This window comes from Aphidius gifuensis, linkage group LG3, assembly GCF_014905175.1.
Source record: "Aphidius gifuensis isolate YNYX2018 linkage group LG3, ASM1490517v1, whole genome shotgun sequence".
NCBI classification, from domain to species: domain Eukaryota; kingdom Metazoa; phylum Arthropoda; class Insecta; order Hymenoptera; family Braconidae; genus Aphidius; species Aphidius gifuensis.
Genome location: NC_057790.1, coordinates 6,637,638 through 6,915,337, shown reverse-complemented (window position 1 = coordinate 6,915,337; position 277,700 = coordinate 6,637,638). Strand labels below are relative to the sequence as shown.

General features: G+C 25.1%; 28 protein-coding genes and 2 long non-coding RNA genes across 33 annotated transcripts in view; 16 read left to right on the top strand and 14 right to left on the bottom strand.

Moving 5' to 3' along the window:
• Nucleotides 1-4,848: 4,848 nt before the first annotated feature.
• On the top strand, nucleotides 4,849-17,464 carry LOC122851761 (lysine-specific demethylase 5A). Of its 2 annotated transcripts, XM_044151202.1 has the most exons (8): nucleotides 4,849-6,358; nucleotides 7,847-8,063; nucleotides 8,143-8,303; nucleotides 8,388-9,899; nucleotides 12,152-14,914; nucleotides 15,000-15,120; nucleotides 15,199-15,338; nucleotides 16,461-17,464. In XM_044151202.1, the coding sequence occupies exons 1-8, from the start codon at nucleotides 6,200-6,202 to the stop codon at nucleotides 16,524-16,526; spliced, it is 5,139 nt and encodes a 1,712-aa protein (XP_044007137.1). In that variant the 5' UTR covers nucleotides 4,849-6,199; the 3' UTR covers nucleotides 16,527-17,464. The 2 variants fall into 2 exon arrangements, with proteins under 2 accessions (XP_044007137.1, XP_044007138.1); XM_044151203.1 differs by lacking the exon at nucleotides 16,461-17,464 and having other exon boundaries at nucleotides 15,199-16,231.
• LOC122851783 lies at nucleotides 10,233-10,624 on the bottom strand. Its single transcript, XR_006373741.1, has 2 exons — nucleotides 10,482-10,624; nucleotides 10,233-10,392 (listed from the first exon to the last, which is right to left on the bottom strand). It is a non-coding gene; the product is annotated as an uncharacterized LOC122851783 (long non-coding RNA).
• A 2,408-nt stretch (nucleotides 17,465-19,872) lies between the features above and the next one.
• LOC122851767 (plastin-2) lies at nucleotides 19,873-35,159 on the top strand. Its single transcript, XM_044151223.1, has 3 exons — nucleotides 19,873-20,369; nucleotides 32,476-32,906; nucleotides 32,994-35,159. The coding sequence occupies exons 1-3, from the start codon at nucleotides 20,319-20,321 to the stop codon at nucleotides 34,429-34,431; spliced, it is 1,920 nt and encodes a 639-aa protein (XP_044007158.1). The 5' UTR covers nucleotides 19,873-20,318; the 3' UTR covers nucleotides 34,432-35,159.
• LOC122851778 lies at nucleotides 35,031-37,618 on the bottom strand. Its single transcript, XM_044151236.1, has 2 exons — nucleotides 37,474-37,618; nucleotides 35,031-36,649 (listed from the first exon to the last, which is right to left on the bottom strand). Exons 1-2 carry the CDS (start codon nucleotides 37,502-37,504, stop codon nucleotides 36,117-36,119), a joined length of 564 nt encoding a protein of 187 aa, XP_044007171.1. The 5' UTR covers nucleotides 37,505-37,618; the 3' UTR covers nucleotides 35,031-36,116.
• On the top strand, nucleotides 36,721-37,333 carry LOC122851779 (plastin-1-like). Its single transcript, XM_044151237.1, has 2 exons — nucleotides 36,721-37,184; nucleotides 37,288-37,333. Exons 1-2 carry the CDS (start codon nucleotides 36,784-36,786, stop codon nucleotides 37,316-37,318), a joined length of 432 nt encoding a protein of 143 aa, XP_044007172.1. The 5' UTR covers nucleotides 36,721-36,783; the 3' UTR covers nucleotides 37,319-37,333.
• Nucleotides 37,474-39,006, bottom strand: LOC122851772. Its single transcript, XM_044151230.1, has 3 exons — nucleotides 38,945-39,006; nucleotides 38,123-38,844; nucleotides 37,474-38,061 (listed from the first exon to the last, which is right to left on the bottom strand). The coding sequence occupies exons 1-3, from the start codon at nucleotides 38,976-38,978 to the stop codon at nucleotides 37,837-37,839; spliced, it is 981 nt and encodes a 326-aa protein (XP_044007165.1). The 5' UTR covers nucleotides 38,979-39,006; the 3' UTR covers nucleotides 37,474-37,836.
• Nucleotides 39,007-61,160: 22,154 nt separating this feature from the next.
• Nucleotides 61,161-62,643, bottom strand: LOC122851775 (farnesol dehydrogenase-like). Its single transcript, XM_044151234.1, has 5 exons — nucleotides 62,270-62,643; nucleotides 61,997-62,123; nucleotides 61,720-61,852; nucleotides 61,488-61,631; nucleotides 61,161-61,391 (listed from the first exon to the last, which is right to left on the bottom strand). The coding sequence occupies exons 1-5, from the start codon at nucleotides 62,568-62,570 to the stop codon at nucleotides 61,344-61,346; spliced, it is 753 nt and encodes a 250-aa protein (XP_044007169.1). The 5' UTR covers nucleotides 62,571-62,643; the 3' UTR covers nucleotides 61,161-61,343.
• Nucleotides 62,644-62,742: 99 nt separating this feature from the next.
• On the bottom strand, nucleotides 62,743-64,448 carry LOC122851771. The gene is made up of 3 exons (XM_044151229.1): nucleotides 64,374-64,448; nucleotides 63,637-64,283; nucleotides 62,743-63,569 (listed from the first exon to the last, which is right to left on the bottom strand). The coding sequence occupies exons 1-3, from the start codon at nucleotides 64,405-64,407 to the stop codon at nucleotides 63,249-63,251; spliced, it is 1,002 nt and encodes a 333-aa protein (XP_044007164.1). The 5' UTR covers nucleotides 64,408-64,448; the 3' UTR covers nucleotides 62,743-63,248.
• Nucleotides 64,449-64,683: 235 nt separating this feature from the next.
• LOC122851774 lies at nucleotides 64,684-65,960 on the bottom strand. 2 transcript variants are annotated; one of them, XM_044151232.1, is made up of 3 exons: nucleotides 65,762-65,960; nucleotides 65,006-65,703; nucleotides 64,684-64,941 (listed from the first exon to the last, which is right to left on the bottom strand). In XM_044151232.1, the coding sequence occupies exons 1-3, from the start codon at nucleotides 65,790-65,792 to the stop codon at nucleotides 64,750-64,752; spliced, it is 921 nt and encodes a 306-aa protein (XP_044007167.1). In that variant the 5' UTR covers nucleotides 65,793-65,960; the 3' UTR covers nucleotides 64,684-64,749. The 2 variants fall into 2 exon arrangements, with proteins under 2 accessions (XP_044007167.1, XP_044007168.1); XM_044151233.1 differs by having other exon boundaries at nucleotides 65,758-65,821.
• A 41-nt stretch (nucleotides 65,961-66,001) lies between these two features.
• Nucleotides 66,002-67,357, bottom strand: LOC122851773. Its single transcript, XM_044151231.1, has 3 exons — nucleotides 67,257-67,357; nucleotides 66,424-67,112; nucleotides 66,002-66,363 (listed from the first exon to the last, which is right to left on the bottom strand). Exons 1-3 carry the CDS (start codon nucleotides 67,288-67,290, stop codon nucleotides 66,133-66,135), a joined length of 954 nt encoding a protein of 317 aa, XP_044007166.1. The 5' UTR covers nucleotides 67,291-67,357; the 3' UTR covers nucleotides 66,002-66,132.
• Nucleotides 67,358-71,166: 3,809 nt separating this feature from the next.
• LOC122851781 lies at nucleotides 71,167-72,614 on the top strand. Its single transcript, XM_044151240.1, has 2 exons — nucleotides 71,167-71,290; nucleotides 71,481-72,614. The coding sequence occupies exons 1-2, from the start codon at nucleotides 71,288-71,290 to the stop codon at nucleotides 71,850-71,852; spliced, it is 375 nt and encodes a 124-aa protein (XP_044007175.1). The 5' UTR covers nucleotides 71,167-71,287; the 3' UTR covers nucleotides 71,853-72,614.
• A 546-nt stretch (nucleotides 72,615-73,160) lies between these two features.
• Nucleotides 73,161-77,235, top strand: LOC122851768 (ataxin-7-like protein 1). The gene is made up of 6 exons (XM_044151224.1): nucleotides 73,161-73,177; nucleotides 73,314-73,412; nucleotides 73,855-73,908; nucleotides 73,984-74,088; nucleotides 74,171-74,952; nucleotides 75,021-77,235. Exons 2-6 carry the CDS (start codon nucleotides 73,328-73,330, stop codon nucleotides 75,771-75,773), a joined length of 1,779 nt encoding a protein of 592 aa, XP_044007159.1. The 5' UTR covers nucleotides 73,161-73,177; nucleotides 73,314-73,327; the 3' UTR covers nucleotides 75,774-77,235.
• Nucleotides 77,236-82,015: 4,780 nt separating this feature from the next.
• LOC122851764 (KN motif and ankyrin repeat domain-containing protein 2) lies at nucleotides 82,016-111,304 on the top strand. 2 transcript variants are annotated; one of them, XM_044151218.1, is made up of 10 exons: nucleotides 82,016-82,330; nucleotides 99,516-99,611; nucleotides 100,622-100,833; nucleotides 101,699-101,945; nucleotides 107,204-107,319; nucleotides 107,397-107,477; nucleotides 107,565-107,777; nucleotides 107,966-109,209; nucleotides 109,759-110,368; nucleotides 110,438-111,304. In XM_044151218.1, the coding sequence occupies exons 2-10, from the start codon at nucleotides 99,569-99,571 to the stop codon at nucleotides 110,885-110,887; spliced, it is 3,216 nt and encodes a 1,071-aa protein (XP_044007153.1). In that variant the 5' UTR covers nucleotides 82,016-82,330; nucleotides 99,516-99,568; the 3' UTR covers nucleotides 110,888-111,304. The 2 variants fall into 2 exon arrangements, with proteins under 2 accessions (XP_044007153.1, XP_044007155.1); XM_044151220.1 differs by lacking the exons at nucleotides 82,016-82,330; nucleotides 99,516-99,611; nucleotides 100,622-100,833; nucleotides 101,699-101,945 and adding an exon at nucleotides 105,081-105,934.
• Nucleotides 111,305-114,775: 3,471 nt separating this feature from the next.
• LOC122851766 (membrane metallo-endopeptidase-like 1) lies at nucleotides 114,776-119,551 on the bottom strand. The gene is made up of 14 exons (XM_044151222.1): nucleotides 119,271-119,551; nucleotides 118,959-119,120; nucleotides 118,794-118,874; nucleotides 118,515-118,720; nucleotides 117,533-117,730; nucleotides 117,225-117,465; nucleotides 117,043-117,160; nucleotides 115,948-116,218; nucleotides 115,765-115,877; nucleotides 115,631-115,692; nucleotides 115,514-115,565; nucleotides 115,370-115,437; nucleotides 115,039-115,304; nucleotides 114,776-114,978 (listed from the first exon to the last, which is right to left on the bottom strand). Exons 1-14 carry the CDS (start codon nucleotides 119,413-119,415, stop codon nucleotides 114,799-114,801), a joined length of 2,163 nt encoding a protein of 720 aa, XP_044007157.1. The 5' UTR covers nucleotides 119,416-119,551; the 3' UTR covers nucleotides 114,776-114,798.
• Nucleotides 119,552-120,790: 1,239 nt separating this feature from the next.
• Nucleotides 120,791-123,150, top strand: LOC122851776 (protein sarah). The gene is made up of 5 exons (XM_044151235.1): nucleotides 120,791-121,142; nucleotides 121,493-121,769; nucleotides 121,831-122,020; nucleotides 122,091-122,243; nucleotides 122,329-123,150. Exons 2-5 carry the CDS (start codon nucleotides 121,527-121,529, stop codon nucleotides 122,451-122,453), a joined length of 711 nt encoding a protein of 236 aa, XP_044007170.1. The 5' UTR covers nucleotides 120,791-121,142; nucleotides 121,493-121,526; the 3' UTR covers nucleotides 122,454-123,150.
• Nucleotides 123,151-123,891: 741 nt separating this feature from the next.
• LOC122851765 (cullin-5) lies at nucleotides 123,892-127,220 on the bottom strand. The gene is made up of 4 exons (XM_044151221.1): nucleotides 127,120-127,220; nucleotides 125,969-126,818; nucleotides 124,554-125,899; nucleotides 123,892-124,484 (listed from the first exon to the last, which is right to left on the bottom strand). The coding sequence occupies exons 1-4, from the start codon at nucleotides 127,183-127,185 to the stop codon at nucleotides 124,290-124,292; spliced, it is 2,457 nt and encodes an 818-aa protein (XP_044007156.1). The 5' UTR covers nucleotides 127,186-127,220; the 3' UTR covers nucleotides 123,892-124,289.
• Nucleotides 127,221-129,091: 1,871 nt separating this feature from the next.
• LOC122851760 (protein BTG3-like) lies at nucleotides 129,092-131,860 on the top strand. Its single transcript, XM_044151201.1, has 2 exons — nucleotides 129,092-129,437; nucleotides 129,542-131,860. Exons 1-2 carry the CDS (start codon nucleotides 129,147-129,149, stop codon nucleotides 129,956-129,958), a joined length of 708 nt encoding a protein of 235 aa, XP_044007136.1. The 5' UTR covers nucleotides 129,092-129,146; the 3' UTR covers nucleotides 129,959-131,860.
• A 2,234-nt stretch (nucleotides 131,861-134,094) lies between these two features.
• On the top strand, nucleotides 134,095-135,110 carry LOC122851758 (mitochondrial inner membrane protease subunit 2). Its single transcript, XM_044151200.1, has 2 exons — nucleotides 134,095-134,837; nucleotides 134,901-135,110. The coding sequence occupies exons 1-2, from the start codon at nucleotides 134,532-134,534 to the stop codon at nucleotides 135,108-135,110; spliced, it is 516 nt and encodes a 171-aa protein (XP_044007135.1). The 5' UTR covers nucleotides 134,095-134,531.
• A 2-nt stretch (nucleotides 135,111-135,112) lies between these two features.
• On the top strand, nucleotides 135,113-137,308 carry LOC122851757 (KICSTOR complex protein ITFG2-like). Its single transcript, XM_044151199.1, has 6 exons — nucleotides 135,113-135,385; nucleotides 135,470-135,653; nucleotides 135,723-135,985; nucleotides 136,058-136,680; nucleotides 136,751-136,985; nucleotides 137,052-137,308. The coding sequence occupies exons 1-6, from the start codon at nucleotides 135,113-135,115 to the stop codon at nucleotides 137,265-137,267; spliced, it is 1,794 nt and encodes a 597-aa protein (XP_044007134.1). The 3' UTR covers nucleotides 137,268-137,308.
• A 7,319-nt stretch (nucleotides 137,309-144,627) lies between these two features.
• On the top strand, nucleotides 144,628-145,889 carry LOC122850807. Its single transcript, XM_044149873.1, has 2 exons — nucleotides 144,628-144,703; nucleotides 144,793-145,889. Exons 1-2 carry the CDS (start codon nucleotides 144,676-144,678, stop codon nucleotides 145,887-145,889), a joined length of 1,125 nt encoding a protein of 374 aa, XP_044005808.1. The 5' UTR covers nucleotides 144,628-144,675.
• Nucleotides 145,890-146,948: 1,059 nt separating this feature from the next.
• Nucleotides 146,949-147,728, bottom strand: LOC122850806 (F-box/LRR-repeat protein 2-like). Its single transcript, XM_044149872.1, has one exon. It carries the CDS (start codon nucleotides 147,726-147,728, stop codon nucleotides 146,949-146,951), a length of 780 nt encoding a protein of 259 aa, XP_044005807.1.
• Nucleotides 147,729-149,793: 2,065 nt separating this feature from the next.
• On the top strand, nucleotides 149,794-151,993 carry LOC122851756. The gene is made up of 3 exons (XM_044151198.1): nucleotides 149,794-149,856; nucleotides 150,213-150,288; nucleotides 150,379-151,993. Exons 2-3 carry the CDS (start codon nucleotides 150,261-150,263, stop codon nucleotides 151,473-151,475), a joined length of 1,125 nt encoding a protein of 374 aa, XP_044007133.1. The 5' UTR covers nucleotides 149,794-149,856; nucleotides 150,213-150,260; the 3' UTR covers nucleotides 151,476-151,993.
• Nucleotides 151,994-152,764: 771 nt separating this feature from the next.
• On the bottom strand, nucleotides 152,765-153,517 carry LOC122850805 (F-box/LRR-repeat protein 4-like). The gene has a single exon (XM_044149871.1). It carries the CDS (start codon nucleotides 153,515-153,517, stop codon nucleotides 152,765-152,767), a length of 753 nt encoding a protein of 250 aa, XP_044005806.1.
• A 971-nt stretch (nucleotides 153,518-154,488) lies between these two features.
• LOC122850804 (F-box/LRR-repeat protein 2-like) lies at nucleotides 154,489-158,386 on the bottom strand. The gene is made up of 3 exons (XM_044149869.1): nucleotides 158,070-158,386; nucleotides 156,979-157,977; nucleotides 154,489-154,662 (listed from the first exon to the last, which is right to left on the bottom strand). Exons 1-3 carry the CDS (start codon nucleotides 158,322-158,324, stop codon nucleotides 154,489-154,491), a joined length of 1,428 nt encoding a protein of 475 aa, XP_044005804.1. The 5' UTR covers nucleotides 158,325-158,386.
• An 88-nt stretch (nucleotides 158,387-158,474) lies between these two features.
• LOC122851755 lies at nucleotides 158,475-159,207 on the bottom strand. The gene is made up of 3 exons (XR_006373739.1): nucleotides 158,994-159,207; nucleotides 158,606-158,769; nucleotides 158,475-158,512 (listed from the first exon to the last, which is right to left on the bottom strand). It is a non-coding gene; the product is annotated as an uncharacterized LOC122851755 (long non-coding RNA).
• A 451-nt stretch (nucleotides 159,208-159,658) lies between these two features.
• Nucleotides 159,659-161,302, top strand: LOC122850803. Its single transcript, XM_044149868.1, has 3 exons — nucleotides 159,659-159,707; nucleotides 160,011-160,091; nucleotides 160,182-161,302. The coding sequence occupies exons 2-3, from the start codon at nucleotides 160,064-160,066 to the stop codon at nucleotides 161,300-161,302; spliced, it is 1,149 nt and encodes a 382-aa protein (XP_044005803.1). The 5' UTR covers nucleotides 159,659-159,707; nucleotides 160,011-160,063.
• Nucleotides 161,303-171,460: 10,158 nt separating this feature from the next.
• On the bottom strand, nucleotides 171,461-171,835 carry LOC122851754 (histone H2B-like). Its single transcript, XM_044151197.1, has one exon. The coding sequence runs from the start codon at nucleotides 171,833-171,835 to the stop codon at nucleotides 171,461-171,463; it is 375 nt and encodes a 124-aa protein (XP_044007132.1).
• A 14,478-nt stretch (nucleotides 171,836-186,313) lies between these two features.
• Nucleotides 186,314-195,606, top strand: LOC122850802. The gene is made up of 7 exons (XM_044149867.1): nucleotides 186,314-186,467; nucleotides 186,561-186,698; nucleotides 187,696-188,088; nucleotides 193,429-193,521; nucleotides 193,597-193,852; nucleotides 194,511-194,962; nucleotides 195,599-195,606. Exons 1-7 carry the CDS (start codon nucleotides 186,314-186,316, stop codon nucleotides 195,604-195,606), a joined length of 1,494 nt encoding a protein of 497 aa, XP_044005802.1.
• Nucleotides 195,607-255,290: 59,684 nt separating this feature from the next.
• Nucleotides 255,291-256,125, top strand: LOC122851753. Its single transcript, XM_044151196.1, has 2 exons — nucleotides 255,291-255,334; nucleotides 255,424-256,125. The coding sequence occupies exons 1-2, from the start codon at nucleotides 255,307-255,309 to the stop codon at nucleotides 255,996-255,998; spliced, it is 603 nt and encodes a 200-aa protein (XP_044007131.1). The 5' UTR covers nucleotides 255,291-255,306; the 3' UTR covers nucleotides 255,999-256,125.
• A 9,815-nt stretch (nucleotides 256,126-265,940) lies between these two features.
• Nucleotides 265,941-277,700, top strand: part of LOC122850801 — a 15,842-nt gene continuing 4,082 nt past the window's right edge. Inside the window, exons 1-7 of the mRNA XM_044149866.1 lie at nucleotides 265,941-266,094; nucleotides 266,188-266,280; nucleotides 267,046-267,714; nucleotides 270,979-271,015; nucleotides 271,205-271,430; nucleotides 271,536-272,155; nucleotides 275,866-276,649. Of these exons, the coding sequence (XP_044005801.1) occupies nucleotides 265,941-266,094; nucleotides 266,188-266,280; nucleotides 267,046-267,714; nucleotides 270,979-271,015; nucleotides 271,205-271,430; nucleotides 271,536-272,155; nucleotides 275,866-276,649 (2,583 nt within the window). The remainder of the gene's footprint in view (nucleotides 266,095-266,187; nucleotides 266,281-267,045; nucleotides 267,715-270,978; nucleotides 271,016-271,204; nucleotides 271,431-271,535; nucleotides 272,156-275,865; nucleotides 276,650-277,700) is intronic.

Below are 277,700 nucleotides of genomic sequence, written 5' to 3'. Positions count from 1 at the left end.
TTGATTTTTTTCAAAATTAAAAATCAATTTATTTTAACGAAATACGTCCAATTTTTTTTCAAAATAAAATCTATAAAGCTGATTAAAAATAATAATAAAAAAAATTCTTATCAAAATTTATTATCATAAGTCCTAAATTATGTTAATGAAAAAAAAAAAAAAATTTTATAAAGTCACGTAGACATTAATTTTTTTTCAATGTTTTTTATCATAATTTAATATTTGATTAAATAATATTATTATTATACTTTTATATGTACAATGATACGAGTACGATATAAAAGCCGAATTTAAAAAAATTTTTACTTCATTAGATGAATTTGCTATTTATCAAAGAGTTGAAATAAAAAGATAAAATGAAATACGTGATAATCGTATTTTCAATATTTTTAAATTCTGGTAAGTTTATTAATAATAAATAAATAAATCAAAATTTTCAAACTGTTAAAATAATTAACAAATAAAAAAAAAAAATTATTTACAGTTATCAATGGATTGAACCCAAGTAAACTTTCGGGTGGTCGTGTTGATTCGATACATAAATTTCCATTTCATGCAGCTGTTCAATATATCGATCATCGAGTTTGTGCAGGCAGTATAATTGGTATCAATCACATAATGACATCTGCATCTTGTGTAGTACTTGAAAAAACTAATCATCATATTGTTACAATGAGTAATTTGAAAGTACTTGTTGGAACAAACGATGAGTTCAATACTTTTGGCTATGGAAAATTGTATAATGTTAAACACATCATATGGCATGATGATTATAATCCTGAAATGTTTTGGAGAAATGATATAGCAATATTACGATTAGAAACTTCAATTAAATTATCAAATAGATGTTCAAAAATTAATTTGCCAATTAAACATATTTTTTTCAACAGTATAATGACCATAACAAATTGGGAAGAAAATTTGCACAGTATAAATAATAAACTTCTTAAATATTTTGAAATTAAGGCGCTTGTTCAAAGAGACTGTGCCAATAAATATCCATATTTTACATTTGATTTTCGAATCCAAAATTGTGCTAAAATTCATTGTGATACTCACAATAATTGTGCATTTACCTCGGTAATATTTTTTTTTTATTGTTTAATTGTTTCTTTTTTATCTCAAAATTTTATTTTTTTCAGGGTGATGGCGGTGCTGGAATTATTTTTAATAAAAAAATTGTTGGAATTGCATCTGTTTTTAGACCAGATAAACCTAAAACTTTGATTTTTACAAAAGTTCTTCCTTACATGGATTTCATTAATATTGTTTTAAGAAAATATTAAATTATCTTGAAAAAATGAAAAAAAAAACAATTTAAATTTTTTTTAAATCGAAATATACGCATTTAGTTTAATTTTTTATCTCTTGAATATTATTATTCAAATAAAACATGAAATAGTTTATTAATCAACGCTATAATTGAATAAATAAAAAATTAAATTTTATCTAAAATTTGACGTACAATGTTGATGACAATTTAAATAAAAAAAATTAACAGAATTTACGCTATTCCTTATCTTTGTTAAAAATATATATGTTTTTTTTTTTTTGTTACAAAATAAAATTATATTAATTCATATTTAAACTTACAGAGTGTTGAAATTTACATATTATAAATTAAAAATATTTATTTATTATTATAATTACATGGAATATTGGAAATATTTTTTTCGGATAAATTAATTTGTTGTTGTTTTGGCTGTTAATGAATGAACATACATCAATTTATTAATTTGTGAGAATAAGATCCAACTTATATCTTTCATTTAATTATAAAAAAATTACACAAGACCGCCAAAAGTCTCATGTAATCTTGGCCAAAAAATAAAGATTCTGGTCTTGATTTTGCGTTATTTTTTTAACTCTTAAATATTTATTCAAATAAAAAATGAAGCAGTTTCTTTGCATCAACGCTATTATCACGTGATCCATTAAATAAATTAAATTTTATCTAATATTTATGGTAAGCCAAACTACCTGTTAATTTGAATTAAAAAAATTTTTATTATTTCTTATCTTTGTTATCAGTTTTAGTTATTGGTTCTTCTATTATTTCAATGATTATGTTTGACAACGTCGGATATAAAAGACAAAATTAAAAAAATTATTTTCATTTAAGTATATTTTATCTAACATGAGTTATAAAATTATGTTGAAAAGAATAATAATTTTAATGATGATATTTTATTCTGGTGAGTATAAAAAGAATTGAATTCAAATGATAATATAAAGTTTAACTGCATTTAATTCATTTCAAGTAATATATATAATAAAATGTAATTTTTTTAAGGTTCAAATGCAAATAAAGCTAATAAACTTAGTGGTGGTGTTCGTGTATCATCAAATGGAGCTGATAGAAGTGATTACAGTCAAGTAGCAGTTTTACATGATGGTTTCAGAATTTGCAGTGGTAGTATAATAAGTGCTGATCATGTATTAACAGCAGCATCATGTGTTTTATATGAAAAAACAAATCGTATTGCTTCGCCAGGTAATTTAGAAGTACTTGTTGGAACAAATGATATATTTAATTTATTTGGACAAGGTCAATTGCATAATGTTAAATTTATTATACCACATAAAAATTATATGCCTGAATTATTTTGGAAAAATGACATTGCTATTTTACGATTGGAAACGTCAATTAAATTAACAGCAAGATGTACAGAAATTTATCCAAGAGATCAACGTGTTCCTGGTATGAGTATGGTGACAATTACCAATTGGGGAAATGTTGTTCATCGATCAAGTAATGATAATAGATTTCTTAAATGTGTTCATGCTAAAATAATAAGCCAAACAAGGTTTGTTAGTTATTTTCGTGATAGTTTTATTGATCATAGAACACAAGCTTGTGCAAATACCATTCATCCAACTGATGAATTTACAACGGTAAAATTTTTATCTTTAATATGTTTATAAAGCAATATGAAATTAGATTTTTTTATTTGTTTTATTTATTTTCTTTTAAAGGGTGACAGTGGAGCAGCTGTTGTTCGTGATAATGAAATCGTTGGAATTGCTTCAATTTTGGATCCAGAAAAAACTCGTCTTATTGTTTTTACAAAAATTTTACCTTTTTTTGAGTTTATTGAAAATATTGTTGAAAATTATTAATTTTTAAATGGTAAATAATATGTCAATAATGTACAACGAATATATAAAATTTTCCATAACTAAAATTCTATGAATATAATATTTGAAAAAGTTGATTTTTTTATTTACGAGCATATTGGCGCGCTACGCGCGGCTGTATATCCATAGGTTCTAAAATGGTTATTGTTTATTATTGTTATAAAAAAATGCATCAGTAGAAAACCACAAAAAAATATATTTTACTTCTTCAAAATGTCCTTTATTTAATGGATATTTCAGAAATACTGTGCAACAAATATTTATTTTTTGTAAAAAAAAATATTGAAAATAAAAAGACCAGTGGAAAGTTATGAATGAAGGGCTCGTTTATGTTACCGATTTTATCCTTTAAAGATCACTCTTTGTTTCTTTGATTTATTTCGTTAGCAACAAAAAAACAAACTATGTTTCACTCACTCTTTTTTTGTTTGTTGCTAACGAAATAAATAAAAAAATAATAGAAAAAGGCAAACAGAAAGAAATTCATATAAGAATAAGTGAGAGAAAAACAATGACCACTCAAATGTCCGGAAGACCGATAATGTTTGTCCTTTTTATATAAGGAATTAAGGATTAAAACATCTTAAATTGAAAATTATATTTTTTTATAATTGTTTTCTTGAATAAATTATTATTAATATTTTTATAAATTAATTATTAATATTATAATTTAAATTATTTATTAGTTTATAAACTTTTAAAATTTTTTTTTCATATTTGTTTTTTTATAATAATTTAATTGGAGAAAAAAAAAAAACCTTTGCAAGTGCCATTGCTAAAAAGTGATGTAACAAAGGGTAACCGTTACTTTTGTGCATCATTATGAATAAAAAAAAAATATATATAAGTTGATTTATTTTGATAATAAATATTGTTTATTTAATTATTTTAAAATGACATTGATTTGCATTCATATCTTTGTAATTTAAATCGATTACACAACCAAAACAAATTGTAACATGTTGATATTGTTTTTTTTGTTTTTTATTTTTTTTTGTTTACTGCTTTATTGTTTATTTGTTTATTTGTGTATAATATCATTGAACGTATTTAATTACATTATTAATTTTTTTGTTTTTGATTTAACAGAATTGGCAGCCACTATTTGCAGTTGATGTTAATAAATTTAAATTTACACCTCGAATACAAAGATTAAATGAATTGAAAGCAAAAATAAAAAAAATTATATTAATTCATATTTAAACTTGCCGCGTTTAGCACCAACAATGGCGGCGGCATTGAGCGCCATTTTGCCTCATTAACGCCATCTTACATGAAAACAAAAAACTAAGTCAAATGTTAAAAATTATACCCAACAAAATAAAAAAATTATAAATAAATTGAATTTATTATTAATAAATAATAATACATCAACTACCTTATTAATTAATCAATTATTAAACGATATAAACAAACTGTCAATTGTTGAACCAATTTATTAATCCCCAAATAAAATAAAATCATTTTTCTAGTAAAAAAAATAATTATTATTATTAATAATCTCATAAACAAATAAAATAATTTTCTCACATAAATTAATCTATATTTAATAATTGATTAAACCAAAAAAAAAAAAAAAAGAAAAATATGAAAATAATGTATAATAAATAAATTCAAGTAGCGAGAAAAAGAGAGAGGCAGGTAAAAAAAAAAAGGAAATTTCAAGTAGTAGGGGAAAAAGTATCCAATCCCGAATTCAGTGGCCTGCAGTGGCCGTTCTGTGACTAGCAGCAACACCAACACTGGAGAGATTTTTTTTTTTTATTTACTCGTGCATCATTTTTCCAACGAGTAATAAAATAATAACAAATATCAATTATGTTTATCAGTTAATAATCAATCCAACCTTACAACAACAGTGCAACAAATTTTTTATAAAAAATAAAAAAAAACATTCAACAATAATTTACAACCAAAAAAAAAAATACAATTCACCTCGTGAGTTTGCGCGAGTCATAAAGAAAAAGAAAAAAAAAAAAATCTCTTTCTAAGCATTGAGCAAAGGAACACACACACAATTCATCGAACTCTAAAAAAAAAAAAAGAGTAAAAAATAAAAAAAAAAACATATATTGTTTAAAATAAAAAAAAAAAAAAAATTATTTCCAAGTGCATACGTGACGCGAGTTTGATACACTTGTGTAATTTTATTATTATAATTATATATTTTACAAATAAATGTGAACAATTTAAATGTGTGCGAATGTGTAGTTTTTCCAAGGGTTTAATAATTGAGTAATTAATAAAATACAAATAAAAAAATTTACTCGATTTATTATTTATTTAAAAAAAAAAAAAAAAAAAAAATTTTTATTAAAAACCATGGCAGCTGTACGGGAACATAATGGCGAATTAATGCCCGAGTGAGAGGGCACTAAAAAAAGAGAAAAAAAAATATATAATTTTTGTTTTTATATAAAAATTAATTATAACATTGTGAAAAAAATTATTGACAATTTAAATTAATCAAAAAGCCAATAGATATTATATTATTTTTATTTATTTTATTTTTGTTTTTCTTATTATTGTAAAATTAAAAACAGTGATTGTATTTTATGATGGTGTGAAGATACATATGTAAAATATTTATGTGTGTGTGTGTATGTGTGTTTGGTATTGAGATTAAAATTTAGTGTAGATTGAGGAGAAGGACACAACAAAGAGGTGAATCCATCTGTAAATTTTATTTAAAAAAAAAAATATAAATAATTTTAAAAAATAAATACGTATGCCCAACGAAGAAGATCAACGTCGAACTTTTCGAGATCTTCGTGCTGCGTAGCACGTTTGGCGTCGTCCTCATCGTCATCGTGCTTTCATATCCACGTTTTTTTTTTTTTTTTTTAATAATTTAATTTACCTGGAAAAAAATAACTCACATTTTGTTTAAGTATTATTTGGATATTGGATTGTAAATGAAGACAACAAGAAATTTTATTTTTATTTTTTAAATATTGAACTATTGTGTCATGGTGTCGAAAATTAATAATAAAATTAATTATTATTAATAAGTAAATATAATTTATAAATTTGATAATTGATTTATAATAAAATTATAATAATGGGAGAAAAATCAAGTGCTGATTTTGAATTTGGTATACCACCAGAAGCACCAGTATTTGAACCAACACCTGAAGAATTTCTTGATCCACTTGGATATATTGCTAAAATACGTCCAATTGCTGAAAAATCAGGAATATGCAAAATTAAACCACCGCCTGTAAGTATTACTCATTTATTTATTATTCAAAATAATTATATTATCCAGAAGCTTTGACTAATTAACAAATGAAAATTAATTTAATTTGATTTTTTTCAAAATTAAAAATCAATTTATTTTAAGAAAATAAAGAGATTTATATTGAAAAAAAAAAACGGGCGTCGTACGTGACAATAGAAAAAAATAGTGGGGGGTACATGGGACATGTTTTTGATGATTGTAAAATGAGAAAAAATTGTTTAATCGATTTTTTCTAGGACTAATGGAAAAAAAAAATGAAATTTCGAAATAAATTAAATATTATCATCTAGTATTTCGTAATTATATTTTTGATGAAATGAATAATTATTATTATTAATTTTTATAAATATCTAACGGTAATAAAATCTGTACAAAATATAAACTCGTAGTTTGTTTTGAGTTTTCACATTATAAAATGGCCGGGACAATTGGAACAATGTCAGAACAGGGCATCTTTTCAGCCATTTCACCTGGAACTTCCAGAACATTTTTTTTTTTTTTAACTATTTTTAATATTTATAAATTATAATATGAATTAAAATTATTTATCAATTTAATATTATAATTATTTGACCAAAAATTCATCTTACTTTTTCATGATTTTTTATTTTTTTCGTTGTTAAATTGTGGGCTTCATTCTAATTAATGAGTAAAAATAAATTGCATTAAAATTAATTATTGGCATTATAAATATCAATAAAATTTGATATTTATATTTATTTATATAATTTTATTTTTATTTCTCATCAAAAATAATTTTATTATTATGGCGATCGATAAGAGACACAATTTCATACACCCCACTTTATTTTATACACCCCTATTCATTCAAAAAACTTCCCCTTTTCATCCCATAATAGTATGACATCATCTACACCATGATTTCGTAATTTTATAATTTTTTTTTTCCCCAATTAAAACTGTCAATTAAATTATAATTAAAAAGCTAAAAATACACATCATAAATTAAAAATTATATTTTTTTTTATAATTGTTTTCTTGAATAAATTATTATTAATAATTTTATAAATTAATTATTAATATTATAATTTAAATTATTTATTAGTTTATAAACTTTTAAAAATTTTTTTTCATATTTGTTTTTTTATAATAATTTAATTGGAGAAAAAAAAAAAACCTTTGCAAGCGCCATTGCTAAAAGTGATGTAACAAAGGGTAACCGTTACTTTTGTGCATCATTATGAATAAAAAAAAATATATATAAGTTGATTTATTTTGATAATAAATATTGTTTATTTAATTATTTAAAAATGACATTGATTTGCATTTATATCTTTGTAATTTAAATCGATTACACAACCAAAGCAAATTGTAACATGTTGATATTGTTTTTTCTGTTTTTTTATTTTTTTTGTTTATTGCTTTATTGTTTATTTGTTTATTTGTGTATAATATCATTGAACGTATTTAATTACATTATTAATTTTTTTATTTTTGATTTAACAGAATTGGCAGCCACCATTTGCAGTTGATGTTGATAAATTTAAATTTACACCTCGAATACAAAGATTAAATGAATTGGAAGCAAAAACACGTATTAAATTAAATTTTTTAGATCAAATTGCTAAATTTTGGGAACTTCAAGGTTCATCATTAAAAATACCATTAGTTGAAAGAAAAGCACTTGATCTTTATTCACTTCATAAAATTGTAACAGATGAAGGTAAAACTAATACTTTTATTTTATTTAACAATAAATAATTTAACAATTTAATAACTAAAATATTTATTTTAATTATCAGGTGGTATTGAGACAGTTACACGTGAACGTAGATGGGCTAAAATTGCAAATAAATTGGGTTATCCATCAGGCAGAAGTGTTGGAAGTATTTTAAAAAATCATTATGAAAGAATTTTATATCCATTTGATGTATTCAAACAGGGTAAAACACTTAGTGATATTGTAAGTATTATATTTAAAAAAAACAAAATTTATTTTAAACAATATAAATTAATACATGATATTTTTGTTTTAAATATATAATAGAAAATTGAACCAGACAATGAAGTTAATGAAAAAAAAGATCGTGATTATAAACCACATGGTATAATATCACGTCAACAAATAAAACCACCAACAGCAAAATTTTCACGTCGTTCAAAAAGATTTAATGGTGATGATAATAAAGATATACAATTAAAACAAGAAGATTGTAAAGATGATTGTGATTCTGATTCTGATATTAAAGATGTTAAAAATGAAACAGACGAAGAACGTGACAGTAAAGAATTAAAAAAATTACAATTTTATGGAGCTGGTCCAAAAATGGCTGGTTTTAATACCAAAGATAATAATAAAAAATTAAATATCAATAATAATAACAACAACAACAATAATAATAATAGTAGTAATAATAGTAATAATAAAACACGTGGTGTTAAACATACATATGATTATGATCCATTGGCAAAATATATATGTCATAATTGTGGACGTGGTGATATGGAAGAGAGTATGTTACTTTGTGATGGTTGTGATGATAGTTATCATACATTTTGTTTATTACCACCATTATCTGAAATACCAAAAGGTGATTGGAGATGTCCAAAATGTGTTGCTGAAGAAGTATCAAAACCAATGGAAGCATTTGGATTTGAACAAGCACAACGTGAATATACATTACAACAATTTGGTGAAATGGCTGATCAATTTAAAAGTGATTATTTTAATATGCCAGTACATATGGTACCAACAACACTAGTTGAAAAAGAATTTTGGCGTATTGTATCATCAATTGATGAAGATGTTACTGTTGAATATGGTGCTGATTTACATACAATGGATCATGGTTCTGGTTTTCCAACAAAAACAAGTGTTAATTTATTTACATGTGATCAAGAATATGCTGAATCAGCATGGAATCTTAATAATTTACCAGTATTACATGGTAGTGTACTTGGACATATTAATGCTGATATTAGTGGTATGAAAGTACCATGGATGTATGTTGGTATGTGTTTTGCAACATTTTGTTGGCATAATGAAGATCATTGGAGTTATTCAATTAATTATTTACATTGGGGTGAACCAAAAACTTGGTATGGTGTACCTGGTTCTGAAGCTGAAAAATTTGAACATTCAATGAAATCAGCAGCACCAGAATTATTTCATAGTCAACCTGATTTATTACATCAACTTGTTACAATTATGAATCCAACAATATTAACAAATGAAGGTGTACCAGTTTATCGTACTGATCAACATGCTGGTGAATTTGTTGTTACATTTCCTCGTGCATATCATGCTGGTTTTAATCAAGGCTATAATTTTGCTGAAGCTGTTAATTTTGCTCCAGCTGATTGGCTTAAAATTGGAAGAGATTGCATATCACATTATTCAAATTTACGTAGATTTTGTGTATTTTCACATGATGAATTAGTTTGTAAAATGTCACTTGATCCAGACTCATTGGATATTGGTGTTGCAACAGCAACATATCAAGACATGTTGACAATGGTTGAAAATGAAAAAAAATTACGTAAAAATCTTCTTGAATGGGTAAGTTGATGATTTTTTTATTTAAATTATTTTATTATTTTTCTTGAATAATCAAAGTATAGCAAATCATTTCATTTGATAATATAAAGTTACAAACAAAAAAAGGAAGTAAATTAAACGAGCAAGATCCTGTTTTGTAATAACATAAAAAAATATATATATAAATGAAAAATAATCTTGATTCGTTACCAAGCTACTTGATAGTTCGATTGATAAAATACAATAGTGGGGATAGTAATAACAACTTTTAAATTACTCCAAAAACAAAAAGTGGGAGATGACAGTTTCGAGTGGTACCAAGTGAAGTTAGCACAGTATCGCGAAGCCCCCACGCGCAGAATGTCTCATATTTTCATGGCGGATAAAGGGGAAAATATTATCATCAAGTGGGAGACATGGTGGAGAATAATAATAACAACAATAAAAAGCAAAAAAATAAAAACAAACATGCGAAAGTATACTGTTGCCACCTCGCGACAAGCACAAAATTCATCTGAAAAAAAAATAATAAAAAAACAATAAAATTAAACGCACTTTAAACACAATGATAAAATTAATCATTTTAAAAATATTTATATACACTTGATGTTCCACTTTGACTCCAATATCAATTTACCTATTTTATATATTTATATCCCACGATTTTTTTTTTTTTTAATCAAATAAAAACTTCTCCCTCTTTTTTACCTCAACAAATTAAATATTACCGCGTATTAAAATTGACATTTGCTAAGAGGTCTTTATTTATTTTTAATTCTCCAATCGTGTTATCTGATTTATTTTTATTTTTTCTCATTGGCTGTTGTGTTCTCATTTACTCATTTTTATTTTTTTTTCTTCCAATATTTTCATTATCATATGTACAAACGAACCGGCAACAACTGTTTTTATTTTTTTTCTGTTGAATTGTTTTTTTTTTTTTTTTCTTGAAAAAAAAAATATATATTTAACCTTGACTACAAGTGTTCATGTTAAATATTTTTATTTGTGTTTGCATCTAATGGTTATTGGTTATATAATAAACAACTTATCGAAAAGTTATTTTGTGCTATAGTTTGGTGAGTTTTAATTTTTATTTTTTTTCTATTTTAAATATTTCTTGTTAATTTTTTTATTTTATTTTTCATTTTTTCTTCGCTATGGTTTCATTTATGTGTTTATTTTTATTTTTTTTGTTTTTCTCTCTCTTTTCTCTCCCCCTTCTTTATTTTTTCTCTCATTTTTTTATCTGTGTGTGTGTATGATTGTGAGGTTATGTTTGCCAACGTAAAACGCCACAGAGTCGGTTGCTCAGTCGTTTGCCAGAGAGAAAATATTGTTAAGTTTTTTTTTTTTTTCGTATTGTGTGCCATCCATGATGTGCCTTAAACCATTTTGTTAAGTCAGAGTATAATTTTTGTTAAAAAGTTTAATATATCAAAGTTAAATTGTTGATAAATTGTTAAAATTAGTTGAAGATAATTTTTCGATTTTTTTTTTTCTTCATTTTGGGATAAAAATATATACGAGGTATGTAGACATCTGGAACAAGGTTTTTTCATTTTTTTTTTATTTTTATTTTACTCATTTTGTGTTGGAAAATATTTTAATGTTTTTATCAGTTTTTTTTTTTCATTTTTTTCGATGATTTTTGTCGTTTCGATTTATCATTTTTTTTTTTTTTTTTCGTTACTTCATGTAATGGCTGATTGGTATTATTTGTTTCGCGAGTGACTGTACCACCTTTCGTGAACATAAAATGTTAATATAGTTGTTGGTTGTTACGTTGATGAAAACTTTATGTGAGTGATTGTACAATAATTACAGCGGATATCGTGAATATTTTTATTGTATTTAAATAAATTTGTTTTATTTTAATTTTCATCACCAAAGCTGTTTAATAAAATTTTTGATAAAAATCATAAAATTAGACTGAAAAAAAAAAAAAAAAATACAAATTTATTATTAGAATTTTGCTATTGCGTATTAACATTTTTCCTTTGAATATTAATTTTATTTTTTTTTCAAATACTTTTTTTTATATATAAATATTAGTGACATCATTTTTTTTTATTTTTTTTTCTACAGTTAGCAATTAAATGCAACAAATAAAGTAAAAAAAAAAAAATCTTGATACGCATTTTTGAGGTTATTTTGTTCATTATATATATATTTTTTTTATTACAACTCGTAAATCTTGTAGATTAATCACAATCAAATTAATTTTTTCTTTCATTTGTTTAATTTAATTTTTGTTTTGTTTTGTTGAATAGGGTGTTACCGAGGCTGAACGTGAAGCATTTGAACTATTACCAGATGATGAACGACAGTGTGAGACATGTAAAACAACTTGTTTTTTAAGTGCTGTGACCTGTTCATGTCATAGTTCTCAACTTGTTTGTCTACGTCATTATAGTGATCTTTGTAGTTGTTCACCAGATAAACATACATTACGTTATCGTTATACACTTGATGAATTACCAATCATGTTACAAAAATTAAAATTAAAAGCTGAATCATTTGATTCATGGGTTAGTAAAGTTAAAGAAGCCATTGAACCAGATGGTGAAAAAATTGAATTAAGTGATTTAAAAGAACTACTAAATGAAGCTGAAAATAAAAAATTTCCTGACAGTGAATTATTAACAGCTCTAACAACAGCTGTACAAGATGCTGAAAAATGTGCAAGTGTTGCACAACAATTATTAAATAGTAAACAACGTACAAGAACAAGACAATCAGTTGATACAAAGTACAAATTAACTGTTGAAGAATTAACATTATTTTATAAAGAAATAAAAAATTTATGCTGTGAATTAAAAGAATCAGATGGTGTTAAATATATACTTGATCAAGTTATTAAATTTAAAAAAGATGCTGAAGATTTTAATAATGAAAATGATGATGATGATGATGAAGACTGTGATTATGATAAATTGGAAAAATGTATTGATTTTGGTGATTCAATATGTATTGAATTACCACAATTAGTACGTCTTAAACAAAAATTATGTCAACTACAATGGCTTGATGAAGTAAAATTAATTTTAGATGATAAAAAACAATTAACACGTGAAAATATAATTAAATTAATAAATAAAGGTTTAACAATACCACCATATTATAATGTTGATAAAATGTTAACAAAATTACAAAAGTTAAAAAATGATATTGATAATTGGGAAAATAAAGCAAATAATTATTTACAAGATAAAAAAATTCATAATATTATTGAAATTGAAGAATTTATAAATGAAGCTAAAAAAATTGATGCAATATTACCAAGTTTTGATACATTAAATGATATATTAATAAAATCTAAAAATTGGATAAAACAAATTGATGAAATAAATGCACGTGATAATCCACCATATTATGATACACTTGATGAACTTGTTAAAAAAGGTACAAATATACCATTACGTCTTGATGGTTTAGCTGTACTTGAATCAACATTAACAGCAGCAAAATCATGGAAAGAACGTACATCAAAAACATTTTTACGTAAAAATGCACATTGTACATTAATGGAAGCATTATCACCACGTATTGGTGTTGGTGTACAACCATTAAAATTTAAAAAAAATCATCATAAATTTGATGATAATTCAATTAATTCTGTATTTGTATGTGATACAAAATTAGATGATTCAAGTGATTCAGCAAATGTTGTTGCTGCATTTAAACTTGCTGAACAACGTGAAATGGAAGCTATGAAAAATTTACGTGATAGAAATATGTCAAAAATTGATAATGAAGATTCAAGATATTGTGTTTGTCGTAGACCAAGATTTGGTATGATGTTTCAATGTGAATTATGTAAAGATTGGTTTCATTCAAATTGTATACCACTACCAAAAACATTAAATAAACATAAAAATTTAACAAATACATTATCACCATCATCATCACCATCCTCGTCATCATCATCATCGTCGTCGTCATCATCACCACCAACAGCAACAAACACAACTACCACATCACCACCATCATTAACAGCAGCAACAACACTATCACCATCATTAGTAGCACCAAAAGAAACAAAATTTTTATGTCCATGTTGTTTAAGATCAAGAAGACCAAAATTAGAAACAATATTAAAACTATTGGTTAGTTTACAAAAAATACCAATAAGATTACCAGAAGGTGAAGCATTACAATGTTTAACTGAACGTGCTATGAATTGGCAAGATCGTGCAAGACAAGCATTATTAGATGAAGAAATAGTTACAGTACAATCAAAATTATCAGCATTATTACAAAAATCAGTTGATACTTCAACTGTTAAAGATAAAACAGATAAAATAATTAATAATGAATTAAAAAAAGTTACAAATAATACAGAGTTAAATAATCAACAACGTTTATCATCATCATCGTCATCATCATCATTTAATAAAACAGATGATAATATATTAAGTAGTGTTGATGAAGATGATGAGGATGATGAAGAAGACGATGAAGATGATGACAATGATGCTGATGCTGATGAAGATGAAGACGATGATGATGATGGTCATACACCAAGAAGAACATCATCAAATAAATTTAACAATAGTGAACATGCATATTCATATTCATCAAAGCTACATCGTAAAATAATTGGACAAAATAATGATAGACTTGTTGAATTATCAGAAAATGCTAGAGAAAATTTAATAGAATTAATGATGGAAGGTGATTTATTAGAAGTATCACTTGAAGAAACATCAAAAATATGGAGAATATTAACTGATACTAATCGCCCAAGTATTAAAAAATATTCATTTAGTAATAAACATGATAATTTAAATAGTGATAATAAAGATATTAAAAAACGTGGAAGAAAAAGAAAATCCGAAGAATTTGAATTATTAAAAAAAATTGGTAGACAAAAGATTGATGATAAAACAACAACAACAACAACATCATCATCATCAACAACGACAACACCAACAACATCACCAATTATTAAAAAAAAAGGTTTTAATAATAAAGATATTAAAGATAAAAAAATTATTCCATCAACTGGTGCACTTAAACGAGGTCCAAGAAAGGTAATAATAAATTTTTTTATTTTAAATTATATATTAATAGTAATTAACAATGCAACAAATTTTTATTAATTATAAATATTTTTAGATTAAAAGAAAAGATGGTGAAGAATTACCAAAAAAAAAAGGAGGTAATAGAAAAAAAACAAAACAAGATACATCTGATGAAGAAGATGACTGTGCAGCTAATGATTGTCTTCGACCAAGTGGTAATGATTAATTTTAAATTAATTAAAATTAATTATAATAATTGTTATTTTAATTGTTTATTTTATTTATTATTGAAGGTCGAGAAGTTGACTGGGTCCAGTGTGATGGAGGATGTAATGGATGGTTTCATATGCATTGTGTTGGACTTGATAAAACTGAACTTGCTGAGGAGGATGATTATATTTGCCGTCATTGCAAAGATGCTGATCAAAATGCGGTACGAAAAGTCAAATAATTATTCGTCTTTTCGTTCAATCCGCATATGATTATGTTTCTTTACCTACTATTATTATTATTATTTTTTATTTGCATTATTTTATTAATATTATTTGTTTATTATTTCATTTTATTATTATAAGAAAAATTGAGTCATAATTCGTGCATTGTTTGGTGCTAAAGCCTTATTTTTCTCGCCTCGCCGCCAACTTTGTATTATTTTCTTTCACATTTTTTTTTTTTCGTTTTTTCTTTTAAATTATTTTCATTCTTTTCAAACGATACGTTATTATTGTTTTTTTTTTTTTTTTACTAGAACAATTGGAATTTAACAATTTCTCTAAAATTGTATAAAAAAAAAAAAAATTAAAAAAAAATAAGGACAATTACATTCAATGTAATAATTTTTATTTTGTAATATTATTAATTTTATTTTTCATTGTAAACAAGAGCTTTGAGATCTTGAAAAGATTTTGCTATTTAGCTATAATATTAACGATTAAAAGCAAAAATTAAAACAACAAATGAAGACAAAAAAAAATCATGCATATATATTCGAAAATAACGTTGGTATTTTTTTTTCTTTTCGTATAATTTTTAAAATAAAAAAGATAAAATTACAAGACGTTCATATTGATGCATATTTCGAGTTGCATTTTGACATTGAAATTTTCGATATATGTATTATTTTTTTTTTGTTTCATTTCTGTACAGTTTAACTTACCTACGTACATCTTTATCAAAATTATAAATTTATATATATATATATACACTATCTTCCAAACAACTTATGATATTAATACAACAAGTGAGCGTGTAGTCCAGTTTATAAGCTCACTAATATTATTAAAAAAAAGTTAAATGATAATAAAGATGTGATTTTCAAAATATAAATATCTAGTTTATTATTTAAAAGTATATATATTTAAAAAAAAAATTAATATAGAGAGCTTGAAAACTCGAATACTCGAGCAGAAAAAAAAACTATATCAGTAGATAATTTATATTTATTTATTATTTTTTTTGTTTAAATAATAATATGCTTAAAGTAGTTTATGTGCCAAATAAATGGTATCAAATTATTTGGACTGGATGCACTTTTTTTTTTATTTCCCTTTATCAGTCACCGGGATACGACACCGAGGACAACGACCTGGACATTGAAGTAGGACTTGAGAAGACCTACTAGTGCCACTGTATCATCACACTCAAGGCTTCTTCATGATAACCCTCGACAAATATATTTAATAATTATAAAATTTAACATTAATTAATAATTATTTTTTGTCTTTTACAATGCATATCCCAGAATAAATTAATTAATTCAATTTAAACACAAAAAAAAATTATAATTACATGACCAATTGATATATCAAAAATCAAGACAAAATTTTTAGTTTTTACAACTACACTGGGATATGTAGCTAAAAGACAATTATTTATTTTTTTTTTTTTTCAATTATTGTAATGTGTTTATAGATAGACTGAGATAAATATTATTATTATTAATAATTGATATAAAATAAATATTTAAAATAGATTATTAAGTGATGTTAAAAAGAGCTTTTTATCAAAGCATTAAATAATCGACATCCATATCTTTTTTAATATTATTTTCACTTCCAAAATGAAGAAAAAATATTTCCAATTTAGAGTCGATTTATTAGTTATATATTTCAAACGGTATTATAATAGTTTTTGTAATTAATTATTTTTTAATTTACATAATGTATGTCATTTAATTATTTTTTCAAATATATATTTACATATTTTTTTATTATTTATAAAAAAAATTCATTTAATTATATTAATTGGATTTTTTTTTCTTTTTTTTGTAAATAACAAGTTAATTATTAGTAATGTAATCAAGTTTTTTTTTGGTTTTTCTTTATTTGTTCAATTTATAATTGAAAAAAGATATTTTTAAAAAAATTTTTTTCTCAATATTGAGGGATCGAAGTGAATTGTATAAAATGGAAAATTTATAATTATATATAAAATAATAAAATTGAAAAAAAAAGAAAAAAGATATTACGAAAAATAAATAATGAAAGATATTATCAATGATTGTAATTTCCTTGAATTTTTAAGCAAAAAAATATAAAAAAAAATTTAAAAAAAAAAGAAAACTTAATGTTAATTACTGAGTTAAATAAATAAAGAAAAATATAAAATTAATAATTATTAAAGATGAATAAATGTTAAATAAAAAGCATTGAATATGTAAATTAGAATTTAGGTCACATTTAATACAAAAAAAAGTTAACAGTTTATTAAAATAAATAAAATACATTAAAATTAGTTGAAATATATTTTTTTTTCTTTTATCAAATAATTTGTATATTTTTATATATAACATTTATTTTTTTTAACTTTAATTTCCATGTCGAACAAAATAAGATTAATATTTTTTTCTTTTAAATTATTATTATTTAATTTTAAAATTAACACTTTTTATTTACATGTTGCCAGCTTGTAGAAAAAATAATGAAAAATTAAAATGAGTACAGCAAAAAGTATGCAACATTAAAATTCAATAAAATAAAAAATTATTATTATAATTTTATTTAAAATATTAGAGTAATTTAAATCAATAAACTGTTTATTTTATGACACAGCTAAATGACAAATTGCTAAAATAAATAATTTAAAAAATCAATTATTTTGTTATAATGCACAAAAAAAAAAAATTGTATTTCGATTGAGACCGGTTGTTAAAAAATTTTCACAGCCAACATTTAGTTATTCATTCTTGATATTTTTTATTTTGCCTTTGCTTGGGTCATTGGCCTGTATCACCTCTCATGGTATTTAAAAAAAAAATGAAAAAAAATTACCACAAAGTTGAAGAAAAAAATGACAAATATTAAATAAAAAATGTTAATTTAAAAAAATTAAATAATAATTCATAAAATATTAAACAATCAATGTATAATTTAAATTTAATTTTAATATATTTTATTCGAAATATTTTCTATTTATTTCTATAATATAATTTTGATGAATAATTTATTTGTGGTTTTTTTCTTTTTTTGTTTATAAAAATAGATAAGTTTAAATTACAAATAATTCATTCACAACATGTGCTGTATTGTTTATAAATTAATGACTAATCAACATGAGTCAATATTGATAGTTATTAGTTTTTTTTTTTCATTGTAAATTAATGTTGACGCATTGTATCATTTGATTCATCAATAACTATTGTCAGTTGTGAATTAAATTGACAATTAAACCAAAATAAATAAAAAAAATTGTATGTTGATTCAGTTGTAAAATGAATTATTTAAAAATTATTTATATAAAATTTATAAAAATATAATTATATTACAATATTATTCATGTTATTATAATTTTTTTGTAATATTATAATAATAATACAGTTTAATATGAAAAGATTTAACACAGTCAATAAAATAAATGTTTGAAAAAAAAAAAAAAAAAAAAAAAACATTGCGGTGGTTTGAATGACGACACAAGCAACAATGTTGAGTAATCCAGGTCAACCTGCAGGTCGTGATTTTACAACCAGGTTGATGACTTGCCTACCAATCGATTCACATGGAAAATATTTTTTTTAAACAATTAATTATTATTAATATTTACCTATGATTTTTCTTTAAATATTTATTTGTTTTCGTACAGAGACAATTAGTTATATCAATTTTAAATTCATTCATATTTTTTATTATGACTTGCATTGAGCTGCTAATTAATCACAGTTAAAAATTACCAAAAAAAATAAAATATTATTTTTCTTTATCAGGCTAAGCAGCTGTGCAAACGAGGTCAATCAATTTAAAAAAAAAAATTAAAAGTTTAGAACAAGTTAATCAGCTAGATTTGAAACTTTTAAATTAAAAAAAAAAAAAAAGAAAATTTAATTTTTATCTAGTATCAATAGTAAAAATTAATTTTAATGACTAAGGCCTTTTTTTTTTTTTATTACATATTTTTCAATAAATTCAATATCTTGTTTAATTTATTTTATTTTTGATTATTATTTAATTATTATGTTGAAAAAACTAACAGGATTTAATTTATATTTTTTTTTTTTCTTGTAAAAGTTGATTTAAAAAAAGTTTTATTATTTCAAATAAAAAAGTAGATTACGAAATTTAATATTGTGCAGGACATAAACTCAATGGCTCGAGTTAATGTCCTTCTTAAGAAAAAAAAAAAAAAAAATTTTATTATATAAAAAACTTCCTTATTATCTCAGTTTTTCTTTCGCGATTTTTTCCATCAATGAGTAAATCGAACCATCAATTTGCCTTGGCACGTGTTTTTATGAAAAAAAAAATATAAATAAATTTTAAACGTAATAATCCATTAGAAATAACGAAAAAAAAATTACATCATTTTGATCAGCTAAACGAAATAATTCTAATAGGCTAACTTAAAAAATTTTTTTCGATAAGAAATATAATACAAAGTACGCGCGCAGAATGACATTAAAAGACGTGCGCATACAACAGTGGGGATAATAATAATAATAACAAAAATGAAAAGGAAAAAAAAAAAAAAAATAATAAAAATACCACAAATCGTGTGTATGTGTACAGGCGGTTCTTCAGCGCATTCAGTTTGAGTCAGTCTACTGCGCGAAGGTGTTCCAACCAGTACACACAAAAAAACGCGTCATCAACAAACAAAAAAAAAAAAAAAAATTACTCCAATATTTAAATAGTATTTAAAAAATATTTTAAAAAATATACACTTCAATAAAATATCTAAATAATATCTCAGTTAAAAAAATTAATTAATTTAAAATTTTTTTCAAAAACAGTGTCAGTTAATTTGGAGTATTTGTCTAAATTTTTTTTTTGTTTTGTTGAGATTAAAAGGTTGTAGAACAGCTCAACAGTATACTCCAATAATATAAAAAAAATAGGGAAAGATAGAGAGAGTGAGAGGTCAAAGAGTAAGTGTGTTATTAAAGGAGTAAATTCAAGAAATACTGAGGAAGGATTCTATCAACATGGCCACCGCCATCGACGACCGGCAGGAACTTCTTGAGCAATTTAAAACAGTAAGTAATTTATTTAAAAAAAATTATCCTAATATTTATAAATATTTATCAATTTTCTAATTAATTTATATTATTTTTTAAAATTTATTTATCACATGTTTTTTGTTGATTTAATGCGTGTATTATTTGACGGATCCGCGTGGCTTTAGCTGCTCAATAAAATTTACTTTAAAACCGGCATCCGGGTTCGTGTCACCGCCCTGTTTTACCCCCTTTTTGGCCCATCCCAATTAAATGATTTTTAAATCAAATGTAACTACTCAAATTAATAAAAATTAATAAATTTATTTTATATATTTTTTTTAATTTTTTAATAATTTTTTTCTAAAATTTTATTTTGTCATTTTTTAGCATCGTTAAATTTTTTTTTTTTAAAGATATTTATTTTGTGGGTTGAAAGCAAGAGAGAGTTGACATTCACATTATTTGGGTTTATTATTATTTTAATTTTCCTTTTTTGGAGAATTTAATGTGGAATTTTTAATACGACGTTTGTTGGAGAATGCATGTGTAAACAAACTGTGATTTAATTTGTGAAAATATTTTCTTGGACTTTGAAAGAAAACAGGAAAATATATTGTTTAAAATTTAAAATAATTTATCAAGGTGATTTATAATAATAATATTTATTGAAATTTTATAATATCAATATTTTTTTTTTATTTTTTTTATTATTATTATTTTTAAATTAATATGTAGACATTGTTATCTTTTTTTTTTTTAATTACAGTGTCATTAAAAAATGATGAATAAAATAATAAAAAATATTTTATATAAAATTGAAATAAGCAACGAAGAAAATTATGAAATTTTTTATAAAATGTAAATTATTTTATATATTTTTTTGTTATTGATACCCTTTTTATTTTAATTTTTCAATATGATTAATGCAAAATGTTCAGGATGAGTCAACAAGGACGTTCTCACGACAAGAATTTTCCTTTATTTTTTTATAATTTTGAATTTTAAATTTTTTAGTATATTGAAGTTGATAATATTGAGAGAGTTTTAACCCCGGAAGTTGTTTTAAAATATTTTACAACTTGATTTTTGTATTTTACAAATAATAGATATTTATATTTTATTTATTATTTTCTACTTTTCATTTTCACATTTATTTTACTGTCGATTTCCGGCAGAAAATAAATCATGATTTGCCTCGTTGACTTTGATGAAATAATTTTATATTATTTTCTTATGTATTATTATAAAAAATACATTTTTTTTTTGTTTAAATAAATTAATAAAAATAGTTTTTTAAATTTTAAAAATTACTTTTTCTTAAATTTATCATTCAAATGTAGTTTTTTTCTTTGAATAACCACATGAAATATCGGCCACGAGATTTATTATCATTATACATTTTTAATGTATGGGAATATCCGTTCCACTTGTGAATTAAAATTCCACAAAAATCAGAGAGTTAACTGGTGTTCAAAGGTGCTAAACATATACATATACATTCCATCGAATTTCGATAACTCATTAGCACAATTTTAAACTAAAACAAAATAGAAAAAAAATTTTTTAAAAAATTCATAGCTAATTAAATTTTCTTTTTAATATATTTTTTTTATTTAAAATTATTAATTTATTCAATATTTTATTGATCCAAAAAATTCTTAGTTAAATTAAAAGTTAATTAATATGATTTTTTAATTAAACAAAAATATCGTCTTGCCTGATTTTTCTCTCATTATTTCGATTTTCGATAGAAAAAAATACTTTATTCCGGAAAATTTTCAGAGTAATTTCTTCATTTTTCCAAGTACTTTTTCTAGATTCTTTTTATCATTAAAACTTTCCAAAAATTAATGGAGAATTTTTTCACCAAAGCTAGTTTTAACACATTAATTTTAACAATTTTATTAAAAAATTTTTCAAAATCATTTAGCCGCGATAAAACGATGTTCAACTTTTATTTTTACAAATTACATGTCAATATATTGCTTTTAAGAAATATCATTTTGTGATTTATCGATTTTGATAAATGATAATTAAATAAAATTTTAAAATAATTGTATATGAATAAATAAAGAGAGCGACTAAAGAAAATCGCGGTATGGCGTTGCCCAGGGTTACGACAACTCCCGGGCAATGATATTTACCCTCCTCAAGCCCTTTATCCATTTTACAAAAATTTTATATATATTCACATAATAGTTATATACATTATATACTCTTTAATTTCACGAGGGTGGGCCATGTGCAGCTAAAGAATATGCCTGTCTGGTGTATCTATAATATTTTTTTTTTTAATTTTTATTTTGCACCCTTATGTTCGTATATATTGTAACCAACACATCGCATCGTCGTCACTTTGATTCAGAATATTTAAGCAAGCTTATATGCTGGTGAAATAAAGGATGTTGCAGATCGTTTTGTTGAACCCTCCATCATCATCATCATCATATATGACACGATCAATAAAATAATTCAAGCCGGAAAAAAGTAATTTAATCGCTGCCCTTATACACTTGAAATGTTTTTTTGTTTTTTTAATTTAAATTATTGAATATTATTAACAAATATACAAATATTAACTCAATAATTTTGGATTTTTATATAGCTGATAATTTATTATTTTTATTTTTAATCACATTGATTATTTTTATATTGAATATAAATTTTATATTTGATTTTTTATCTTATCTGCATTATTTTTATTTTTACTTTTTTTTTTACTTTTGAATTTGATAATAGTATAAAAAAAAAAAAAAAATATTAAGAGTACAAAGACCTTACGAAAAAAAAAAATTAAAAAATTATCAAGTTAGTTCAATTATTTTTTAACAACTTGTCTTTTTTATAAATTTTTTAAAAATCATCAAAGTTATAAGTACAGTTTATTCTTATTTGTGCATGTGCAAATTTAATACACAAATGGATTGAGAATACAATCTATATATTATATCAACGAGTTAAGTTGTAATTTTTTTTTTTTTTTTTGTAGAATGTTATTTATAATAACCCCTCTGTATTCAACTCGTTTGTTTATTAACATAATGAGTATTTTGCAAGCAACCTGCATACCATGCAACTCATGAACTCATTAATTTATCATTTCTTAATTGTTATGTATCAATGACTTGATTGTTTATTATGAAATATATATTTATTTTTATATTTTAAATGAAATTATATAAATTTTTTTTTTCAATTTTATTTCATGTTAATGTTTTATCTACCCTTTTCATTTGAGTTTATAACAAATGCATTTCAAATGCATCGAGGGTTGTTGATAAAAACAGGGGGATAAATCATATTTAAGCTTGCATAAATTTTTTATTTGAATTCACTGTGCAGAAAACAAGAAAACGTTATTGCATTAGAAAAAAAAAAAAATGAATAAAAGGGGATTTTGTTGATAGTAAAAAGTTATCAACTAACACGTGTTTGAAATTTTTAAAATATATTTTATACCCTATCTGATTATGGCTTTTTTTTTAACTTGAAATATTATTTCAATTTTATCACAATTTATATTTTAATCTCCGCAATTGTTGTTCGAATCAATTTAATTCTTTCGAAACGAAAAAAAAAACAAATATAATAATCCATCTTTTTCTCTTAGCTACAATTGAGACATTTTTTTTCTTCTATTTCTATTGTTTTATTAAAAAAAAAACTACATTATTATTTTAGTGTAGATCATTTGATTTGTTTTTTTTTTTAAATTTTATTATTCACAAAGTTTAAAAAATATTCAACGAATTAAATTAATATTTTTATCATGAAAAAAATAGAAATAATTAAATTACTGTCATTATAATTATTTAATAATTGAGCTGAATAATAAATCTATTGTTTTATTTATACAAAAAAGATATATCTTGTTGCTAATTTCATACTTTTATATAACTGTTTTTATTCATTTTTTTTACTTGAGACACTGACTCAAAGTTATAAATTTATGTATATTTTTTTTATAATTCTGTTTAAAATCAAGTGCTTCACTGACTAGTCATTCATCTACAATGTAAAATATATTACAGTATATATAAACATTTGATTACATGCGCTAAATGTATGAAAAAAACAAAAACCGTAAGTGGAAAATCGCTAGTTCGCGGTCAAGTACCATTGGTAATTTCCCAACCATTAAATCCGCTCTTTTTTTTTCCATCAATAATTTATATCTCCCTGTTTTTTTTCTCAATATATCAAATGAAAAATACTCGGTCTCGAAAACTTAATAATCCCGGTGATAAAAAATTGAACATTAATTTAAAAAAAAAATATTTTTTTGATATAATAATTCCTCTTTTTTCTCGTCATATTTTTAATCTTTTTTTATTTCGAATAATTATTACGTATTCAATTTAACACGACGCAAATATGATTTAAATATTTGTTCAGTATTTTTTATGTAATTCAACCATTGATTTATAAAAAAAAAAAAAAAGTAAATTAATAAATGATGATGTATATTTGCACTGCTTCCGGATGATTAATCAATAAAGTGATGATTCACCAAGTATTGAGATCAGACTTTAAATAATAATAATAAAAAAAAAGACATTATTGACACGACAACTATTATGCGTCACTGAGTTGTAATGTCACGTGATAATACAACATATGGCTTAATACTATACAAATAAAAAAATACTATGTGTTACATGTACCTCTACTTGTACTCATTTTTACCCAAAAACATAAAAATAAACTGCATCTTTTAAAATATTTTTAAACTTCTTTAAATCATAAAAAAACAAATTAAAATATTAAAAAAATTGAATTAAAAATTATAAAATATAAAAAATGAATTTATAAATTTATACATAAAATTATTTTACATTTTAAAAATAATAATACTTTATAAAATTATTATTTTGCAAGTTTAGAAATTTTTTAAATCTTTTATTTTTTTTTTAACGACAAAGCTTGATGTTTAAAAAAAAAAAAAAAATGTAATTTAATTAGGAAAATGAGAGCAGAAAAGATTTAACAATGAAAATATATTTGTACAAATAAAAAAAAAAAATTTTTTTTTTTTATCATGTTAAAGTTCCAATGATGTACGTGAGAATGAGCAGGCACAAGTTGGCCATTGTATTATATTTTTTTTTTTTTCATTTTTCATTTACACCCACTGTTTTTATTATAATTTTTTTTTATTCGTCATGTGAATCTAGATATTACACTCCTTATTTTGCTTGATTCTTCATTTCTTATTTTATAAATTAAATTTTTTTTTTTAACGACTTTTTATTTTTCCTAATTTCTCATGTTTATTTCTACAATTCCATGTTAGACCACCGGAGTTTTAACCTGTTTTTTTTTTCTTCTTTTGTGTAGAATTAAAATAGGAAATTTAAAAAAAAAAAATCAACGCGATGCATAGGTCACTCACTTGGTGGCAATAAGAATAAATTTTAATTTAGAAAATTTATTTCTGTCATAAGTATATTTAAAAATTTTTAAAAAACATTTCAGTGTCATTTAAAATTTAAAGTACGTGGGTGATCTTGATTTTTTTATTTTTATTTATTAAATACCTACTTGGATATTTTAAAAATATACAAAAAACATGTGTTTCTTTTTTCGATTTATTCTTCTATATTTACTCAATATAATATGCTTTATTTTTATCAAAAAAAAGTAATTGATATAAAATTTAGAAATATATTTGTCATCAAGAATTATTAGTTGAACTTTCAGGGTTAAAGTTTATTTATTTAATTATTTAAAACATACTTTGTCGATGAAGCCATTGTCTGTTTCTATTGCGCATTAAATATCACATAATGAGGTCAATCTCATTGCATTATTTCACCTTGAGAATATTTTTTTTTTTTTAATTTAATATTATTATTTTGTCTAGATAACGTTATTACTCAGTCATGAAAATAAACAATTTTTTTTTGAAACAATTAAAAAAAAGTTATGAAAAAAATCTTTTGAAATACTTTGATATTAAATTTTCTGTGAAATTTATTAACAAACAAGCAAATATCAATGCCTTTTTTTTTATGATAAAGATTCTTTTGTTTAAACAATCGTTTATGTTGACAAACAATATGAGTAAACATCATGTAATTTTTTTTGTGTTCCAATTTAAGTATCTCAAGATAAAATACCACATTATGTAACAAAAAAAAAAAAATATTTTTTTTGTTTTTGAATTAATTTTTAATCTTTAATTTCAATTATTTACGTATTTTTTTTTCTTATTTGTAATGAACTTACGAGAAATTCTGTTTTATTATTTTTTAAATAATTTTATAATTTATTTATAAAATATTATAAATTTGCTAAAAAAAAAACTTCAAATGTTTAAATTATTATCATTTTGTATGAATCATTTTTTACATTATTAAATATTTTAAATAAATAATTATATATCAATTTTTTTGTATGCAATCATTGTCTTTTTAAATTGACAGGAAGTGATAATGTGTATGATACTGACAATTCTTAAAATAGTGACTTTTTAAGTAAAAAAAAAAATAAATAAATAAAAATATTCGAATGAAAAAATGAATCACAATTTTTATCATGCAGATGACGGAATCGAATGATTACTTGGTTGTGTAGGTGCAGATGATTCATATTTAAATTGCTGAGAAAATTCATCAAATAAATAACATATGAATTTTCTCGTTATTTAATATTTTAAAATTTTAATTAAATTCTTTATAAAACTCGATTAAATTCAGTTTTAATATTCATATTTTTTAATATTTTATTTTCATTTTTATCTCAAATAAATTTCTTGTTTTTTAAAAAAAAAAAAATGATTTAATATGAAAAAAGGTTAGTGACATTATGAATAAAATAATAATGCAAACAAGTTGATATCAACAAGATAAAATCCGACAAAAAAATATCATAAAATATGTACTTGTAGAAGATTTTTTTTACTCATTTAAAATGATATTAATTTATTTTATTTTAACTTTGTATCCTTCACTAATTTTCATAATGAAAATTTAAAATTTTCACAATTTAATAACTGAAAATGTAGTTTTAAAAAATAAATATATTTTTTATTGATAGAAGCTTCAAATGGCAGGTTGATTTTTCAGTGGAAAATGTCAATAAACATTGTATCAAATACAGAAATAAAAGTATAAATAATCATCAAACATTAACCACAATATAAATAAGAAAAACCAGTTTTAGTTGGATTTTTTATTTTCAATTATTAAATTTACACATGCAGCTTGAATAATAATCATGATTCACATATCAGTCATAACAAGATTGACTTCCTCATATTCAGTGGTTACAAAGTCTTTTTCTAATAATGATAACAATATTCATAATAATTTTATAAATTTAAAAAATATATCAATTTACTAAAAATACATGAACTCATTAATTTATCATTTCTTAATTGTTATGTATCAATGACTTGATTGTTTATTATGAAATATATATTTATTTTTATATTTTAAATGAAATTATATAAATTTTTTTTTCAATTTTATTTCATGTTAATGTTTTATCTACCCTTTTCATTTGAGTTTATAACAAATGCATTTCAAATGCATTGAGGGTTGTTGATAAAAACAGGGGGATAAATCATATTTAAGCTTGCATAAATTTTTTATTTGAATTCACTGTGCAGAAAACAAGAAAACGTTATTGCATTAGAAAAAAAAAAAAAATGAATAAAAGGGGATTTTGTTGATAGTAAAAAGTTATCAACTAACACGTGTTTGAAATTTTTAAAATATATTTTATACCCTATCTGATTATGGCTTTTTTTTTAACTTGAAATATTATTTCAATTTTATCACAATTTATATTTTAATCTCCGCAATTGTTGTTCGAATCAATTTAATTCTTTCGAAACGAAAAAAAAAACAAATATAATAATCCATCTTTTTCTCTTAGCTACAATTGAGACATTTTTTTTCTTCTATTTCTATTGTTTTATTAAAAAAAAAACTACATTATTATTTTAGTGTAGATCATTTGATTCGTTTTTTTTTTAAATTTTATTATTCACAAAGTTTAAAAAATATTCAACGAATTCAATTAATACTTTTAGTATATAAAAAAAAACACGTGTTAGAAATTTTTTAATAGTATATTATACTCTATTTGTATATAATAATAATAATATCATTTATAATAATTTTATAAATGAAAAAAAAAAAAAATATGAATTTACTACAAAATACGGATAAAATTTAATTTTGTCATCATTTGATACGTTTTGAATATGATATGATCAAAATAAAATATATAAAAGCAACTCATTAACATAGTATGTTATATGTAAACACTTGTCTTTGAATTCAAGGCTGATTATTGTCATTCAGTGTCCTCGGCCCCGAAGACTTGTATCTTCTTTTTTACTTTGAAACATAACGCAAAACATATATACATTTGTTTGTTGAAAAAAATAAAATAAACATTTAATGTTGAATAAATTTATTTATTATTTTTTTTTTTTTTTTTTTATATAATAAATTTCTTCTTTTTTTTTTCTTTTGAGTCATCATTAGTCAGTGAGTCATGGTATTAATATAAAGCTTCTGTTTGATATTTTTAAATATTAATAAAACATATTGATAACAGATTAAAAAAAATAATCTTTTAGTAAATTTTAATTTTCTATTTTTAAAATTGATTATACTTTTTTTTAAAAAAAAAAAAAATTCAGTAGAAATGAGTTGATAATTAAGGTATATTAATAGAAAATTCCTGGTAATTTTTAATAATTATTTTTTGTTATAATTATTGTTTAACTTGTTGCTTGTTTTTATGAAAAACTTGAATATTTTTCATAATAAAATTGCAAGAATTTATAGGCGTATCGAAAAATAATAGAAAAAAAAAATCGAAATAATCCAAGATAATTTATTTGTCAGGTTTATTTCTTCCGGATTCCAAGTGACTTATCGGTCGGTTGGATTGAAAAAAAAAACTCTTTTTTTCATTGTCATTAGAATTTAAAAGTAGCTGAATTAATTTGTCAGTAAACATCACTGATATCTTCATATTTTTTAAATAAAATTTTATATCTGTATCCAATAAAAAAAACAACAAGTTCATTGATCTTTCAAGTACACGATAACCATTTGTTTGATCTTTTTTTTTTTCCATTATCATTTTTGGCGCTACATGAGATGATAAAAAAAAAAATTAATAATTGAGATAAACTTTGATAAATTTAATTGATTGAAAAAAAAAAAAAAGTCATCTGTAAATTCAGTTAAAATGACTTGAATAATTTTTATCGTCAATTGATTTTTTCAGGATGTATTGTTTGATAAATTTTAAATCATACAAATTAGTAATTATTTTAAAAAATCTATCAATCATTGCCGCGGGATTTTCAAACAAGCTGTATCATGAAAATAAATTTTAATATATCTAGAATTATAAACATTCCATTGTTAAAGTCATTGAGATAAAATTAACAATGACGATATACAAGAAAACTTTATAAATAATTTTACAATTAATAATACAAATTAGGTTAAATATTTTTCTTTTTCAACATAATAATATCAATTATAAAAATAATAATTCACATCCTTTTTTATATCTGTTTTAATATTTTTTTTTTTATCTTTTAATTTGTCATAATGTTGGAATTATTTTGCACTTATTTCCAACTTTTTATTCAACTTCAAATGTCTGCTCATCTCTATTTATATAATGCTACTTTGATTTTTTTTTTATACTTTTTTTTTGCATTTTAATGAAACTCACAATGTGGAAAATGGCACGACTATTGTGTTATTCTCTTTGTAAATAATCGTAAAAGTTGCAATAAAAGGTGCCAGAAAGTCTGAAAATATATATAACTCTTATATAGACATAACACTTTTCAATCATTATTTTTATTTTTAAATATTTCAATTGTATTTAAAATAATAAAACTACTATTACCTTTTTTTTTCATTCAAAATTCAAATACATCTTAATATAAAAATCCATGTCTTTATTAGTACATAGTCTTAATGATAAATCATAAAACCTGTATTAAGGAGTTTCGTTGATTTTTGAAAACAAAGAATGAGACAACATCTGTTTCCTCTGTTTTTTGTCTTTTTCGCACTCATAGAAATATCGTGTTTCTAAAAGTCATCCGCAAGAGGTCTCTAGTGATTTTTCAATAATTCCTCATAAAAATCAATTTTTTCATACTTTAATTATTAATTGTAAAAAAACTAAGCTCCGAATCTTTTTTATTTTTTTTCCATACGTTTTATTTTGTCTCATTTTATAACCCGATAGTTTTTTTTTTACGATGTCATATTGTCGATTAGAGATATTGGTATTTTAATGGACTTTTTTTTGACAAAAACTCGCATTCTCCATAAGAGCCCATGTTAAAAGTTGTCAACTTTAAAAATTAATAAAAAAATAACGAGCTTTCAAACAATTACCAAAAAATTACATAAAATGTATTAGTATTTCAAGAATCTACTGTATAAATTTCAAAGCATTCTCATATTCGGAAAAAAATCGACGAAATCTCTTAATAACAAAACATTTAAAAAAGAAAAACAAGTATAAATAATAATAACATATATTTAATATCAAATGTAAACACCTTTGAGCTTTTGATGGTTTTATAAATGCATAAAATCAACCAGTATTTTTTACAGTTAAAAAAAAATTAATAATGATTTATAAATAAAAAATTATGTCTGTTTGCCTTGAGGATATACTGAGGGCACTATTTATGAAGCTCAATGTTTCATCGTGAAATTCCAATTGGCCGAGACTTGATCACATTAATTATCCCTCAAAGTACAATGTTGCTTTCTTCATAAAATAAACTTGGCTATAATTATTTATTAATATTTATAATAAAATTATATTTATAAATTTAATTGATTTTGTTTTTTTTCAATGATATTTGTCTATATACTTTATTTGAGATTATTATTAGTGTTATTTATTGATTGAAAAATAAGGTAGAATAATATATTTAGAATTGAATTGAAAATTGATTTTTGAAGCCAGATAAAAATATGTAAATTTGTCGGTGAAAGGAAGCCAATTATAACATCTCCGGAAATTAAAATAAATTTTAAGATGAGTATGTTAGGTCAAGGAAATGTAAATTATGTTTATTGCGAAAAAAAAAATTATTACAGCTGTTTTTTTTTTTGAATTAAATAATAAATTATAAAATGTATTTTTATTTATACAATTTATGTCAACTTTTTTTTTAAAATTATATTTTTCTTGTGAATTTTATTATCAGCTAATCATCTAGTTTGATAACAACGATAACACATTGCTCATGATGATGATCAGTATTTTACATCAGTGAGTGTACAAACTTGGACTTTGTTGTCTAACATTCCTCAATTTTTAGATTATTTTTATTTCCAATTATTTTGTGCGTTTATTTACAATAGAGTGTTGATTTTTTTGTATTTAATAAAATGGAAATTCGTAATATTGAAAAGTGGGATGTTATCGAGGAATATCTCAAGGACTTTGATCGTTTTTTTCATTTAGTGAGTTATTTTTTATCGAATTTATAATAGCCTTGATTGATAAAACAAAAAAATAAAATAATTAATCTAAAAATAATAACCGAAACTTGAAAAATATAAAAATATTTTTATTTATTTTTAATAACAGTTATATTTTTCTTGGGGCATACAAGCGTTTCATTATTATCTGAATAAAACTACATAGTAGTGAATGCACAGAGATATGATAATAATTTACAATAAAAAAAAAAAATAAATATAAGAAAAATTTTTGATAAATTTTTTAATTAATGAGATGAGGTAGAATGTAAATTCCATTAAAAGGTCATTGGGATTACATGAGGATATACAGCTCGTAATTTAACAATAATTTTCCTTTTTTTTTTTTTTATTTTTTATCATACTTAAAGCTACGTATAGCACAATTATCATATCAACCAACTGATAACACTTGAGCAATAATAAATTACGTAACATAATTATTGAAAAAAAATAATAATAAAATATATAAATTTTTTAGAATTTAAATTAGAAATAAATTATTTTTTATTGTTAATATTTCAAGGTTAACGAGTAAAAATTTATACGATAAATAAGTTGAATCTATTTGTTAATGTTTAATTGAGATTTTAACTTTAATGATTGATTTTTTGATGAAAATAATTAATTGATGTTATAATTTGTAGATTGATGCTAATAATGATGGATTCATTGACATGGCTGAATTGAGAACAGCACTTGATGTTTGTGGTTTTAAAATGCCTGGATATAAAGTACGTCAAATGATTGAGGAATATGATGATAAACAACAGCCACAACATAAAGGACGTTTGTCATTTGATGAATTTGAAAAGTTGTGTAAAGATTTAAAAGCAAATGAGCTTGGTTCATCATTCAAACAGGCTGTATCAAAAAAAGAAAATTTAGAAACACTTGGTGGTATTTCTGAGGCATCAAGTCAAGGAACAACACATTCAGTTAGACACGAAGAACAATTGGCATTTAGTGATTGGATTAATACAAATTTACGTCGTGATCCAGATCTCAAACATTTATTACCAATTGATCCAGAGGGTAGATTACTTTATGATAAAGTTAAAGATGGTATTTTACTTTGGTATGTTTTCAATCTTTAATACTATGAATTATTATTGATTTAATTTTAAATTAATAAAACTATTTCATTAATTGTTTGAATTTTCAGTAAAGTCATCAATCACTCGTGTCCAGATACAATTGATGAGCGTACAATAAATAAAAAAAATTTAACACTCTACAAAAAACATGAAAATTTAACATTAGCATTATCATCAGCCCAAGCAATTGGTTGTAATATTGTTAATATTGATGCTCATGATTTGACAAAAGGATCACCACATCTTGTACTTGGTTTACTTTGGCAAATAATTAGAATTGGATTATTTAATCAAATAACATTAGAAAATTGTCCTGGTTTAGCAACATTATTACAAGATGGTGAAAGAATTGAAGACCTACTTAAATTATCACCAGAAGCAATATTACTACGTTGGGTTAATCATCATTTGGAAAATGCTGGTATATCACGTAGATGTCATAATTTCCAATCAGACATAACAGATTCAGAAATATATTCACATTTAATAAAACAAATATCACCATCAACATCAGATGTTACACTTGAAGCATTAATGGAACCAAATCAAATGACACGTGCTGAAATAATGTTACAACAAGCTGGTAAACTTGAATGTAGAAGTTTTGTAACACCATCTGATGTTGTTAATGGTATATATAAATTAAATCTTGCATTTGTTGCAAATTTATTTAATAATTATCCTGGATTAGATAAACCAGAAACAATAATTGAAGGACTTGATTCATTAGAAGAAACACGTGAAGAAAAAACATATAGAAATTGGATGAATTCAATGGGTGTATCACCACATGTTAATTGGTTATATTCTGATCTTGCTGATGGTATTGTTATATTTCAATTATATGATATTATTAAACCAGGTACAGTTAAATGGCCAAAAGTACATAAAAAATTTACAAAATTACGTAAATTTATGGAAAAACTTGAAAATTGTAATTATGCTGTTGAACTTGGTAAACAAATGAATTATTCACTTGTTGGTATTGCTGGACAAGATATTAATGATGGTAATGCAACATTAACACTTGCATTAATATGGCAATTAATGAGATCATATACATTATCATTATTATCAAGTCTTGCTGGTATACCTGGTACAGCATCAGTTGACAAAGAAATTGTACAATGGGTTAATTCAAAACTTGAAGCTGCTGGTAAAACAAGTAGAATAAGAGGTTTTCAAGATTATGCTATTGCTGATGGTAAACCAGTTATTGATCTTATTGATGCAATTAAACCTGGTACTGTTAATTATGATCTTGTTAAAGAAGGTGGTACTGATGATGATAAACTTGACAATGCAAAATATGCAATATCATTAGCTAGAAAATGTGGTGCTCGTGTTTATGCATTACCTGAGGATATTACTGAGGTTAAACCAAAAATGGTTATGACTGTATTTGCCTGTTTAATGGCTATGGATTACATTCCAAATATGGATTCTAAAAAAAATGGTAGTGATATTCCTATTGAAAATGGTAATACCATTAAAAATGGACAATAATGGCTAGCAAATTGTTCAGAATCGAGTATTATTTCATTTTTTTATACCCAACTCGATGATGAACATTGACATAACAAATATTCAATTGAAAGTTTATTAAAATATGCAAAAAAAAAAATCCATATTAACGACAAAAAAGTGAAATTTTTTCATGTACATATGCCTAAGCTTTTTTTTATATCAAAAAGCCATGGAATTAAGTTAATCAATTTATTATTTTTTTTTTTTGAAATTATTGTTTTACAAATTAATTTCGATTAATGGTACCTAGACGAATGTATTAAAACGTTAATTTTTAATTTTAAGTTTTGAAATAATATATATATATTTTTTTTTTTTAAATATTATTATTTGTTGAATATTAAAATCAAGTTATAAATTTAAAAAAAAAAATTTCTAATCATTTATATAATATGCGAAAGACAGCGAAAAAAAAAAAAAACAATATGAAGAATTTAAAATTCAAGAAAAATATATATTCAACTGTCAATTTTCAATAATTAAAAATTTATTTCAAATAATTTTTTTCATTATTATTATCATTTATTTATGATTTTTTTCTTTTGCTTTGTCAATGTATTTTAAGACAATTTTATGCGCACAATATTTACTGATAAAAATAAAAAAAAATAATAGCAAAGTTGATGTGCCATTGGATTTGATAAAATGTCAATCAACATCCTGTAATAAATTTTTTTTTTTTTTTCATAAATTTTATATTTAATAATCACATCAATGTATAATTTATAAATATTTATAAAATATGACAAAACTGTACTTACAAATTGTTTCGTTTGGAGAACGATATTACGTGGTAATTTAAAAGAGAAAAAAAAAATCAACGAAAGACTCAATTTTTAAAAAATAAGAGCAAAAAATAAAAAAATCAAGTAATTTAATTACATCTATACGTATATAAAATATTTAAATATAATAAAATCATGTATCGCCTCGAGTGAGTGCAAAAATAAAAAGACAATTTTACAATTTTTACTGTAATATTTAATTCTGGGCCATTTGCAATTTATTCATTGAAAATTGTATGAAAGAGAGAGAGAGAAAATGATAAAATAAAATAAAATAAAAAAAAAATCAGTCATCATAAATTTTTTTGTTAAACATCAAATAAAATTGATGCTAGGATTAATTTTATAATAAGAAAAATAAAAATGTACATGGAATTTGAACCATGAATTTTAATTGTAATTCAAAAAATATATATATTAAAAAGTAAATAGATTAATAAAATTTAATTATAGCTTATTTATTAATATTTATTTAAAATTATTGAATTTATTTTAATTATTTTAATACAGTTTTTGGAGTAGCAATTTTTTCAATAGTATCACCTGAAGCTAGAGTAGAAATACCAGGTTTATCAAGACGTTTTAATTCTTTTATTGCTGGATCAATTGAAACAAGACGAAGATCAATATGTTCCATTGTTGGACTACTTATTTTGACATTTGTATAAGTCAATGTACCTTTGTTAATTGTGTGAGAGCCAAAACTTTGTGGTGCCAATGCAAAACCACTCACTGATGATTCCTGCAATAAATTAAATTGTATTAAAAAAACAAACATATCCATAAAATAATATAAATATGGTGAATATTTTTGACATTTATTTGTATCTCTTGTTTTGTTTATAACAACAAGTGGATATGTATGCTATTGATGTATTTTTACATGTACTTAGCCAACGATACTTCAATTTTAGTATAACAATTACCAATTGTTGAATTTTCATTTTGTTCAATTGTAAATGTATCTTCATCTTTATCGAAACCATTAAAACCAAAATTTAATTGTGATGATATTGCTCTAAACATGTTGAGACGCCAATTTGATATTGGTAATTCTACACGTATATCTTTAACTCCATTATTACTAAATAATATTTCAAATGTTTTATTACCAATGTCAAATGGTAATGTTGGTCTATCAGCATGTATTTTTGGTAATTTTGTTGATTGTATAATATCATGATTTTGTTTTTGTGCACTATGTACGTAACATTGTAAACCATCATTTTCTTGATTAATTTCAGTTGAAAATGGACGACATTTAACAATTATTGTTAAATTTGAAAATGCATTATTACTTAATTTTGGATATGACAATGATGCATTTACTTTCATACGAAATGTATACTCTGGACCATGTTTCCATACTTCTGGTGAATCTTTTTGGCATTTATCAAAGCCAATAAGACCAACTAAATAAATTTAAACAATTATAATATTAATGTTTAATTGAGATTTTAACTTTAATGATTGATTTTTCGATGAAAAAATAATTAATTGATGTTATAATTTGTAGATTGATGCTAATAATGATGGATTCATTGACATGGCTGAATTGAGAACAGCACTTGATGTTTGTGGTTTTAAAATGCCTGGATATAAAGTACGTCAAATGATTGAGGAATATGATGATAAACAACAGCCACAACATAAAGGACGTTTGTCATTTGATGAATTTGAAAAGTTGTGTAAAGATTTAAAAGCAAATGAGCTTGGTTCATCATTCAAACAGGCTGTATCAAAGAAAGAAAATTTAGAAACACTTGGTGGTATTTCTGAGGCATCAAGTCAAGGAACAACACATTCAGTTAGACACGAAGAACAATTGGCATTTAGTGATTGGATTAATACAAATTTACGTCGTGATCCAGATCTCAAACATTTATTACCAATTGATCCAGAGGGTAGATTACTTTATGATAAAGTTAAAGATGGTATTTTACTTTGGTATGTTTTCAATCTTTAATACTATGAATTATTATTGATTTAATTTTAAATTAATAAAACTATTTTATTAATTGTTATTTGTTTGTTTGAATTTTCCGTAAAGTCATCAATCACTCGTGTCCAGATACAATTGATGAGCATACAATAAATAAAAAAAATTTAACACTATACAAAAAACATGAAAACATGAAGAACAATTGGCATCTAGTGACTGGTTTATTACAAATGTAATTATAATATAAATTAATTTAAAATAGTTTATATATATTTATTTTATTTAAATACTCACCCACAAATGGTATTAAACAAACTATCTTCATTTTAATATTTAAATAAAAAAAAAACAAAAAACTCAGTATGTATGCTTTACATTCAAATAACAAGTTCTACACCTTGTCATCTCGTTTATATACCTCTCAAACACTTCCCTTCGGATGTACAAATTGCTCGATTTAAAATACATATAATGATGAAACTTGTGCGATATAAATTGAATAATGACTATTCATACATAAATTCAACGTGACGCATTGTATTTATAATAGTTTCTTTTTATTATATCATTTATCATATATATAATTTTTCTTTTGTAAATAATATTTAAAACAAAAAAGTAAATGATTTTATTTTTCTAAATTAATTTTCATTTATTTTAAACACCAGCAGGTATTATTATTTCAGAGTGTGAATGAATATTTGTTATCCCCGGTGATTCAATACGTTTAAATTCACTTTTCGCTGGTTTTATTTCGACTAATCTAATACTTGTTGATTCATAAACTGGTGCACTTTTATTAAATAACGTTAAAATACCATTATTTATTGTTTGTGATTCAAAACTCAATGGTGCTGTTACATAAACAACATATGAATTTGTCTGTAAAAAAATTATAATTATCATTAAAACAGTTTTTTAATTTACAAATAAATCAACTTACATTGTTTGTAAAATAACGAGATGGTTTATTTATCGTATCATCATCACCACCAAAAAAATATGGTGTTTTTTTCGTACAATTATTTAATATTCTATTTTTATGAAATTCAACAACTGGATATTTATCTTTATATGCAATTGTTTCTAATTTAAGTTTATCACATGGACTGTTCATTTTAACACCAGTAAATTCATAATTTGGATATTTTGTAACACTCATATTTGCTTGGCACTCACCGAGTGTTGAATTTTCAAGTTTTGTTATGTTATATGTTGTTTCAACATTTTTAACAAAATCATTGTATCCATAATTTAAATAACTAGCAATTGTACGATAAATATTCATTCTCCATGGTGACACTGGTAATTGTATATTGATATTTTTGATACCATTATTTGTATAAATAATTTCAAATGTTTGATTATTTATTTCAAATGGTAAAGAATGATTATCATGTTTTTTTATATTTTTAATATCAAAATTGTAATTATTCATTTGTGCATTTGATATTTTACATTGAAGAGCATCAGAACCTGATGATACAACACTTGTTGAATAGAATGGACGACATATTAAGTCAAGTGTTACATTTGTAATTGATATCTCGTTGTAAGCGGTGTTGGTTAATGATGCATTACATTCAACCTTGAAATTATATTCTGGACCATACTTCCACAGATCTGGAGTTGATTTTAGACAAGAATCATAACCAACTAGTCCAACTGTATAAATGTTAAAATAAATTTATGAATTCAATAAATTCTTGTTCAATTACGCTTGAAGGATTTATTTATTTGTTTATTAATTTTGTTTTATACTTACTTACAAATGGTATCAAACTCAGAGCACTCATCATGTAACTTATTTAAAAAACGAATAACACTTTTTAAAGTCTTGCATATCTCTTATATATACTACGATTTACACTTCAATGTTAATACATATATGAAGATTGTAAAATTGAGATGAAAATTTATATGATTAACCCAGAACTAGATAGTATATAGGACAATTGAATAATCATTTTCTATAGATATACACAAAGATTAATATATTTTCTTTGTACAAAGTGTCGTACTTGTTTTTTTAATTTAATTTCAACAAGTTTATTAATTTGCAAGAATTTATACAATGTCAAGGTTGTTGTTAATATCAAATGAGATTTATTCTATACATAGAAATTATTTATACAAATACAAATTAAATGATTGACAAATAAAAAAAATAAAAAACTCAATTTTTTTAGTTACATATTTATGTTTCAAGTGTTTTTTAAATTATATAAATTTTTATTTGTTAATTATCAACAAGTATTTATATTTTTTTTTCCTACTATAAAAAAGAGAATGAGGCCTCTCTTTGAGACATTTGATTGGTTCTCACATTACACAATGATTAATAATGATGTTTAAAAAATTTTAAACTTGACCCCACCTGATGTAAAATATATGTCTTGAATACTGAAATCTTAGTTGGGAAAAACCAGGTACCATTTGGTTTTTTTTTTTATAACAAAGCTTGATACAATAGAATTTTAAATTATAAAAATCATTTATTTTTATCGTCATCAATGACTCATCATCATATTTTAAATAAATTTTTAAAAATTATCAAGGGATAAGGTTACCTCTATTTGATGTATAGACTCGGTAGTGTTTTCTCTTTCTTTTATTTTTTTATTTTTTCGGTATGATTATATTTTTTTTCTCATATACTTGACACGAGGCACTACCATGTCTCTCGATAAATTAAAAATACCTTAGTCAATAAATGTAAAAAATTGTGCATTAATGAATAACTATTGTAAAAAATATTTATTAATTTTAAATATTTAGTAAAAATTAAAGATTGTTCAAAGCCAGATTAATTCTTTTAAGAATTATACTCATTTGTAGATATTGATGAATATTAATTAAATTAAATTATTATAAATCTATAAATAATTACTCATAGAAAAAAAGAAACGAAATACAACAAAACAAGCGCGCGATGCGTGCCTTCGTTGTCTTGTTGATAAAAAAAATAAATGATATGTCACATATGTCAGTCTTATCTAAAAGTTATCGGTTTACATGGCGATTACATTTAGGGAATTCCCGCTTTAGATAATGGGTCATACAATCACGATTGACGATGATGAAATAATTTAAGGAGGTTATGCAGAAATTACTCTTTTTTTTTAAATATAATGAGAATGTTCTGAAATTTTGTACACAAGTAGATCTTTTCATTCTGAATACAACGGTATAATTATTTTCTTATGTTGATCGATTAAATTTTTTGTAATTAATTATTGAAAATAATATTTAACATTGGCTCTTATGGAGATTTCAACCATTTTTTTCGGACAGAAAAAATGCGATGAAAAAGTCTTGAAAAAAATCACACATATACTAGAAACCGAGTTTTATTAATTGCGCGAAAAATTTTCATATGTTAATCGGTCAATTAATGAGAAATTAATTATAAACTTTACAAAAATAAGATGTGGCGACGTATGGCATGTTCAAACACACACACATACCCGCAATCCCATATATTATATACGGAGCGCAGGCGCTTTTCACTTTATTTTTTTACAGTGTAGCCAGATTTCAGTTTTGTCTGTGACGTCAGAAGCACCAACGAATGAATTTGTGCATAACCTCCTTAAATGGGTTTTGTTGTTATGCCACATTCATATCATTTAGCTGTTGAAGCTGTTTACCTAAAAAATAAGTCGAAAAAAAAACCAGCGATTGTGAATCTTGACAAATATAAGAAACAGTGAGGCAAAATGAAACACCTAAGGAAAAAATATGAATTGATGTATGACAATAAAATTTTCTGATTAGCTTTTATCACTAATGATTCAATTAGTAATAAATAAAAAAACATAAATAAATTAAAAAAAAAAATTATTACTTATAAATTTATTTAACGTTGCTTAATAAAATGTAATACTAATAATAATTTATATATTTTTTTTCATATTCAAATGACAATCGCAAAAATATATTGAAATAAATATAATAAATAAATATATAAAATGTCAAGAAAATTTTATTCAATTTATCGGAACATTTATTTCAAAAAAAAAATATTAAGATTTCTTTATTACAATATCAACAACAAGTCCTGATAGAAATATTTTTATCCTGTAATTTTTAATTTTTTAATTATCAAGAAGTGATAAAATATATATGTATACATATTTTCGATAAAAAAAAAAAAAAGATATATAAGTTTCTTTAAACTAAATGATTTTGGTTTTTACCGTGATTACATTTGGGGAATTCCCGCTTTAGTTCATGGGTCATACAATCACGATTGAGGATGATGAAATAATTTGAGTATATATTCATGGGGTCTGTTCTATGCCACATTCATCATTCAGCTGTTGAAGCTGTTTACACTAAAAACAAGACGAAAAAAAAAAAAAAAAACCAGTGCTCCTGACGCTTGACAAATATACACGTTCAATATTCATAATGATTATTAATTTTTGCTTTCTGTTAATAATTGTTAATGCGGTTACAAACGCAGATAATAACTGGAACAGTGCAGGTGACAAATATTTTCATCAAAACGTAACAACTGATAAACACGATCAATTAACTTTAAAGCCAACCACATCAAACTACGCTGTACAAATACATATTGATAAAGATGGTCATCTTGCTGAGAAACAAGTGAGTTTGCATACAAATAAATCCATTCTATTTCATTTTTTTTTTTTGCTATTTTTTTAATTTGTAAGTAAAGTCTTAAGACTTGAAAATTTTAATGTATTTATTATATGTATTAATTATTATTACTTTATTTTTATGTGAAATACACAGTAAAAAAAAGTTGGTAATTCGTTTGTAATTTGTAGACTTCAGCCATTTGTTTAATTTTTGTTTGTTAATTTAACAAACGTTTTGTTGGTGGACCTAAATTAACAAACTGAATTTGTTAATTTTACCAAATATTTTTTACTGTGTACAATATATGAACTCGATGATAATTTATATTATTTAGTGATGCCGCGATAGACGAGAGAACTCGAGACGAGAGACGATCTTTTAAAGTCGACACGAGACGAGAGAGAGTACACTCTCGTCTCGTCTCGTCTCGCGGCATCACTAATATTATTTAAACTTGTTGTTTTTATTTAAAGCACAATTAAACAATAATATGTATTTGAGAGATTTCACCAATGCGAGTACCACTTTTGGGCTTGTATGTTTGCGAAATTGCGAATGAATTTTACTTTTTTTTAACTGATAGTCGTTATCAAAGAACACACTCTCAAATTTTTTCAGATTTTTCCCTCTAGAATTTAAACCACTATTTCGGGAAAATTTTTACAATTATATATAGGTATATTTTTTTTTTCATTAATTAATTGCAGCATTATGCGTTAACTTAACGAATTTTTGTATTCTATATTTTTTATAGTGGGAAGGCTCAGCTTTTCGAAAAAAAAAATTTCCAGAAAAAACAGACCTATATGAATAACTAAAAAATTGAGTTTTCCCATAAAAATGCAATTTTTGGCGAGCGCGCTATTTTTCAAAATGTTAAAACTATTTTTAAATTGGAGTGTGTGTTCTTTGATGTCGACTATCAGTTAAAAAAAAAAAATAATAAAATTTATTCGCAAAAATGCAAGCCTGAAAGTGGTACTTGAATTAGTGGAATCTCCCATTTATAAAAAAATTAAAAAAAAGTATATTATATAACTAGTACGTGAAGTAGATGACTCTTGTACGATTTTGAAGGTGTCAATACGAGTCACCAGGAGTTGAGTACGAGCTGAAGGCGAGTCGAAAACGACCTGGTGACGAGTATGACACTTTCAAAGTCGTGGAGAATCACCTTCTTCACGTACGAGTTATATACAATACTTTTTGACACGAGGTTTGTAATATAGACGCCATTTTGCGCCAATATAGTGCGTAATAGCGTCTTTTACAAACAGAGTGTCAAAAAAAATTTTATTCAATTTGTCAAAACATTTATTTGAAAATAAAATATCAAAATTTTTTTATAACAATATCAAAACCAAGGCATAATAGAAAAATTTTTTTGTTTTTTTTTTTTTTTAACAGACACGAAATGATACATATTTGAAGAAACATCATTATCGAAGACGTCGTGGTATGAATGATTTACATGTCGATCTTCCTCGTGAAAACATAAATAATAATAACACCGTTGATACAGTACAAACTATTTTGGATCATCTTGAAAAAGGTGAAAGACAAATTAAATATGCTAATGATTCAAACGTAGTACTAGTACTGGGCAATACAGGCGCTGGAAAAAGTACTTTCGTTCAATTTTTGGCTGGTCATAATCTATCATCACAAGCCGTATTGAACCCAAAAACTAATGCAACGACTGGTAAATATATCATAATAGATAACAATGGCAAAATCGGGAATGACAGCATTAAATCACACACTGAAGTACCTGATCTTGTATTAGATGACAAAACAAACACATCGTTTTATGATTGTCCTGGCTTTAGTGATACTCGAGATGCTAAGCATGATATAGCCGGAACTTATTTTATCAAAAAAATAACAGATTTCGTTAAAAAAATTAAGTTTATTTTTGTTGTTAATTATTCTTCCGTTCAGAAGGGTTACGACAAAACAGATTTTATGCGATTAGCTAAACATGCAGCTAGTATGATTAAAAATATAACTAAATTTCAAGACAGTATTTGCATTATTGCATCAAAAGTTTCTCATTATGAATTAGATGATGAAGTTATTAACACTATTAGTACTTACTTAGAAGATGTTAAAGAAGAACTTATTGCAAAGCTAGATAAAAGTTTACTGGACAACAATATGATTCAATTTATAAATGCTTTATTAACAACAAATAATGTAGGAGAAGATCAAGTGTATCCGAGAATTGGTTTTTTTAAAAAGCCAAAAGAAGCTGGACTTTTGAGTAATATGACAATCTTTCAAGATAATAAAAAGTCTCTAGAAAACCTTTTACACAAAAACCTAAAATTTATTGAACATGATAATAAAGATGATTTTAGTTATACTATATCAGCAGACTCACAAATTTATGTTTTCGATTTAATACAAAAAATTAATAAAAATATTTCATCTTGTATTGCTGACATAGAAAATTCAGTTGAAGAATATTATAGAATTTCGGTACAAAAAATGCTCAATAAAATAAATTCATTTCAAAATAGTATGCAAACAATCGATGCCGATGTTATTGAAGCCCAGTCATTTTCAATCAACGTGAATACAGGATATAATAATATAATAAATCTTACAGAAGAAATAAAAAATGTTAAAAATGCAGATGAATTATCGATAAAGATCAATAACACTCTTAATTTTTTAAATCTAAACACACTTCAAAACAAAGTTTCAATCATCTCAAATCAAGGACGATATTTAGAATTTTTAGCTATTGTTAGTGTTACTAACTCAACTCGTTTTGATCTTCTTACATCGAAGCTTCCGTTTCATAGGATCATAATAGATTTAGGTGAATTAAAAAATCTTATTCATAAAACCATTACTGATACAGAATATCAACTGGAAAAAAAGATAGATAATAGTATCAATGACATTGCAAATTCAGTTAAAGAATATTATAAAATTTCGGTACAAAAAATGGTCGATAAAATCAATTTATTTTCAAGTAGTATGCAAAAAATCGACGCAAACGTTATTGAAGCTAAATCGTTTCTAACTGAATTTAATACAGGATATAATCGAATTGTAAATTTTATAGAAGAAATCAAAAATGTAAAAAGTGCAGATGAATTATCAATAAAAATCGGTAATAGTCTTAATTTTTTAAATCTAAATACACTTCAGAACGAAGTTTCAATCATCTCAGATCAAGGACGATATTTAGAATTTTTAGCTCATGTCAGTGTCAGTAATACTGATAGTTCTGGTCTTGTTATATCGACGCTTGCGTTTCATAGTATCATAATAGAATTTGGTGAATTAAAAAATCGTATTCATAAAAACATTACTAATGTAGAATATCAACTGGAGAAAAAGATAGAAAATAGTATCAATGACATAGCAAATTCAGTTAAAGATTATTATAGAATTTTGGTACAACAAATGCTCGATAAAATAAGTTTATTCACTAATAGTATGCTAACAATCGATGCGAATGTTATCGAAGCTAAATCGTTTCTAACCAAATTTGATACAGGATATAATCGAATTATAAATTTTATAGAAGAAATCAAAAATGTAAAAAGTGCAGATGAGTTATCGATAAAGGTCGTTAACACTCTTAATTTTTTAAATTTAAATACTCTTCAAAAGAAAGTTTCAGTCATCTCAGATCAAGGACAATATTTAGAATTTTTAGCTCATGTCAGTGATTCTAATAGTTCTGGTCTTCTTATATCGACGCTTGCGTTTCATAGTATCATAAAAGATTTAAATGAATCAAAAAACCGTATTAAAAATACAATTACTGATATAGAATATCAACTGAAGAAAAAGATAGAAAATAATATTAATGCTATTGGAAAAAAAATTGAAAAACATTTTTCTCGTAAAGAAGAAGCATTTTACGATATCAAAAAATTGATTAATGATGTAGAGTCGACATATGAAAAATTATTAGAGACCCAAAAAACAGCAAATAACACAAAAGAAACAGATGTATGTATAAAAATAATTTCAGATAATATTTACAAACTAAAAATCACTGATAAAGATATAATTTCTACAAACAAAATTTTATCAAATACTGTAACAGATGGAGTTTATTTGAAATTTCTTGATGCTCTAAGTGGAGAATCAAAGACTCAATCATTTAGATGTGCAGATAGTCTTAATAATGTCATTCGATATCTTGATAATTCAAAACAATTTTATTACTTTTTAATTGGTCTATACGAAAGATTGTCCATGTATGATATACAGCTTGAAACTGAAGGATGTGATAACCTTTTGAGTAATGTTGGAACTTTGAATAGCGAGAGTATAAAAGTAGGAGATGTCATATCACAAAAATTCATGAAAAAATGCTACCCTGAGTATAAAAATGATCTTTCAGATATCACTCTTAGTAAGTCTCAGTTGCTAATCCTCAATAGAGTATTAAAGTTAACATTAACATCGAATATAAATATAACTTGTGATTCTGTTTCACGTAATAAATTAGTGATTAAAGGACAATATGTAAAACTGAGTGATATAAAAAAACATAACTGCAAAACACCAATAGAGATAATACACATTTTTGCACTAGAAAAAATATTTATTGACATTGATTTAAATGATTCAAGCATAAAAGAACTTGTTATTATATCACCAACTTGGGACGTTCAAGAATCGCATAAAATAGTATTGGATGGCAGTCCAGGTAAACCTCATGAAGAAGAAAAGGCTAAAAGTGGTATTGGTATTGGAACAAATGGAGAACCAGGTAAACCAGGATTACCTGGAAGTCCAGGTGGAAATTTTTTGGGAATTTCAGGAATCGTTAATAATGCTCATGGTCTTACTATATCTGCCAATGGAGGTAATGGAGGACCAGGACAATCTGGCGGTGATGGCGGTGATGGCGGTGATGGCGGTGATGGTGGTGATAGTGGTGATGGTGGATATACCATGGGAGGTCGTGGGGGAATAGGAGGTTATGGTGGTCACCCAGGAAAAGTCTTGTTTTTCTCTACTAATACAACGCCAATCAATATTTATACCAATAAGGGAAGTATGGGGACAGTTGGTCAGGCAGGCGAAGCCCGTAAAATTAAAGAATCTGGGTTTACTTTTGGCAAGTTATTGAAAGTGCCAGAAATAGTGATCTCTAAGATCCCTGCTGTTGCAGTCGGTGGATACGTCTACGATAAACTCGGGCGCCCGATTCTTAAAAAAATAACTGGTGGAGATAATGCTGGTTCCGCAGGTTATGCTCCTAGTGAATTTCAAAAAGATAATGAAGAAATATTAGTTTCAGATCAGGCCAAATCGATGAATTTATCCTATACGATCAACAGTTACAAAAGTTATGTACGGGAAAACTTACCAGATAACTTACATAAATCGGAGTTGACAGATTTTCTAAATGTTTTGGAAAGTAGTGGATTAACAGCAGTTTTAATTAGTAATTCATACAATAATCCATAAAAATATTACAAAGTAGCTGATATTTCATCAACAAGTAACTAAATAAATAAGAAATTGTAACTCATTCGAATTTTCCATATATAGATTAATTATCCATGTGATTTTTTGAAGTTGCAAAAAACAGTTTAGTGAAATTATTATTATGGGAAATTCTTATACAGCTATTTGTGAATTGAGTCTTTTTTATTTCAAAAAATTTATAAAGTTTATGTCAATATAAACTGTAAGTTTTCATAGTGCGATATATTGCATATTAACTGTATAAAAATAATTAAACATTCGAAAAAAAAAAAAAATTCGATCATATTTTGAGCATATTAAATAAATTTTCTCGTTGAATTTATTCAAATAACTTCTTGTAACACTTATTTTTTGAAATAAACTATTAAATTTCTATAATTGTATTCGAAAAAAAAATTAAAAAGTGAATAAAAATTATAAAATTTATTTGTAATTATTCAAGTTTGAATTTTATTTATTTTTATAGGCTTGCATCAAGTGGTGTAACAGCAATGAAAAAGAACGTCATATACATGTTTCCAGTTAGATCATATGAATTAACAATTTCCCTTTTTAATAATAAAATTAAGTTAAAATAAATATAATGACAATATAGAGCCACCGACATGGCACTGCGGTTAAGGTTCGGGCCTTGTGCATCGAGTGGTAGGCGCAAGCCGACTGTACTGCCCATTTTTTTTTTTATAGTGCAGGCTTTTCATGGTTTTCCTGGGCTATAAGAATCGGGTACAGATTGAACGCACTACAAAAGTCGACATCCATGACTGTTGCAAAAATGAGTTGTAAGAAATTGACGACTGGGAAATACGCAGTGATATAAGAGAGATGCCGTGCTAAAAACTTCTTCATACAAGAAGTATAGCATGTTGAAAACAATTCATATGATGACAATATATAATACTAACTGCGTTATTCGTATTTTATCTTTTTTTTTGGGTAAATTATTTTCTCTAATTTTTTGTTGCACGAAAACCAAATTTACATATGCCAAATGTTGTACTTGTTTTTTTTTAAATTTAATTCAAACATATTTATTCATGAGAAAGAACTAATCTAACGTCATGGCTGTTATTGTTATTATCATATACATAGAAATGTATTTTGACCAATAAAAAAACTTAAGGTACAACCAGGGTAAATTAAAAATGATGACGATTTTATGAATTATATACCATAATATTGACTTTTGAATTTTTTCTGCATTTTTCCCGTAATCAGCGTATTTTTTCCTGCAAGTACACTACCGCATATCCTATGATTATCAAACACGGTGTAGACTAGATAATTGAAATAACGATATACCTTTTTCTTTAATCAGATCTTTTGTTATAATATGTTTTTTTGATTAATTAACTGTTAAAGATGATCCTTTTTTCCGAGATTAAACATAGGCTTTTATGGAATGGATGTTCGGATTTACATAATACCGCATCGAAATAATTGAAAAAATAATGCCATATATTTACCAAAAACTGAAGGAATAAAAGACGAAATAATATTACCTAAATTTAATATAGGTTTTAATATTCAGTTTTAATTAACGTACAACGCTAGTCAACTTGATGGAATGAGGATGTTATAAAATTTTGAGATTAGATAAATGAAATATTATTAACGCATCTTAATGTGCCCTTAGAATTATAAGTATTGGTATTCGTTTTTTTTATACTAATTATTAAAGTCGGCCTGTTTTAGAGAGGTTATACATAGCTCTTATGGGAGCAAGTGTAACAAAATAATTTCGAACATAAACAAATGTGGTCAAATGGAATGACAGATTTCCCAAAAACTACTGAATTATAAAAAAAAATATCAAGTTTTTTTTGACCCCAATATTATTGTGGCAACCCGTATTAGATTTTCTGTAATTATAAAAACTATCCACAAAAAAATGGAATTTTATCAAGTTTTTCACTGTTTATCACCATCAGTCAAAAACCCAAAAATAAATAAATTTGTATTTACGCCCTTTTTCCTTTAATAAAAAAAAAAATTTTCAAAAATGGCACTTACGCCCTTCATCCTTTAATGCGACGATATCTAAAAGACAGATTTGACTTTGATCTACTACATGATATTAACAGTACACTTGGTTCCTCAAGTAATGATTTATCAAGAGCTTCATCACCAGATGTGGCTAACATGAACTGACTATCTAGTCCAACATGTCACACCAACAATCACGTGGCTACAGTAATCTCAAACAATCATGCTACTCTTTTACCAGTACCAACACTCAAATGGTTGTCAAGTGACATTCTTGATTCACAAGTTCCCTGGTGGAAATAATTTCTCCGTAAAACTCCGGAAAAACTCCGTAAAATTCCGGAAGTACTCCGTAAAAGTCCGGAAACACTCCGTAAAATTCCGGAAATACTCCGTAAAATTCCGGAAAACTCCGTATCACTTCGGAATTGGCCCATTAAAATTTTTCGGTCATTTTTTTTTCTTCATTTTACACAGGAATTCGAGTATTTTGGAATTGCAACCGATTTTTCGTATTTTTTCGAATTTTTTCTAAGTGAGCCAATTCCGGAATAATCCGGAGCAAGTCCGGAATCATCCGGAGCAATCTGGAGAAATTCCGAAATCATTCGGAGCAATTCGGAATAATTATGACTGGTCATTGGTGCCATTCGGTGCCACTTGTGATACAGTGATTAATCTTTTTTCATCAAGAGTAAAATCTACAGTTAATTATTTTTTACCAGAAAAATTAATTATGAACAAGAAACATACACCTGGTATTGATAAAAAGGTTAAATGGTTAATTAAGACTAGAGGAAATATTTATAAAATGTTCAAGAAGTATAAAACGAATAGACTATTTAACAAGTATAGAGCTATTCGTAGAAAAATATTAAATACAATCAGAGAAAATAGAGCCAATATTCTTTTAGCAAAATTTAAGATTAATAAAAACTCAAGGAACTTCTGGAGCAAGGTTGATAATATTGGTATTACAAAGAGATCCATTAAAAGTATTAATCGTACCATACCTTCTCATATTACACCTAACAGTCAAAATTATTATTTTATTAATTCAACAAATTTTATTGGTAATTTTCAAAGATGTAGATGGTCATCTCTATCTCCAAGAATATTAACTAGCACTTTCAAATTTAAAGAAGTAAAGTTTAAAGACTTGAAAAAGGCTATCTCAAATGTATCAACGTCATCAGTTGGATCTGATGGCATTTCAATAAGTCATTTAAAAGCTTTTGGATCTGGCATTATACATTTTATTGCCTGCATCTTTAATTTTTTATTAATACTTGGTGTTTTCCCTAAATGTTGGAAAAAGTCTATTGCTCTGCCAGTTGCAAAAATATCTCACCCACTTGAAGAATCTCATTTTCGTGGTATTGTACTATTGCCAATAATATCAAAGCTACTTGAAAGAGTTGTTCATGATCAGGTCTCCACTTATCTTCATGAAGCTGGATTACTTGATAAATACCAAACTGGTTTTAAAAAAGGCTCAAACACATTATCAGCAATAACATACATATTAGATGACATTAGATTTAATATGGATCGTAACGAGTTTACTGTTGCTGTCTTCTTTGACTTTAGTAAGGCTTTTGACATGGTTGATCATAGTCTTTTGCTTGATGGATTGGATCATTATGGTATACGTGGTGATGCTTTTAATTGGTTTTCTTCCTATTTAAATGGAAGAACACAAGTTACAATTATTGATGGTTAGCTTTGACTGATATTACTAGTCATCAACTTTCTAGACTTCAAGTAGCATTTAATTCTTGTGTTAGATTTGTTTTGAAAAAAAAGAAAAGAGAGCATATATCAGCAGACAGGGTTAATTTAGATTGGCTATCTCTTAAAAACAGAATAAATTATTTCCTAGATTCATTATTTTTTGGGGCTATAAAATCAGGGGAGAATCAGTTGTTGAATGAAAAAATTAAATACAGGCTAAGTTCACAACATTCGTTAAGAGCAAGAATTGCCACGAATGAACTGGATTACCCAGTAATGTGCTCTTATAATTTGGAAAATAGTTTATATATTGCTGGTGCTAGACTTTGGAATCATCTCCCAACTAAATTAACGTCATTAAATTCATTAGATTCTTTTAAATTTAATTATCTAAATTATTTACTTGATCAAGAAAGAAAAAATATCTAAAAAATTGTTAAATTGTCAAATTGTTTTTTAAAGAAACAAACTTTTTTTTTTTTTTATATGAATACTTAGATTATTAATATATAATTAATTACATGTACTTTTCGAAATTTTATGTAATTATGTATCAATTTACATGAGATATAATTTATGATAATTTTATTATTATGTTTTTATCTCATGTAGCTCACAAAATGTAATGTTAAGGGCATTGAATAAATAAATAAATAAAATAATTATACTGATCAAAATATATATATATATATATAAATAATGATTGATTCCATACAAAAAAAAACGAATTGAAAATACTTTTTTTTATTTTTTTGGGGTTGTCAAGCATGAATATTTCCTGTGTTAAAGCATAGGAGCTGGATTTAGGCCACGCCCAAAAATTTTTCTAGCGTTGTACAGTAAAAAATATCAGTTTAGGAAAATATAATTGGCGTAACTTTACAATTTTCATAGGTACATAAGGCTTGTAGATATCTCGTTGTGACTGTAGCGTCAATGTCTTATTGCGCAGTATTTTACTGAATAACAGTTCTTCTTTTCAATACTATTTGAATTATCAATAAGTGATTTAATAATTATATATGTATACTTATTTTCGATAAAAAAAACATAAGTCTCTCTAAACTAAATGTTTTCGGTTTATATCGCGATTATACATTTGGGGAATTCCCGCTTTAGTTCAGGGGTCATACAATCACGATTGAGGATGTTGAAATAATATGTATAAATATTCATGGGTTCTGTTGTTATGCCACATTTATCATTTAGCTGTTGAAGCTGTTTACACTAAAAACAAGACGAAAAAGAAAAAAACTTGTAAATCTTAACAAATATACACGTTGAATATTCATAATGTTTATTATTTTGTGTTCTCTGTTAATAGTTGTTACTGCGGTTTCAAACGAAGATAATAATTGGAACAGTGCAGCTAAAGAATATATTTATCAAAATGTAACAGCTGATAAACACGATCACTTAATTCTAAAGCTAACAGCACCCATCGACGCTAGAAAAATACATATTGATGGAGATAATCATCTTGCTGAGGGACAAGTAAGTATAATATATTCATAAACCTATACTATTTTATCTATTTTTTTAAATTTGAATAAAGTCTTTCAATGTATTTACACTGAGAGAAAAAGTTGATAAAAAATAGAAAATTTTTTCTTGTAAGTTTCAGGCTTTGAGTCAAAAAAAAAAATGTATTAATTTGAGCAAAATTTTTTTTCAACTGAAACAAGTTTTTTATGTCACAGTCAATAATTTTTTATAAGATTAGGGAAGGTTAAATAGTTTAAGAAATAATAATTTGTCACTAGGAATTGTTTTATATTTTAACTTCACTGATATTAATTTATTTTATTAATTATTAAAATATTCATTTGATTATTATATTTTATAAAAAGTAAAAATTAAATTGATTTTTTTATTTCCATTCAATAAATTTGATTTTATAAAATTGATTTAAATTTAATTAATTAAGATATTGTCGAAACAAAGGTTGTCGCAAACGTGAAGCTCCTTAAAATTAAAAAATAAAAATTCCCATAAAATTATAAAATTAAGAAGGGATGATACAGAGTAAGAATATCTTTAACCAATCATATTTTACCTGACCCACGATAGTCAGCATTTAATATTTACTTAGACAATTATTTATAACAATTATTGTTAAAGTCAACGGATATAAAATATCGAGTTGCTTTTATAAAATATAACTACATCAATGAGAAATAAAATGTAGAATGAAAAATAACATAAAAGAAAGGTAAAAAATATTTATAAGAAATGTCAATGTTGCTAAAATAAAAAAAATTGTGTGTGTTAGCAGTACGCGCAGGGGAAGTGAAACTCTTTTCGCTGTCTGTCAAGTTATTTGTAATTTCAATAATATCAACAAGCAATTAATTAATGATGATAATAATAATTTTAATAATTATATTAATAATGTTAATAATATAAATGATGATATCAATATGATATTCATAATAATAATATCAATCATATTGATAATATTATCAATATTATATCGTTATTAATATTATTATTATTATTAATACTATGAATTAATGAATATATATTAATAATATTATTATTTATAACAATAATTCCAATAATGTTGTCCTCTTCTAATATAAACTCCAAGCTGACTGCCAAACTCCCCACCACTCTATTATTTTCACGCTCAGCCCCTGCATTACTCTACAATTCAATTTAATTTTTAATAATTTTTTTAACCCTTTTAATGATTTTTTTTTTGATTGGAATTTTTTTTTTTATATTTAAAATACATTAAAGAAAATTAACCTAGCTCGCCAATCAGTTTAGAGTTACGCTATAATTCATGTTTTTTTCAATTTTCAAAAATTAATATCTCGGCCGGATGATAACTTATTTGATTGGAATTTTAAAATTAACTTAATATAATAAAGCTAAAAGTATTAAACAAATTCCAATCAATTCAGAGTCATATAAATTATCGAATTTTTACCTGGCTTACCTGTGGACGGCAGACAATAAAAATGATTGGAAATAGGTGCAACGTGTTCTGGGTCCTAAAGACTACCATTTAAAAGATATTTCGTTCAATTCAGTGTCACATCCTGTTTTTGCCTCTGTCTTACCGTCTAACACACAAATTTATTTTCAGCATATCTCTTGTCTCGCTAGTAGCCTCTCACTCACTCACTCACTCACTTTCATTAGTTATATGGGCAAACACTCGCTCGGTCTAGGCGTTCGCTCGTTTCGAGCGTTGGCTCGCTCCGAGCGTTACATGGCCGAACACTGTTTTTTTTCCACTATCCTGCAAAAAGAAGTTTCACTTCAAAAATAAAAAGAAAAATTTATGTGTTTACTCGATATCAAACGAGTCCCTTGATTTTAACAAATATTATTTATTAATTATTTATTTTAAATACTGAACATACCAATACGTAACAGTACATATATATTGTAACGAAATTTATTATTTCGTGGGTTCTCGAAATAAATAATCATTCAAATAGATATGGATTATTTATTTGTTAACGTTTACGTATTAATAACCAATGGGAGTTGGTTATTAATAAATAAAGGATCACTAGTGCAAGGCTCTGTGTAGGGTCAAGACTATTATATATGACATCAATGGGGCGCCTATTCGATGTTTATAAGATGTCTTGATACACCAAACCTTATTGCGGCAATGGCTCCACTCCTCCGTCGAAGAGACGAACTCACCGAAGGCTGCGTATGAAGCCCGATCGTAAACCTATCGAACTGCCGGCTAGGAAAGCGTGCTGCGCATGTCCGGGGGCGATAGGTAGGAGAGTGCTACTGAGTGGGGTTAAAGCTCACAGCAGCTAAGCACTGAACGTCGTCGTGAGACGACACAACTTGTCTGGCTCTCGAACTGATCACTTCTCTTCTCTTGACTGGCTCTCTTGGTTCACTACTGGTTCTCTCGACATCGTTTGGATCTCTCGTAAAGGCTCTCTAGGTATCAGACGTTAAGTCCTGGTGAAACTCTGCTTGAATTTCCAATGACAGACTAATACTAATGATCACGCTATATGGTTCTCTCATAATAATAATAATAATTATTATATTCTCGCTACATAATATGTATGTGATGGTTAGACCATCATTACACATAAATGTGTATGTGTGAGTTCACGAATGGATCGCTGTAAATAATAATAATAATATTGAGATATATTATTATTGCAATGGCAACGTATGTGTAAGACCTGGTCACGAATGGATCGCTGTATGGTTCCCTATACAAAATACATATCTCACATGTAGACTATTTGCTCCCACACTTACAATACTTGTGACGTAGGTATTTTACTATAAGTATAGTCGCAATGTAATATAGGCGTATGTAATACACTATGCTTGGTTCACGATAGTTCCCTCAGGTTTGGTTACGTATTTCATAATCCAATCAGGTGGACCGCGCCCCTCTACCATTTCTAAGACTGAGTTAGGCTCCCGAATTAGTTCTCGTGACTCCCACGGTTGTTGGCTTCCGAGATAACCAACATGGCTCCCCCCGGTGATTTTGAGGAGGATGGTGAGAAATCCTCGTTGCTAACCTTGGCCGATAGTTCTCGCCGTGCAGGTCAGAAAATCGGTTACAATATATATCAAATTATTTGACATTTTTTTTATCAAAAATAGTTATAAAGATACTCAGTTAAGACATCATAATTCATCAGTTTTTATGTTTTTTCTTTTTCAGACAAAAAATGATACATATTTAAAGAAACATCATTATCGAAGACGTCGTGGTATGAATGATTTACATATCGATCTTCCTCGTGAAAACATAAATAATAATAACACCGCCGATACAGTACAAACTATTTTGGATCATCTTGAAGAAGGTGAGCGACAAATTAAATATACTAATGATTCAAACGCAGTACTAGTACTGGGCAACACGGGAGCTGGAAAAAGTACTTTGGTTCAATTTCTTGCTGATCATAATCTATCATCACAAGCCGTATTAAACTCAAAAAATAAAACGACTGGTAAATATATCATAATAGATAACGATGGCAGAATCGGGACATCCAGCCTTAATTCACACACTGAAGTACCTGAGCTTGTATTGGATGGCAAAACAAAGACATCGATCTATGATTGTCCTGGCTTTAGTGATACTCGAAATGCAAAGCATGATATAGCCGGAACTTTTTTTATCAAAAAAATAACAGATTTTGCTAAAAAAATTAAGTTTATTTTTATTGTTAATTATTCTGCCGTTCAAATAGGTAACGACAGAACAGATTTTATGCGATTAGTTAAACATGCAGCTAGTATGATTAAAAATATAACTAAATTTCAAGACAGTATTGGCATTGTTGCATCTAAAGTTAATCATGATGAATCAGATAAAGAAATTATTACCACTATTACTGCTTACTTAGAAGTTGTTAAAGGAGAACTTATTGCAAAGCTAGATAAAAGTTTGCTGGACAACAATATAATTCAATTCATAAATGCTTTATTAACAACTAATGATATAGGAGGAAATCAAGTTTATTCAAGAATTGGTTTTTTCAAACAGCCGAAAGTAGCTGGACTTTTGAGCAATATGGCAATCTTTCAGGATAATAAAAATTCTCTAGAAAATCTTTTACATAAAAACATAAACTTTATTGAACATGATAATTCAGATGATTTTGGTTATACTATATCGGCAGCCTCACAAATTTATGTTTCCGATTTAATTCAAGAGATTGATAAAAAAATTTCGTCTTGTATTGCTGACATAGCAAATTTGGTTCAAGAACATTATATAATTATGGTAAAAAAAATGCTCAATAAAATAAATTCATTTCCAAATAGTATGCTAACAATTGATGCGAACGTTATCGAAGCTGAATCGTTCCTAACTGAATTTAATACAGGATATAATCGAATTGTAAATTTTATAGAAGAAATCAAAAATGTAAAAAGTGCAGATGAATTATCAATAAAAATCGGTAATAGTCTTAATTTTTTAAATCTAAATACACTTCAGAACAAAGTTTCAATCATCTCAGATCAAGGACGATATTTAGATTTTTTAGCTCATGTCAGTGTCAGTAATACTGATAGTTCTGGTCTTGTTATTTCGACGCTTGGGTTTTATAAGATCAAAATAGATTTAGATGAATTGAAAAATCGTATTTATGAAAACATTGCTGATACAGAATATCAGCTGAAGAAAAAGATAGAAAATAATATCAATGACATAGCAAAGTCAGTTGAAGAATATTATGAAATTTCGGTACAAAAAATGCTCAATAAAATGAATTCATTTCCAATTAGTATGCATACAATTAATGCCGATGTTATTGAAGCCCAGAAATTTTTAATCAACGTGAATACAGGATATGATAATATGTTAAATCTTACAGAAGAAATAAAAAATGTTAAAAATGCAGATGAATTATCGATAAAGATCAATAACAGTCTTAATTTTTTAAATCTAAATACTCTTCGAAAAAATATTTCAATCATCTCAGATCAAGGACGATATTTAGAATTTTTAGCTCATGTCAGTGATTCTAATAGTTCTGGTCTTCATATATCGACACTTGCATTTCATAATATCATAATAGATTTAGATAAATTGAAAAATCGTATTAAAGAAAACATTACTAACATAAAATATCAACTGGAGAAAAAGATAGAAACTAGTATCAATGACATCGGAACAAAAATAGAAAAATATTTCTCTCGTAAAGAAGAAGCATTTTATGATAACAAATCTTTGCTTCATGATGTACAGTCAACATATGACAAATTATTAGAGACCCAAAAATCTGCAAATGACATTAATGAAACAAATATATGTATACAAATAATTGCAGATAATATTTACGAATTGAACAGCATTGTTACAATTTCTGCGAAAAAAATTTTATCAAGTGCTGTAAAAAATGGAATTTATCTAAAATTCCTCGATGCTTTAAGTGATGAATTAAAGACTCATTCATTTAGATGTGCAGATAGTCTCAATAATGTTATTCAATATCTTGATAATTCAAATCAATTCCATTACTTTTTAATTGGTCTATACGAAAGATTGTCGAAATATGATATACAGCTTAGAACTAAAGTATGTTATAACCTTTTGACTAATGTTAAAACTTGGAATAACAAGAGTGCAAAAGCAAACGATGTCATATCAGAACAATTTATTAACAAATGCTACCCTGAGTATAAAAATAAACTAAAAGATAGAACACTTAGTGCGTCTCAGTTGCTAATCCTCAATAGAATATTAAAGTTAACATTAACATCGAATATAAGTATATCTTGTGATTCTGACTCACGTAATAAATTAGTGATAAAAGGACAATATGTAAAACTGAGTGATATAAAAAAACATAACTGCAGAACACCACTACAATCAATACACATTTTTGCACTAGAAAAAATATTTATTGACATTGATTTAAATGATTCAAGCATAAAAGAACTTGTTATTATATCACCAACTTGGGACGTTCAAGAACCTCATAAAATAGTATTGGATGGCAGTTCAGGTAGAAAGTTTTTGGGAATTTTAGGAAAAATCGAAAATGATTTTGATCTTACAATATCTTTCAATGAAGGTCAAAGAGAACAAGTCCAATCTGGTGGTGATAGTGGAAAGAAATGTCAAACTGTCCGTTGTAACATTATAATAATGGATGATGATAACAGTCTTTCATTTGAAGCGACACGTAATCTTAATCTAAACAAATTTACAAATTTATTTTATCCTATAAACAATTACAAGAGTTATTTACGGGAAAACTTAATAGATAGCGTACATGAATCAGAACTAAGAAGTTTTCTCAGTTTATTAGAAAGTAACAAATCAAATTTAATTAATAATTCATACAATACATTAGGATTTTTAGATGAATTTTATAGTTTGGAACAACAATTTTTAAAATTGTATAGAAAAATATCATTTTTATCCTTTTACGAGTCATTATTCAACAGAGTTAATCAATATATGAAAAAAATAAGAAACAACACAAGTAATGCGGAAAATCAAACGTTAAATTATTTACGTGCTGCAATTTTTAGCAAAATTCATGGCATAAAAAATGATCCAGAAAAAAATTTAGTAATAAATGTCGCTACCTATTTCGAGTTAGTAGAAAATCATATAACACTGTATAAACAAGAACTTGATCAAAACAAAAAAGAGCTGGTAAAAGCTAAAAAAATCGACGAATACAATAATAAATATCAGAATAAAATACAAAATCAAATAAAAGAAGCTAATAATCTCATAAATAACGATACACTACCAGAAATATATAAGATTCTTGAGGAAACAAATGACAATATTATACTGCTAGTGAATGAAACGATGAGTCAAATAAATATTGCTCAAAGTGAAAAAGCAGAAATAGTAAAAAACAAAAAAAAACTAGAAGAATTAATTATTGCAAAGACATTGTTGAGTTGCATAGAAATTGCAAGTGGAGCCTTGGCTGTTGCTGGTCCAGCTGGAGCAGCAGTTGGTGCAGGGACAGCTTTAGTAGCTGGAGTTGTTGGATCTGGTATTGACAAAGAAATTCATGATATATCTCAGACTCAAATAACTTCTTTACCTGACAGTGTAGGTAAGCCAATTGCAATGGTATCAAATTTACTAGAAACTAAAAAAAATAATTTTCAAAAACGTAAAAAAAACGTTCATAATAATAAAAATAAAAAACAAAAGTCGAAAGTCATGAATAAAAGTAAAATGATTTTGGGTATAGCAGACGAAGCATTGCAATCTTATGGAGAAAGTAAAGACCAAATTGAAGACTTAGATGAAGATATACAAAATGTAAATGACAAAATTGATAAATTAGAAGAATATGAAGAAAATATTTACAATGTCATTATTCCTATGATTGAATTTATTGAAGAACTCTTTACAGAAACTAGGGAAAATTTACAAGGAAAATCTCATGCGGCTCTTGATGTGATTAAATGGAAAATGCAAAGTGTACTAAAAGATGTTCAAATTCAAATACGAGAAATGACTCGAGGATTTAACGTGGAAGTCAGCTTGACACGTTGCATAGAGAAATTTGAATTTGGAGTAGTAACTCTAATTAAAATGTATGATCGTATACAAGATGCCTATGAAAAGAAACAATTAGTCCAGTATATTGCTGACATCAATTCAGATGTCATTTCTACTCCCGATTCACTCCCAATGATGTATAAAAATGATATTAATAAACTGGATCTTATATTACGAACAAATATTTTTTTGAATGAATATGCTCATGCTATGAGTGCATTTCAACAATATATATTTCCATTTGCTGATATGTATTTGAGTCAAATTGAAATGAGTTATACCAACAAAACGTTGAATGATACAATAAATAAAGCTGTAGAAAAAATAACAACTCTCAGAGATAAGGTAGAAAAACATTCTACTGTTATTACTCCAATGGAAGATAACTATTTTTTTCCTGACGTAGTATTTCGTAGTAACTTTTTGGGACCAGGAGGATTTTTCGTATGGAAACATGACATATATCATGAAGAAATATCAAAGTTATTGGCAGGCCAAGTGATAACAATCAAAGCAGATGTTGTAAAAGGTATTGAACACAATGCTGTAAAGTTTAATGAAATAGGATTACAATTTAATTTATTAAATGCAACTTTGCAACAAGAATTGAATGAACAATTACAAACATTTACTGTTGAAATGACACATCTTGGGAATTCTTATTATAAATGTGGTGATCGATTTTATATTATAACTCACGATCAACAAAAAATTATTCATCATGTAACATTTGAATCCGAAAAATATGCAAATGAAAATAACGTTTACAAAAAAATCAAAGACAATCCTCCAATACTTAGCCCATATACTATGTGGAAAATACAACTTCAAAATAATAATAATGCTACATTTGACAAATTAATTAAGTTTGCAAATCAATCAATAGATTTGGAATTAGTTGGCAAAGGCCAGTATGTCGATAAAAAGGATAAGGTATGTAACGATAATCTAGAAAAATATTACAAAGTAGCTGATATTTCATAGACAAATAACTGAATAAATACGAAATTGTGTGTAAAACTTATTCGAATTTTCCATGCAGATTAACAAAATTGTCCATGTGATTTTTTGAAGTTGCAAAAACAGTTTTGTAAAATTATTATTATTAAAATTTTCATTACAGTAATTTGTAAGTTGAGCGTTTTTTATTTTGAGCTGAGGATATATTATTTAGAAAAAAAAAATCTTTTAATTTTTTGAGCATATTATATAAATTTTCTCGTTGAATTTATTCAAGTAACTTTGTAACACTTATTTTCCGAAATAAACCATTAAATTTCTATAATTATATTTGAAAAAATATTAAACAATAAACAAAAATTATAAAATTTACTTGTAATTATTAAACTTTGAATTTTATTTATTTTTGTAAGCTTGCATGAAGTGGTGCAACAGTAATTTCCTCAACCTATAAATAAAAAGAAAAGAAAAATAATTACTCTCTACTTTTCCAATTAAAAAAAAAAATAATGAATAAAAGTATTGATAATTTTTTTTTGTTTACCTGGACATGAGAAGGTGCTGAAAGAGCAAAAATAACACAATCTGAAATATCTTTTGCTTTTAAATGAGGAAGAACGTCATACATTTTTCCAGTTGGATCATATGAATTAACAATTTCTGTCTTTACAAGACCTGGATAAATTTCCTGTTGTAAAATAAAAGACAAAATTAATAATAGAATTAATTTAAATCAAATATAATGAGTCATTTATTAATGACAATATAATACTAACTGTTATTCTTATTTTATCTTTTTTTTGGGTAAATTCTTTACGCCAATTTTGTGACATTGCACGAAGACCAAATTTACTTGCAGCATACATTCCAGTTGGAGCATTAGCCAAGTTTGCATTCAAACCCAACACACTGAAATAAATATTTTTAAATTTTTATTATTAGATTTTATAAACTTTCTAAACTTTCACTAACTGGTTTTACTATTTTTAAATTCATATAAAATCTTAAATGACTAAATTGATGTTTACATTTTCTATATATATTTTTATTTACCTGTTTATGTTGATAATGTGACCTTCGCTCCCATATTTTCTCATGACTTTTACCGCTTCACGTGTACACAAAGCAGCTCCAATCAAATTTACATCAACAACTGAACGAATGTCTTCCGTTGTGCTGTCTAAAAATAAACAAATAATTAACGTAAATTTTTATTTACAAAGCTACAAAAATATTTAAAAATAAATTAATCATTTACTTGATTAAAATTAAAATTAGTTTATATAATTAAATTAACAAATAAATAATAATTAAAAATATATTTACCAGATAAAAATTTATTTTCACAAATTCCAGAATTATTAATGAGCACATCAACACATCCATATTTATTCTCAGCAAATTTAAATGCATTTATAATATCTTGTTCATTACGTATATCACATTTAACGCCATCAAATGACCCTTTAACACTTGATAATTCATTTGTTAATTTAGACAATCTATCATCACGTCTTGCTAAACCAATAACATGACAACCAGCAGATGCAAAAGCCTTTGATATTGCTTCACCAATACCAGAACTAGCACCAGTTACAATAGCTATTTTTCCAATCCAACGTTCCATCTTAAAAACATCAACGTCGTACGACTGTTCACGACACACTGACTGCTGACAATATATTGACGATGTTTTCTTGCTTACTACATTACAAACCGGTTGACCCGCTTAATTCCTGCCAGTTGATATCATATCATTACTGATAAAAATTCAAATAATATAAACTTTGATCATCAAAGAAAAATATCAAGATTTTATTTTTTTTATTTAAAATAATATTATTTGCTTTATTTTTTTATTATTATTTCATCTAGGCTAGATATAAATTAGCAATCCCTGGTGGAAATAATTTTTCCGTAAAATTCCGGAAAAATTCCGGAAATACTCCGTAAAATTCCGAAATCACTCCGTAAAATTTTGGAAAGCTCCGTATCGCTCCGGAATTGGCCCATTAAAATTCCGGACAGCTCCGGATTATTCCGTAATTTTCCGGATTACTCCGTAATTTTTTGAAGTGAGCCAATTTCCGAGCGATTCCGGAATAATCCGGAGCATTTCGGAATAAGCCGGAGCATTTTGGAATAAGCCGGAGCAATTCCGGAATAATCCGGAGAATTCCGGAGTAATCCGGAGCAATTCCGGAGAAATATTCCCACCAGGGATATTGACAATAAATATTAATTTTAATTATTTTTAATAATAATAATAGGTTTTAATATTAAATAAATTCATTATTTTTAATTTTTAATTATCAAAATTAAACATCAATGATGCCAATGATGATTTTGATGTAATATTATATTTTTTTTGTTCATTAACATCATTTTCTACTGATAAATCATCATGTAACCATTTACCAGTGATAACACTGGTACAAGCTGGTTCTTGAATTCTTGTTATTTGATTATTTGAAGGCTTTACTGATATATATTTAAGTGTCATTGTTTCATTCATGTAAATTATACTTGTTGGTGATTTTTTATGTAGATTTTCTAGTTCGATTGATGTTTTTGTTGTTGATATAAATGCTGTTCTATTTGCAGACATAACAGTCTTTGATGATTTCTATAAAAACACATAGAAATCATTGTTGTTATACAATTAAATTATAAAAATAGAAAAATAAACTTACAATATTTATCAATACTTGTGGAGTATCTCTCCAAGCTTCACGACTTCCAAGAAAATATGGTGCATTAATACGACATTTTTTAACATCTCTTATTTTTGTTATGAGTGTTGATACATCTGATCTCCATTTAAATCCTTCACCATCATTTTTTTTCTTTTCTAAATTATCACCACTTAATTTAACATCATAAAATGTAAAACAATCTCCAGTTGTAAAATTTTCCCATGTTCTATATGTTCCATTTGTTCTAACTGTTAAATCAACACCAGCATTTAATTGATTAACAATTGCTCTTATTGTATCTAAAATATATGGTTTAATATTTGATGATACAATTAATTCTTTTATTCCAAATCTATTGAATCTTATTTCGAAATTTTGTCTATCAATATCTTCACCACAAATATTTTCTGATGATATTGATTTGTTTGCATGATCAAAGCTAACTACTGGCTTTTCAATATGACAATTTAATATTTTTAATGTTCTTGGACGACATTTAAGTTGAGTTTTCATTTCGTAATTTAATTTACTATTTTTCCAATTATTATTTGATTGATTTAATGCTGTATTTGCATTGTACGTGACATTGTAAGTTATCTCTGGACCAAAATGCCATAAATCATTTTTCAAATTTAATTGACTAACTGTTTAAATTAAAAATATATTTTTTAATAATATTATTTTATTTTATTATTATTTAATTTAGAATACAAAATTTAATATTTATTACTTACTTATTAAAAGTGGCAATATCACTATTTTAGACATGATGCTGGATTAAAAATTTTTTTCATACTAAACTCTTGTGCAATGTTGCTTTTTATATGAATGATATATCAGACAAATAATAAACGAGATAATAATTTAATTTAAAAAAATTATTCTAGGTATATTTTATTAAACAATGTAGGTTTCAACCTCAACATAATCTTCAAGGTTAATATTATTTCCTTTTTCAATTTAGTTACAATGTCACAGGCACGTGTTCAATTATTTGCTAAATGAAATTTATTTTTTAACTTTTTAAAATAATTTTACAATTGATTTTTTTATTTTTAAAATATTATTTATTTATTAATAATTAGGACTACATAAATTTTTTCATTTTTATTAATTTTTAGTAGTTGATATTTTTTCATTATTTTCACATAATTTAATGGCTTTAATATTTTTTAAACTCATGGACATTGATTCATCAATCATGTATTTAATATTTTTTTTAAAATTCGTAACTTTCATATGAGTTTTTGAAAATGACGTTAAATTTTTATCACTTATTGTCATAAAATTACCTGCTGATATCTAAAAAAAAAAACAGAAATAATTTATTAAATAATTGAATTAATTAAATTAAATATTAACTTACAATGTCAACATGAAAATCTTGTGGTTTTAATTTTCTAATTTCACGATGTAAAAATGCTGAATAACGTTTAAATGAACAATTATCATCTTCAATTTTTCTTGCTATTTCAATAATTCTTGTAAGTGTTTCATTTGGTTTATTAATAAGAAATAAATTAAAATTATTTAATTTTACATCATCATTATTTTCATTTTCAATTGAACGTGTTATAAAAAATTTTGTTTTACAATAACCATTTGTTAAATTTGCTTTTTTAATATAATCACCTTCAATTTTTTCATTTAAATTTAATCCAACATCAAGTAAATTTGTAAATGCACCAATAATACCCCAAATTGCTTGATTAACATTATTACCAATAAGCACATCATTAACACCATTTTTATCAAATTGTATATTAAATGTATCTTGTTGAAGAAATTTTTTAGTCCATATATCTTCACGTACATAATCAGCTTTAATTTTTTGTGATTTAATATCATCAACAAGTGTTGTATGTACTTTAATATCATGAAGTGAGCATGATAACATTGTTGTATCATGCATTTTTTGGCAGCTCATTTTACCATTTAAATTAAATATTCTATCATGTCCATTTGAGTCATCTGGATATGTTATTGTTGCATGATTATTTATTTCATATGTTACCTCACCACCATGTTTCCAAACAAGTAATTCATCTGGTCCAACTTTGGCCGCTATAAATGATACATCAAATTTAAATTTACTTAAATATTTTTAAAAAATATTACTTACCAAGAAATAAAGGTAAAAGAGTTATAATCATTTCTTTCTTGGAGTTATGATGTGAGATTGTTCACTAGTTAAATGACTTGTTCCTTCTATGTTCCTTCCTTTTATGTCAATTTTAAATCATCACTTAACAAGTTAATTCAATTGGCAATTTAAATGCCACGTGATTGCTTCAAATACATATATTTACTGGAATTTTTTAAACATCAATCTCATGGTCATAGATAAATAACAAAAAAAATATTTCATTTGTTAAAATTACTATTTTATTATCATTAAATTTACATTTATTTTGATATTTTTTACGGAGGTAGGATAGACGCGAAGCGTCCCACCATAGTATTGTTTTCTTTTGTTTTTTATAATTAGCTTTTTTAATATTGAGATTCACCGGTTTCTAATTTTTCTAATAACACACCAAATTTAACTGGTTCTTTAAAGTCTAGTAATTTAGTTTTTGCTGGAACAATTTTTATTAAATTTAATTCCATGTAATCTGTTACTTTTCCTAATAGCTTTTTGTCCTCTCCATAAATGTCATTTTCATTAATTGTTTGTGATGTAAATTCATGAATTGATGTTGTAATTTTACTTTTAGATGTTTTCTGTTAAATAAAATACAATTAATAGTATTAAAAATTAAATTTAAATAATTATATTCATACCAGTTTTGTTTGAACATCTCGTAAAATAAGTCCAAGTGTATATCTCGTGCCAAAAAATGGTTCACCATATTTTAAACAATTTTTTAAATTTCTATTTTTCGATATAGAAATTATTTCATTGTTAGATTCACCAAGTTTATCAATTGGCATTAATGAAAAATCATTAAATAATTCATCTGAATGATCAAATGGTTGTCTTTTAATGTCGAAATCAACTTGACACTCTCCAACTGTAGAATTTTCAAATCCTCGAAATTTTCTTCTCATTTCATCCGAAAAATCGTTACCAAAATTTAATTGATTACCAACAAGTCTTGCCATATTAACAGCAAACATTGGTAAATTTTTATTATCTGATTTATCAAATGTATAATAATTAATACCATTTTCATTAAAATTAATTTCAAATGGTACATTTATTAAATTTATATCACGATAATTATTGAAATCATTATTTTTAAATTGGTGATTATCAAAGCCTTGAGGTTTAAGACGACTTATTATTGTATTTTCTAGTTGACATCTTAAAAAATCTGGTTCTTTCGGACGACATATCAAGGACAAATTAACAATTGTACCATGATTAACTCCTTTATCACTTTCAAGTGATGTTATCATTTTTAAATAACCCGAAAAATTATATTCAGCTCCGTAAATCCAATTTTCAACATTGTTAGTAATTCTTGCAGCTGAAAAATAAAAAAAGAAATAGCATTATGTTAATTTTTTTATTGTAGATAAATATAGATTTTTTTAATGGACAATTGACGTTGTGATATGAATGAATAGCGAGCTTTATTAATAATTGAATAAATTTGTATATTTATACGTACCTAAAAAAAATGGTATCAATTGGAACAGCAACATGATAGAGTTGAGAGTCTTGGTGTTACTTTACTGACATGTCTTTTTATAGTCCTCACTTGGATATAATTTTCATACGTAATATTAACAAGTTGAATATATAAATTAGACAATAAAATTTTCTAACTAGAATAATTTATTTTAATGAACATTTTTCATTTCTTAAATTTTTATATTTCTTTTTTTTTTTTGAGTGATGAAATATATTAACATAATTTTTTTTTTGTGTCAAATATAAATGATGAAAATTTAGGATATAATTATCGATGAAAATATAAAATTACATAATGTTAATGTGACTTAAGGAGGTTATGCAGCTATCACTCTTTTTGTTTAAATATAATGAGAATGTTCTGAAATTTTGTACACAGTTAGATCTTTTCATTCTGAATACAACGGAATAGTTATTTTCTTATGTTGATTGGTTAAATTTTTTGTAATTAATTATTGAAAATAATATTTAACATTGGCTCTTATGTAGATTTCAACCATTTTTTTCGGATAGAAAAAATGATGAAAAAGTCTTGAAAAAAATCACACATATACTAGAAACCGAGTTTTATTAATTGCGCGAAAAATTTTCATATGTTGATCGGTCAATTAATGAGAAATTAATTATAAACTTTACAAAAATTAGATGTGGCAACGTATGGCATGTTCAAACACACACACACATACCCGCAGTCCCATACATTGTATACGGGGCGCAGGCACTTTTCACTTTATTTAATTTTTACAGTGTAGCCCGATTTCAGTTTTGTCTGTGACGTCAGAAGCGCCCCGCAACACCCGCAATGAATTTGTGCGTAACCTCCTTAATGTCATGGTGATTAAATAAAAAATTAAACGCTATTTTAGATGAGAATTTTACCAATCAAATTGTCTAGTTTTTTAATTAATATATGATTAGTGTAATCATTATTATTTTAATCATGAAATAATAAAAAATTATTCAATTATTGAAATGAATTTATAAGTAGTTTTGATTATTTATTTATATTTAAATTTATTTAAGATTTAAAGATTAAAATTTATGGATATTTTTAAAACAGAAATAAACATGTTTATTTGCAGAATTACAAGTTTCATTGTTTATCACGATTGAACATTATAAAAAACCAGAATAAGATGGTGTTAATCTTCTTGAATAAAATTAAATTTCGATTGTTTTTAGAAAGAGATTCATCGTCACTGTTGAATTTCCATCCAAGGTGACAAAATACCCAAGAAACTCTGACGTCAAATACAAAATAAAAATCCTTTTAAATGACTCTCATAAAATTTAATCTTCAGCAATCAATTTACATTGTTTTATTTTTTTTATTTTAACTTGAAGATTTTAGCAGGTTTAAATTTAAATTTTATTTTGTTTATTCAACTGGGTTAATTTCAAATAATAATAATAATAGAACTTTCTTGGCCTGATTTTGAAATTTCTTTATTTTATATTTTTTTGAGTGAAATTTGTTAATTAATATTATTGGGAGAGATTTTGAAAGTTGTTATTGATATAATGAAAATTTATCAGTAAAAAATTATTTATTTATTTATTGTTATTTTTATTATAAATAATTTTTTTATTTCTTTGTAAATGTACATTTTTTAAAAAAACTTTTTAAAGTTATTTTTATTTTTTTTGCACTAATTTTTGCAAATAAAAATTAAATCAAGAGTCAACAATTTGTTCTAGATATGAGAAGTAATAATAAAAAAAAAAAAAATTAATTTATGTATTTAAAAAACAAAGCAGACTTTTGATAATAATTGACAAGTGATATTTTTAATATCCAATGATAATTACAGATTAATTTTGCAAATAAAACAAACACAAGTTTATTATTTAACATAAAAAAAAATAATTATCAAATTGACCTGAAAAATAATTACTGATGACTCAGCTGTTACATCAATAATTATTTACTCAATAATAAATACTATTTTATTATTTTTTTTAAATATAAAAATAATTTATTTACTCAACAATTAATAGTAATTTTAAAAAAGTTTTTCAACAGAAAAAAAAATATATTTTTCAATAAATAATAATTCTTAGATTCCAGCAAAATTGGTTAAAATTAATTTCATGTATTTATATTATTTTTTTTGTCATTGAAAAGTCAAATTAATGTCAATAATTTAAGTCAATAAAAGTCAATTATTTATCGGAAAAATTCACCTGAATAATAAATTTATATCCTTGAAATTTTTCAATATAAAAGACGAATTTTAATTGAGTCATTACTTCATTAAACGTGTGACCACAGTATCGAGAATTTTTTCAAATTAAAAATAATAATGGTAAGTACGAATCTACAAATTTTAATGGAAAAATATTTAAATAGTTTATATTATTTTTCAGATTAAATTAATTGTATTGGCAGTTGTATTGGCTGTTGTTCAAGCTCAATATTATTATTATCCAACTTACCCATACGCATATTATCCAGTTGTTCCTGGTGTTCCAGTTAGCCAATTGGTGCTACCACCTCAAGCATATGGTAACATAAACTACGTGTATTATCTCAGCACATGGCCCAGAGAACGTCAACCCACGTGGTTTATCAATTGGCAACGTACTTATAATGTTATTTGTTAATTTAATCAATCGTAATATGATAAAAAAATTCACTTCAATTTAATGAATAAATACGCTACCTAATTTTAAAAATTATTTACACTGTTGAATTATTATAAAACTGTTCAAATTAAATATTTAAAAAGTGACTATTTAATTTAATGACATTGTGGCTATATAAAAACGATGATAAATTAAATTTGTCGTATATTGAATAATAAATTTTCAACGAAAACCAGACTGTCTTATTATTTTTTATATATTAAAATTTATTGGTTTAAAAAAAAATCATTATGGTGAGTTGAAAGATAAAAAAGCAATTTGATATGTTATTCTATTTTTAAAATTAATTGTTAAATTATTATTCATTCAATTAAAAATCAAATTGATTTAGAACGAGCAAATGAACAAGTGACATTAGCCAATCAAAATCAAGAATTTGAATCTCAATTTTCTACTGAAAATAATTTAGATGACATTCAAGACATTCAAAACATATTTCAGTAAAAAAAAAAAATGAAAAATGTTGGATTAATTTTGAAAAAAAAACCGCAAATTTGATTATTATTTTTACGTGAATCAGGTGATTTAAAAAGATAAAAAATTAATTTATAGTTTTAAAATAACAATAGTTATAAAATACATAAAACTTAATTTAAAATTTAAATTATTTAACGTCTTTTTTTAAAAACCCCAACGGACAATATAACCAGGACGTTAAATTAAATTAATAAATTAATCGAAAGTTTTTTTTCTGAATAAATAATCTCACTCGTAAAATAATTAAACACACGTATTTTTCATTGTCCACAATTACCGTTAATTAATTAATTATTTAAATACATAAATTTTATATTTTTACGTAATCATTCTGCGAAATATATTTGTCATTTTACTGAGAAGTAAAAAATTATATAAATTTAGAAAAAAAAATCATCCACGTAATGATGATGAAAATATTTTATCAAGGTTATCCAAAAAAAAAAAAAAAAACTTTACAAATGTCAAGATGGGTTATTCCCTGTTAAAAATAAAAATTAATTATTATAAATAAATAATTTATTAAAAAAAGAAAAATAATAGAAATAAAAAAAAAATAAAATTGATCAATTTGCTTGTGTAATAATAATTATAATAAAAAAGATAAACTTATCGTAGCTTTTTTTTTCATGAATATTTTTAATCTAAAATTTAATGACAATTGTCAGTGTGAAAATGATAATGATTGTAGAAGGGGAAGGAAACAATCACTGTTGCCTTCGGTTACAGTTTATAAAGAAGAAACCGAGTCGCATATTGAACACTGTAGTTTTGGTCACTGTGGTCTCACTTTGTGTGATTTTATATTTTTTTTATTTAACAAGACTAAAAGCCATTATAATAATTAAGTGTAATAATATAAAAAAAATATTTAAAATATTTAAAATGGTAAGTTTAATATAAAAAATATAATTTAATAAAAAAGTTAATTATTTTATTTTTAAATTTTATAAAATTGTTATTATATTTCTAATTAATTTTGGCAATAATAATATTCTAGTTTCTAATTTATTTTTGAGGCTAATTAATTGATTGATCACTTCAATAATTAAATGTATTTTTTGTTTTTTAATTATAGACAAAAGTATTAATTTTTTTTGGGATGATTATTGTGATTGTACAATGTCAAAGACCTCCATATGCTGGTTCATCAAATCATCATCATCATACATTACCACAATATTTGGATAACAAAGAAAACAATAGTGATGTATCAAGTATTGTTAATCGAGTTGATGGATCACCACCAATGCTTCCAAATCGTCCATACCGTGATCCTGCATTTCTTCCACCACAAGCTGGTGGTGATTGGAATCTCATTGATACAATAAGCACATGGCCTGAGGAACGTCAACCATTTTGGTATATTAATTGGAAAAAAATACAAGAACATATTGGTGGAAAACAACCACCAACTTCTCTTTTTCCAACAAAAAACACTAAAAATTAATTATTATTTTAACTTTTTTTATCAACTAGTCAGTAAAAAATTGTACTTATTATATTGAAATGTACAAATTCAAAAAATCTATATTATTAATAACAAAATAGAATAATATTAACAATAATAATAGCTTTTTTTTCAAAATAATGTAATGTTTGTTATTGTAATAATAAAAAATCGAAATTGTACGTAAAAATTTCGATAAGATAATTTAAAAAAACCGGTTTACAAACCCAAAAAAAAAATGGGGATAACGCTTGTAACGGTTTTAAAATTTAATTGTATGACCCGATAAAAAATGATAAAAAAAAATTCAACCACCTGGCAATTCTCCAAACCTCATTTGAACCAGAAGCAGATGAAAAAAATAATATAAAATTAATACAAATGAAGAGTCAATTGTGTTTTAGATAGAAAAAAAATACTTCTAGACAATTATAATATTTTTTTTCAAACAAATACATAATGCAAATAAATTGTTAAGGGATGAAGTCAAAGAGACAATAGAAACCGACATCTTCAAGAAAAAAAAAAGTTTAAATCCCTTTTCTTATCTATTTTTTTTCTTACTCGATATTGCTCCATATTTTATCCTCTTTTTTTCAAATAACCCAGACACATACACATGCGAAAAAATTCGAGAGGGATAAAAGAGGGTGTGTATCTTGAGATATTGCCAGGCAATGCCAAGTTGAGTTTAAGGGATGTTATAAGGGATGCTTCATACATCCAAGATAAAAAAAATAAATAAACATCCAAGAAAAATTATTTAAAAAATAATAATTTCCGTTGATTTTTTTTTTTCAAATTTTTTTTCAAATAAAATAAAGGGTTTTTTAAAATTTAATTAAAGTGAACCGTCAATCTTTTTTTTACACACACACAATTATCATCATCCATCAATAAAAATTGCCCTTATTTTTTTTTTTTTTCTTCAATATATTTGTCTTACAAGTATTTTACTTTTCAATTTAAAAAAAAATCATTCAATTGCTCTTACAGCTTGTTTAAAATACAAAACGTAATATAAAATTAAAAAATTATCAAATAATTATTTATTTAATTAATTATTTATATAAAATTATGCAAAAAAAAAATACAAAAATAATTTAAAATAAAAATTCATCAAATGATTATTAAAAATATATATAAATTAATTAAAAATACAAAATGGGGTTAAATAATTAATAAATTAATTAATTGTTATTAAATTTAATGAAAATATATTTAATGTTATTTTAGTGTGTGTGTGTGAGTGTGTTGCCGGCATGTCAAATGTATTATTTAAAGAGACATTATTGTTCACGACAACAACCGTTTAATTCGCATAGGTATACATAGCCTTTTAAATATTTAAAAAAAAAAAAAATATATATACATTGTAGATATACGATTTTTATGTATACAGAATATTGTAGTAAGTGCCATTTTTATATATATTGTACTCCATTCATTGACTCGCGATAGTTTGTGCCGTGGCAATGTCGGGGAGTGACAGCCCAACGTTTTTCCACGGCCAACCATGGTCAAATTGGATTGAAAAAATTGGAAGAGACAAACCATTAAGTAAGTTTATTTATTTATTATTTTTAATATAATAATAATATATCATAATAATTAAAAATTAAATTTCGTAAATTGAAAAAATTACCTGACTCAGGCGTCGAAATAACATAACCTAAAAATATATCGAAATTATCTTCGTCTGTTTTTCATCATTTTTCTCACTTTATTTTTATTTATATTGGTTTTTTTTTTTTTTTCAATGTCATGCATGGACATTTGTACACACTTGTCAACTGACATAAATATTGTTTTAATCATTAAAATAATATCAAAAAAAAATATAATAACAATAGGATATTTTTTTTGTTTTTTTTTTAACAAAATAATTTTTTTTCCTATTGATATTTTAATGATAAATGTTATATAATAATTATGATATATTTATATTTTATTAATTATTAATATGTCATTTAGTAATTTTAATATTTATTTTTTTTTAAAGGTGATGATGAGTCTGAAACTGAACCAAGTTCTGTTACACGCCTGTCAGCTGATGGTAATTATTTATTAGTCAATAATTAGTTATAAAAAAACAATAAATATATAGTTAATATTGTTTAAAATTTTTTAGACATTGATTTATATGGCTTCTGTCCGGAGCGTGATACATTTTATGGAGTTGTTTGTGAAATTTGCAATGCAATTGTCAAACCTCAAGCTCTCATTCAACACATGGGTAAGGCAAATAATTATTATAAAATTTTAGATAGATTTAATAAATTGTAATAATATAAAAATTAATTGATGAATATTTTTAGAAAGTAGGCATTCATCAGAAACAGCAAATTTACCACCACCTCCACCACCGCCACCGCCATCATCATCATCAACATCAATACAATCATCGAAACCAGTTTTAAAAACAGCATACTGTAAAATATCTAAGTTAACAAAAAAATCAACATCATCATCATCATCTGGTAACAGTACAAGTAGTGGATCATTATCAAATTCAAAAATAAATCATACATCAATAAAAAGAACAGCTGAACAAGCAAATTTACACTCTACGTTACAAACAATTGCACCAAAATCACCGTATGATCAAATATCAGGTATTGTACCATCAAGTCCAGTTAAAAGTCCAGGTACAAATGGTAATACAGCAACAACAACATCAACAACAACAACGACATCATCAACGACAACAACAACAACAACAAATGGACCACCAAAAAGAAAACGTCTTAAAGGAGATAGAGGTCTTCTTAAAGACAGAGAATACGATGCTGATAAACATTGTGGTGTATGGAATGATGATACTGGTAAACCATGTACAAGATCATTAACATGCAAAGCACATACAGTATCATTACGTAGAACAGTACCTGGACGTAGTAAAAGTTTTGATAAACTTCTTGCTGAGCATAGAGCATCAAAAGATCTTCCAAATAGAACATCAAAAGTAACAGTTGCTGGTACAATAACTGTATCAACACCAACAATAGGAAAAAATATTAATAATAATAATATTAATGATAATGAATCACCAAGTTCACCACCTGTATTATCATTACCTGATTCATATCCACTGCCAAAGGTAATAATTAATAATATACATTATTATTTTATATATATATTTTAACAATAATATTCTTTTTTTTACAGACAAAATTGGAAGAAGATTTTGTCAAAGAAGAAATGAGATTAGAATCAAGTTTAGCAGCAAATAGTGGTTTATTAACAAAATCAATATTAACACCAATATCAGTACTATTACCATCATTATCACCAATAACTAAAACAGAATTATCATCACAAGTATCAACATTAATACCAGCAACAATATCACCAATTGTAACAACACCATTACAAATTAATAATCAATTACCAGCAACAGTACTTGAAGGTGAAACATTATCTGATATTGATAATGAAAGTATGACACTTTATTCACCAGTATCATTATTTAAAGATACAAAATCACAAATAATTATGCAAATACCAAGATCAAATAGTCATAATATACAATCACCCAATAATAATAATAAAAATTATCAAATACATGGTTCATCAATGCCAAATATAACATTTGATGAACCAAGTAATAGTCCTAAAAATCAATTGGTTAATGGTAAACGTATTAGTAATAATGATAATAATAGTAATTCAATTTTATTGAGTCCATTGGGTGGTGGTGGTGGTAGTAGTAGTGCTGGTGGTGGTCATGGACGTACAACAAAACGTATTAAACATGAATATACAAATGAATTTACAAATATTGATGGTACAACTGGTTCAACAAGTTATCCACATTATGGTGATATATCATGGTCAAATTGTCATCCAGAACCATTAGCTGTTAGTCGTTGGTTACGTATAACATCAACACGTAAACAATATAATTTTAATATTCACTGACATAAAATTCCACCCACTCCGGGCTGAGGACTCCAAGAGGCTGATGATAATCGTTCGCCTTGTTTACTTTTACGCCAATTACTTGAGTGTCGAGTCCAAGGTCCGTCGAGTCGGGTATCTTCTCATCAACATCATCTTACATGAACGATTTAATTATCATTATTTTATTTTATTTTTTTTTCTTCTTTTCATCTTCCAGTAATTTAATAACTCATTGTTTTTTTTTTTTTTTTTCTCTTATTTATTAGACTAATGATTTTCATCGAAAACGAGCAATTTTTTTTTTTTTTTTATTAATTTTATTTTATTAACATATTTTTTGTAATTGTAAATTATTATTGTCGTTTTTTTTTTTTAATTTTGTGATGTTTTTTTAATCATGGTGCGTTTAATATTTAGACTTGAAAAAAAAAAAAGAAAAAATCATTAAATGAAAAAATTAACAGAAAAATTATTTATTTTTTTTTTCGATTGTAAAAAAAAAATTTTTAAATTTATTTAAATTATATTATTAATTAAGTTGTTTTGAAATGTTTCAAAAAATAATTTGTACATATATTTAATTTTTGAATAATGTTTCTTACAATGATCTATTTTTTTTTTTCGATTTTCAATGAATTTTCTTTTTTTTTTTTGTACAGTTTAATTTATCTATAAGTAAATCAAGTCTTATATATATTTTTTTATTTTTGTGATTTATTAGTTTTTATTTTTAATTGTATAGTGTGTTAGAAATAAGATTAATTATGTAAATTAATTATCAATAGACTGCGAGTGAGTACGGGTATAAAAAAAAAAAAAAAAACCGACGACTATATCCCAAATCAACAGCTTTTGTCATAATTTTTTGTCAAATTAAATTTATTTTCACTACCAAACTGTGCATTTATCGTACTAGAAAAAAAATTATTCATTAATTAATATTAAAAATACTAAAATTACCTACAAATCATTCGAAATGAATGAAAAAAAAAAAAAAGAAATTCACCTTTAAAAAATAAATAACAATGGATGCAAATTATTTAACATCAACATTTATTTCATTGATTAAACTCGGTCAAAATGGAGCATTAATTAAGGCCTCAATTACTTGACAATTAATATTAAATAATTTTTAAAAATGTCCAAATGCATCCATGTATTAAAAGTATTAATAATTAAGTATTCTTTTTTTTTCTACATAGAAAATAGATTACTATTTACCAGAAAGAAACAAAACGTAATTATTCAATTAAACAATGTTTTTGAGAGTAAAAAAAAAAATAAATATTTACAATATTTAAAAATGTTTACCTGCATTAACTAAATTATTTAAATGAAAAAATTTAAATAATTATTGTAAGTTAATCTAAGACTTCACTTGGTACAAGAAACCTCGTGTAGTACTTGTATACGTACGCTTATACGTTTCATTATAATCTTGCTTCCCCAAAAATTAAATAAAAACAAAAAAAAAAAAAAATTAACCCATGTAAAAAAATAAATAAACAAGTCGCAAAATTTATTATATTTATGTTAATAATTAAATATAGAATAGTAATAATAAATAATTCAAAGCGACCTTTGGGTTTTTAAAAATACCTCGATAAACTTTTGCCTCATAAACTACTACATAATAATTATTTAATAAAAAATAATTAAAATAAAAATAATTAGTCTGATGGATAAATGAAATTTTAAATTTGTGATATTTAATGCGTAATAAATAATTATGTAAATAAGCTCAATGATAAAATACGCGAAAGAAAAAAAAAAAAAAATTATAAACTTCCTGTAAAATTAAATGTTTATGATTGTCATTTAGATAAACCAGATGAATTTTTTTGATGAATATTTATTGGCGTTTTAATATAAGCAATTGTATGTTATTATTTTTATTAATTAAATATTATTTATAATAATTTTTTCGTCATTTTAAAATTGTAAAAATACTCTTGTGACAATTTGCCATATCGTTTATTAATATAAGTCACAGCTTTGGCAGCTTTACTTATAAAATTAACAAAAAAAAAATATACATATATAGCTTTTAATATTTCAAATTTGTTATTAATTTTATTATTATGTATATTAATTTTTTAAGTAAATGATTTTTATGTAAATGAATCTTTACTGCAAATAAGAAATAATAAATTTCTTTTTCGTTTTTTTTCTTTAAGTGTGTTTGTGAATTTAAGATGAGAGAAAATGTGTGAATATAAATATATTATTTTTATTTATTAACTCATAAATTAGTTGATGGTATGAAGAATAATAATATCCTGAATTTTTTGAATATTGTATACTGTCATATCGTTAATTATGTAACAAGATTGATTCGAAATTTTTTGTTGTTATTGATTTTTAAATGGCATGTTTAATTTACACGATAATTACTATCTAAAATGAAAAAAAAAATAGTAATATAAATTGAAAATTTATCTAAATAATATACATTTCTTATATTTATTTATAAAAAATATAATTAAGCTTTTTATTTTATTTAAATTATCTTTTTTCATATAGTTATTTGACTGAAATTTTTTAAGTTTTAAAAAACCGTAATGTTATTCAACTCAATAATTCGATTGTAAAATTATTTTACAAAAATATCACAAATTATTATTAATTATTATCGTTATTATTATTAAGTACAATCTTTATCTCATTCATATTTAAATAATTAAATATATGTCAGTTATTATGGATTTTAAAAAAATTAGCAAGATGTTCATTAATTAAACTATAATATCGAAGAAAAAAATAATAATAATTAAATAATTATCGTAAAATATATAAGCCAAATAAAAATTATAATTTTTTTTCGATAATTATTTTCATTACTTTTATTTTATCATCATATTAAACGCCCCTTTTTTTTTTTATTTACATATATCTTTTTCGAAAAAATTCATAGTAATAATTTAATCTTTATAACTTGTTGGGTAATAATTTTTTCTTTTTGCTTAAACAATTATTAAAATTCTCAGGTGATTAACACAGTTGTAATAAAAATTTAAAAATTTTATTTTAATATTTTTACTAATAAATATTACAAATATTCATTGACTGAAAAAATAATAAAATCCACAAGATATCCTTGACACTTTCACAAGCTAAGTTAATGAAAAAAAAAAAATATACAATAAATTAATAATATTTATGTATTATGTAAAAATCGATAATTATAAAAAATCGATTATTGTTATAAAACTAATAAATAATCTGTATAATATTTAACAAAATTTATTGAAGCTATTGAAAAATAAAAAATACACAATAGTTATTAAAATTTTGTTTTATTTATTTCTAATAAAATTAATATTCCAACTTGTTTATATTTATTGAAAAAAATTTTAATAATCTCTGAGGATATTATTGATAAATCCTGTATAAAAAAATGTTTTTGTAAAAATTAAAACTTGAGGTTCATTTGGTAAATAAACTGATGCAATTCCATTTATTTCCCAATGCCAAACAATAGCACTTCCAGCATCGCCCTGAAAAATTAATTATTAATTAAAATATTATAATAATTATGAATAATAATTGAAAAAAATTATTACCAAAGTAAATTCATCATTTTCAAATTCAGTTTTCAAACAACTTTGAGCTCCATGAACTGTGTACATAGAAAAATGTTTAGCACAAAGAGCTAAACCAAGTGGTCTTACAAAAACACGTTTAAGTATTCTAAAATTGGTATTCATTTGACGAATATCTCCTTCAAGACTTGTCACAGTCATCACTGAATTAAGAGGAGTTCGAAAATTACTTTGAACATTCATTTTCATAAATTTATTTGGAAATATAATTGTTTTTTCAAGACGTAATATTGCAATATCATTTTTCCAAAATTCATCAGGCATGTAATTTTTATGGAATATGACAAATTGAACATCATATAATTCACCATCTCCATTGTTTACTCCTATATTATTTACTCCTATTCGAACTTGTAAATTACCAGCAACAACAGTATATTCTATATTTTCCAATACAACACATGAGGCTGCTGTTAAAATATGTTTTTCACTTATTATACTTCCAGTGCAAAATCTGTGGTTTTTAAATTCCAAAATTGCATTACTATTTGCTCTGAATGAACGTGAAATTACACTACCACCTAAAATTTTATTTGGCAATTTTGCATTTATATCTGTTGAATAAATTGTATTTTTAATTTGAAAATTATTAGTACATTATATCAATTATTTTACTCACTATAAATATAAATCAAAAATATTATTATTAATCGCTTCATCATGATGAGACACAACTATTTTCAAGAACAAAAATTTATCAAATAAAATGTAGAAAAAAAAAAAAATTTATAATGCTTCTATTAAAGTGATAATAAACATGTAAAAAAAATTTTAAAAAATCGAAGTAACATGTCATAAATTATGATAAGAAACCATAAATAAAAAATTAAAATTTTAGATAAAAATTAATTTTTTTTTTTAATTTTATTAAATTAAATTTTAAAACACGTGTAGGTAGTTTTTTATATTTTTTAACGTAAATAATAATAATTTTAATTTGTTTATACATTTTTTTTTTTATTTAATAAAAATATATATAATGTTATTTGTTAATGATTCTATGTGGACATGAATGGAGTACTTAACTGAACTAAAATCTTCACAAGAAACAGGTTCACCCACAATAAATTCCATATCTAAAAATTGATCATTGAAAGTTTGCAATAATTTTGCAAATTTAAAATACATACACACATCTATAAATAAAAATTATATTTATTAATTACGTAATATTTAATTACCAAAAAAAAAAAATAAGTCAATACAAATAAAAAATTTATTAAAAGATTTTTAAAAATTAAAATAAAAATTATTTATTTTCTAATTCTATCTAATAATTATTATTAATAATATAAATGATAATTTTAATGTATATAAATTGCTTTTAAATAATCATAGATGTTTTTTTTTTCGAAAAAAAAAAAAAGCAAAAATAGAAACTCATGAAAATGTTTATGATAATGACACTTGAGCAATTGACTGAGATCAGGGGTAATTGTATGTTCGATATCTATATTTATTTATATCCACATAGCTATTATAATATGCATTTATATAAAACACCAAGTGTATCTCAAAATACAACGGTAAATCAACAAGCCAACATTATAAGTGAACCAGCTGGTCACGCTTTTTTGTCCATCAAGAAAATTTACTTTCATGCTCATGTATATATAGTGTTAAGATAAAAGTTTAATCATTATTTATTTTTATCATCATCTTCTTTAACTTGAATTTACATCACATTATATATACCTCATCATCATACTCCTCCGTCTACTCTTCCTCTTCCTCCTCCTCCTCTTTTTCCACCTTCAACCACACACACACATATAAACTGTACTTATTTTCTTCTATGCAATAAAAATAGATTTAAAAATATATATTGTTCAACTATATACTTATATATGCATAAATACATATCTCAACAATATTCAACATCAATCATCAAGATGATTATTATTTATAAATATTTATTTTTTTAATTAATTCAAAACAAAAAAATTTAACAATAAATTAAAAAAAAAAAAAAAAATTATTAATATATTTTTTTTTTGTTTATAAATTAATAATTAATTATTATTTTATTAAATTAATTATTATTTATTATTAATTAACTATTATTATAAATAATTTAATTTTAATTATTTAACTTTTATATTTATTATTATTTGAAAGAAAAAAAAAAAAAAAAGTAACAGATTATGTTTCATATTGCCCTGAAGATTTAAAAAGGGGTAGACATTATACCTGGGCCCCCTATTATATTATATTTCAGACATGATGAAGGACCTTGAACAGGGATCAGTCCCCTCTAGGCCCAATGGGCCCCTCTTTCGTTCCCCTCATCTATATATTTCTCAAAATAAAAGACCAACACAACCTGCAACGGGTGACCAGTGATTTTTTTTTCAAATTCTCCCTTACCCTTCCCGCCTCGACCCCTCGCTAGTTGTTTCGCTCGTTCTCTCTCTCTCTCTATCTTGTTGAGGTAAGTCCTCGAAACACACAGATATATATTACCAGTTGCAATAAAAATAGGGGGGATATTTTTATGTGTTGGTGTATGTATATATTTATCTCACTCTATCATTGTGACTATTCTTGGTAGTGTTGTTTCGATGTAGCGAGATGATAAAGAGAGAGACAAATGAAAAAATAAAAAATACGAAAAATTCGAGAAGGGGAAGATGGTGCGGCTGCTGCAACTCTGAAACTGAGAGTCGCGCATTGGAACTCAAACTATCCGCACAATAAATTTTTTTTTTTTTTTTTTTTTTTATTTTTAATTTACAATATTTTCATTCATAAAATATTGTATTATTTTTTGTGATTATATTTATAGTGAAGTTTATAAATTACTAATTTTTATTTTTAAATTTTTTGGAGTATTGTTTGTGTTGCAGTCATTATTTAATTTGTTTTTGTGAAATTTTTTTAATTACGATAAAATATATTTATACTGTGTCAATTTATAAATAATTATTTTATTCATTATAATATCAAGGATAATTATTTATGATGATAATTAAGGTATGTTTTGTTTATTTTTTTTTCATTTATAAATTCAAGTTTGTTTTAGTTTTATTGGAGCATTGATGATTTTATTTTTTTTTCTCAATTTAATCGGGGCTTTTCTAATAAATAAATAAATAAATTTTGTATTTTTAAATATAATTTTTATTATTTTTTATAATTAAAGGAATAGTTTTTTTTTTTTTATTTAGTAGGATATAGCCAAGTTTTTATGATAATCAAAATGACATCACGATGCTGTTATGGTTTTAAAAATAAACTTGAAATTTAGTTGATAACAAATAACAAAATAACAAAATACATAAACTGGTTTTTTAAAAAAAAAAAAAATTCGATAAAAAATTCGATTAAAATCAATTGTAGAAATGAAAATATCAAGTAAATAAATTTTTCGATTTTTTGTTCATATATAGAATTTAAATTGTTCATGACATAGTTGTATTATTTTTTTGTGTAGGCGATTTAGAAATTTAAATATAATATGTGCATCTTTTTATGAATAATATTTAAAATATATGTCAAACCTTCATGATAAATTAAAAATCATTAATGTTATGAATTTTTTAAAAATAATATTTTCATTTATTTATCCATTATGGTGTATTAAAAAAAATAAAACACACACATCATTTGTCTCTGTTATACATTATCAAAAATAGCATATTTCAATGTCAAAAAATACTGACAAGATATATTATATATGTCTCATAAATAACTCATGAAAAATAAACTATTTTCTATATTCTATTTTAAATTTATCAACTTTCATTGTTATCTATTTATTATCAATTATCATTTTTTTTTATTCAACAAATATGGTCATCTTTAAGCTCATTAAAAACAACAAAGAATAACATTTAAAAAAATGGTTGAATATATAATTATTATAAACAATTCTATTTGTTATTTAGTTTGTTAATTAATTTTGTTTTAAATTTAAAATATTGAATGCCAAGATGTTGATGGATTGGAGCTAAAGATACAGAGAAATTAAATAGATAAAAATCAAACTTCAGGATATAATTGACACGTGTGTTAGCTTGTTGTTATTTTTATAATTATTATTAAAAATAATCATTGAACTGGAATAATGTTTTCGAGTGACAGAATTGACTTTCTTGAAATTACTATTTGACATATCCAAGTGGGCTGGTGGTATAACATGCAGGCCACCTATTTATGTTCAATGTCTGAATCATTGTTCGCTTTCTATGCACGCCCATACATTAACTACTTGGTTAAAACGATAAAATTTTATGTTATATATATATCAATATGATTATTCTTATCGATTATTTAAAATTACAATATTATTTTCAAATTATTTTAAATCTTTTATTCAATAATATTTTTATTTCTATTCAGTATGGGATTAATCGAGAAAGAAAATTTTTTTATTTTATAAAAATAATTGTTTAAAAAATTTTAAATTATTAATTAATTTTAAAGTTATATCTTCTTTTAAATATAAAACAAAAATATTTCAATTTTATGATTTTTTGTAGCCTGATAAACCAATCAAATCAAATTAATTTTAATATAATTTTTTTAATTTTATAATTTTTCATTTGTCTAAATTTAACCATGTTATTTCCGTATTTTTTATAATTAATATAAAAATATAAATAATAATTTTCTTTTAATTATATACATTGAAAAAATAAATTATCCATAAAATTATTATTTACGAGATATTTTAATTGATGTGGTTATATTTAATTTTCACCACAAGTTTGTACTCAGAAATTTAATATGTCTTTTTACCTTACAAAAATTAGATTTATCTATTTATTTAAATAACAATAAAGCTAAATTAATTCCTTGGCAATTAGCGTACAGAAAAATAGTGATGCCACGATAGACGAGAGAACTCGAGACGAGACGAGAGAGAGGTGACGAGAGTTTGAGAGACAATAAATTTCGAGACGAGAGACGAATTTTCTCTCGTCGCGAGAGACGAGACGAGACGAGACGAGACGAGACGAGACACCAATGTCGATATGCGAGAGAAAAGTCGAGAGATAAATATAATAATAATTTTAGTTCATGTTTTTATTTTTTTTGATTTTTATATATTTTCAATCTACTTATGATAATATATTTCTGATCCGTTTTATATTACTTTATTTTATTTTTGGTTCGGATTTACGGTAGACGCTTTGGAAAATTTTTTAATCATTATAATAATTTTCGGCAGAATAACAACAATTGATTATATTATGTTTTATTCATTTTACTTTGAAAAAATTTTTTGGTTTAGCGATAATGACGATGATTTCCATTCTATTCTTGGCGGCATGCAGAACAGGGTTTCGGAATAATACATAAGGCGAAGAAAGTGAACAAAAATTTAACGATTAAAAAAACTCGGTCCACTTGGACTTTAATTGGCAGGACATTCGAAAATAACGTTTTGATACTGTTTGTATGGAGACTTAGTTTTAGTCGAACCTTGAGACTTTGCTGGATAAATAAAATTATTATTCAATTAAAAATTACACTAATAAATATTTATAAAAATTTTTTTTATTTTTAATTTGTATTGTTTATTTTGCTTTAAATAATAAAAAATATATTTTTTTAAATCAAATTATTTAAATATAAATGAAAAAGGTCAAAAAGTAGTTGGAATTTTTTTTTTTTTTTTTTTTCACATTTTATGGTGTGTCTATATATATAAAAATAACTAACTGATTTCTTGAAACCATTTGGCATGGCACTTTCATCTTTTTACAAAAAGATGCCGGCATCTTTCATTGCTTCCAAGTTTCATACAAAATACATTATTATATTTATATTTTACTACGACAAAATTACTTAAAAAAAAATATCGTAACACTAATTTTAATTTTCAAATTAATCAATCTGAAATTAAATCAAAAATAATCATAACGAATATTTATTTTTAACATTTATAAATAGCATCATTTTTTTTATTTTTAAATTTCATTCAATAAAATTTAAATACTTGATTTTTTTTTCGTAAATTTTCATGTATTTAAAACCTGTTTTTTGTTGGGCATTTATGCAATAGAATTAGCCTATTTTTATTTCCCGCGGAAAAGGGAATCTTCGTGACCTATATTTTTAAATAATGACATAAATTTAAATTCCCTTTTTTTATACGCCTTTAAATACGTGGTTTTATTATTTTTTTTTTTTATCACGATGAACGTCTCATGGGAGTTTGAACATCAATTTCCCGTGCAGAAATATTTTTCAAGTGGTCACGTTTTTGCTTTCACCTCTTCTTTTCTTGCACATTTAACACCGTCTTCGTGTTCATGCAATAAATATTTATTTACCCAGGAAGTATATGATCATATTTTTTTGATAAAATATAATATAAAATTAAAATTTCTTAATTTAGTTATTTTTAATTTAATCAATAATGATTTTATGTGGGAGTTAAAATTTTTGCCACCTTTTTTTTATGTAACCTTTTTAAACGTAGACAATTCACGGCCATTTGCGCAATTTATTAACTCATACTGTGCATTTTTATTTGTAAAAAAATAATAATAAAAAAATAGTTAACAACATATTATAATGTACACAAATGTTTTGCATTTTTTTACATGAGTTTGTTGTTGATCAAACTTGATGATGTGATCATATGACACAAGGCTCATTCAAGGCTAAAAAAATTTTTCTAATTTTTTTTTTCATTTACTCAAGATATTTATGAATTTTCATCATGTAAATTTTGTAATTTAAAAATAATAAAACATTTAATTTATTATTTTTTTATTTTAAAATATATATATTATTGTGCAATGAGTTTTTTTTTTTTTTTATAAATCGTTGGGTCATTACTCTCGAATCAAATAAATAATCACGCACTCTATCTAGCTTTACCATTTTTGGATAATAAAAACCTGGATGATTCTACATTTGTCAACATTTTAAATCGTCACACATTTACGCATTTTATATATTTTTTTTATTTCTCGACCTCGCATTCTGTTTCAAACCGATAATTTTATATAATTATAAATCAAACCACAAAAAAGATATAAAAAAATTAATAAATAAAATTTATAATTCTATTATATTAGTAATTTATTAGCTAGAGTTTTTTTTTTAAATATCGTTTAGTTTGTTTGAGTATTTAATCTTACACTTGATCAAAGAACGTGAGTTTATGTATAAGATAAATAATTTTAAATGGTTTGTTTAGTCAACCCCAATAAAGCGTATGGAATTATTACACTGTTGAAAAGTAGATGAGGTTTTCTATTTTAAATAAAAATCTAGTGTTTGAATAATAATATTTTATTACATCTGGATAATAAAACCAACTCTTTTTTATTTTTTTCAAATGAAAATTTAACCACGTTGAAATTAATTCATCTTGTTTTAGTTTATAATAATTTCTTTAAATAATAATGACTGAATTAATTTTGCAATAATGACTAGTCGAAAAATATTTCGATGTAGAAAAATATTTCGATGTAGAAAAATATTTCGATGACGAAATTCGAGTAAAAAATAACTTTACAAAAGAAAAGAAACATTTTAATATAAAATAAATTAAAAAATATATTTATTTTTTTCATATAATTTACTGTCAAGCTTCAAAAATCATTTAAATTATTTTAAAAAAATATATATAACAATAGAAATACTTGGCAATTAACAATACCATGTTATAAAAATTTTAACTGTTATTTTAACGTTGGTATATACTTCAACGTTGAACTGGTTTTTAGACCATTTATCCATACATGGAAAAAACAGCATTGATGCTTGAACAAAATGAAATGACTCGTTTTTAAAATATCAAAAAAAAAAAAAAAAAAAACGTAGGAGTTTCCGGACTTATAGTCTCAAAAAAATCAATCAAATATTTAATCATAATTTTAAATGAAAATTTAAAGCTAAAAATAATATTCAACAAAAATATAAATATATAAAATTAAAATATATTGCCAATTATCTAAATAAAATTTATAAAAAAAAAAATTTTTTAAATACTTTTAATAATTTTTAATAATTAATTTTCTTATTTTTAATTATGGCAATGTATTTTTTTCAATAACTTACATATTTTTTCTTTTGATGTATTTATTTATTTAATTTTTTTCTTTAAAATGTATGTGTGTTTGTTAATAACGCCTTCGTAATATATATACGCCTTTTATTTTCTGTTTAATGGGCCTTACATTGAGGTCCCCCCATTTATTTTTGTAGCAATGTTGTTAGACTGACTGACTTGGAAAAAATATCCCACTTGATGTATTGAACATTGAAGAATTTTTTATTTATTTTTTTTATTTATTTAATGTGGGACTCAGTCCCGAAATTGTCCCTTCGATCACCATATTCGGTTACAATGATTTTTAAAAATTTAATAAATACAGAGACCTAATTTTCTTTTTTTTTTTTAAAAAAATTCATGGCTCATTTAATTTTTTGGGCATCAACAAAAAATCTTGATACTTTTTTTTAAAATTATTATTGTTGTAATTTCATGATTCCTATTTTGTTTATTTTTATTACTGTTTATTGTTTTTTAAATTATCAATTTATGATGTTTTTTATTAAAAACCAAGGTTGATGGAGAGTTGACTCTTTGTCTGATGATTGCCGCCCTCTTTTTATTTTATAATTTTTTTTTTAAATAAAGATGTGATGTAACTACTTGTCGATCATATAAACACTTGGTATTTACCATATCCTTCACATTGCTGATTCTTTTTTTTTTTTTTTTTTTGCATGAAGAAAACACATTGCTTGGGAATTTTTCCGGATAACTGGAAATTTTTAATTGATTTATTAGCATCAGTGTTGTGATAAATATGTTTTTTATTTTTATTTTGTTGTTGAGATAGCTGGGTTATTATTGAGCAATAATTAGCTGTGAAATTTTCAATGAATTATTTATGTGCAAAATTCACAATGGAAATATTTTTATATACAAGATGAGCAGATAAATATAATTATGGTTTTAACGGATCGCTTAATTCGGTTTCATTGATTTTTAATGATAATTATAATGCAATTTTAATTTAAATTTAAATTTTATTTTGTAAAAATTATGACAAAATAATTAAATTCACGGGAGATAAATTATTACAAATATTAATTGTGCTTAATTATTTCAATTAATTAATCAATAAATTATTTTAATGTTTTCGTTTTGCTTTGAAGATACAGAGTACATTTCATGTCAAATAATTTTGTTATATTTTCATTTACTCCGTAGTAAACTGTACACTGAATACGATAACTTTAATATCTAAAAATAAAAATTATTTATTATTAATTAATAATTAATAGTTTTTTAAATGTAAAATAAAATTTAATAATAAAAAAAAATACTTACAGTTGTCAATGATTCTCGAGATGGTTCAAATATTTTTCCACATTTAAAAATAAATGGTTTTGATGTTCTCATCATTGAAATTATCATCAATCGTTTTGTCTTGATATGAAACCTTGTCCAATCAACATTGTAAATTGTATCATTAAGACGTTCAAACTAAAATCAAAAAATTATCATTCAAAACAATAAGAAATATAAATAAAAACATTTAATAAAATATTTACCTCAGTTTTAAGTAGGGCTTTCATGGTACAAACGAGACAATTCGAAATATAATATCGGTCTCGCTCGTTCGATCTCTCGATTTTAACTTTCTCTAAATTTTAAGATTTAGGTCTCGGTCTCGGTCTCGGTCTAGTCTCGTACTCGCAAGTCTCTGTCTCGCTTTTATACTATATTTATTCGTCAAGTAAAGTAAAAAGTGATTGAATAATACCATGTATATCAAATTCGTTAAAATAAAACAACTAATATTGTATTACTATTTTTTAAATTATAAAATATAAAATATTGCAATAAATATTAGTTATATTGGCAATAAATTGATTATTAATTTTATTAATAAATTGTTAATCATACAAATTATGACGAAATATTTTTTATACGACATTTGTTTTATTTTCATTTATTAAATTCATAAAAAAATTTGATGTTTTCTTCAACGTGACTGCAAGAGGAACTGAACAATAAAAGGATGAAGCATCAAAATTAATTGTGTAAATAAATGTAGACATAATCTTTCTGTTTTCAAGAAAAATAAAAGCATAAACAAACTGTTCAAATTGAATCTTGAAATTTAAAATCGTTAAATTAACGGAGATTCTTGAATATAATTTTTCTTTTTTCTTTTACTTCATCGATATGTATTTTTCAAAGAGTAAATCATTTGCTTTTAACATCAAATACAAAAAATATCAGTTATTAAAATATAATTGCGTAACTTAAATCTTTACAATTTTCATTGATACATAATTTGTAAATATCTTGTGACTCTTCAGTGCTTGCAGTGTCTTAAACAGGAATATAACATTCTTTTTTCAATATGATTCGATACGGTAAGAAAAAAAAAATATATTATTTAAAATTTTCAGTCTTGAGATGAATTTTCAAGATACTGGTCTCGTCTCAATATCGTTTATTGATTCAAGGCTTCGGTCTAAAATTCATCTCAAATAAAACTTTAATAAATAAGCCTCAGTTTTAAGTTCGTGTGATGTTAAACAAATTATTGAAATTTGTATAATAAAACCCAGCATCACCATAAGATAAGAAAAAAATTCTGGAGTAAAAAATTCAGTTTTTGATACTAAATAAGCATATATACAAATATTTACAACACTTTTTGCATACTGAATAAATATTAGTATTGAAAAAACCCGACAAATATTTTCTGTCAAATGAACAATTTCTAAATGGTACCTAATAAATTCTACAATTACTTTTTTTTCGATTATTATTTTATCATTTCGATCGAATTTATCCAAGTTACAATAATCATTTCGAATTATTTTAATCATAATTTGATACCTGCATTTGAGTATTGCCACTTGTGCACGAATTGCCATCATCATAACGACAAAAAGTGAATAAAAACTCATACTAAGCATAACTAGATTAGACACCAAAAAAGCATGACAAATAAATAACAATTTGTAAAAAATTGGATTTGATATATCACAAGGAAAACCAATACTATACATTGGTTTAGGTGAATGAGTAGAATTAATTCTTTCCAACAAGTACATCAACAAAGCAATTGACGCATAAATTGTGTAAATCAATGTGATTATCCTGAAATTTATAAAGAAAAAAAACAAGTCTTTCAATTATAAATATTTAATTATTATAATTTTTAATTAAATTATAAAATTCTCACTTGGAACGATGTTTGTATTTGTTTCGAATGATTTCTTCATCATGATTTTTTGTTGCAAATACTCCAGTGTTAATAATTGTCTCAGTTTTAATAATGAAATTTTGATAGTACAAAATATTTAAACATTCAACACAACTAACAAGTCCACCAATGCCAAGTGTCAAGTGCTCAATAATTGTTGTGTTTGTGAAAAATATTGCAACCAATTGTGACAGTCCGAATAAAAATTTCATTGCAATTACAATTGTACAATAAATTTTGTATAATTTTAATTTCCAATAAATGCTTGTTTGTGGTCTCCAAGCACCAAATAGTTGGAGAATTATCAGAGTCACATGAGGATACATTATTTGTTCAAAAAGACTTTATAATTTTAACATGTTGAGTGTACAATACTACAACGTTAATGACTATCATTTTTTTGTTTCCTAAAGCATTGTGATTCAATAATATTTTCAAGGAAGTAGTATCGATAATTGACCAAATAAATAACGTATTTTAATTCCAATTTTATTATCAGTTAACATGACAACTACTAATTATAATTCAAATGATTTTTTTTTTGTATATGGGCAACAACAACAGAAATACCAAATTTGATGATAAACATAATTATTGCCATCTAAAATTCAGCATACGACTTTTTGATTTGAAAAAAAAAAAACATTTCAAGTTACAATAATTTTTTCTCGTTCTAAAATAAAATCAATAAACTACTTAGTTATTTTTATGTTTATATACATATAAGATTTTTTCTATCCAAAGAACTTGAATAATTTTGTTAAATTTTTATTTACTCCGTAGTAAACTGTACACCGAATACGATAGTTAAAAAATTAAAAATTAAAATATCTAAAAAATTAAAATTTTGTTGTAGAGGTAGTTTGGTTATTATTAAGCAATAATGACCCTGGTGGAAATATTACTCCGGCATTACTCCAGCATTTCTCCGTTTTTGGCCCATTTCCGGAGAAATTACTCTGGCATGAGGTTGATGGCAGAGAAATTATTTCGGCATGAGGTTGATGGCGGAAAAATTATTCCGGCATAAAAGTAGTGGCGGACATTAATCTCATGCCGGAATAATTTCTCCGCCATCAACCTCGTGCTGGAGTAATTTCTCGCGAAATGGGCCAAAAACGGAGTAACGCCGGAGAAAGCCGGAGTAATGGCGGAGAAATATTTCTACCAGGGGAGCTGTGAAATTTTAAATGAATTATTTATGTGCAAAATTCACAATGGAAATATTTTTATATACAAGATGAGCAGATAAATATAATTATGGTTTTAACGGATCGCTTAATTCGGTTTCATTGATTTTTAATGATAATTATAATGCAATTTTAATTAAAGTTTTTATTTTATTTTGTAAAAATTATGACAAAATAATTAAATTCACGGGAGATAAATTATTACAAATATTAATTGTGCTTAATTATTTCAATTAATTAATCAATAAATTATTTAAATGTTTTCGTTTTGCTTTGAAGACACAGAGTACAAGTACTTCATGTCAAATAATTTTGTTATATTTTTATTTACTCCGTAGTAAACTGTACACTGAATACGATAACTTTAATATCTAAAAAATAAAAATTATTTATTATTAATTAATAATTAATAGTTTTTTAAATGTAAAATAAAATTGAATGATAAAAAAAAATACTTACAGTTGTCAATGATTCTCGAGATGGTTCAAATATTTTTCCACATTTAAAAATAAATGGTTTTGATGTTCTCATCATTGAAATTATCATCAATCGTTTTGTCTTGATATGAAACCTTGTCCAATCAACATTGTAAATTGTATCATTAAGACGTTCAAACTAGAAAGAAAAAATTATCATAAAAAACAATAAGAAATATAGATAAAAACATTTAATAAAATATTTACCCGAATTTTAAGTTCGTGTGATGTTAAACAAATTATTGAAATTTGAATAACAAAACCAATCACAACAATAATATAAGTAAAAAATTCTTGACTAAAAAACTCTGCTCTTGATACCAAATATGCATGACTACAAATATTAACAACACTATCAGCATATTGTATAAATACTAATGTTGAAAAAATTTTAAAAATTTTTTCTGCGAGTTTAATTATTTCTAGATAATACTTTGTAAATTTAACAATTAATTTTTTCTCATTATGCTCTTTATCTTGCTCGTTGTAGATTTTTAAGCTATTAAACATAATTTCTTTTATCATATTCTGATATCTGTATTTTAGTATTTCCACTTGTGCACAAATTGTCATTACCATCACAATATAAAGAGCATAAAAACACAAAGAAATCATTACCAAATTTGACACCACTGCAACGTGGAAAATTAATAGTACCTTGTAAATAAATGGATTCCATATTTCATAGGAAACACCAATACTAAATATTGGTACAGGTAAACGAGCAGAGTTTATTTTTTCACAAAAGTACAAAAACACAGCAAAAGAGCTGTACGTTGTATAAATAATTACAATTAACCTGTAAAATTATTTTTAATGATTAAAAAAAATATTTTATAAAATAATAAAAATTAAATACTTATCAAACTCTTACCTTGAAATACGTTTAAATTTGCTTTTAATTTTTTCTTCACTATGATTTCTCGTTGTAAACACTCCACTATTAGCAATTTTTTCATATTTTATTATCAAATTTTGATGTTTTAATATTTTTAAACACTGAGAAAATGCTGCAAATGTACCTATTCCGTTTGTCAAGTCTAAAATACTTCTTCTTTTTGTAAATAAAACAGCTGCAAATTGTGACACGACAAATAAAAATTGCATGACAGTAATAATTATACGATAAATTTCGTATAATTTTAATTTACAACAGCTTTTTGTTTGAGGTCTCCAAGCTCCAAATAATTTTAAAATTATTATAGTAACACGAGGATACATCATATCAATATCAATATCACAAACTAAATATCACTTTTTTTTTTATATTTACAAATTTTTTTTTTTACCTCACGCATTGTATTTTTTGATTACATTGACATTTTAGTTAAGTATTAATCATTTTTAAGCTAATATTCATGATTGAACAAATAAATAATCTACGTAAATATCAAATATTAATATTTTGGATTAAATTCTAGTTGAAAGTCCTGAGTTTCGTAAAAAACAAACAGTAAAAAAAAACATTAAGGAAATTTGAAAACAAAATGTAATTAAACATTTATGATTTTGTATTTCTTTTCGTCTTTTTATGATAAAATATTTAATCAACCCCATTATTAAGTCTTATTTAATCTATAAAAATTTCTAACTTATCAATAACTAATCGCTTTGTTGAACTCGAGTTCAATGACTGCATATTTTTTCGAGTCAATAACTTCCAAGTCTAATTTAAATAAAAAATTCAAACATTATCAATAAGTAATTATATTTTTTTGGTAAATAAATATCTTTAAATTTAGGGAACATTATTAACTCAAAACTTGAATAACATTTTTGTATAATTTTTTACAGTCATTGTATGAATTTCAAATTGAAAAAATAAATAATAATAATTTAGGAAAAAATTATGGCTATTTAAAAGCAGTTGTTTGATAATAATTTTTTATATTTTTTTTAATAAATAATTTATAAAGAAAATAAAGAACAAATTAATATATTTTTTGAGTTAATTTCTATAATATTTTGACACAAATTAAATACGTCAAATGTATAAATATAATATAATTTGAAAAAAAAATAATTATTGTTTTTATAGTGGAAGAAAATTATAACATGGACATGAGGATTTTTATTTCGATAAAAATACAAATGGTAAAATATCAGTATGACTTGTTTCAAATTTAAAAAAAAAAAAAAAATAGAAAAAATTATTTTTAGAACACAAGAAAAATATCATTTAAACAAAAATAATTTTATTATTACTCAATTACTCATTTCGTATAAATAAAAACAAAGAAATTGAAAAAAAAATATTAAAAATAATTGAAAATATTTATAAAGGAATTTATTATTTATTTTTTTCTTTACAAATTATCATTATTATTATCATTATTTTTCTTATTTATTTTCATCTATTTATCTTTAAACAAACTCTTAAAACTCATTAAAATTATTTGTCAAAAACAAAATATATCCAAAGAATTTGAAAAAAAAAAATATTTTTTATTGCTCAACTCCTGCAAATTACAATTCTCATGTTTTGTCTATACATTCTGTATTTTCCCCATTAATATAATTTTTTTTTTAAATGATCGAATAAGGATACAACATTTGTTCAAAAAGACTTTATAATTTTAACATGTTGAGTGTACAATACTGCAACGTTGATGACTATTATTTTCCTTTTTCCTGAAGCCTTGTTATTCAATAATATTTTCGGGAAAGTAGCCCTACCAAATTTAATAATAAACATAATTATTGCTATCTAAAATTGGACGTACGACTTTTTTATTTAAAAAAAAACATTACACGTTACAATAATTTTTTCTCTTCCTAAAATTAAACGAATAAGCTACAAAACGATCGGTTATTTTTATATTGATCAAATGTTTATTTTATAATGTTCATATAAAATTTTTCTATCCAAACAATCTAATAATTTTGTTATATTTTCATTTACTCCGTAGTAAACTGTACACTGAATACGATAACTTTAATATCTAAAAAATAAAAATTATTTATTATTAATTAATAATTAATAGTTTTTTAAATGTAAAATAAAATTTAATAATAAAAAAAAATACTTACAGTTGTCAATGATTCTCGAGATGGTTCAAATATTTTTCCACATTTAAAAATAAATGGTTTTGATGTTCTCATCATTGAAATTATCATCAATCGTTTTGTCTTGATATGAAACCTTGTCCAATCAACATTGTAAATTGTATCATTAAGACGTTCAAACTAAAAATAAAAAATTATCATAAAAAACAATAAGAAATATAAATAAAAACATTTAATAAAATATTTACCCGAATTTTAAGTTCGTGTGATGTTAAACAAATTATTGAAATTTGAATAACAAAACCAATCACAACAATAATATAAGTAAAAAATTCTTGACTTAAAAATTCTGCTTTCGATACCAAATATGCATGACTACAAATATTAACAACACTATCAGCATATTGTATGAATACTAAAGTTGAAAAAATTTTTAATATCTTTTTTGCTAGCTCAATTATTTTTAAATAATACTTTGTAAATTTAACCATCAATTGTTTTTCATCATTTTCTTTATCCTGTTGATTGTAGATTTTCAAGCTATTGATCATAATTTCTTTCATCATAATTTGATATCTGTATTTTAGTATTTCCACTTGTGCACAAATTGTCATTATCATCACAATATAAAGAGCATAAAAACACACAGAAATCATTACCAAATTTGTCACCACTGCAACGTGGAAAATTAATAGTACCTTGTAAATAAATGGATTCCATATTTCATAAGAAATACCAATACTAAATATTGGTACAGGTAAACGAGCAGAGTTTATTTTTTCACAAAAATACAAAAACACAGCAAAAGAGCTGTACGTTGTATAAATGATTACAATTAACCTGTGGAATTATTTGTAATGATTAAAAAAAAATATTCTAAAAAATAATAAAAATTAATTACTTATCAAACTCTTACCTTGAAATACGTTTAAATTTGCTTTTAATTTTTTCTTCACTATGATTTCTCGTTGTAAACACTCCACTATTAGCAATTTTTTCAATTTTTATTATTAAATTTTGATGCTTGAATATTTTTATACACTGAGCAAATCCTGCAAATGCACCTATTCCTTTTGTCAAGTCCAAAATGTTTCTTTCTTTCGTAAATAAAAAAGCTGAAAATTGTGACACGACAAATAAAAATTGCATGACAGTAATAATTATACGATAAATTTCGTATAATTTTAATTTACAACAGCTTTTTGTTTGAGGTCTCCAAGCTCCAAATATTTTTAAAATTATTATAGTAACACGTGGATACATCATATCAGTATCAATATCACAAACTAAATATCACTTTTTTTTACCTCAGGCATTACTTTTGTGATTACATTGACATTTTATAGCTTGGTATATCAATACTTTTTGAGCTGATATTCATAATTAAACAAATAATCTACTTGAATGTTAAATATTAATATTTTGAATTAAATTTCTATTGAAAGTCTTGAGTTTCGAAAAAAACAAATAGTAAAAAAAAAAACATTAAGGAAATTTGGAAACGAAATTTAATTAAATATTTATAATTTTGTATTTCTTTTTGTCTTTTTATGTTGAAATATTTAATCAACCCCATTATTAAGTCTTATTTAATCTATAAAAATATTTCTAACTGATTAATAACTAATCGCTTTGTTGAACTCGAGTTCAATGACTGCATATTTTTCCGAGTCGATAACTTCCAAGTATAATTTAAATAAAAAATTCAAACATTATTAATAAGTAATTATATTTTTTTGGTAAATAAATATCTTCAAATTTAGGGAACATTATTAACTAAACTTGAATAACATTTTTTTATAATTTTTTATAATAACGAGCACATTGGCGCGCTACGCGCGCCTGTATCCATAATTTCTAAAGTGTTTATTGTTTATTATTGTTATAAACAAATGCATCAGTAGAAATCCACGAAAAATAATATTTTACTTTTTCAAAATGTCCTTTATTCAATGGATATTTTAGAAATACTGTGCAACAAATATTTATTGTGAAAAAAAAATATTGAAAATAAAAAGACCTGCAGTGAAAAATTATGAAGTTAAAATTTTTTAAAAGTTTAAACAATTTTTTTTACAATAAATATTTGTTGCACAGTATTTCTGAAATATCCGTTAATTAAAAGACATCTTAAAGAAGTAAAATATATTTTTTTGTGAATTTCTACTGATTGTGAGTTTTAAAATTGAAAAAATAAATAATAGCTTAGAAAAAAATTATGGCTATTTAAATGCAGTTTTTTGATAATAATTTTTTATATTTTTTTTAATAAAAAATTCATAAAGAAAATAAAGAACAAATTAATATATTTTTTTAGTAAATTTCTATAATATTTTGACACAAATTAAATACGTCAAATGTATAAATATAATATAATTTGAAAAAAAAAAAATTATTGTTTTTACAGTGAAAGAAAATTATGACATTGACATGAGGATTTTTATTTCGATAAAAATACAAATGGTAAAATATCAGTATGACTTGTTTCAAATTTAAAAAAAAAAAAAATAGAAAAAATTATTTTTAGAACACAAGAAAAATATCATTTAAACAAAAATAATTTTATTATTTTTCAATTACTCATTTTGTATAAATAAAAACAAAAAAATTATAAAAAATATATTAAAAATAATTTCGAATATTAAAAGAAATTTATTTTCTATTAAATTTTCTCATTATTATTTTTTTTTTTGTCATTTTTTATTTTTATCTATTTATTTTTAAACAAACTCTGAAAACTCATTAAAATTATTTTTCAAAAGCCAAATATATCCAAAGAATTCAAAACAAAAAAAAAAAAAAAAAATATTTTTAATTGCTTAACTCTTGCAAATTACAATTCTCATGTTTTGTCTATACATTCTGTATTTTCCCCATTAATATAATTTTTTTTTTCAAATGATGTATTCCCTTTGAGCCCATCAACATGTCAAATAACTTATTTTGTTTTAAGCATGTGTTAATTTACCTCCTATTTCCATGACAAAAATAACCAGCTTCTACTTTAAAAAAATATTAATAACATAGATGTTATTAAACGAAATAATTTTCCGATAATTTCGATAAGTATTATCTTATCAAAAGTATATAGATTAGCGTTGTATTTCATCGATTTAGCTACGATTGTAATAACAAGTTAGTCAACCGTGTTCATACAAGCATAAAAAGCTAAATCCTTGAATTTTTTTTCCATCATATTGCCTTGTTTTAAATAATACTCAATTCGTTATTTTATTTTCCAAAAAAATCACATGAAAATAGTAAAGATCGTTGTTGTTTTTGTCAATAAAATTTATATTATTATTTTTAATTTAACAAATCAACAAATGTCAGTGAATTGATGCATTTATCTAAAATCATTACATGAATTTTTTATTATTCAGTTATTAGTATGTACTCAATGTACAGATAATTTACTTTCCCATTCAAACTTAAGAGACATGTGACGATGTTAATTTTAAATGTGTATACGTGAGTCTTGTTTGTAAGTAGTAACTATCTTAAAGCTACATAATACTTTGTCGGTGATTTTAGTTTGTTGGCTGGAATGATCACGACATGGTGAAGGTTTATAAAATTTTTCACAGGCCACACGATTTTGACCTGGCTTTTTTATGTCCAATTTACGCAGTTTTTAAAAATTATTTAAACTCAAAAAAAAATATATATATATATTCTATTTTTAACTTTACAATATCGTGAGAATCATTTACTATTTATAATTTTAAATTTAAGGTAAAAATTATTATTATTATGTACGTGAATTTGTGCATTTTATATAATTTTTTTTGTATTTTTTTTTTGTGAAAATTTAAATGATTGATGCTAATATAATTGCATAAAAGAGCGTGAAATTTTTTGTTAAAAAATATTATTTATTTTGATTTAAAATTTAAATTAAATTATTTATTTTTTTCAAATGATAATTTTTGAGTGATAGCTGAGGGAGAAATTATTATCGTCAGACCAGAAATCCGGTATACGAAATTAGACACTCTGTGTGACATTTACCCTGAAAAAAAAAAAATACCCATGGGCGTTAAAATTTTTTTAAAAATATTAATGTATTATATGAGTTTCATTATTTATCTTTTTATTTTTTTCTTCATTTTTTTTTTCATGACACCCTTGTATGACATACTGTAACCAATTAAAAATCATTTGCCTAAAAAAAGAAAAAATTTAAGAATTTTAATTGTCTAATAACTAATTAAATTATTTTTATTTTTAATACATTAATGTGCTAATATTATTTATTAAATTGTTATGATATTTTTTGTTGCAGTTTTACAAATGATGAATTTTTAAATAAGGAAGCTGAAAAAATATCCTGACGAAATGGCACTGACCGTATCCTCACCCCGTATTTTCAACGGAAACGGTAGGCAACCGTTACAAATTCAATTCTATAAAATCTAATACTTTTTTTTTTTTTTCTATTATAAATATTGCTAATTTACCCACACAGTTTTACACAAGACACACCTGTTTTTTAACTCGCTCTAAACATGTTACAAATATATCATTAAAATTACAAAAAAAATTCATTTGTTAAATATGCCAAAAGAAATGATAAAAAAATTATTTAATTATAAACTAAGTGATGATAAATTTATGAATTTAAACAAACAAAATTTTATTGCTAAAAATAATAGTAATAAAAATTAAATAAAATATCAAAAGCGGTGCAAAAAAGGCTCTTAATCTGGCAGGCGTAACGACTTGCAAATAATATGCAAGCATGATGATGATGATGATGATACTTGCATGAAAATGACAAATAAATTTTCTTGGTAAAATTATTATAAACTTAAGCTGGATACAAGCCAATTATATTTATTATCATCATCATGAAATTGGTCATTAACCTCGCGTGAAAACATGAAAATTTATATCACTAAAATTCTAAAAACCACATGTATATAGACAAATATAAAATATATAAAATTTATGTTTGCAAATATAAGATATCATGTCACAAATAGTGCCAGACATTGAGCCAACAAGAAACTTATAATTCAACATATATACTAAATAAAAAATTGTTAAATTAATTGGCAATATTTTAAAAACATTTGTCGGTTTAGTTGACAGAAGAATAGAACATGTGAATTAACATCTTTATCTTATGTTTTAATGGGGCCAACCAATCGTCCATTAAGTCAAAAGATACATGTTTATGATAACAAACACTATATTACCTTTTTCAATCGATTCCAAGTTTTTTTTTTTTTTTTTCATCATGATTTAACAATGAAGCAAGAATTTTTCATTCTTGCATTTTATATTTTTCTTTATTTTACATTTTTTATTTCAGACTTTTAGCAAATATTTTTTACACAATTTAAAATGAATTAAATTTTTTTTATTTTTTTTTAATTTGTACTACAGTGGGAAAACAAATTTACAATTCTGGATCTGGTACAACACCAACTGGCTCAAAATGTAACTGTTGTCCTTATGGTTATCATATTGATTTGGATTTTGTTGAATATTGTGAAGCTGTTGCTGCTGATAGTGCTGGTGATAAATCAACAATTGAAAGACGTAAAAAACGTGAACGACGTAGACAATGTCAATCAATGGAAATTTTACTTGGCTTGGTAAGAAACAAAATATTAAAAATTAATTTAATCTATTATCTCATTAAGGGATTTCGTTGATTTTTTTCCGAATATGAAAATGATTTGAAATTTATACAGTAGATTCTTGAAATACTAATACATTTTATGTAATTTTTTGGTAATTGTTTGAAAGCTCGTTATTTTTTTATTAATTTTCAAAGTTGACAACTTTTAACATGGGCTCTTATGGAGAATGCGAGTTTTTGTCAAAAAAAAGTCCATTAAAATACCAATATCTCTAATCGACAATATGACATCGTGAAAAAAAACTATCGGGTTATAAAATGAGACAAAATAAAACGTATGGAAAAAAAATAAAAGAGATTTGGAGCTTAGTTTTTTTACAATTAATAATTAAAGTATGAAAAAATTGATTTTTATGAGGAATTATCGAAAAATCACTAGAGACCTCTTGCGGATGACTTTTAGAAACACAATATTTCTATGAGTGCGAAAAAGACAAAAAACAGAGGAAACAGATGTTGTCTCACTCTTTGTTTTAAAAAATCAACGAAACCCCTTAATACAGGTTTTATGATTTATCATTAAGACTATGTACTAATAAAGACATGGATTTTTATATTAAGATGTATTTGAATTTTGAATGAAAAAAAAAGGTAATAGTAGTTTTATTATTTTAAATACAATTGAAATATTTAAAAATAAAAATAATGATTGAAAAGTGTTATGTCTATATAAGAGTTATATATACTTTCAGACTTTTCAAACACAATATTTCTATGAGTGCGAAAAAGACAAAAAAAATGTTGTCTCACTCTTAGTATTAAAAAATCATGAAAACCTTTTAATTCAATTAATTAAAATATAAATTACAATTTTTCAGGTTGATCCACTATCTGATTTTGAACATGAACTATCAGAAGTATCTCAAGATAAATTTTCACATGAAAATAGAGTAATGACTCTACCAAGACCTGGTCAAAATAACAAATCAAATTATGATAATTATAATCAACACTCAGCAGCACTGGATTTAAGTGATGTTGTTGGTGATTTTGAAGCTACCCTAAAACGTCTATCAAAGCCAAAAAAAATTAATGAATCAAAATTACAGCCAGAAAATTTTACAGGTTTGTAAAAAAAAAAAATTTTTTATTATTTTTAAATATATATCTTGATGATTGAAATTATATATTTAATAAATAAAAATAGAATAAGGTAATTAATTAATCGTCATACAAGGTGATACGTTTAGTTAAAAGTAATACGAACGATTAAATCCCAATGTGGAAATAATAAATAGCTATGATTTCATGCACATGTTAGTTAATCACTCTAATTACTACTTCACCTTCTTTTTCATCTCAACCGCAAGATTTTATTCAACTTATTTCATTGAAAATAATATCATCGTAATTATAAAAATATTTTATTTTTATTCTACTGTTTATGGTAAATTAAAAATTATTAAAACTTGGACAAATGACGTATTTTATTCTAGTTAAATTATTTATATTTAAAAAAAAAAAAAATTTTAACTTTTATTTATTTTATAATTTAACGAGTAAAAAAAGTCAACAAATTTTATGGATTTATTTTTTATTATTTTCTTTACACTATGTGAAAAATATTTAAAAAATAAAAAAAAATTATTTGCGGGAAAATCTCACGCGTTTGAAAAATAAAATAATAAAAATTTAACAAATATACAGGTAGAGATAATGGAAACGGTATTGTCTTTTGTATTGTGTATTTTTTTTAAATATTTTAATTTTATTTCTCGCGGTTTAACCTGTCAACATCTGTACTAAATAACAAATAAAAAATGTGATTCATTCGAGATCAAATCTTTCACATAGCAATATTTTTTTTCCATTATTTCGCAACTCTCACTGTTGAACTAGTTTTATCTATATTATTAAAAAAAAATACAAACATTCTTTACAAATTTTTTAAAATATATTTTTATAAATTTAATATTTCTAAATTGCCATTTAAAAAATCTCAAAAATCCAAAGATTTAAATCCAAAAAAATACAGAGTTTATTTCAAAAATCTTCTGTAAAAAAAAGTCCTTTTTCATGAAAAAAAATAATACAAAACAAAAAATCCATACGCTAAAAAATGCACCGCCATTATTTGCAATAAAAAAAAAATTCATCAGTTGATTTTAATCATAACAAAAATTATTATTCCACGTAGGGTATAAATTAAAGTTAAAATAAAAAAAAAAAAAATAATAAAACCTCTACAAGATAAATCAACTCACTTGTAATCTAGATAGATTAGCATCTCGTTACTCTTCTTCCTGTCTTACAATATATACAGTGCATATATACACTTGTCTTATAATTTAAAATGAATTTTTTTAAATCGAGGGATGATGACTTAACGATGAGGGATAAAAATATAAGCTGGTTTTTAACTGAAAAGTTCAGCAAAGTCCGTAGACCATAATCATCGGTGCGTATAGCTGGAACCACCTGTTTCCGTTACCTCACAATTTAAATATATAAAAAAAAAAAAAAAAAATATATAAAATACATGTGTCGATAATAATATTCTTGTTTGTTAATATTAAAACCTGTATATCATCGAAATTCAATTGACTAAAATATTTGCAAAATTTCATTTACGTTGATCATAAATTATAAAAATAATAAATTTTAATAGACAACTGTTATTTACTCCGTTAACATAATAATAATTATTATTATTTTTAGTTTTTATTACCGCTATTTGTTTATTAAAACTTGGTTTATTTTTTTTTTTTTTTTCAAATATGAATTGGATTATTTTTTTTTTAATTAATCTTCACCGTTGAAACTTGGAAAGTCATCGTGTGCTTCGATGAGCATCGATTGTTTTGAATTCAATTACTACTGGCTTTCTTAAATTTTATAAGTTTATAATTTTCAGTATTATTACAAATAAATTATGGATGAATTGGTGATTTAATTGGAGCTATTATATTGAAGCCATTCAATCAAAATGAATAGAAATTTTTATTTGTTTTTTGAGTGTATATGTTGTTGATGAGACAATAACTATTCGAAATTTTTTGCTTTTAAAATTAATATATATACTGTTTTAAAATCACCAATAAAATTATGATAATTTTGTTTTCTTTTTTTAAATATACCGTTATTGTTTGTCGCCCGTAGATTAATACAATTCGTCATAATGTGTAATTATGAGGGAAACGCAAAAAAAAAAAATATAATTATTCGTCACGGGAAACGATTACTGTGACCTTTAAATAATAAAATAGAATATCAATTTTTTTACACGATTAATATACTCTTAAAATACACTAATTAATGAAATTTAATTTTTCATTTTATTCAAATTTTATAGTATGGAATTAATTTAAAAACCAGCTGACGAAAAAATATTTTAGAAAATTTTTTACAAATTTTTATTTAAAAAATTGAGTAAACATATTAATTTTAAAATGAAAAATATATTTTTGTAAATAGTTTTACGTACGTCATGTTGATTTATTGATACGTCATGTTGATCGATTAAATATAAATAAATAAAAAAACAAATAAACAAACAAACAATAATTTTATTCAAAAAATACTCAAAACATTTTGATTTTTTCTTTGTTAATATTTGAATATTCTTTTCAACAAAGCACGTAATAATTACTATTTATTTATTTATAAATTATTAAACTAAATTATTAATAAACATCTGTTTTAATAATTCTAATCGAGATCGATTATAGTAGCAACCTTGCAACGACCAGTCTTCACATATGGCCTGTTCTCCATGCACCTGTTGACCGACCGTTTTTCTACACAACTGTTACACCTTAAAAATTCTCAAATAATTAAAAAAAAAAAATTCTATCATAAAGTACACAATACAATAAACAAAAAACATTAAACAATATTACCAACAAAAAAAAAACAACGACTTCAATTAAATATTAAAAAAAAAAAAGGAAAAAAATGATCCAGATTTTTCGTTGGAATTATTTATCAATTTTTTTTTTTTTATATAACAATTGATAACTCATATTAAATACAAATATAATATTTTTTTATTTTCTTTTGTTTTTTAAACAAATCAATCATCTGAAGTTGTTTACTACAATTTATTATTATTATTATTAACTAAATAAAAGACAGATTAAAATTGACATTTTTATATAAATAAAAAATCCCATTATTTCATCATTTTAAATTAATAAAAAATTATTATAAATAATAATAATTAATAATTAATAATATTTTGTGATAATATAGTAGTGATATATTAAATTGCCCCTTCTATATTTTATATCTCGATTGCGTTATATAGTGGCTTCTTCGTGGGTCTGATCTCTTTCGTGTTGACGATGAATAACAGTCAAACACGGTCTGGCAACGACAAAACAACTCGTACTATTTTCATATAAAATTTAAACGAATTTAATACGAACGACTTAAATAACAATAAACCATTTAAATACAAGTATTATTAATAATTAATGGAGAAAAATTACAAATGAAACAACATAATTTTATGTAACGAAAAATTTTAATTGTGATAAAAACGAGTTTCAAGTTTTGATGATAATAACCATCTGACTGATATCAAGTATTCAGTTATAATATTATCTAAAAAATAATTAAGTGTATTTTTGATGATATACATATATTTTTTTTTAAAATTAACATAGTGAAAGTTATTTGTGAATTTTTATAAAATTAGATTCGCGAGTTTTTAAATATGTCGTGAATTTTTTTTTTTCTCTTTCGATTCAATTTTATTTTTTATTTATAGACTCTTTTGTCTCAAAACTGTTATAAGTACTTTTTAAATAATAATAATTATTAAATTTTATTAATAAAAATAAGTTTTTTTTATTTAATTTTTTTTTTTTATATTTGAGTTAATTTAAAGTTAAAAATAAGTGTTGAAATCAACAAAGAAATTTACGCGCCAATTGACATTAGTGTTTGAAAAATAAGAAAAAAAAATATAATAAGATAAAATTAATTAACTTAATGTTAATTGTCACAAGATTAATAAATTATTTATTGATATAATAATAGTTTTAATATGGGAATTAAAAATTTTCTTATGAAGCGTTTACTTCCATCAAGAAAAATAAAGAAAAAACACTGTAAGTTTTGTTATTTAGTTTTCGAATTATTGTTTAAATAATTATAACATTATAACTTGAATATTATTTGAGTTTGTTAATAAATAACGTAATAAGATGATGATAAGAATAATCATGTTGTAGATAAAAAATAGACGCATGAGTTTGACATTCAAAAATAAATAAAAGAAAAGGAAAAAAAAAATAACAAGTTGACAGTAAATAAATAATCATCAGACCTGTCTTATCAATTTAATATATTTCAAAAAAATTTAAATTGTTTACTTAATTAAAAATTAAACATTACAACTGATATTTTTACATTATTTTTAAATAAAAATACAACTGTTTTTTTCTTGTAATTTCAGTGTAAAAGGATTTTTTTTTTTTAAAATTATTAATTCGAAATTTTTTGTATATGTAATATTGACAACGTGTTATTGTAAAATTAAATGTTACATTGGTCTTGATGATGGAAAACAGGATGGTGTTAAATCCATAGATACTTATTTTGTAATGTACGTGTCTTTGATGATGACACGTACGAGGTGATGATTGACTCTTAGTATTCCAATCTCGTCAATTACAGGGGGGAAAAATTTAACTACAAAAATACTTGTTCATTTCATCTCCGGTCAAGAATAATTTTTTATTAATTTATTCACTAATCATATGAATTATAAATTAAATATTACTACAAAAATTATTTAAACATAAAAAATCCGCAATTAAAAAATGAAAACTGCTCTTTTTAAAAATAAACGAAAAATCTATTTTTTAATAATTTATTTATAAAAAATATTTGTTTAATTGTTGGAACAATATTTATATGATAAATTATACTTTTTTTTATTTACTTTTATTATTAAAAATGAATTAATATATTTTTCAATTCACGCGATGAGAAATTATAAATAAATTAAAACGACTTTCTCGAATCGAAATTTTTTTAATTTTCTTTTTTTCTCTCTGTTTCTAATTTTTCTCTCAAAGAAATATTTCGAATATTTTATATTTCGATAATTTTTATTACTCAGTTAAACATGAAAATACATTAAATAAAAATAATATTTTTTTAAAAATTATATGTACACATTGTCGTGCAGAAAAATTTTATTTGCTCATGCAACATTTTACTGATTTGTTTGTTGATTATTAATTTAAAAAATATAATAATTACGTAAAAGTATTGTCTCATATTGCAAACAATTTCCATGAATAAAAATAATAATTTATTTTCATAATATTTCGTGTTCTATTAATTAACAATATTTACTATTTCTTTGTTAGATGGAACACACACGACAAGTCCAATACAAATTCCAGCTCATGGAGACATATCCACTGACTTTGACAGTGCAAGTATTGCAAGTGGAAATTCAAATCTCAGTACTGGTACTCTTCATGTATGTAAAAAAAAAATACCTGACCATTGGCCAACAATTACAGCATATTTTTATAATGAAAAAAATTTTTTTTACAGAATATTAGAGACCAAATGGCAGCATCATTAGAACGAATGCGTGAACTTGAAGAACAAGTTAAAGCAATTCCAATGCTGCAGGTAAAATAAACTTGTCTTATTTTTCATTGACGGTATAATTTTTTTTTTTTAAATTATAGTAATTAATGTTTAATTAAAAATATCCAGGTTCAAGTATCAGTATTGAAAGAAGAAAAAAGAATTTTGCAAAGACTCGTTGAAGGTTTCAATAGAACACGATTAAATGACGAAATAAATTATCGTTTTCATAATAATCAATCAAACAATGATAAAGCAACAATTAAAAGTCCATGTGAAACAAGAGATATGGGTGTTATGTGTGAAGTAGCAACAAGGGATGTTGGTATATCTCATCAACAGGTAATTAAAACTAAAAAAAAAACTTTTTTAAATTTATTACGTGTCAACAAATGCACTCTTTAAATACACGCTCTATTTAAAGACTTTCTAACTTTCTGAACTGAAAAAAAAACATGTGTTAATTATTACATTGTAAGAAACAAATTGCAAAAAAAAAAAATTTATATTATTTAATTTTATTGTTTAAGGTGGGAACACGTGATGTTGGTATGGTTACAAGTACACCAATAAATAAAAATATTGATTTAACAATTTTAAATATAGACGAAAATAATTTAAATAAAAATAAAAAAAAAACATGTAATAATTTAAGTACAAAATTTGCAACAATAAATGACATGTCAAGTTTATCAATATTATCAAAAGAAATACCAAAAATTGATTTAAAAATTGGTCCAATGAGAGTTGATAATATATGGCCAAATAAATGTAATTCAAAAGATTTTTCAACAAATACAGATTCACCATTAATTAAAAAACAAATTTTATCACGTAGTGATTATTTATTTGAAGAAATATTACCAACAATTGATATTAAAAAATTAAATACACGTAATTTTGGTACAACAACTGATTTAAAATTAAACGATATTAAAACAAATGATGATATTGAAAATCATATTAAATTATACAAAAATAATAATGTAATAATTAAAAAAAATTCATCAATTAAATCTACACAATGTGATAATGATGAATTTATAAAAAAAATAAAAATGAAAAATAAAGAAATACAAGTTACTGAACCATTTAAAATGCGTACAAATGTTGGAATAACAGTTAAACCAAGAACATGTGAAATTGGTACTGATGTTATAACCCCACCAGGTACAAGAACAATTGGAATTGGTCCAGATCCAGTACAATCAATACAATCAATATCACTTAATTCAATGAATTTACGTAGTCATTCATTTAATTATGGTGATAAAAATATTGTTAAAAAAAAAACAATGAAATCAATTGGTATTGGTGTTGATAATTTAATTAAAACAAATATTAAAAGTACTGATACATCCGATTTATTACCTAAAAAACGTGAATTTGGTACATCACCAATGAAAAAAAAATACATTGATGTATCAGTTGGTGATTCATTAAAATCACATATTGAAATATCATGTGCTGCAAATTATTGTGATAATTGTAAAGAAACAATTAAATCAATTGCAAAACAATTAGATAATAATAATTGTTTTAATTATATTGATAATACAAATAAAAAATTAATAAATGATGAAGAAAAAATTAATGATGTACAAAATACAAGTCAAATAATAACATCAAAAATACCAAGACCATCAAATATATTATTAAATAATTTACAAGATGTTAGAAAACAATTTAAACGACAAGATACATATACTAAAATTCCAACTGGTATTATTCGTTATGATGCTGATAATAAAGATACATACAATTCAAATAACAAGTAAGTATTTTATTTTTTGTTTATGCGAGGGGTTGAATGAGCTTGGATTGAGGGGGTAAAAACTATTGCGCAAATGTAACAGCTGCAAATATTAACGTGTACATTCATCCCTTTTTTGTTTGTTATTATTATTATAAATTTCGTTGACAACAAAATAAACTCAGTGGAATTATCAAGCAAGGGCGCTTGCGTTGAAAAGAAATAATATATTTATTTTAGTTGTAACTTTTCATGAAGCAATAATTATTTTTTGTTATTAATTATTAAATAATAATTATGTTTTTATTGTTAATAAAAAGCTGTTTATTTTAAAAGTTAATATAATATATAAATTTATAAATCATTGAATATGATCAGTGTTTAGTTTGGTTTGTATTTTTTTTTTTTTTTTTGTTGGTAAATCTGTGACGTATTAAAATCAATGCTTCAACAGCAACAATTAAACCATCTTGGTAAAAAAAATGAAATCATCAAAATTAATAATAACGGGTAAATTTATTATAATAATTTTTTGTTAATATATTATAATAAAGCTAATTTTATTTTTAGACATCAACAACAGACAGAAACAACAGAAGAAATACATGTTGAAAAAAAAGAATCTAAAAATATATCAACAACAGAACATAAAATAATGTTAAATGATGAAAAAAAATCTCAACCAGAAACATCATTTGAGCCAATACGTGATAAATTACGTATTAAAAATGAACCAACAAAAGAAATGCGTGCAGCAATTAAAGTATTAAATGATAATCTTAAAAAATCACCAAATAAAAATATATCAAATCAAACTAAAAATGCAATAAATGTTATACAACAAGAATGGTTTAAAATATCAAGTACAGCAACAGCAAATCCTCATGATGTTGAAGATTATTTAGATTGTTTTGAGGAGTATTCAAATTATTTACTTGAACATATTGTAAATATGTCTGATACAAGTGGTAATACAGCAATGCATTATGCTGTATCACATGGTAATTTTGATGTTGTATCAATATTATTAGATTCAAAAGTATGTGATATTAATAAAGCAAATATTGCTGGTTATACTGCTGTTATGTTGGCAGCACTGGCTGAAGTTAAAAATTCAACTCATTCATCAGTTGCAAATAGATTATTTCAAATGGCTGATGTTAATATAAGAGCAAAATTGGTATGTCTTTTAATTTTTTATATTTAATAATTTATAATTGATCTTGAATTTATTTTGTTTTGTTTGTAGCATGGACAAACTGCATTGATGTTAGCAGTATCACATGGTCGTAAAGATATGACAAAATTATTGTTAGATGCTGGTGCTGCTATTAATATACAAGATGAAGATGGTAGTACAGCATTAATGTGTGCTGCTGAACATGGACATGTTGATATTGTACGTCTTTTATTAGCTCATACTGATTGTGATTCATCAATTGTTGATATTGATGGTAGTTCAGCATTAAAAATTGCACTTGAAGCTGGTAATCGTGATATTGGAATACTTTTATATGCTCATGAACATGTTAATAGAGGTACTAGTCCATTTTCATCAATGAGACGAAGTAGCAGAAGAGGATCAAAACCTACAACACCAACTGGACCATCACCATCAGCACCAGCTAGTCCAGCACCTGCACGAAGATTTCATTCATCTAATGCATCACTTAATATTTCTAAATATCCAGGAAAGTAAGAAACAATAATACTTTCTTTTTCAATGTTACTTAAATAATATTTTTTAACAATTGGCAGTGTTTATTTTTATATGTAAATTAATATTTATGAAAAATTATTTTAAATTGTATAAATTATTTTATTTTAAACTAATCATTTTATCAATTTTTGAAAAAATGAATATATTAGTTTATCAAGGTGCTGAAAATTTATTTATTTCTTTCTTTTTTTTTTTTTTTTTGTTAAATTATTAAATTTAGTATTTTTTTGAATAAAAAAAATTCTGGAATAATAGAAATTAAAAATTTTAAATTCATCTTCAGGTATAAAGTCTTCCAGAAATTAAATTTGAAAAAAAAAATTAGTAAATCTGATGATACATTGGTAAATATTGGAAATGAAAAAAAAAAAATTAAACATGAAAAAAAAAAAAAAAGAAATGAAAATATAAAATACACAAATAAAACAGAGCTCAAATTATAAAATTAATAGGCCTAAATGTTTTTAAAAAAAATTCAGGAGAACAAGTTATTTATATTTGTCAATTATTGTCATTTTACAGTGACTATTTTAACTAAAAAGAAAATGACAAGAAGCTAATGATAATAATTTAGAAGAACATTTTATTTGAAAAGAAAAATAAATATTAATTACTGAATGATTGATGTTGTGTATTGATATAATTATTGTATCACACGTGTTGTTAGACTGATTCTCATCATACATTTATTAAATCGTAAGATAATTTTTATGTACGTCTACTAAGTCATCAATGAAAGGAAAAAATATAAAACATAAATTACAAAATAAATTAATAGAGATTAGCTCATTTAAATGTAATACTTGTAACAAATGTTTTTCACTTATATAATGCTTCTTGTTTATTGTCAATAATTCAATAACGACGTGTTAATGTCAAAGAAATCAAAGTATGTTAAATAATATTGAAACTTGAACGAATGAAATATAAAATATCTTTTTTTTTTTTTGGTTTTTTTTCTATAAAAATTAGAGGGTTGTGAATATAGTTAATTAAGTTATTTTAAACCTCTTAATTTAAATATTAAATCATAAACAAAAATAATTATTTCTAATGTTATTTATAATTGATGAAAAATAATTAAGAAAAGTACGAGAGAAAAGGAATAAAAAAAAATGGAAAATATAAATTTATTGAAATGTTAATATAGAAATGTTTAGAAGTGTTTAGAAATTTCAATATCATAAAATAAAAATACGTTTTTTCATAATAATATGTGTTTTTTATTTAATTATACAACAGTTATATTTAAAATATATTCTTTTTCTTTTTTAAATTAAATACTTATTTTGGCATTAAAATTGCTGTCTTAGAGATTGTAAAGTATAATTAATTGTAAAGCAAAAAATTGATCATCAAACACATGGTACCACAAAAATTTAATATTAAGTAACGAAAATAATAATAATAAACTAATAATTGATAATAATAATATAAACGAAGAAGCTAAATAAAAATTTTCATCGCTCTTCTTCGCATTACTCCAAATTTCTCCGATTTACTCCTGCTGAAGTACAAATTCGAAAAAAAAACGGAGAAAATCGGAGAAATTATTGTCGTCAGGGTAAATTACAAAAAATTGATTTATTATTATTATTATTATTATTATTATTATTATAAAAATAATAATAATCCCACTGTAGGACGCGTCAATAAACAAATTAATATTAATTTTTTTGATTAATTGATAAAGTTGAATATCATAACTCTTCATATATAGACCTACTAAGAAACACGACAATTTTTCGATTAAATATTAAATTTCAAATCATTTGTATACATTACTCTCAATAGATTGCATCTGTTTTGTCAGAATTTTTTACGAAAATATTAAGAAAGGCATGGGTCTTTAGCTTCTTTTAATATATTAGTAGGTGAATGTATCAATTTTTGTTTGTTCATACTACAGTATTAACAAACAAAAATTTATACATTGACTCTGTTATCATAATACTAAAAACGTTTTATGTTATATAAAATGTCTATAATACTCGTAATTGTATCATTTCTTTCATTATTTTTTAATATAGAAATTTCTTTGGTCGTGGTGAAGCTTTTTAAAATTTCCGGATACGCCATCACTGTTGAATTTCTAGGAAAAAAAATAGCCATTACATGCAATAATAATAAAAATATAGAAAATATAAAGAATTTGAATTAAAAAAAAAAGCGAAATTTAGAAAAGTTTATTATTCATAAAGCTGATAATTATGAAATGTCAACTAAATATCGTTTAGAAACATGGAGTATATTGGAACTCATCTATTCAAGTTGGCGACATGCAAGATTATTATTAGATAAATACATAAAAACACATGGAGCAATTGAATTTGAAATATTAATTACATGAAACATAATTGTTATAGTGGTTAAAAAAAAAAATTTACCATTAAATGAAACTGTTATATTATTGGCTGGTGAATTTAGAAATGATAAATTATATGCTCGTGGATATACATAATTGTATAATTATACAACATATCGAGGATCATAATTCATCACCATTATCCTCAGTTAAAAAAATCTCATAAAAACCACGAGAAATGACCAAACACATCAAATGGGCATCTGATGTGTAGTTGGTTGTTTCTCGTGGTTTCTATAAGTTTTTTTTTTAGCTAGAGATCAAAAATAAAAGAGATATTTGAATTTTGATCTATATATACAGCTACATCTTCTAAGTTTACAAACTGGTTTAGATATGTATCAATCATATAATATACTCATGGATTCCAACAAATAAATGTTGGCTACCAGATTAAACATTGTAAAAATTTTCAAAATAACATTTATTCGTGACATCAACCCAAGTAAAAATATTTTAAAGTTCAGCTTTACAGAAAATGATAAAAATATGATGATTTTGCAAGCAATTTTATTAAATTTGAGTATATCAACTAAACGTGATTAGTTTATCTACTAAAATTTATTTATTATATAAAAAAATATAGTTTGATCATACACCAAATAAACCTAATAAAACCAATAAAAATATGGAGTAATTCGGAGGGAATCGCAGAAAAATGTAAACTGGAGAAGAATTGAAAATCTTCGGAGAAAAATTTTAACCAGGGATTTTTATAAAATCAGAAGGTTGTAAATAATAAATATAGCTAATTAAATTATTTAAACTTTATTTAATTTAACAAATTATCATAAACAAAAATAATTATTTCTAATGTCATTTATAATTGACGAAAAATAATTAAAGAAAATACAAGAGAGAAAAGCAATAAAAAAAAATGGAAAATATATAAATTTATTGAAATTATTTATAAAAATAATTAGAAATCATTCATTCAATATCATCAAATAAAAATACGTTTTTTTATAATATGTTTTTATTGAATTATTATTAACAATTATATATTTAAAAAATAATTTGTTTTTATTTATTTATTTTTTTTAAATTTAATACTTATTTTGGCATTAAAATTGTCATCGTCTCTACGATTTAAAAAAAAAATGTTTTTTTTAACTATAAAAAAGAAGTAAGTTATATAAAATAAAATAAAAAAGGCGTATCTTTAGCATTTGTATCTTATTAAAAATTTTTCTTTTGTAAATAAAAAATTGTTGTTTAAAAAAATTATTTTTTCTTTCCAAAAACGTTACAAATATTTTTGTTAGTACTTTATTTATGCAATCATTTATTTATTATTAAAAAATAAATAGCTAATAAAGTCAAAACCGCGTTAATAACGTTAAGAAATTTTTTAAAATTAAAACAATAAAAAGAAAAAAGCCTTATTTACTCGAAAAAAAAATTAATAAAATCGAAAAGATGTAAATATTTAAATTACGCGCCCTTTTGCTTTTAATTTATGTCACTTACATCGTTTTGTTATTAACAGCTTTTTTTAAATAAAATGAAACTTGATTAATTAAAATTATCTCCAAATTGAGCATTTATTAACAGGATTCATTGGAGCATCAGGAGGACAACTAAATGCTTTAGAAAAACCTTTGGTATTACTTATTGCACCATTAACTCGCCATTTGTAAGGTGGATGATCTGTTTTTGCTAATGGATTTAGTAAATGTTTCCTCGTCTCATCACCACAAAATGTCTGTAATAATAATTTAATTAATATTATAAATTTATTTTTAAATAATCATTTTGTACATACATTTGCAAATCCTAAAAAAAATAACTGATCATCAGTAAAATCTTGTAATCCAGGTATTTTTAATTCTTTAATTTTTCCTTCTTTTTTCATTTGTTTATAAAGATCATAGCTCAAATCAAGACCTAAATTATCAGCAACATTTTCATCAAGTGTCTCATTTTCATTGATATAAATTGGCTCGTTTATTGAATTTTTTATAATTTCATATTTTTCATATTGCTTATAGAAACATTGTGAATCATCAATGAAAAATTGTTCTTTACTATCTAAAATATTTATCAATATTTTATTATACAAAAATGACCAATCAAATTTTATATTTTAAACTTACTTCTACTTGTAAATGCATGGCTCATTTCATGTGCCAATATAACACCAACTTGGCTGTATACAAAAACTCTGAAAAAAAATATTTTAAATAATTTAAAAACAAAAATATATTTCAACTAAATGGTAATTTAAAAAAAATACTTACGGTGGTAAATCAATATGAAAAAACGGGAAACGTAATAATCCAACTGGCAAGACTAAAAATGAATAAACAAATAAATAATTTGATAAATAATAAAATATTTTATAATAAAAATATTACTCATGAGATTTTGATGAATATCATAATATGCATTTGCATTTAATATTGATTCAGATGACCATCTAAAAATAAGAAAAACAAATTTTATAAATTCAAGATATATATTTTAATTTGTAAATTTAATTTTTACATACTCTGATAAATAAATATTTCCATCAGTTGTATCACTCAGTAATCCAAAAGTTCTTTTCATTTGATATTTATTATATGCCAAATAACTTTCGAAATAATCAAACTGAAGATTAAACTAATTAGAAAAATAATAATTATTATTAAAAGACTAATGTAATTGTTTGTATTTTTAAATAAATATTTACCTTTTCATCAACTGTATTAACATGTGTTAAATTTAAATACCAATCTGGATATCCAATGTTGTATTTCATATTGTGCAAAACATCTGTTGGATCCTGTCCAACTCTTCCATTAACTGAATTAAATGATATACCAATTTTATTAATTAATTTTATAATTATTTTTTCAGCTAAATTTTTAGCTTTATAACGTATATTTTTATCAACATATCTATTTAAAAATTCAGCGCTAATGATATGTTGAAAACGATTTTGAAATACACAAAATCTCCATCTGTAAAATTAATTATAACTTTAATTAATTATTTATTCAAATTTATATACATATTATTTGATAATAATGGATGAAAAAAATTGTTGTATTGACGAGGAGGAAATTGAAAATATGATATATGTTACTCTATTTTTCGTCAGTGTCCTGACACACTTCCATATCTTTATCTGATTTGTTTACATATACATTATACGTCACATTGTTTGCCAACAATATTCAAAAAAAAAAAAAAAAATTCTAATTTTAATAATTACTTGGTCCCATGATTACAATAAAAATGTTTAATTTTAACTGAAATTAAAAGCAGTGTTTAACAATGTCCTTGAATAAATTTTTTATAATTTTTTATCATATTAATTTTGTAAAAGATAAAAAATAATTTTACATTTATTTCAGTTAATTTATATAGAAATATTATTTAATAATAATAATGGATGAAAAAAATTGTTGTATTGTTGATGACGAGGAGGAAATTGAAAATATGATTATAAATGAAGTTGATGGATTGCCAAGTTTACATAAAAATTATCAAGATGATGATATAGATTATGAAAAAGATAGACCAGATCCAAGTGCAAGAACACTTGATGATCTTGTTCATGATGAAGATTTACCAACATCTGTTATTGTTACAAATGTTGATCCACGAGTATTTATTGATGACGACGTAAAGGTAGCTTTTTATCGAAACAAAATTAAAATTATACACTGTTAATTAATTAAATAATTTACAGGCTAAAATTGAAGGATTATTCAGGGCATTTGGTAAAGAAGCAACTTTCCAGTATTTTATTTATTTACGAATATTTATATTATCAACATACCTTGGTGGACTTTCAGTAAAACTATATAATTCTTTTTTAAAATCATTTGCTATTGAATACATTTTGGCATTTGTATGTTTCATATATCTTTTGACAAATGTCCAGTGAATATAATTAACTGTAATAAATAATAATTGATATAGCTATATTTAATTTATATAAATTAATATTATAAATATTACCAGTTGTTTCTAATGAATTATTTTTTAAAACTTCAACTAAATCATTGATCAATGTTGGTGGATAAATTGATACTCTATTATTTTCATTAACAATAATATTTGAATCAGCTGTTCGTAAATTAAAAACACTGATCCAATCAACAGCTAAATGTGGATGATTATCAATTAATTCATTCCAATTTTTTTGGATATTTTTAACTGTCATTATTTTTAAATTTTCACTATTTTTACGTAGTGATACCTTGTTATAAAAAAGAAGAAAAAAACAAATTAATATTATGATTTTTTATTATCAATATTAAACTTACCAATAGTATACTATTTTCAAATGCCATCATGTTCATGATTGATACTATTGTTGATAAGGCACTACGTGTTGAATTTATCATTTTTTGTAATTCAATTACAGTTGAATGTAAGTATGAAGACACTGCTCGTCTTCTTGATGATACTAAATTTTTTTCTCTCAATGAACTGATGATAAGTGGTGGATCAGTCATTGTCATCTTGAAATTAAATTAAAAAAAAATTTATTAACTTGAATATTAAAAATCAGGAGAGTCATATAATATAGCTACTTTTTTTTTTTACTAACAATTTGTTTGTTTATTAATTTTATCAATAAATAATAAATCTAGAATTCTAAAAAACAAGTCATCATCATTCTGGTTTACATTGAAAATTCTTGTCTAAAAACAAATATTAATTGAATAAATTTTAATAACAATCAAATGACTTTTAAGCATTACTTTTTAACATAGTTTTTAATTATTTTTTATCATCCTGTTAAAGCTAACTGTTGTAATTTAAATACAACTCATCGAGTAGTAAATTTTTTTCTAATTTATTTTATTTCATTTCTCTGTCTTTTTATTTCTATTATGACCCAAGTCTATTGACTATTTTTTTTTTGGAAGGTCAACCTCTTTATTAAAAGATGACAAAAAATTTAATCAATTATATTTCATGTACCAATGTTTAGCTGATGCTAATTCATCATGATAAAAGAATGATGGTAGTGATGACAACACCACCATAAAAAAATTAACACCAGCTTAAAATTGATACATAAAATATACCCAGCATGATTTAACATTTAACTATTTTATCAATCAACCCAAAAGAGAACTAAAAAATGTAAAAAAAAATAATTTAGTTGGCCATATTGATCCATTTCTAATCCACGATTTATATGACTTGTTTTTTAAAATAATTTTTATATTATTTGTTAATTAAATTAACAAAAAATTAAGTGTCTATTATAGATAAAAAAAATAAATTTATTTATACACTGAGTATTCGTGATTCTGAATTATGAGGATCTTTTTTTACATCAACTGTAAAAATTGATGAATGACCAGCAAGTTGAATATACTTTTCGTGAATATCAATCCATGATATATCAGTTTTATTCCATTCATTCATAATAATTGGCCAATTATCATTGTTTCTAAGGATCCATAATAAAGGATCAATTCCTCGTTGCTCAATACGATCTATAAAAAAAATTAAAAAACAACAATAAATTATAAATTAAACAACTAAATATATTTTTTCTTTTGTTCTTACCAGTATCCATACATAATTTGTACATATTTTGAGCTTTTCTAATTGATTCAGTGTCATTGTCTAATCGATTTTCCAATATTTCTAAATATTAAAATCACAAAAATGAAATTATTATAATTTAGTAATTTTATTATTAAAAAATTGTTAATATTTTTATAAAAATACCTCGTAATAAATTAATTGTTTCATTTTGTACTTGTGCAAATCTACTCCATTCACCAGAAAATTTTGGAACTGGATTTTTATCAACCCATCCACCACATGCGTACTCAAAAAATCCATCACATGGATTTTTTTTATCATTGATATTATCAGCAATCACTGAGCCTAAAAAAATTTAAAAATAAATTTATTTAATTTAATATAAACAATGGGAAAGTAGTCTAGATACTTTTCTTCTTTACAAACAATTTTTATTATTTTTTTAAAATATGATTATTATGTATTAATATTAATTTAAAATAATAATTTAATTACCAATATTTTTGCATGTTTCAGTCATACATATACCATCAACATCATCAACTGGTGCACCAATCACGTAAGTGCATAAAATGCATAATATCAAATGAACAATCCACAATATCATTTTTAAATTCTTCAATTTATCACTACACATCATCTCACTGTTTTTTTTTTTTTTTTTTTTTTTAATATAAAGCTTTTATTCTTCTACATTGCTTTTTATACTTTTTTTTTTAATTTTATCTATTTACTGAATATTGTAATAAATATAAATTTAACAGGAAAAAAAAAAACCGCGCGTGTACAATTATGACGTTTTATTTTTCGTAAATCATATTTGATATTAAACTTTTTTTTTTTTTTTATTTTTAATTCTTTATCATGTTTCAAGCCGCTTAGTCAATGTCGCTTTATTAATGACTTAAACTTAGTAATGTAAATTTTTTTAATATTTAATTTATTTGTAATGTAAATTTTTTTTTTTTTGTCAATTTAATTTATTTGTTTTGTCGAAAAACAAACTTTAAAAAATCACGTATGTTACTCAAAATTCAAACGTGATTATCACGAAAATAAAAATGTCAAATGAATTTATAAATATAATAAAAATAATAATAATAATTTCATTGATAGATATACACGTAATTAATATCAATAATAATAATTTTAATAATTAATAAGTAATATTGAATTAATTATTAAGTGTAAATAAAATTTGTTGTTTGAATAAGTAAAAAAATTTCGAATGAAAAATTTTGTAAAATAACTGACAAATAATAATTTATTTATTGTTAATTTTAATAATTAATATTATATTTTTATTTTAATTAATGATATATATTTTAGACATACAAATAAATCATTGAATAATCCGTTTATGACACTGTGTTACAATAATATTTATCATTTTCCTTGATTATTAAAAAAAAATAAATAACTTTGTGAGAGAATATTTCATTATCTGAGAGCAGAGCAGAGCAGAGAGTTGCTTTGCTGATAGTAATAGGTCCACTGGTCATCACAATCGATGAACCAATTGATCTTTATGTTATTTATCTCTACACATGCTTTCTAAACATAGAAAATTAAAAAAATAATAATAAATATAATACACCGTAAAAAAAAAAAGCGCGGCAAAACAGCGCCACTTTACAAATGCATTAAAACTTTATCAATTAAATTTTTTTATTTGTTTGTATATGGTATAATTAATAATGAATAAATATAATCAATTTATTAAGAAAATTATTGTTTAATAAATTCATTAAATTAATATATTAATTTAAATTTGAATTAATTTTTTTTACGATAAATAAAATAAAATAAAATGTTTATGAATTTTTATAAATTTTTATAATTAAATTGTGGATTTATTGTCATTTTTTTTTTGTTAATATTTAAACAATTGAAAAACTGTTAAATAAAAATATAAAAGATAAGTAAATATAATAATCGAAATAATAAAATTTTAATATATTTAAATTGTGCATTTTCAAAATGGCCGATTGCGCGCGCTTTTCATTTTATTCTAATTTATTTATATTTATTATTATTGTCTATTTTTGTTTTTGTGTCTCAACACTAGTCGGCAGTTTATCAAATAAAATTAGTAATAATAATATTGTGTTGTTAATTAAAGTGATAAATAATGCATAAATTTATTTAAAAAATGAAAATAATTTTGTCTTGTTATTGTTTTAAATTATATTATCAAACAATAATAATAATGGATTATATTTTGTGAGTTATTCCCAGGTGACATTTGTTGTAATACACATTACACACACAATCAAAAATCTAGACGTAATAATATTTATTTATAATCAAAATAAATTTATTGTTTAATAATAATATTGCTGTCATCATAACCTAAAAAATAACAGGGTAATTATTATTTTTATTTATTTTTTTAAATTAAAATTTTATAATATTATTTTTAACAAAACGAAAAAGATACATGTTACTCTATTTTTCGTCAGTGTCCTGACACACTTCCATATCTTTATCTGATTTGTTTACATATACATTATACGTCACATTGTTTGCCAACAATATTCAAAAAAAAAAAAAAAATTCTAATTTTAATAATTACTTGGTCCCATGATTACAATAAAAATGTTTAATTTTAACTGAAATTAAAAGCAGTGTTTAACAATGTCCTTGAATAAATTTTTTATAATTTTTTATCATATTAATTTTGTAAAAGATAAAAAATAATTTTACATTTATTTCAGTTAATTTATATAGAAATATTATTTAATAATAATAATGGATGAAAAAAATTGTTGTATTGTTGATGACGAGGAGGAAATTGAAAATATGATTATAAATGAAGTTGATGGATTGCCAAGTTTACATAAAAATTATCAAGATGATGATATAGATTATGAAAAAGATAGACCAGATCCAAGTGCAAGAACACTTGATGATCTTGTTCATGATGAAGATTTACCAACATCTGTTATTGTTACAAATGTTGATCCACGAGTATTTATTGATGACGACGTAAAGGTAGCTTTTTATCGAAACAAAATTAAAATTATACACTGTTAATTAATTAAATAATTTACAGGCTGAAATTGAAGGATTATTCAGGGCATTTGGTAAAGAAGCAACCTTCCAGTATTTTAAATCATTCAAAAGAATGAGAGTTAATTTTAATACACCAAGTTCAGCAGCACGTGCACGAATACAATTACATCAATTACATTTTGGTGACACAGATATTAATTGTTATTTTGCTCAGCCTGTAACACCAATTGGTAAAATCTAAAAAAAAACCATCATTTTCATTTTAAAAATATATATTAATATTATTATTATTAACTTTAGATGTTGAAGATCGTCATCTTCAACCACCAGCATTGACAAAACAATTTTTAATATCACCTCCAGCATCACCACCAGTTGGATGGGAACCTCGAGAAGAGGGTGAACCACTTGTTAATCATGATCTTCTAGCAGCAATTGCTAATCTATCACCAGGTTTATTAACATTTACAAAATAATTAAATTTATTTACAATAAATATATTAGCTAATAATAATGTTATTTATGTTAATTTTTTAAGGTGAAAGCCATGAATTACATGCAGGTGGATCTGGTCAACCAGGTATTATTGTTCATGTTTGTGAAAATCCAAATATTCCATCAGCAAAACCAATAATTCCACACACACGTTGTCCTAATCATTAAAAAAAACAATCATTTAATATTATTTATTTATTAATTTATATTATTATTATTATTATTTTTATTGTCAAACAAAGTTTAATGGCAATGATATCAGAATCTAAATCCATCCAAATGAAAATTTGAAGAGAAAATAATAAATTTTATTAAATTAGGCCAATTAATCAGCCAATTATATAAAATATATATCAAATTACAATTTAAGATTGTAATTAAATACTCATGTTGATAAAGAAAATTGTGATAAGAGCATTGCACAAATTAAAATTATTTAAAAAAAATTTATTGAAATGATATATTTTAAAAAAATCATAAAATAAATAATAATAATAAATGATATAAATTAATTTGGCTACTCTGTACTTGTTCTTTTAAAATATTTATATTATAATATTACAATGTCTTTATCAATAATAATTGTTGTTGTCAAAGCTCTTATTTTTTCTTCGTAAATTTTGGATTATAAAGTTGAAAATTTTAATTAGTTAATCATTTGTTGTGGATTGTTTGAGTATAAAAATTACTATGGCTTGATTAAATTGAAAAGAAAGAAAATTAAAATTGATATTTTACTTAAAAATCTAAATATATTTAAAAATATTTAAGCAACAATTTGTGACATTGAATAAGTCTGATGATTCATGCAAGAGAAAATAAATAAAATACTTAAAATTTCAAAAATATCTCATTTAAAAATAACGAAAAAAAAAATATTCATGTTCAAGTTTACGTTGTTCTATAGATATAAAATAAAAAAATTTCAATGTTATTCTTTGATCTCAAATTTACAATTGTCAATGTTGATTGTACCTTGCAAATTTATTAACTCCAACGAAGAAAACTTGAGCCATTTTCTCAGGCTAAAATAGGAAAAAAAAAATCTCAATGGTCGATGTGAACCAAAGATAAATTTAAAACTTCAAGTGTGATCAATATAAATACTTATTTAAATAAAAATAAATGTCAGGTACATCTTAAAAATAACAAAAACTTTATCTTTTGAGTTAAAAAAATGGTGTGAATGAAAATTTAATGTGTGCTTTGACGAGTGTGTATATAAATAGTCTGATACAGTAAATTGAGACAAAAAAAAAATCAAACAAAGCTAAAAAATTATTGTATTTATGAAAAATAAAATTCAATAAATTTCAAATTAGTATTTTACGTATATAAATTCAACAGTTCAACGAAAAAAAAATTAATTAAATACAAAAAAAAAAAGGAGAAGATTGATAAAGTACTTAAAAATGATGAATAAAATTAATAGGAATTTGTTTGAATGCTCAGACACCGGCCTAGGTGCTAAAATTAATATTAATAATAAGATTTAAAAATTAAATAAAATTAAATAATTATACATGTTAAATTATTGAAAAAAAAATATAAATAAATAAAATTATTTATGAAAATATGATTTAAAAAAAAAAACATATCCCAAAAATTTTTATTATTATTTTATTCAGGCTTCTTACATTTTTTAAAAATCGAAATAATCTATTGTTAAAAAAAATTAATTTAATTAACAAATGTTATTTAATTTCTACTTAAATTCACAAAATAATTATTTATTTATTTTCAAAATATTAATTACATTTGCTACTAGTTTATATTTAAAAAAAAGAAAAATAAAAAAAACCAATAATTTAATATTAAATTATTATTTCAGTTTAAAAAATAAAAAACAAAAATTGTTTCTTTTTTGAAATAAAAAAATTAAATTCATAATTAAATACAACCATTGTTATGAATAATTATTACAAAAATATATAAATATAACTGCTTGATAGATTGAAAAAAAAAAAATAAAAATAATAATTTGAATTGATAAATTTCTTTTTGTTACGCCATGTAGACAAATGTATTGATATCATCATCATGTCGACGAATGTATTTATGTTCAATCAACCATTCAATTTGTTCTTTAATCATTTTTTTACTTGGTAAAAACATATTTTTTAATATATCAACTAATTCAGTTTGTAATTGTGCATTGTTAATTTTTTTTCGCATTTTTAATATTTTTATTATGGCCTCCTGAAATAAACAAATAGAAATTAATTAATAAATAATAATATAAGTCAAAAAATGATATAAATTAATTACCTGAACTCTTAAAATTCTTAGCTGTACAATACACTGATTATCCTCTTCTTTACTTCTCTCAGTTGATAATTGTAATCTTCCAATTAAATTAAGTCTACCACGTTTTTGTGTTTTACCATTTTTAACAATAGCAAAATCTTGATTAACCCAACAACGTGTATCATGAGCAAAATCTTTTGGACTATTTGCTGGTGGTTCAACAAGTATTAATTGTTTTCTTAATTTTGGAAATGCACAAAGTGACCATAATGTTCTACGTAATTCTGGATCTGGTAGCTCAGTTGCAAGACGTAAATTTTCATATGATATTTTTTCAAATGGACGTTGATTCCATGCAAATAGAACAGCCATTTGAAATGTTGTAACATCAACATCAAATCTACCAACTTGATTTGTAAATGTTATTGTACCATTTGACATATGATGATACCATTGTAATTTTCTACCACTATGTTTTTTTTTATAAAATTCTTCAACTTCTGGTATATAATCTTCTAGTTGTAATGGTAAACTAACAGTAACTCTTTCACTACCACGTGCCCATGCACCAGCATTTAATATTTTAATATTAATACTATCAGCAATTGTTTCACGACATTGTTCTTTAAATTGTTGATTAAGATCTTGTGATACTTTAATATCTTGAAACATTCTTGCTAATTTATTAACATAATCTGCTGGCATACCAACTTCACGTAACCATTCAACCATATTTTCTTCTTTTTCTGAATCAGCTGATGTATCTAATATTAATCTACGTGTTAAATGTGCTTTATGATAACGCATAAATACATCTTTATTTTGTACGTATTTTAATACTAATAATACATCACGTAATTTACTTTCAATTTCATCTGATGTTAATTTTTTACTAAGTGGAGTTTTTCTAAGTAACATATCACAATAATTTGCTAATAATTCTGGACATTTTGATTCTGGTTGTCCATTTGTATTTGTATTATTATTACTATTTGGTGTTGGTGCTAGTGTTGATGTTGGTACTGTTGTTTTTGTATTACCAATTGTTGTTGTTGGTCCACCAGATCCTTGTCTTGATGGTAATTCAAGTCTAAATACTGTTGCATCATTAACAACAAGTTTATATGCTTTATCACGTGCTGTTAAAAAACGTGGATCATCATCAAATGCTTGTTTAACAAGTGTTGAAAATTGACGAAATAAATCTAATAATCTTTCAACATATTTTTCAGAATCTTGTGTTATAACATCAATTGCAGCCATCATATCAGCAAGACCAGCACTTGATATATGTTTTTCAAGATCAATTAACATTGGTCCAACACCATCACTAATACGATCCATTAATTTTAACATTAATCGAAGTTCTAAAATATAAAAAAAAACAATAAAAAATCATTATAAATTATTAAAATATATTTAAAATAAATATTTACTTTCTGTTTGATGACTATTTATCATTCTTGAACATTCAGCAAGTATTGGTACTTTAAATGTTGCAACTAATACTTTAACACAACAATCAATTAATAATTGTACACTTGTACTATTTGGTTCTAAATATTTTTTAGCTCGTAATTCTTCTTCACGTAATTTAATATCAGCATATTTCATATAATCTTCAACACCATGTAATTGTAAATATTCTGGTGCTTTAATCCAATAAAATTCTTCAGTTGCTTCAATATATGCTGCTTCAAAATTTTCTCTATATATTTGTAATTTATCAGCTGGATTTGAGCATAAATTAACATATGATTCTCTAACACCAATAACAAGTTGTGAATCAAATGCTTCACCATTTCTTTCAGCTCTAACTAGTCTCATTGCTGAATCTTGTAAACGTTTTTTAATATCATTAAATATACTTTGATTCCAACTATCTAACATTAATTTTCTGATAATACTTTCATCAGATTGATTACGTTTTTGTGCATTTATATTTGTTTTACCAGCTAATGAAGATTCTAATTGACGAAATGGTGTTGGTAAATAATTACATTGTGTAAAAAATTTTCTCCATTCAGCAATATATGATTTTAATAATGCTTGTTCTTCATGATGTTGTAATACACGTTGTTGTGCTTGTTGTATAAAATTCATAATATCTTGTTTTAATGCATCACGTAATTTTGGTGCACCAATTTCATCCCACATACATACTAAATGTACAGCATAAAATAAATCTTGCCATTCACCTTGTGTAACTGTTTCTTGTTTTAACAACTTTAATATTATTGGACGCATTGCTGGCCATTTGTCCTCAAATGGAAACTGTCCTCTATCCTATTATAAAAAATAAATCATCAAAATTATGATAAACATAAATTTATCTATATAAAATTAATCGAAATAATAATATTATTTTTTCTATTTAGAAATTTTAACATTTCTACAACAACAACAATCATCAACAACAATTAAAAAAACAAAAAAAAAAAAAAGCCAAACATTATATACATTTAAAAAAACATATTCTTTTATTTATTTATCAACTTGTTTGTTGTTACTAATAATTATACTTATTGATTTTAATTTTTTACTAACAAAAATAATATTTTTGTTTATATTAATAACAACAACTAACCTTTAACATAGCGGCCATCATAAAATTTTTAACATGTCCTGCACAAGTGTATCTAATATTGTACATTTGCAATGTATAAAAAAAATAATAATATTTTTTATTTTGCACTAAACGAGAGAGAGAGAGACAGTAATTAAAGAAAGAGAAAAATACTCAAAGCTACTTGATTTACAAAATAGATGTCAGTTGATGTTTGTTACTAATGACTCACCAATTCTTGGAAGACCAATGAAAATACAGCTATACTTTTCATTGGCTTTAATACATTCGACGTAACACGTGTTGAATCGCACTATACCGTTGGGTTTTAAAGAGAGTGAGACGTGAGTTCAGTCAAGAGTTGATGGCAGAAGCGGCGTAGTTTCGTCAGCAAAAATAAATAAAAAAAAAAAAAAAAAAAAAAAGAGACAAGGAAAACACAGACGATGCGTAAGATTCCATTTGATTGTTTATTTAATATTAATAATAAACTGTTGATTATTAAATTGTGTATTGTGGTGTGATTGTGATGTTAAATTTTAGATAATTTCTATAGTAAAATTAATTGTAACGCAAATTAATTGGCTTTTTGGAGCAAGAGAAGGTAACATACTTTAGTGTGGGGTCTATCAGTGTGTGTGGGATTTTTTTTTTCCTTTTTTTTATTATATACTCTTTTCCTCTTGATTTTTTTTTTATATAAATTGTTTTTTTTTTATTCTTTTTACTTGGAGAGTAGAGCTCGTTTTCACGACAACTCTGTGATGTTATAAACGAAGTATATTTCAGGAACAACGCGTACAAGCACGTACATACTGGTACGACACACAAGAATGAGCTGGCAGAAAAATAATTTAAAAATATATATATAACTTGTTTGTTCTATTGTTGCTGATGTTTTAAAAAGTGCATTGATATATCCAGTTGCAAAAAAAAAAAAAAAACGTTGTATGTTTGATATACGATTTATGAATATTTAATTTTCTTTTTTTTTTAAAAAAACATTCCTTTTTTTGCTTGCTCCAATTGTTGTTCAATTGGAGAAAATACAATCACCAGAAACTGTTGTTTTTTTATATTTTCAACTAACCTTTGTACGATTAAATTTCATAACCTCATTTTTTATTTATAAAAATAACATATTATTTATTGTGTTTTTTATTATTAAAAAAAAACATTTTTTTTTTTCTTTTTTTTTGAATTTCTTGACGTTGTGTTTTTTACTAAATTGTGCAATTATAAATTGGTCATAAGTCAGTTTTAAAATACTATTTTTATAAACATTTTTTCAATGTCGTTAAATTGATTAAAATATTATTGATGAATAGTTTTTTTTTTTAGTTTTATATTTACAGATTTCAGAATGATTGTTTAATTGTTTTTGATTTTTTTTTTTTTTGGGTTTATATAAAATGTTAAAAATAATATGAATAATTATTATTGATGTGGTATGATGGATAATCAATTAATTGTGGTGTTAATGTGTATAAATAATATTCAAATGGAATTTTATTGTTATTTAAAAAAAAAAAAAACATTTTTCGTATATTTTTTTTTTCTTTTATTTAATTATTTAAAAAATTTATTAGCTCATGTTTAAATCACTGTTTATGCACATGTGGAGTTGTTTGATGTTAATAATTATTATAAAATGATAAACGAAAAAAAAAATCAATAGTAAATTTAATTGAAAAAAATTATTGTATGAAAAAAAAATTCAAATGGAGAAAGTTAATTTTTAAAATTATAAAAAGTACATTTTTTTTTTTTTATACTTTGTCAATTCAAGAGAGAGAGAGAGACAGTTTAAAAATACCTACTATTTTTATAAACAATATTTTCAATGTCATAAAATTGATTAAAATATTATTGATAAATAATTTGTTTTTATTTTTATCTTTACAGGATATACATTAGAAGAATTTGAAAAATTAAAAAAATTTTTGCTGATGAATTGATAAGGAAACAACAGAAATAATAATAATAATCCAAAGAATTATTAATATATATAAAAAAAAAATTGTAAAAATTATAAAAAAAAAATAATAATGCGCAACGAAATAACAGCAGCTGTAATTTTTTTAGTTCAGCTTATCGAAAAAAACGAAAAATTTAGTACAGATCAATTGGATTGTTTTCGTAAACGTTTAATTGAATTATTAACAGAACGTTTTAAAAATCATTGGTTTCCTGATAAACCACATAAAGGACAAGGTTATCGTTGTATACGTGTTAATGGACACAGTAGAAGAGATGAAACATTGGCAAGTGCTGCAATTGCTGCTGGTGTTAAATATGAAGATTTATCATTGCCAGTTGAATTAACAATAATTATGTTGGTTGATCACTAGCATCTTTATTTCAAATAATTTCTAATGATCAATCATCATTAATTCAGGTTTATTAAATTGTTTTAATTATTATTGTTTTACTTTTATTTTAGAAGAATCCTTCAAGTAATATTATGGAGCAACAAGTTAAGCCAAAACCATTGAGCTTATCAAATCAAAATAATCAACAACAATCGTTATCATCATCTTCATCATCAACATCATCACAACAACAACAACAACAACAACAAAACAACAATAATGTTGCAGGTAGGCGTCGCAACTTAAATAGTCCAAGACCCCATATTGCTAGAAATCGTTCGTGGTTTAATCATTCATTCAATATGGGCTTTGGTCCACATCCAATGAATCAACCCTGGTACAATGTTATGCCACCACATTTTCTCGGTGGTCCATCACCACCACCATTCATGGGCCATCGAGGTAATAAGTGGATTCATCCATCATCTTATCCAACTGGACCCACACGTTTTCATCATTGGTCCCCAAAAACAACACTAAAAGTCTAAATTAAATTTATCAATTGGTATATTTATTAATACAAATTATTTTTTACTACAATCAAGTTTAATTTAACAAATGTTCCTAATCAATTATTAACATAAAAAACAAAATTCAAACAAAAGCTTTAAAAGATTTTTAAAAAACATTTGAATATAATTAAAATAATAATTCATAGACTTGAGGAACAAAATTTGGGATCAATTAATATTTATACAAAAAAAAAACTGACCGCTTTTAACAAATAATAATTCGATAATGGCTTACGATTGTTACACAATGCAAAATGAATAAATATTAATTTGCAATTAAATGTAACAAATAAATGAAAAAATATTTCACGAATGATTTTAATAATCAAAGTAGTTAAATGTCGTAAATTAAATAGATAAAATTCCGAATGCAAAATTGCTTGCTATAACGGACTGTATTTACTAAAGAAAAAAAAAAAAAATTATAAATATTATTGGAATGGTGATAATGAAGGTGTCAGCGGCCTTTCGCAAATTTATAGTTTTTGTTTATTATTTGTTTTTTTTTTTTTCGTGTTTTTAGTCATATATATTTAAGGAAATCAAAAAAAAAAAAAACGACGATTATTTATAAAATTCATAGATGAATTTTTAATTGAAAAAAAAAATTTATAATTAACAAATTTTCAACAAAAAAAAAAGTTAACTTTTAGTGTGCAGTATTGATTTTTATGTATGGCTTATAGTTAATATCATTAGTGTTGATTATTATTATTATTTTTATTTTCAATTTGAGCAATTGAAGAGAAAAAAAATTAAAATGAAAAATAGTTTGTTAATAGGAAATTCGAATTTACAAATTATGTCCACGCACGCAATTGTTGTCGTTTTAATTCAAACAAAAGAATACAATAATTTAAAAGAAAAATAGCAACATATATTTAACAATTGTTTGTTGTTTTTCTTTTATCCTTTCTTTATTTCGAAAGTTAACAATATGACAATTTCGTTAGGCTGCCTTGAGAGTTAAAAATAATAATGTCATGATTAATTAAAATAGACGGAATATATATTTTTAATTTTTCTTTACTTTTTGCATGTTTAAAAATATTTATATTCAAATCATCATACTGTCCTACTAATTTTCATTATAATTTTAAGTCGAATTGTTGATTTTAACGAGTTATGGCGTAGGCATAATTTAATTTTCGATAATTTATCAATTATATATTAATGAAAAAAAAACAAAGAAAAATTATTAATAACTGAAAACAAAAATTAACTTTGAAAATTTATTATTTTCAATTTTTTTTTTTTTTGAAACAATTGTACCTGTGGTGGTCTTGGATGAATTTTTGCATTTTATAAAAATAATTTTTTTTTTTTGTTTTGTTATTATTTTTTTGTTTTTCTAATAATTTTTTCATAACATTTAATTATTTAAAAAAAAAAGAAAAGCTATGTATTTTCAAGTTTCATTTTTGTTTTTATTTATTTAGTATTTTTTTTTCTTTTTGTAAGACAATTTTGTCAATTGATAGGGAAAATATGGGACTGGCTCAATATATTTATTTAATCTCTAACCAATACCGGCATGGTACATACATGTAAATATTATATTTGTATACGCTCTACAATATGTAAATATGAAAAAAAAAACTAATGAAAAAAAAACTAAAAAACAAATGGGAAAAAAATATGAAAAAAAATATATATTATATATACTTATATTGTAATCGAAAAATCAAAAAAAGAATCGAAAAAAGATGAAAAAAAAACCATAAATCGTGATATACTCAGAAATTTTTATTACAATTTTGGGCTTTATATTATATTGGACAATTCGAGGATCATATAAAATAATAATAATATTATTGCCAATGAAATTATGTCTTAATTAAAAAATAAAAATTATAGAAAAAAAAAAAAACCTCGAAGTGTCCAAAACTTGACTGTACAAAGCCTGTGATAAAACAAAAAAATTAAAAATAAAATAAAATAATCCAGGCTTTAATCGCAAATAGCGCAATCGAATATTTTAATTTGTATATTATTATTATTATAATTATTTAATGATTTTGTTTTTTTTCGTAAAATTGATACAGGGTCGAATTGATAGACATTGAATAGTAATATTATTCATCGAAAGCCTTATGATAGTACAAGATAAAAAATTAATGAAATATAAAAAAAAAAGATTGGATTGTCGATCAAAAATAAATATTAGTTAAAAATTTAATAAACAATATATAAGAATAGTTTTAAAAAAATCAAAGCATTTTTCAATAAATTTACCAAAAAAAAAAATAAGAAAAAAAATTATATTTTCTTTTTATTATTGTTTATAATATTAAAAAAATATATATTATTATTAATAGAAAAAAATAATGAAAATATTATCATTTATTTAAATAAATTTGTTAATTTTTTTTTTTTTTTAATTTTAATTTACAATGGCTCTCGAAATCAATGGTCGACGAATGTAGGACAGTCAATTGACTAAATAAAATATTATTTCATATGTTATTTGATATAAAAAAAAAAAAAAAAAAATACGAATGAAAAAAAAAAAAAGAAAACACAAATTATTTTATTGTTGTATATCATTATTAATAATTGATAAAATTTATATTGATAAATTATAGAGACAAAGCAAGATTGCATTCGGGCACGTATGTTCATGATTTATATTATTATTATTATTATTGTTTAACCATATATTAATGAAAAAAATATTTAAAAAAGAAAAAAAAAAAAAAGAAATATATAAATGTATAATTATTATAACAATTACTATTTTTTTTTTTAATGGGATTTATTGTTTATGGCTACGATAGACATCAGTGTTTAGATGGACTTTGCATTTTTTTTTTGTTTTGTTTATTATTAAATTATTATTTTATTTCTTCTTTATAAATATTATTATAATTATATTTAATGGAATAATTAACCATGCTGTTTTATATTGCCCTCACGTGTTACTTTTTCACTAAAAAAAGAGGAAAGAAAAAAAAAACATTAAACAAATAAAAAGAAAGATTATATAGCTTTTATTAAAATCCCAATGTTGTATTAATATTTAAATAAAACAAACAATTACAAATGCCTATATTATATACATATTAATAAAAATTATATATATACACATATGTTATAACAATTAAAAAAAAACAACTGATAAAATAATAAAATATCAAATTCCACGGGTTTATGTTAAATGATGCAAATGGTGCAATATTATTAATGAAAATAATAAATGAATATTAAAATGAATATAAAAAATTGTGAAAATAATAAAAAAAAATATATTAAAATAGATAAAAATTATTTTAAATTTAATGTAATAATGTTTTTCATAAATTAAAAATGATTGTTTAATTGTTTTTGATTTTTTTTTTTGGGTTTATATAAAATGTTAAAAATAATATGAATAATTATTATTGATGTGGTATGATGGATAATCAATTAATTGTGGTGTTAATGTGTATAAATAATATTCAAATGGAATTTTATTGTTATTTAAAAAAAAAAAAACATTTTTCGTATATTTTTTTTTCTTTTATTTAATTATTTAAAAAATTTATTAGCTCATGTTTAAATCACTGTTTATGCACATGTGGAGTTGTTTGATGTTAATAATTATTATAAAATGATAAACGAAAAAAAAAATCAATAGTAAATTTAATTGAAAAAAATTATTGTATGAAAAAAAATTCAAATGGAGAAAGTTAATTTTTAAAATTATAAAAAGTACATTTTTTTTTTTTATACTTTGTCAATTCAAGAGAGAGAAAGTACGAGTAACTATAAAAAATATTAAAAATTTAAATAATAGCTAGTGAGCATTCAACAAAAATAGAAAAATATAATGTCTTTGAATAAAAGTCAATTTTTTATCTTTTAAAATTTTTCAAAAAATGTAAAATTATAAAAAACAAAAATAAATTATAATGAATTTATATTTGAAAAAATAGATAATTATATTGAAAAAAAATATTGTTTTTTTCTGCAAACACATGTTTATATGTTGTTCGTAAAAAATCATTTTAGTGACAATTAATTAAAAAAAATTTGTTATCACTGCATCAAGAATAAAGTTTTGCAAATTAAAAAAAAATTATTTCATTAATTACTGTTTGTTATTTTCCCTCTCCATTAATTTTCAGAAATCTACCAAGTGACAACTAGAAACTACAGAGATTTCGAAATGAAAAAAAAAACTAATTTAGCATAACAAAATTTAAAATAAAACATAATACTCATAAATCAATTACAAAATTAAGAACAAAATCTAATCATCAACATAGTCAAGTGCCAAGTTTAATCAAATGACACAAAATTATTATTTTGTCATATTTATTTTGGTATGTCAATATAACCTCAAAAAGAAATCGAAATTCAACAGCTGTTTTGAGTTTTCATAATAACAAAGTCAAATAATTACATAAAAATTAACAGTGTTTTATAATTATCAACAAACAAAATAATTTACAATTAAAAAAACATAAAAAAACATTAAAAAAATAAAACAACAAAATATCTTAACAACAACAAATAATATTGAATAAATCTTTCTGAATTTTTATCTGAAAAAAAACAAAAAGATTACATGGGATTGCGACCAGTGATTAGAAATATTCTAATTGGAATACCAATTGGAATAACATTTGTCGACACAGTTGGTTATGTGGCAAGAGTTGAAGGTGTCTCAATGCAACCATCATTAAATCCAGATAATAAAAAATATGATTATGTTTTTTTAAATCGTTGGTCAATTCACAGTTATAATATTAATCACGGTGATATTATATCATTTACATCACCAAAATATCCAAGTCAAAAATTGATAAAACGAATAATTGGTCTTGAGGGTGACGAAATCAGAACAATTGGTTACAAATATCCAGTTGTAAAAGTAAATAAAACACATTAAAAAACTAGCTATAAATTAAATTTATTAATTGTTAATTTTACTTAGGTACCTGAAGGACATTGTTGGGTTGAAGGTGATAATACTGGTCATACTGTTGACTCAAATACATTTGGTGCAATATCACTTGGTCTTATAAGTGGCAAAGCAACTTGTATTGTTTGGCCACCAAGTAGATGGCAATCACTTGGTCCATCAGTACCAGCTACTCGTACACCAATTAAATTATCAAAAAAATATCAACAAACAATTTTATAAACATGTCAGAAAAAAAACAATCATCATCGTCATCATCATCACAGCAACAATCATCACCAACACAAAATCAACAACAACAAATACCACGTTTAAAAACATCACCAATTCAAAATAATAAAATGGAAAATATGAGAGCTGTTAATTTTTGTAAAAAACTTGTATTTGATTTACCAGGTTGTGTTTCACAAAATGGTCTTGCTATTGGTGATGTTGATAATGATGGTGATAATGAACTTGTTGTTGGAACAATTCAGGGTGATTTATTTATATTTAAAGTTAGTATTTTAATTATTTTTTTTTTCATAGGTTTAATTAACTAAGATTATTAATTAGTTATTGTATTTTTATCATTTCTTTAGGGTACAGAACTTTGGCAAAAAAAAAGTGGACTTGGAATGATAACAAGTATTGCCATTGGTGATGTGTTTAATTATGGTAGAAATGCACTTGTTGCTATTTGTGGTGATGGATGGATTAATATTTTTTATAGTCCTCGTTCAGTTAATTCAAACATTGGTATAAAAGATCCTGTAGAAAAAATAGGTAATATATTGATGTAAATATTAAAATAATATATAATAATAATATTTTTTAATAACAATTGTTTTTTAGTTAAACATTTTGATCAATTTACAATGACTGATCAATTTTCTAGTAAAATGGAACGTGTACATTTACAAAGAATACCAACAAATACAAAAGTTGTACTTGTTGCTGATATTGATAATGATGGAGCAAATGAATTGATAATTGCATTAACTGATAGAGTTGTTAGATCTTATCGTTGGTTTAGTAATGCCGATATTGGATCTGGTACATTTATTGGTCTTAATAAATGGGAATGTGCTGGTCAAATTGGTGGTGTTGGATTACAAGTAATTACATCTTCTTTAAATATTATTAAACAATATATAAAAGTTTATTTTTGTTTCCTTTTTTTAATGTAGCATACTTGTGATGGAATTCCAACACTACTTGTTGCTCAACCAGGTGGTACATTTATGAGAATAAAATGTAATATTGATGATTGTAAACCACAAGATGATTCTGAGCTTAAACATGAAACAACAGCAAGTTGTGTTGATTATCAAACATTGGGTATATCAAGAGCAAGAAATCCAAATATATCAACTCAAATACTTGGTAATTTAGAACCAGAAATTATAAATTATCATGATTCTGATGAATCACCGTCAATATTTGTGCCAAAACAATTAAATACAAAAAATAAAATTAATGATAATAAATTACCATTAATAATAAACAAAGAATCAACATTATTTTATGAAAATAAATTAAATTGTTTACCTGCAGACACTGATCAAGTTGATGGTAATATAATTGGTGGTAATATTATACTCGGTGATATTGATGTTAAAAAGAAAAAAAAAATACTTCCAACATATGAAGACTTTTCAAAAAAAAGTAATCAATTAATTGAAAGTAATAATGATAATTTAAAGATTAATAAAGAAAAAATTGTTAAAAAAAATAATGAAAATAGTAAACCATATGCACTTGCAACTCTTGATGGTACAATTATTCTTGTTAGAGATGAAATTATTTTATGGTTTGTTAAATTATATTATTATTAAATTAATTTATTAATTATGCAAATTATTAATTGAATTAATTTTTAGGGCAATGCAAGTTGATCATCAAATATTTGCTCTGGGACGTCTTGACATAACTGGTAATGGTTCTGATGATATCGTTGCTAGTGCTTGGGATGGACAAACATACATTCTTGATCAATCAAAAAATTGTATACGTTTTCAAGTTGAAGAACCAGTTGCAGCATTTTGTACTGGTAATTATAGTGTGTCATCAGGAACAAAAACACCAAGTTTAGTTTATCATACATTTTCAAATAAGGTAATTTTTTAAAATCCAAAAAAAAATATATTTAAATTATGTTATTATATTTATTTATAATTACAGATTTATATTTTTCATGATATTGTTTTGCCAAGCTTGACAATAAAATCACTATCACTTATGGATTGTTTGAGTGAAAAAAATCGTGTTTTTGTTGATAAACTTGTTGGCAATTTAAGTGGTACTGAACGAGCTAAAAAAATTAATAAATTAACAAATTATTTGTTGTATGAAATGAATTCTGAAGACGATGATATTGATGACAATATATTATTATAGTTTATTGTAAATATTCATTGATATAAATTTCAAATACAAATGCAAAGATTAAAATTTTAAAAAAATACAATTAATGTCTTTTTTATTGAATATTTTTCCCCAGCTTATCAGATATCCGGTTCTTTTTTTTGTCTTAATAATCCAGAGTTTTAAATAAATACTGGAAACAATGTATTGATTAATCAAATTGCATAGAACAATTAATTTCATATTTTATTTTTAAATTTAAAGACAACCTTTTCAAACTTAAGTAAATAAAAATTTTTTAATTGTTAATAATTAATAAATTGTTGTCTGACGAGCTGTAATAAATAAATATACTATCAGATTTTGATCTCTCTTATATACTGTCAATTCGATCAATCGAAATGCCGATAAAAATCAGCAAACCACTGAAAATATAATCTATTGTTATTGTTTATTTTTAAGATAACATATATTATTAAAAATATATTTTTAGGGAATCATTATCTTTGAGGCAGACTGGTGTACACTATATAAACAGATAAAATACAAAGAAATAGAAAACAAATAATAAAATAAAATAAACGGCACCAAACGTTTCTTTTTTCACGAGATATATTAGATTTTACCAAAGTTTAGGAAGCTAAACTACAATTATTTGATAAGACCCAATGACTGAATGCTCTCAAAAAGTAATGATATGATAATTGGACTAGAGATAATTTTGCTCAACTGTTTTACTGAATACACAATGATAAAATTTTCACGACTTTGATGGAGCCAGATGTGACAGATCAGATAATTCCTACGAGAGAACATTTGGGACCAGCCCTTTTGTCTCCTACTCCAAGAAACTATACAAGTATATGAATACATCTTGAAAAACCAAGACAAATCAGTTGTCGTTGGGTACCACGAACTGTAGATACATAATTTCCAACTTTACATATTCGTAACCACGCATTGAGTGACGTCTTTTAAAAAATAATTATATTGTTTTTTTTTTATTTCTATATATTTGAGTTTTGTAAGTATTGTGATGCCTATGAAGGCAGGTGAATTTGATAAAAATTTGAGCCATATTGTGTAAAAAAAAAAAAAAGAAACACCACTTTGTTGGCCATCCACCTGAAATAGAAAGAAGACTTTTTAATTGGTTCAAAATGAAAATACGTGTACTTCTAAGTATAATAAATAAAATTTTAATTTCTATATATACCATATTATCAATCGAAAAATATGCAATTAACACACGAATGAATTATTTTTGTCTCTTATGTATAAATTTGAATAATATAATATACATTGTGGATATATTTTAATGACAATTAATTTTTAAAAGCAGTAAATAAAATATTAATTTATGTTCATTTTAAATAAAGTTTTAGCAATTATAACACTTGCTGCTTTTGTGATATACTTTGTACTGCCTGGCTTTGCCAATGGAAGAAGCTTGCCATCAAATCAGCCGGATAATTTTTTATTAGTCTTATCAAAAAAGGAATTTTTAAATGTACAATATCCTCAAAAAGATGAGAACATACAAAATATTGGAAAGGAAGATTTTACTAATCCTTCTTATATTGATTATTGGTATGTCGACATGACTTTTAGTTGTGCAAATAATAGTATTTATGTTTTCAAAGAAGAATGCACGTTGAACGGTAAATAGTTTAGTTTAAAAACAAATATATATATATATATTGTTTTTTTTTTACTAATGTACATTGCACGTGCAACAAATTATTTATTGTGAATATTTTTTCAGATTGCTATTACACACTTGATGTAATGAACTTTGATGAAAATAACAAATTAAAAACTGTTACTCATGTCAAGGATATTTTTGATGGTGCACAGTCAATTACATCAGATTGGACTACAGGAAAAATATATTGGACTGTATCTAGTAATAAACAATTCTCAATTAAAGTTATAGATGAATCATTTGAAAAATTAGAATACATTATTCAACCCAATAACAAAACTTATATGGGAAAACTTCGTGTTTATCCAAAGCAAGAGTGAGTAAAAAATAAAATTAATTTATAAAATAAGTTGATAGATCAACAGTTGTATAAAAAATTTATTAATTATAGTTTATGATTAAAAAAAAAACACATAATAATAAATAAATGAATTAATTGCATAATTTTTGAATTATTAAATTTTTTTTTCAGCGAATTATTCTTTTTATCTGATGATAAACTTTGGTATACTTCTAATTCACTGAATAGTAATGCAAGTTTACTATTTGAGTCTGGAAAAGAATTTCAAAAGATAGATGACTTTACTATCGATTATGCAACTGATAAATTGTATTTGATTGAAAGTTTTGAAGGTCATTCTATTTTGAGTGAGTATTTATTATTAATATTATACATTCAAAAAAAAAAAATAACGAAATTTTTAATTTATTAATTTTTTAATTATGCAGAACATATTGATATTGGAACTTCTGGTCGACCATTAAATGTAAACGATATTGATGAAATTGGAAGAATCCCTTTTTCTGGTCACAATTTAGTAGCGTTTAATAATAAAATTTATTGGACTTTATTTAAAGATCGGTAAGTTTTTATTATTTATTTTTTATCTTAAAATAATAAAATGTACTCACTGTTTAGTTTTAAATAACATTATATATTTTTTTTTTTTACAGTGTGTCAATATTGTATTTTAAAAATAACAATGAGCCAGCTGTTGAAATTACCAATTTATCAGGAAATAGCAGATTGTCTTTTGTCTCTTCAAGTTGTCCATGTGGGTATAATTAATTCATTTCTTTTTTTTTATGTCTTTATCTATCAAATTATTATAATACATAATATTTTTATTAATTTTTATTTCATTTTAGCTTCAACTGCTGAAAAGAAGGAACAAAAAAATTATCACTACTCCGAAAAAGATAATGAATTCATGAAGAATTATTCAGATACAATATATAAATAAATTGTACTATTTTCAACAATCAGTTAATTTGTTTTAAACAATCATTCTTTTTAATTGAAAAAAAAATATTTCTGCTTTTCTGTTAAAAAAGAATGAAAAATTTTCAAAAAATTTACACGTATATTAAAGTAAAAAAAAAAAAAAAAAATTCAATTAATAATACCTATATGAAGAATATTTATTAAAACAATAAATACTAATAATTATAAATTGAAAAATAAATTACTTGTCAAATTTGTTAATAATAAAATATAAAAAAATTACAACAATATATTTCAATTAATCCACTCAAGCATTACATATGATTTTTCAATATGATTTTCAACAATTTGTTGGTTCTTATAACAATAATTCGGCAAAATTATCAGAAAATACAGAGTATAGCCTCTCATAATAATTTCTTTTTCCTTCTAATTAAGAAATTAATTTACAATATTGTAATTAAGAATATTATATCAACGAATCCAATGAATACATCTATTTATATTTTATAATTTCAAACTGTAAGTCACGTGTATTTATTATTTAAGTTAATTTCAATGATCTATAGATCATATAATTCTAATTATAATATAATTATAATTCTAAGTTAAAAATTTAGATTAAATAATTGTGTTCGTTGAGCTTCATAATAAACATTTAAATATGGACAACACAATATCATATAGAAATCTTAAGTCTTCTTGGTCTTTTCTTGGTCTTTTTTTATTATTTTTGGCTGTAGAAAAAACTGACTCTCTTTCACTGGTCACACTTGTTAACAACATCATCAACATGATAAAAAAAAAAAGTAAGTTTATAATTTAAATTTTAATCAAATGATTTAATTAATGTTTATATTAAATTGATAGATGATCAATTTACATCAGTTGATATTTTAAAAATACATTTTTAGGAAATCTTTGTAGCTGATATTGAAAAAAAAAAAAATGATTAAGGATAAAAGGTTAGGAGATTAAAAAATCAAACAAATGTATGTTTTTTTTTTTTTGTTGTATTTTTTTTTGTTAATTTTCTGACAAAAACAAAATAACAAAACCAATAGATTCATAATTATTAAATAACGAAATAAAGAGATAAAAAGAAGAATAAATTAATTATTCATTCATGGACAACTGGAAGAGACGAAAGACGATTTGCTATTTACTGATAAATTGGTGATATCAACAGTTTTCTCCCGAGCATTTTTAAAATACAGTTTCTCTATATATGAATACAGTATACTGAAAAAAAAAATATATAATGTTATTTAACACTAAACAATGAGTATATTTTTATATATTTTTAGATAAAAAATAGATAATAACTTACTTATCTTCGTACAAAATAAAATAAATTTTATCATCAAACGCTACTAAATCAATAACAAATTGAGAATATGTTTCGATTTCATTAATATTATGTACATTTAATGGTCGAACAGAAGTTTCAATATCAATAGATTCTAAATAAATAAAAATTAAAAAATTAGAATTTTTTTTTTCTTTTTAATGTTGAGTATTAATAATAGATACTTACGCAAAATAGAACATCCTGCAGAACTTTCAAATATGTACAATTTATCAGTTGCATAATCAATAGTAAAATCATATATGTATGAAAATTTTTTTCCAGACTCAAATAGTAAACTTGCACTATTATTCAGTGAATTAGAAGTATACCAAAGTTTACCGTTAGATAAAAATAATAATTCGCTGAAAAAAAAAATTTAATAATTTAAAAATTATGCAAATAATTCATTTATTTTATTATTATGTGTTTTTTTTTTTAATCAGTAAACTATAATTAATAAATTTTTTATATAACTGTTGATCTATCAACTTATTTTATAAATTAATTTTATTTTTTACTCACTCTTGCTTTGGATAAACACGAAGTTTTTCCATATAAGTTTTGTTATTGGGCTGAATAATGTATTCTAATTTTTCAAATGATTTATCGATAACTTTAATTGAGAATTGTTTATTACTAGATACAGTCCAATATATTTTTCCTGTAGTCCAATCTGATGTAATTGACTGTGCACCATCAAAAATATCCTTGACATGAGTAACAGTTTTTAATTTGTTATTTTCATCAAAGTTAATGACATCAAGTGTGTAGTTCGTAGCTAAAAAAATATTTACAATAAATAAATTGTTGCACATTAGTAAAAAAAAATATAAGTTTTTAAATTAAACTATATTTACCAATCGAATCGGAAATTACAACACTTTTTAAAAGATAAATACTATTATTTGCACAACTAAAAGTCATGTCGTTATACGAATAATCAGTTTGAAAAGTATTAGTAAAATCTTCCTCTCCAATTTTTGTTTTGTTCTCATCTTGTGTAGGATATCGTACATCAAAAAATTCTTTTTCCGACAAGACTAATAAAAAACCGTCTGGCCGATTTGATGGCAAGCTTCCTGCATTGGTGCAGCCAGGCAGTCCAAAGCACGCCACAAAAACAGCAAGTGATATAATTGCTAAAACATTTATTTAAAATGAACAATAATTAATATTTTATTTACTGCTTTTAAAAATTAATGATCATCAAAATATATCTACGATGTATATTCATTATTTAAATTTATACATAAGAGACAAAAATAATTAATTCGTGCGTTATATTATACTTTTATATTATATTTTTTGATTGATATTATTATAAAATAGACAGATAAATTAAAATTTTATTTGTCATACTTATACGTATTCTCATTTTGTACCAATTAAAAAATCCTCAGCGTCAACTTTATATTTTTGGATAAAAACAGATGGATGGCCAACCGAATAGTGATTTTTTTTCCACCCAATATGGCTGTATATAAAAAATTTTTATATCAATTTTTTTGATGAATCAACTCAGTCAATAGGTATCACATGACTTACAAAACTTAAATATAAAAATAAAAAAAACAATAAAATATTTTCAAAAGGCGTCATTCAAAATAAACAACGATGATAATAGCTAAAAAGAACTATGCAAAAAACAAAAAGCCACGTCGATATATGACACAAACATACATGCACTGTGATAATATTTAGTGGTAAGCGGAAGACTATAAAATTTTTTATATTTATATATTTTTTTTATTATATAAAAATTGACTACGCACAGAGAACTCTGATAGCTCAGTAGAAAATAAAATTTTTTCTTATCTGAAATAACAATAATCGACGGAAAAACAATTTTAAAATACACTAAATAAAATAAAAAATAATAAACATTAAACTTATGTTGTTCAATGTAAACTGTTTTTATTTTAAATATATTTCGTATATTCTCATGAAATATAATGAAAATTGATAATTATTTATTAATTAAAGCGCAAATCAAACAATAATCAAGTATTTTTTACTATCGAATCACTTTTATTTAATTAATTTAATAATTATTACAACGTATGAATAAAATTGATTTAAATATTTAAATTTATTCTTTATGATCCCTGGCGGGAAAAAATTTCCCCGGATTTCTTTGAATTTCTAGGTAATTAAGACCTCCGAAATTATATTTTTCCGATGAAAAATTTACGGAATTACGGAGATATTTACGGAGCAATTTCTAAATTATTTACATGATATTTCCGGGTTTTTTCTGGAATTTTCGCGTCAAAAAATCATTATAAAGAAAAATAATTAAAGATACACTAATAAAAGATATACTCAAGATTGTTTTTTTGATGATGAACATCAAGTTATAGCAATTTGGGGACATGGATTGAGTATATCACATGAAACGTCACATAGTTTTGATAATCAACGAATCCAATGAATAAATCTATGTTATTTTATACGATACGATTTTAAGCTATAATTCACGTTCATGTATTTTTCAAGTTAATTTCTATGAACCAATTCAAAGTTCATTTAGATTAAATAATTTTTGTTCGTGGAGCTTTATAAATTATAATCTACATTTGAATATGATTGAAACAATATTATATAGAGGTCTCTAGTCTTCTTAGTCTTTTTTTTATTTTTTATTTTTTATTATTTTGGCGCTAAAAAAAGACAATATAAGATAGTGCGAATCCTAAACAGAATCTCTTTCACCGTTCACACTTGTTTGCACTTGTTAAAAATACACAATCAACAGGAAAAAAAAAAAAGTAAGTTAACAATTTAAGTTTGTATAAAGAGATTTAATTAATGCTTATAATAAATTGAAAGTACTTGATGTAATATTAATAATTTAAATTAGTTAAAGAATATTAATTTTTAATATTTTGAGAATAATTATTGGCAAATGTCTGTTGAGGTTAGAAAAAATGACCAATGATTTTTTTGTTTGTTTAAATAACTGTAAATAATGATAATAATTAATTAATTTCATAATTCATAATAATAATAAATCAATTAATTGCATACGAGATGAAAGATATTTTTAATAGTCATCATAATTATTTTATTAAAAAACTAAAAGACAATTTTTTCTGATTTTGTTTCAGCCACAAGAAATTATTTCTAGCTGGAAAAATAATATTTCTTTCAGTGAAAAAAAATGGCACAGAATAATGATGGACCATCAAGTAAGAATAACTAATTAATATTATATTAAATTTATAATCCATTAACGTTGTTTAAATAATTTAATTAAAATTTTTGATTTTCTATTTAGATAAAAAAAGAAAGCGGAACAATGATGATATCAGAAGTGTTTGTGATCTACTGAGCATTCGTGTTGGTAAACTAAATATTGGTAAAAATAAAAAAATAACACTATTAGTTGGTGACATGAAAATGAATGCAATGAAAATTACTCAAGATGAATATGCACACTTGGATGAATCTTATTTTTCTCAAAATACTGAAACCATCATTGACATGGATTGTTGTAAATACAAACAAACAAAAAATTTTGACATTGACTTGGATATCAGGACAATACTCAACACAATAAATGTTGAAGGATACATTGATCAATGTACATTAAATTACTACAAAGCTGGTGATTTTAAAGCTACACATCATCATGGATATCGTCAAGAAAAAAAAGGTACATTGATTTTGTTATTACCATCAGAATATGTTGGTGGTGACTTTTGTTTTGGTGATGACAATGCTGAAAAAGATGTTGATAAATCAACATTGAGATTTATTTATTTTAATAATAAATTGGAACCTTCAGTTACCAAAGTTTCAAGTGGCAATCGTTTATCATTGGTTTACAATGTTTGTGATCCTAATCATCAGCGAAAAAATGTTATTGGATACAGTAGCACTGATATTCGTTTCCCTGATGAATATTACAAGAAACTATTGGATTATACAATCAACTATTGTAAAGGAAAAAAAAATATCTTACTTGGATATTATGAACATCGTGATGCTGCATTTAACGAACGTTTACTTGCTGATATTGAAGCTAAATATAAAGTTATTAAAGTAGCAGTCGAAGAAAATTCTCCAATAAGTCAAGTTACAACAGTTCATGAATTGAAAGATGAGTTTTATGACGATGATGATGTTTTCTTTGATGAACCAGGAGGTAACGAAAAATGTTTTGAAGACCTTGTTGATGAAGAGTTTGAGGTTCAACACAAATTATTCACCAAACACTGTGCTTTACAGTATGAAGAAATCGGTTTAGTCACTCAAATTGGACACAGAAGAACATGGCAAATTGAAAAAGAGTACTCAGTTGATATCTATACTGCTTATTTAATCAATCCAAATACTGAATACAAGATTCATGATGACGATGATGCAGATTAGAGAAAAGACAGTAATATATGAGAGAAACGTGGCATTGATTCATTCAACTTATTTATCTACTGACCTTAAAACATTTTATTAATCTACTTTTTTTTTTCTAAATAATCAAAAAAACAACATATTTTATTTAAGTTAAAAAAAAACCACAAATTTTCATGTTCAGAAAAATATTAAAAAAGTAATTATTTAAATAAAAAAATAAACAAATTTTCATAGAATTTTATTTCCTGATAACTTTGAAAAATATTAATTAATTTTTCTTTTCAGATCAGTTTAAATAATTATTCGTTCATAATGGTAGATACAATTTCTAAGTTACGATAAAACTGTTTTTTTAGGCAAATAGATTTGCATAATTTCAAACAACAAAAATTACTAATTATACTTAATTATTATTCCAATTTTATTCAACATTTTTTTTCAAAAATTATTCGTAATTTGTTTGATGAGTACTGCAGTTGTAGGATAAACAGAAACTTCAATCGGTTGATTTGAATTTTTATATTTGCAATAAAAAATATATATATTGTTATTCATTTTACCTAAAAAATAAATAATAACTTACTTATCAGTGTATAAAATCAAATAAATTTTATTATTAAACGTTATACTAAATCAGTATCAACATAAGGATCTGTTCCGATTCCAATAATATTATGTACATTTAATAGTATTTGAATTGTAATAAATTAAATAATTTATTTTTGAGTTAATTGTATAGGGATTATCTTGGAATACCTTTTAAAAACACTTGCATGTATCCAACAATAATTTTTTAAGCCACTTGAATATCATCACCTGTAATTACATATATGTACGATTGAAGGTAAAAATAATTGTTTCATAAAAAAAATTATTTGAGAAAGTATATTTATTTTTAAACTTTGTTTTACGAAAATATTAACATTGTCATTCGAATTTTTATGATTTCAAGTAATATAGAAAACAAGTAATAATAATAATAATGTTCTTTTACAATATCTTCGACTTGGTAACGTATTTTGGATGAATATTTAAGAATAAATTATAAAAAGATATACGATAAATTCAATTATATCTCTAATCAACAACCAACCACTGAGATTTAATTATTGACATCGAAGCTTCTTTTATTGACGGATTAGATATTTTCATGTGTAAAATAATACCATTTGTACGATTTTTAGTTGCCTGATCAGCAGCATTAACCAAGTTAATTGTAATATTATCTATACCACGGACATCAATCATATCAAGATCTCGGTTATTTTTAATAAATTGAATGATACCATCATCAGTAAGTTTCTTGCAATCGTAACAATAGAATTCTTTTAATCCTTTCAATTTACTAATGAAGCTGTCTGTAATATCAAGAAAGCTTACATCTAGTTTTTGTAAATTTTCCAACTTTGTTAAAGCACCGAGAGCTGTTTCATTAATAGCATCGTGAGCTGTTGTATTAATAGCACCGCTACGTCGGATGTTTAAACTTTTCAGGTATTTACAATTATTAGCAATGGCAATAATTGTACTATTTTTGAGACTCATTACCAAAAACAAGTTTAGATGTTCAAGATATTGTAATTTTGATATCTCATCAAGAACAGATGAAGAGAAACGTGAATCATAAATACAACTAGCAGGAATTTCTAACTGTTTAAGTTTTTTACAATTGTTTGAAATTGCAATTATTGATTCGTCTCTGAGCATAACGCAACCAAGCAAAGTTAAACATTCAAGATTTTCCAGCTCTGTTAACTTTTTTACAGAAGTGTCAATCATAATGCGACGAGGAACACGTATGCTCAAATGTTTTAAATTCTTGCAATATTGAACAATTGTATTTGCTAAGTCAGGCATTATATTACAACCAAAACCAAGATATTGTAAGTTTTGAAAGTTTATCCAGTTTTCGAGAGGAATTTGAGCTACATCATACGGACAACGTGAAATATCAAGATGTTTTAGATTTTTGCATGTACAAAAAAAAGTATCAAGTACTTTTTTAAAGAGTTCAGTGTAATCTTCATATGATCTTCCATACTGCATGCGCGGCGTCAGGGCGATATGTTCCAAATTAACGAGTTTATCAAATGAAAAAAACTCATCAGACAGTTGAATGTGAAGATGAACAAGTGTTGTTTTTTCTGCTATTTCTGAAAAAATGCTGTTTGAACACATGAGACCATGAACTGTCAATTTTTGAAGATTTTTAAATTTTTTAAAACTCTGAAAAAAATAAAAATTTATTTGAGTAATTTGTAATTATTTAAATAATACTATTGTTCGTCACTGGTGATAGACAACTAGTGGGTATTCAATAACGACTTACCGTAGAAATTGTTAGAATTTCATCACACAAAGGTTTAGAAAGTAAATGAATTTCATTAATTTCTTCCGGAAGACTATTAATTATTGCAAAGAGATTAATTGTTTTATCAGCGTTTTGACAAGTCACTATTATTTTTATGCATTTCAATTCATCCAACTGTGTAAATGCCTGGACAAAGTGATCAGCATTATGAATTAATGAATCATCGTTAAATTGACATTCAAGACTTGTTAAATTCTTACAATATTCACCAACAAAAGGCATGATACTTGAATTGCAAATATTTGAGAGAGACAATTCTTTTAAATATATACCACATCTTAATAATATTTTCTTGAGGTATGATTGTATCAACAAACGGTTATCATAACAACGTCCAATTGATGATTCACATTTGTATTTTTTAATGTCATACCAAGCTCGTTGACATGCCTCTTTCCATTTGACACAAACTAGAATAAAATGTATTATTATATTTAAAAATTAATAATAAAAACATTGATATTTTATCAACCAAAAAGAAACTTTATTTTGATGATAATGATATTTACCTTCTTCAATGTCTATCCTTTCTGGTATTGGCAGCAACATGAAGATTTGTGCTAATGAGTCGTAATCCAATGAATTGATCTCAACTGTTTGATCCTTGTCATCATCATTATTAGAGGTTTTTTGATATTCCTCAACACATATTCTTTTTGCATCCATTTTAGGTAAACTCTGAAAACATATATTAGAAAAATAATGATGAATTTAAATGTATCACAACCAGAATAAAATAACCATAAAAAAAATATATCAGAAAATGTAGATCAATTAAAATTGATGATTGACCAGTTGAATCAACACCAATAAAATTATATTCAAAGCCAAATAATATTAAATGTCATGCAACATGTTAAAATACAATAACTGATACACATGATTATTTTATAAATATACCTGTTAAAATTATAAATTGTCGTTCACCTTATTTAATCCTTTGATCTGTTGATGATTTATTCAGTAGTTAATGTAATAAAACCTTTTTTTTTTTTAATACACAATGTCATTGATAACGAATTAAAAAAAAAAACAAATAAAAATGTATTAATTCAATAATGGGTTTTAATGAAACAGTTTTGCACGTTTGACAATTACTTGTGCTTGCTTGTGCTATTGTTATTTGTTGTTGAATGTTAACGATGTTAACCTTTGATATAGGTGTATGTGTCAGATGTAAAAAAAAAAAAAAAAAACAAACAAACTCATGTGGAATCACGTGATCCCATCTTGAAGTTTACGTTACCAACATGTGGTTTTGATAACTCATTTTATCAAAGTCTCGAGTTTTAGTCAAAATTTTTGAATTGTAAATATAAATTTTTAAATATCATATTAATAATAACAAACAAGTCATATGACCCCATTAAAAGTTTATAATTAAGATTGAATAATTGAAATTTGTTGAGCTTCATAATCCACATTTTAATATAATCAAAACAGTATTATATAGAGGTCACTAGTCTTCTTGGTCTTTTTTTTTTTTGTTTTTTACAGTTTTTTATCATTTTTTTTTATTATTTTGGCGCTAAAAAAAAACAAACGATAAATCGACTCTCACTGTCACTGTTCACACTTGTTAACAATACACAATCAACAGGAGAGAAAAAAAAAGTAAGTTAACAATTTAAGTTTTGATAAAGAGATTTAATTAATGCTTATAATAAATTAAGAGTACTATTGATGTAATATTAATAATTTTAATCAATTAAAAGATAATAATTTTGAATATTTTAAGAATTATTAGCAAATGTCTGTCGAGGTTAGAAAAATTGACCAGTAATTTTTTTGTTTGGTAAAATAACTTTGTAAATAATAATAATAATAATAATAATAATAAAAATAATAATAATAATAGTGATGATAATAATTAATCAATTGATTGCATACGAGATGAATGATATTTTTAATAGTCATCATGATTATTTTATTAAAAAATTAAATGTCATTTTTTTCTGATTTTGTTTCAGCTACATTGTTTTTAGCTGGAAAAATAATATTTTATTCAGTGACAAAAAATGGCACAAAATAATGATGGACCATCAAGTAAGAATAACTAAAAAAATATTATATTAAATTTATAATTCATGAACGTTGTTTGAATGATCTAATTTAAATCTCTGGTTTTCTCTTTAGATAAAAAAAGAAAGCTAGACAATGATGAGATAAAAAGTGTTTGTGATTTACTGAGCATTCGTGTTGGAAAACTAAATATTGGTAAAAATCAAAAAATTACACTATTTGTTGATAACATGAAAATGGATGCAATGAACATTTCTCAAGATGAATATGCACACTTAGATAAATCTTATTTTTCTCGAAATACTGAAAACATTATTGACATGGATTGTTGTAAATACAAACAAACAAAAAATTTTGACATTGATCTGGATATCGAGACAATACTCAAGACAATAAATATCAAAGGAAATATTAATCCGTATACATTAAATTACTACAAAACTGGTGATTTGAAAGCTTCACATCATCATGGATATCGTCAAGGATTAAAAGGTACATTGATTTTGTTATTACCATCAGAATGTGTTGGTGGTGACTATTGTTATGATGATTACAATGTTGAAAAAAATATGGATAAATCAACATTAAGATTTGTTTATTTTAATGATGGAATGGAACACTCAGTTACCAAAGTTTCAAGTGGCAATCGTTTATCATTGGTTTACAATGTTTATGATCCTAATCATCAACGAAAAAATGTTATTGGATCCTATAACACTGTTATTTATTTCCCTGATGAACATTACAAGAAACTATTGAATTATACAATTAACTATTGTCAAGGAAAAGAAAATATCTTACTTGGATATTATGAACATCGTGATGCTGCATTTAATGAACGTTTACGTAGAGATATTGAAGCTAAATATAGAGTTATTAAAGTAGCAGTCGAAAAAGATTCTTCAATAAGTCAAGTTACAAGAGTACATGCACTAAAAGATGACTTATATGAAGATGATAAATTTTCTTTAGCTGAACGAGGAGGTAGAAAAAAAGATTTTAGTGACCTTGTTGATGAGGAGTTTGCGGTTCGACACAGATTATTTACCAAACACTGTGCTTTAAAGTATAAGAAAATCGATTTAACCATTGAATATGGGTACAGGAAAAGATGGCCGATTGAAAAACATTACTCAGTTGACATCTACACTGCTTATTTGATTAATCCAAACAGTGATTACTATAGTTCTGATGACGATGATACAGATTAAAAAAAAGGCAATGATTCATAAGTTATGAATCATAACAAAAAAGTGGCATTGGTGATTATGTAATTTAGCTTATTCATCTACTGATTTTGAAACATTCTATAACTTTTTCTTTTCTAAATAATAATTTCAAAAAATTTTAATAATTGAAATAATAAACAAAATTTTTTTTCTTTTAAATATTTCAACTTAACTATTTGCATCTGTAATTTTTCTTGAGTTTGTGCTTTTTTCCTGTTTTACTTTTGTTAATTACAGTATTTACTCGTTATCTTGTTGTCTTTGATTTTTTTTTGGTCAATTCTTTTTTTATTATGTAACTGTACTACTTCCAACAACAAAAAAAAACACAAGTTGTATTAAAGTAAATAAAGCTTTACAAGATAAAAAAAATCTAAAAAATAATAAATATAAAATGACAAAATATTTTACATATAAATTAAAAAAAAAAAAAAACTCCCAAATTTTTATGTTCAAAAATATATTTGAAAAGTAATCATTTAAATAAAAAAATAAACAAATTTTCATAGAATTTTATTTCCTGATAACTTTGAAAAATATTAATTAATTTTTTTTTTCAGATTTGCAAAATTGTAAACAACAAAAATTGCTAATTATACTCAACTATTATTCCAATTTTATTTAACATTTTTTTTTTAAATTATTCGTAATTTTCTTGATGAGTACTGAAGTTACAGGATAAACAGAAACTCTAACTTTAACTGGTTGATTTGAATTTTTATATTTGCAATAAAAAATATATATTGTTATTAATTTTACATAAAAAATTAATAAAAACTTGCTAATAAGCTTATTCTTGTATAAAATCGAATAAATTTTATTATTCAACGATACACTAAATCAATAGAAAAATAAGAATATGTTTCGATTCCATTAATATTATGTACATTTAATGGTATTTGAATTGTGATAAATTTAATATTTTATTTTTGAGTTAATTGTATAGGGGTTATATTGGAATACATTCTGAAAACACTTGCATGTATCCAACATTAATTTCCCAAGCCACTTGAATATCCTTAAACGTGTAATTACATAAGTACGATTAAAGGTAAAAATAATTGTTGTTACAAAAAATTATTTCAGAATGTATATTTTTTTTTGAACTTTGTTTTACAAAAATATTAATATTGTCATTCGAGTTTTTATGATTTCAAGTAATATATAAAACGAGTTATAATAATAATTTTCTTCACAATGTCATTGACTTGGTAACGTATTTTGTATGGATTTTTATGAATAAATTAGAAAAAGGTGTACGATAAATTTAATTATATATCTTCAACAACTAACCATTGAGATTTAATTATTGACTTGGAAGCTTGTATTATTGACGGATTAGATATTTTTATGTGTAAAATAATACCATTTGTACGACTTTTAGTAACCTGATCAGCATCAATAACAAAGTCAATTTTAATTTTACCTATGAGTCTGACATCAATCACATCAAGATCTGGATTATTTTTTATAAGTTCAATAATACCAACTTTAGTAAGCTTCTTGCAACCATTACAATGCAATTCTTTTAATCCTTTTAATTTGATAAGGAAGCTGTCCGTAATTATATCAATAAAGCTTATGTCTAGTTTTTGTAAATTTTCCAACTTTGTTATAGCAACAAGAGCTGCTTCAGTAATAACATTGCAATCTTGAATTTGTAAAATTTTTAGATTTTTACAATTATTAGCAATAGCAGTAATTGCACTACTTTTAAGATTTAATGTCCCAAACAAATTGAGATGTTCAAGATATTGTAATTTTGAAAACTCATCAAGAAAAGCAAATGGTACTATGAAGCAACCAGGAACTTCTAAACGTTTAAGTTTTTTACAATTGTTTGAAATGACGATTATTGATTCCTTACTGAGCTTAATGCAACCAAGCAATATTAAACATTCGAGATTTACCAACTCTGTCAACTTTTTTAAAGCAGCATCACTCATATAGTGATAAGGATGATGTATTCTCAAGTCTTTCAAATTCTTGCAATATTGAACAATTGTATTTGCTAAGTCAGGCATAATAGTACAAGACATAGAAAGATATTGTAAGTTATGAAAGTTTATCCATTTTTTGTGAGGAATTTCAGCTACATTATAGGTAAGACCATATGGAATATCAAGATGTTTCAGATTTTTGCATGTACAAAAAATAGTATTGAGTACTTTTGTAGAGATATTATTCGCATGTATACTTCCAGTAGTGCCACTCGTTAGGTCAATATATTCCAAATTAGCAAGTTCATTAAATAAAGATAACCCTATGTGTATGTCATACAGTTGAATGCTAAGATAAACAAGTGTTGTTTTTTCAGCTATTTCATGAAGAATGTTTTCTGGACAGAGGCCATGTACTGTAAATTGTTGAAGATTTTTAAATTTTTGAAGAGTCTGAAAATAATAGAAAATTATTTAAATAATTTGTATCTAATTGATACTATAGTTTGTCACTGGTGATACATAAATAACAACTTACCATAGAAACTGTTCTGTTTCGTTTCAACCGAGAAAATAAATGAATTCCATTAATTTCTTCTGGAAGACTGTTAATTATTGCGAAGAGATCAATTGTTTTCTCATCGTATTGACAATTCACTTTTATTTTTATGCATTTTAATTTATCCAACTGTGTAAATGCTTGAACAAAGTGATCAGCATTATGAATTAATGAATCATCGTTAAATTCACATTCAAGACTTGTTAAATTCTTGCAATGTTCACCAACAAAAGGCATGATACTTGAATTGCAAATATTTGAGAGAGAAAATTCTCGTAAATAATTACCACATCTTAATAATATTTCCTCGAGGTATGATTGTGTCAACAAACGGTTATCATAACAACGTCCAATTGATGATTCACATTTGTATTTTTTAATGTCATACCAAGCTCGTTGACATGCATCTTTCCATTTGACACAAACTAGAATAAAACGTATCAAATGTAAAAATTAATAACACAAACATTGATATTTTATTAACGAAAAAGAAACTTTATTTACCTTCTTCCATATCTATTCTTTCTGGTATTGGCAGCAGCATAAAGATTTTTGCTAATGAGTCGTAATCCAGTGAATTGATCTCAAGTTTTTGATCCTTGTCACCATCATTAAAGGTTTGTCGGTCTTTCTCAACACATGTTCTTTTCGCACTCATTTTAAGTAAACTCTGAAAATATATATCAAAAAAATAATGATGAATTTAAATGTATCACAACCAGAATAAAATAACCATAAAAAAAATATATCAGAAAATGTAGATCAATTAAAGTTGATGATTGACCAGTTAAAACAACACCAATAAAATTATATTCAAAGCCAAATAATATTAAATGTCATGCAACATGTTAAAATACAATTAATACACATGATTATTTTATAAATGTAATTGTTAAAATTATAAATTGTCATTTACCTTAATTGATCCTTTGATTTGTTGATGATTAATTTAGTAGTTAATTTAATGAATATTTTTTTCTTTTTAATACACAGTGTTATTGATAACAAATTTAAAAAAAAACAGAAAGAATATGAAATAATTCCGTTAATTCAATAATGGGTTTTAATTAGACAATTTTGTACGTTCGAGAGTTAATTGTGCTATTGTTATTTATTAATCAAGAACAACCAAGAATAAATAATAACAACACTCTTCGCCTTCAATAATTCTATCCGAAAAAAAAATTATGTCAAGTGTTACATAGTATTGCCATGATAATATAGAAACAGCTTTTTCCTATGAAATTTTGGTCGATATTGGTCGATATTACAGAGCGAATTTGCAGTGATTTGCAGGGCGAAGAAAAAAAAATTATAACAGATTGTTGACAATAATTGTCAAGTAATGCAAAAAAACATTTTTTTTGCACTCATTGTTTAATTTTAAATAGAATTATATATATATTTTTATTTTACAGTGTGTTGAAATTGTATTTGAAAAAGGACAACGAAACTGTTAAAGTTACCAATTTATCAGGATATAGCAAATTGTGTTTTGTCTCTTCAAGTTGTCTATAATGTGTATATATAGTTAATTCATTTTTATTTTTATGTCTTTATCGCGTTATTTATCGAATTATTATAACACATAACATTTCGATTTATAGCTTCTGAAAAGAAGATAATAAAAAGATTATGAATGCAAAGATAATAATGAGAAAATACAATTTTATCCAGATAAAAAACGAATAAATTGTATTTTATTCAACAATCAATTGAATCGTTCTTAACCATGTTTGTTATAATATCTATAAAAATAATTAATTTCAAAATAAATACCAATAATTATAAACTAGTTCATTTTTAAATTAAAAATAAAATTACTTGTCACATTTATTGATAAATAAAGCAATAACATATTAATGAAACCAACGATATACATTTTTTTTAATCTGACCACTCAAGGATAGGTATACAATGTATGGATTGAAGATTTTTTCTATATCTAAATAGTAAACTTGCGCTACTATTTGGTGAATTAGTAGTATACCAAAGTTTCCCGCCAGATTAAAAAAATAATTCGCTCAAAAAAAAATAAATAATTCAGAAATTATGCAAATGATTTATTTATTTGTCATGTATTTTTTTTTTTTTTTGATGACTAAACTATAATTAATAAATTTTTTATTAACTTAATTTGTTAATTAATTTTTTTTTTTACTCACTCTCGCTTTGGATAAACACGTAGTTTCTCCATACAAGTTTCAGCATTGAGTTGAATAATGTATTCTCATTTATTAAATGATTTATATCTATAACTTTTATTGCGGATTTTCTATCGCTAAAGACAGTGTGATATATTTTTCCTGTAGTCCGAACTGATGTAATTTATTGTGCATGATCAAAAATATCATTGACATGAGTAACATTTTTTAATTTGTTATTTTTATCAAAGTTAATTTCATCAAGCGTGTGATGGTTAGCTAAATAAATATATTTTACAATGAATAATTTGTTGCACATTAGTAAAAAAAAAAATTTATAAATTTTTCAATTAAACTATATTTACTATTTGTAGGGCAGTCCGAATCACTTTTCGAAATATAAATACTATTATTTGCATAATTAAAAGTCATGTCGTTATAATAACTTTTAGAAACACCAGTGAAATTTTCCTCTCCAATTTTTGGGAGTTTATTTATTTTTAAACTTTATTTTACGAAAATATTAACATTGTCATTCAAATTTTTATGATTTCATGTAATATAGAAAACAAGTAATAATTAATAATAAAAAGAATAATAATAATGATAAAAATAATGTTTTTCAACAATGTCTTTGACTTGATAACGTATTTTGTATGAATTTTTAAGAATATTTTAGAAAAAGATGTACGATAAATTCAATAATTATAACTCATATCAATCGACAACCATTGAGATTTAAGTATTAACTCAAACACTTGTATAATTATCGAATTAGATATTTTCATGTGTAAAATAATACCATTTGTACGATTTTTAGTTGCCTGATCAGCAGCAATAACCGAGTTAATTGTAATAATTGTATTGCGGACATCAATCTTTGTAAGATCTGGGCTATTTTTTATGACTTGAATGATACCATCATCAGTAAGTTTCCTGCAACCACCACAATCCAATTCTTTTAATCCTTTCAATTTACTAATGAAGCTGTCCGTAATTATATCAATACACCTTACATCTAGTTTTTGTAAATTTTCCAACTTTGTTAAAGCACCGAGACCTGTTTCAGTAATAGCTCTGCAACATCCGATATCCAAACTTTTCAGGTATTTACAATTATTAGCAATGGCAGTAATTGTACTATCTTTGAGACTTTTTACCATAAACAATTTCAAATGTTCAAGATATTGCAATTTTGATATTTCATGAAGAACAGATGGAGAAGGACGTGAATCAAACATATAGCCAGCAGGAATTTCTAACTTTTTAAGTTTTTTACAATTGTTTGAAATTGCAATTATTGATTCATCACTGAGCTTATTGCAATCAGGCAATACTAAACATTCAAGATTTTCCAGCTCTGTTAACTTTTTTAAAGCAGTTTCATTTATACAGTGATGACGATTATCTATCCTCAAATCTTTTAAATTCTTGCAATATTGAACAATTGTATTTGCTAAGTCAGGCATTATATTACCATTAATACGAAGATATTCTAAGTTTTGAAAGTTTATCCATTTTTTGAGAGAAATTTTAGCTAAATCATAAGGACCACGTGGAATATCAAGATGTTTCAGATTTTTGCATGTACAAAAAATAGTATCAAGTACTTTTGTAGTGAGGTCAGTGTCAGTGTCAGTGTCAAAAACATCATCAGGCTGCATGCGCAGCGTTAGGTCAATATGTTCCAAATTAACGAGTTTGTTAAATAAAAAAAACTTATTAGACAGTTGAATGTGAAGATAAACAAGTGTTGTTTTTTCTGCTATTTCTGGAAAAATGCTGCCTGAACAGAGGCCATGTACTGTCAATTTTTGAAGATTTGTAAATTTTTTAAAACTCTGAAAACAAAAAAATTTATTCGAATATTTATTTAACTGATAGTACTGTTTGCCACTAATAATAGACAACTAGTTGGTATTCAAGAACTTACCATAGGAACTGTTTTTCGTTGTGACGGAGAAAATAAATAAATTTCATTAATTTCTTCTGGAAGACTATTAATTATTCCAGATAAATCAACTGTTTTAAAATCGGACTTATCATTCATTGTTATTTTTATGCATTTCAATTTATCCAACTGTGTAAATGCTTGAACAAAGTGATCAGCATTATAAATTAAGAATTTGTCGTCAAATTCACATTCAAGGCTTGTTAAATTTTTACAATGTTTACCAACAAATGGCATGATACTTGAATTGCAAATATTTGAGAGAGACAATTCTTTTAAATATATACCACATCTTGATAATATTTTCTTGATATATGATTGTGTCAACAAACGGTTTCTATATGAACGTCCAATTGATGATTCACATTTGTATTTTTTAATATCATACCAAGCTCGTTGACATGCCTCTTTCCATTTGGCACAGACTAGATTAAAACGTAACAAATGTAAAAATTAATAACACAAACATTGATATTTTATTAACAAAAAAGAAACTTCATTTTGAAGATAATATATACCTTTTTCCATGTATATCCTTTCTGGTATTGGCAGCAACATGAAAATTTGTGCTAATGAGTCGTAATCCAATGAATTGATCTCAACTATTTGATCCTTGTCATCATCATAAGAGGTTTTTTGATCTTCCTCAACACATATTCTTTTTGCATCCATTTTAGGTAAACTTTGAAAATATATATCAAAAAAATAATGATGAATTTAAATGTATCACAACCAGAATAAAATAACCGTAAAAAAAATATATCAGAAAATGTAGATCAATTAAAGTTGATGATTGACCAGTTAAATCAACACCAATAAAATTATATTCAAAGCCAAATAATATTAAATGTCATGCAACATGTTAAAATACAATAATTGATACACATGATTATATTATAAATGTACCTGTTAAAATTATAAATTGCCGTTCACCTTATTCAATCCTTTGATCTGTTGATGATTTATTCAGTAGTTAATGTAATGAAACTTTTTTTCTTTTTAATACACAACGTATTGATAACGAATTAAAAAAAAAAGCAAATAAAAATGTATTAATCCAATGATGGGTTTTAATGAAACAGTTTTGCACGTTTGACAATTACTTGCGCTTGCTTGTGCTATTGTTATTTGTTGTTAAGTGTTAACCTTTGATATAGGTATATATGTGTCAGATGTAAAAAAAAAAAAAAAAAACAACCAAACTCATGTGGAATCACGTGATCCCATCTTGAAGTTTACGTTACCAACATGTGGTTTTGATAACTCATTTTATCAAAGTCTCGAGTTTTAGTCAAAAGTTTTGAATTGTAAATAAAAATTTTTAAATATCATATTGCTAATAACAAACAATTCATATGACCTCATTAAAAGTTTATAATTTAGATTGAATAATTGATATTTGTTGAGCTTCATAATCCACATTTGAATATAATCAAAACAATATTATATAGAGGTCACTAGTCTTCTTGGTCTTTTTTTTTTTTGTTTTTTACAGTTTTTTATCATTTTTTTTTATTATTTTTGGCGCTAAAAGAAGACAAACGATAAATCGACTCTCTGTCACTGTTCACGCTGTTCACACTTGTTAACAATACACAATCAACAGGAGAGAAAAAAAAAGTAAGTTAACAATTTAAGTTTTGATAAAGAGATTTAATTATTATTTATTACTTATAATTTATTGAAATCACTTGACATAATATTAATAATTTTAATCGATTGAAAGATAATAATTTTTAATATTTTAAGAATTATTAGCAAATGTCTTTTAAGGTTAAAAAAATTGACCAATGATAATGTAAATAATAATAACAATAATTAATCAATTAATTGTTTAACTACGAGATGAAAGATATTTTCAAAAGTCATCATAATTATTTTAATAAAAAACTAAATAACAATTTTTTTGTGTATTTGTTTCAGCCTTCGGAAATTATTTTTAGCTTGAAAAATAATATTTCATTCAGTGACAAAAAATGGCACAAAATAATGATGGACCATCAAGTAAGAATAACTAAAAAATATTCTATTAAATTTATAATCCATAAATATTGTTTTAATGATTTAATTTGAATTTTTAATTTTCTCTTTCAGATAAAAAAAGAAAGCTAAACAAAGATGAGATGAAAAGAGTTTGTGATCTCCTGAGCATTCGCGTTGGAAAACTAAATGTTGATGAAAATCAAAAAATTACTCTATTAGTTGATGACATGAAAATGGATGCAATGAACATTACTCAAGATGAATATGCACTCTTAGATAAATCTTATTTTTCTCGAAATACTGAAAACGTTGACATGGATTGTTGTAAATTCAAACAAACAAAAAATTTTAACATTGATTTGGATATCAGGACAATACTCAAGACAATAAATGTTAAAGGATACATTGATCAATGTACATTAAATTACTACAAAACTGGTGATTTTAAAGCTCCACATCATCATGGATATCGTCAAAGATTTAAAGGTACATTGATTTTGTTATTACCATCAGAATATGTTGGGGGTGAATTTTGTTTTGGTGATTATAATGCTGAAAAAGACATAGATAAATCAACATTAAGATTTATTTATTTTAATAATGGATTGCAACCTTCAGTTACTAAAGTTTCAAGTGGCAATCGTTTATCATTGGTTTATAATGTTCATGGTCCTAATTATGAGCGAAAAAATGTTATTGGATCCGATGACACTGATATTTATTTGCCTGATGAACATTACAAGAAACTATTGGATTATACAATCAACTATTGTAAAGGAAAAACAAACATATTGCTTGGTCTCTATAAATATCGTGATGCTGCATTTAATAAACGTTTACGTAATGATATTAAAGCTAAATATAAAGTTATTAAAGTAGCAGTCGACGAAGTTTCTTCAATCAGTCAAGTTACAACAGTATATTCATTAAAATATGACTTATATGAGGATGATAAATATGCTCTAGCTGACCGAGGAGGAAGGGAAAAAGAATTTAGGCACCTTGTTGATGAAGAGTTTGAGGTTCGACACAAATTATTTGCCGAACACTGTGCTTTAAAGTATAAGAAAATCGATTTAACCATTGAATATAGAGACAGGTACAAAGATTCAATTGAAAAAGAGTACTCAGTTGACATCTACACTGCTCATTTGATCAATCCAAATAGTGATTATGATAGTAATGACGACGATAGTTATGATGATAATTATGATGACGATGATACAGATTAGAGCAAAGACGATTCATACGAGAAAGGTGGCATTGATGATCATTTAGTTTAACTTATTCATCTACTGACCTCGAAACATTTAATAACTATTTATTTATTTTTTTTTTTTTTCTACTAATTACGAAAACAAAATGTTTTTCGTTTAAATATTTCAACTCAACTATATGCATCGGTAATTTTTCATAAGTTTTGTGCTTTGTCCCTGTTTTACTTTTGTTGATTACAATATTTACTCGTTATCTTGTTGTCTTTTTAATTATTTTTTGTCAATTTATCTTTTATTATATAACTGTACTGCTTCCAATACAAGTAGTATTGAAGTAAATAAAGCTTTACAAGATAAAAAAAATCTAAAAAATAATAATAAATATAAAATGACAAAATATTTTATATAAATTAAAAAAAAAAAACACAAATTTTTTATGTTTAAAAAAATATTAAAAAAGTAATTATTTAAATAAAAAAATAAACAAATTTTCATAGAATTTTATTTCCTGATAACTTTGAAATATATTAATGAATTTTTCTTTTCAGATTAGTTCAAATAATTATTTGTTGATAATGGTATTTTAGTAGATTCAATATTTCATTTAAATATTTATGAATTTCTTGGTAAATATATATTATTTGAATACGAAACATTGATAAACAGTACACTTGATGTCACAACGTATCAAGGATACTACTTGTTTTATGGAATTATAATAAATTACCATCGTTAATGAACAAAGAATCAACATTATTTTATGAAGATGAATTAAATTGTTTACCTGCAGACACTGATCAAGTTGATGGTGATATAATTAGTGGTAATATTATACTCGGTGAAATTGATGTCAAAAAAATAAATAAAATACTTCCAACTTATGAAAGTGCGTAAGAAAAATGAGGCAAGATAAGCATCCATTATTATTTTTTTAGTTCCAAAAATATCAGAAATATTATTATAAAAATATATTATGAGAGCCTGAAAATTTTTGGAAATTATATTGAAATGTAAACGTTGAGTAGTCAGATAAAAATACAATTTAATGGTAAAAAAAAATATAAATAATGAAATGTCTTCTACTAATTAAATAAATTAATTTACATTTATCAACGAATGGAATGAATACATCTATTTAATATATTATGATTTCAAACTACACCTCATGTGTATTTATTTTTCAAGTTAATTTATGACCTCATTCAAAGCTTATAATTTAGATTAAACAATTTATATTTGTTGAGCTTCATAATTCACATTTGAATATAGTTAATACAATATTGTATAGAGGTCACTAGTCTTCTTGGTCTTTTTTTTTTTTTTTGTTTTTATGGTATTAAAAAACGTAAATGGCTTGAGTCAAAAGCTGTTAAAATCAAGATAAGAGATAGTGTTCTTCCTGAGAAGGTGAAATTTTGGGGTGCAATACTCAATGTACAAGTTTATGTACCAGGAATGCTACAATGTTATAAATGTGGGAAATTGGGACACATTAAAAAAGGATGTAACGAAGTTGAACTATGTTTTAGATGTGGTAAAAGTCGCCACCCTGAGGGTGAAAAATGTAATGAAGAACCATACTGTAGTAATTGTAAAGGTAAACACTGGGTAACTGATAGAAGCAAGTGTATTAAATTACAAGAAGCACAAATGATCAATAAAAAGATGGCATTTGATAATGTAAGTTTTATGGAAGCAAAAGCAATGGTTAAAAAACTAAATGAACACTTTGGTGGCTTAAAAAAAATTCCAAAAAATATTCAAACAGTTGAAATAACAGATAAAACCTTTCCAATGTTAAAAAAAACAGCAACATATACTGATAGAGATGACCCAAAAGAAGCAAGGACATATTGGAACCAACAATATAGTAATAATGATCAACAAAAATATAAAGAAGTGATTAAAAATAAACAAAGTAAACAAAAAAATAAAAACCCCATGAAAAAGAATGAACCAAGTATAGAAATAACAAGTAGAATGAGTCAAGATAAGTCAACAGTTGACCTAAGTCAACAACAAGTTATTAAAAACACAAATACCAATCAAGATACACCAACAAATGAATCAGAAGAAAAAAAGATGATACGTGAAACAACAGCAAAGATCATGGAAACAGTTACAGCATTGCCAAATGAAGATAGTCAAATTCTTATCCAAAAGATTTGGAATATGATTATTGGACACTCAAACCAAGAAAATGATGATGAATATTATTAATACCAATAAACAATGCATCAAGTTGTTACAATGGAATTGTCGAAGTTTAATTAATAAATTACCAGAACTACAAAATAATTCCAACAATTTAGATATAATCTTGCTCAATGAGACATGGCTAAAAAAAAATAAAAAAGTATCAATAAGAGGTTTTGATTTAATTAGAAAAGATAGAGAAGAAGGTAAAGGTGGAGGAGTAGCAATATTTATCAAATCCTCGATAAGGTATACTGTATTAAAAGATATTCATGATGCTGATGGTAAAATAGAAATATGTGGTATCAAAATATACATAAATAATGATGAAGAAATTAATATATATTCATGTTACAGAATATCAGAAAATCATCTAAACCAAGGACAATGGAAACAATTTTTTAATCAATTCAAAGATAAATTCTTGGTAGCAGGAGATTTAAATGCACACCATATACTATGGGGAGACTGTAAATATTGTAGTGAAGGTGAAAATTTGGTAAGAGGCATTGAAGATTTAGAAATAAAAATTCTAAATGATGGTAGCTACACGTATACATCTGATAATCACATTGGCACAAAATCAGCAATTGATTTAACATGTGTAGACGATAAATCAGCACTGGATTATGAATGGAGTGTTGGAGAAGATTATTGGGGTAGTGACCATGCTCCTATCAATATACAATATGGTGGATCACCAGTCCTTAACAATAATATGAATGTTAGGAAAAAAACATTATACAATAAAAGAACTAAATGGTCTGAATTTGATGAAACAATATGTAAAGAAATATTGGAAAATAATATAGTCAAATCAAGAGAACATGATTGTCAGGTTCGTTACTCAACGTTCATAAATATTATTGAGGAAAGTCTGAGTAAGGCTACACCAAGCAAGTGGAATAAAAAAAATAATAATAATAAGAATATGCAAAATAATAAAAATAATAATGTATACCACAACCAAAATAAAGACAAGAAAAAACCATGTCCTTGGTGGGATGAGGAGTGTGATAAAATGGTTAGACTCAGATTAGCATCATGGAAAAAATTTAACATGATAAGCTCACAAGACAACTTCATTAAATATAGAATAGCAGCTAGTAAGGCCAAAGATATATTTAGAAAAAAGAAAAAAGAAAAATTCATAGAGTTTTGTGAAGGCTTAAATAAATTCACAGATCCTGGATATATATGGAAGACAATTAAAAAATTTAAGAATAAAAATAATGGTACAGATACAAGCCATGAATATAGTCAGGAAAAAGTAGAATCTGCCAAAAAAACATTCAAAAAATTATGTCCACAAAACCAAACAGTGGTTCAAAAACCTAATATCAATGATCATGCTCAAGATATTTTCTTGGACCAAGAATACAATATGGATGAACTGAACTATGCTATTGAAAATGTGAGAGTAAAAGCAAGTCCTGGGCTAGATGGAGTAAACTATGTCATAATTAAAGCACTTCCTGTACAAGCTAAAATTATTTTGTTGGATATTTACAACCAAATACTTGAAGAACAAACATTCCCTGAGGAATGGAAAAAGTATGGAATATTTTTTATTCCAAAAAGTGATGGTAAAAATGTCAGACCAATTTCACTAGCTTCTTGTGTATGCAAGATCCTAGAAAAAATGATTAACACAAGAATATCTTGGTGGCTTGAATACAATAGAATATTATCTAACACTCAGTTTGGTTTTAGAAGAAACAAATCATGTATTGACAATCTGACAATATTAACATCTGAAATAACAAGAGCATTTGAACAAAATAAAACAGTAATTACATTATTTATGGATATAACAAGTGCATATGACAATGTGCTGGCTGATGTTCTTATTGAAAGACTGAAAAATATTGGTTTTCCAACAAAGCTATTAGCATTTATATTTAATTTGGTATCTGAAAGACAATTACATGCTAAATATGGTGAATTTGATGAAGTTGAATGGACATTCAAAGGACTTCCTCAAGGAAGTGTCTTGAGTCCAATTTTGTATGCTCTATACACCAAAGAATTAAACAAAGCTATACATGATGATTGTAAAATGCTTGAATTTGCTGACGATGTTGTGGTATACAAAGTAAATGAACAAGGAAATACTGAAGAGGGTATTAAAAGAATAGAGAGTTCAGTGAACCAAGTAGAAGAAAAACTACATGAAAGTGGCTTGGCCTTAGCACCACAAAAATGTCAATTTGTAATCTTTGAACATAAAAAAAGAAGAACAACACAATTTAAAGAAACAATAACAATTGGTGACAATTTAATTGAAGAAAAACATAGTGTTAAATTCTTGGGTGTAATACTTGAATCTGACCTTAAATGGAGTGAAGATATTAATTCAAAAATAGCAAGATGTGCTAATCCAATGAAAATTATCAGCTGTTTAAGGCACACTTGGTGGGGAGCTGATCCAACAGTATTAATTAGACTGTATCGTTCTTTGATAAGATCAAGAATAGATTATGGAGGTTTTTTGTACCACAATATAACCAAAACAGCAAAAAGTAAACTAGATAGGGTACAATACAGGAAAACATCTGGCTGAAGTTCTAATATACCAGTATTTAGCAAGTAATTTTATATCAAGAGTATCATGTGATGAAGAACACCCACTAATACCAATATTAGAAGAACTATCAAATATCCATAATAACAATACTATTATCAAAAAGTGTAAAAAGTCAATGGTAATAAACAGCTTTGAAAAACAAGAACCAATCAACCATTTATTGGACAAAAGCAATAAACCAATGTGCTTTAATTATCAATACGAAGTTCTGTTCACAAGTACACATGTCTCTGACAAAGAAGGCAGAATAATACAAAAATCAAGTCAGCCAAATGGAGAATTTCAAATATTATTTGGAAAAGAACTGACAGAATCATGTTGTTTCTTTACTGATGGTTCCAAGACAAAAGGAGGACCATTTGTTGGATTTGCTTCATATCAAGAAGCAGAGAACAAAAAATACCAGTTTAGAACAGTGAAATTTGCTTCAGTATTTACAGCTGAATCAATGGCTATAATGGAAACACTGAATATAATAGAACAAATGGAACCAGGTCAATACACAATTTTCTCGGATTCAAGTAGTGCACTAGCAAGTATAAAATTCAACACCAAATTATCATCACCAGATCAATTGATCTGGAAAATAAAAGATAAACTTGTTAAGCTCATGAACAAAGAATACATAATAAAATTCTTTTGGATCCCAGCACATTGTGGGATTGTCCAAAATGAAATTGTGGATCAAGAGGCCAAGGCTAGTATTATGTATGGAAAAGATTCTCAAGTGTTACTTCCACTTGCTGATTTTAAAAGTAAGTGGAGAGAAGAAATGAGAAATGAATTTCATAAATGGTGTATGACAACAGCTGGTGAAAAAGGTACTAGATATTTCATCAAGTATTACAGGCCAAGTCCTAAACCCTGGTTCAATGATTTTAACCTAAATCGTAGGCAGACTGTTATGATAAATAGAATCAGAAGTGGTCACACTTCAACAAGATCAAGCCTGAAACGTTTTGGCATTGTCAAAGATGAATGGTGTGAATGGTGCCTTAACAAAGGTTCAAGAACACCGGAAACAATTGAACATATCATATGGGAATGTGATAAATACAATAATGAACGTGATAAATTTATTGATAAAATTACGTGTAGAGGAAGAAAAACATTAAACAAGGACATCGAGATATATATCAACACCAAAAATAGAATGTTGACAGAAGCCCTAGGAAAATTTTTGACCAACATAAAAATTTACTTTTAAAACAGTAATGAACGAAGTTTCTTCAATCAGTCAAGTTACAACAGTATATTCATTAAAATATGACTTATATGAGGATGATAAATATGCTCTAGCTGACCGAGGAGGAAGGGAAAAAGAATTTAGGCACCTTGTTGATGAAGAGTTTGAGGTTCGACACAAATTATTTGCCGAACACTGTGCTTTAAAGTATAAGAAAATCGATTTAACCATTGAATATAGAGACAAGTACAAAGATTCAATTGAAAAAGAGTACTCAGTTGACATCTACACTGCTCATTTGATCAATCCAAATAGTGATTATGATAGTAATGACGACGATAGTTATGATGATAATTATGATGACGATGATACAGATTAGAGCAAAGACAGTGATTCATACGAGAAAGGTGGCATTGATGATCATTTAGTTTAACTTATTCATCTACTGACCTCGAAACATTTAATAACTATTTATTATTTTTTTTTCTTTCTACTAATTACGAAAACAAAATGTTTTTCGTTTAAATATTTCAACTCAACTATATGCATCTGTAATTTTTTATAAGTTTTGTGCTTTTTCCCTGTTTTACTTTCGTTGATTACAATATTTACTCGTTATCTTGTTGCCTTCTTAATTTTTTTTTGTCAATTTATCTTTTATTATATAACTGTACTGCTTCCAATACAAGTAGTATTGAAGTAAATAAAGCTTTACAAGATAAAAAAAATCTAAAAAATAATAATAAATATAAAATGACAAAATATTTTATATAAATTAAAAAAAAAAAACACAAATTTTCATGTTTAAAAAAATATTAAAAAAGTAATTATTTAAATAATAAATAAACAAATTTTCATAGAATTTTATTTCCTGATAACTTTGAAATATATTAATTAATTTTTCTTTTCAGATTAGTTCAAATAATTATTTGTTGATAATGGTATTTTAGTAGATTCAATATTTCATTTAAATATTTATGAATTTCTTGGTAAATATATATTATTTGAATACGAAACATTGATAAACAGTACACTTGATGTCACAACGTATCAAGGATACTACTTGTTTTATGGAATTATAATAAATTACCATCGTTAATGAACAAAGAATCAACATTATTTTATGAAGATGAATTAAATTGTTTACCTGCAGACACTGATCAAGTTGATGGTGATATAATTAGTGGTAATATTATACTCGGTGAAATTGATGTCAAAAAAATAAATAAAATACTTCCAACTTATGAAAGTGCGTAAGGAAAATGAGGCAAGATAGGCATCCATTATTATTTTTTTAGTTCCAAAAATATCAGAAATATTATTATAAAAATATATTATGAGAGCCTGAAAATTGTTGGAAATTATATTGAAATGTAAACGTTGAGTAGTCAGATAAAAATACAATTTAATGGTAAAAAAAAATATAAATAATGAAATGTCTTCTACTAATTAAATAAATTAATTTACATTTATCAACGAATGGAATGAATACATCTATTTAATATATTATGATTTTAAACTACACCTCATGTGTATTTATTTTTCAAGTTAATTTATGACCTCATTCAAAGCTTATAATTTAGATTAAACAATTTATATTTGTTGAGCTTCATAATTCACATTTGAATATAGTTAATACAATATTGTATAGAGGTCACTAGTCTTCTTGGTCTTTTTTTTTTTGTTTTTTGTCTGATTTCTTTTTTCTTTTTTACTAATTATTTTGTTTTGTTGTTTTTTATTATTTTTGGCGATAAAAAGAGACAAACAATAAACAGCGATAAACAGACTCTCTTTCACTGTTCACACTTGTTAACAATACACAATCAACAAGAGAAAAAAAAAGTAAGTTGACAATTTAAGTTCTAATAAAGAGATTTAATTAATGCTTATAAATTATTGAAAGTATGTATTAGTAATTTTAACTAATTGAAGAATATCAATTTTTAATATTTTGAGAATTATTGGCAAATGTCTGTTGAGGTTAGAAAAATTGATCAATAATTTTGTTGTTTGTTGAAATAATTTTGTAAATAATATTAATATTTATTTGATTAATTACTTTCATACAAGACAAAAGATATTTTTAATAGTCATCATAATTATTTTATTGAAGAAATAAATAACAATTTTTTTTGATATTGTTTCAGCCACAAGAAATTATTTTTAGATTGAAAAATAATATTTCTTCCAGTGACAAAAAATGGCACAAAATAATGATGGACCATCAAGTAAGTAGTGATGCCGCGAGACAAAACGAGACGAGAATAGGCCTTCTCTCGTCTCGTCTCGATTTACCAAAAAAATATTGCTTCTCGTCTCGATTTTTTCTCGTAAAAAACCACACTTTCTCGTCTCGTCTTGTCTCGTCTCGAGTTTCTCGTCTCTTTCACATTATTTTTTAATTTAATTAGTGATTTATTTGAATATTTACAATTTTTTTTTATGTGTGCATAGATAAAGCTACTAGGTCCGCTGACGTCCAACAAAAAAACAAAAAACAATCGATAAATGTTTATACATATTTGCGACTGATAAATATGTGATACCTTAAGTGGAAAAAATATATTTATTGGAAATATAAAATAAATTCATTTTATATAAAATTATATATATATATATTTAGAAAAATTTTAAAAAAAATATGAATTAAATTTAAAAATCAAAATATATAGAGATTTGGACATATTAAAATCAAATTTAGAAAAAATTTAAAAAAGATTTAGAAAAAATATAAATTAAATTCAATATTTATGGCCGTTCTAAGATCACTGATTCTTCAGTCATACTGCTGAAAAATCTGATAAAATTGGGCTTACCAATCAGCAATAAAATTACTGATGATTCAGTCTTAACAGTTCTTAAAAATTCCCCAAAGATGGACGTGGTCTCTGTTTACCGCGCAAATGTGACTGCTGAGTTAGTTAAAAAAGCAGCAGAAATATCAAACAACCGAAAACGACGTCTCATCTTTTGTACTCCACCCAATGCCAGATATACAACAATATGCTTCGCCATATTTTGATTTGCGTATAGAGCAAATAATAAACGGAAAACCAACACCTGTATCTGTTGGTGCAAGTGCCCATGCAGGTGGTGAGCTCACAACAAGTTCAGGGACAATTGCTTAAGCGCAAATCTCGTGAGCGGGTTTTCTCATTCAGCAATTCTTTCAAAATTTACTATTTACATTTTGAAATATACGAAATACCATTAATTAAATATAATAATCGTAGATTAAGAAAAAAAAAATTAATTGCATAACTTAATGTTTCTATAATTTTATAATAAGTCTTGTTAATTTTCAAAAATTTATATTATAATATATATATATATGATAGATACCTATATATTTTGAAAATGATTTGAAAAAAGAAAATTAAATAATCAACAAATAGTTTTTGTATTCATAACAACTGTTTGCAATTAAAATGATAGACCAAGAAATAATATTGTACTCGATAAAATTTGAATTAAAAATAAAAGTAAATAAACAATAATAAAAAAGTAAAGTCTTGGTTTTCGACAAGTACTGAATTTATTTCTATATTTAAAAAAGAAAAACTATAAATTCACCTTTATACCTATTACTCTACTATTAACGAGGTTTTGAATTATCTTTTATACATTGCATATATTTTAAGCATCGCAATTATTTTTAATGAATGATTTCAATAATTGTAGCCAGGCACGTAGTAATGTACTTTAATATAACTTTATTTAATGCATCAACAGGTGAAAATATTGTCAATCCAGCCAAAAGATATATATTCATTAATGAACCTAATGCTAAATTTTTAAGAAAAAATGTCAATGATACATCTAATGAAATAACAGAGGCTATGCGGTCAGGAAAATGGACATTATTAAAATTACGTCCACGTAAAGATCTTGTTGAAACTCTACTTCATGAAATGATACATGGTTATTTATTTTTAACAAATAATAATCGTGACAGAGATGGCCATGGACCAGATTTTTGTATGAATAGAATTAATAATTCAGATGTGTTAATGATTCACATTTTGATGCCTAATTGAATGTCTTCAGTGACAATACTGTCCAACTAATTTAATGCTGTCAAATAGATAATTATTTAATAAATCAATTTCATATTTTTTTTCAAATGAAGGTTATTCTTATGTTTGAATTAATTGATGGCCCTGAAAAGGGCCGATTGGTTTTTTTTTTTGTTGCTGACTGTTTACTTGAAGCTGGTGTACTTGCCGATTGCTTTGATGCCTTCAATGAGAGCATGTTTGGCAAGTTCACCAGGAAGTAGAAGACGAACAGCTGTCTGAATTTCCCGTGATGTGATGGTTGACCTCTTGTTGTAGTGAGCCAAACGGGATGCTTCAGCAGCAATACGCTCGAAGATGTCGTTGACGAAGCTGTTCATGATGCTCATGGCTTCTGATGAGACACCAGTGTCAGGATGAAGTTGCTTCAACACTTTGTAGATGTAAATTGAGTATGATTCCTTCCTTTTCTTTCTCTTCTTGGACTTGTCAGTCTTGATGATATTTTTTTGAGCCTTGTCGGCTTTTTTGTCAGCTTTACCGCTTGCTTTTGGTGGCATGATGAATTGATAGAGTTCGATGTTTACTTGACGAGAGACAAAGTAGAATATTTTTTTTCGCTGCCTGGAGCAACATATATATACACTTTTTTGGTTGGGTTGCGCACCAATAGCGTGACAGAACGAGCAAATATGACAGTTCAGAGATTACACGCATCATGATTGTGGCACTGTTTACAGTTTTTTTCTTTTCCTTGTTGCTTCAATAAAATTGTAAACAGCGCACCAATCACGTGAGAGAACAGAGCATTTGTGAGAATTGACGCAACATGATTGGTGCGCTGTTTACAATTTTATTGAAGCAACAAGGAAAAAAGAAAGCACCTATCGGAGAATTGGAGCGCGTACCACGTGCAGAGACCACGTGTGCAACTGACCCCGAGAAATGCTTAAAAGCAAAGCAAAAAAAAAAATACGGCACACTCGCTCGTTGAAGGTCGTACAACGTAGTAATCATCATGAGAATTAATATATTTTGGTTTATTTTCATCCAAGTGATGATTCAATCATTCACTGGAATATCTGGTAATTATAATAACTTTAAAATCCTTCAGGTTTTTCTATTTTTTTTTTAAAAGCCGGTATAGGGCCGGTTTTTTTGTCCAACATTACAGTTAACTAAGGTTTAAACTCTAGTTAACTAACTAAGGATTTGGTTAACGACTGCGTTTTTTATATATGCTTTAGTATTGAATATATCAATCGATAAGTAGTTAATCCTTATAGTTAAAGTTAGTTAATGCTCAGTTAACTGTAATGGTAGACTAAATAATCGGCCCATAGTAGAAAAAAAAATAAGAAAAACTTGTAATACATATAATAAAAATTAATAAATATTATTATTTTTCATATATAGCCGCGCCAGCGTTTTTGCGTGATGTTGAAGAGGCGGTTGAACGCAGAATCGAGGATGTAATAAAACAAATTAAAGTTTTAGTAATAATTTTTGATGCATCAATTCAAAAGTTATCAAAAAATGTTGAAACTGAAACAAAAATTCTTACGTACGCTTACAATACTGAAGTTGAACATATATATAATGATGTACAATCATTGAAAAATAAAATTTCAGAAAATTCAATTGTGAAATTGGTATATTAGAACATGGAAAAAAGATCATCAGCTCCAAGTAAACAGTCAGCAACAAAAAAAAAAACCAATCGGCCCTTTTCAGGGCCATCAATTAATTCAAACATAAGAATAACCTTCATTTGAAAAAAAAAATGAAATTGATTTATTAAATAATTATCTAATTGACAGCATTAAATTAGTTGGACAGTATTGTCACTGAAGACATTCAATTAGGCATCAAAATAATAACAATAAAATTAATTTTTATTAAAATTGACAAATTCATCTTATCCATCACCCTTAGCATTATTTTTTTTTTTTTCTCAATCCAATTTTTTTACACTTTAAAAAACAATAAAAGTATATAAAAAATATCTTCATAAATAAATTCAAGTACTTACTTGGTTTTAAATAATAATTAAAATTCAAATCAAAATATTGTACATGAAAATAATAATTAAAATTTAAATAAAATATTATCTAATTTGTATAATAAATAAATTATAAAAGTTTTAAATGTCCAGATAAAAATATGATGCTACAAATACTCGAAATATTTTATTTAAATTTTCAATTGTATCAAGATCAATGTTACGTCTATTGTCTTGACTTGTATACCAAACTTTTGGAAATGGTCCCGGTATCACATGTAAAATTGGAACATCTACAACAAAAACATTGATTAATATAAATTTCATAACGCAGCTATTTTTATTATATCAAATAAAATACATTTAAATAATTAAACAAACCTCTTTCTAAAAATGGAAGATGATCATCTTCAATTCTTGCATTTATTGTATATCTTTTAAAATAATTACGACTAGAACCGTAATTATATTTTCTGAATAATCTATTATCAGATATTAAAGCTAAATTTAGAATCGTTAAAGTAGCAGTCCGCAAAAATTTCCCAATACGTCAGATTACAACAGTATATGATCTACGAGATGATTTAAGTGACGATGATAAATTTTTTTTAGCTGCACGAGGAGGTAGAAAAAAAGAATTTAAAAAAGAGTACACAGTAGAAATTTACACTGCTCATTTAATCAATCCAAATGGCTTATACGATAGTTCTGATGACCTTGATACAGATTAAAGAAAAGACCGTAATATATGTATAAGAGAAAGGTGGATTGATGATCATTTAATTCAACTTATTTATCTAATGATCTTTATTACCATTTTATTCTTCATTTACTTTTTTTTCTTTTTCAAATAATTAAGAAAAGAAGATTTTTCTTTTAAATATTTCAACTCAACTGTTTGCATCTGATTACAATATTTACTTGTTATCTTGTTGTCTATTCAATTTTATTTTGTCATTTTATCTTTTATTATATAACTGTACTACTTTCAACAACAAAAAAAAACAAGTAGTATCGAAATAAATAAAGGTTTACAAGATAAAAAATCTTAAAAATAATAATCAATATATAAAATGACAAATCTATTTTATAGAAATTAAAAAAAAATAAAAACAACAAAACCTTCATGTTTAAATAATATTAAAAAAGTAATTATGAATAAAAAAATTTAAAAAAAAACAATTTTCACAGAATGTTTTTCCTTTGAAAAATATTAATTAAATTTTTTTCAGATAATTATTTGTGGATGTGGTATATAAGTAGATACAATTTCAATGTTACGATAAAACTGTTTTTTGGGCACATTGCATTATTTAAAAAAAAAAAACAAAATAGCTAATTATCATTAATTATTATTTACCATTTTTTTAAATATTAAAAATAGCTTTCAATATAAAATTTAATCATTTTGATTATCTAACTCAAATATTATTTAAATATTAAATAAATCAAATTATATAATATTTAAAACTAATGCTTTTTTAATTATTGATATTTTAATTGATTTTTGATCTTGAATTTTTGCATCTATTATTCTTGAAGTATTAAATTAAATATCATAGCTGCATGAATTTCAGTATTCATAATATATATATATATTTTAAAAATATACCAACACAAATAAACAGCTTACTGCATGTGAAAATAATTCATTAGAAAACTTTTAGATGCATAAGAAAATATATGCATCAGAAATATATGCATTAGAAAACTTTTCAACCATTGTGATGATTAATTTATATATTTAATAGTAATATTGGTAAGAGGCTATATGATTGGCCTATATTAATTCTTACGAATTAAATGATAAACGATACTTTAACTGATACTACAAATAATGAAAAATTATTATAAAGATTATAATGTTTTTCATCCAACTTCCAGAAAAAAATTCAAGAAATATATTATGTTGAAAATTTTGAAATTAAAGTTGGTAAAATAGCTGATGAAATTGAAAATAATTATATGAAATTTAAATAGCTCTTGATTGATTTCATTGAAATTAATAATTTTATTTTAATTTTTTCATATAATTATTGGACTTTATTTGCCTTATCAATTATTTTATTTTTAAAGAAAATATTGCCAGATAAACATTGGCTTACTTGACAAATAACATGTTGTTTTTATAATGATGTTTTTCGATATTGTTAAGTATACTGACGTACACTATAAACAGGCAAAATACGAAGAATTAGAAAACATGAATAATTATAAAAAAAAATAAACAACACAAGATGTTTTAATTTTTCACGAGACAATAGATTTCCCAAAACTTTAAGAAACTAATATACGCAAATACAAATATTTGCCAAGACCCAAAATTACACAACTGAATTAACTCAAAAAATATAATGAAATGATATTTCGAATAGAAATACTTTTCCCAAAATTTTCACTAAATACATAGTGATAAAATATTTATGATTTTCTCAGAGACAGATACGGCAGATTAGATAATTCCTACGATAGATGACCAACGTAAAACCCTCGGAAAATGACGCATTTAGGACCAGCCCTTTTGTCTCCTACTCCGACAAACTATATACAAGCAAAGTATATATAAAGACACCCTGAAGAACCAAGACGAATCAGTTGTCCTTGTTGACCGGGAACTGTAGATATGTATACATATTTTCCAACTTAGAATATTTGCGCATTAAGTGGTGTCTTTTAGAAAATTATTATATTGTTTTTTCTTTATATTTTAATTTGTAGGTCATGTGATAAACGCAAGTGAATTTGATAAAAATTTGATCTATATTTTGTTAAAAAAAAATTACTACTTGGTTGATCATCCACCTGTTTTCACTCAAAAATATATATAGAGTTGACGCTAAAGATTTTTTAATTAGTACAAGATGAGAATACGTAAGTATAACAAATAAAATTTTAATTTATCTATCTATTTTATAATAATATCAATTAAAAAATATATAATATAACGCACGAGTTAATTATTTTTGTCTCTTATGTATAAATTTAAATAATAAAATATACATTGTGGATATATTTTAATGATAATTAATTTTTAAAAGCAGTAAATAAAATATTAATTATTGTTCATTTTAAATAAATGTTTTAGCAATTATATCACTTGCTGTTTTTGTGGCATGCTTTGGACTGCCTGGCTGCACCAATGCAGGAAGCTTGCCATCAAATAGGCCAGACGATTTTCTATTAGTTTTTTCAGAAAAAGAATTTTTTGGTGTACAATATCCTACACAAGATGAAAACAAAACAAAAATTGGAGAGGAAGATTTTACTAATACTTCTCAAATTGATAACTGGTATCACGACATGACTTTTAGTTGTGCAAATAATAGTATTTATCTTTTAAAAAGTACTCCATTTGACGCTTCAAATCGTAAATAGTTTAATTTAAAATCTAATATATATATATATATTTTACTAATGTGCAACAAATTATTAATTGTAAATATTTTTTTAGCTATGAATTACACACTTGATGTAATTAACTTTGATGAAAATAACAAATTAAAAACTGTTACTCATGTCAAAGATATTTTTTATGGTGCGCGGGCAATTACATCCGATTGGACTACAGGAAAAATATATTGGATTGTATATAGTAATGGAAATTATACAATGAAGGTCATAGATAAATCATTTGAAAAATTAGAATACATTATTCAATCCTATTATTCTAGATTTGCTCTGACAAGGAAACTTCTTGTTTATCCAAAACGAGAGTGAGTAAAAAATAAAATTTATTAACAAAAAAATTGTTGATTGATCAACAATTGTATAAGGAATTTATTAATTATTGTTCACTTATTAAAAGAATAAAAATGCATAATAAATAAGTAAATCATTTCCATAATTTTTAAATATTTCAATTTTTTTTTTAGCGAATTATTTTTTCCAATTGAGTTTGAACTGTGGTATACTCCTAATTTACCGAATAGCAGTGCTAGTATGTTATTTGAGAGATCAAAATACAATACATATGTTATAGTATTTGACTTCGCTATTGATTATGTAACTGATAAATTGTACCTTACTGAAGCAGTCGGAGACGATAATATTTTGAGTAAGTATCTGGAATTAAGCCTTAACTTTCTAATTCTAATTTTTTAATTTTTATTTATTTAGAATCTATTGATATTGGAACTTCTACTCGACCATTAAAAGAAGCTGATCTCACTGAAATTGCAAAAATACCTCATTATGCTTACAATTTTGTGGCGTTTAATAATAAAATTTATTATACTTCATTTAAGAATGGGTAAGTTATTATTTATAATTTATGTAAAAACATAAAAATGTTCTTATTCTTTAGTTTTATGAATAACATTATATATTTTTTTTTTTACAGTGTGTATGAATTGTACTTCAAAAATGACAATGAGACAGCTGTGCAAGTAACCACTTTCTCCGGAATCAGCAGATTGTCTTTTGTCTCTTCAAGTTGTCCATGTGTGTATAATTAATTAATTTTTATTTTTTTCTCTTTATTTCGTTGTCTATCAAATTATTAAAATACATAATATTTTAATTTATAGCTTCAACAGCTGAAAAAAAGGAAGAAAAAAATCATGAATCCAAAAAAGATTATGAAAATAAAATAGCTGAAAAGAAGGAAGAAAAAAATCATGAATCCAAAAAAGATTATGAAAATAAAATAGCTGAAAAGAAGGAAGAAGAAAATCATGAATCCAAAAAAGATTATGGAAATGAAATAACTGAAAAAAATGAAGAAGAGAATTATGAATACGAAGATTATGAAAATGAAGTAGAATTATTCAGATAAAAAACCAATTAATTGTAATTTTTTTAACTATACCAATTAATAAAAAATCATTTCTAATCTGCTGTTGAAAGAGAATTAAATTTTCCAGAAAACTTGTCAATATCCATGAAGAAAGTTAATTTAAAAAATAAATTACCAATAATTATAAACTTGTTCATTTTTAAATTGAAATTAAAATTACTTGTCAATTTTATTAATAATAAAGCACTAAAATATAAAATATTACAACAATATATATTTCAATCTGACTACTCGACAACGATTACATTTCAGTATGATTCTCAACAGTTTACGGGTTCTTACAATAATTTGGCACCATTATCAGAAAATATCTCGAGTTTTATCGACATTTTTTAAATTATCGTCTCCAAATATAGCCTCCCATAATAATTTTTTCTTCTACTAATTAAATAAATTAATTTACATTTATCAACGAATGGAATGAATACATCTATTTAATATATTATGATTTTAAACTACACCTCATGTGTATTTATTTTTCAAGTTAATTTATGACCTCATTCAAAGCTTATAATTTAGATTAAATAATTTAGATTTGTTGAGCTTCATAATTCACATTTGAATATAGTTAATACAATATTGTATAGAGGTCACTAGTCTCCTTGGTCTTTTTTTTTTTTTTCTTTTTGTTTTTTGTCTGATCTCTTTTTTCTTTTTTACTAATTATTTTGTTTTTTTGTTTTTTATTATTTTTGGCGATAAAAAAAGACAAACAATAAACAGCGATAAACAGACTCTCTTTCACTGTTCACACTTGTTAACAATACACAATCAACAAGAGAAAAAAAAAGTAAGTTGACAATTTAAGTTCTAATAAAGAGATTTAATTAATGCTTATAAATTATTGAAAGTATGTATTAGTAATTTTAACTAATTGAAGAATATTAATTTTTAATATTTTGAGAATTATTGGCAAATGTCTGTTGAGGTTAGAAAAATTGACTAATGATTTTTTTGTTTGTTAAAATAATTTTGTAAATAATGATAATAATTAATTAATTAATTTCATACGAGATAAAAGATACTTTGAATTGTCATCATGATTATTTTATTAAAAAACTAAATGACAATTTTTTCTGATTTTGTTTCAGCCACAAGAAATTGTTTTTAGTTGGCAAAATAATATTTCATTCAGTGACAAAAAATGGCACAAAATAATGATGGACCATCAAGTAAGAATAACTAAAAAATATTATATTAAATTTATAATCCATAAGCTTTGTTTGAATAATTTAATTTAAATTTTCAATTTTCTATTTAGATAAAAAAAGAAAGCTGGACAATGATGAGATAAAAAGTGTTTGTGATCTATTGAGTATTCGTTTTGGAAAACTAAATATTGGTAAAAATCAAAAAATTACACTGTTAGTTGATGACATGAGAATGAATGCAATGAACATTACTCAAGATCAATATACACACTTAGATCAATTTTATTTTTCTCGAAATACTGAAAACATCATTGACATGGCTTGTTGTAAATACAAACAAATAAAAAGTTTTGACATTGGTCTAGATGTGAAGACAATCCTTGATCGGTTAAATATTAAAGGAAGCATTAATCAATATACATTAAATTACTACAAAACTGGTGATTATAAAGCTTCACATAATCATGGACATCGTCATGGATTAATAGGTACACTGTTTTTGTTATTACCATCAAAATATGTTGGTGGTGACATTTATTTTGGTGATTACAATATTGAAGAAGATATGGATAAATCAACATTAAGATTTATTTATTTTAATAATGAAATGGAACCTTCAATTACTAAAGTATTAACGGGCAATCGCTTATCATTAATTTACAATGTTTATGATCATAATTATCACCGAAAGATCATTATTGTACCCAAAAAAATTGATACTTATTTTGATAATGATTATTACTTAAAACTGTTGGGTCTTACAATTAAATATTGTGAAGGAAAAAAAAATATACTACTTGGTTATTTTAAACATGGTGATAACGCATTTAATAATCGTTTAGTTCAAGATATTAAATCTCAATATGATATTATTAAAGTAGCCATCAGTAAAAAATTATCAATACGTGAAATATCAACAGTTTATGAATTAAAAAGTTTCACTACTAGAGGTACCACTACAACTCAAATAGAAGATAATGATCAAACATTTAGTGACTTAGTTGATGAGAAGTTTGAAGTTCGACACAAATTATTTGCCGAAAACTGTCTTTTAAAATATACTAAAATAAATTTATCCACTGAAATTGGGTATAATAGAGAATGGCAGGTTAATAAAGAGTACTCAGTTGAAATGTATACTGCTTATTTGATTAATCCAAAATTTCGTAAGCCATTTACCAAGAGAACATATTTAACAGCCAAATCAAATGTAGTGATGGATGAAACTAGTGATGATTATGATGATGATGATGATGATGATGATGATGATGATAATGATAATGATAATGATAATGATAATGATAATGATGTTGACGATGACAATAAAAATTAAAAAAAAGACAGTATTCTTCAACTTATTGATCAACTGATCATGAAACATTTGAGTGCTAGATTAAAAAAAAATATATTATCAAGAAAAAAACATGTTTTCCTTTTAAATATTTAAACTTATAACCATTTACATCTGTCATTTTTATTTCAACTGATAATGTTAAAAGAAATCTAAGTTATAAATTTAATTTAATTTTAAATTTATCAAACAAATATTTTAAAAATTGAAGAAATGATTTTTTGTCTACATGTGACAGATAAAAAAGTTTATTCATATATTTATCAGAATATTAAGCAAGAGCTTTTATTAGTTAATACTTTTGATAAATTATTTATTAGGTATATATTTTTTTTTTGATTAAATTCAAAATGGTTTTTACTTTAAAACATTTTATAAAATATTTAGTTAAAAATAATTAACAAGTGGCACTTGGAAAGCCAAAATATGACGTTATGTAATTTTTTATATTATTTAAATCTCACGACATTGTCTTTTTATGTAAACTAGAAGAAAAAAAAAAAGAATTGTCTTGAAATAAATCGATAGTAATAAGTATATTTTTATGTGAATAAATACCACCATTTCCTTGTGTTCATTGCTCTGCAACATATGCTTTTGAATCATATTTTTTACTTTCAAAATATTATTAAGCTTGGTAATGCAACACTGTACTACTCATCTTGCTGATCACTGAATTGATTTCCTTTTTTATATATATTCGAATGTTTGACTGATAATATTCTTGAATAAAAATGAATAAAATAAATGATAAGGTAAAAAAAGTCCAAAAATTATAGAAAAAAAATTAAAAAGAAATTATTTACTTCAATTGAATCAACCAAGAGATATTTAAATTCCATATAATGAAAATTATTTGCAGAATATAAAATAAACATTTAAATATTCAAATCAATTTCATTTGAACATTGTAATAATTATTAAATTAATTAAATAAATACAATTAAATAATAAAAAAGACTTTTTTATTGTTTTATTTGCGCAGTAATTGATAAATAATTATTATACCTCATGAAAATTTCAAAAATACATTCGAAATAAAAACAGTTTACATATATTTATATTGAACAAAAAATATTGTTAAAAAGATTTTAATTTTTCCTCTACAATTTCAATAAGTTTGTTGTTTTATGTTTTATTTTATTTAATGTATTTTTCAAAATTGTTTTTTGTCTATTATTATTATTACAGATAAGAAATAATTTTATTTCCTACTGAGCTATCAGAGTTCTATACTTCTATGTGCGTAGTCGATTTGTATATAATAAAAAAAATATAAATATAAAAAATTATATAGTCGTCAGCTATTATCACTACAGCCACATTGTGTAGAAAAGAAATCACTATTTAGTTGAACATTCACTTGTTTTTACTTAGAAATATCAAGCTGACGCTGAAGATTTTTTAATTGTTTCAAGATGAGAATACGTAAGTATGACAAATAAAATTTTAATTCATCTATCTATTTTATAATAATATCAATCGAAAAATATATAATATAACGCACGAGTTAATTATTTTTGTCTCTTATGTATAAATTTAAATAATAAAATATACATTGTGGATATATTTTAATGACAATTAATTTTTAAAAGCAGTAAATAAAATATTAATTATTGTTCATTTTAAATAAATGTTTTAGCAATTATATCACTTGCTGTTTTTGTGGCGTGCTTTGGACTGCCTGGCTGCACCAATGCAGAAAGCTTGCCATCAAATCAGCCAGACAATTTTTTATTAGTCTTGTCGGAAAAAGAATTTTTTAATGTACAATATCCTACACAAGATGAGAACAAAACAAAAATTGGAGAGGAAGATTTTACTAATACTTCTCAAACTGATTATTCGTATAACGACATGACTTTTAGTTGTGCAAATAATAGTATTTATCTTTTGAAAAGTACTCCATATGATGCTTCGAGTGGTAAATATAGTTTAATTTAAAATCTAATATATATATATATATTTTTTACTAATGCGTGCAACAAATTATGTATTGTAAATATTTTTTTAGCTGACCATCACACGCTTGATGTAATTAACTTTGATGAAAATAACAAATTAAAAACTGTTACTCATGTCAATGGTATTTTCGATCATGCACAATCAATCACATCAGATTGGACTACAGGAAAAATATATTGGACTGTATTTAGGGATAGAAAATCCTCAATAAAAGTTATTGATAAATCATTTAAAAAATTAAAATACATTATTCAACCCAATGCTAAAACTTATATGGGAAAACTTCTTGTTTATCCAAGGCGAAAGTGAGTAAAAGAAAAAAATAATTAACAAAAATATTGTTGATAGATTGACATTTATATATAAAAAATTTCTTAAATATAGTTTACTGATTAAAAATAACAAACAAATAAATAAATTATTTGCATAATTTTTAAATTATTCAACTTTTTTCTCAGCGAATTATTTTTTTTATCTGGTTTTGAGCTTTGGTATATTTCTAATTTACCGCATAGTAGTGCAAGCTCACTTTTTGCGTCAAATATTCAATACATATTTGACTTTACTATTGATTATGCAACTGATAAATTGTACATTATTGAAAGTTTTGAAGGCGCCACTATTTTGAGTAAGTATTTATTATTATGATATTCAACAAAAAAAAAAAGAAATTTCTAATTTTTTAATTTTTATTTATTCAGAATGTTTTGATATTGGAACTTCTGTTCGACCATTAAATTCATATGATGGTAATAAAATTGAAACAATTTCTATTTTTATTACCAAGTTAGTAGCATTTAATAATAAAATTTATTGGACTTTATTGAAGAAAGGGTAAGTTATTAATTATATTTTATGTAAAAATATAAAAATATATTCATTGTTTAGTTTTAAATAACATATATTTTTTTTTGTTCAGGGTGGAGAAATTGTATTTTAAAAATGGCAATGAGTCAACTGTTGAATTAACCAAGTTATCAAACAATAGTATATTGTCTTTTGTCTCTTCAAGTTGTCCATGTGTGTTTAATTAATTAATTTTTTTTTCATCTCTTTATATCTTATTATCTATCAAATTATTATAATATTGATATTGGGTTATTAACCCAAGTATCATGGCCTAAATTTATCAAGCGGTGGCTGAGCTTGGGGCTATCGTTTTTTGGAAGAGAACCACTACTTTTTAAAAGCACTAAATAAAGTATTAATTTTTTGTTCATTTCAAATTAATTTTTTAGCAATTACATCACATGCCGATTCTGTCGCATGCTTTGGACAGCCTGACTGCACCAATACAAGAAGCTTGCAATCAAATCAACCGGAAAATTCTTTATCAGCCTTATCGGAAAGAGAATTTTTTAATGTACAATATCTTTCAAAAGATGTGAACATAACAATTATTGGAATCGAAGATTTTACTAGTACTTCTAAAAGTTATAATTTGTATGACGGCATGACTTTTGATTGTGCAAATGATAGTATTTATGTTTTAAAAAATGATTTATATTTCACTTATATTGGTCAGTATATATAGTTTATTTGAAAAATTTATAAATAAATTTTTTTTTTTTACTATGCAACGTATTATTATTGTAAATATATTTTTAGCTGCTCATTACCCACTTGATGTAATTAACTTTGATGGAAATAACAAATTAAAAACTGTTAATCATGTCAAGGATATTTTTGATCGCGCAATATCAATTACATCAGATTGGACAACAGGAAAAATATATTGGGCTGTATCTAGTGATGGAAAATTTTCAATAAAAGTTATAGATGAATCATTTAAAAAAATAAAATTTATTATTCAACCTAGTGCTAAACCTTCTATGAGAAAACTTCTTGTTTATCCAAAGGGAGAGTGAGTAAACAATAAAATCAATTAACAAAATGAATCAATAGATTAACAGTTATATAAAAAATTTATTAATCACAATTGACTGATTAGAAGAAAAAAAAATATATAACAAATAAATAAATAAATTATTTGCATGATTTTTAAATGATTCAATTTTTTTTTCAGCGAATTATTTTTTTCATCTGGTAGTACTAGTCTTTGGTATACTTCTAATTCACCGAATAGTAGTGCAAATGTACTATTCAATGATAAAAAATACAATCAATTAATTTTGGACTTTACTATTGATTATGCAACTGATAAATTGTACGTAATTCAAGTTTTTAAAGGCACCACTGTTTTGAGTAAGTATCTTTTATTAATACTCAACATTAAATAAAGAAAAATATCTAATTTTTTAATTTTTTATTTATTCAGGACGTTTTGATATTGGAACTTCTGTTCGACCATTAAATCCATATGATGGTTATACAATTGAAACCGTTCACCCCCTTACATCTAGGTTGAAAGTAGCGTTCAATAATAAAATTTATTGGACTTCATTTAGAAGAAAGTAAATTAAAATTTATTTTTTATCTAAAAATGTAAAAATGTACTGATTGTTTAGTTTTGAATAACAATACATATTTTTAATTTTTTAGCGTGGAGAAATTGTATTTTAAAAATGGCAATGAGAAAACTGTTGAAGTAACCAAATTATCAGGAAATAGCATTGTCGATTCGTCCATGTGTGTATAATTAATGGATTTTTTTTTTCTCTTTATCTTATTATCGATTGAATTATTATAATATTCTAGTTTTATTAATTTTTATTTTAATTTAGCTTTAATTGCTAAAAAGAAGAAAGAATAAAAAAGAAACTATGAATCCGAAGAAGATCGTAAAATGAAATTTATATATATATCTATATCTAAATAGCTTTATTAAATTATTCAGATAAGATCAACTTTATTTAACGAACAATCAGACGATAATTATTTTTATTGAAAAAAAAATATAAAACTGCTCTGCTGTTGAAAAGAAAAGAAAAATTTCCAAATAAATTATACGTATTTTAGAAAGAAAAAAAATTACATCAACAATATCTATGAAGAAAATAAATTCAATAAATAAATACCAATAATGATAAACTTGTTGATTTTTGAATTGAGAATGAAATTAATTGTCGAATTTATTAATAATAATTAAGCGATAAAATATAATATATATCAATCAGACCACTCAACTACATTAACACCTTAGACATTTCGACAATATACTTTGTATTATCTGTAAACAATGAAAATATTAAATGAACATTACATTATAAATTTTGTTCCAGACTAGAGTAATTATTAACAACAAATAAAGAGAGCGAATGAAAATGATACCAATTAATTTATGGTAATTGAATAAACAAATACATAATTGTGACTGTATAAACAATAGATAAATAAATAAACCAAAAAACAAACAAAAATTGAGTTTCAAAATGAATATAAATAGATGTAAAACAAAATTATTAATATTGAAATATATAACATAATTTTTTATAATTTTTATATTAATTAAAAAACAATTATGAAAAAAGCAGCCATCTAGCTGAAAAATTATCGACAATTATCTTGTGGAACAGTAGAATTTTACTTATCGACAATTATGAATTTGAGAAAGCTGCAGGGAGCCGTTAACCTGGAGTTCACCTGGAGTTCCACGTAAAGATTTTGTTAAGAGAGGTAAAAAAATCTTATTAAAACGAAAAAAAAAAAACAAAACTGTAATCTGCGTGTTTGTATAACCTCAAAATTGGTTTTTGAATGAAAATACTTTTGTTAATATATATAAAAAACAATATTCAACAACATATTTTCCTTTATTTAATGAGCCTCAGGTTCTCAAAAAGTTGACGACAGCATTATCAAAGTTTACTTAGAATGAGTGCAAAAAGAATATTTGTTGAAAAAGATCAACAAACCTCTGATGATGATGACAAGGATCAAAAAGTTGTCATCAATTCACTGGATTACGACTCATTAGCTCAAATTTTCATGATGCTGCCAGTACCAGAAAGGATAGACATTGAAGGAGGTAGATATTATCACCAAATTAAAGTTTCTTTTTTGTTAATAAAATATCAATGTTTTTATTATTAATTTTCACATTTGTAACGTTTTATTCTAGTTTGTGTCAAATGGAAAGAGGCATGTCAACTATCTTGGTATAACACTAAAAAATACAAATGTGAATCATCAATTGGACGTTCATATAGAAACCGTTTGTTGATACAATCATACCTCAAGAAAATATTATTAAGATGTGGTAATTATTTACGAGAATTGTCTCTCTCAAATATTTGCAATTCAAGTATCATGCCTTTTGTTGGTGAACATTGCGAGAATTTAACAAGTCTTGAATGTGAATTTAACGATAATTCATTAATTCATAATGCTGATCACTTTGTTCTAGCATTTACACAGTTGGATAAATTGAAATGCATAAAAATAATAGTGAATTATCAATACAATGAGAAAACAATTGATCTCTTTGCAATAATTAATAGTCTTCCGGAAAAAATTGATGAAATTCATTTATTTTTTAAATCTTCGTTGCTACGACAAAGTGTATTCTTTATGGTAAGTTGTTATTGAATACTAACTAGTTGTTTATGTATCACCAGTGACAGACAATAGTCTCAATTACATAAAAGTTATTTAAATAAATTTTTATCATTTTTAGACTCTTAAAAAATTTAAAAATCTTCAAAAATTGACAGTACATGGCCTCCGCTCAGACAGCATTTTTTCAGAAATAGCAGAAAAAACAACACTTGTTCATCTTAACATTCAACTGTGTGATAAACACGTAACGTTTTTTTCATTTAACAAACTCGTTAACTTGGAACATATTGAGCTGATGCTGCGGATGCATGGACGTCCACGCGAAGCTATAGACCTCTCTACAAAAGTACTCGACACCATTTTTTGCACATGCAAAAATCTAAAACATCTTGATATTGCACATTGTCCTTATGATGTAGCTAAAATTCCTCTCGAAAAATGGATAAACTTACAAAACTTACAATATTTTGCTATTTCTTGTGATATGATGCCTGACTTAGCAAATACAATCGTTGAATATTGCAAGAATTTAAAACATTTGAGCATACTTAATGGTCATGACACAATGAATAAAACTGCTTTAAAAAAGTTAACAGAGCTGGAAAATCTTGAGTGTTTATTATTGCACAATTGCATGAAACTCAGTGAGGAATCAATAATTGAAATTTCAAACAATTGTAAAAAACTTAAACGTTTAGAAATATGTTCTCGTTCTTTTTATAATGACCCTCTTTCTTTTCCGTCTGCTCTTGATGAAATATCAAAGTTACAATATCTTGAACATTTAAAATTGTGTATCGAAAAATATCTTGAAGATAGTACAATTATTGCCATTGCTAACAATTGTAAAAACCTAAAAAGTTTAGAAATCCGAGGTAGCAGTGCTATTACTGAAACAGCTCTCGTTGCTTTAACAAAGTTGAAAAATTTACAAAAACTAGATGTAAGCTTTCTTGATATTACAGACAGCTTCATTGATAAATTGAAAGGATTAAAAGAATTGCATTGTGATCATTGCAAGAAGCTTACTGAAGCTGGGGTCATTCAACTTATAAAAAATAACCCAGATCTTAAAGACATAAGTGTTTGGGGTATAGATAATATTACAATTAACCTGGTTGTTGCTGCTGATCAGGCAACTAAAAATCGGACAAATGGTATTATTTTACACATACGAAAATATGATTCGGTACTAACACAAGCTTCTAAGTCAATTATTAAATCTCAATGGTTGGTTGTTGAATAGCTATAGTTGAATTATCATTTACCTTTTTCTAATTTATTTTTAAAATCACATACAAAATACCTTGTCAAGTCAATGACATTGTGAAGATATTGTAAAAGAACATTATTATTAATATTACTTGTTTTCTCGAGATTCGTTTTTTCATCATGGACAATAGTTTGATGGCAAATCTAACAGAATATTATTATTGGATAAATTATTATTGGATAAATTCAAGACTATAATTTAGTTTTAGAATATAAAAATATGTAATTAACTCACTGTAATCAAAAATGATTTTGTATCCAATGACAATCCAATTGAGTCATTTTTTTTTCGTTTCAGTTTTAATAATTGTGCTTGATGCATTACATTAACACCTTAGACATTTCAGCAATGCTTTTTATTATCTGTACACAATAAAAATATTAAATAAACATTATCTTTTAAATTTTTTTCAAACTGAAGTAATTAACAACAAACGAAGAGATTATATGAAAGTGATACTTCTGTAATTAATGTATGGTAATTGTATAAACAAACACATAAATTGTAAATGTATAAATAATAGATAAATAGATAAACAAATAGACAAAAAGAATTTTAAATAATTTAAACAAACAAGAGGTTTAAAATGAATAAATGAAAGTCAAACATTAAAAATGAAAAACTGACCAAGTCCTCCAACAAAGGAAATAGATGTTGAAACATTTCATAATTTTTAAATTGTTATAAAAACAATTATTATATAAGTGGCCATCTAGCTGAAAAATCATCGACTATTATTTTGTCGATCAGTAGAATCAGTCATTATCGACAATTATGGATTATGAAAAAGCTGCAGGGAACCGTTCAACTCAGTTAACCTGGAGTTCCACGGTTTATTAACAGTTAGCCGACAAGTAATGGGCCGACAAAAAAACAATGATTGTAGCTGATTGTACTTGGATTGTAGATGATTGTAATATATTTAGTTTTGTTTGTCGACCCCTCATTGGTACAATTAATTAATGAATATTTGGAGTTATGAATAGCCGACAATTTATAATTTTTCAAATGGCTGATATTTTTATAGTAATAGATGCTTAATCGATAGCAAATCGTTTGTACATCATTATTTTTCGTTGTCATTGTTCAATAATTTTTATTTTTTTAAATATTAATTAAAAACTATTGTACTATTCATCCCCCTGTTAATTAGAACTTGCGCATGCGCGAGTACACTGATAAAAAATGACGACCAAATGTCATGTTGGTGTTGGGCAATGTTGAGGATTAATAAAATGTGTACAATGATAAACAATAACATTTTTAAATATTAATCAACAACTAAGTAAATATCAAATTACTATGCTTATCAATTCGGTATAATTATTTAATAAAAATAAATCAAAAAAACTTCAATATCTATTATTTTTATCACTGTAACCGCGCATGCGCAAAAGTACTAATTAACAGGGATAATGAATAGTACAATGGTTTTTAATGAATATTTAAAAAATAAAAAATTAATGAATTTATGACAAACAAAAATAATGATGTACAAACATTTAAAATCGATTAAGCATCTTATTACTATAAAAATATCAGCCATTTGAAAATTATGAATTGTCGGCTATCTGTCAACTTCAAATATTCATGATTTAATTAAAATTAATTAGGGGGTTGACAAACAAAACTAAATATATTACAATCATCTACAATCCAAGTACAATCAGCTACAATCATTGTTTTTTTGTCGGCCCATTACTTGTCGGCTAACTGTTAATAAACAGTTCCACGTAAAGATTTTGATAAAAGAAAGCTATTATTAAAAAAAAAAAAAAACTTGTAATCCACGTGTTTTTAACCTTGAAACTGGTTATAAATAAAAATTAAAACTTCTGTTATAAAAAAAGATTTGTATTTAATAGGCTTCACGTTCTTAAAAAAGTTGACGACAGCATTTCCAGAGTTTACTTAAAATGAGTGCAAAAAGAATATGTATTGAGAAAGATCAAAAAACCTCTGATGATGATAACAAGGATCAAAATGTTGTCATCAATTCACTGGATTACGACTCATTAGCACAAATCTTTATGTTGCTGCCAATACCAGAAAGAATAGATATGGAAGAAGGTATATATCATTATCTATAAATAAAGTTTTTTTGTAAATAGAACATCAATTTATTGTGTTATTAATTTTTACATTTAATATATTTTATTCTAGTTTGTGTCAAATGGAAAGAGGCATGTCAACGAGCTTGGTATGACATAAAAAAATACAAATGTGAATCATCAATTGGACGTTGTTATGATAACCGTTTGTTGACACAATCATACCTCAAGAAAATATTATTAAGATGTGGTATATATTTAAAAGAATTGTCTCTCTCAAATATTTGTAAATCAAGTATCATACCATTTGTTGGTTATCACTGTGAAAATTTAACAAGTCTTGAATGTGAATTTAACGATTTTCCGTTGATGTATAATGCTGATCAAGCATTTACAAAGTTGGATAAATTAAAATCCATAAAAATAACGCTGAATTGTCAATACAATAATATAATGATTGATCTCTTTGCAATGATTGATAGTCTTCCGGAAGAAATTAATGAAATTCATTTATTTTCTCTGTTGCAACAACTTTGTACATTTTCTCTGGTAAGTTGTTATTATATACCAACTAATACCAACTAATACCAACTAGTTGTTTATCACCAGTGACAAACAATACAACTAATTGAATGATTATAAATTATTTAAATAAATTTTTATTATTTTCAGAATATTGAAAAATTTAAAAATCTTAAAAAATTGACAATACATAGTCTCCGCTTAGACAAGATAAGCAATCAAGAAATAGCAGAACAAACAACACTTGTTTATCTTAACATTCAACTGTATGATTTAGACGAAGAATTTTTTTCATTTGATAAACTCGTTAATTTGGAACATATTGAGCTAACGCTGCGGACGCATGGAAGTTCATATGAAACTAGGAGAAAGCTCTCTGCAAACGTACTCGACACCATTTTTTGCACATGCAAAAATCTAAAACATCTTGATATTGCACATTGTCCTTATGATGTAGCTAAAATTCCTCTCAAAAAATGGATAAACTTACAAAACTTACAATATCTTGCTATTTCTTGTACTATCATGCCTAACTTAGCAAATACAATCGTTGAATATTGCAAGAATTTAAAACATTTAAGGATACTTAATCGTCATGACATAATAAATGAAACTGCTTTAAAAAAATTAACAGAGCTGGAAAATCTCGAATGTTTATTATTGCACGATTGCCTGAAGCTCAGTGAGGAATCAATAATTGCAATTTCAAACAATTGTAAAAAACTTATACGTTTGGAAATATCTCCTGGTTGTATTTTTCATGACCCTCTTTCTTCTCCGTCTGTTTTTGATGAGTTATCAATATTACAATATCTTGAACATCTAAATTTGTGTAGAATGATAAATCTTAGCAATAGCTCAATTATTGCTATTGCTAATAATTGTAAAAACCTAAAAAGTTTAGAAATTCGAGGTTGCAGTGCTATTACTGAAACAGCTCTCGTTGCTTTAACAAAGTTGGAAAATTTACAAAAACTAAACGTAAGCTTTCTTGATATTACAGACAGCTTCATTAGTAAATTGAAAGGATTAAAAGAATTGTATTGTACTTCTTGCAAGAAACTTACTGATGATGGTATCATTCAACTTATAAAAAATAACCCCGATCTTGAATTAATTAACCTCTGGGGTAAAGATAATATAACAATTAACCTGGTTATTGCTGCTGATCGAGTAACTAAAAATCGTACAAATGGTATTATTTTACACATAAAAATATCTAAACTGACAATAAGACAAGCTTCTAAGTCAATAATTAAATCTCAATGGTTGGCTGTTGAATAGATAAAATATTATTGTTTACCATTTTTTAATTTTGCTTGCAAAAACACATGCAAAATACGTTGCCAAGTCAATGCCATCGTGAAGACATTGTGAAAAAATATTATTATTATCACTCGTTTTCTACATTACTTGTAAACATAAAAATATAAATGCCAATTTTAATATTTTTGTAAAAAAACAAATTAAAAAAATAAATATACTCCTTTAAATAAGTTTTCGTGTGGAACATTTATTTTTATCGTTAATCGTACATATGTAATTACAGGTATGATGATATTCAAGTGGCTTGAAATATTATTTTATAATTTTTTAATAACCGTGCCAGTTATTGTCGAAATAATGAAAAACAAATATTATCTTTCCAACACTGATAGTAAATTACAGCACAATTACTTTTTTCGTTATTATTTATGTAATATTCAAAGAATTTTATTTACAATTCGAAATTTTAGACTTTCTTCGAAATGAGTTATCATAATCATATGTTGGTAACGTAGACTTTTAGCTGGGATTGTATTATTTCACCTGAGGGCTGAGTTTTTTATTGCTGTTTTTTTTTTTTTTTTTGACACTGATGACATTGATTCTATCAAAGTCATACACATAACAAATAACAATAGCACAAGTAATAGTCAAACGTGCAAAATTGTCTAATTGAAACTCATCATTAAATTAATACCTATATTTATTTAAAGAAAAAATACGTTACCAAGTCAATGACATTGTGCATATTCAGAAAAATAAATATTTATTACATTAACTACTGAATTAATCCTCAACGAATCAAAGAATCAACTAAGGTAAATGACAATTTATAATTTTCATAATTATACTTATTAAATAATCATGTGTATTAATTGTATTTCAACATGTTGCATGACATTCAATATTATTTGGCTTTTAATGTAATTTTATTCATGTTGATTTAACTAGCCCATCATTCACCTTTAATTGATCTATGTTTTGGAATATATTTCTGCTAATTATATTCTGGTTGTATTACACTTAAATTCAGCATAATTTTCTTGATATATATTTTCAGAGTTTACTTATAATGAGTGCAAAAAGAATATGTACTAAGAAAGATCAACAAACCTCTGATGATGATGACAAGGATCAAAAAGTTGTCATCAATTCACTGGATTACGACTCATTAGCACAAATCTTCATGTTGCTGCCAATACCAGAAAGGATAGACATGGAAAAAGGTATATATTATCATCAAAAAAAAGTTTCTTTTTTGTTAATAAAATATCAATGTTTGTGTTATTAATTTTTACATTTGTTATGTTTCAATCTAGTTTGTGTCAAATGGAAAGAGGCATGTCAACTGGCTTGGTATGACACTAAAAAATACAAATGTGAATCATCAATTGGACGTTCTTATGATAATCGTTTATTGACACAATCATACCTCGAGGAAATATTATTAAGATGTGGTAATTATTTGAAAGAATTGTTTCTCTCAGATGTTTGCAATTCACATATCATGCCATTTGTTGGTGAATATTGTAAAAATTTAACAAGTCTTGAATGTGAATTTAACGAAAATACATTAGTTCATAGAGCTCATCACTTTGTTGAAGCATTTACACAGTTAGATAAACTAAAAAGCCTAACAATAACAGTGGATAGTTATTACTATTATGAAACAGTTAATTTATGTAAAATAATTAATAGTCTTCCAGAAGAAATTAATGAACTTCATGTACGTTCTCAACCTCTGTATTATCGGGAAAGAACAATTTCTATGGTAAGTTGTTATTGATTACAAACTAGTTGTTTATGTGTCAGCAGTGACAAACAATAGTATCAATTAAATACAAATTATTTAAATAAATTTCTATTATTTTCAGACTCTTAAAAAATTTAAAAATCTTCAAAAATTGACAGTACATGGCCTTGGTTTAAAAAACATTCTTAATGAAATAGCTGAAAAAACAACACTTGTCCATCTCAGCATTCAACTGTATAACATACACATAGGGTTATCTTTTTTTAATAAACTCGTTAATTTGGAATATATCGAACTAGCGATGGGCAGTACTGAAAGTCTGCGTCCAGCTACGAATAATATATCTACAAAAGTACTCAATAATATTTTTTGTACATGCAAAAATTTGAAACATCTTGATATTCCATATGGTCTTACCTATAATATAGCTGAAATTCCTTACAAAAAGTGGATAAACTTTCAAAACTTACAATATCTTGCTATTTCTTGTAATATCACGTGTGACTTAGCAAATACAATTGTTCAATATTGCAAGAATTTAAAAGACTTGAGGATACATAATTATCGTCGCATTATCAGTAAAACTGCTTTTAAAAAGTTAACAGAGCTGGAAAATCTTGAATGTTTAATATTGCTTAATCACGTTAGGATCGTTGAGGAAGCAATAACTGCTATTTCAAACAATTGTAAAAAACTTATACGTTTAGAAATATTTTCTGGTTCTATTTATAATGACCCTCCTTCTTCCCCGTCTGTACTTGATAAGATATCAAGGTTACAATATCTTGAACATTTAAAATTGTGTATGGGAAAGTATCTTAAAGATAGTACAATAATTGCTATTGCTAATAATTGTAAAAACCTAAAAAGTTTAGAAATCGCAGGCTGCAGTGCTATTACTGAAACAGCTCTCGTTGCTTTAACAAAGTTGAACAATTTACAAAAACTAGATGTAAGCTTTCTTGATATCACAGACAGCTTCATTAGTAAATTGAAAGGATTAAAAGAATTGCATTGTAAGGGTTGCACGGAACTTGCAGATGATGGTATCATTGAACTTATAAAAAATAACCCAGATCTTAAAGAGATTGATGTCAGTCGTATAGATAATATTACAATTAACTTGGTTATTGCTGCTGATCAGGCAACTAAAAATCGTACAAATGGTATTATTTTACGCATGAAAATATCTAATTCGTCAATACAAGCCTCTAAGTCAATAATTAAATCTCAATGGTTGGCTGTTATATATACATAATTAAATTATCGCATACCTTTCTCTCTGATTATAACCCGTAATATTTATCCATAAAGTATTTTTAAAAACACATTCAAAATACGTTGCCAAATTGGAAAAATTATAAAAGAACATTATTACTATTATTACTTGTTTTCTATATAACTTGAAATTATAAAAATTTAAATGACAATTTTAATATTCTTGTAAAAATAAGGTAAAAATTAAATATACTTTCTCAAATAGTTTGTTGTATGGAACAATTAATTGTACTTATAAATTTGTAAGTATGGTAAATTCTTGAACATGACAATCGCATCTTATTGACCGTATATTATTTCAATAAATAATTATTCACAAAAATAAATTGATTAATCATTCACCTGAACAAATATTCATACAGACACAAATATTTCTAAAGATTTGTCGAAAGGAAAGATCGAAATATAATATTTCCAAATTAATTAATATTATTATATTTATTTAATTAATTATTAAGTGTCTTAATTTAAAACGAAAAAATAAATAATACAAGAAGATTGAATTGAATCCATTCAAATCTCCAGAAACAAAGCACGTCAGTTATCAAGCCGAAAAAAAAAAACATATATGATTATAGATATATTTCCCTATTCATTTATATTATCAAAATTAATAATTTTATACAAGATCGTCTAAATTAACTCCAGGATCAACTTCAGTTGTATCTTGGTCTGTTGAATTGGAGTATTTATATTCTGAGCAGGTGCATCTTGTACCTCTTCTACATCCCTACAAAAACAAATAATAAAAATAAAAACTCTTAAAAACCACTTATATCTAATTATGTAAAATATTTTATTTTATAATGATATATAAATGTGCACCTTCTCGGGCCCAAACATCGTCCACCGATGCGATTTACTTTCAACCTTAACCATTTACATTTGATATTTTCATTTTATCAACATATTTATTAAACAAATAGTTTAAAAATTGATGAGATGATTTTATTGTTTACATGTATGTGACTGACTACAATGTAAAAATATAAAATTTAATACTGTTTTTTATGATGCAAGATAAAAAAGTATATTCATATTCAATGTTTTTTTTCAAAATATTAAGCAAGAGCTTTTATTAGTTAATACTTTTGATAAATTATTTATTAAGTATATATATTTTTTTTTATTAAATTTAAAAGAAAAATATGATTGAAGGTGTATACTTGGTGCCATTTTCTCAAAAATTGAGTTAAAAAATAATTAACAAATGACATTAAGTATATGACGTATGTCAAAACATGAAACTACGTAATTTTTTATATTTAAATTTTACGACATTGTTTTTTTATGTAAACTAAAAGAATAAAAAAAAGAATTGTCTTGAAATAAATCAACATTGATAAGTATATTTTTATGTAAAAAAATACCATTATTTCTTTATGTTCAGACTTAATCCATCAACATATGTTCTTCAATCAAATTCTTAAAATGTTCATTATCTTGGTAAATTTATTATTTGTCTATAAAAGTTATTGAATGCAGTTCATTTAATGCAACAACTTACTACTCATCTTGTTGATAAATTGGTTCCCTTTTTTTTTAACTTCAAACCAATATGTTGTCGATGACATTCCTTTATTACTTGCACACTACATCACTACGTTTAATAATTAAATTAAATATTTAAATTTGATTTTTTCGATAACTAAATATTATTAATTTTACAACATTATTTTTCTATTACTTAAAATCTATGTAGCTGGAATTATTTGTTAATAAATTTGACTAAATCGTAGAACTGCTCTGAAACAATATGAAATAAAAAATACTTGTAAAACGTATCATATGAATTAAATTATAACATTATTGTTTATTTTAATCATATTGTTTACTTTCAAAATATTTTGACTTTCTTATATTTTTGCAAGAAGTTTAATCAAGCTGTATGTACTTGATCAATCTTATTTTTTGTTTGCTTTAAATTCAAGAATAAACTTGAATGTAATAATAGACATTGTTATTTAGAGTTTTAGTATTAATAAATTGTAATACGTTAGTTAAATTTAGAGATTTTAATAAATTTAATTCAAGTTGATAGACAATTTGATGCGTTTAAAGTACATAAACTCGGTATAAGTTTCATTGATAATGTTCTGTTTTAAGCATCGGTCACTTATTTAGTGCCAGTTGCTTTAATGAAATTATCAAATAGATTTTTTTAATTGAAAATCATTATCTAACAGTTTGACTATTTTTGAAACTAATATATATTTTGCATTTCGGAATAAAATACAAAATTTTAAATTGTATTTGGAGCAGAGTTCTGCATAACTTTAATCCAAATCAACATAAAAAATTTGAAAATATATATCAACATAAAAAAAATTTTTATTGATACAAATATTTTTATTTGAAAAAGACATTTAAAATTTTCATCTACAAAAAACTCTTGCGTTAAATTAGTCAACAGATAATATGTATATTGTATATAGCCATATGATACATGTTATTTGTCATGTAGGCCAACGTTTAACTGACAATATTTTTGAATAAAAAAAAATAGAATAAAAAATAAGATAAAAAAAATCCACAAATTATATGAAAAAATTAAAAAGAAATTGTTTATTTCAATGGAAACTAAGAGCTATTTTGATTCCATATACCATATAGTAGAATGAAAATTATTTTCAAAATATAAAATGAAAATTTAAATTTTTCATTATCAGAGTTTCGTCATTGTTGAAGCATAATATCATGAAGATTAGTCTACTGGTCAATATTTATAATTGGGCCCTGTAGAAAAATGGAAATATTCAATGTCATAAGGGCCAAAAATTAAAAATAAATATGACGATTGCTTTTGGGCAAAAAAAATAAAACAAAATGAACATTTAAAAAGCCAATTTGATTCAGAACTTCACATTTCATCTCGAAATAACAAAAAGTCACATGAAAGTTAGTATTTTTACTTTTAAAATATTATCAAGCTTGGTAATGCAACACTGTACTACTCATCATGTTGATCACTAAATTGATTTCCTTTTTTTACGGAGGCTAAAAAATGCAAAAAATAAAAAAAACGGTTAAAATATATGTCTAAGCAATAAAAATAACAATGGCCCTAGGCGGAGTATTGAAAATTTTTAATTTTTAACGGATAACGCTGGCCACATGCCCCAACAAATGTTACCAGGTCTTTTTAAGATTTTTTTTTTTTTAATTGTTAAACTTTAACAAGGGTTTTTTTGTGAATTAAAAAAAATATGTAGATAGTTATTTTTGTTTTTTTTTTTTATGAATATCTGTTGTATTTGTCATTAATAATTAATAAAAATTTATACAATTTAATCTTAAATATAAAGCTATTTTAATTTAAAAATATATGCAGTTTGCGTACGAATATATTCAGAGTACTGAGACAGAGTACTTACAAGTAAATAAAATTAATAAATTCATCTACATACAAAATTATAAAAAATATTAAAATAAATAACATTTTTAATCATCAAGTTCATATGAAAATTGATGCTCTTTAAATGCACATTCTGTTGATAATTTTAGTAAATTCATTTGACAATTTGTTTCTTCAAAAAATTCTACAAGATTAATACTGGTATATATTGTCAATGGAATATTATTTTTCCGTTGATTTGTTAACATCGCAGCTATTTCAAATATTCGTGATGAAATTGGATTTTGACAAACAATTAGCTCTTCTAAATTTGGACAATTCTTTATAAATTTTTCAACATGTTCATCATAAACTCTGTATGATTTAGCACAATTAAGATATTTCAATTTCATCATTTCAACTGGTACAGCATTTTGCACATCTAAACTGTTAACAACAACTAATCTTTCAAGATATTTTAGTTGCGCAATATCATAATATGCACGTTCACTCAAATTACATGAATAACTCAAATCTAAATGTTGTAAATTTTTGCAATTAAATACAATACTTGATATCAGTGTATCATCAACACTCGTAACATGATTAATACGTAAACTTTCCAAACATTTTAAATTACCAATAAGTTCAATATCATAAATAGTTAAATTTTCTCCATAAGATATATCAAGTAGCTTCAATTTTTTAGCATCTTCAGTTAAATTAACAATAACATTTTTATCAACATTTGAAACGTTATCAAGATTTAAATTTTCTAAATTATTTAATCTACCAATTCTTCCAAGTACGTATGATGATATTAATGAACAAGAAGCAACATTAAGATGCTTTAAATATTTACAATTATCAATGACTTTTGTTATAAATTCATCATCAACATTTGAACAATGTTTTACATCCAAATAAATAAGTGTTTTGATTCTTGATATACTGTCATACATGCCAATGCTAAGACTTGAATTATTAACATCAAAATGTTTTAGTCTATTTAATCTTGGTAATTGACTTATTAAATTTTCTTCAATATATTTGATTGATGATAAATTAAGATGTTCCAAGTTTAATAAATTGAGTATTGCCATTTGATCATTCAACTTACAACCATGTAGATCCAAGTAAACCAAGTTTTCCATTTTACAAATTTCCATCATTGCTATTCTTTCCAATTCAAAATAACGTAGTGTCAAATCCGACAAGTTTTCAAATTCTTTAATAATCTGTAATAATAAATATAATATTTATTATTAACAAGTTAATTTACTAACAAGTGTTAATATATAAATATTTTCTTTTCATAAATAAGTAATAAACCTACCAATGAAAAATCTTCGGCAAGTAGAATCATCATTTCATTCGAAGTATTACTTTGAAGATATAACTCATTTATTGCTGGATTTATAGTACGTAAAAGGTGATGATACATATCAATGGCATTTTTTGGTGATGAATTATCGATAATTGCTGTATTTTTAAATATTTTTAATTTGTTTAAATTTTTAAAACCATCTTCCAAGTGTTTTCCTTCGAATTTATTTAAATTTAATTTGAAATTTAAATTAACAACATTGATACAATTGTTGTTGATGTATTCAATGACAGATGAATCACATGTATATTCTGTTATTGTTAAATGACTTATTAAATCAGAATTGATCCATAAATTTTCCGGAATATTAAGACTTGTTAAAATATTTTCAGTTTGATTTATCCATTTTGCGATGTCGATTTTTTTTGTTTTGTACGATTTTTTTTCATTTTGCCGTTGGTGAAAAACTAAAGAATAAAAATATACATTATTATTCACTAGATAATAATTGACAATTTTCATGAAAATTAATTTTTTTCACTTGAAAAAAATTTCCACTAGTAAAGTTCTTTGACCAAGTCCATTTCTTACCAGAAACAACAAGTATTTTTCCAGTTACCAGTGGAAGACTGAGTTGTTTCTATAGAAAAACCTGCCATAGAATATAGCGCCGTACTCTGTGGCCGGTTTCTCTTTGGTAACTATGGTCAAAAACTTTTCCAGTGGACAGCAGCCTTAAAGAAAAGTTAACCCCAAAATGACCACGTTTTTATACGTTTAGCTAAATGGGCTAAATGTATAAGGTGTGTCCATTTTACCCTCCTGTTTAATATTTATTAAATCACCAATTATTTACCTTTATCAATTATCATCTTGTCAGCTAATGGTAGGAATTTAACCGATTCCATAACATCCAAGGATAGACAATCAACATTTAGGTTTTTCTCGACTTGACATTCATTAAAATTATCAGCATCAAATGATGCAATTTTTTGGCGTTTTATTGGATTTTCGTATTCCATGTTTCTTTTATTTTTAAATAAAGAAATAATTCCTGAAAAATAAGTTGAAACAATATTATAAGATTGGTATAATAGTAACATATTAATCTTGGAGTAAAAAGTAAAAAAAAAAAAAAAAATATGGCCTCGTGGCAATGACCACGTGGTGATGACCACGTGGCGAACAATGAACATTTACTTGTTAAAAATGATATTTAATAAAATAATAATAATTTGTACTTACAATTTGAATAGTACTGCTTTGACTCAATTGATTATTTATAAATAATAATCAATTATTATAACAATTTTAATAAATAATTAAAATGAATACTTGCAAACGTCCAACCGAGTCCAACGGTAGTTGATTTAACAATAGCTGATATTGGTTATCTAGCCTCACTATTTATACGCACTGAGCTGCACTATCCAAGATGGCGGTGAAACTTTCGGCTATTGTGATTGGTCGATTTTTATTATAAAACTTGCAGCGCTCTCTTAATATTTCAGTTTTTTGAACTATTCTACTATTTTGGCTATTTTATTTAATAAAAAAAATTAGATAAGAAATTTTTGCAAGCATTAATTTAAGGGATTTCGTCGATTTTTTAAAACGAAGAGTGAGACAACATTTTTCCTCTGCTTTTTGTCTTTTTCGCACTCATAGAAATATTGTGTTTCTAAAGTCATCCGCAAGAGGTCTCTAGTGATTTTTCAATAACTCCTCATAAAAGTCAATTTTTTCATACTTTAATTATTAATTATGTTAAAAAACTAAGCTCTAAACCTCTTTTATTTTTTTTCTATACGTTTTGTTTTGTCTCATTTTATAACCCGATAGTTTTTTTTTCACGATGTCATATTGTCGATCAGAGATATCGGTATTTTAATGGACTTTTTTTTTACAAAAATCGTATTCTCCATAAGAGCCCATGTCAAAAGTTGTCAACTTCAAAAATTAAAAAAAAAATAACGAGCTTCCAAACTATTACCAAAAAATTACATAAAATGTATTTCAAGAATCTACTGTATAAATTTCAAAGCATTCTCATATTCGGAAAAAAATTGACGAAATCCCTTAAAAAGGTTATGCACAAATTCATTGCGGGTTTTGCGGGTGACGTCACTCACTTCTGACGTCACAGACAAAACTAAGATTGGGCTACACTGTAAAAAAATATAGTGTAAAGCGCCTGCGCTCCGTATGCAATATATGGGAATGCGTGTGTGTGTGTGTATGAGTTTGCCATACGTTGCCACATCTAATTTTTCTAAAGTTTATAATTAATGACTTATTAATTGACCGATCAACACATCAAAATTTTTCGCGCAATTAATAAAACTCGGTTTTTAGTATATGTGTGATTTTTTTCAAGACTTTTTCATCATTTTTTTTATCCAAAAAAAATGGTTGAAATCTCCATAAGAACCAATGTTGAGGTTGAATGTAAATTTAATTTTTAACTATACGATTTTTGAATTCTTGGTCCCATATAAAAGCTGGAGTAATTATCTATTTGGTTGATTTTTTTCAGAATTTTACACCACGTTTTTTTTTTAGATAATTAATGTCAAAGTTGACAACTTTAGGACGTAGGTATAGGGGCTGAACTCATATTTTCTTCTCTAGCTCAAAAAGTTTCTATACAATTTTACTTAATTTACTATCAGTTTGTACTTCTCTACAATACGGATTTTTTAAGCCCACAACGATCATTTTCTACAACGGATTTTAAAAGATATTCAATTATTAGAATCAAAAATTTTTATCATTCTTGGCTATGGTAGTTGTGTGTGTGTGTCTATCCAGATACACACAGAGAAGGATATGTTAACAGTTAACATATCCTGTTTAATGTTAACATATGCCATGTTAAAATGAGTGGTGGCTGATAAGTTTACATCAAAGATATATTTATTAACATTAAACATACGTATCTTAATAGTTAATATGCGTATGTTAACTATTAAGATATCTGTCATTGACACAATTTGAAGGTTAGGCTGATAGTTGAAGACATTTACGTATGTAAATATGAAAATTGAATGTAAAATTAAGAATGAATTTACAAAAAAACTAAATTTAAATAAATTTATGACAACACGAGTACATATTATATTATATTACAATTAGAATAGTATCACAATATAATGTCAAAAAAAAAAGATGACAAGAAGTAGACTGGCGCATCAAAATATTTGGCCGCGTAAAGATACGTATGTTAACTATAAACATGCGTATGTTAACAGTTAAGATATCTATGTTTATTGTTAATATATATATCTTAACATTAAACTTTTGTATGTTTAATGTAAACATATTGGTACGTATGTTAACTGTTAACTTATCCTTCTCTGAGTGTAGACTGAAAAACCAGATAGAAAAACCTGCTAGTATAGTGAATATATTTTGGACAGAGGGGCACTGAAAATATTTTTTATAACCATATGTAGATGCGCACCCTCTTATAGGCCCAAACTTCGTCCACCAATGCGATTTACATTCAACCTTAAATAATGTTTTCAATAATTAATTACAAAAAATTCAATCGATTAACTTTGAAATAAAAATAACAATGGCCCTTGCCGGAGTATTGAAAATTTTTAATTTTTAACGGGTAACGCTGGCCACATGCCCCAACAAATGTTACCAGGTCTTTTTTATTTTTTTATTTAAGTCATGTGATGCCTATTGACTGAGTTGATTCATCAAAAAAATTGATATAAAAATTTTTTATATACAGCCATATTGGGTGGAAAAAAAATCACTATTCGGTTGGCCATCCATCTGTTTTTACCTAAAAAATATAAAGTTGACGCTGAAGATTTTTTAGTTGGTATATAACGAATTAAAAACTGTTACTCATGCCAATTTTCGATCATGCACAATCTATTACATCAGATTGGACTACAGTAAAAATATATTGGACTGTATTTAGTGACAGAAAATCTTCAATAAAAGTTATAGATAAATCATTTAAAAAAATAGAATTCATTATTCAACCTAGTGCTAAACCTTCTATGACAAAACTTCTTGTTTATCCAAAGTAAGAGTGAGTAACCAATAAAATTAATTAAAAAAATAAATCAATAGATTAACAGTTATATAAAAAATTTATTAATCACAATTGACGGATTAGAAAAAGAAAAAATATATAACAAAGAAGTAAATAAATTATTTGCATGATTTTTAAATGATTCAATTTTTTTTCAGCGAATTATTTTTTTCATCTGGTAGTACTAGTCTTTGGTATACCTCTGATTCACCGAATAGTAGTGCAAATGTACTATTCGATAATAAAAAAGACATTATGCAACTGATAAATTGTACGTAATTCAAGTTTTTAAAGGCACCACTGTTTTGAGTAAGTATCTTTTATACTCAACATTAAATAAAAAAAAATATCTAATTTTTTAAAGAAATGAAATATAATATATTTTAATCTGCCCACTCAACTACATTAACACCTTAGACATTTTGACATTATACTTTGTATTATCTGTGAACAATGGAAATATTAAATGAACATTAGAATATAAATTTTTTTCCAAACTAGAGTAATTATTAACAACAGATAAAGAGAGTGAATGAAAATGATACTAATTAATGTATGGTAATTAAATAAACAATTATATAAATTGTAAATGTATAAATAATAGATGAATAAATAAACAAAAAAACAAACAAAAATTGAGTTTCAAAATGAATATAAATAGATGTAAAACAAAATTAGGTTGAAATATAAATAACATAATTTTTTATAATTGTTATATTAATTAAAAAACAATTTCAAAATAAGCAGCCTTCTAGCTGAAAAATTATCGACTATTATTTTGTCAAACAGTAGAATTTTACTTATCGACAATTATGAATTTGAGAAAGCTGCAGGGAGCCGTTCACCTGGAGTTCACCTGGAATTCACCTGGAGTTCCACGTAAAATTTTGTTGAGAGAGATAAAAAAATCTTATTAAGGGATTACCTCGGCCAGTCACTAATAATGAGAATGCTTTGAAATTTTCACAGTAGATTCTTGAAATACTGATACATTTTATGTAATTTTTTGGTAATTGTTTGGGAGCTCGTTATTTTTTTATTAATTTTCAAAGTTGACAACTTTTAACATGGGCTCTTATGGAGAATACGATTTTTGTCAAAAAAAAGTCCATTAAAATACCGATATCTTTAATCGAAATAATGACATCGTGAAAAAAAAAAATATTGGGTTATGAAGTGAGACAAAACAAAACGTATGGAAAAAAAATTAAAGAGCTTAGTTTTTTTATAATTAATAATTAAAGTATGAAAAAATTCATCTAATCGAGCAGTATATATGACGTCTACTATATTCTAATGTACGCTTGGCAACACCGAATAGTGATCCGCCATGTTGTGGCGCGTAGGTACGCCAGTAATAAATCCCACATTGATACACACATACTGCCACAGCAGCTATATCATACACTAACACAACCGCACTCTCAGTACAACCAACTGTTTTTTTTTTTTTGCGGTGTTTCACGATTTACACATTTTTTTTAACTATTGAATAAATGTTCAAAAGAATAAAAAGTTGATCGATTATATTTCAGGGATTAATAATATTAGATTATTATACAATAATTATTTCAAAAAACTATTGTTTTATCGAAAGAAAAAAAATAAAAAATTCTTCTTTTTGAGGTTGGCAATTGCTCTCGTACTAATATATTAAACATAGGCTTTATCCCCTCTCCTATACCCCAAAATTTGGCCGAGGTAATCCCTTAAAACAAAACTGTGATCTGCGTGTTTGTATAACCTTAAAATTGGTTATGAATGAAAGACTTTTGTTAATATATATATATAAAAAAAAAGCAATATTCAACAACATATTTTCTTGTATTTAATGAGCCTCAAGTTCTCAAAAAGTTGACGACAGCATTATCAAAGTTTACTTATAATGAATGCAAAAAGAATATGTGTTGAAACAGATCAACAAACCTCTGATGATGATGACAAAGATCAAAAAGTTGTCATCAATTCACTGAATTACGACTCATTAGCACAAATTTTCATGTTGCTGCCAGTACCAGAAAGGATAGACATTGAAGGAGGTATATATTATCATCAAATGAAGCTTCTTTTATTTGTTAATAAAATAGCAATGTTTTTATTATTAATTCTTGTATTTGTTACATTTTATTCTAGTCTGTGTCAAATGGAAAGAGGCATATCAACTATCTTGGTATAACACTAAAAAATACAAGTGTGAATCATCAATTGAACGTTCATATAATAACCGTTTGTTGACACAATCATACCTCAAAAAAATATTATTAAGATGTGGTATATATTTAAAAGAATTGTCTCTCTCAAATATTTGCGATTCAAGTATCATGCCATTTGTTGGTTATCACTGTAAAAATTTAACAAGTCTTGAATGTGCATTTAACTATAATTCACTGATGTATAATGCTGATCGATTTGTTCGGGCATTTACACAGTTGGATAAATTAAAATGCATAAAAATAAAAGTGAATTGTCAATACAATAATATAATGATTGATCTCTTTGCAATAATTAATAGTCTTCCGGAAGAAATTAATGAAATTCATTTATTTTCTCCGTTGCAACTACATAGAACATTTTCTCTGGTAAGTTGTTATTGAATACCATCGGTTGTTTGTGTATCACCAGTGACAAACAAAAGTATCAATTACATACAAATTATTCAAATCAATTTTTATTACTTTCAGACTCTTAAAAAATTTAAAAATCTTCAAAAATTGACAATACTTGGCCACTATTCAGAAAATATTCTCCATGAAATAGCAGATAAAACAACACTCGTTTATCTTAACATTCAACTGTATAATAAACACATAGACTGTTCTTTATTTGATAAACTGGTTAATTTGGAACATATTGACCTAACGCTGCGCATGCAACCTGAATGTTTCTATGAAGCTCACACTGGCCTCTCTACAAAAATACTATATACAATTTTTTGCACATACAAAAATCTAAAACATCTTGATATTCCACCTGGTCCTTATAATTTAGCTGAAATTCCTCTCAGAGAATGGTTGAACTGTCAAAAATTACAATATCTTGGTATTGGTTGTGATATATCGCCTGAGTTAGCAAATATAATCGTTGAATATTGTAAGAATTTGAAAAATTTGAGGATATATAATCAACACATCAATAATACTGCTTTAAAAAAGTTAACGGAGCTGGAAAATCTTGAATGTTTAATTTTGCTTGGTCGCTTTATGCTCGAAGAGCAATCGATAATCGCAATTTCAAACAATTGTAGAAAACTTAAACGTTTAGAAATTGCTTCTGGTTCTATTTATGGCAACTTTCTTTCTTATCCATGTGTTATTGATGAGATATCAAAACTGCACTACCTTGAACATTTAAAATTGCGTATAGAAAGATATCTTGAAGATAGTACAATTATTGCCATTGCTGATAATTGTAAAAACCTAAAAAGTTTAGACATTCGACGATGCCGTGTTATTACTGAAAAAGCTCTCGTTGCTTTAACAAAGTTGGAAAATTTACAAAAACTAGATGTTAGAATGCTTAATATTACTGACAGCTTCATTAGTAAATTGAAAGGATTAAAAGTATTGCATTGTGCTCGTTGCAAGAATCTTACCGATACTGGTATCATTCAATTTATAAAAAATAACCCAGATCTTACAAAGATCGATGTCCGGAATACAGATAATATTACAATTAACCTGGTTATTGCTGCTGATCAGGTAACTAAAAATCGTACAAATGGCATTATTTTACACATACGAAAAAATGATTCGGCAATAAACGAAGCTTTCAAGTCAATAATTAAATCTCAATGGTTGGTTGTTGAATAGATGCAATTAAATTGTCGTTTACTTATTTCTAATTTATTCTTAACAACACATACAAAATACGTTTCTAAGTCAATGACATTAGGAAGACATTGTAAAACTATACATTATTATTATCATAACTCCTATATTACTTAAAATTATAAAAATTTAAATGACAATTTTAATATTTTTGGGAAACAAAGTTAAAAAAAATAAATATACTTTTTCAAATAAGTTTTCGTATATGGAACATTTATTTTTACCGTTAATCGTACATATATGTAATTACAGGTTTGATGATATCCAAGTGACTCGATAAACTATTTTATATTTTCAATAAACGTGCCAGTTAATGTTGGTACTTACAAATTTGTAAGTATGGTAAATTTTTGAACATGACAATCGCATCTTATTGAAGATATATATTCTTTTAATAAATAATCAGTAACAAAAATAAATTGATTAATTGTTCACTTCAACAAATTTTTTTAAGGATTCGTTGAGAATGAATAACATATATTATATTTCAAAAACTGACAATAAATTACAGCACAATTATACTTTGTTTGTTATTATTTATATAATATTCAAATTTTTTTATTTACAATTCGAAACTTTTTGATTACTTTCCACTACAACTCGAGACTTTCATAAATGAGTTATCAAAACCACATGTTGGTAACGTAGACTTTTAGCTCAGATCATGTTATTCCACCTGAGTTTTTTGTGTTGTTTTTTTTTTTTTTACATTGGTATCAAAGTCATACACAAAACAAATAGCAATAGCCCAAGTCATGGTCAAACGTGCAAAACGTCTGATTATAACTCATCATTGAATTAATACATTTTTTTTGTTTTTTTTTTTTTTAATTCGTTATCAATAACATTGTGCATCAAAAAAAAAAATCAAATCAACAAATCAAAGGATCAATTAAGGTAAATGACAATTACATTGATAAGATAATCACGTGTATTAATTGTATTTTAACATGTTGCATGACATTCAATATTATTTTGCTTTAAATATAATTTTATTGATGTTGATTTTACTGGTTAATCATTATAACCTTTGATTGATCTATGTTTTGTAATATATTTATGTTGATTTTATTCTGGTTGTAATACATTTAAATTCATCATTATTTTTTTGATATATATTTTCAGAGTTTTCTTAAAATGAATGCAGAAAGAATATGTGTTGAGAAAGATCAACAAATCTCTAATGATGATAACAAAGTTCAAAATGTTGTCATCAATTCACTGGATTACGACTCATTCGCAAAAATCTTTATGTTGCTACCAGTACCAACAAGGATATAGACATGGAAGAAGGTATAAATATCATTATCATCAAAATAAAGTTTTTTTTTTCAATAAAATATAAATGTTCGAGTTATTAATTTTTAGATTTGTTACGGTTTAATCTAGTTTGTGTCTATGAATGTCAACGAGCTTGGTATGACATAAAAAAATATAACTGTGAATCATCAATTAGACGTTCATATAATAAAACAGCAAGTGTATAATTGTTAAAACATTTATTTAAAATGAAAAATAATTAATATTTTATTTACTGCTTTTAAAAATTAATTGTCATTACAATATAACCACAATGTATATTTTATTATTTAAATTTATACACAAGAGTAAAAAATAATTAACTCGTGTGTTATATTCTATATTTTTCGATTGATATATTATTATGAAATAGATAAGCAAATTAAAATTTTATTCCTTATACTTACGTGTTCTCATCTTGTACTAATTAAAAAATCTTTAGCGTCAAGTTTATATTTTTTAAGTAAAAACAGATGGTGTTCATGATTCTGATGAATTATAATTAAAAATGACAATTATTTATTTATTAATACGCAAATCAAACACTAAAATATAAAAAAGTATTTTTTTATTATTGAGTCGCTTTTATTGAATTAATTTTATAAGTATTACAGCGTTCAAATGAAATTGATTCAAATATTTCAATTTATTCTTTATGATCCCCGGCGGAAAAAAATCTCTCCAGAAAAAACCAATGGAAAAAAGCCATTATAAAGAAAAATAGTTGAAGATATAATCGAGATTTTCATAGCAATTATGCTGGCATTAAATTGAGCATATCACTCGAAATATATTAATATATATGACTTAATTCAAAGTTTATAATTTTGATGAAATAATTTGTATTTGTTGAGCTTCGTAATCCACATTTGAATATGATTAGAACGACATTATATAGAAGTCTCTAGTCTTGGTCTTTTTTTTTTTTTTTTATTATTTTTAGCGCTAAAAAAAAACATATGTGTGATAACGATGATAAACAGACTGGAACAGACTCTTTTTCACTGTACACTAGTGGTCTTCGATTCTTAAAGAAAATATCGGAATCGGAGTATCGATACTTTTTTTTCAAGAATCGGAAAACCGATGCATCGGCCGAAAAAAGTATTCAATAGTTAAGTATGGAGTATACTTTTTTTTTCTTTTCTGAATAGATTATTATTTAATTATAATATTTTTTAAATATTTACTAATATTAGAAATATCAGAAAAAATAAAAGAATTTTATTTATTTATATAATTATTTATTGATTTGTCCCATGGTTTACAATCAATGGTAGAAACATTTTTCTAATATAATAGAACCATGGTTTGCAAATAAATAAAAATAGAAAAAAAAATTTTAAATGAAAAAAATTACCCGGGAAAAAATTCCGACGATCGTTGACGATCGTATATGCACGATCGTGGAAGACAACGCTTTTGTCCACGTCTCGGGTGATCTTCAAAGATCTTCAGCGATCTGTGGCGATCTGTGGTGATCTGTGGCGATCTTCGGCGATATGTTAAGGTCTTTTGATCTTCGAATATCGCAGAATGTATTTCAAGATCATCAAAGATCGTGGACGATCAGAAAAAAAATAAAACGAGGAAAAACAATTAAAACTACTTTAAATAAATATTTTACGAAATTTTAGGAAGAAATAGTGAGTTTTTTATGTTTTATCTATAAAGATCGTCACAGATCAGTGAAGATCTTTAAAGATCTTTAAAGATCGTTGACGATCTGTGACGATCTTTGTAGATAAAACATAAAAAACTCACTATTTCTTCCTAAAATTTCGTAAAATATTTATTTAAAGTAGTTTTAATTGTTTTTCCTCGTTTTATTTTTTTTCTGATCGTCCACGATCTTTGATGATCTTTGAAGATCGCCACAGATCGTTGAAGATCTTTGAAGATCACCCGAGACGTGGACAAAAGCGTTGTCTTCCACGATCGTCAACGATCGTTGGAATTTTTTCCCGGGTAACCAAGTCATTGCATATTTCTTCTTGGCTTAGTACACCCTATTTTTTTCCGATTCTTGAAAAAAAGTATCGAGTAAAAGTACTCGATACTTTCCAATTTAATATCGGCTTGTCGATACATCAGCAAAAATCGAAGACGACCACTGTACACACTTGTTCGCAATAGTGGTCTTCGGTATTGAGCGATATACCGGAGACACGAGTATCTACTCGGTATACCGAGTACCCAACTATTCGGTATTTTTTTCCCCCGATATACCGGTACTCGGTATATTTTTGGCCAATATCGGACGCGAGTACTTTGACCGGTGGCGACCTCAAAGTGAACTTAAATTATTATTATTTTTTTTTTTATAATAGCGCCATTTTTAGAAGATTTACGTTGCCACATATAAAACAACCTTTATTTGCAGTTGACGTGATGGCGTCTATTTTTGCACAACATTGTGACAACAACAAATTGACATTTGACAATATTAATTATATTTATTTCATTGAGACCAAACAACTAACTAAGAAATAAATATATGAAATGTTTATGCAATATTAACATTATATTTAACAAGTTTTATATAATATTAATAATTATCAAAGAATTAAAAATTATCTGTTTGACTTGACTATAAATATATGTATTAATTTCATTTTTATTGCATGTATTATAATTATTATTGTTAATAATAATTAATTATTACACGCAAATTTTGTACTGACTAATAAATTATAAAAAAATTAAAGAATGTCTTACAATATTTTGTTTTATTTAGCAAAAAAATACTAGGTGAATTCTTTAAAAAAAAAAAAAAAACAAAGTACTCGATAGTCGATATACCGGTAGTTTTTTGAGCCGATATACCGAGTACCCGGTATTCCCACGAAACTATTCGATTCATTTTATACCGAGTACTTTTGTTGAATATCGAAGACCACTAGTTCGCAACACAATCAAGGGAAGAAAAAGAGAAAGTAAGTTAACAATTTAAGTTTGGGTAAAGAGATTTAATTGATGCTTATAATAAATTAAAGTACTCGATATAATATTAATAATTTTAATTAATTAAAGAATATTAATTTTTAATATTTTGACAATTATTGACAAATGTCTGTTGAGGTTAGAAAAATTGACCAATGATTTTTTTGTTTGTTAAAATAACTTTGTAAATAATAATAATAATTAATTAATTATGGCTGAATTTCAAAATATAAAAAAAAATATCCTTTTACCAAGTTTGATTAAAGTAGGCTAATTTTTTAAGTGAAATAATAAAGATCTATTTTATCAAATGTTTTTTGTAATTTTCTACCATGTTTTAACCGAGATAATTAGGGTCAAAGTTGACAACAATTTAACACTTCAAGGAGGTTATGCAGCTAACAGTCACACTCTTTTATTTTGAAATAATGAGGATAATGAGAATTTTGTACACAGTTAGATCTTTTTATTCTGAATACGACGGTATAATTATTTTCTTATGTTGATCGGTTAAATTTTTTGTAATTAATTATTGAAAATATTATTTAACATTGGCTCTTATGGAGATTTCAACCATTTTTCTCTGATAGAAAAAATGATGAAAAAGTCTTGAAAAAAATCACACATATACTAGAAACCGAGTTTTATTAATTGCGCGAAAAATTTTCATATGTTGATCGGTCAATTAATGAGTAATTAATTATAAACTTTGCAAAAATTAGATTTAAAAAAAATTAAAAGCGCCCCGCAACACCCGCAACGAATTTGTGCATAACCTCCTTAACACACAAGCATAGGAAGCATGGGCACGTTTTCACATCTATTCTTCTATAGTCATCAAAATTATCCTATTAAAAAACTAAGTGATAATTTTTTTTTCATTTTGTTCCAGTCACGAGACATTATTTTTGGCTTGAAAAATAAATATTTCATTCAGTGACAAAAAATGGCACAAAAAAAAGAGGGACCATCAAGTAAGAATAACTAAACAAATATTACATTAAATTTATAATCCACAACATTGTTTAAATACTCTAATTTAAGTTTTTGATTTTTTCTTTAGATAAAAAAAAATGCTGGACAATCATGAGATCAACAATCTTTGTGATCTACTGAGCATTCGTGTTGGAAAACTAAATATTTGTACCAATCAAAAAATTACACTACACTGTTAAAAATGTCAGTCCGAAGTTTACTGTACATGTACAGGGAGCAGTTGTACAAGTACATGTACACTAACTCGTTTTCTTGTACATGGTACAAGAAAATCATTTCCACTACTGTAGTGTAATTTTCGAGTAAGATGCTGGGATTTTAATGCACAGTTAGAAAAAATATTTCCACTACTGTAGTGTAATTTTCCAGTATGACGCTGGGATTTTACTGCACAGTACCGGAAAACCATTTCTACTATTGTAGTGTAATTTTCGAGTAAAATGCTAAAAATTTGATGCATGGGACTGCATTTTCCAAAAAAATTTGTGGAGCGTTTACATAACAATTTTTGTGACATAGTAAATTAATGGAAATGACTCTAAGGGGACTCGAACCTACATGCCTAACTATCTAACTGATTCTAAAACCGAGCGCTCTACCGCTGCACCATCGGGGTGACTTGTAAAATGAAGTTTTTTTTGTTGAGAGATTAAGGAAACTTAGCGTCTTAGATTAAAATTACTGTACAGTATTGGAAATGGTTTTCTAGTACTGTGCATTAAAATCCTAGCATCTTACTTGAAAATTACAGGACAGTGCATGATTTAAAATTACAGTACCCAAACTTGAAATTTTACGTTCAGTACTAGAATTTTAGTGCATAACGTACTTTAAAAGTGCATGAAATTCCATGTTTTTTTTTCTAAATGTACAGTAAAGTTGTAGTAATACACATAATATTTCAAATTTACACTACAGTAGTTGATTTGTGATGTAAATTTACATTAAAATTCTATTTTTTTCACTGTAAATTTACAGGATTGTGCATGAATTGTAGTTTACAGCACAAAAAATGTAATTTTACATCAAAATGTACACGAAACATGTTGGAAATTTCCGTTTATTTTAACAGTATACTAGTTGATCACATGAAAATGGATGCAATGAACATTACTCAAGATGAATATGCACACTTGGATGAATCTTATTTTTCTCAAAATACTGAAACCATCATTGACATGGATTGTTGTAAATACAAACAAACAAAAAATTTTGACATTGATTTGGATATCAGGACAATACAATAGATTTATTTATTTTAATAATGGAATGGAACACTCAGTTACCAAAGTTTTAAGCGGCAATCGTTTATCATTGGTTTATAATGTTTATGATCCTAATCATTAGCGAAAAAATGTTATTGGATCCAATAAATCGTTATTTATTTCCCTAATGAACATTACAAAAAACTATTTAATCATACAACTAACTATTGCAAAAGAACAGAAAATATTTTACTTGGTTATTATGAACGTGAAACTGCATTTAATAAACGTTTACGTAAAGATATTATGAAGCTAAATATAATGTTAATAAACTAGCAGTCAGCGAAGATTCTTCAATAAGTCAAGTTACAAGCGTATATACACTAAAAGATGACTTATATGAGGATGATAAATATTCTTTAGTTGAACGAGGAGGTGGATAAAAATATTTTAGAAACCTTATTGATGAGAAGTTTGAGGTTCAACACAAATTTTTTACCAAACACTGTGCTTTAAAATATAAAAAAATCGGTTTAACAATTGAAATTGTATAAAGGAAAGGATGGCCCATTGAAAAAAAGTGCTCAGTTGAAATCTACACTGGTTATTTGATCAATCCAAATAGTGATTATGATAGTTCTGATGACGATGATACAGATTTAAAAAAAAGACAGTGATTCATAAAAAGAAAGTGGCATTGATGATTATTTAATTTAACTCATTTATCTACTGACCGGTAATTTGTCATGAGTGTTGTGCTTTTCCCTGTTTTACTTTTGTTGATTACAATATTTACTCGTTACCTTGTTGTCTTTTCAATTTTTTTTTGTCAATTTATCTTTTATTATATAACTATACTACTTCCAACAACAAAAAAAAAACACAAGTAGTATTGAAACAAATAAAGCTTTACAAGATAAAAAATCTAAAAAATAATAATAAATATATAAAATCACAAATGCATTTGTAATGAATTATTGCTAATAAATTAAAAAAAAAAAAACTCATAAACTTGTATGTTTAAAAAAATATTAAAAAAGTAATTATTTAAATAAAAAAATAAACAAATTTTCTCAAAATTTTTTTCCTGATAACTCTATTAATTAATTTTTCTTTTCAGATTAGTTTAAATAATATTCGTTGATAAGAGTATATTAGTAGATACGATTTCAATGTTACAATAAAACTGTTTTTTGGGCACATTATTTCGCATATTTTCGAAAAAAAAATATAAATACTATCATTTGCACAATTAAGGTTGAAAGTAAATAAAATTTCCCTTGATTTTTCATTTTTTGGTTTCATATTAAAGCCAAAATAATTATCTAATTTGTTGATTTTTTTCGGAATTTTCGTGGGTTGTTTTTTTTTTTTAGATAATTGATGTCAAAGTTTACAACTTCAACACATAGAGATAGGGACCGAGCACATATTTTCCTCTGTAGTTGAAAAAGTTTCTATATGATTTTACTGAATTTACTATTAGTTCGTAGTTCATTACAATACGGATTTTTTAAGCCCTCAATGATCAATTTCGTCAGTCAATTTTTAAAGATATTAGATTTTTTATCATTAAATTTTCACATTATGGAGATTTCAACCATTTTTTTCTGATAGAAAAAATTATGAAAAAGTCTTGAGAAAAATCACACATATACGAGACACCGAGTTTTATTAATTGCGCAAAAAATTTTCATATATTGATCGGTCAATTAATGAGTAATTAATTATAAACTTTACAAAACATAGATGTGGCAACTTATGAAAAGTTTAAACACACACACACACACACACACTCGCAGTCCCATATATTGTATACGGAGCGCAGGCGGTGTACACTTAATTTTCTTACAGTTAGAGTGGGTATAAGCAGAGTGGGTATAAGAGTGCTTATACCCACTCTACTTACAGTGTAGTCAGATCTCAGTTTTGTCTGTGACGTCAGAAGCGCCCCGCAACACCCGCAATGAATTTGTGCATAACCGTAACACTCAGTTTGCGAAACGAGTTTGCACCTAACAGATAACTGTAACTGTGAACGAAAAAACCAGCCCTACACTGAAAAAAAGTTCCCGCTGCAGGCACGGTACGTTCCCGCTGCCGTAGCAGTAAAGTAGACTGCGAAGCGCTGTACTGCTGTGAGAGCAGTACAACCAACTTGGAATTTCTGTACTGCTCTCACACATATATTTAATACTACCCTAGTATTAAATATATGCTCTCACAGCAGTACAGCACTGCTGCTGCAGCCGAACATTTTACTGTCGATGAGTTCAGGCGTATTAGCAGTACAAAGAATAGCTGTATGACACGTAAAGACTCATTCGATAAATTAAATGATGTATATATGTATATTATTAATATTAATTATTAATAAATATAATTATATATTACTATTATTATTGAATATGAACTGATTTTAAAATCTTGTATATTATAAAAAAATATGAATAAAGAATATGAAAAAAATATATTTTATTTGAATATAGAATTAAAAAAAAAAAAAATTACATTTTTAATTTACCGTGTAATAATAATAAATTAACTTATTGAATAAACGAAAAAATTGCATTAACTATAATGATAGCATAAAAATAATATTACACGGTAAATTAAAAATGTAAAAAATTTAATTTTTAACGTGAAAAAAAATTTTCAAATTTAACATTAAAAGAAATGTTTAATTGAACATTTAAAAAATTCTAAATTTTAATCCTAACCTATAAGTGATGTCAAAGTCATAAACCGTATATGACCGCGCATACAGATGTGCGCATTCAGTTGCCACAGCAGTGCTTTGTACTGCTCTCACAGCAGTACAGTTTACCGAGAATATACGAGTGCTTACTGTGGATTTACATGGACATCCTGCTACTGTAGCTGTCTACCATTACCGGTACAATAGACCGTGCCTGCAGCGGGAACTTTTTTTCAGTGTAAGTCTGTGCAAATGATAAACAGACTCTTTCACTTTTCACACTTGCTAAAACAACACGCACAAGCAACAGGATAAAAAAAAGAAAGTAAGTTTGCAATTTAGGTTCTAATCAAATAATTTAAATAATGCTTATAATAAATTGAAAGAACTTGACTTAATATTAATAATTTTAATTAATTAATTAATACACGGAAAAAAATTTATAGTCTTTATTACTATGTTTTATGATTAAATTTACTATACTTATAGTAAAGTTGGACAGCGGCAAAAGTATAATTAGATTTACTAGAAAGTACAGTTAAGGTTACTATACTGGTATGGTAATTAAAACTATACTGGTATAGTAAAACTAACAAAAAATTTTATAAAGATTTACTATACTGGTATAGTAAATTTAACTGTACTTATAGTATCTTTTACCATACAGTATAGTAAATTTATGCTTTTTTTAAAAAAAAATTAATTAAAAAATAAAAAAATATTTTAACAAAGTAAAACATTATAGTTTATTGAAAAAAAAAAAATTTATATTCAATATATTTGAAATGTTTTCTATTAGTTAAATAATAATGAAGATAAAATTCAATAAATATTAATATTCAGAAAAAACAATGTTAATAATATATGGGATTCGATAAATTTTTAAATCAAATATAAAAAATATATATTATTTGTCTACTTTTTAAAATAAAAAATATTCATTAAAAAACTATACATTTTATACATGTATAACTACAGCTTAGGTATAAAATTTTTCTGATTGTTTAAAGTTATTACGTACGTAATAACTGCATTACCTGACAAAATCTCATTTAATTTCATCTCATTCAATATCAATTGATTTTTTTTACTACAATACAAATTTTATTTTCAATTTTCAATATGATATACAATGTATACCAAATAAAAACATGGTCCTTTTTCTGATGGAATAATTTAAACGGAATCATTACGAGGAAAATATATATTATTTTGTTTACGAAATTCAAAAGCACGTTGTTTAGATTCAAATTTGTCTAGTGGTGAATAAACCAATTGTCATGAATATTGTTAATAAATTAAGAAGTTATTGCCCCCAGCACGGAAATGATTTATTTTATTTTTTGTAATTGAGTAATTCAGATATACGTCAAAGAATATATTTTAAATTTTTTTTTCCATAGAGAATTAGTTTTTGATATTTCATTAGTTAACTGATTTCAAATATTAGTAGCTTCCAGTTTTAATAATTTTTTCACTTCAATAATAATGTCAGTAATTTTGACTCGTGGTAATTCATAAAGATTATATAATTTAGAAACGAATAAGGTTGCTTGTTTATCTAAATCTAAATAGAAAATTTTTTAATGATTCAGCACATCTTTCATCAGAGCTATCCTCTTCTAATTTATCAGTATCTATATTGATGAATTTTTTACTGAAACAGATTTTATATATGGCTATTTATATTTTCAATATGTTGATCAGTGTCATGATTACTCCGTCGATGTCTTTCAAAACTACGATGTGACCAATATATTTTATTGCAATTTAATTCAGCCCACTTGAACAATTTCTCCTATTTACAAAGTGTTTTTATATGAAATAATATTGTTGAATTTTTGAGACACGGAATTCTAAATTCACTTGTAATTTTTTACGTAATCAAATAATAAATTGAGATAAATTATAAATAAAACTAAGAAAATTAAAGAAAAAAAAAAAAAAAACTACAAATTCGAGTAATTATTCGTTATAGTTTTTTTTTATTTTTTATTATAAATAAATTTAAATTTTATTAAATATTTTTGAATGTCTTGCCTTAAATTTATTTTTTGTTTTCTTTAAGCAACTTATTCAAATGATTTATTTGGTAAAAATTTTCTTTTTTATTAAATAAATTTATTCATATAAATAAAGAACTGTACCAGTATAATAATGATTACAATACAGTACAATAATATTTACCATACAGTATGGTAATATTTACGATACAGTATAGTAATAGTAACTGTACTTTTAAGGAGGTTATACACAAATTACTCTTTTTTTAAAAAATATAATGAGAATGTTCTGAAATTTTGTATACAAGTAGATATTTTCATTCTGAATACAACGGTATAATTATTTTCTTATGTTGATCGGTTAAATTTTTTGTAATTAATTATTGAAAATAATATTTAACATTGGCTCTTATGGAGATTTCAACCATTTTTTTCGGATAGAAAAAATGATGAAAAAGTCTTGAAAAAAATCACACATATACTAGAAACCGAGTTTTATTAATTGCGCGAAAAATTTTCATATGTTGATCGGTCAATTAATGAGAAATTAATTATAAACTTTACAAAAATTAGATGTGGCAACGTATGGCATGTTCAAACACACACATACCCGCAATCCCATATATTGTATACGGGGCGCAGGCGCTTTACACTTTATTATTTTACAGTGTAGCCAAGTTTCACTTGAGACTGTGACGTCAGAAGCTCCCCGCAACACCCGCAATGAATTTGTGTATAACCTCCTTAAACATTTTTTCATGTATATACTATACCAGTATAGTAAGTATTACTATACTGGTATAGTAACCAAAATTGTATTTATAGTTTTTATTACTATACGGTATAGTAAATTCAACCATACTTTTGTCGCTGTCCGAATTTACTATAAGTATAGTAATAAAAACTATAAATTTTTTTCCGTGTAGTATTTTTTAATATTTTGAGAATTATTGGCAAATGTCTGTTGAGGTTAGAAAAATTGACCAATTATTTTTTTGTTTGTTGAATAATAATAATAATTGATTAATTAATTTTATACGAGATAAAAGATATTTTTAATAGTCATCATAATAATTCTACACTGCAAAAACTGCGCCTTTGGATTCTAGGCACTGTTTCATTGGATTCATGGTGCACATTTTATTGAGCGCTGCTCAATGATAGCATCAATATCGGTCCAGTTGCTCTGTGAATTCGAAGATACTGTTCAACTGTATTCGTTGAGCAGCCTGAGCCGTCACTCGAATTAATAGAGAGACACGTATACACTTAACATAACCTCTCTATATCAGTAACTATTAAACAATTAACATATATATGAATGCATGTATGTTAAATATTCGATAAATTCAATAACTAAAGATATATAGAATATTTATAATAATTTATAAATGTATATTTATGATGTAAATATCATTACATGACAGATATAGAAGTACAAGTAGAGAGAGAGAAAAAATACAATGTAGTTGTGTCTGCGCATGCTTCCAAAACGCCGAAATCTGCTCAACAAATATATAGGTACAGGACCAAGAAATCAAAGAAGCAACTTTAGCGGAGCAGTGCTCCATTAATCCAATGGAACAGTGCCTAGAATCCAAAGGCGCAGTTTTTGCAGTGAATAGTAAACAAATAAGAACAATATAAACCTAAGCTTTCATCATAACCCGAGTAGAAATTCAGTTCAGGATATGATCAAATTTTGATCAGACAACTTGATCAAGAATTGATCAAAACGTAACGCAAAAATGGATCAAGACTTGATCAAGGTACCTGGTCAAGACTTGATCAAGCTACCTGTTCAAGAATTGATCAAAACGTAACGCAAAAATGGATCAAGGCTTGATCAAGATTTTTGATCAAAAAGTGATCAAGAAACATTATCAAAAAATGATTGAAAAAATTATTTAACAAATCACTTTTTTTTTCTTTTTGAATCAGCTAATTACTTATTATTCCTGGGATAGAGTTAAAGATAGATGTGCTGAAATGAAAGACAAAGAATATAATTAAGTAAATTCGAGTAACTAGACAGGATCGAACCTACGAACAACGGATTACTATTCTAAACGCACGCTTTAGCCCGCTCGGCTACCGGACGATCGATGCAATGTATAGTTTTTTAATCTTCATATTTTACATTCACTCACAAGAGGCGAAAAGAAAATGATAGATTCAGAGAAAAATTAATAATTGGGAAAAAAATAATTGTGCAATATAATAATTATTCCTAAATAATTATTTTTGAATATATATATTTTAATTAATAAAATACGAAACAATTTTTTTGTATTTATTTGTTAATTCGTAATATAAAATTATGGATAGATATTGGAATAAATTATTGAATAGAAGAAATATTATACAGAGCTGTCATCAGCTATCTACATTTTAAATATGATAAAACTAAGAAAATGTTGATCATAATTTGACCAGGTTTACTTGTTCAAAATGTGATCAGGATACTTGATGTTGTCTTGAACAGGAAAAATGGTTTAAAAAACTTATGTATTTTAAAATATTCAACTTGATAGTTTTTTGATCAAGATGTGATCAAGATACTTGATCCTATCTTGAACAGGGAAAATTGTTTTTAAGAAATATTTATCTTAAATCATCCAACTTGATGATTTTTTGATCAAGATTTGACCAGACTCACTTGATCAGGATGTGATCAAGACACTTGATCCTATCTTGAACGGGGAAATTTGTTTTAAAAAAATATTTATTTGAAATCATCCAACTTGATGATTTATTGATCAAGATTTGACCAGGTTCACTTGATCAGGATGTAATCAAGATACTTGATGCTATCTTCATCAAGTTAACTTGAAATTGAACGCAAAAAAATATCTTGATCAAATCCTGATCAGGATTCAATCAAGCTTCCTGAAATAAGGTAACTCGATCAATTTTTGATCAGGATCGGATATCAAATCCGTCGAGCCTGACCAGATTTCCGCACGGGAAACTCTTATAAATTTTTTTTTAAATGTGACTGTAATGTAAATTTTCATTATTCATAACCAATTGACTGTTCTAAAATTTATTTCCTGTGATTGTAAAAATACTGATAAGTTCGTTTTTAATATGTCATTTCCTTGCACGAGTGTTCCTATTTGATCTATGAGTAAATAATATTGTGTAATACATGATTGGTTTGGAGAGAGAAAAGAGTATAATTGCTGCTGTCGTCAGTGGTGTCGTATATTATTACGATTTCAAATAATGTTTTCAAAAGTTTCAAGACTATCCATTCGATAATAGCCTTGACTTAGTACTCTCCTGAATCTTCAAGGTACACTGAGAAAAAAAATTGCTACAGTTTAGCAAATTTTTTCTTGGAACTTTTTTGTCTTGAGTTGAAAAAAAAAATAATTAATTCGAGAAAAAATGTCTTGTTTCGAGAAAATATTTTTTTTCAATTTGAGACAAATTATTTTTTTTTTAAAAAAATATAGAATTAATTTAAGAAAACTTGTGATAAACTTAAAGATATTTTGTCTTTTGATTTGAGGAAAAATTTGCAAAAAAAAAATGACATATACCTCAATTTGAAAGACAAGTCATTCGATTTAAGGCAACAAGCGTTCAAGTTGAGAGAAAATTTGCTAAAATAAAATAATATATACCTCAATTCAAAACAATATTGATTTTTTTTATGTAAAATATTTATTAATTAAAATAACTTGAGAATTAAATTAAAGCAACAAACGATCAATTTGAGAAAAAATTTGCTAAAATGAAATGACATAACCCTCAATTTGAAAGACAAGTCATTCGATTTAAGGCAACAAGCGTTCAAGTTGAGAGAAAATTTGCTAAAATAAAATAATATATGCCTCAATTCAAAACAGTATTGATTTTTTTTATGTAAAATATTTGTTAATTAAAATCACTTAAGAATTAAATCAAAGCAACAAACAATCAATTTGAGAAAAAATTTGCTAAAATAAAATGACATATACCTTAATTTGAAAGACGAGTCATTCAATTTGAAGCAGCGAGCGATCGAGTTGAGAGAAAATTTGCTAAAATAAAATCAAAATTTGCTCTATTTATATCATTATTCACTCAACTTAAATATGTTCTTTTCTCAACTTAAATGATTTTTGTCTCAACTTAAATTAATCAATAATCAAAAGTTGAAAAAATACATTTTTTAATTAAAAAAAAAAAAAATTATTATTTTTCGCTCACTCAGAACTTCATTTCGTTTTTTATTTGTATCATAGTTTTTTTTTTTTTGTAAATTAATTTTTTGTCCCGAGCGCGATTCGAACCTATCTCCCTAAAAACCTATCTAAACCTATATTCCAAACGCCAGTGTGTTATCCCCTAAGCCATCGCACGTTAACTTGAAAGACCGAAAATTTTCATCCTCATTAAGAATGACCTTCTTTCACATATATTATTTATTAAATATATAATAAACTTGACGTCTTATAATACATCCAAAATGTTAATTAACAATTGCATTTCTGCTTTAATAATCAACATATTTCTATATTTTTTTTTTCAAAATAAAGAGTAAGTTGTGCTATAATTTGTACCATTAAATTTAAAAAAAAAAAAATTATTTAAAAATATTTATTTTTGAAAGCAGTATAGAAACATTTTGGAGTATAAAATATTTTTTCTTTGTTATTTTTGAGGTACAAATTTCGTGTTTGGTGGTCGAAATATGTTGAAATAATGTACTATTTATGCAAGTTAGTAGTGATTCAAAATATCAATTTTTGAGATTATCATTATATAAAAACAGGATAAAAAAAAATTGTTTTATGCTAGTTTCTCAGTTTTACACGCATAAAGACGGAAAACTTGATAATGTCATGTTATTTTTTGATGCTATAATTGTCTCTGTAACGTATTTGCATAGTCTACAATATTAAAATTAAATTCACCGGATGTAACAAAATCATTTATACCAACATTTAATATCATATAGCAGCAACAGTCAACGGGAATATTTTTTCGCCAAATGATTCATTTTTAATTTTGAATTTAATTAAATAAAATATAATTCTGTAAGATTTTATTAGGAATTTGCTGATTATCATGGAAACAATGTTTTACGATTGATCAAAGCAATATTTCTACCACAAATTATTTTCAAAACCAAGATTGTAAAAACTGTCACAATGTCACAAGATGTTTTTAATCTCAACATATACTTTTTAAATGATTAATTAAATATTCAACATTAAATCGAAATTATGTAAATTATTTTAACCAAACCTAAACTGAATTCCATCATCGTTGAACCATCAAAAAAATATCGTTGTGTTCAGTTCAGACTACTACAGCATCTAAAGGTCGATCATCCATATTGACAGGCATCATACACACTGGACTCACACAAATATAATATCAAGATACTTTTATAAATTCTAACACATTTTCCTCTTCTGAATCCTGTTACCCACTATGGAATAACAAAATTAGGTAAAATGAAACATTTGTTAACTGTCTTGTTTATTTCAAATTTCATTTATAATTATTAATCTTTTTGTTTTTGTTTCTTTAAGTTCAATTAACGTACAACGCTAGTAAACTTGATGGAATGAGGATGTTATGAAATTTTGAGATTAGATAAATGAAATGTTAACGCATCTTAATGTGCCCTTAGAATTATAGGTACTGGTATTCGTTTTTTTTATACTAATAATTATTAAAGTCGGCCTGTTTTAGAGAGGTTATACATGGCTCTTATGGGAGCAAGTGTAACAAAATAATTTCGAACATAAACAAATGTCGTCAAATCGAATGACAGATTTCCCAAAAACTACTGAATTATAAAAAAAAATATCAAGTTTTTTTTGATACCAATATTATTGTGGCAACCCGTATTAGATTTTCTGTAATTATTATAAAAACTATCCACAAAAAAATGGAATTTCATCAGGTTTTTCACTGTTTATCACCATCAATCTGACAACATAATGAACACAATTCAGTGTTTTTTTTTTAAATACGATTATAAAATTTTTTTTTATGGAAAAATCATTCTTTATGCTATAAAATAATTATACTGATCAAAATATATATAAATAATAATTGATTTCATACATAAAAAACTAACTATTTTTTTTTATTTATTTGGGGTTGTCAAGCATGAATATTTCCTGTGTTAAAGCATAGGAGCTGGATTTAGGCCATGCCCCAAAAATTTTGCTAGCGTTGTACGTTAAATTATTTTGTTTCATTAAAAATGAACCTGTTTCGTAACATCTTTTTTTTTACATTTACGATTGTTTTATTTCTTTAAAAACACAGAGAAAAAAAACGACAAAAATTGTTGAGAAAAGAGGGAAAAAATTTTTGTGCTGCACAGCAAAGTAGAGGCGAAGTTGAAACTTTACAATATTTGTTCTGCTGATAGTACAGTTTTTGTTTATCTGGTAGAATAATAATTGCCGTGCTGTTTAACAAAATTTGTCATGCTTCAAACAAAAATTATTAAACATACAACAATTTTTGTGTTTAGTTTAATAATTTTTATTATTTCACATAACAAAAATTCTAAAACCATATTAAATTTTTTTTTTTCAACATTAGGGAATATGTTTTTATTATGATAATTAAAAAAGAGAAGAAAAATAATTAGGGAATAAATCAATTCAAATTACGATGCTTGGATTTATTTTTCATATTTATTACCAGAGATTAAAATAAAAAATCTCCTCATTATGATGACAGATGCAGGTTATGTTTGTCATTTTCATGAATCATATTTTTTTTAATTAGTTTTTCTATCAGTGGGCGATAGAGTTTTTAGACACGGTTTCCAGGTGGAAAAATACTTGTATTCCGAAGTAGGTCCGAAGTAGTACTACTCCGGAAATTACTTCGGTTTACTGTATTACGTTACGCCTCCGCGGGCTAAAATCAAAGTTAGAAAAATTAAAAAATCAACGATAAAGAAATATTTTGATGAATTTATAGAGAATAAAAATATCCCTTAGGTTTATTCAATTTTTTCGTTTAATTCAGTTGATATTATTTATAAATAATAATGTTTATTTAATTTATTTTAATGATTTTACATATATGTTATTACACTCAATACTAAGTGTTGATATGAATCGAAAAATTGGATTTTATTATAAAATTAATGAATCGTACACGTTCTGAGAGTGCATCATCAAGATCTTCAACTAAAATAAAAATTAAATTATCAAAAATAAAAAAATATTAAAAGTTAAATAGAACTTTAAAAACTCAGTCGATAAAATAATTTTTTAAAAATTAACATTTGGCAACTTCCATTCCTTAGAATATTTTTCCCATAGCTTTTTGTCTTTTAAAAAATAAAAAGCTATGGGAAAATATTAGAAAATGGAGTTACCTAAATATTCCTAAAATAAAACTACTGAAAAATTATTATTTTACAATTTCCACTCCTTAAAATATTTTTCCCATAGCTTTGTAATTTTTTAAAAGACAAAAAGCTATGGGAAAAAAGTAATATGGAATGGAAGTTGCCAAATAATAATTTGTATGGAGAAATTAATTTTTTTAAAATTAACATTTGGCAACTTCCATTCGATGGAACATTTTTTCCATAGCTTTTCAATTTTTTAAAAGACAAAAATCTATGAGAAACAAGTTCTATGGGATGGAAGTTGCCAAATAATAATTTCTATGCAGAAATTGATTTTTTAAAAATTAACATTTGGCAACTTCCATTCCAGAGAACATTTTTCCCATAGCTTTTTGTCCTTTAAAAAATTAAAAAGCTATGGGAAAAATGTTCTATGGAATAAAAGTTGACAAATAGTAATTTTCCGGAGAAAATAATTTTTTAAACATTAACATTTGGCAACTTCCATTCCATAGAAAATTTTTCCCATAGCTTTTTTGTCTTTTAAAAAATTAAAAAGCTATGGGAAAAATGTTCTATGAAATGAAAGTTGCAAAATAATAATTCTCCAGAGAAAATAATTTTTTAAACATTAACATTTGGCAACTTCCATTCCATAGAACATTTTTCCCATAGCTTTTTGTCTTTTAAAAAATAAAAAGCTATGGGAAAAATGTTCTAAGGAATGGAAGTTGCCAAATAACAATTTTCTGGAGAAATTAATTTTTTTGAAATTAACATTTGGCAACTTCCGTTCCTTAGAATATTTTTTCCATAGCTTTTTAATTTTTTAAAAAATAAAAAACTATGAGAAAAAAGTTCTATGGAAAGGAAGTCGCCAAATAATAATTTCTATGGAGAAATTAATTTTTTAAAAATTAACATTTGGCAACTTCCATTCCATAGAATATTTTTCCCATAGCTTTTCAATTTTTTGAAAGACAAAAAGCTATGGGAAAAAAGTTCTATGGAATGGAAGTTGCCAAATAATAATTTCTATGGAGAAATTAATTTTTTAAAAATTAACATATTTAAGTTGAAGATCTTGATGATGCACTACCAGAACGTGTACTACCCTGGTAGAAATATTACTCCGCCGTTACTCCGGCTTTCTCCGGCATTACTCCGTTTTTGGCCCATTTCCGGAGAAACTACTCCGGCATGAGGTTGGTGGCGGAGAAATTACTGTCGAAACGCGATCGAAACGGTGTCGAGATAGAGTCAACTGGCATATAGTGATATAAAATTGAAAAAAAATCATTTTGGCGATTGTTTATACTTTAAATGCTTAATCATACTGTTTCATTATGTTTTTTACATGCAATTGTTATTAACAATTAATTTAAAAACTATTAACAAAAAAAAAATTTTTTTCTTTAAATTTTTACAAGTTTTTTTATATTTTTTATTAATTTTTTTATAGAAAAATACTAATCTATTATTGATAAAGTCTATTATAATGTTTAAACAATTTAAAACAATGAAAAATGCATAAATTAGACAGCTCTCAATTCGGTGTCGAAAGCCTATCGATTTAGTGACAAAATATCTCGGTAATAATGACCGAGTCAATTACCGATGAATGGTCTGAGGCTCGACAGCTTTCTGACTCCAGTAGAAATGCGAATCATGTCAATCTAACCTCTCTACCGTGTATAATTTAATCTCTTATTTAATATTAAATACATGTACTAGTCAAGGTTTCAGTCAGTTTAAGTTATTGTCATTATAATCTTATATTTATTTCATATTTTTCCAACTCATTTTGAGTATCCGGTGCTCGTGAATTACGTTTTATATATGCTGTTAAATGGCTGTCAAATCGCTGTCGACTGAGTGCTACATTGGAGAGTCAAATCCCGATCGAATAGGTGTCGACGCATCCGCTAGGGCGATCAAGATTTTACTTTAAACTCACGTGTTAATTAAGATAGAAGCTAGGTCTATATAATTTTACGTGAGGTAGGTCCAGTTGCCTTGAATGCCAGCGAGAGAAGAGGGTGAGATAGTGGGGCCTTTCGGGCAGCTTGGGCCTTAGGCAATATGGTCTCTCACTTTTTGACTTCACAAGTTAATTTGATATGAGAAGTAAAAAAATTGACTCTTATTTCTACCTGGGTGTTGATGCAAAGTTTGTTTTTTTTTTTTTTAATATATATTTACGATTGTTTCGTTTTATTCCTTGATAAAATATTGGATGAGAATAAAATGAGTGAATTGAAATGAGTAATGCTACTCTCTGCATTTCCATCACAAATATCAGGCATATTTAGGGGCACGAGCAAATTATACACAATAATGTGCATTTTTTTTTTCTTTCCACAAAAAAGTTGAAAACTTTTAAAGTACGTATTTTTTTATAAATTGATTTTGTGGTATTTATTACCTTTTTTCCAATGATGAAATACAGAAATGAATTAATTGTGATCGAATAATTAATTATTAGAAATCTATATAGATTCAGATGAACCACTCGGAGCTACATGTGAACAATAACATATGTAATGATTGTCCCAGTAGTCTAAAATAAATTCGATGAAATTTACAGGCAATATAAATTTACGAGTACACTGAAAAAAAAAATTCCTCCGGAGAAGAAATTTTGTTCTTAAAAAAAAAAACATTTAAAATATTTTTTTTTTCCTCCATTTTTTATGTACTTATTTATTCCGGTTAATAAAGATTAAAAAATAGAGCAACGTTGAAATACACATCAAATTAACCTCGCTAGTTAAATAATACATTTAAATATTCATATTCAAGATTATCAATATACAAAAGCAAGATAAAAAAATATATTGTTGCATGTTGGTATGGTCGATCAACTTGTCGTGTTACTTGCTAATGCCAAGTTTGTCTTTTTTTATGATCATAATTGTTGCGTTTTTTGAAACAAACTTTTATTTCCTTGATAAAAAATTTATAGCATGAATTTAAATGAATCATTGTTTTTTTTTATTATAGTGGTTTTCTTGTGTTGTATTAAATTAAAATCATGTGAATGATAGATTCGAATTGAAAAGAATCTTGTTGAGTTTGTTTTTGAGTTTCTCTACACTGAAAAAAAAAATTCCTTTTGCCAAAAAAAAAGGTTCTTGAAAATACTAATTTTGTTCTTGAAAAAAAAAGCATTTGAAATATGAAAGAAAAAATGATTAATAAAAAAAATATTAATTATATTAATCAGGTAATCTAATCATTATATAGAATATACTCATATTTTGAATAACAAAACAAAAAAAGCTTCATAGTTTTAATAATACTTGTGACGTGATTAAATTACCTAATTAATATAATTAATATTTTTTTTCCCCCAAAAAATTTTCGTGTATATTTTATTTATCTTTAAATTCATTTGCAACAAAGAAAAAAAAGCAATTTATTTTTTAACTTTGGTTTTGACAATTATTTTTTTAGAATAAAAGACCTCGTTTCTTTAAGTAGAATAAAAAACTTCGCTCATTCATATCGCGCTCGTGGCTACGTGGGTTAAGGCATAGGTTTAGTATCGGTTAGAGTTTTAGGGGCATGAGTTAGAACACTCAGTTAAGCAGGCAAAAAAAAAAAAAAAAAAAACCCACTTCAGATTAATTACGTTAAAAAAATATTTTTTTATAATTTTTTTGTTTTTTTAAATTTTTTAATTATTCAAGAAAAATAATTCATTAATGAATAAAAAATTTTCTTGACCAATAACAAATTTGTCTTGAATTAAGCCGTATATAGATTTGATTCATGAAAAAATATTGATTTCAACTGTAACACTTTAGTCTTGAATGATAACATTTGTTTCATAATCCAAGAAGCGTACTTCTACAAAGAGGAACACGTGGTCTTGGACTATGACATTTCTTCCATAATCCAAGAAGCGAAGATCTTGAAAGGGGAACGCGTGGTCTTGAACCATAACATATTTGTCATAATCCAAGAAGCGTACTTCTACAAAGAGGAACATTTGTTCATGAACCAAGATATAGTTTTTCATAACCCAAGAAATTTTTTTTTTACATTATGAACATTCAGTCATGATCCAAGATAACGTTTATACGATTTAAGAATTTTTTTTTTTTTGAAAGAAGAACTTTTTTGTTTAAACCAAAACTTTTCTTTCATATTTCAAATGCTTTTTTTTTTCAAGAACAAAATTTCTTCTCCGGAGGAATTTTTTTTTTCAGTGTACGTAAGTCAATCGTTGGATTTTTTATGTATAATGATTGATTATCAGAGACGTAGATTCTAATAAACTTCAGTTGCTAGAGTGTATTTATAATAGTGATGTGCAAATACCGGTATTTTATTTTTGATACCAAATACGGTACAAAATACGGTATTGATACCGTAACTTACCATTCAATACCGTATCAATAATCTGTATGTAAAAATACGGTATCAGTGGAATTTTCGATACCAATACCGTATTTACAACTATAGAGATGTAACTCATGGTATTGAAAAATAAAAAATATATAAATATAACTTGTTTTTAATGTATAAATAACAATAAATAAATACGAAGTTATAAATAATAAATAAATTTAATCAATAAATATACGTCAATTTCCCTGCTCTGACGTTCAAAAGACGATTTCTTTTAATAGAATTAACCCAAGCATTGATATTGAAAGATCTTTCTGTTGGAGCAGTTGTACCATTTTGAGAAAAAATAGCTAATGCTACTTGACTAACTGAAGATACACTGCAGATTCCACCCCACAAGTCAGATGGATGTGTCTTGGCATATGCTTGTGTCACGTAACTCTCCGACCAGATGTCTCGACCCATCTGATAGTCATTGAAATCTTTAAGAAAAACGGTTTCATCTAAACCCATTTCATTTGCCAGTTTAAAAATCAAAGCATTTCCAGCTTTGATATGCTCTTTAACCTCCTCATCAGTTACATTTTTGTATTGATCTCTGAATAGGGGATCTAAAATATGAGCTGCAGAATGAATTGGACGTATTGCCATTGCTTTTCTATTTTCAAATTTAAATTTGATTTTTTTAATATCATCGCCATAGGCTCAGCCGCAGTCTTGAATTCATCGGCGAAAAAAAAAAAACGCTCATAACTTACGAACTAATTAACCGAGAGACTTCGTACTAGGCTCAAAAGAAGCGCATTAAAAAACTCTATCGCCCGCGTAATGGGTTTTTTGCTTTATTGATAATAGTTTTTAATCAAAAAACTAAAATGTAAATATTGAAAAAGTTTTTTTTCTTACTTAAAAATTTGTCGTGTCTAAACTATCCATCAGAGAGTATTTATCACCACAGGTTTTTTGTTCGTAAATCTTTTCTGTTTTATATTTCATTATTCTTAAAATATTATTTATGTTACTTAAAATAGTACATACATTTTTATGTAAAAATTTTACAAGTTATAAAAACGGCGCAATAAATAACTCGACGCAAAATCATATATGATTTTATATAGTAGAGACTTCGTATTAGGCTCAATTTATGTGTCTCAAAAAACTCTATCGCCCGCTTTGCAAAATTCCTTTCCATTCATAATAGTTTTTGAGAAAAAAAAAAAAAACTATAAAATTGAAAAAAAAAATTCTGATATTTAATTTTTTTTCTCGAAAACCGTTATTGAGAGAAAAAAAAAACACCCAATGCCGTCACTAGATTTTTTTAAGGTGCATAATTTGAGCCTAATACGAACTCCCTATCTTGATTATAACAAAAGTTATGGCTCGCCGAAAAAAAACTGAAAAACGGCGCAGTGAATAACTTGACGCGAAATCAAAAAAAAGATTTCGTATAAGGCTTATATGATGCGTCTCAAAGAACTCTATCGCCCGCATAATAGGTTTTTTCCTCTATCTATAATAGTTTTTGAGAAAAAAAAAAAAACTTCAAAATTTGACAAAAAATTCGGATATTTAATTTTTTTGCTCGAAAACCGTAATTGAGAGAAAAAAAAACCCACAATGCCGTCACTAGATTTTTTTAAGGCGCATATTATGAGCCTAATACGAAATCTCTATCTTGATTATAACAAAAGTTATGGCTCGCCGAAAAAAAAATCAAAAAATCGGACCAAGGAATGTCATCATAGAGTTGAAAACAAATGTTTATAAGGCCCAAAAAAAAAGCCTTGATTCGAGTAATGTTATTGTTGATAAACCATTAAATTGTATTTCAGCAATAATTTGAAATAATCATGACCCTAGCCGGAGTATTGAAAATTTTTAATTTTCAACGGGTAACGTGGGCCACACGCCCCAAAAAACGTTACCAGGTCTTTTTCATAATTTAATTCTTTCTCTAATTTTTGTTTTATATCTCGAAAAGCTTCGACGACAACACTCAGAACTGTTTTATCACCTTCTAGTGTGGTAATCCATGGAGCAACTGGTTCCATGAGTTTTGAGTGGCAACTTTGTTTATTTTTATGTCATGAAGTTTTCCTAAAAATTTCCCTTCTCTGCCGTTTCCTCAATGATACTTGCGAGTATTCGAGCTGTCGTTTTAGTGTAAGCGCTTGTTGGAAACGTTATTGCAGTGAAAATCAAAACTAAGTATAATTAATAATTCAAAGTATTGAAAACGTATAGATGATATCAATACTCAATATATAATGGGTTATACTGAGTAGTGAAAATATATGGAAACTCAATAATGAACTTATTAGTTAACTAGTCGGACGCAAACCCTCAACTTTTCGATTACTAAACAAGGGTCTTAACACACTCTGCTATTTCAACTTTAGGTGACACAGCTGTTTAGTTTGTATTTAGCTTATATAGTTTTTCTCTCTCATTTCCTCTGAGAGGCTCTGTGATTTTAAAAGTTAAAGTTGTTGCTACCTTGCTCGAGAAATTTGCCTCTACGAGTCTCTGTAATTTTTAAACTTTAAAAAAAATTAATTATTACGTAGGCATAAGCCTACTAGTATTGTTTTTTGTACGACCAAATGAAAAAATGATTATATCTCCTAAAGTAAAGTAGATAGAAAGTTAGTACTAGCACCAAATTAAACCTTAGAAAAAATACTATAACCAAGGATATGATAGAATTTTGCGCAATTTTTTATTAATTTATTATTAACAAAAGAAGATTGTTGATAAATTTTTAAGACGAATTATTAAGAAAACTAAAAACAAATCATGGATGCGATTTTTTGCCAGAATACTTGAAATTAATAAATCTATTTGATTGAGAAATAACAATTTTTTTACGATTGTTAGAAATTTGTTAATTAACGAAAAAACTAATTTAACGTTTTTTTAGACTTCGTATAACTCTTGAAAAATTGAACTTAAAAACTTCAATTTGGTCTTACATTGTTAGTTTTCGAATACCGAGAGCCATACTCTCTTGATAAAAATCGCTCCGAGCCCAAATTAATGAGTTATTAACAATTGTTCATAACAATAAGTACTATGCACTATCTTATAATGGAAAAATAACCATAAGGGATTGATTTTAACGGTTTGTTTGTAAACAGTGTGGCTCTCAGAAATTTAATTAAGAATTTTTTGAGCTTTATAAAATTTTTCCACGTTGATTCCTCGATCGGTAAAATCGGTATTTATGTTGTTACATAATTTGAAAAAAAAAAAATATTGAGGTTTGACACTTTAAATTTTGTTGTTTGAAGAATAAAAATAGAACTATAAACTATTTTTTTTCTTTCACTACTTTTTGATACCTAATTTCTCTTTTTTATTAAAACTTTTTATAATTTTGGCGTTTTTAAATTAAAAAAAAAAAACAAAAAAAAAGTATAAATTGAATGTTTTTCCAGAAATAAAGTGTTATAACATAAAATTTAATAAATCTAATAAATACTTGATCTCAGAGCTGTAGGGACCACAAAGGCTTTCGCCGAAATTTTGAAAATTTTCAATTTTCAACCGGGAACGAATTCGTTACCAAAATTTTTTCAAAGTTAAAAATCGTAGAGTCTTGCACAAATTGACTGACTCTGAAAAAATTTTTTGTAGAGACTACAAAGATTAAGCAGAGGCCATTTCAGAGTTCGCAGAGTCAAAGAGAGGCTAGTTGGAGACAGTTATAGGCTTGAAGAGACTATTAGAGGCTGTTTTCACACTGTTAAAAATAAACGGAAATTTCCAACATGTTTCGTGTACTTTATGATGTAAAATTACATTTTTTGTGCTACAAACGACAATTCATGCACAATCCTGTAAATTTACAGTGACAAAAATAGAATTTTAATGTAAATTTACATAAAAAATTAACTACTGTAGTGTAAATTTGAAATATTATGCGTATTACTACAACTTTACTGTACATTTAGAAAAAAACATGAAATTTCAAGCACATTTCAAGTACGTTATGCACCAAATTTCTAGTACTGAACGTAAATTTCAAGTTTGGGTACTGTAATTTTAAATCATGCACTGTCCTGTAATTTTCAAGTAAGATGCTAGGATTTTAATGCACAGTACTAGAAAACAATTTCCAATACTGTACAGTAATTTTAATCTAAGACGCTAAGTTTCTTTAATCTCTCAACAAAAAAAATTTCAATCGGACAAAATTTCATCTCGGGAGATTCTAATAATCGGCTCGAAGCTGCATATAAACGATTTCATATGTAACAATTGTCCCAGCGATCTGAAATCAATTCGATAAAAATGTAAGGTAAATAGTTAATAATATATATATATATATATGTATTCTTACAGTCAATATAAATTTCCGAGTAATTGGAAAAAACTTCATTGCTGTAAATGAAACTTTATCAACCGACAATTGTTGTTGAATCCAAATAACCTTCAATAGAAACAATAATCATTATTATCGATGAAATAAAAGACGTATTTGAATCATGGTATGATGTTAAGAATATGAACAAACCTCAATTATGAAAACTGATGGATGACAACGGGTGAATATTGATAATGCATAATTACTTTCATCATCAATTTTGGCTGCCGATAACACAAGTGCCGTTGTTCGACAAATCAGAAAAAAAAGAGAGAAAAAATAGTATATTGAAATTTTCGATTCAGTTGTCACTAATCTAGAAAGTACACCAGTAATCTATTTGTAATAATTTTAGAAAAATATAATTATTAATTCACAAATACCTTATTCCTTCTGATGTTTGTACGCAAATCCAATAGACATTCATGCAACATGATATAAATATCAATGGTGAAACAATATTGTCTGCTTCTTTGACAAGTTCATTCATTATAACATAGTAATTTCTTATTTTCTGCCAATTTATCCTTTCTGTTAAATTGTTTGAAATTTTGAAACGAACAACTTTGTTAAGATTTTTGTATCTTTCTGCGAGACCAATTGATACCTGAAAAACGAAAATTAAAAGTATCAATGATAAAAAAAAATATAGTATTGGAATAATATACAATATCTGTTCAGTGGCTTTTTCCTACCAAAATAATTAAAAGATCACAAAAGTTCCAAGTGAATGACACCACGTTACTTATAATAATACTAATTATTCCCACAAATATTTTACAATCTATTGTTAGAAAGAAAGTAAATTAATAATGCGCTAAAGGTGTGTCTCTTATAAATACACTCAACTGTTTGATAAGCCATCCACGGATCCAAAAAGTGATAAATACCTTTCACCCATAACAATGGTAAAATTTTCAGCTGATTTTTGAGATATGAAGTTTTCATATCTCCATATATTCTCGATCAAAGCAGAGAAAAACAAAATATGTGAAATTGCATGTAGTTTAAACCGTAGACGAAATTCCGTTTGATGAAAACTGAAAAAGCTAAATATATATATATAAATATTTTATTTAAAAAAAACATTTCAATCAACAGCAGTTAATGGCTATGAGTCATAATTGATCTTAAATAAAAATGAGTTGATAAAAATGTAAAACACTAGTTATCATTACAACCTCTGCAGTTCTATGTCTACAAAAAGTTGGAAAAATAACAGTTGTCAATTATTGGGATTTCTTTTCATATGTTAGAACTAAATCAAAATCGACGTTCATTATGAAAAAACTGGAAAACGATAATAGGAATAAGTTTTAGAACGAATAGAAGAAATATTTACTTGTCTAATTTTTCTTCAACACGTTGCCAATTTATTAGCAGTTTAATCCAACTCAGTGTTTTGAACAATATTATAAGCAGCACCAAAAAATTGTATCCAAAAAAAACGCTATATGAAAACTTCAGAAAAAGTTCATCTGGAAAAATAAAACAAAAATATATAATAAAAAAATATATAAAACAAAAATATATACAATCAAATATATTCAATATTTGAACCAAACGTGTAAGTTTCACCTTTCGTTGAATTAATTGCTTGTTTGAAAGTTGCAGCAACACCAATACCGACAACTGAAATAATCATCACTGAATAGCCCGTAATAAACGATGGAAATTTGAAAACATATTCATCTGGTTTTGAATTGTAGATACCGCTTATTGGAAAATTTCCAAAAAATTGTGACACAGCAATAATTGGTTTTATTATATTCCAGAAACTCTCATTTTCCTGTAGAAGATAATAAAAATTGTAACTTTGTACAAATGGATTTAACTTGAAAAGCGAATATGCTTAGAGTAAAAGAATCCAACAAAGTGCATGACCCTGCATGACTTAAATTCTTTATGCTGAAATGGTATTAGTGTTTGTATGAATTTGACTGTTCCCACAAATATTACTAGCAACATGATAGGACAGTATATAGCTTTTGGACCTGGAAGAAAACGAAATCCCTTTTCTGAATGACAAAATTTTAATAAATTTCAATAGATATATATATTTTTCTCTGTGTATAATTTTAACAAATCAATTTTCGACTTCATTTGGCCTCGGTTCCATGGAATTTGAATCAATCGAAGCAACTATTTTTCCGAAGTTTTTTCTTGTCAACATTGGAGTGCAATTAAAATTTTTTTGAAGTAAAAATTTAATTGTTAATTATTAAAACATAATTACGTGGTTAGGCTGAACTTTTTTATCATATAACTTTCTTGACGAATCTGAGACTTGGCTACACCATAACTTTAGAGAAAAACATCAAGAATCGAGGAACATAGATAAAAATAAATAAAAAATTTTTAGTAACGTATTCGTTCTATTGAATATTGAAAATTTTCAAAACTCCGGCGAAAGCCCGTGTGGTTCCTCTCGATTACTCCAAATTCATTTTAGTTTTTTTTTTTATTAATAATTTTAAATTATATGATTAAATATTATTTGTTTTTTTCGCGCTGTTTTTCACCTGTCAAATTATGTACATAAATAAAAATACAGATGAAAAAAATTTGAGATTATACCACTTGTAATTAATGATTTTATTAGATTCGTTCAAAAAAAAAATCAATACAAATATAAAAAAAATAAATCGTTCAATTCACTTTTTTTTTAAATAAACAAATTTTTTTTAGAACCATTTTGTTTGTTACTTTTATTTATGAAAATTTGTCTATGGTAGTTTTTTTTTTCTTTTCAATAACATGATAATTTAAATAACTATTTTATCGATCAAGCAAATTATAACCACAGCAAAGAAAGTTTTACGCATGCGCTTTAAACTCTTTTTTGAAGAAAAAATGTTTAAAATAAAAATCGGTAATTGTTTATATTTTGGATAACTTTTGAACAAATTAACATAAAAAAGTTTTTTTGAGCTTAAAAAATTCGATATTAAATTCCTGAGAGCCACCCTGTTTTGATAAAAATCGCTAAAATCACTCCTTCGTTACTATTTTTCAACTGTAACATGAAGGATGATAGTGATTGTTATAAACGATTGCTGATATCTAATTAACAAATGATTAGAGCAAATTTTATCAAGAGAGGGTGGCTCTCGGTATCGAAAAGACAATTAATTTGAGCTATAAACAAAGCTTGTAAGTTAAAATTTTTAAGAGTTATGCAAAATATAAAAAAACAGCAATTTTGTTTTTTTGTTTATTAACAATCTTCTAACGATATTAAAAACAATTTTCAACTCGATTATTATGAATTCAGTCATTCCTAATATCCTGGCAAAAAATCGCATCCATGATTTGTTCTTAGTTTTCTTATTATTTGACTTTGAAAATTATACGGTGATCGTTTTTTGTTAATAATAAAGTAACTAACAGTTGAAATCACTTTTAGTAAGTCCCCGGTTTTATTATTTCCATAGACGAATAATTTGGTCCTAATACGATCCTTCTAACTTTATTACTTTACAAGACATGATCATTTAAAAAAAAACGTTTTCAATACTCCGGCTAGGGCCGTTTTGAATTTTATCTGTTAAATGATGATGAAATTTTTTATAAAAAAAGTGATTCATCGATCAAAATTTTTTTTAAAGGCAATAGATTTTCCGAGTACGCATGTTTTAAGGGATTTCGTCGATTTTTTCAAACGAAGAGTGAGACAACATTTTTCCTCTGTTTTTTGTCTTTTTCGCACTCATAGAAATATTGTGTTTCTCAAAGTCATCCGCAAGAGGTCTCTAGTGATTTTTCAATAATTCCTCATAAAAATCAATTTTTTCATACTTTAATTATTAATTGAAAATAAGTAGAAAAATAACGAGCTTCCAAACAATTACCAAAAAATTACATAAAATGTATTAGTATTTCAAGAATCTACTGTATAAATTTCAAAGCATTCTCATATTCGGAAAAAAATCGACGAAATCCCTTAAGCCTAATATGAAGTCTTTAACACCAGTTTATCACGAGTTATAGTTTGCCTAAGAAATAAAAACGGCACAAGCTATAACTCAAAATAAAGTCGTCGCAGAGGTTTAATATTAGGCCTAAAATAATCGTTTTTTTTTTATTCTAAAACTTTTTTAAATAAATTTTTTTCGTACGAATAGTATTTTTCGTTTAAAAAAAAAAAAAAAGGAATTATGAAGCCCTTATATCAAAAGTTTCATCACGATAAGCTGGATGGTTTTATCTCCGTTATATGTTATTGTTTAAATTTTTCTCATTAATCTCATTAATTATTAATTTATATTCACTTTTTATTATTGATAGAATGATTATTCTGGAAATGATTTCTGAAAAAATTTATAATTCAACTCGTTCAATCGTTTTATATCATAAAAAAATGAACATTTGATTATGATACATCATCATTCGATAAATATAACTAAAGGAATTGAGCACTGAGAAGAAAAATTAACATTTTTTACTACAACTTTGTAATAAAAATTGCTGTGCTGCGTAGTAAGAACCGGGTATTTTGTATTAAGCTCATTAATATCTGGTATACCTATTTACATACCCTGTCACATCTCAATTTTTACTATGCTGCAAAGTAAAAAGTGATGGACTTACAGTTATTTATATATCTACACAATATTATTTATTTATCAGAATATTAAAAAGTTAAAAATCGATTTTTACCCGACGATTACGCTGCTAGCACAGTAAAAAATGTTAGTTTGTTTTCTCAGTGAAGATTCATAAAAGCAAAAATATTTTATTGGAAGTTGACTATCTCATTATATTAACAAAAAATGCAGTGTCCAACGAGTAAATAAAATAAAAAACAGCGCACATGAATATCCTCACGTGTCGTTGCACATTACTACTCCGACAAAATACAATATAATTTTTCAATTCTATGAAAATTTCGAAATATTGATTAAACTATCAGCTTCCTAAGATTACTAATTACACTCTTACGTTTTCGTGGAAACTCCGAAAAAAAAAATCGTTCGTTGCATATACTCGCAGTCATCAAAGGGTCAGTAGGATAAGCGTTACTTATAGACAAAAATATCAACTTCGCCTTTTATTTGTGAATTAGCGTAATAATTTTTTTGGAGTTTTTCAACAATTGTAGTTAGAGATTTTTTTCTTAATGTACTTTTTGCAATTTCCTTCCTTGCTCAATATCGACATCATCCATTGAGAATAAATGATTTGGTAAAGATCTCTCCTCAATCGATTGCCGAACTTTATTATCCAGTAAATAATCCACACTGAGATAAAAAATGTCTGCATTTAATAAAAAAGTTGCTTAAATATAGCAAAATTTTGCTTGAAAGTTTTAGGCTTTGATTTTAACAAAAAATGTATTAATTTGAGCAAAATATTTTTTAATTAACGCAATTTATTTGCTTTAAATTGAGACAGTTTTTTTTTTATTTAAGAGAAAAGAGAATTAATTTAAGAGAAACTTTGCTAAAAAGGAAGTAGAAATATCCCTTTAATCAAGCGAATAAGCGGTCTAGTTAAGACAAAAGTTGCTAAAATTAAGTGACATTTGATTTAATTTAATGGTCAAGTCGTTTGATTTAAGGATAATATTGATTGAATTAATAGAAAATTGTTTTTATACAAATGATAAATGAATTCATTTAAAAAAATTATGAATCAATTCAAGACAAAAAGCGATCTAGTTAAGACACAAGTTGCTAAAATTAAGCAACATTCAATTTAATTTAATGGGTAGGTCGTTTAACTTGAGGAAATTATCGATTTGAAAAAATTATAAATCAATTTAAAGCAGAAAAGCGATCTAATCAAGACGAAAGTTGCTAAAATTGAGCGACATTTCATTTAATTTAATGGTTAAGTCGTTTGATTTGAGGATAATATTGATTAAGTTAATAGAAAATTGTTTTTATACAAAAGATAAATGAATTAATTCAAAAAAATTATGAATCAATTCAAACCAAAAAGCGATCTAGTTAAGACACAAGCAGTGTTGGGCTCATTTTATCCGGCCGTATTATACGCCGTATAATATGCCGTATTATACGCGTATTATAAGGCTCTTATTTTTGGCGTCGTATTATACGTTTTATCCGCAGATCGATAAAAAAGAAATTAGTAAAAATAAAAAAAATAAAATATGTAATTTATTTATAAAATAAAAAAAAATGTCCATGAAAAGCAGTAGCTAAGGAAAAGATGTAGCTAAAAAATTAATGTACCCTAAAACATTATTTTTCTGGCCACATTAATTCCTTAGCTACTGCTTGTCCTTGGGATTTTTATTTATTTTATAAATAAAATACATGTGGATTTATTATGGACCAACGATATGGCACTGCGGTAACGGTTCGGGCTTTGAGACAGGAGGTCTCGAGTTCGATCCCGACCACCGACGCCATGTATCGAGTGGTAGGCACAAGCCGGCTGTACTGCCCAGGTTTTTCATGGTTTCCCTGCGCTATAATAGGAATCGGGTACAGTTTGAACGCATTACAAAGTCGACATTAGTGGTCTTCGGTATTGAGCGATATACCGGAGACACGAGTATCTACTCGGTATACCGAGTACCCAACTATTCGGTATTTTTTTCCCCCGATATACCGGTACTCGGTATATTTTTGGCCAATATCGGACGCGAGTACTTTGACCGGTGGCGACCTCAAAGTGAACTTAAATTATTATTATTTTTTTTTTTATAATAGCGCCATTTTTAGAAGATTTACGTTGCCACATATAAAACAACCTTTATTTGCAGTTGACGTGATGGCGTCTATTTTTGCACAACATTGTGACAACAACAAATTGACATTTGACAATATTAATTATATTTATTTCATTGAGACCAAACAACTAACTAAGAAATAAATATATGAAATGTTTATGCAATATTAACATTATATTTAACAAGTTTTATATAATATTAATAATTATCAAAGAATTAAAAATTATCTGTTTGACTTGACTATAAATATATGTATTAATTTCATTTTTATTGCATGTATTATAATTATTATTGTTAATAATAATTAATTATTACACGCAAATTTTGTACTGACTAATAAATTATAAAAAAATTAAAGAATGTCTTACAATATTTTGTTTTATTTAGCAAAAAAATACTAGGTGAATTCTTTAAAAAAAAAAAAAAAACAAAGTACTCGATAGTCGATATACCGGTAGTTTTTTGAGCCGATATACCGAGTACCCGGTATTCCCACGAAACTATTCGATTCATTTTATACCGAGTACTTTTGTTGAATATCGAAGACCACTAGTCGACATCCATGTCTGTCGCAAAAATGAGTTGTAGGAATTGACGGTTGGAAATGTTTAAAGTAGGAGAGTCACCGTGCAAGAAACTTCCTAATAAGAAGTATAGCACGTTAAACAATTCATACATGTGGATTTATTTTCTGAAAATAAAAAGGTCCAAGGAAAAGCAGTAGCTAAGGAAAAGATGTAGCTAAGGAATTAATGTTGCCAAAGAAATATTTTTCAAGCGAATATATTTCCTTCAAACATAATTCTTTGGCAACATTTATTCCTTAGCTACTGCTTCTTCTTGGACCTTTCTATTTTATAGAAATAGATATTTTTAATTAATAATTTTATACGTTTTATCCGTTCTATCCGGTTTTATCCGTATAATACGCGTATTATACGAAATGCGTATAATATTCCAAAAAACCAAAAAAGCCCAACACTGGACACAAGTTGCTAAAATTAAGCGACATTCAATTTAATTCAATGGGTAAGTCGTTTAACTTGAGGAAATTATCGATTAATTTGAAAAAAATTATGAATCAATTTAAAGCAGAAAAGCGATCTAATCAAGACAAAAGTTGCTAAAATTGAGCGACATTTCATTTAATTTAATGGTTAAGTCGTTTAATTTGAGGAAGTTATAGATTGAATTAATAGAAAATTGTTTTTATTTTTGATTAAAAGAAATGAAAATAAAAAAAAAAAAATTATTTTTTTATTTTTTCTTTTTTTTTCAGGACTTATTAAATTTTACACTTGACGAATTAATTGTAATTTTTTTTTTTTTTTTCTGTCCTAACCGAGCCTCGAATCTTTGCCTAATCTAAACCTATCTAAACCTATACTTTTAAAAACCAGTGCGTTACCCTCTGAACCATGGCGCGTTAACGTATCAGTGAGAAAATTATGAAGCCCTTGTATCTAAAGTTTCATCGAATCCCAATAAGCTGGTTGGTTTATTTTAGTAACATGTAATTGTTTAAATTTTTATTAATACTTTATGTTTTTATATAAATATTCAACTGGTTTTTAAAAAAAAAAATTTTCACAATATATGTATGGAATATTCCAAGAAGACATCTGTAATAAAATAACGAAAAGCCTATAGTAAGATAGGTATTTTTTTTGTTTTTCTTTAAGCCAGTTAAATAAAGTGAAAGAAGGATGTATTAATAAAAATTTAAACAATTACATGTAACGAAAATAAAACCATACAGCGTATCGGGATGTGATGAAACTTTTGATACAAAGGCTCTGATACGTTAACGCGCGATGGTTCAGGGGGTAACGCACTGGCTTTTAAAAGTATAGGTTTAGATAGATCAGATTAGGCAGAGGTTCGAGGCTCGGTTAGGACAGAAAAAAAAAAAAAAAATTACAATTAATTCTTCAAGTGAAGAATTTAATAAGTCCTGAAAAAAAAAAGAAAAAATAAAAAAATTATTTTTTTTTTTTATTTTCATTCCTTTCAAGGCGACATGGTACTCGTTTCTGCATTACCACCTTGAAAATTGCAAACCCAGTTTTCTCGAAAACTAATCTACAGAATCTCTTCAAATTTAGACTGTAAATAGAGTGGGAACTACCGAAGAGGCTCCGAGGAAAAAATGAATTGACGCATAGAAGGACGTCGGAGTTAACTTGATGAAGTTTAGAAAAAATAAGAAGCCCTGTGGTTTAGTGGTCAAGGCGTTTGCCCGGAAAGCAAAAGACCCGGGTTCGATTCCCGGCGGGGGAACTTCGTTATTTTTTCTAAGTTTCTGGTTTTTTTCAAAATTCGGAAATTTTTTTGCGTCTATAAATTAAAAAAAATTTCAAACCCAGTTTTTTCAATAACCACGTGTTGAAAAATTCTGAAAATTTGGCTGTATTTGTGTTTTATAATCCTAAAGGGGCTCCAACTCTTGGTTTTTTGAAATTTGAAAATTTTTTTCAAAGTCGGTAATTTTCAAAAATTTTTAAACCCAGTTTTTTCAAAAACCACGTGTTGAAAAATTCTGAAAATTTGACTGGATATGTGTTTTATCATCCTTAAGAGGCTCCAACTCTTGATTTTTTGAAATTTGAAAATTTTTTCTAAAAACAATAATTTTGAAAAATTTTTAAACCCAGTTTTTTCAAAAACCACGTGTTGAAAAATTCTGAAAATTTGGTTGTATATGTGTTTTGTAATCGTGAAGAGGCTCCATGTCTTAGTTTTTTAAAATTTGAAAATTTTTTTTAAGAACGAAAATTTTGAAAAATTTTTAAACCCAGTGTAAGAAAATATTTAAAATAATATTAGGAGTCGATACTGGCCCAGAGGTGGCTGACTAAGCGGAGTAATATTACAAATGCGTCATGAAAACACATGACGCAATACAACATCAGGCCATAGCTTTTTCTAAGAAAAACAAATATAAACAACATAAACAAAATCCCAACGGCCGGGCCCTGTTGGACCCACTACTTCCTCTTGGTCGTCACTCGTCTCGGTGTGGTCTCATGAAGCGTATCGATCCAGATACATTTTAATTAATCTTGCGTCTATCTCGGATTGTCAACTGACTTATCATATTTAATAAATAATACTTATTAAAATATTTGTGTTGATTAAATTTATTTCTAACACCAGTTTTTTCAAAAACTACTAGTTGGAAAATTCTGAAAATTTGACTGTACATGTGTTTTGTCATCCTCAAGAGGCTCCAACTCTTGGTTTTTCGAAATTTGTCGTAATTAAAAAAAAAAATTAACAATTCACACAAATTGTAAATTTAATTAACAAATTGTCCTGTTTTACCGGCAAACTAGCGTTGGCCCTCAAATTACCACAATGGGTTTTTATTTTACTGCGCATGCGTTGTTCAGTGATTCTGTTTTCTGTCTCTTTTTGTCGTGTCAAGATGGCCGCGTGATTGACACATAGCTGCACCAATTTGTTGACATAAAACGAAAATTTATTAATAATAAAAGTATCATTGAAGTATATAATTATCAAAACATTAACCTGATGCAACAATTAAAATAATCTAAAGTGTCATTATCATTGTGTCACCGCATTTAGTGTCAGCATATTGTTCTAATCATCAATACATCAACAACTGCATGTACAACATTAAATTGTTTAAAACTTATAATTAAAAATATATAAAATATTGATAAATCAAAGAATTGCGTGAATTTAAAAAGATGAGTGGAGTACAAGAAATGTTTAGGGCATCAGTAATGTCATCAGTTGATGAAAAATCAACAAGAAAAACTTGACGTATCATAGGTTATGTTTTGTGAAAAATATAAATTGTCAAATTGTATTGATTAATGCAATAATTAGATTTATCATGACAATTGCTAATGAAGAATTAATTAATGCATTCAAACACAAGGTGAAATTAATATTAATATTAATTAATATTATTCAACTTACAATAATAGTTGTAAAAGATATGTTCAGATATCCATAGTTAATAATTGGTTCAGTTAGGCATATATATTGAGTGGTTTTGATATTTATTCCAGTAAAAAAATGATGTATATAATAGAGCGATTGAAACATGTAATAATTACAATTATTAATAAATAATAACTGCTTGTCGTTATATTTAAGATTCGAGATAGAATCAATGAATAAATATATTCATTTAATTATGATTAATAAATAATAACTGGAAAACACAAAATTTAGTGTCTGGTAAATTGAAGATTTAAACAAGAATCAATGACTCAATATATTTATTATTAATAAATAATAACTGTGGAAAATACAGAATTTAGTGTCTTGCAAATTGAAGATTCGAAAAAGAATCGATGATTTAATATATTAATATAATAATATTAATAATTAATTTAATTAATTAAAAATTAATAATATATTAATTATCATTAGATGACCAACGATATGGCACTGCGGTAACGGTTCGGGCTTTGAGACAGGAGGTCTCGAGTTCGATCCCGACCACCGACGCCATGTATCGAGTGGTAGGCGCAAGCCAGCTGTACTGCCCAGGTTTTCCATGGTTTCCCTGGGCTATAATAGGAATCGGGTACAGTTTGAACGCATTACAAAGTCGACATCCATGTCTGTCGCAAAAATGAGTTGTAGGAATTGACGGTTGGAAATGTTTAAAGTAGGAGAGGTCACCGTGCAAGAAACTTCCTAATAAGAAGTATAGCACGTTAAACAATTTATACATGTGGATTTATTTTCTGAAAATAAAAAGGTCCAAGGAAAAGCAGTAGCTAAGGAAAAGATGTAGCTCAGGAATTAATGTTGCCAAAGAACTATTTTTCAAGCGAATATATTTCCTTCAAACATAATTCTTCGGCAACATTTATTCCTTAGCTACTGCTTCTCCTTGGACCTTTTTATTTTCAGAAAATAAATCCACATGTATAAATTGTTTAACGTGCTATACTTCTTATTAGGAAGTTTCTTGCACGGTGACCTCTCCTACTTTAAACATTTCCAACCGTGCGGCACCCCGAGATAAGGCAGAATCGTGTTTCATGTCGCCTTAATCTAAAATAAAAACAATTCTCTATTAATTTAATCTATAACTTCCTTAAATTAAATGACTTAACCATTAAATTAAATGAAATGTCGCTCAATTTTAGCAACTTTCGTCTTGATTAGATCGCTTTTCTGCTTTCAATTGATTTATAATTTTTTCAAATGAATCGATAATTTCCTCAAGTTAAACGGCTTACCCATTAAATTAAATTGAATGTTGCTTAATTTTAGCAACTTGTGTCTTAACTAGATCGCTTTTTGTCTTGAATTGATTCATAATTTTTTTAAATGAATTCATTTATCATTTGTATAAAAACAATTTTCTATTAATTCAATCAATATTATCCTTAAATCAAACGACTTGACCATTAAATTAAATCAAATGTCACTTAATTTTAGCAACTTTTGTCTTAACTAGACCGCTTATTCGCTTGATTAAAGGGATATTTCTACTTCCTTTTTAGCAAAGTTTCTCTTAAATTAATTCTCTTTTCTCTTAAATAAAAAAAAAACTGTCCCAATTTAAAGCAAATAAATTGCGTTAATTAAAAAATATTTTGCTCAAATTAATACATTTTTTGTTAAAATCAAAGCCTAAAACTTTCAAGCAAAATTTTGCTATATTTTAGCAACTTTTTCTCTCAGTGCATATTCATTATCAGAATACAATTAACATTTATTTAAAATAACTTTCACACCCTTTTTAGCTTATAAACTTTGTTTTCAAACTGTACGTAACTGAATGCCAGTTGATACTGAAAAGAACTTCGTATTGAAGTACAAATTATAAATAAAAACAATACATTATTCATTTTAAATGTCATCGAAAGAAACTCGGAAAAAAATTATTTAACCTGACGGATTTATCATTTTTGTAACTATGGAATAGATTATTAGTACTGATACTTAGAATAAAAATTATTTTACACTTTGAAGCACATAATTGAGAGTGTGCATGCAACAATGCGTTATAGTAGTGTTCCTACACGAGTTTCAAGCCATAGTTTATTCATGGAATTGATTTTGTCAGCAGCATGATTGCAGCAGAGAATCACGTTGTTTATAATCCGTTGTTTGATCAGCAGGTTTGCCTCTATGAATAAATCGATAGCATGCATCGGAAAAAAAAAAAATTTCAAATCCAAAAAAATGATTTTGTATATTATAGTCAAAAAAAGTGTTTCTCAAAACCCTAGAGAGAAGGCTAGTGGTGAATTTGAGAAAAGAATTTATGGTAGTGACCGATAACAAAAATCAAATTAAGTTTTTTTCCATTAACTTTCCAGTGGGTTAAGGCAGTATAAACACCGTTGCTCTACCGTTAGTTTAGAGCATAAGAGAACATTTAGGACCAGCCCTTTTGTCTCCTACTCCAAAAACTATACAAATATATAAATACATCCTGAAAAACCACGACAAATCAGTTGTCGTTGGGTACCGCGAACTGTAGATACATAATTTCCAACTTTGAATATTCGTAATCACGCATTAAGTGACCCGAGTAGAAATTCAGGTCAGGTTCGGATCAAGCCCTGATCAGGCTTGCCTGATTTCAAATCCAATCTGGATCCAGATACTGAATCCGAACCTGATCAGGATGTAACGCTTTTTCGTAAGGTTCGGATCCAGAATGGATCAGGATACCTGATCAGGCAGTAGTAAAGATACATGATCCATAATGGATCCAGATACTGAATCCGAACCTGATCAGGATGTAACGCTTTTTCGTAAGGTTCAGATCCAGGATGGATCAGGATACCTGATCAGGCTGTGGTAAAGATACATGATCCATAATGGATCCAGATTCTGGATCGAAACTGGATCAGGATACATGATTTATTCAAAAAAAAAAAAAAAAAAATTAATAATTTCAAATTTATTTTTTTTTTAATTTGAAAACTAACGCTTAACAGAATACAGATAAACTTTATTATTACAAACTGACCTAATTGATAATTTACCTAACGAATTATTGCTACGACCGGGGTTCGAACCCTTCGACACGGGATTACAACGCTAGTACTTGACACGCTCGGCCATTGAGGCATTCGATAATTCGTACTAACTTTTTGTCCTCATAGGTTCTACAAATTGCCTGGTCAGGATAGCATCAGGCCATCTCTATTTTATCCTTAACAGGGATAGCCTGATCCATTCTGGAACAAGGCTGGATCAAGAAAAAATTATTTGAAAAAAAAATAAATTCAATAATTTTTTCTTGATCAAGATTTGATCCAGAATGGATCAGGCTACTCTATTAAGGATAAAATACAGATAGCCTGATGCTATCTTGATCAGGCCATTCCTATTTTATAGGGATAGCCTGATCCAGTCCAGATCAGGACTTGATCAAGATAAAATTATTTAAAAATTAAATAAATTTAATACTTTTATCTTGATCAAGTCCTGATCCGGACTGGATCAGGCTATCCCTATTAAGGAAAAGATGTAGGTGCCTGATCCATGCTTGATCAGGATGTGATAGAGTTACTTGAATAGGGATAGCCTTCAGTGTTCAGGCTATCCTGAACAAGTTTCTACTCGGGGACGTCTTTTGAAAAATAATTATATTGCTTTTTTTTATTTTTTATATATTTGAGTTTTGTGATGTCATGTGATGCCTGTGAACGCAAGTTGATTTGATAAAAATTTGAGCCATATTGTGTAGAAAAAAAAAAAAAAACACCACGTTGTTGGCCATCCACCTGAAATAGAAAGAAGACTTTTTAATTAGTTCAAAATGAGGATACCCAGGTAGAAATCCAACCTCATTTCGACGTCGAAACGAGCGTATTTTCCGAGCTTGACGCTCGAATCGATGTCGGCGTCGAGCTCGATTCTATGTAGAAATGTTACACGTTTCGACGTCGAAACGAGGTCAAAACGAGGTGGAAAATAAAAATCACACAAAAAGAGTTAAATAATGGATATTATACTAGAAAATCAATATTATTAGTTATATTAAACAAAAATATGGAAATAAAAATTATAATAAAAACATCATTTAGATCAGTAATCTCAATATCTTGCTCCTCAGGTAATGCAAATATTTCATATACTTTAAAATTGAAAAAAATATTTATAAATCAAACAAATTCTTAAGTGAATTAAACAAAATAAATAAGTAATAAACCTTTGTGGATGATATCAGCATATGTAAAATGCTCTGATAGCTGTACCCATTTTTTTTCATTTTTATACTGAACAATAATAAAAACACATTTGCTCATTCGAGAATTGACATTGATCAGGAAATTCTTCCAATCCATTCATATTCTTACAATATTACCTGATATTTAACAATTAATTATCAAGTAAGTAGCTTTGAAAATATTGTCAACAAGCATATTGTTATTATGTTATTAACTAAGAATTAATTAAAAATATAAAATAACATTTATAAATAATCTCGAAGGGATTTATAAATCACTTTAAATTAACTTACTTGATGAAGTCATCGAAAACACGAATTATTGATTTATTATAATTATAATTTAATAATTATTTATTTGTTTTTGAAGAAAAAAAATACTTCACGTGTTGTCTATTATCAGCTGCTTATAAAAACACACATCGTCCGACTCAATCCGACCGTATGCAAGATTTTTTCAGATATTCTTCTTATTTTTACATTAAATCTTCATTTATATGTTACGAGTTAATTTTTAATTAAAATTAACAAACGGAGTTTGTAAAAACATTTTACAAATTTTTTGTTGGTAAAATTAACAAACGGAGTTTGTAAAAACATTTTACAAATTTTTTGTTTGTAAAATTAACAAACGGAGTTTGTAAAAATATTTTACAAATTTTTTGTTTGTAAAATTAACAAATAAAATTTGTCAAAAGATTTTACAAATTTTTTTTTGTTAAATTAACAAACGAAAATTTGACAAACGACTGAAGTCTACAAATTACAAACTTTTTTTTACTGTGTAGGAGCCATAGGCTCAGCTGCAGTCTTGAATTCATCGGCTCATAATAAACTATCCATCAGAGAGTATTTATCACCAGAGATTTTTTGTTCGTAAATCTTTTCTGTTTTATATTTCATTATTTTTAAATTATTATTTATGTAACTATTTATGTAGCTATTTTAATTTAAAAATATATGCAGTTTGCGTACGAATATATTCAGAGTACTTAGACAGAGTACTTATTAGTAAATAAAATTAATAAATTCATCTACATACAAAATTATAAAAAATATTAAAATAAATAACATTTTTAATCATCAAGTTCATATGAAAATTGATGCTCTTTAAATGCACATTCTGTCGATAATTTTTGTTATAAATTCATCATCAACATTTGAACAATGTTTTACATCCAAATAAATAAGTGTTTTGATTCTTGATATACTGTCATACATGCCAATGCTAAGACTTGAATTATTAACATCAAAATGTTTCAGTCTATTTAATCTTGGTAATTCACTTATTAAATTTTTTTCAATATATTTGATTGATGATAAATTAAGATGTTCCAAGTTTATTAAATTGAGTATTGGCATTTGATCATTCAACTTACAACCATGTAGATCCAAGTAAATCAAGTTTTCCATTTTACAAATTTCCATCATTGCTATTCTTTCCAATTCAAAATAACGAAGTGTCAAATCCGACAAGTTTTCAAATTCTTTAATAATCTGTAATAATAAATATAATGTTTATTATTGACAAGTTAATTTATTAACGAGTGTTAATATATAAATATTTTCTTTTCATAAATGAGTAATAAACCTACCAATGAAAAATCTTCGGCAAGTAGAATCATCATTTCATTCGAAGTATTACTTTGAAGATATAACTCATTTATTGCTGGATTTATAGTACGTAAAAGGTGATGGTACATATCAATGGCATTTTTTGGTGATGAATTATCGATAATTGCTGTATTTTTAAATATTTTTAATTTGTTTAAATTTTTAAAACCATCTTCCAAGTGTTTTTCTTCGAATTTATTTAAATTTAATTTGAAATTTAAATTAACAACATTGATACAATTGTTGTTGATGTATTCAATGACAGATGAATCACATGTATATTCTGTTATTGTTAAATGACTTATTAAATCAGAATTGATCCATAAATTTTCCGGAATATTAAGACTTGTTAGAATATTTTCAGTTTGATTTATCCATTTTGCGATGTCGATTTTTTTTGTCTTGTACCCATTGTAACCATTTGTTGGTTATCACTGTAAAAATTTAACAAGTCTTGAATGTGCATTTAACAATAATTCATTGATGTATAATGCTGATCGATTTGTTCGGGCATTTACACAGTTGGATAAATTAAAATGCATAAAAATGAAAGTGAATTGTCAATACAATAATATAATGATTGATCTCTTTGCAATAATTAATAGTCTTCCGGAAGAAATTAATGAAATTTATTTATTTTCTCCGTTGCAACTACATAGAACGTTTTCTCTGGTAAGTTGTTATTGAATACCAACGGTTGTTTGTGTATCACCAGTGACAAACAAAAGTATCAATTACATACAAATTATTCAAATCAATTATTATTACTTTCAGACTCTTAAAAAATTTAAAAATCTTCAAAAAATGACAATACTTGGCCACTATTCAGAAAATATTCTCCATGAAATAGCAGATAAAACAAAGATCGATGTCCGGAATACAGATAATATTACTATTAACCTGGTTATTGCTGCTGATCAGGTAACTAAAAATCGTACAAATGGCATTATTTTACACATACGAAAAAATGATTCGGCAATAAACGAAGCTTTCAAGTCAATAATTAAATCTCAATGGTTGGTTGTTGAATAGATGCAATTAAATTATCGTTTACTTATTTCTAATTTATTCTTAAAAACACATACAAAATACGTTGCTAAGTCAATGACATTAGGGAGACATTGTAAAAGAATACATTATTATTATTATAACTCGTTTCCTATATTACTTAAAATTATAAAAATTTAAATGACAATTTTAATATTTTTGGAAAACAAAGTTAAAAAAAATAAATATACTTTTTCAAATAAGTTTTCGTATATGGAACATTTATTTTTACCGTTAATCGTACATATATGTAATTACAGGTTTGATGATATCCAAGTGACTCGATAAACTATTTTATATTTTTAATAAACGTGCCAGTTAATATTGGTACTTACAAATTTGTAAGTATGGTAAATTTTTGAACATGACAATCGCATCTTATTGAAGATATATTCTTTTAATAAATAATCATTAACAAAAATAAATTGATTAATTGTTCACTTCAACAAATGTTTTTAAGGATTCGTTGAGAATGAATAACATATATTATATTTCAAAAACTGACAATAAATTACAGCACAATTATACTTTGTTATTATTTATATAATATTCAAATTTTTTTATTTACAATTCGAAACTTTTTGATTACTTTCCACTACAACTCGAGACTTTCATAAATGAGTTATCAAAACCACATGTTGGTAACGTAGACTTTCAGCTGAGATCATATCATTCCACCTGAGTTTTTTGTTGTTTTTTTTTTTTACATTGGTATCAAAGTCATACACATAACAAATAGCAATAGCCCAAGTCATGGTCAAACGTGCAAAACGTCTGATTATAACTCATCATAGAATCAATACATTTTTTTTGTTTTTTTTTTTTTTAATTCGTTATCAATGACATTGTCCATCAAAAAAAAAATCAAATCAACAAATCAAAGGATCAATTAAGGTAAATGACAATATTACATTGATAAGATAATCACGTGTATTAATTGTATTTTAACATGTTGCATGACATTCAATATTATTTGGCTTTAAATATAATTTTATTGATGTTGATTTTACTGGTTAATCATATTTCAATTTATTCTTTATGATCCCCGGCGGAAAAAAATCCCTCCAGATTTTTTCTGGAAGTCTCGCGTCAAAAAACCAATGGAAAAAAGCCATTATAAAGAAAAATAGTTGAAGATATAATCGAGATTTTCATAGCAATTATGCTGGCATTGAATTGAGCATATCTTTCGAAATATTAATATATATGACCTAATTCAAAGTTTATAATTTTGATGAAATAATTTGTATTTGTTGAGCTTCGTAATCCACATTTGAAGATGATTACAACGACATTATATAGAAGTCTCTAGTCTTGGTCTTTTTTTTTTTTTTATTATTTTTGGCGCTAAAAAAAAACATATGTGTGATAACGATGATAAACAGACTGGAACAGACTCTTTTTCACTGTACACTAGTGGTCTTCGATTCTTAAAGAAAATATCGGAATCGGAGTATCGATACTTTTTTTTCAAGAATCGGAAAATAGATGCATCGGCCGAAAAAAGTATTCAATACTTAAGTATCGAGTATACTTTTTTTTTCTTTTCTGAATAGATTATTATTTGATTATAATATTTTTTAAATATTTTCTAATATTAGAAATATCAGAAAAAATAAAAGAATTTTATTTATTTATATAATTATTTATTGATTTGTCCCATGGTTTACAATCAATGGTAGAAACATTTTTCTAATATAATAGAACCATGGCTTGCAAATAAATAAAAATAGAAAAAAAAATTTGAAATGAAAAAAATTAACCAAGTCATTGCATATTTCTTCTTGGCTTAGTACACCCTATTTTTTCCGATTCTTGAAAAAAAGTATCGAGTAAAAGTACTCGATACTTTCCAATTTAATATCGGCTTGTCGATACATCAGCAAAAATCGAAGACGACCACTGTACACACTTGTTCGCAACACAAACAAGGGAAGAAAAAAAGAAAGTAAGTTAACAATTTAAGTTTGGGTAAAGATATTTAATTGATGCTGATAATAAATTAAAAGTACTTGATATAATATTAATAATTTTAATTAATTAAAGAATATTTATTTTTAATATTTCGACAATTATTGACAAATGTCTGTTGAGGTTAGAAAAATTGACCAATGATTTTTTTGTTTGTTAAAATAACTTTGTAAATAATAATAATAATTAATTAATTATGGCTGAATTTCAAAATATAAAAAAAAATATCCTTTTACCAAGTTTGATTGTTGTTTTGTAATTTGTTTTGTAATAAAATGTTTTTTGTAATTTTCTACCATGTTTTAACCGAGATAATTAGGGTCAAAGTTGACAACAATTTAACACTTCAAGGAGGTTATGCAGCTAACAGTCACACTCTTTTATTTTGAAATAATGAGGATAATGAGAATTTTGTACACAGTTAGATCTTTTTATTCTGAATACGACGGTATAATTATTTTCTTATGTTGATCGGTTAAATTTTTTGTAATTAATTATTGAAAATATTATTTAACATTGGCTCTTATGGAGATTTCAACCATTTTTCTCTGATAGAAAAAATGATGAAAAAGTCTTGAAAAAAATCACACATATACTAGAAACCGAGTTTTATTAATTGCGCGAAAAATTTTCATATGTTGATCGGTCAATTAATGAGTAATTAATTATAAACTTTGCAAAAATTAGATTTAAAAAAAATTAAAAGCGCCCCGCAACACCCGCAACGAATTTGTGCATAACCTCCTTAACACACAAGCATAGGAAGCATCGGCACGTTTTCACATCTATTCTTCTATAATCATCAAAATTATCCTATTAAAAAACTAAGTGATAATTTTTTTTTCATTTTGTTTCAGTCGCGAGACATTATTTTTGGCTTGAAAAATAAATATTTCATTCAGTGACAAAAAATGGCACAAAAAAATGATGGACCATCAAGTAAGAATAACTAAACAAATATTACATTAAATTTCTAATCCACAACATTGTTTAAATACTTTAATTTAAATTTTTGATTTTCTCTTTAGATAAAAAAAAAATGCTGGACAATGATGAGATCAACAATCTTTGTGATCTACTGAGCATTCGTGTTGGAAAACTAAATATTGGTACAAATCAAAAAATTACACTACTAGTTGATCACATGAAAATGGATGCAATGAACATTACTCAAGATGAGTATGCACACTTAGATCAATCTTATTTTTCCCGAAATACTGAAAACATCATTGACATGGATTGTTGTAAATACAAACAAACAAAAAATTTTGATATTGATTTGGATATCGAAACAATACTTAAGACAATAAATGTTAAAGGATACATTGATCAATGTACATTAAATTACTACAAAACTGGAGATTTGAAAGCTTCACATCATCATGGATATCGTCAAGAATTAAAAGGTACATTGATTTTATTATTACCATCAGAATGTGTTGGTGGTGACTTTTGTTTTGATGATTACAATGCTGAAAAAGATATGGACAAATCAGCATTAAGATTTATTTATTTTAATAATGGAATGGAACACTCAGTTACCAAAGTTTTAAGCGGCAATCGTTTATCATTGGTTTATAATGTTTATGATCCTAATCATTAGCGAAAAAATGTTATTGGATCCAATAACTCGTTATTTATTTCCCTAATGAACATTACAAAAAAATTTAATCATACAATTAACTATTGCAAAAGAGCAGAAAATATTTTACTTGGTTATTATGAACGTGATGCTGCATTCAATAAACGTTTACGTAAAGATATTATGAAGCTAAATATAATGTTAATAAAAAAATGATAATAAATATATAAAAATTTCAAATGCATTTGTAATAAATTATTGCTAATAAATTAAAAGAAAAAAACTCATAAACTTGTATGTTTAAAAAAATATTAAAAAGTAGTTATTTAAATAAAAAAATTAACAAATTTCCTTAAAATTTTTTTCCTGATAACTCTATTAATTAATTTTTCTTCTCAGATTAAATTAAATAATATTTGTTGATAAGAGTATATTAGTAGATACGATTTCAATGTTACAATAAAACTGTTTTTTGGGCACATTATTTCGCATATTTTCGAAAAAAAAATATAAATACTATCATTTGTACAATTAAGGTTGAAAGTGAATAAAATTTCCCTCTACAGGATTTTTCATTTTTTGGTTTCATATTAAAGCCAAAAGAATTATCTAATTTGTTGATTTTTTTCGGAATTTTCGTGGTTTGTTTTTTTTTTTAGATAATTTATATCAAATAATAGTTTACAACTTCAACACATAGAGATAGGGACCAAGCACATATTTTCCTCTGTAGTTGAAAAAGTTTCTATATGATTTTACTGAATTTACTATTAGTTCGTAGTTCATTACAATACGGATTTTTTAAGCCCTCAATGATCAATTTCGTCAGTCAATTTTTAAAGATATTAGATTTTTTATCATTAAATTTATTTTCACATTATGGAGATTTCAGCCATTTTTTTTTAATAGAAAAAATGATGAAAAAGTCTTTAAAAAAATCACACATATACGAGAAACCGAGTTTTATTAATTGCGCAAAAAATTTTCATATATTGATCGGTCAATTAATGAGTAATTAATTATAAACTTTACAAAAATTAAATGTGGCAACTTATGAAAAGTTTAAACATACACACACACACACACACACACTCGCAGTCCCATATATTGTATACGGAGCGCAGGCGCTGTACACTTAATTTTCTTACAGTGTAGTCAGATCTCAGTTTTGTCTGTGACGTCAGAAGCACCCCGCAACACTCAGAATTTGTGCATAACCTTAACACTCAGTTTACGAAACGAGTTTGCACTGGTTTGCACCTAACAGTTAACTGTAACAGTGGACGAAAAAACCAGCCCTAAGTCTGTGCAAATGATATACAGACTCTTTTTCACTTTTCACACTTGCTAAAACAACACGCACAGGCAACAGGATAAAAAAAAGAAAGTAAGTTTACAATTTAGGTTTTAATCAAATAATTTAAATAATGCTTATAATAAATTGAAAAAACTTGACTTAATATTAATAATTTTAATTAATTAGTTAATAGTAATTTTTAATACTTTGAGAATTATTGGCAAATGTCTGTTGAGGTTAGAAAAATTGACCAATTATTTTTTTGTTTGTTGAATAATAATAATAGATTAATTAATTTCATACGAGATAAAAGATATTTTTATTAGTCATCATAATAATTCTATTATAAAATTAAGTGATAATTTTTTTTTTATTTTGTTTCAGTCACGAGACATTATTTTTGGTAACTGGAAAAATACATATTCCATTTAGTGACAAAAATGGCACAAAACAATGATGGACCATCAAGTAAGGATATAACTAATAGACGGTAAGCTGATGGAAAAAAATCGCCACAAAACGGCCACGCATAATGTTATGATAGTTTTATGCGTTTATTGCTTTTGTCGTCCGTCCACAGGTAAGACAGGTAAAATATCGATAATTAAAACAACTCATAATTGCTTGGCGATTGTTTAATACTTTTAATTTTATATTATATAATATTATATAATTTATATTAAGTTAATTTTAAACCCTCAAGCAAATTAATTGTCATAGGGCCGAGATATTAATTTTTGAAAATTGAAAAAAACACGAATTATTATTATTATCCTCAACGTGGCTCATATAATAATAATAATTCGTGTTTTTTTCAGTTTTCAAAAATTAATATCTCGGCCGTATGACAATTAATTTGCTTGAGGGTTTGAAATTAACTTAATATAATATAAAATTAAAAGCATTAAACAATCGCCAAGCAATTATGAGTTGTTTTAATTATCGTTATTTTACCTGTCTTACCTGTGAACGGACGACAAAAAAACTGCTTGACAATAGGTGTAACGTATTCTGGATATAAAAAACTATCATTTAACAGGTATTTGTACGTGGCCGTTTTGTGGCGATTTTTTTCCATCAGTTTACGGACTATAAAGAATATTGTATTGAATTTATAATCCACAACATTGTTTTAATACTTCAATTAAAATTTTTCATTTTCTCTTTAGATAAAAAAAAAAAGCTGGACAATGATGAAATCAAAAGTCTTGGTGATCTACTGAGTATTCGTGTTGGAAAAGTAAATATTGGTAAAAATCAAAAAATTACGCTATTCGTTGCTAACATGAGAATGGATGCAATGAACATTACTCAAGATAATTATGCACACTTAGATAAATCATTACGGTATTGTGAAAACATTGACATGGATTGTTGTAAATACAAACAAACAATATATTTTAACATATTTGGTCTGGATATCAGTAAAATACTCAAGACAATAAATATTGAAGGATTCATTGATGAATTACCTACAACAAAACCATTAAGTACATTAAGTACATTAAATTATTACAAAACTGGTGATTTTAAAGCTTCACATCATCAAGGATATCGTCAAGGTTTAAAAGGTACATTAATTTTGTTATTACCATCAGAATGTGTTGGTGGTGACTTTTGTTTTGATGATGACAATGTTGAAAAAGATATGGATAAATCAACATTAAGATTTATTTATTTTAATAATAGATTGGAACCTTCAGTTACTAAAGTTTTAAGTGGCAATCGTTTATCATTGGTTTTCAATGTTTATGATTTTAATCATAAGCGAATAAATGTCATTGGATCCAATAACACTGTTATTTATTTTCCTGATGAACATTACAAAAGACTATTGGATTATACAATTGACTATTGCAAAGGAAAAGTAAATATCTTACTTGGTTATTATCAACATCGTGATGCTGCTTTTAATAAACGTTTACGTGATGATATTGGAGCTACATATAAAGTTATTAAAGTAGTAGTCGAAGATAGCTCTCCAATAAGTCAAGTTACAACAGTTCATGAATTAAAAGACGACTTTTATGACGGTGATGAACCAGATGAAGAAAAATATTTTAGTGACATTGTTAATGAGAAGTTTGAGGTTCAACACAAATTATTTACCAAATACTGTGCTTTACAGTTTGAAGAAATCGGTTTAGTCACTCAAATTACACACAATGAAAAACCTCAGCTTGAAAACGAGTACTCAATTGCACTCTATACTGCCTACTTGATCAATCCAAATGCTGAATACAATAGTCATAATGACCATGATACAGATTAGGGAAACAAAAAGACAGTAATATATCAGAGAAAGGTGGTATTGATTATTATTTAATTTATCAATTGTAATCAAGAAAACAAGGTGTTTTTCTTTTAAATATTCCAACTTAACTATTTTCATCTGAAACTCTTAATCAACTGTAGCACTTTTTCCCTATTTTACTTTTGTTGATTACAATATTCACTCGTTATCTTGTTGCTTTTTCAATGTTTTTTGGTAAATTCATCTTTTATTATATAACTGTACTACTTCCAACAACAAAAAGAACACAAGTAGTATTGAAATAAATAAAACTTTACAAGATAAAAAATGTAAAAAATAATAATAAATATATAAAATGACAAATATATTTGTATTAAATTTAAAAAAATCACAAACTTTCATGTTCAAAAAAATATTAAAAAAGTAATTATGAATAAAAAAATAAAATAAAAAAACGAATTTCTATAGAATTTTCTTCCTGTTAACTTTGAAAAATATTAATTTATTTTTCTTATCGGATAATTATTCGTTGATATGGTATATTAGTAGATACAACTTCAATGTTACGATGAAACTGTTTTTTGGGCACATATTTGCATATTTAACATTGCTATGTAGAGTTTTAGTATCGATAAATTGTAATACGTTATTTGAATTTAGAGATTTTAATAAATTCAATTTAAGTTGATAGACAATTTAATGCATTTTAAGTACAAAAACTCGGTATTAGCTTCTTAATAAATGTTTTGTTTTTGGCATTGGTCACTCATTTACTGCCAGTTGCTTTAATCAAATTATCAAATAGATTTTTTCAATTGAAAACCATTATCTAACAGTTTGACTATTTTTGAAACTAATATATATTTTGTATTTTCGATTGAAATACAAAATTTTAAATTGTATTTGAAACAGAGTTTTGCATAACTCTAATCCATATCAACAAAAAAAATTTGAGAATATATATCAACATAAAATAAATATTTATTGATACAAATATTTTTATTTGGAAAATCAAACATTTAAAATTTTTATCTACAAGAAACTCTTGGGTTAAATTAGTCAACAGATAATATGTATGGTAATAATTAACTGACAATGTTTTTTTTTTTAGATAAAATAATTGATAAAGGCAAATAAAGTCCAAGAATTAAATGAAAAAATTAAAAAGAAATTATTTATTTCAATGATATCAACTAACAGCTATTTAAATTCTATATATAATGAAAATTATTTTCAAAATATAAAATGAAAATTTGAATTTTTCTTTATCATATATTCATCATTGTTGAAGCATAATATCATGAAGATTAGTCTCGCCCCTTTTATTTTTTATGTTATTCCTGCTTCATTTGATGATTAATATCGTTATAATATATTAAAATAAATATATTAATGAGATTTTTTTTTTTTTTTTTATTTAATGAACACTAGGGACAAAGCCCTATGGTTCGTCAACATAGTTACAAGAGATACAAACATGATAAAGTAAAAATAACTAATTACAAAGGTTACCAGTATAAAAGGTAAAATACACAGTAAAAAAATACAAACATCTTAAGGTACATTCTCAGCTACCTTCCGAATATAAGAATTTCTTGAAATTTATACAGTATGTAATTGAAATATTGATAAATCATTTCGTGAAATAATATATTATGTTACAGACTTATTTTTTTTATAATAATTAATTAAAGTTGGCTACTTTTAGAGAGGTTAAACATGGGCTCTTATGGGAGGGGATGTTTGAAATTTTTTTGATCATAACTAAATTACATTTCTAAATATAAGATTTTATTGAAAAACTAATAGATAATAGTAAAAATAATAAGGAATTTTTTAATACCTGGTTCATATGGAGTTACAGCACTGATTTTGTTATTTTAATTAAAAATATGTGGTAAAAAGTTGTTTTTTTACTGATTTTCTAACGAAGAGCCATGATATTGAAAAAGCGGGAAAATTTAAAATTGCATAAAAGAAATTTGATTACAAAATAATGGAGCATCATAAATGCAAACATTAATGAAAATATTATTAAAAATAGTTTTATTAACTATATAAAATTGAGATTGATAATAAATATTAATATTAATTGGATATAAATAAAAAACTTCATACTGATACAAATCAGTGATGCATACTAACAAAAAAAAATTTTTGTGTGCAATAATGAAATGAATAAATATTATAGAATAATTGTTTTTATCAATATATAGTTGGTTTTTATTGAAATATATTGCATAACATGAATTAATAATGGAAAAAATAAATTGTTAACTCAAAAAAAATGATCACGAAAAGTTCAAACTTTTGGTTTTTTGGGGTTGGTATGACAAAATCTTCAATGTAAAAAGCATAGGATTTTATTTAAGACACGCCCACAAAATCTAGCTGAGAATGTACCTTAAGGTTTAATAAAACATGATAAAACATGGCACTATCGCAGAGGGCGCTTAGAATATATTAAGTCTTACTTACAACTCTAGTTTACATTGCTTTCTCTGTTTATCACAAATTTAAGTATAAAAGATGTGTATGAGTAATGAACAGTAATGAAGTAAGAAGTGATCTTTCTTCAGGTAAGCACATGTACAGTGAAAACAGGCCTAAAAATTCCTAAACTAAATAATTAACATTAACAATATAATATATGTCTATAAACTCTCTTCTCTCAGTCTTAACCATGAGTAATAAGAAAATATAGAGAGGTGCATTTAGTAGCACCCCCTTAGTTAAGGTGTTACCCCCGCATATCTAGAGGCCTCTTGCGGATGGCATTTAGAAACATAATATTTCTATGAGTGCGAATGAGATGAAAAAGAAAGAGAAAATCTTGTTTCTCACTTCCACTTAAGTATTTAGAGAAAGACAAAAATTTATTTTTATTTATTGTAAAATAAAAAGGTCTCAAAGCGCTATTAATTTTTATATCAAAAGTTTCCTTATTGTTTCCTCTATCTATCTTTAGTTTTTGATAAAGCTATCTGCGTTTTCCATAAAATGGCTAACCAGGTTTCTAAAAACTAAACCGGACTTTCCATAAGAACCTATGTATAACCTCCAAAAAAGTAGCCTACTTTAGTAATTAATTACGAAGTAATTAGCTACAAGAAAATTATCAAAAAATTTGAGCGTATGTATTATTATTTCATTAATCTACTTAAAAAATTTCAAAGCTCTATCTGCGTTTTTGATTGGTGGTGGTAATCCCTTAACTTATCTTATAGTCTAATTTGAGGTAGAAATCTAAAAGTCTAAAAGATCCTGATATTAATGAGAAAAAAAACTATTATATAAGTGGCCATCTAGCTGAAGAAATACCGACTATTATTTTGTCGATCATGAAGACTACAGTTCTCTAGTCTTCATGGCATGTGTGTTTAAACATGCCATACGTTGCCACATATAATTATTGTAAAGTTTATCATTTATTACTCATTAATTGACCGATCGATATATGAAAATGTTTCGCGCAATTGATGAAACTCGATTTCTAGTATATGTGTGATTTTTATCAAGACTTTTTCATCATTTTTTCTATCCAAAAAAGATGGTTGAAATCTCCATAAGAGTCAATGTTTTCAATAATTAATTACAAAAAATTCAATCGACCAACATAAGATAATTATTACACCGTCGTATTCATAATAAAAAGATCTAACTGTGTACAAAATTTCAGAACATTCTCATTATATTTCAAAATAAAAGACCCGGGAAAAAATATTGTACGTGGAATTGTATATAATAACATATAATTGTATGCGATTATGATTGTATACAATAACATGTTAAAATTGAGTGCATGTTATTGTATGTTATAATTGACCCGATAGTTTCGCATGTTATTGGATACAATTGTATGCAATAACATGCGAAACTATCGGGTCAATTATAACATACAATAACATGCACTCAATTTTAACATATTATTGTATACAATCATAATCGCATACAATTATATGTTATAACATACAATATTTTTTCCCGGAATATGATTATATACAAAAATTTTTTTAATTAAAAAAAAAATTATATTATTTATTGTTATTACACTTTTATAAATCTATTGTCTCGTATTTGCTACCTATCATGGAAAAAACCTGAATCTGTTTTTGTTGCCTTTACCGGGACTCGAACCTTTAATGCTCTAATTACTAAACGCACATCTTTACCCACGCGGCTATCGAACGCATATAATCTCAAAGTGTTTTTTGTAAACTTATAGAACAAGTTGGCCGAGATAAATTAAATTTGTGATAACAATAAATAATTTCTTTTTTAATTGAAAAAATTTTAAAATATCTTTTTACGTCTTAAGTCATACTAACATTGCTTCTATTCTACAAAATAAAGTCTTGAAAAAATAAAATAAAGTTTTGATGTTTATTTATTATTGATGAGACAAGTTGATATGCATATAATCACATTTCGTATTATACATGTTGTTAAAACGGATGTATGATCTTGAATAGAAATGAAATAAAATTATATGAATATATATTATCATATATAAATATACGATATTATAAAATATCAAACAATAATATACATTAAGGACTCCACCTGAAAACCAGAATAATATAAAATTATATATTATTATATATAATAAAATGTTATAACATACAATAACATTGACATGAGATTTTTCCTAAAATTAGAATCATATGTAATTATATGTTATTGTATATTATGTATAATTTAATATACTAATAATATCAATATAAGATTTTGCATAAAATCAGTCATATAAAATCATATGATACTAAGAATTATATGTTATAACATACAATAACATTGACATAAGATATTGCATAAAACCAGAGTAATATACAATTATATAGCATTGAATACAATTGTATATTATAACATACAATTACATAGTGATAAGATTTTCCATAAAACCATTTATATAAAATTATATGTTGTTACTTTTAATTATATGTTATAACATACAATAACATTGACATGAGATTTTTCCTAAAATTAGAATCATATGTAATTATATGTTATTGTATATTATTGTATAATTTATTATACAATAATATCGACATAAGATATTGCATGAAACCAGAGTAATATGCAATTATATCGCATTATAAACAATTATGTATTATAACATACAATTACATAGTTATAAGATTTTCCATAAAACCATATAAAATTATATGTTGTTACTTCTAATTATATGATATATCATACAATAACATTGACATGAGATTTTACATTGAATTAGAATCATATGTAATTATATGTTATTGTATATTATTGTATAATTTAATATACAATAATATCGACATAAGATTTTGTATAAAAGCTGTCATATCAAATCATATGATACTACTTGGAATTATATGTTATAACATACAATAACATCGACATAAAATGTAGCATAAAACCAGAGTTATATGCAATTATATCGCATTATATACAATTGTAGATTATAACACACAATTACATAGTGATAAGATTTTGTATAAAACCAGTCATATAACATTATATGTTGCTACTTCTCATTATATATTTATAACATACAATAACATTGACATAAGATATTGCATAAAACGAGTTACATATAATTATACGGAATTATATACAATTGTATATTATACCATACAACAACACGGACATGAGATTTTGCATAGAACCGGAGTCATATGTAATGATATGTTATCGTTTATAGTTGTATATAATAATATACAATAACATCGACATAACATTTCGCGTAATACTAGTCATATATAATTATATGATACCACTTAACATTATATGTTATATCATACAATAACATTGACATAAAATATTGCATAAAACCAGAGTCATATAAAATTACATGTTATCATATTCAATTGTATATTAAAACATGCAATAATATGGACATAAGGTCTTGCAAAAAACTAGAGTCATATGAAATTTTATGTTTCCATATATAATCAGATATTATCACATACAATTGCATATAATAATACGCACGTATGATTCTGTATGAAAATAAAGCCATATACAATTATATGTTATTTATTATTAAATACTACAATCATATGTGAACGTATGTTATCGAATCTTATTTTACATATGGAATTGTATAAAATAACATACAATTATATACGATAGTATACAATAATATGCAATTATATGTTATTATATACAATTCTACGTACAATATTTTTTCCCGGGGAGTGTCAAATTGCTGCATAACCTCCTTAAAAGAAAGCCAAAAAAAGCTATTATTAAAAAGAAAAAATTGTGTTCCGCGTGTTTTAACCTTTTTAACCTTAAAATTGGTTATAAATGAAAATTTAGACGTTCGTAGAAAAAGAAAAAAAGAGCACGACTCAACAATATATTTTCCGGTATCTAATGAGCCTTAGGTTCTTAACGGGGTTAACGACACCTTTTTTAGAGTTTATTTAGAATGAGTGCCAAAAAAATATGTGTTGAGAAAGACCAACGAACCTCTGATGATGATGACAAGGATCAAAAAGTTGTCATCGATTCACTGGATTACGACGCATTATCACAAATCTTCATGTTGCTGCCAGTACCAGAAAGGATAGACATGGAAAAAGGTATATATTGTAATCAAAATAAAGTTTCTATTTTGTTAATAAAATATCAATGTTTGTGTTATTAATTTTTACATTCATTATGTTTTATTCTAGTTTGTGTCAAATGGAAAGATGCATGTCAACGAGCTTGGTATGACACTAAAAAATACAAATGTGAATCATCAATTGGACGTTCATATAATAACCGTTTGTTGACACAATCATACCTCAAGAAAATATTATTAAGATGTGGTATATATTTAAAAGAATTGTCTCTCTCAAATATTTGCGATTCAAGTATCATGCCATTTGTTGGTTGTCACTGTAAAAATTTAACAAGTCTTGAATGTGCATTTAATAATAATTCATTGATGTATAATGCTGATCGATTTGTTCGGGCATTTACACAGTTGGATAAATTGAAATGCATAAAAATAAAAGTGAATTGTCAATACGATTTTTTTAAACCAAATAATCTCTTTGCGATAATTAATAGTCTTCCGGAAGAAATTGATGAAATTCATTTATTTACTCCGTTGCAACTACATAGAGAATTTTCTCTGGTAAGTTGTTATTAAATAGCAACAGTTGTTTGTGTATCACCAGTGACAAACAATAGTACCGATTAAATACAAATTATTTAAATAAATTTCTGTTATTTTCAGACTCTTGAAAAATTCAAAAATCTTCAAAAATTGACAGTACATGGCCGCTATTCAGAGAAAGTTCTTCATGAAATAGCAGATAAAACAACACTTGTTTATCTTGACATTCAACTGTATCATAAACACATAGAGTGTTTTTTATTTAATAAACTGGTTAATTTAGAACATATTGACCTTACGCGGCCCATGCAACCTGAATGTTTCTTTGAAGCTTACACTGACTTCTCTAAAAAAATACTATATACTATTTTTTGTACATGCAAAAATCTAAAACATCTTGATATTCCACCTGGTCCTTATGATTTAGCTGAAATTCCTCTTAAAGGATGGATAAACTGTCAAAAATTACAATATCTTGGTATTGGTTGTGATATATCGCCTGAGTTAGCAAATACAATCGTTGAATATTGCAAGAATTTGAAAAATTTGAGAATACATACTCGTCAACACATCAATAATACTGCTTTAAAAAAGTTAACGGAGCTGGAAAATCTTGAATGTTTAATTTTGCTTGGTCGTTTTATGCTCGAAGAGGAATCAATAATCGCAATTTCAAACAATTGTAAAAAACTTAAATGTTTAGAAATTGCTTCTGGTTCTATTTATGGCGACTTTCTTTCTTATCCATCTGTTATTGATGAGATATCAAAACTGCAATATCTTGAACATTTAAAATTGCGTATAGGAAGATATCTCGAAGATAGTACAATTATTGCCATTGCTGATAATTGTAAAAACCTAAAAAGTTTAGACATTCCAGGTTGCTGTGCTATTACTGAAAAAGCTCTCGTTGCTTTAACAAAGTTGGAAAATTTACAAAAACTAGTTGTTAGCATGCTTAATATTACTGACAGCTTCATTAGTAAATTAAAAGGATTAAAAGAATTGCACTGTGCTCGTTGCAAGAATCTTACCGATACTGGTATCATTCAATGTATAAAAAATAACCCAGATCTTACAAAGCTCAATGTCGTTGGTATAGAAAATATTACAATTAACCTGGTTATTGCTGCTGATAAGGCAACTAAAAATCGTACAAATGGTATTATTTTACACATAATATCATATGATTCGTCAATAATCCAAGATTCTAAATCAATAATTAAATCTCAATGGTTAATTGTTGATAAGAGAAGATATAATTAAATCTATCGTGCACTTTTTTCTAATTTATTCTTAAAAACAGTGCCGTAACAAGGAATTTTTGCGCCCTGGGCAAAATTATATTTTGCGCCCTATTTTTATCGATATAATGTAACAAAAAGGAAATACTGATTTTTTAGGTGTATTAATATAGAAGACAAAATAATTTACTAAAAAAAAAACACTGGATTTTACTATGTTTTATAGTACTGGTGGATGTTTTGGGAAATTTAGCAATATTTATCATGTAAACAGTGAGTTTTACTATGTTTGTGAATTTTAATCAGACGTATAGTAAGTTTCATAATACTCAATCGTAAATTGGCCATGTTTAAAATAAAAAGTACTATGTTGTATAGTCAAAAATATATTTGATTAAAAAAATATTTTAAAATTTTGTCGATTTTTTTTTTGTTGTTTTATTAACGCAGAAGCTTTTGTTTTGTTTTGTTTTTTTTTTTTTTCACACTCTGACCAGGGATCGAACCGACGAAGTATGTCTTGACGTGGTATCGGGTACGCTTTAGACCGCTCAGCTACGGGACTTAACTGGAATTAATAGTAAAATTGACTCTTTTGTTTGGTATTTCGTCTTTCTGCATTTTTTACCATTTGAACATAGTAAAATTCGCTCCAAATCTCGTAATTAATATAAAACACACAATAAAAATTAAATCTGGAATCGTATTTTTTAAAATTGATGAGTAGTATAAATAACATTATTCAAATTTAGGTACTGAATGATTATTTTAAGGAGCGTCAATTGTCAATTCTACTATGCTAACATAATAAACATTAATTTACACATAGCACTTTGTATCTAGATATGTAGCTATGTATGTAGCTACAGTTTATAAAAAAAAAAGATTTCGTTAGTACTTTCGACTATGTTTTCAGTAAAAAAAATCTTGTTCCATAGTTTGATTACAAATGATTTAATTTACTATGTGCCTTTATTAAAATATATAAAATAAATAATAAAAAATATAAAAAAAATATTATATCTTATCACAAATCCGAAAACGTCCACCGGTACTACAGTAGTATAGTAAAACATGATATTTTTTTCTCTCCGTATGCTAAGTCAATGACATTAGGGAGACATTGTAAAAAAATACTTTATTATTATTATAACTCGTTTTCTATATTATTTAAAATTACAAAAATTTAAATAACAATTTTAATATTTTTTCCAGTATTGGTCTAATTATACTTGTCAAATTTATTGATAATAATTAAAATATAATATATTTTAATCTGACCACTCAACTACATTAACGCCTTATAGACATTTCGACAATATAATTTTTATTATCTGTAAACAATGAAAATATTAAATAAACATTATACATTAATGTCTATAATTATACATATATTATAAAGTATTATAAAATTTTTTCCAAACTATGGTAATTATTAACAACAAAAAAAGAGTAAATAAAAATGATACTAATAAATTTATGGTATTTTAATGAACAAATACATAAATTGTAAATGCATAAACAAAAGATAAACAAATAGACAAATAAACAAATAATAATTGAGTCTCAAAATAAATAAATAGATGTAAAACAATAAAAATAAAAACTGACCAAGTCCTCCAACGAAGGAAAATTGATGTTGAAATATATAACATAATTTTTTAATTGTTATATTAAAAAAAAACAATGACTAAATAAGCAGCCATCTAGCTGAAAAATTAACGTTTATCATTTTGTCGATCAGTAGAATTTTACTTATCGACAATTATGAATTTCTTGAAAAAGCTGCAGGGAACTGTTCACCGAGAATTCACTGAGAGTTCCAGGTAAAGATTTTGTATTGAAAAAAAGCTCTTATTAAACAAAAAAAAAACCTTTCATCCGCGTGTTTTTAACCTTAAAATTAGTTGAAAATAAAAATTTAGACTTTGGTTAATAAAAAAAAAAAAAGAGCAGTACTCAACAATATAATTTCATGTATTTAATGTGCCTCGGTTTTCAAATAAGTTGACGACAGCATTTTCAGAGTTTACTTAGAATGAGTGCGAAAAGAATATGTGTTGAGAAAGACCAACAAACCTCTAATGATGATGACAAGGATCAAAAAGTTGTCATCAATTCACTAGATTACGACGTTTATGAACAGTTAGCCGACAAGTAATGGGCCGACAAAAAAACAATAATTAAAAATTAAATGACATGTTTTTTATTTATTTAATAAATAAAAATCCCAAGGAAAAATTCATATATCTGATATCTCTAGCTATATCAACCAACATACATAAAAATATTCTCAATATTGCGTTATATTTCATCTTTTTCTACATTTCAATGTTTAAATTTATTTTTTTATTATATTAAGTATGTTCTGATTCAGTATCCTTATTAATAAAAAAAACTTTCATAGCCACAGCAGCTATATCATACACTAACACAATCGCACTCTCAGTATAACCAACTGTTTTTTTTTTTTTGCGGTGTTTCACGATTTACACATTTTTTTTAACTATTGAATAAATGTTTGAAAGAATAAAAAGTTGATCAATTATATTTCAGGGATTAAAAATATTAGGTTATTATACAATAATTATTTCAAAGAACTATTGTTTTATCGACAAAAAAAAATAAAAAATTCATCTTTTTGAGGTTGGCAATAGCTCTCGGACCAATGTACATATTAAACATAGGCTTTATCTCCGCTCCTATACCCCAAAATTTGACCGAGGTAATCTCTTAAAAAGGAAAAAACCTGACATCTGCGTGTTTTTAACCTTAAAATTAGTTAAAATAGACTTTTGTTAATAAAAAGAAAAAAAAAGCAGGACTTAAGACATATTTTCCCGTATTTAATGGGCCTCTACTTTTCAAAGAAGTTAAATGGAATATGCGTTGAAAAAGATCAACAAACCTCTGATGATGATGACAGGGATCAAAAAGTTCTCATCAATTCACTGGATTACGACTCATTAGCACAAATCTTCATGTTGCTGCCAATACCAGAACGAATAGACATAGAAGAAGGTATATAAATCATCATCAAAATAAAGTTTCTTTTTTGTTAATAAAATACCAATGCTTTTATTATTAATTTTTAAATTGAATACGTTTTATTTTAGTCTGTGTCAAATGGAAAGAGGCATGTCAACTATCTTGGTATAACACTAAAAAATACAAATGTGAATCATCAATTGGACGTTCTTATGATAACCGTTTGTTGACACAATCATACCTCAAAAAAATATTATTAAGATGTGGTATATATTTAAAAGAATTGTCTCTCTCAAATATTTGCGATTCAAGTATCATGCCATTTGTTGGTTATCACTGTAAAAATTTAACAAGTCTTGAATGTGAATTTGACGACAATTTATTAATTTATAAGGCTGATCACTTTGTTCAAGCATTTACACAGTTGGATAAATTAAGATGCATAAAAATAACAGTGAATAATAAGTCCTATTTTGAAACAGTTAATTTATCTGAAATAATTAATAGTCTTCCAGAAGAAATTCAAGAAATTCATTTATTTTTAGAATCTCGGTGGACACAAAAAGGAACAGTTCCTATGGTAAGTTGTTATTATACAAGTTGTTATTATACCAACTAATTGGTGATAAACAATACTATCAATTGGATAAATACAAATAATTTAAATAAACTTTTGTTGTTTCAGTCTTTTAAAAAATTTAAAAAACTTCAACAATTGACAGTACATGGCCTCTGTTTAGATAACATTTTTCAAGAAATTGCAGAAAAAACTACACTTGTTTATCTTAACATTCAACTGTATAATATACACAAAAGGTTTTTTTTATTTGATAAACTCGTTAATTTGGAACATATTGACTTAAGGCTGTACGTGTACCCTAGAAGACCATATGAAGCTGACGCTGACAAAGTACTGTATACTATTTTTTGTACATGCAAAAATCTAAAACATCTTGATATCGCACATGGTCCTTATGATATAGCTAAAATTCCTCTCAAAAAATGGATAAACTTTCAAAACTTACAATATCTTGCTACTTCTTGTGATATGACGCCTGACTTAGCAAATACAATCGTTAAATATTGCAAGAATTTAAAAGACTTGAGGATACATAGTCTTTCTCACATTATGGATGAAACTGCTTTAAAAAAGTTAACAGAGCTGGAAAATCTTGAATGCTTATCATTGCTTAGTGGCGTTACACTTAAAGAGGAATCAATAGTCGCAATTTCAAACAATTGTAAAAAGATTAAATGTTTGGAAATTTCTCATGGTTCTATTTATGATGACCGGCCTTCTTTCCCGTTTGTTCTTGATAAGATATCAAAATTACAATATCTTGAACATCTAAACTTGTCTATGGTAAAAAATTTAGAAAATAGTACAATTATTGCTATCGCTAATAATTGTAAAAACCTAAAAAGTTTAGAAATCCGAGGTTGCCGAGCTATTACTGAAACAGCTCTCGTTGCTTTAACAAAGTTGAACAATTTACAAAAACTAGACGTAAGCTTTCTTGATATTACAGACGGCTTCATTAGTAAATTGAAAGGATTAAAAGAATTGTATTGTGCTGGTTGCACGAAGCTAACGGATGATGGTATCATTCAACTTATAAAAAATAACCCAGATCTTAAAGAGATTAGTGTCTATGGTATAAATAATATTACAATTAACCTGGTTATTGCTGCTGATCAGGCAACTAAAAATCGTACAAATGGTATTATTTTACACGTGAAAATATCTATTTTGTCAATAGTCCAAGCTTCTAAGTCAATAATAAAATCTCAATGGTTGCAGGTTGTTGAATAGATAAAATATTATCGTTTACTAATTTCTAATTTTGATTTCAAAAACACATGCTAAATACGTTGCCAAGTCAATGACATTTTGAAGACATTGTGCAAAAATATTTCTATTATAACTCGTTTTCTATATTACTTGTAACCATAAAAATATAAATGCCAATTTTAATTTTTCTGTAAAAAAACAAATTAAGAAAATAAATATACTTCTTTAAATAAATTTTCGTATGTAACAATTATTTTTACCGTTAATCATACATATGTAATTACAGGTATGATGATATTCAAGTGGCTTGAAAAATTACTTTATATTTTTTTAATAAACGTGCCAGTTATTGTTTATACTATTTGTTTAATTAATTATTAAGTGTCTTAATATAAAACGAAAAAATAAATAATACAAGAAGATTGAATTGAATTCATTTAAATCCCCAGAAACAAAGCACGTCAGTTATCATACCGAAAAAAAAATCATATGATTACAGATACTTCTCAATTTATTTGTATATAATAAAAATTAATAATCTTATACGAGATTGTCTAAATCAACTCCAGGAGCTACTTCAGTTGTATCTTGGTCTGTTGAATTGGAGTATTTATATTCTGAGTAGGTGCATTTGTACCTCTTCCACATCGATACACAAACAAATAATGATAGCAATACTTTAAAACAATATTAAAGAAAAAATACTTGTAAAAAATATTTATATAAATTAAATTATTACGTTATTGTTTATGTTAATCATATTGTTGACTTTCAAAATATTTTAGTTTTCTTATATTTTTGCAAGAAGTTAAATCAAGCTGTATGTACTTCATAAAATGTCTTAGTTTTTCTGTTGTTTTAAATTCAAGAATAAACTTTAATGTAATATTTGACATTGTTATTTAGAGTATTAATATTAATAATATGTAATACGTTAGTTGAATATATAGAGATTTTAATAAATTTAATTCAAGTTGATAGACAATTTGATGCATTTCAAGTACAAAAACTCGGTATTAGCTTCATTGATAATATTCTGTTTTTGGCATTGGTCACTCATTTACTGCCAGTTGCTTTAATCAAATTATCAAATAGATTTTTTCAATTAAAAATCATTATCTAACAGTTTGACTATTTTTGAAACTAATATATATATATTTTGTATTTTCGATTAAAATACAAAATTTTTAATTGCATTTGAAACAGAGTTCTGCATAACTCTAATCCATATCAATATGAAAATATTTTATTCAACATGAAATAAATATTTATCGATACAAATATTATTATTTATAAAAATAAACATTCAAAATTTTTATGTAAAAAAACTCTTGGGTTAAATTAGTCCAGATAATATGTATATATATATGATACATGTTATTTTTCATGTAGGTCAATAATTAACTGACAAATTTTTTTTTTTAGATAAAATAATTGACAAAGGCAAATAAAGTCCAAGAATTATATGAAACAATTAAAAAGAAATTATTTACTTCAATGAAATCAACCAAGAGCTATTTAAATTTCATATAATGAATATTATTTGCAGAATATAAAATAAAAATTTAAATATTTAAATCAATTTTATTTGAACGTTATGATAATTATCAAATTAATTCAATGAATACAATTAAGTAATAAAGAATACTTTTTTATTGTTTTGTTTGCGCAGTGAATTAATAAATAATCATTAATTTAATTATATTTCATGAGAATTTTAAAATTACATTGAAAATAAAAACAGTTTACTCATCGGAAGGCATGGTAGTGCAATTATTGTGTCAAGAATGAGAAAAAAATATATATATTGATAGGATGTAAATGTATAAATAATAATAGATAAATAAATAAACAAATAAACAAAAAAAATTGAGGTTCAAAACGAATAAATGGATGTCAAACATTAAAAATAAAAACTGACCAATCTTCTAACATTTCATAATTTTTAAATTGTTATAATTTTTTTTTTTTTTTTTTTATTCAATGAACACTATAGGGACAAAGCTCTATGGTTCGTTGAATTGTTATAAAATTAATTATTATATAAGAGGCCATCTAGCTGAAAAATTATCGACTATTATTTTGTCGATCAGTAGAATTTTACTTATCGACAATTATGAATTTGAGAAAGCTGCAGGGAGCCATTTATCTGGACTTCACCTGGAGTTCCAGGTAAAGATTTTGTTGAAAGAAAGCTATTATTAAAAAAAAAAAAACTTGTAATCCACGTGTTTTTAACCTTAAAACTGGTTATAGTAAAAATTTAAACTTTAGTTAATGAACAAAAAAAAAAACAGGACTCAACAACATATTTCCCTGTATTTAATGAGCCTTAGGTTCTCAACGAAGTTGACGACAGTATTTTTAAAGTTTACTTAGAATGAGTGCGAAAAGAATATGTGTTGAGAAAGACCAACAAACCTCTAATAATGATAGCAAGGATCAAAAAGTTGTCATCAATTCACTGGATTACGACTCTTTAGCACAAATCTTCATGTTGCTGCCAATACCAGAAAGGATAGACATGGAAAAAGGTGAATATGTTATTATCAAAATTAAGTTTCTTTTATTTTCAATAAAATATCAATGTTTGCGTTATTAATCTTTACAATTGTTACGTTTTAATCTAGTCTGTGCCAAATGGAAAGAGGCATGTCAACGAGCTTGGTATGACATTAAAAAATACAAATGTGAATCATCAATTGGACGTTCATATAATAACCGTTTGTTGACACAATCATACCTCGAGAAAATATTATTAAGATGTGGTAATTATTTAGGAGAATTGTCTCTCTCAGATGTTTGCAATTCAAGTATCATGCCATTTCTTGGTTATCACTGTAAAAATTTAACAAGTCTTGAATGTAAATTTAACGATTCATCAATTTATGATGCTGATCACTTTGTCCAAGCATTTACACAGTTGGATAAATTAAAATGCATAAAAATAATAGTGGATTGTCACGATGATGAAAAAATTAATCTCTTCGCAATAATTAACAGTCTTCCGAGTGAAATCAATGAAATTCATTTATTTTTTAAATCTCTGTTGAATCGAAAACAAACACGTTCTCTGGTAAGTTGTTATTATATACCAACTAGTTGTTCATCACCAGTGACAAACAATAGTATCAATTAAATAATCACAAATTATTTAAATAAATTTTTATTATTTTCAGACTATTAAAAAATTCAAAAATCTTAAAAAATTGACAATACCTAGCCTCCGTTTAGACAAGATAAGCAATCAAGAAATAGCAGAAAAAACAACACTTGTTCATCTTAACTTTCAACTGTATGATATAGACGTAAGGTGTTTTTCATTTGATAAACTTGTTAATTTGGAACATATTGATCTAACGCTGCACATAGACACTGATGGAAGATTGTATGAAGCTGACACTGACAAAGTACTCAATACTATTTTTTCTACATGCAAAAATCTAAAACATCTTGATATTGCACGTTGTTCTTATGATGTAGCTCAAATCCCTCTTGAAAAATGGATAAACTTAAAAAACTTACAGTATCTTGCTATTTCTTGTACTATGATGCCTAAATTAGCGAATACAATTGTTGAAAATTGCAAGAATTTGAAAGACTTGAGGATACATAATCTTAATCGAATTATGAATAATGCTGCATTGAAAAAGTTGACAGAGTTGGAAAATCTTGAATGTTTATCATTGCTTGATTGCATTGAGCTCAGTAAGGAATCAATAATTGCAATTTCAAACAATTGTAAAAAACTTAAACGTTTAGAAATTCCTTTTGGTTCTATTTATGATGACCCTCCTTCTTCCCCGTATGTTTTTAATGAGATATCAAAGTTACAATATCTTGAACATTTAGAATTGTGGATGGGAGAATATCTTAAAAATGGTACAATTATTGCTATTGCTAATAAATGTAAAAACCTAAAAAGTTTAGAAATTCGAGGTTGCAGAGCTATCACTGAAGTAGCTCTCGTTGCTTTAACAAAGTTGGGAAATTTACAAAAACTAGATGTAAGCTATCTTGATATTACAGACAGCTTCATTAGTAAATTGAAAAGATTAAAAGAATTGTATTGTGCTGGTTGCACGAAGCTAACGGATGATGGTATCATTCAACTTATAAAAAATAACCCAGATCTTAAAGAGATTAGTGTCTATGGTATAAATAATATTACAATTAACCTGGTTATTGCTGCTGATCAGGCAACTAAAAATCGGACAAATGGTATTATTTTACACATAAAAATATCTGATCTGTTAATAAAACAAGCTTCAAAGTCAATTATTAAATCTCAATGGTTGGTTGTTGAATAGATAAAATATTATCGTTTACCATTTTCTAATTTTGATTTCAAAACACATCCAAAATACGTTGATGGTCAATGACATTGTGAAGACATTGGGAAATAAAATATTTTTATTATAACTCGTTTTCTATATTACTTGTAAACATAAAAATATAAATGCCAATTTTAATATTTTTGTAAAAAAACAAATTAAAAAAATTAATATACTTCTTTAAAGTTTTCGTATGGAACATTCATTCTTATCGTTCATCGTACATATGTAATTACAAGTATGATGATATTTAAGTGGCTTGAAAAATTATTTTAGATTTTTTTAATAAACGTGCCAGTTATTGTTTATATTTACAATCTTGTAAGTATAGTAAATTCTTAAACATGACAATCGCATCTTATTGACGACACATTCTTTTAATAAATAATCATTAACAAACATAAGTTGATTAATTGTTCACCTCAACAAATATTCATACAAGGACAAATATTTTTAAGAATCGGTCGAAATAATGAAAAACAAATATTATCTTTTAAACACTGACAGTAAAATACAGCACAATTACTTTGTTTGTTATTATTTATGTACTATTCAATTTTATTTACATATTGTTAAAATGAGTTATCATAATCATATGTTGGTAATGTAGACTTTTAGCTGGAATCACGTGATTCCACCTGAAGGCTGAGTTTTTTATTGTTGTTGTTTTTTTTTTTACATTGATTACATCATACACATAACAAATAACAATAGCACAAGTAAT

Excerpts from the sequence above, each read along its gene's own strand:
- LOC122850803 (XM_044149868.1), top strand. The coding sequence starts at position 160,064 with ATGGCACAAAATAATGATGGACCATCAA. Across the intron at positions 160,092-160,181 it reads AAATAATGATGGACCATCAA|ATAAAAAAAGAAAGCTAAAC; the intron begins GTAAGAATAACT and ends TTTCTCTTTCAG.
- LOC122851776 (XM_044151235.1), top strand. The coding sequence starts at position 121,527 with ATGGATGAAAAAAATTGTTGTATTGTTGATGACGAGGAGGAAATTGAA. Across the intron at positions 122,021-122,090 it reads TCAGCCTGTAACACCAATTG|ATGTTGAAGATCGTCATCTT; the intron begins GTAAAATCTAAA and ends TATTAACTTTAG. Across the intron at positions 122,244-122,328 it reads AATTGCTAATCTATCACCAG|GTGAAAGCCATGAATTACAT; the intron begins GTTTATTAACAT and ends TAATTTTTTAAG.
- LOC122851764 (XM_044151218.1), top strand. The coding sequence starts at position 99,569 with ATGGCACTGACCGTATCCTCACCCCGTATTTTCAACGGAAACG. Across the intron at positions 99,612-100,621 it reads CCGTATTTTCAACGGAAACG|TGGGAAAACAAATTTACAAT; the intron begins GTAGGCAACCGT and ends TTTGTACTACAG. Across the intron at positions 101,946-107,203 it reads ACAGCCAGAAAATTTTACAG|ATGGAACACACACGACAAGT; the intron begins GTTTGTAAAAAA and ends TTTCTTTGTTAG.
- LOC122851758 (XM_044151200.1), top strand. The coding sequence starts at position 134,532 with ATGGGATTGCGACCAGTGATTAGAAATATTCTAATTGGAATACCAATT. Across the intron at positions 134,838-134,900 it reads ACAAATATCCAGTTGTAAAA|GTACCTGAAGGACATTGTTG; the intron begins GTAAATAAAACA and ends AATTTTACTTAG.
- LOC122851753 (XM_044151196.1), top strand. The coding sequence starts at position 255,307 with ATGGCACAAAAAAATGATGGACCATCAA. Across the intron at positions 255,335-255,423 it reads AAAAAATGATGGACCATCAA|ATAAAAAAAAAATGCTGGAC; the intron begins GTAAGAATAACT and ends TTTTCTCTTTAG.
- LOC122850804 (XM_044149869.1), bottom strand. The coding sequence starts at position 158,324 with ATGCCATTTGTTGGTAAACATTGTAAAAATTTAACAAGCCTTGAATGT. Across the intron at positions 157,978-158,069 it reads AACGAAAAACAGTTCCTATG|AGTTTTAAAAAATTTACAAA; the intron begins GTAAGTTCTTGA and ends TTTTGTTTTCAG. Across the intron at positions 154,663-156,978 it reads CAATTATTACAATTAACTCG|AGTTTACTTAAAATGAGTGC; the intron begins GTTATTGCTGCT and ends ATATATTTTCAG.
- LOC122851771 (XM_044151229.1), bottom strand. The coding sequence starts at position 64,407 with ATGTCTAAAATAGTGATATTGCCACTTTTAATAA. Across the intron at positions 64,284-64,373 it reads GATATTGCCACTTTTAATAA|TTAGTCAATTAAATTTGAAA; the intron begins GTAAGTAATAAA and ends TAATTTAAACAG. Across the intron at positions 63,570-63,636 it reads CACAAGTATTGATAAATATT|AAATCATCAAAGACTGTTAT; the intron begins GTAAGTTTATTT and ends GTGTTTTTATAG.
- LOC122851767 (XM_044151223.1), top strand. The coding sequence starts at position 20,319 with ATGGCCACCGCCATCGACGACCGGCAGGAACTTCTTGAGCAATTTAAA. Across the intron at positions 20,370-32,475 it reads TTCTTGAGCAATTTAAAACA|ATTGATGCTAATAATGATGG; the intron begins GTAAGTAATTTA and ends TATAATTTGTAG. Across the intron at positions 32,907-32,993 it reads AAAGATGGTATTTTACTTTG|TAAAGTCATCAATCACTCGT; the intron begins GTATGTTTTCAA and ends TTGAATTTTCAG.
- LOC122851779 (XM_044151237.1), top strand. The coding sequence starts at position 36,784 with ATGGCTGAATTGAGAACAGCACTTGATGTTTGTGGTTTTAAAATGCCT. Across the intron at positions 37,185-37,287 it reads AAAGATGGTATTTTACTTTG|TCATCAATCACTCGTGTCCA; the intron begins GTATGTTTTCAA and ends TTTTCCGTAAAG.
- LOC122851760 (XM_044151201.1), top strand. The coding sequence starts at position 129,147 with ATGCGCAACGAAATAACAGCAGCTGTAATTTTTTTAGTTCAGCTTATC. Across the intron at positions 129,438-129,541 it reads AATTAACAATAATTATGTTG|AAGAATCCTTCAAGTAATAT; the intron begins GTTGATCACTAG and ends CTTTTATTTTAG.
- LOC122850802 (XM_044149867.1), top strand. The coding sequence starts at position 186,314 with ATGAGTGCAAAAAGAATATTTGTTGAAAAAGATCAACAAACCTCTGAT. Across the intron at positions 188,089-193,428 it reads TAAAGACATAAGTGTTTGGG|TTTGTGTCAAATGGAAAGAG; the intron begins GTATAGATAATA and ends GTTTCAATCTAG. Across the intron at positions 193,522-193,596 it reads TGGACGTTCTTATGATAATC|ATGTTTGCAATTCACATATC; the intron begins GTTTATTGACAC and ends TGTTTCTCTCAG.
- LOC122851768 (XM_044151224.1), top strand. The coding sequence starts at position 73,328 with ATGTCGGGGAGTGACAGCCCAACGTTTTTCCACGGCCAACCATGGTCA. Across the intron at positions 73,413-73,854 it reads TGGAAGAGACAAACCATTAA|GTGATGATGAGTCTGAAACT; the intron begins GTAAGTTTATTT and ends TTTTTTTTAAAG. Across the intron at positions 74,953-75,020 it reads ATTCATATCCACTGCCAAAG|ACAAAATTGGAAGAAGATTT; the intron begins GTAATAATTAAT and ends TTTTTTTTACAG.
- LOC122851778 (XM_044151236.1), bottom strand. The coding sequence starts at position 37,504 with ATGAAGATAGTTTGTTTAATACCATTTGTGG. Across the intron at positions 36,650-37,473 it reads TTGTTTAATACCATTTGTGG|TTGGTCTTATTGGCTTTGAT; the intron begins GTGAGTATTTAA and ends AAATTTATTTAG.
- LOC122851757 (XM_044151199.1), top strand. The coding sequence starts at position 135,113 with ATGTCAGAAAAAAAACAATCATCATCGTCATCATCATCACAGCAACAA. Across the intron at positions 135,986-136,057 it reads TTGGTGGTGTTGGATTACAA|CATACTTGTGATGGAATTCC; the intron begins GTAATTACATCT and ends TTTTTAATGTAG. Across the intron at positions 136,986-137,051 it reads ATCATACATTTTCAAATAAG|ATTTATATTTTTCATGATAT; the intron begins GTAATTTTTTAA and ends TTATAATTACAG.
- LOC122851773 (XM_044151231.1), bottom strand. The coding sequence starts at position 67,290 with ATGTTGCTGTTCCAATTGATACCATTTTTTTTAG. Across the intron at positions 67,113-67,256 it reads ATTGATACCATTTTTTTTAG|CTGCAAGAATTACTAACAAT; the intron begins GTACGTATAAAT and ends TTTATTTTTCAG. Across the intron at positions 66,364-66,423 it reads GAGATGTTCAAACAAAACTG|AAAACATCTAAAAGTAAAAT; the intron begins GTATGAATATAA and ends TTTATTTAACAG.
- LOC122851765 (XM_044151221.1), bottom strand. The coding sequence starts at position 127,185 with ATGTACAATATTAGATACACTTGTGCAGGACATGTTAAAAATTTTATG. Across the intron at positions 126,819-127,119 it reads TGATGGCCGCTATGTTAAAG|GATAGAGGACAGTTTCCATT; the intron begins GTTAGTTGTTGT and ends TTTTTATAATAG. Across the intron at positions 125,900-125,968 it reads AAATAGTCATCAAACAGAAA|AACTTCGATTAATGTTAAAA; the intron begins GTAAATATTTAT and ends TTTATATTTTAG.
- LOC122851774 (XM_044151232.1), bottom strand. The coding sequence starts at position 65,792 with ATGATTATAACTCTTTTACCTTTATTTCTTG. Across the intron at positions 65,704-65,761 it reads TCTTTTACCTTTATTTCTTG|CGGCCAAAGTTGGACCAGAT; the intron begins GTAAGTAATATT and ends TATCATTTATAG. Across the intron at positions 64,942-65,005 it reads AAGATTTTCATGTTGACATT|ATATCAGCAGGTAATTTTAT; the intron begins GTAAGTTAATAT and ends TTTTTTTTTTAG.
- LOC122850807 (XM_044149873.1), top strand. The coding sequence starts at position 144,676 with ATGGCACAGAATAATGATGGACCATCAA. Across the intron at positions 144,704-144,792 it reads GAATAATGATGGACCATCAA|ATAAAAAAAGAAAGCGGAAC; the intron begins GTAAGAATAACT and ends TTTTCTATTTAG.
- LOC122850805 (XM_044149871.1), bottom strand. The coding sequence starts at position 153,517 with ATGCCTGACTTAGCAAATACAATTGTTCAATATTGCAAGAATTTGAAA.
- LOC122850806 (XM_044149872.1), bottom strand. The coding sequence starts at position 147,728 with ATGCCTGACTTAGCAAATACAATTGTTCAATATTGCAAGAATTTAAAA.
- LOC122851756 (XM_044151198.1), top strand. The coding sequence starts at position 150,261 with ATGGCACAAAATAATGATGGACCATCAA. Across the intron at positions 150,289-150,378 it reads AAATAATGATGGACCATCAA|ATAAAAAAAGAAAGCTAGAC; the intron begins GTAAGAATAACT and ends TTTTCTCTTTAG.
- LOC122851772 (XM_044151230.1), bottom strand. The coding sequence starts at position 38,978 with ATGATGAGTGCTCTGAGTTTGATACCATTTGTAA. Across the intron at positions 38,845-38,944 it reads GAGTTTGATACCATTTGTAA|TTGGACTAGTTGGTTATGAT; the intron begins GTAAGTATAAAA and ends ACATTTATACAG. Across the intron at positions 38,062-38,122 it reads CTCGTTATTTTACAAACAAT|ACAAATTCATATGTTGTTTA; the intron begins GTAAGTTGATTT and ends ATTTTTTTACAG.
- LOC122851766 (XM_044151222.1), bottom strand. The coding sequence starts at position 119,415 with ATGATGTGTAGTGATAAATTGAAGAATTTAAAAATGATATTGTGGATT. Across the intron at positions 115,566-115,630 it reads TATTCATCAAAATCTCATGA|TCTTGCCAGTTGGATTATTA; the intron begins GTAATATTTTTA and ends ATTCATTTTTAG. Across the intron at positions 115,438-115,513 it reads TTTCATATTGATTTACCACC|AGTTTTTGTATACAGCCAAG; the intron begins GTAAGTATTTTT and ends ATTTTTTTTCAG.
- LOC122851754 (XM_044151197.1), bottom strand. The coding sequence starts at position 171,835 with ATGCCACCAAAAGCAAGCGGTAAAGCTGACAAAAAAGCCGACAAGGCT.
- LOC122851775 (XM_044151234.1), bottom strand. The coding sequence starts at position 62,570 with ATGGAACGTTGGATTGGAAAAATAGCTATTGTAACTGGTGCTAGTTCT. Across the intron at positions 62,124-62,269 it reads TGAAAATAAATTTTTATCTG|ACAGCACAACGGAAGACATT; the intron begins GTAAATATATTT and ends GTTTATTTTTAG. Across the intron at positions 61,853-61,996 it reads CACATTATCAACATAAACAG|TGTGTTGGGTTTGAATGCAA; the intron begins GTAAATAAAAAT and ends TATTTATTTCAG.
- LOC122851761 (XM_044151202.1), top strand. The coding sequence starts at position 6,200 with ATGGGAGAAAAATCAAGTGCTGATTTTGAATTTGGTATACCACCAGAA. Across the intron at positions 6,359-7,846 it reads GCAAAATTAAACCACCGCCT|AATTGGCAGCCACCATTTGC; the intron begins GTAAGTATTACT and ends TTGATTTAACAG. Across the intron at positions 8,304-8,387 it reads GTAAAACACTTAGTGATATT|AAAATTGAACCAGACAATGA; the intron begins GTAAGTATTATA and ends AATATATAATAG.